Genomic DNA, 231258 nt, shown 5'->3' with positions numbered 1-231258 from the left:
TCTTTGCCTCCCTGGCAACCACCTGGCCAGGAACGAGACTCTCTTTAGAGAGAGAGAGAGAGAGACATATAATGTAAATATTATGAGATTTTTATAAGAATGGTCACACGCAACTGTGGGGATGGGCAAATTCAAATTCAAATTCTGTAGGGCAGACTGCAAGCTGAGAATTCTGCCAAAGGTTTTTAATGAATGCCTCAGGAGGAGCTGGCTGGCTAAAGCAGAGATGGAAACTCCCTCCTCTGACTGCTGTAATCCTCCTCCTCCTTTTAAGGCCTTCAGCTGATTGGATGAGACTTCCCTCATTGCTGAGGACAATCCCCTCAGTTGATTGTAGATGTAACCAGCCATGGATGCAATTAACTCACTGATGATTTAGGTCCATGAAATGTCCTCACAGTAACAATCAGGCCAGTTCTTGCTTGACCAAAACAATTGGGCATCATCCCCTGATCAAGTTGACACATGAACTTAACTGGAAGCAAACAAAAATAGTTATTAGACATAATTAGAAAACTGAATTCACCATATCAACAATTTCTAAAAATTGATGAAATCCTAATGGAAGAAATCTTAAAACATAAATATATAACTATGCTGTGTTAGTTTTTAGAAAGATGAAGTAAAGGTAAATTCAACCAAAATCAGATTCCTTTACAGGCATATTAAACTGGATGAAACAAAAATTTGAAAAGCCTAATCTTGATAAGACTTAGGGGTGAGCAAGAAGGTATATTTTGTATGTTAACAATAGAAACATAAATGTAACATGTTTCTGGAGGATACTTTGTATAAACATGCCCTTTCACCCACTATGCTTATGTAAGCCATCCTGAGGGTGGAGAACCTACTTACAGCAATTTTAATTGTAGAATTACATACAATGTGGTAAATTTGCATTAGTTAGAACATCCAAATATTTACATGTTGAAGTGAACCATCATATATAGCCATGAACCATTTAAATTGCAAATAAGAGGAATACATGGAAATGTTATTTAGAAATATATGAATTTTATTGACCTAAGATCAGAAATGGATTTTAATTGATATAATAGTGTAATCCAAAGTTCATTAGATATTTTAAAATAGAAAATGTGAACAATTTCAATACTAGTGTCTAACATTTATAGAACTCTTACTTTGTGCCAGGCACTGTTCTAAGTTCTTTTACTGTACTAATTTTATTTTTACATGTACTAATTTTTTCTTTTTACCTTGAGGTAGTTACTATTTTTAATTTCCATTTTTGGGGATGGACATTAAGGAGATTGAGGCAAAGATTGTCGCTCAGGCTTACACCACTTAGCTTAACTTTTGTAAGCTGGCAGTTTCTCTCACTTTAAGGGCTAAACTGCTTCTTGCTGATTGCTTTCATTGGCTCCCTCCATATCTTGTCTGTATCCCCACGTTTTTCTCTAGTGTGAATAAAGGAAAGGACAAACTGAAAATCTCGAGAGAATTCCAAGAATTCAAAACAATCAACTACTGAATACAGACTCTGAAAGGGGAAAATAGAACTATACGAATGAAAGTTCATTTAGGGAGATAAAAATAATAACGAGATAGTAAACATAGTCTGAGATTTTCAAAAGGAGAGCAATTTCCACAGCCACCTCTTGTACCCCACATACACTGTCGTCTCCTTCTCCTTGACTCAACAACTCACAAAGACACGCCTACAGCGCCCCAGCTCATTCTAAGGCTTTGAGAAAATCAAGCGGCTGCCTCTTTAAAAGGTCACAATCCCTGGAAAACATGCCTTGTGAAAAAAAAGGACTGGCCGTTTCATTTCTCCGGCAATGGACTAACAAATGCATTGCTGTGAATGGCGAAATTGTCCAGATCAGATTGACTCCAAACCTTCTGAGGCTGCCTGTTCTCCCAAAGGCTACCTGCCAGGATTCTTTGTTGATGCTTCATCTAGTTACCCCCTGTCTTTCATTCAGAGACCAAAGGGAACAAGAAACTTTCAAACTTTTAAAAAACCTTGTTCATTGTTGAAGTGTCTTCTCTTTAGTGTCCTGGGTAGAAAGGTAAACCAAGGAAAGGAAATAAAGTTAATTCAACTGTAGGCTCCTGGAGCGAGTGCAAGTAGTGATGTGTACATAGTATCTGCATGCAGGTGATAAAGCCCTTTGGATCCTGAAAATAACTTTCAAAATGAACCCAACGGCCATAAAGCAAAGACTTAAAAGGTTTCATCATTAGCCTAATTGTAATTCACTTGATCCTTCAACGTAACAAAATCCTTTTACCTACTTTCTCAAGCCATTATTCCTTACATCCAGCGTATTGGTTTGTCTATCATTAAATATTCATCGTCTACAATGCTTTTTGGAAGGCAAACACAGCAGTCATTTATATTGATTCCTGAGGTGTCCTTAGGAAAAGCTTTCAGTTGGTTCAATAGTTTTGAATGATACTTAGGTTTACGTCATGATTAGCAAATTTACTTCTTCCTCTCTGTTTCAAAACGAGAATATTAGCTGGTCTCTATTCTCATTATTAATGAAGACTTCAAATGAAATGAATTCTGAACTTTAACTGAACTATATCTACTTAGAAATATAGTAAAAGAGGAAACAAGACAACTTGGCATGCTTTTACCAGACAGGATTTTAATTCCTTTAAAATGAAGTTTATGCAACAGTGAGGGATGGTGCCTTGGATGAGAGCTGTAGCTAATGGTTTCAGGTTTATTTTGCCTTCTGTGGGGAAAGAAGTACCTATTTTGTTTAATTGAGAAGGCCCTTTATCAAGGTTTCCTTGCTAAACCCTGAACTTGTGATTTATATAGTTCTTCCAAGCAGCCTCAGACTTTTTACAGAACAGAGATCACAGATTTAACCAGGTTCTTAGGATAGCTGTCCTCAGTTGTTACTGTGGATAAAGCAGATTTAAATAAGAGTGTCCCCTGCAGTCCCATGTATATTAATTGTATAGTCAATGTGACAAATATTTAAGAGGTGCCAATTATGTTATGGAAAATGCATTGATGCACATGAAAATTATTTACCTTTTTTAATAAGCTAATCCAAAATTATTTTCTAAACAGATACTATGTTCTTCACTATGTGCTTTACTATGTGCAGATGCTCTAAAATACCTACTGCGTAGAGCATAAAAATATCAAATGTAGTTTCTGCCTAAAGGAACTAACAGCTAATAATGAATTGAAATACATATAAAATATTTTCTCCCATTTCATGTTTTAGTTGGCTAATCTATTATTGAGACTCCACATATCCATTTTCTTGCTCTCACGGTGATCTGAAATGTAATTATCCTGTGAAATATCCTTTCCTTTCCTCTTTATCACCACAATTCCCTTAAGAATGTCAAACAATTATATTAATGTAGAGCTTTGCCCTTGATGTGCATTTTACTGAACTGGTCATTCGGCCACTGTGACAAAAGGAGTAGCCAGCACAGCAGGTAGATTCAGTCCAGGCGAGTCGTCTGTGGGTCTCAAAAGCCCCCTCCTTCCCTGCTTCAGGAGCTCGCTGGGTGCTACGAGGTCAGGTTATCTGTAGCGATGAAACAAGCCTGCTTTTCAGAGCTTTCTTGGCTGCAGTGAAGAGAAAAGCCCCTTTCAATGGTGTTTGCCTGGAGTTTCCCTCTGGTAGGGGCAGAGTAGGTTGGTGCTCAGCAGGTAGCAATTATACACTATAAAAAACACAAAGAACGCCTCTCTGAAGGTTCTGGAGACTGCAGGAAAGGCAGGCAGAACCTGGAAGGGGGTCAGCCTGTGGGAGAAAGGAACGGTTTGTGTGGTCAGTTCAGCCCTACTGCCCAGTCCTGCAGCGCAGAAGCTGCAGCTCAAGCACAGAACAGTCTTCCTGGCTCAGCAGGTAACAGGGGAGGGTTTGGAACGCCAGTGTGGGTGGAAGTGAGGGAGAAATCCCAGGAGTGTTCACAGACAGGGCAGTCTCTAAATCTACGTGTAAACTCCCAACTGGATCCTGCTGCCCTTTGAACTGGGGCGTGGAGGGGAGGCCTCCAAGGAGCCCAGCCGCAGCTGGAAGCCTGGAAACCCAAGGGAAGGTTCCAGCCGCTGCCCCTGCAAAGGGAGGTGGAGTTTAGAGTTGAGTCTATCAAGGTTAACTGCCTGTAAGACAAGAATCAACCCACCACAGAGGAATATAACAATCTATATAGTCTCTACAGTGTATCATCAAATTGCACACCATGTGATTAGAAAATACTACCCATGCAAAGAAACAGCGTGTTTCTTGGCCTGTAGTCAAGGAAAAAAATCATTCAGTAGAAACCAACTCCAAGATGTCCCAGATGTTGGAATGAGAAAAGATCTTTAAAGCCGTATTATAAATATATTTGAGAACATAGATAATATCACTGGTGAAATGGAAACAGTGAAAAATAATCAAATGCGATTCTCAAACTGAAAATTATAATAGTTGAAATTAAAAGGGCTTAGTAACACATTGGAAACAGAAGAAGATTCGGGAATTTGAAGATAGATCAATAGACATTGTCCAATCTATAAAACAGAGGAGAAAGAATTTTTTTAAGGTGAAAAAAAAAGTCTCAAGGAGCTGTGAAAAACTGCCAAGCATCTAATACATATATTTAAAGTCCCAGAAGCAGAGGAGGTAGATAATGGGATAGAAAAAGTATTTGAAATAATAATGGCCAAAAAATTTCCAAAATTTGCTGAAAACAAATATACAGAAAAAATTTTTTCAGCAAGCCTAAAGTAGAGAAAAAAATAAAAACCACAGCTACAATTTTCATAGAATTCCACATCCAGTGAAATTTTCCTTAAAAAATGAAGGACAAATACAGATATTAATGAAAACTGAGAGAATTTAATAGCAGATTTGTGTGACAAGAAAAGCTGAAAAAGATTCTTTGAGGTGAAGGGAAATGATACCGGATGGTAATTTGGATCTACAATAATGAATAAAAGCACCAGAAAAGGTAAACATGGTAAAATACAAAAGACTACATTTGTTTTCTCTTAATTACTTTAAAAGACGTATGAATGCTTAAAGGAAAAATTGTAACATTATACTATGGGGTTTACAGATGTAATATATATGATAAAAAAACATAAAGGATGGGGTTAAATAAAAATGTCATTGCAAAATATATTATAATGAAGCAATATAATATAAGCTCTAAGTAGATAATGCTGAAGTTAAAGATGCATATTGTAGACCTTAAGCCACTACTAAGAAGTGATACAAAGAGGAAAAACTAAAGAGTGAATAAAAGAATTGAAATGGAATATTAAAAACAACTGAGTAACATAAAAGTAGGCACAAAAAGAGGAACAGAAAATTAAATATCAGAATGGACAAATAGGAAACAAATAGAAAAATGGTAGATCTAAATCCAACCATACTTCTAACTACATTAGATTGAATTGAAAGGTAGAGTGGTCAGGATGGATAAAAGAGCAAGACCCAGCAAATGCTACCCATAAGAGAGATACTCTTGGGAAGTGGACGTGTCTCAAGTGATAAGGCCTCCCCTACCATATGGGAGGACCGGGGTTTAATACCTGGGTCCTCCTGGTGAAAAAGAAGAAGAGAAAGCGTGTCTGCACAGCAAAACAGTGCCCACGTGGCAAGCCGAGTGCCTGTGTAGCAAACCAAGAGCCCACGTGGTGAGCCAAGTGCCCATGCGGCAAGCCGAGTGCTCACGTGAAGAGCCAAAGAGCCCATATGGTGAGCCGAGTGCCCACGTGGTGAGCCAAGTGCCCACGTAGTGAGCTGAGTGCCCACGTGGTGAGCCAAGAGCCCACATGGTGAGCCAAATGCGAGCCGAGTGCCCATGGGGTGAGCTGAGTGCCCACATGGTGAGCCGAGTGCCCATGTGGCGAGCTGAGTACCCACACAGTGAGCTGAGTGACCACGTGGCAAGCCAACTGCCCATGTGGCAAGCTGAGTGCCCACATGGTGAGCCGAGTGCCCACGTGGCGAGCTGAGTGCCCACGTGGTGAGCCAAGAGCCCACATGGTGAGCCAAATGCGAGCCGAGTGCCCATGGGGTGAGCTGAGTGCCCACATGGTGAGCTGAGTGCCCACATGGTGAGCCGAGTGCCCATGTGGCGAGCTGGGTGCCCATGTGGCGAGCCGAGTGCCCGTGTGGCAAACCGAGTGCCCACACGGGAGCTGAGTGCCCATGCAAGTGCCCGCACGGAGAACTAACACAGCAAGATGACACAACAAAGAGAGACACAGATTCCCATGCTGCTGATAAGGGTAGAAGCAGTCACAGAAGAACACACAGAGAATGAACACAGAGAGCAGACAACTGGGGGGGGGAGGGGAGAGAAATAAAAATATGTGGGTAGAGAGTATAGATAAAGGCAATGATAGCTATAAATACAGAAACAAACACAGCTGTGTATATGTGTGTGTGTACGTGTGTGTAGCTGTTTACGTATCTGTGTATAATTTCCTAGATCTGCTCTGCCCACTCAGAAGGCCTAGAAGGTCACTAGCAAGTGGCACACCTGCTACCCAGCGCATTTTTTCTAAATACCTGGGTTTCTTAGAAAAATGCCGATTCCAAGGCTGGGGTAGGGAAAATGCAAGATGAACCCAGAACATATTGTATCTGTAAGGATACCCAAAATATGCCCGGCTTATACCAAAAGGACAGGGAGTTAGCTTGCAAGGGATCCCACTGACCAAACCTGTGACAAATTGAACATTAATATAAAAAATGATAGTCATGGGCTATAAGCCATTGAATCGAATTAGAACCCATGAGCCCATACTAATGAGACAGAGAGAGAGAGGAAGTGAAAGGAAGAAAGAAAAAGACAGGAAAATGCTTTCTACTGTGCCAGCTAATGAATACGGAGACGGTGATGGAGTCAGGCGTTCATCAGTGGATGCGGTGAAAAGAATTTGATGAGGAAAGGATATTTACAGAGTTTCCAAGTTTCTCCTCACAAATTTCTTACTTGTTAAAAGGAAAAAGCATGTCAGTGATGAAACCGGGTATAAATACCTTCACCAAGTGATCAAAACTATCACCAATGCTGAGACAAACCAACATCTTGTGACTCCCGATTTGATGCTGTGAGCAGAACACAGCAGCCTTTTTGCTGTGTTTCTGCCAAATGTGCAAACCTGAATTATGAAGGGACATTAGACAAACCCAAACCGGCGGGCATTCCACACAATACTTTTCAAAAGCGTCAAGGTCAGGGAGGGCCGAGAAGGACCCAGGAACCGCTCCCGGCACCGAGGTCTAAGAAGAAATGACATTTAAATACGAGTATCATTGGGCTGGATCCTTGACTAGGAGAAAAAAATAGCTACAGAAAACAGGACTGGGATATTAAGAAATTTGAACACAGGCTGTGGTTTAGATAATGGTATTTTATCAACGTTAAAATTTTTACTTAGTAAGTTTTACTGTGGTTATGGAGGAGAATGTATTCTTAGGAAATATGCACAAGTATTTGAGAGAAAGGGGCATATTACACTCAGTGTGTGCATGTGTGTGTGTGAGGAAGAGAGGCAGAAAGCAAATGAAAATTTTAATTGGTGAATTGAGGTAAAGAGAATACAGAGGTTTCTGGTTCTATTCTTGAAATTCTTCTATAAGTGTGAAATTATAACAGAATATAAAGTTATGCAAAGGGATCATCTAAAATTACGTAACTTTCAGATATATGTAACTTAATCTTAGAGCTAGACGATAGGCAAAACTTCACTGTAGCCACAACTCAGATTTTAAAAAGCAGAAACTTTTAACTTCAAAAGGGAAAATTTTCATAGATTACATTTACAACCATGTGTACTCATTTTAATACCCATAATCTTTTTTTTTGTTCATTTTCTTTTTTTTTTTTAAGATTTATTTATTTTTATTTATTTCTCTGCCCTTCCCACCCACCCACCACCCCCCCGCCCCGGTTGTCTGTGTCTATTTGCTGCGTCTTCTTTGTCTGCTTCTGTTGTTGTTAGCCGCATGGGAATCTGTATTTCTTTTTGTTGCGTCATCTTGCTGTGTCAGCTCTCCGTGTGTGCAGCACCATTCCTGGGCAGGCTGCACTTTCTTTCGCGCTGGGTGGCTCTCCTTACGGGGCGCACTCCTTGCGTGTGGGGCTCCCCTACACGGGGGACACCCCTGCGTGGCACGGCACTCCTTGCGCGCATCAGCACTGCATGTGTGTCAGCTCCACACGAATACTCATAATCTTAATTCCGCATTTTACTTCCATTTTATCTCCTATGTTTCCTGCTGGAAAACATATGGCTTTTTGTGAGTTGAAATGCAAAAATTGTTTTTCTTCCATTTCACCCTTTTTATTGACTCTTCTAGTTTCTTCTTGTCGCTATAACCACATTTAGAGGCTACAATTACCACAACTTAGAGGCTTGCAGCCACCCTCGTGTTGTCTCTTACAGTGCTGGAGGTCAGAAGACGACGGTGAGTGCAAAGGGACCAAAGCACGGGGTCAGCAGAGCCAGGCCCCTCGGGAGGCGCCTGGGAGACCTGCCCCTTGGCACTCGCGCCCGCAAGGCTGCTGGCACGCCTTGGCTCTCAGCCCTGCTTCACGGCATTGCCTTCTCCTCCCCTGGAGCCTTCTACCCATTAGGGCGTTTGTGATGACATCTAGCGTGCACCAGGGTGGTCCAGGAGGGCCCCCCAGCTCCAGAGCCTCACCTGGCCACACCTGCAAGCCTCTTTTGCCACCTGCTCCGACAGTTGCAGGTTCTGGGTGAGGACGTGGACGTTTGGTAGAACCGATATTCAGCCTTCACATTGACCCTGCCCTCTCTTCACTCTCTGTCCACCCAAAGGACTAAATGAAACCTTTGGAATTATAACAATTTAGGCCTAAGCTTTTCCTCAAGACACATTTATATTTTATTTCTCATAAATTATAGTTTTCGAGAAAGCTACTGAAGCTAGATTTAGGATTAGCAGTCCATGATCTTCAATTTTAAGATCATTCCATTAGCAGAGTTCTATCTATTCGTAAGAAAGTCTCTGGATGCATCTGCGTGCTCTCTTGCAGAAGACGGTATTTTCCAAGGCGGCCACGTCTCCTGTCCACCTGCTCGGTGACAAGCTGGCCGTCCTCGCCTGACGATCTGGGTGGGGATAGAGCCCCTGGCCTTGAATCTGGGCAGGGCTGGGACCACAGCAGGTTCCTCCTGTGTGGCTGGGAGGCTGGTTACATAAACCAGTTCAGCTCCTGCCTGGTCCCATGGAGGCTGCACGTGGGGTTCCAGCCAAGAGCCAGCGTCACCTGCCAGCACCTGCATGAGAAGGCCCTAGAGGACAACTCCAGGCTCTGCCACCAGCTAATGGCAACCCCCCCACACTCCCTTGGAGCTGGAATGATAGGAAATAATAATAAAATTACTTGCAGTTGTTCTAAGCATGGAGTTTCAGAGTGATCCATTGCACAGTGATAGATAATCTGAATGTCCACCTACTCATGTAATGAAGATAGATAATACTTATGTTACCAGATCTAACTTAGGTTCTTGGCTATGCTGCAGAAATGAATTTCAAGAGCACGTCGGGTGAGTTAGGCCAGTAATTTATTTAAGTAATGAAGGAAGAGAAATGGAAGACAATACAGATCAGGTGTCCCAGGTAGAGAGGAAGGGGCTGAGAAGTGGTCAAGGGGGCTGATTTACAGGCTTCAGTTCCCCAGGATAGGTTATAAATGCCCTGGTTTTACTTGTGTGGTGTCCAAGCTGGGGAGAGGCAGCTGGAGCCCGGGTCCAGGGGGGAGAGAGCAAGGGAGCAAGAAAGCAAGAGAGCTCGCTCAGGCCTGCACCTGGCTTTTGAATTGTTCATTATCCCACCCCTTTGCTAATGGCAGGGGAAGAGTTCCAGCTATTGACTGTTGTGATTGCTTATTTCCCCCATCAATCTCCTAGGAGGGCCCAATGATAAAGTCCTTGGGGGATGTCTGGGCTTCTCCTGGCTTCCGGAGGAAGTCTTCTTCTGAGTGGCAGAATCTTGGGGCAGGTCTTCCAGCAGCATCTTGGGGTTGCTGATGTCCACGTGGACTTCTTGCCAGGTTCCAGATCCATCTACTGATTCCCTGTCTTACTAGCCTGCTTCACTTATACTTACATTTCACAACACATGGAATTTATTACCTATTTTAATAAACTAGAGGATATTATAAATGTCATTTTTTAACATCAATGAAAAGTAGCCAAGTAAATGCAAAGTGCTTTGTATGTTCTTCTTAGGTGATTATGGATGAAATAAAAGGAAATAATTCAAGTAAGAATGGAAAAAAACATTCCAAAGCTGCATGACCTACTGGTTAAAGTCATGATTTGCTTTGTTGTGTTTTTCCTCTCCTTTTTAGGCCCTTCGACCTTCAAAATTCCTCCACAAAACCTGGTCATCTTCCAGGACTCTCTATTTCAATGTACGTCATCATCCTCTATCCGAGTGCTCAAGCCAGAAACTTGGAATTGTCCTTGGCCTCCCTCTCCTCCTCACCCACATCCAATCAGTGGGTAAGTCCTGACCCTTTTGATTTCCAAGTAGCTTCTGGATCTTGTCCTTCTTATCTCCCCTGCCTCTATCTGAATTCAATGGAAGTCTAGTAACTGTTCTCCCCGAATCTCCCCAAATCTCTACTCCCTTCTAATTCACTTGGCATCAGAATACAAATCCGATTGTCACTTCCCTGCTTCCTTCTCAAATCTTCTCAATAATCCTAACGAAGAACAAATCTGAAACATGGTCCACATGACCCTGCATAAAATTGGACCCCTGCTGCCTCCCCCGCCCCACCCCCTTGATTCCAGCCACAATGGCCTTTGGCTAGTTCCACACTTCTTATCACCTCGGGGTCTGGCTGGCTCCACCTTTATCCCTGGAACATCCTTTTTTTAATTTTTTATTTTTTTAAGGGAAAAAGCATACATGTGTTTCCATCAAGATTCATATTTGCGATGTATTCGCTACAGTACAAGGTACGGGGAAATGTTAGTGCTTTGGGTTGAGAACCCACAGGCCAACTCTAAGCCCCTTGCAGTATCACAGTGGTGAAAGCCGCATGTGTTCTAATCCTAGGGTCTTTATGGCGTCCTTTTATTATTTTTTTTAAAACGAAAATTTTTTTTAAGATTTATTTTTATTTCTCTCCCCTTCCCACCCTCCCCGATGTCTGCGCTTTGTGTCCATTATGTTATGTGTTCTTCTGTGTCCACTCACATTCTTGTCATGCTGGACCAGGAATCTGTGTCTCTTTTTGTTGCGTCATCTTGCTGCGTCAGCTCTCCGTGTGTGCAGTGCCACTCCTGGGCGGGCTGCGTTTTTTTCACGCAGGGCGACTCTCCTTGCGGGGTTCACTCCTTATGCGTGGGGCTCCCCTACACGGGGGACACCCCTGCATGGCACAGCACTCCTTGTGGGCATCAGCACTGTGCCTGGGCCAGCTCACCACATGGGTTAGGAGGCCCGGGATTTGAACCCTGGACCCTCCATATAGCAGGTGGACGCTCTATCAGTTGAGCCACAACCACTTGCCTAAAACGAAATTTTTCATTGTCTTTTTTTTTTAAAGATACTTAGATCACACAAAATGTTACATTAAAAAATATGAGGTTCCCATATATCCCACTCCCCCCAACCCCACATCCTTTTCTTATCGACTTTTCTTAGTTAATAATGATTGAACATTCGGAGCTCAGCCACAAGGATTCCTCTCTCAGGGAAGTCTTAGCTAACCCCTGACCCAGGCCTCTGCACTTTTCCATCCATATGCATGCTGCATAAATAAAATATATGACAGGAAGAAAACTGAAGTTTTCGTGAGTTTTCATGTGATTTTCCATCACCACCACGACGGAAGAAATGTCTTGCCAGAAATCAGCTCGTTTTCACTGAGGATAGAAGAGATATTAATAGAAGAGGGCAATGAAGGAAGGGAGAGGTCAGGTAGTGTGGGAGCTTCTCAGGAAGTACTTTGGGAAAAACGGTTTTTGTCAGCCAGTAGCTGTGGAAAGTAATATGGAGAATGTCAGACACAGGAAAAGATGCTGGCCCGGCTCTGTGGGGCAGGAAGCCTGGACTCCCGCGGGGTATTTTCTGGAGAGGCTGCAAAAAAGATTTGGGTTATTTTTATTGGATATTTTCTGCTGGGCTAACCTGGTTACTATGGGTCACATGTACTGACTATAACTCAGTGACCGTCTCTCCTCAGTGCGCTCGCACGTGGCTTTACGGGGTCAGTGTCCTTCTCTGGTTTGCTCACGGCTGCAGCGCAGAGTTTGCACAATTAGGAGCAGATGCTCCATCGATAGGATGGATTAACGCATGTGCTGGGCCCATTTGCTGACCCTCTTCAGGCTTCCGTTCAGGATCCCCTTTATGTTTCTCGGCCTTATCGATAGAAAGAGCTCCAGCCACGGAGGAGAGAAGCCTTTACCTCCCAGAAGACGGGGTAGCCCGAAGCAGCCCGTGTCAGTTCTGACATCTCTCTGGCATTACTTTGAAGTTTCATGTCTCATCCTACAATCGCGTTTCATGTTGCACCTTAAAACTTGTTTAAGTTTTATATTCCACACCATTGTGTAGCAGTGTTTATTTCAAACTTAAAGACACTGTCTCTCAGCCCTTCCTCAGTCTCGTCGCCCCAGGGCGCCCCACGCCTCAAACCTGTTTGAGAAACCCCAGCAGGCATTGAATGACCTACAAGGCTCGACGTTTTATGGTTCCATGCGTCTACCCAATCAAACAGCTACCTTTACTAAATTCCTTTCAGGTAGGAGATTGAGGAGAACTTGTCTGCACTGAATAAATTGTCTGCCCTGTAGGGGATGGAGTTGTGATGACAAGTCATTCACACATTTAAAAAATCATTTATGAGGGGGTGTGCAGTGGAGACTTCCAGCATTACAGAAGAGCCCAGGGAGGATTGCGCCCTCCAGGCCTCAGTTTCCCCATTTGTAATGTGGGGTAAGAATGTCTCGTGAGGTGGTTATGAAGCTCAGTAAGAGAAACATGTACAAACAAAAGACAGTACTCTTAAATGAGACAGGACTTCCCAGTCTCAAGTTGAAGGCTGACAAGTGGGCGGAAACAAGTCGACCAGCTCCCACGGGAATGGAGTGCGGGAGAGACACGCCACAGCCATCTGGGGGGCTGAAAACAACATATCCCCGTGGGGCAGGCATCTCCTGTCAGGGAGACAGCTCTGAAAAGCAGATGACTGGAACTTGAATTCTAAGAATTGCTCCTTAGCCTCTGTGTTTAAAGGATAAGCCATTGGCATAATTTGGTTCGTATTTTGAAAACAGCTGGGAACATTTCACCACAGATGAAAGGGCTATTTCAAATACCTCGACTCTGTTAAAGAATATTAAAAGGAGATTTAAAGAAACTCGATAACTGCTTCCAGAAATCCAAGAGTCAGGGTTGCAATATTGCTTGAAGAGTAAAGAATGGTAATGTGATGGCACGTTTTTAGTCAAAAACAAAGTGGCATTATGCCAGGTGTGGGAAACCAGAATAGAAGTAAATTCAAAAAGGAGTGTCAATATAATTCTTGATGGGAGGCTAAAAGCAAGTGCCTCCCACACAATTTGAAATAAATTCCAGCATTAATGAATGAATAAGGTACGGTTCAAATTTTAGAGGGAACCTAAATCAGTTACATGGGATGAAACCTTACCATGTTTCCAAGGCTGAATTTTTGAACGTTGTGAGGGAGTAGAGTACCTGGTGATGATGACACTTCTATATATTTGGCCACTTAAATAGGATATCTGAAAATCGACTAACAAGAAATGACATTTTTAATCTACACTATTAGAATTTGTTTAAAGGTAGCATGCAAATGACAAAACAAATCCCTATTTCCAGAGCTTTGTATAAAATATATTCTATTAAGCAGAGCATAGAAAAAGCCATAGAACTTAATGTTAAAACCGTATATACATTACATGCTACTAAAGAGACTGCTTTTGAAAAGTGCATAACATAGGGTGCAAACTGGGTAGAAAAGACAGTGAAAAAGAATATATCTGTTAGTAAATGCATAAAAAACTCTGGAAGGACACAAAACAAGCTGGTATGTTGATGTGCCTCTGTGACATAGGGGTGAGGGGAGAAGGGTCTTTGTAAACCTGTCTGTATATTTTTTGGAATCAGGTAAGTGAGTCATGTGGTACCATGGACTGGTTCCCTGTGCCCTGGTTTCTGGAGCTTTGAGGGTCACGACGGCCACCCACCTCGCAGCACTGGGGGTAAGGTGGCCGTCTCCTCCCTGCCAGGCAGCCCCCAGCGTTAGCAGGCGTCAGGATCGCCTGCAGGGCGTCTTGAAAACAGCTCCCTGGGCCCGCCCGGAGTTTCTGACTCAGCAGCTCTGCAGCTCTGCCGCAGGGCCCGGGGATGCGCAGTTCAGACAAGCCCCCGCCCGCTGCAGCCGGTCCCCGGGGGCATCGCGCCAGCATGGCCGTTACAACGAGCCGCCGGTCCAGTGAAGCAGCTCTGCACACTGCAAAGCAAAACCTGGGGTGGCCAGAAGCCCTCCGATGATAGGAAACGTGAGTGAAACGACGCACCTCTCCAGCGCACCAGGAGCCCCCTGCCCGCAGGCGCGTGACTTGCCCGAGGTCTCCGGGCCATCCACAAACCAGCCTGGAGCTCCATCTGTCATGAACACTGAAACGACGCCCAAGACGCTGCTCCGCTGGCAAGAAGCTTCTCATCGGTTTAAACACGAGTTCCTTTTGACCGATGATCTGATTCATTTTTTGTGCTAATACGGAATGACATAGAAAATGTAATTCAAGAAGTTTTCCAACCAGTTTTAGTAGCCTTTGTATTTAATTCTCAGTAACTTTCACCCAGCTTGAGATCTGTGAGTATTCAAGGCACAGGGAACAAGTTTCACTGTTCACATAGTGAAGAGAGAACCCTTAAGATGCAGGTTTAAAGACCTACTCCACAGCTAAATATTGCACTAAAAGGAGCCTAACTAGTTTCACACTTACTCTTTGCTGAAACTGGGTATAATAATAACTACTCCATGATGGTATTAACAAAATCTAGCACACCAGTGTTCATCGTGGCATAATTCACTATTGTCAAAAGATGGAAGCTGGGAAGCGGACGTGGCTCAACTGATAGAGCGTCCGCCTACCACATGGAGGGTCCAGGGCCTCCTGACCTGTGTGATGAGCTGACCCCCATTCAGTGCTGCTGTGCACAAGGAGTGCCGTGCCATGCAGGGACGCCCCCACAGTGGGGTGCCCCACGTGCAAGGAGAGCACCCTACAAGGAGAGCCGCCCTGCGTGAAAGAAGCGCAGCCCACCAGGAGCGGCACCGCACACACGGAGAGCTGATGCAGCAAGATGATGCGACAAAAAAGAGACACGGTTTCCCCGTGCCGCCTGACAATGCATGTGGACACAGAAGAACACACAGCAAAAGGACACAGAGAGCAGACAATGGTGGGGGGAGGGGGGCAGGGAGAGAAATAAATAAAATAAATCTTAAAAAAAAAAAGATGGAAGCAACCCGAGTGTCCATCAACTGACAAATGAATAGACAAAATGTGGTATATACACACAGTGGAATACTATTCAGCTGAAAAAAGGAATGGAGTTCTGATATTTGTGATAACACAGTTGAACCTGGAACACATCGTTAAGTGAAAAAAGCCAGACACCAAAGAATAAATATTGTATTACCTAGTCAATATGAAATTATTAGAATAAGTAAACGTATAAAGTCAGAATTTAGAGTATCAGTTATCAGGTAACAAAGTGAAGGGAGAGAATAGGGAGTTAGGGCTTAAAATGTAGAGTTTCTGTTTAGAATGATGTAAAAGTTTTGCCAGGGGATGGGGTAGCAAAACATAATTAACAGAAATGAATTATATATTTCAATGTGGTTACGTTTTATATTTGTTACTAAAATAAATTTTTTTTTTAAATCCATGGAACCCTACATTAAACTTTGGTCTATAGCTAACAGTACAATTATAAAAATGAGCTTTTACCAGTTGTAACAAATGTACCACACCAATGCAAAGTGTTAATAATGGTGGTAAATGGGAATTATGTATTTTATGCATGATTATTCTATAAATTCACAACTTCTCTAATAAAAAAACAAAACTACTGTATTTTTTTAAAGATTTATTTATTTATTTCTCTCCCTCCTTCCCTCCCACCCCAGTTGTCTGTTCTCTGTGTCCATCTGCTGCATATTCTTCTTTGTCCGCTTCTGTTCTTATCAGCGGCATGGAAATCTGTTTCTTTTTGTTGCATCATCTTGTTGTGTCAGCTCTCCGTGTGTGCGGCGCCGTTCCTGGGAAGGCTGCACTTTCTTTCGCGCTGGGCAGCTCTCCTTACGGGGCACACTCCTTGCGCATGGGGCTCCCCTACACGGGGGACACCCCTGCGTGGCACGGCACTCCTTGCGCACATCAGCACTGCGCGTGGGCCAGCTCCACATGGGTCAAGGAGGCCTGGGGTTTGAACCTTGGACCTCCCATGTGGTAGGCGGAAGCCCTAACCACTGGGCCAAGTTCACTTCCCAAGTACTATTATTATCTCCATCTTCCAGATAAGAAAGCTGAAGTCCAGAGAGATGAAGAAACTTGTCCAAGGTTACCAGCCAGAAAGTGATAGAGCCTTGGATGTGAACTTCTATGACCTTCTGCAACAGCCAAGCTCTTCTGCCTCTCGTAAATGCTGGAGGTGAAGATAAACCTTTCTTCACCTCCAACCCTAATCTATCCTTAGAAGGAACCACAAAGAGCCTTCTGCATTTTATTTTTAAAATGTATTGCCCTGATATTGTTTTTTTATCAGTTAAGGAAAATATGTGTCTATATATGAGAGTGTCTTCTGGGCTTTAATTATTATTATTTTTCAAAGATTTCTTTTATTTATTTCTGTCCCCTTCCCCCCGCATTGTCCACTCTCTGTGTCCATTTGCTGTGTGTTCTTCTGCGGCCACTTGCATTGTCAAGCAGCGCTGGGAAACTGCACATCCTTTTTGTTGCGTCATCTTGCTGTGTCAGCTCTCCGTGTGGGCGGCTCCATTCCTGGGCAGGCTGCACTTTCTTTCATGCTGGGTGGCTCTCCTTATGGGGTGCACTCCTTGCGCGTGGGGCTCCCCTACGCGGGGGACACTCCTGCATGGCAGGGCACTCCTTGCGCGCATCAGCACTGCGCATGGGCCAGCTCCACACGGGTCAAGGAGGCCCAGGGTTTGAACCGCGGACCTCCCATGTGGTAGGCAGGTGCCCTAACCACTGGGCCAATTCCACTGCTCGGCTTTTATATTTTATACAATGTAGCACTATAGCAGAGGACGACTGTATAGACACCAGTTGCAAAAGAGAGACAGTGAATGCTTATTGAATATTACACTCTGCTAGTTCCTGGTAACTTTTTATATTTTATTACATAAATAATATATAAGAGAGAAGAAACATTTTATCTGAATAACACAGTTAGGTCAGAAATGTTTGCCGGGTATAGACATGGAACCAATTATCAAGGACGTCAGGCAATCCTAAGCACTTGCCGATGAAAACAAAAGCGCACTTGGGTCGCACAGGTCTTGACCTTGGACTTTGAGCAGCACGCGTCTACTGGGTGCTCTGACTTCCACGTGAGAGGACGCCTCCACGTGGGCTGCAGTTAATCAGATACGGGCGCTCGCGTGGGGCTGGGCAAGGCTCTCGAGCACCAACCACAGAAACCAGGTTGCTACACAGGGCCCAGGCAACGACCCTTTTCCGTGGCGTTACGGGCCACGCACCGGGGGACGTCTGGGGGGGCGTATGGACTAACTCGTGCGTGGTGTCGGTGCCGTGGGCTGAGAAGGCTTCCTCCAGGCACCTGGTGGGGAGATGCAGAGTCGTTGCCTCCCAACTGCCCCCACCCCAGCGCCCAGCTGACCACACGCCCTGGGCTGGGCCTCTTTTTAGGTCGTGGTTTTTCACTTTCTAAAATCCAGGTGAGGGATGTAGGATGACCGAATACCTGAAAGTAACTTGTTTCTCTCCCTGTTGCTAGGATACAAAGAAAAGAATTGTATGTAAATCAGAAGGTAATGAAATGCAACCCTCTCTTTGGGCCAAAATCCGCTTTTGGTGGTCAAGAATATCCTGTTGGGGAAACGGACTTTGGCCCAGTGGTTGGGGCGTCCGTCTACCATATGGGAGGTCCGCGGTTCAAACCCCGGGCCTCCTTGACCCGTGTGGAGCTGGCCCATGCGCAGTGCTGATGCGCGCAAGGAGTGCCGTGCCACGCAGGGGTGTCCCCCGCGTGGGGGGGCCCCACGCGCAAGGAGTGCGCCCGTGAGGAAAGCCGCCCAGCGTGAAGGGAGAGGGCAGCCTGCCCAGGAATGGCGCCGCCCACACTTCCTGTGCCGCTGAAGACAACAGAAGCGGACAAGGAAACAAGACGCAGCAAATAGACACCAAGAACAGACAACCAGGGGAGAGGGGGAAATTAAATAAAAAAAAAAAAAAAAGAATATCCTGTTGGAGCAATGAGGTATGAAAACCAGCTTCAACCAGTTGGCCGGACCTGCGCAGAGGCAGCCCCTTGCTGTCCTCACTTCAACTTGCTTAATTAACATAGTAAAATTCCCACCCAGGGTGGAGTTGTCTGCCCCTTCCTTGATCATGCAGTGTATGTGCAAGCGTGACTTTCTGAACATACAATCATACAATTATATAACCAGCTATGAGTATTCATCCATATGCATAAAAACTAATGCATAATCAAAGCAAATGCTAAGTAGTAACTTGGGTATTTAAACAAGAGTGCAACTGCAGCCCGGGGAGTCGGGTCTGAGTCACTGTGGACTGGCCTTGGCTCCTCACCTCTGCAGACGTAATCAATGTGAGTTTGCCTAACTCTCGCGTTGAAGTTTTCTTCATGCCATCTCTGGTTATCCATCAAGGCCCTGCTTTGAGGCCTAACACAGGCTCTGTAAATACATGGCACTTGCCTCAGGCCGGCTGGTGCCCGAGACCCCCCCCCCCCGAGCCCTGCCCGTGGGCCGGCGCTGCAGCCCGCCGCACCTCGGCCACCCGCACGCTGGCACGGGGCTGGCATCGCGGGCAGCAGCTGTCCCCGCGCTGGGCGCTGGCCCGGGCCTCTTGCTGCAGCGGCCCTGGGAGGAAAACTAGGATCAGCCCACAGGACTGCAACGGACAGAACGTGAGACACTGTCCCGGAGGTCACAGCGACCAAGGTGGAAAGTCAGACTTTGGGTGAAGTCTCTGCATGTCAATGGCATGTTGGTGTCTCACGTGCTCTAATCTGGAAAACGAGACTGGAACGAATCAAATGCCAGCGGTAAAGGTGGGGTTCGATCAGCTTCTGCTCCTGAGGTTCGAGGACCTATCCTGCTGGGGAGGCAGGAGGGAGAAGCTGAAAATCCTGCATCGCCGCCCTGCGAGGTTTCCACCAGGTGGGACACGAGAGGTAGAGAACATCCGTGAGCACCGACAACGCCGGGCGGGGGAGGCGCTCCCTAGGAGCCGGGGAGGCCGAGCCTTGCCTTGTCTAGGCTGACAGCACCTGGCGTGGACCGGCGTGTGCACGCGGGAGCACCATCTCGAGGTTGTGAATATCCCAGTGCTCCCCACGTAGAGGACAGCACGTTCTCCAGGTGCTCTGAGTTGTTGCTCCTCTGACGGAGCTGGGGCTTTGGCACCATCCCAGAGCTGGAAAAGATGGGAAGCGGACGTGGCTCAACTGATAGAGCATCTGCCTACCACACAGGAGGTCCAGGGTTCAAACCCCGGGCCTTCCGACCTGTGTGGTGAGCTGGCCCATGCGTAGTACTGATGCGGGCAAGGAGTGCCATGCCACATGGGGGTGTCCCCGCGTAGGGGAACCCCACGTGCAAGGAGTGCACCCCACAAGGTGAGCTGCCTCATGGGAAAATAGTGCAGCCCGCCCAGGAGTGGCGCCACACACATGGAGAGCTGACGCAGCAAGGTGATGCAACAAAGAGAGACACAGATTCCCTATGCCGCTGACAGGAATGCAAGTGGACACAGAAGAACACACAGTGAATGGACACAGAGAGCAGACAACTTGTGGAAGGGGGGAAGGGGAGAGAAATAAATAAAAAGTAAATCAAATAAATCTTTAAAAAAAACCAAAAAGGATAATTGCGGTAAAAAAAAAATTAAACAGAGGTGTCTCCCTCCGTCCCTGCAACTGGTGGTGACAGAGTCTTCGCAGCCTTTATCACTGGGGCCTTAGATCTGACTCAGCAAGTGCAAACGCCAAGGGGCCGAGGACCATTCAGAAGTGAATTGTACGGGCTTTTTTCCTATTAGAGCAACGGAAGCTTTCTAAAAGTGACTGACGAACGTGCAAGCCACCGAGTGCACACTTGGAATGGACTGTACGAGGCACAGGACTGTGAAACAGGGAGGCCAGCGGCGGAGGGTGGGCTGGGGCCAACGGGACAGGTAGGAGCGCGTTCTCTCCTGAACTATAACAAATGCATAAGACTAACACAGGGTGCTAGTAATCGGGGCGTCGGGGGAAAACCCACCAACTGTAAGCTATGGGCTATGGGTAGGTCGTAGTTTGTAACAAATGTTTCACAGCAACGCGGGGTGTTGGTGGTGGGTGATGTAGGGCCCCTGTGTGAGGATGTGTGTGTTTGTTTTGTAAGTTCACACTTTTACTGTATGCTTACTGCTGATGTATGTGCATGTAAGCATGATACACTTCAATAAATTTTTATTTTAAATAGTGAATTGTGGGAAGCAGACTTGGCTCAGTGGTTAGGGCGTCCGTCTACCATATGGGAGGTCTGCGGTTCAAACCCCGGGCCTCCTTGACCCGTGTGGAGCTGGCCCATGCGCAGTGCTGATGCGCGCAAGGAGTGCCCTGCCATGCAGGGGTGTCCCCCGCGTAGGGGAGCCCCACGTGCAAGGAGTGCGCCCCTTAAGGAGAGCCGCCCGGCGCGAAAGAAAGTACAGCGTGCCCAGGAATGGCGCTGCACACACAGAGAGCTGACACAGCAAGATGATGCAACAAAAAGAGACAGATTCCTGTGCCGCTGACAACAACAGAAGCAAACAAAGAACACGCAGCAAATAGACACAGAACAGAGAACAGACAACTGGGACAGGAGGGGGAAAGGGTAGAGAAATAAATAAAATAAATAAATCTTTTTTAAAAAAGTGGATTGTTAAAATGACCATAACAGGTGAATTAGAATTGGTCTCAGTAAACCTCATTTTTTCCTAGTTTACATAAAGCACTCATGTATATTGGCTACCTACCTATCGTTTAATGAGTGGAAATAAGAAAATTGAGATGGCTCTTCGCCCCTCCCTCCTCTGCTCCTGCTGCCCTTCCCCCTGGCTCCAGGACCCTCCTCCTCCTCTCTGTAGAGAGGCACTGCCCACGGGAGTCACGTGCACGGAGTCCAGAGCCAGGGGCCTGGCCGCGCCGCTCACGGCCCCCTCTCTCACGCTCGCTGCTCAGCCTCCCAGGGCCTGGCTTCTTCCTTCCCGGGATGGGGGTGAACTCAGGAAACCCCAGCTCAGCGGGTGTGCAGGACTGACTTGCACCCGGGACGGAGCACCTGGCGGCGGGCTGGCCCGAGGAGGCACGCGTGGCCTCAGCACTGGCCGGCCCTGCGGCTCTCCGGGGCCACGTGCCCCACCGATTTCCTCTTCTTTTATTTTAAACACATTTTTATTTTTAAAAGATACATAGATTACATAAAATGTTACATAAAAAAAATAGGAGGTTCCCATATGCCTCGCTCCCCACATGACGCACTTTTCCCATGTTAACTTCTTTCATTAGTGTGATACGTTCATTGCAATTGATGAACACATTTTGGAGCATGGCCACGAATTGTGGATTATGTTTACATTGTAGTTCACACTCTCTCCCACCCGGTTCTGTAGGTTATGGCAGGATATAGAATGTCCTGCACCTGTCCCTGCAATAACATTCAGGACAACTCCAAGTCCCCAAAATGCCCCCACATCACACCTCTTCTTCCTCCTCCCTGCCCTCAGCAACTCCCACGGCCACTGTCTCCACATCAATGATAGAATTTCTTCCATTGCCCAAATCACAATTAGTCTATAGTAAATTTCCTCTTCTTGATGCTGCTTCTCATTTGGTCTTAATGCTTCCTTCCATCTACATCGATGAGCTTTCTTCCTTCTTTCCTTCCTCCCTCGATCCCTCCTTCTCTTCCTTCCTTGGCATTTCCCAATATTTTTAGTCAAAATATTTTCTACGTGGGATGGAACGAGGATTTCTTACTGAAAGTTCTGGGTCGCCTTTTGTTAAGCCCTGATCCCAGCACCTTATTTAGATCAACAGTCATTACAGATGGAATTCAATTAAGTTAAAATGGGGCCCAGTGGAAAAGGATGGGTCCTTCACTCAAAGTGGCTGCTGTCCTCCTAAGAAAGCGCAGAAAGACACAGAAGGAGGAGGGAGAACATTGTGATGACCAAAGCAATGGGTGGCCTTCTCTGAAGGAGCTCACAGCTTATTGATATATTTTAACGATGGCCCCATATTGTCCCCAGTATTCCATAGATAGTTGAATAACTGCAAAGGAGTTACTACCTAGATCTTCTGTTCTAGATTCTAGATGTTCTACTTTACCCATAGAACTCAGGACCACATTTGATTGTTTTTGGCCACAATATCACCTTTTCTAACAATATTCTATCAGTTCTGTCCAACTGACTTTTTCTCTGCCTCCAGACAGATCTAACTAACACTCTACTCTTTGGAGTTTCCATCGCATGTTGTGTGGACTGCTAATGTAAGACACAAGACAAAGGTCTTCTAATAATTTTATTGTGTCCACCTCTTCCATTTGACTCTGAACTCCGTGCACGGATAGAACTGTGAATTTATCATCATTTTGTTCTGGAGACATTTGATACACAAAGCATGTGTGTCAAACACATGTTGAGTCAGTCCCTTGATATCCTGCTTCCTAGAGATAGTGGGAGTTACCCAAGGTCTCTGCGCCACAATGTCATGTGGAAATGATGGTAGACGAGGCGCGCAGAGGGGATTTAAGTCCACCACCCTTCCCAGAGGCAGGCCTACACCTAACCCATCCAGCTTAAGGGTGGTGTAACTGAGCCTAATGAACCCCAGGAAAAGGTTTTTTAAACCCAAAAGCATGGTCGAGTGTATGCCTTCCGTGTACCTCCCACTGCGCAGCCCTTGGAGACCTTACATGAGAGCAGAGAAGGAGAGGCGCGGCCGTGGCTCCGCGGTTGACCGCCTGCTTCGCGTGTCCGAGGTCCTGGGCTCCATCCGTGGTACCTCCTAAAAATAAAGGAAGAGCACTGAAGGAGAGCCAGGCAGAACCAACAACCTCCACCGCAGAACAATCAGCTTTAGAAGACACCAGGTACAGACGCGGCTTCAGTGAAACCTGACACTGGAAACTCTGTGTGGGTTCCGCAGCCCTGGCCTTTGAATGCCACCCAGCAGGCTGGAAGAGCCTGTATTTAGAGAACGAGCATGCGGGCCCAGGGATGGCAATGGGTTTGACCTGAAGCCAAGCCCGGGGGCCTAGAAGGTCACGGCTCTGGGTGTGCAGTTGGTGCTTTCTGTGTGCTGCTCTTACTCCCCAGTTGGTGTTTGGTAAATGCTCACAGCTGCTGTGCTGAACGCAGAGGAAGAGCTTCCTCGAGACCTTAAATTCTGTGGGGTTTTGTAAACTTGATATCCACTTCAAGCTCAGCTTCGGTAACGATACTTCCAAGTGGCAACTGATAGAAAATGCTGACATGAGGTCCCGATAACAAAGTCCCGTATGCAGTGAGCCCACAGGGGGCCCTGAGAAGGCGGGGGTCCGTGTCTTGGTGTGACTTTAGGGTGTATCCAGTTCAGCTTCTTTTTGTCCAGAAATCCCCATTGGTGAAGTGAGAGCTGAGGCTGTCTCCTGTTACTGAAGGGCATTACCTGAGAGGGAGGGGAAGAGAGTGCAGGCCTCACCTGCTGCACCCTGCAGGCAGTGGTGAGTCAGCTCCAGTGCAGGTGCAGGCAGAGCACCTGAGGGGCCCTGGCATCCCCCCCAGGGGTGCACGTGCAGGCAGAGCACCTGAGGGGCCCTGGCACCCCACCCCCCCAGGGGTGCACATGCAGGCAGAGCACCTGAGGGGCCCTGGCACTCCCTGGGGTGCAGAGGGTCCTCAGAGCCCGCTGAGGGTCCCAGCTAGGGGTGCACGCAGAGGGAGAGCAGTGGGTGCCTGGCCCAGGCCCTCTGGGAGCTGCCCTGAGGCCCCTGCGCAGCCTGATGGAAGGGGGACAGCTGGGGTGCGGCCAGAAGGCCCGGGTCGAGGGGCCATGCCCTGGGAAGGGGTCCGCGGGGAGGAGAGGAGAAAGTCGGGTTCGCCGGGGTCTGGCCCGGGAAGCAGCGTCTGACTGTGGCGTCTTCGCAGCTGCAGCGGTTCAGGGTCGGCAGAGACCTGCGCTCAGGGCTGCGCAGAGCCCGCCGGGGGCAGCGGGGCTGGGGGAGGGAGAAGCCAGGGCGGGGGCAGGAGCCGGGGGGAGGGGGCGGGCAGGAGCCGGGGATGGGCGGTGGAGGGGCAGGCAGGAGCAGGAGCAGGAGCCGGGGACCGGGCAGGGAGGAGGCGTAGGGGGGTGGGAAGGGGGCGGCCAGGCAGGACACGGGGTGGGCGGGGAGGAGCCCGGGGGGTGGGCAGGGAGGATGGGGGGCAGGAGCCGGGGGCGGTGGGGAAGCGGGGCGGGGCGGGGAGCCGGACGGCCAGGGCCCGCAGCAGAGGGCACGGGAGGCGCGGGGGGCGCGGGGCGCGGGGGCGCGGGGGTCGCGGGGCGCGGGGGTCGCGGGGCGCGGGGGGCGCGGGGGGCGCGGGGGGCGCGGGGGCCGCGGGGCGCAGCAGGCCCGTCCCCCCGCCTGGCCCGGCTCCGCGGCCGAGGGCGGGAAGTCGCTGTCCCGGAGCCCGGGCGCCGCGGGGGCTCTGCCGGCTCGGGTCCCTCCTGACCGCCGAGGCCGCCGCTTTTCTTTGTACACTTTAGGCAACCTGGGCAGAGTCGTTTACAAAGAAAATGACAGATGCGTCTTTTCAAATATTTAAATACTGAAGACCGGGTACGCCTTGGTCTTGAAGACTCCGGAAGGTTTTATTTATGGATGTTTGTTTTAAAAAAGAGAGAATAGCTGAAAATGGCCAAATAGACTGCCGCATACTTACAAAAATAGAAAGTTTTTTTTAGTTCCCGGCCTGCGTCCAGCAGGGGAAAGTTTTAGTCTCTGAAGAGCCTTTCAGGAAGCTTTGGGCGGTGGTGGCGGTGGTATGAAGAGCTGCAGTGGCCTCCCTAACTTCAGCTGAATTTAGTTTTCTTTGGGGGGAAAAAAAAGGTGATGAATGCGCCCTAGGAATGGCTCTTTATTAAATTACGAGCCAGAGCCGCAGGTGTCGCTGCCGCCCCGGGCAGGTGAGCAGGGCGGGCTGCCTGGAGGAGGGGGCTCCGCCGCCTGAGCCCCAGGAGCAGACACCCGAGCCAGGGTCGCTGAGGGATTGGGGGTCCCCGAGGGATTGGGGGTCCCCCCTGAGCCCTCCGCACGCTGTAAACAACCCCGCATTGCTCTTTTCTTTCCGTTCAGACACACGCACACGCTGAGCTTTCCACCTCCCCTTCTACCTCTCTTAGGCTGCTCGGGGGAGAAACGCGCCCAAACGCCCGGGGAGTCTGAAGCAGATGCTGTCGAGGAAGGAGACCACAGGTGCTTAGACGTCGGGGTAAGGTTTCTCTAAGGGACCTTGTTTAAAATGCAGGGCTTCCGGCTCCACCCTTATTTTAAAAACACCCTTGGAGTAAACTGTGTCCCTCCCAACTCCGGGTTCCTCTGAATTATTCATCCCAGCAGGTGCTGACTTGGGTACAAACAATACGCAGATGTCCTTTGAACAGATCTTCCTCATACTCACAAAATCTCTAACACATTCTGGGAGGCCGCGGGATATCCCTTATCTGGTCGTACTCGGTCACTGAGCGGAGGTGACGCAGGCAGCCAGGCCCAGGGAGGCTGGCTGTTTCGATATTCCAGAGAAAGCTCACCCAGGCCAGCAGGTGGACATGCCTTTACTACCTGGGACCCGGTGGTGGTGGAGGCTGTGGGGGTCACGGGTTTACGCCGAGCATTGAGCAGAGGGTGCACATGAGCAAGCGGGGAGCAGCACGTCTTTGTGGCATGGGTGATGGGTGCAACAAGAACAGGTACCGTTGAGAATAAACTCGGCTAGCCTAGGGCGTAATACAGGGTAGACAGCTTGTCACCCATCTTGGGGTCGTTCCACCCAAGAGGCCAGGTCAACCCACCCTTCCTAGCAAGCTCCACAGATTACCAGTGGGAGGGGAGGAGGCCTTCATCTCCCCACAAGGTGGAACTCCAGGTAAGATTTCATTTCAACTTGGAATTGCTTTATTTTGCATAATCACCATCTACATAAATCTATCAGCTTTTTACATTTTTTACTTATTTTTTCCTTACTAGAGAAGTTCTGGGTTTACAGAACAATCACACATAAAATACGAGATTCCCGCATACCACCAGCACCACCAGCACCTTGGGTTGATGTGACACATGTGTTACAGTTGATAGTAGCACATTTTTATAAATTTACTGTTAACTGAAGTCAGATTAACTTAGAGTTCACTGTGTAATGGAGTTCCATGGAATTTTAAAAACTGTATTCTGTCACCATATATACAAGCTACCATTTCCCCCTTTTAGTCGTATTCAGGTATGTATTTCAGTGCTGTGAGTTATGCTCACAATGATGCGCTACCATCACCAACCATTACCAAAGGTTCCATCAATCCAAATCAATTCCCTGTCCCCACCCCACCCCCTGGTGACCTACAGTCTAGATTCCGACTGTGAGGTTGCTTATTCTAATTGTTTCAAGTTAGTGAGATCTGTGTCTTTTTTCTCTCAAGGTCTCTTCTGTCCTCAAGGTCCATCCACGTTGTCATATGCATTAGGACTTCATTCCTTTTTATAGCTGAATAATATTCCATTGTATGTATATGTCACATTTTATTTACCCATTCATCAGTTGATGGACACTTCAGTTGCTTCAATCTTTTGGCAATTGTGAATAATGCTGCTATGAACACCGGTGTCCAAATATCTGAGTCCCTGCTTCCAATTCCCTGGGGCATTTCATGTCTTTTGGGCGGTAGGATTGCCAGGTCCTATGGTGTTCTCATCGTAGCTTTCTGAGGAACCACCAAATGGTCTTCCACGGAGGCTGCACCATTTTACATTGCCACCAGCAATGAATGAGTGTTCCTATTTCTCCACATCATCACCAACACTTGCTGTTTTCTGTTTTTATAATAGCAGCCATTCTAATGGGTGTGAAACTGTATCCCATTGTGGTTTTGTTGTGCATTTCCCAGATGGCTAATGATGCTGGGCATCTTTTCATTTGCATTCTGGCCATTTGTATATCTTCTTTGGAAAGATGTGATACAAGTCTTTTGCCCATTTTTAAATTGGGTTGTTCTTTTTTTGTTGTTAAGTTGAAGGAGTCCATATCTTTTGGATATTAAACCTTTATCAGGTATGTGGTTTCCAGTTATTTCTCCCATTGTGTTGGTTGCTGTTTTACTTTCATGATAAAGTCCTTTGAAGCACAAAATTTTTTAAATGTTGATGAGCTCCTATTGTGATTATGTAAATATATTTATAAATATTTAATTATATCCTTATACATAAACATATGTACAGACTTACAGAAAGGTAAGAACATTCATTCATAAGGAGTCACTAAGATAAACAGAATTTTTCATGATTTCCTACAGGAGATACATAACTTATTCATTAGGGGAAGGTCCCTCAAAATCCAACCATAGAAACCAAATTCTATAATTGTGAACTAACAACAGAAAAATATCTTTTTAATCCCCTAGTTGCCAAGGGAGTATCATTAAAGTAGATAGATGGGAACATACAGGTCTTCAAGGAAGAGCAATTTATGTTCCTCAAGTAGAAGAATCAATATAACTCTCCAAAGGACAAAATAGGTCCATTCTGTATTATGGTTTTATGATTTAAAATTTCTCATTTTGCAACAAGAATCACTACTATTCCTTCAGAGGGTTCTATTTGAAGTTCAAAATAAGAATTGAGCATATAATGAATTTGGTAAACAAATAGCATTATACAGATTCAAGATGGTCTCTTTTAAATAGTACTGAAAAATCTTTCACCAACTACAATTTGAAAGTGGTTTTGTTGGCTGAAAAAGCCCACAACATCTGAAACCTTTCCTAACACAAGGTCCTGAAGATGCTTCCCTACTTTATTTTTCAGGAGTTTGAGAGTTCTGGTTCTTATATTTAGTTTAGTTTAGTTTTTTTATCCATTTTGCGTTGATTTTTGTATATGGTGTGAGGTAGAGGTCCTTCTTTTTTTTTTTTTTTTCCCAAATGGAGATCCAGTTTTCCCAGCACCATTTGTTGAAGATACTATTCTCCCCCAATTGATTGGTCTTTGTTACCGTGTCAAAAATCAGTTGGTCATAAGTGTGAGGGTTGATTCTGAGCTCTCAAGTCGACTCTGCTGGTCTATATACCTGTCCTTGTGCTGATACTGTGATTACCATGGCTTTGTAATAAGTTTTAAGATAGGGATCAGGAAATGTGAATCCTCCAACTTCATTCTTCATTTCAAGATGGCTTTAGCTATTTAGGACCCCTTATCCTTCTGTATACATTTGATGATTGGTTTTTCCATTTCTGCAAAGAAAGTTGTTGAAATTTTGATTGGAGTTACACTGAATCTATAAATTACTTTGGGTAGGATTCACGTCATAACAATATTTAGTCTTCCAATCCATGAACATGGACTGTCCTTCCATTTATTTGGGTCTTCTTTGATTTCCTTCAGCAATGTTTTATAGTTTTCTGTATATAAGTACTTTACATCCTTGGCTTGATTTATTCTTGGATATTTTATTCTATTGTGATTTTTTTCTTTGTTTCTTCTGATTGTTCATTGTTTGTGTATAAAAACACTGCTGATTTTTGGGGGGTATTGATCTTGTTCTCTGCCACTTTGCAGAATTCATTTATTAGCTCTAGGAGCTTCCATGTAGATTTTTCAGGATTTTCGGTACATAGGATCATGTCATCTGCAAATAGATGTGGTTGGACAATACACATATAAATAGGGGAAGTTTTACTCCTTCCTTTCCAGTTTGGATGCCTTTTATCTCTCTTTCTTGCCTAACTGCTCTTGTAAGAACTTCCAATACAATGTCGAACAACATTCGTGATAGCGAGCATCGTTGTCTTATTCCTGGTCTTAGAAAGAAAGCTTTCAGTCTTTCACTGTTAAGTAGGATGTTAGCTGTGGGCTTTTCATATAAAGCCCTTGATCACATTGAGGAAGTTTCCTTCTATTCCTACTGTTATGTTTTTATCAACATTTTGGCCAGTTTGTCAAATATCTTTTCTGCTTCAATTGAGATGATCATACTTTTTCCCCTCATTTTATTATTGTGGTATATTACACTAATGATTTTTTAATCCTACTTGATCATGGCATATAATTTTTTTAATATGCTGTTGGATTTGATTTCCTCATATTTTGTTGAGGATTTTTGCATCTATATTCATAAGAGATATTGCTCTGTAGTTTTATTTTCTTGTGGTTTCTTTATATGGATTTAGTATAAGGGTGATGTTGGCCTCATAGAATGAATTAGGGAATGTTACCTCTTTTCAATTTTTTAGAAGAGTTTGAGCAGAATTGGAATTATGTCTTCTTGGAATGTTTGATAGAATTCCCCTGTGAAGCCATCCAGTCCTAGGCTTTTCTTTTGGGGGAGATTTTCTACTACTAATTCAGTCTCTTTTCTAGTATTTGATTTGTTGCCATCTTCTATTTAATCTTGAGTCAATGTAGGTAGTTTGTATGTTTCTAAGAATTAGTCCATTTCATCTAGGTTATCTAATTTATTGGTATACAGTTGTTCATAGAATTCTCTTATACTCCTTTGTGTTTCATCAGGGTCAGTAGTAATGTCCCCCTTTTCATTTATGATTTTTTATTATTTGTATCCTCTCTTTTTTTTCCTATGTCTGTCTAGGTTTGTCAATTTTATTGAACTTTTCAAAGAACTATTATTTATTTGATATCTCTATTGTTTTTTAAATTTCTGCTTCATTTATCTCTGCTCTAATCTTTATTTCCTTCTTTCTGCTCACTTGCAGTTTAGTTTGCTCTTCTTTTTCTATGTCTTCAGTTTTGAGGTTAGATCTCTTATCCGAAGTCTTTCTTCTTTTTTAATGTAAGCATTTAGACCTATAAATTTTCCTCTCAGCACTGCCTTCACAGACTTTGGTATCTTGTATTTTCATATGCATTTGTCTCAAGATATTTCATAATTTTGCTCGTGATTTCCTCTTTACCCATGGATTATTTAAGAGCACATTGCCTAATTTCCACATATATTTGAAGTTTCCATTTCTCCCTCTGTTATTGACTTCTAGCTTCATTCCATTATGGTTGAAGAATATACATTACATGATTTCAATATTTTTTAATTTCTTGAGACTTGCTTTGTGACCCAACATATGGTCTATCCTGGAGAATGATCCATGTGCACTCAAGAAGAATGTGTATTATATTTTTGTTGGGTAAAGTGTCCTTTAAGTGTCTTTTAGGTCTAGTTGGTTTAGGGTATCATTCATGTCTTGTAGTTCCTTATTGAACTTCTGACTAGATATTCAACCCATTATCAAGAGTAGTGTATTAAAATCTCCAGCTATTAATGTAGAACCTTCAATTTCTCCCTTCAAATCAGTCAGTGTTTGCTTAATTTAAAATCCATTCTGCCAATCTCTGCCTTTTGACTGGGGAGTTTAATCCATTTACATTTAAAGTCACTACTGATAATACAGGACTTTCTTCTGCCATTTTGCTATTTAATCTTTGTATGTTTTATACCTTTTTTTCTTCCTAACTTCTGTTAATGCCTAATCATATTATTTACTTTTTTGTGTTTTACCATATTGTGTGACTTCTCATTTCTATCAGAATATATTCTTCATCTATTTCCCTTGTGGTACCATGGGGTTAAAATTTAACATCCTAAACATAAAACAATCATATATGGTTTGGTGCCAACTTAGCTTCAGTAGCATGCACATATATTTTTCCTGTACTCTTCTGTCCCCCACATTTTTTGTATGTTATCACTTATGTCTTTGCACATTGTATGTCCAAAAACCTAGATTTTTCATTACTTCTTATGCATTTGCAATTTAGTTCCTGTAGGAAATAAGAAGGGGAGTTACATACCAAACAATATACTACAATAATTCTGGCATCTGAAATTACCCAAATGATTACCTAATCACAGGTTTTTCTTTCTTTATGCCTCTGTCTAGTGCCCTTTCCTTTCAGTCTGAAGAACTCCCTTTAGCACTGCTTGTAGGGCAGGTCTACAGGTGATGAATCCCTCAGCTGTTGTTTATCTGGAAATGTCTTCAAGTCTCCCTTATTTTTGGAAGAAAACATCAGATATCAAATTCTAGGTGGGCAGTTGTTTTTCAGCACTTTAACTATTTCAACCCACTGCCTTCTTTCCTCCATGGTTTCTCATGTGAATCAACACTCACTCTAATTGGGGATCCCTTGTATGTAACACGTTGCTTTTCTCTTTCAGCTTTCAGAACTCTCTCCTTGTCCTTTGCACTTGATAGTGAGATCACTATATGATGGGGTGTGTTTTTCTTCATATGCATCTGTTTAGTGTTCTCTGAACCTCTTGGATGTGCATATTCATGTATTTTGCTAAGTTTGGGAATTTCTTTGTCATTATTTCTTTGACTATTCCTTCTGCCCTTTCCCTCTTTCTTTTTCTTCTGGGCTAACCATAATGCATATATTAATATGTTTGATGGTGTCCTGAGGGTCTCTTAAGCCATTTCCATTTTTAGAATTTCTTTTTTCTTTCTGCTCCTCAGCCTGACTCATTTCCAGTGTCTTGTCTTCCAGTTCACTGATTCTTTCTTATGCCACCTCCAGTCTTCTCTTGAAATCTTCCTGGACATTTCTCATTTCAGTTATTATGGTCTTCTACTCCATTTATCCTGTTTGATTCCTTTTTAAATGTTCTGTCCCTTTACTAAGACTCTCATATTGCTTATTCATTGTTTCCCTGATATCTTTTAATTCTTTCTCTATATTTTCCTTCAACTCCTTGGGCATTTTTAAGAACATTTTTTAAAGGCTTTTTTTTTTTTTTTCGTCATGTCCATATTCTCATCTTCATCATTGGTACTTTCTGGATTTTTATCCTTTCCCTTTGGGTGGGCTATCACTTCCCATTTCTCTCTCTCTCTCTTTCTCTGTCTCTCTCTGTCTCTGTCTCTCTCTCTCTGTCTCTGTCTCTGTCTCTCTCTCTCTCTCCTTTTACTCTTCTGTTTCACAGCGTGTTTTTATATTTTTAAATGTTAACTCTGGGATTTATCCTGTGAGATGTATGTTTCCTGATTTTGTAACCAGCCAGTGATAAGACAGAGATTTTCTTGAGTTTCAGCCCTCCTATCAGGAAGGACTGCCCAAGGCAAATGCAATGCATAGGGTTTTCCCTGTTTTTCTGGGCCTCTGTCTTGTCCTGGAACGTTGCTTGTTATTTGTTTTGGAGTTTCCTGTGTACAGGAGTTTGTCTGTTCCCTCTGTTTCCCAGGTGGCAGACCTCCCTCTCTGCTGGGTGTTTGAAGTAGACAGGCTTTTGCCAAAGACCATCTGTCTCCGTAGTTTTTTATAATCCTTTTGTTGTCTCGTACTGCTTTTACCTGGGGGACAAATTCTGGGAGAAGGAGCACACCAGAGAGAACCTTCCCAAGTCAGTCTTTCCCAGTGAAAATAGGTCCAAGGACCCAAGACGGGGGCACAGATGGGCTCTGACGTGCCTTGGGGAGGTGATCAGGGAGGGCTCCAAGGATTTCTCCAATGACTCCCAGCAAATGCAGCCCTTCAAGTAACTGTTCCCCATAGCCGAGAGGAAGCACAGCATCTCTACCTCTCCACTGCCACCGCTGCTCCTGTCCAGAGGGGGTTGATATAATGGCTGCCATCACTTGTGTCCAGGCAGAATGAGTCATCGCTGCCCTTGAAGCTGGGTCCCCAGCAATCCAGACTTGCTCATCAAAAGCTGCGCTCATGGGAAGCGGATGTGGCTCAACCACTTGGGCTCCCGTCTACCATAGAGGAGGTCCAGGGTTCGATGCCCAGGGCCTCCCGGTGAGGGCAAGCTGGCCCATGTGGAGAGCTCGCCCATGTGAGGGCAAGCTGGCCCATGTGGAGAGCTCGCCCACGTGGAAATGCCGCCCCGCACAGGAGTGCCTCCCTGCTTGGGAATGCCGTCCCACGTAGGAAAGCCGCCCCTCGCAGGAGTGCCGGCCAACACGGAGAGCTGGCGCAGCAAGATGACGCAACAAGAGACCACAGGAGAGAAAAGAAGATGACGCAGCAGAACAGGAAGCTGAGGTGGCGCAAGAGAGTAATCGCCTCTGTCCCACTCAGGAACGGTTCCCGGAACTGCCTTATGAGAATACAAGCAGACACAGAAGAACACACAGCGAATGGACACAGCAGACAATGGGGGGAGCGGGGAGGGGAGAATAAAAAAATCTTAAAGAAAAAAAAAGCTGTGATCAGTAATCAGTCATGCCCACTCCTGTTCTTGGCAGAGGAGCTTTGTGTCCCTTTCTGTCACCCGTGAGCTAGCCAGGGGCCTGGACTCATGGCAGCCTGACAGGAGAATGGGAGGTGGGCTCCGGCAGCCGTGTGGAGGGAGCAACTTGTGTTCTTTACTGCACTTTCTCAGCCTCCTCCTCCTGCTCTTCCCTCAGTTCTGTACAGTGTTCTTCTGGCCTCTGGAGTTTCAAAATAGCTGTTTCAGGCCGTTCTGCCTGGGGCCTGTTCCATCGTTGTTTTGGTGGTAGGACTGAGTGCTGGGGCTCCAGCTCCACCATCTTCCCGCTGTCACCTCTTGACTTTTTAGAAAAGTGCTGTACTATTTTAAATATATAACATTCTGTCCCTTCAACCTGAGCAATGCATGAGGAGGCAGTGTCCTTTTGAACCACTGCTATTAGAGAAGCATAAAAGTTGCAAGTGGATGTTGATGTTCCACCACTAAGATATCTAGTGTTGTTTCAAATTTTACTTTCTCAAACCGAGGGAAATATGTGCCATTTTTTAATCTTAAAAAAAAAAACCCACTAGTGGAAAAACAAAAAGGGCCATAAGGTTCTTTTTAGAGGAATATGTGATTCCTAAAAATCTCAATGACTTGGGCACAAGAAAGTAACAGTGGAGCTTTTATAACTAGCTGACTTTTACGAAGTTTCATTTAACATTTAAAGAGCTCTGTGTTTTAATATCACTCAACTGAAAAGAGATTCTGTAGGTGTAATAAAGAAGCATAGAAGAGAGAAAACAGCTGGCATATGTTAGCCATCTTTAAGAGCTCCAAAACTACCTGGTATGCCAAAGAATTATGACGTGCATGATAATTCTTGAGGGTATAATCATTCCTTCTGGGAAAGAAGCCACAGCAGAAACCAAACAGTCAGCCGGACCCAACAAAGGGAAATCTGTTTCACCGCCTAAGGAAAAAAAACAAATCACCCCTAACTCTAAACAGTCTGTGTAAAGTTGTCATCTTCTAACGAACTGAAAAATCTACTTCTTCTAAGGAATTCTCCTGGCCCCATTCCAATTGCTTTATGAACTTGAAGAAACTTCTTTTGAAGTGTTTTGTGTCTATAAAACCTAGATAATACTACTTTCTGTCTCAGGTGGTTGGAATTGTATGATTTAATTAGTTCAGGCTGGAAAGGCCTTTGATAATGTCAAATGCTAAATATTCTTCTTGTCACACGAGCTGGTGGAAACTATGTTATGCCATGCAACTATAATTAGAAAGACCCAGAAACTACGAACAGTGCCAACACCCCCGGGTTAAATTAAGGAAACAGGGCCCTGTGTCATTTTCTCTCCGAGATTAAGTCGGCATGTTATGACTGAAAGCTTACTTCCCTCTTTCACACTTTAGAAAGCTGAAGTTTCTCTTGGACTTGGCCACCGCAGGGCACAGTTTTTGCCGGGAGTTTATGCTTTTTAAGGCAGTATTCTAAAAAAAAAGTGCTGACATTCATTAGAGAGCCGGGGTTCACAATGCTTGTTGGGAGAGTGCTATTTCCCCAGAAACATCTGTCAGATGACAAATGCAGAAACTTTCTTCATCCGTATAATGAAGGAGAGGGCTAAATCTTATTTTAGAGATGAAACTCTTCCTTTTCTCAAACAAACAAAATAAAGTATTATTGCGGAACTAAAAGATATAAAATAGATAAAAACTGTGCTGGAGGAAAGGAAAAAGGAGATTGTCTTGTTCCCTGAAGTGGACCTGAGACACTTGTCAAAATCTAAGACTTTCTTGGATCCAAGTTAGAGATCCTTGGACCAGGTATTTTCTAAATCAGGTCTTCAACTTGTAATTTTAAAAACTATTTTAGATACCAGTAATATTAAAAACCTGCCCTGCATTGTTTACAGAGACTCGTAGCTCATCTTATGTGTTATCTCACCCCGATAAACTCTCTCTGAGGTTGTCCTCCTTCTCATGCCACCATGTCTCAGTGAGTTTCCTACAACACCCTCCCCAGCCTTCTTTTATTATCTTCCTCTTTTCTGTTGTGGTCATCATCATAATCAAAGCAAGTATTTATGGAACTTTAGTATGTGCTGAGCGTGGTGTGATGGTTAGGTTAATGGGTCAGCTCAGCCTGGTAATTGGACCCAGCTGTTTGGTCAAGCAGGCACTGGGCTAACTGTACTATAAGGACATTTATGGACTTTAGTCACCAGTGAGTTTATTGCACTGATGGCTGATGACATCTATAATCAACCAAGGAGATGCCCTCAGCAATGAGTGGCATTTTATCCAATCTGTTGCATGCCTTAAAAGGGGAAGTGATTTCAGCCTTCAGAGAATTTCCAGCTCAGCCTCAGGACAGCGAGTGTCTCCTGGGAACTCGTCAAGGACCTTCATCGGAGCCCCTGGTTTGCAGCCTGCCTGGGGAACCTGGACTTGTGCATCCCCACGGTCACATGAAAGAATTTTATGAAATCTGATATTATTTACAGAAATCTCCTGTTGCTTCTGTTCCATGGAGAACCTGACTATTCTACGTGGCCATCCTCACGACACCACCACGAGATGATTAGAATAGTATTCACGTGTTAGAGACGTGAACTCCCAGCAACACGGAGCTGGAAAGTAATTGGCCTCCTAAAAATTGGCAAAGATAAGATTTAAACCCCTAGCAGTCTCGGGGTTTAAATAGACTAACATGTTGAACTCTAGACGTGTTAGTCAGGGCTCTCCAGAGAATTAGAACAGTCTATATATAAAAAGAGATTTACTATAGAAATTGGCTCAAGTGACCACTGGGATTGGCCAGTCCAAATTCTGTACAGCAGACCACAAGTTAGAATCTCCGATGTTGGTCAAGTTGAATTCCCAAGGAGAAGCTGGCTGGCTGAAGAAAAGGCAGAAATTACCCTTTCTGTCTGCTGAAATCCTCAGTTCTGGCTTTTAAGACCCCCAGTGATTAGATGAGGGGACTCTCCTCATTGCTGAGGACAGTCTTCTGTGTTGACTGTAGATGCAGCCAATAGATGCAAGCAATGGACTGTAGATGCAAACCTATTTACAAAATGCCCTCACTGTAATAATCAAGCCATGCTTGCTGGACCAAACAACTGGACACCACAGCCTCGCCAAGTTGACACATAAAATTGACCTTCACACCAGCTTTCCATGGTAATAACTAAGTACAAAACCATCTTGTCTATCACTCAGAATGGAGTTGCTGCTCACATGTTTACTTGCCTTTTTCCCCAACCAGACTGCCCAGTTCTTAGGGCAGGAACTGCACGTTCTTCACTGTGTCACTTTGCTTTTGCACAGCACCTGACACACAGTAAATGCTCAATAATTGGTTATTGAATGATCAGATCAAACTGACAGCATGTTTCCCAAGAGGATAAAACGACTTGCCTGTGGTGATTTAGAAGAGTCAAATATTAGTTCCATTAGGATGATGGTTATAGAAGGTTTTTAAAAGCTTATAAAATAAAGTTTAAATGAAGTTCCAAAATGATGGAAATTTTGAAAATAATTTCCAATAGAAAACACAAACCTTTGAACATTTGGGATGAAGACATCTCTGTGGTTAAACCTACATTCTTATACTGCTGGAGAGAGCCAAACTAACACACACTTTGGGAAAGGAATTCAGTAATTCCACTTTTGCAGTTTATTTTAAAAATAATTCAATCATTCAACAATTCAATAAAGAGAGGAAAGCAGAAAGGAAGGAAAAAAAAAACCTTTGTATGGAAATGCTTTTTATAGCATTATTTATTTTAAGAAATAATTGGAAATAGCCTAAAATTCAAAATGATCAAAAATTGTGAGACTAACCGTATGATGGTGTCTTATAGACCTTTCCAAATTACGTATGAAAATAAATTTTCATAACCTGAGGGTGTAGTTAAATTATAATATTTAAAAATAGCACTATATTAAATTTTACCTCAAGTATGATTTCAACTATTGTGCACAAAACATAGGAAAAACAAAACTAATGAAACAGCCCAAGACATTAACAGGGTTTGTGACTGGTTGGTGATAGTGTTTGGTCTTTTTCTTTTTCTTTATGTATCTTTGGATTTGCAAATTTTCTATGGGGATATTTTATAATCTAGGAATAAATTAATCATGCAGTTTGGCTTCCTTTTATCAAGGAACACCCATAGGTTTGAACCCTGGACCTCCCATATGGTAGGTGGACGCCCCAACCACTGGGCCAAGTCTGTTTCCCCATATATGCATTTTAAAGAGTGATCAAGCCTAATAACTGTCTAATGGTGAGATTTCAGAGGAGTTTGTTTTATAGGATGGAGTCTTCCCGATACTTGTGGCTCCCATGAAGCTCGTCCCGTTTCCCTTTCTCACATCCACACTCCTCAAACGATCAAGCTATTCTGATTGACTCGACTTCGTACTTTCCAGCCTTTCTCACCATCTTTCCATTGACACGAGCTTCAGAGCACAAATGGCGTTATCGCTAAATCCAACGGTATCTCATTAGAATTCTGCCTCTTGCATCTTTTTATGGAATTTAACTTTTTTCTCTCTCCTTCCACATTGGACACTATTAGACTGAGATTTGGGGACGGCCCCACTTGCTTAGCTCTCCTCCGCTTCTCTATGGAATCATGTTTGCCTCCTTCAAAAGCTCTCTCTCTTTTGATCTCATTGTGCAAGTCCCCCAGACGCTACTTGAGCAAGTGACACTTGCACTTAAACTTGGCACTGGTGCCCCGGCACAGCTTGCACAAGTGTGGAACACTGTCTCCTCAGGCCTGGTGACACACCGTCCTCTCCTGCCTGCTCCTCTGCAGAGACGGTCGATGGAGACACTCTCATTCCTCCTCTCACTGCCGGACGGAGTGCGCTTCTGGCCATCGAGGCAGGCGCTGCAGCTGCTGCGCCGCGCCCTCCTCGCGGGCTGCGACGTGGACTTGGCGCAGGCCCTGCCGCAGGCAGCGGGGCTTCGAGGAAGGGGCTGGAGACCTGCACAGGCCGCGGCCCCGAGGCTGGAGAGCAGGGGCTCCCGGCCTTCTTTGTGCCAGGACCCTCTGCCCGTGAGGGCAAAGCCACGGACCCCTTACTAAGTCCACACTGGACTGTGCGCTCTTTAATATATAGGTCGCACCCACACGTGCCCACGAGAAGAACGTTTGTCCCAATTGTGGTTCAAGCCCACGGCCCCTGGCCAAGAGCCCCCGCCGCAGAGCATGAGCCAAGGCTCCTGAGCTCTGTCACACGGGATGGGTCAGTCCCTGTTTGTGGGGACAGCCGGGCGTCTGACTCTGCTCGCCAGCTATAAAAAGGCGTCCTACTCTAGGCAACTCCTGGAACTTGGGGAGACACCAGGTGAGCGCCCCTAGAGCAGCACCACCGCCTCACCTGGAGGCTTGTTAGGGAACCGCCAGAACCAGAATCTGCCTCTCCACCCGATCCCAGGCGGCACGGGTGTTCGCAGACCCCTGTGAGAAGGACTGCTTTGGGAAACAACGGTTTAGAGGGCAAAGGACAAGTGACCCGCACCTCCTGTGGGACAAATCACCTCAAAGCCACCTCTTGTCCTCATCCTTTTACACCTGCTAACTTCGCTAGCCCACACTCAACACTGAACTTTGTGCAAGGCATTATTCTTTTTTTTAAATTATTATTTATTTATTTATTTATTTATTTAATCTCCCCCCCCTCCCCTGGTTGTCTGTTCTTGGTGTCTATTTGTTGCGTCTTGTTTCTTTGTCTGCTTTTGTTTCTTTGTCCGCTTCTGTTGTCGTCAGCGGCACGGGAAGTGTGGGCGGCGCCATTCCTGGGCAGGCTGCTCCCTCCTTCGCGCTGGGCGGCTTTCCTCACGGGCGCACTCCTTGCGCGTGGGGCTCCCCTACGCGGGGGACACCCCTGCGTGGCACGGCACTCCTTGCGCGCATCAGCGCTGCGCATGGCCAGCTCCACACGGGTCAAGGAGGCCCGGGGTTTGAACCGCGGACCTCCCATATGGTAGACGGACGCCCTAACCACTGGGCCAAAGTCCGTTTCCCAAGGCATTATTCTAAGAGCTCGCTTTACTTCGTCCTCAAAACAACCCCAGGAGGCAGGTACTATTATTCTCTTCCTTTTACGGATGAGAAAGCCAGGGCTCAGAGAAGTTAAGTAACCATCCGAGGTCCCACAGCTCTTGAGTGGCCGAATGCTTGGTTCAAATCCCTGCGCTGTCCTGTGCCTCCAGTCTTCTCTCCTTTGCACACAATTTCCTGCTTCTTGTACTTCCTGCACGTGGCTCCCTCTGCCTGGAACAAGCTCTGCACCCAAAACACACCCGACTCAGGGGCCTCAGCTCAAAGGGGATTTCTCCAGGGACGCGTTTGGCCCTCTCTCCCCAAACCAGGCCAGACGCCCCTGCTCTCCATGCCCTAGCCACGTACTTTTCCTTCCTACTTATCAGCATTTTAAATTGTTTACACTTGCGTGATTATGTGGCTGGTACGTGTCTTTATCAAAAGACTAAGCTCCCCGTGGACTCGCACCATACCCCTGTGCCTGACACAGAGTTGGCGCTCGGTGAATATTTTTTGGAATATCTTGCCTTTACTCATGCTTTTATTCTTCCTTGAAAGCTTCTCTCCCACTTCTCTACCTACCCACGTCCTGTCCAGAAGAAGCTAAGGGGGTTGTGGCAAAGCCAAAACAAAGATCTGAGCTTTTTAAATTTGAGCAAGTCGCCAGATCTCAGATCTGCAGTTCCTAGCTCTGTGGAGTGGGGCTGATGCGACTCACGGTACTGGCTGAAGAAGTAATGCAGGACATGTGAAAGGAGTGTTTGGCCTGACTGAACACCAGGAAGAGTTTTGTGATGCTCAGGATCCTCAGTCATGCTTGAGTCCCAGCCGTGTCGCCAGAGACCTGAGTTCAGATTCCACCTCCTAAGTTCAATTGTCCACATAGTTGATTTGGCAGTCCGTTATGTGCTGGTTTGGGCATTGTGTTTTTGTGGAGGGCATTCACAGTTTATTTTGCATTTATGATGATGTTATCTCCCAAGTCATAGACTATTATACGGCATGCTTTTTATTATTGGTACAATGTAAGCTGTCATCATTCAACCAACATTGAATTCAATCAATATTCCTCTCTACGTTTATTTGGTGACTATCTCAGAGTTGCATTACTGAAAAGTAAATGAAGTAGGAAAGGCAGGTGAGAAGAATGAAAAATAATACACATGACAATCGCTATCATCGTCAGTGTGTGCAGATTATCTTACAATAAGATGAATTGCAAAACGAATGCCCGGCAGGGGCAATTAAACGGTATTCGGCATGAAATCGCTTGGCCTGATTTTCATAGCCACAGATTTCAGAGAGTACCACCATCCACGCCAGGTGTACCACACCACCCCGTTGTCGGTGTCCGCCGAGTAGGGGCCTCTGTAGTACCGGCCGTTCAGGTTGGAAGAGTGACACCTGGTGGGCGAAAGGGAAGGGACAGAGAATCAGACCCCGAAGCTTCAGCCCATTACATCGCTAGCAAATCACCGAACCACTATCACTATGAATTCTGCCATTTTTTTCAGACAAGGAGAACATCTATCGGTTTCCAACTGCTCAGACATTTCTACAAACAGATCAGTGCTTTCAGCGGGTGGTTTTCATGCCACAACAAATCTTAGGGTACACCCCAGGCTCCTGGGAGGGTACTGAACAATAAGCATTTCTCTTCTTAGTGACCTTTGCACAAAATAAAAACATGAGCTCGTGACCTTCAGCCTCACACTCTTCTGTCTCAGGAGACTGTTAGCCAAGGACTTGGAGGAGTGGTGCGGACTCACGCAGCAAGGGGGGCCCTGCTGCTGTCTTGTGCCTTCCGCGATGATTTACCCTTGCGTGTCCACCCGCCTGCCGCCAAGACTTGGCCTTCCTAATTCAAACGCCCTTCCTCTCCTTTAAATCACTGACATGTCAACCATTTTAAGATGAAGAGTTAGTAAACCGAACTTGAACCACTAAAGTTTCCCCGGCTATCAACCAATCATCACTTGTCTGAGTTGCTGAGTCCACTTTTTTCTTTTTTTTTTTTTTCCGTCTATTACATCAATTTAGATAAGTTAGCTAGGTTCTCAAAAATGTTTTAATGTCCCCCTTCTTCCACCAGAGTCTGTTCATTTTGCCTTGATAGGTATAAATTACACAAAAGAACATGTGATTTTTTTTCTGTGTAGTGTTACTATAAAATTAATCACGGCTTAATTCTTTATTGACAATGAAAAGGTGTCAAATGGGATATAAGGAGCACGTTTACAAGGGCTAGTAGTAAATTTCTAAAAGTTTTCGTAGTTGTGAATTTAAAAAAGCATCCGATCTGCCCATCAGCCCTGGCTGGTTGGCTTGGGTCACTTACCAGGTTAGGGTACTGGCAGCTCGCCTTATGTCAGGGGCTGTCACGCATGCTGAGCAGAGCCTCTGGAGCATGTGTTTGGGCAGACCTTTGTCTTCCTAGGCACAAACCCTGCGTAGACTTTTACTCTGGCCTGTGAGGTCTCCTTAGGGAGCTGTGGGTCTCCTTAGGGAGCTGGCCTAAGGACACCTCAGCTCTCCTGAAGCCAGCTGGCCAGCACCCTCCGTTGCTCGCACAGCCTGGGCTGGACACTGAACGGGAGGCTGCTGGGACCCCCATGAAGAGGCAGCATCTCGGCCCAGCAGGGAAGCATCAACCCTGCGCGGTTTGCTAAGTAGACAAAGAACGCCTACAGGACGCTAAGGAGCCAGCATTCATGTGAATTATAAGAACTCTGGGGAAGCAGAGAGAGGACGGAGCGTTGACCCGCAGTCAGTAGCAGGCGAGGACAGAGCCGCAGCAAGCTTTGGAAACAATCTGCGTTCTCGCCAGCTTTCCCGGTTTTTCCAACTGCACAAACTACTAGTCCTCGTTGACGCCAAGGCTCACGCAGGCTTCCTGGGCAGCCGCGGCTTCTGAACTGCCTTCCTCTGTCCTCCTTGAGCCCATACCACTTAAGGCAAGAAAATCCTCTCCTTATGTCGGCATAGGGGTGGGCTGCCACCTGCATACACGCCAACCCCCTGGGCGCGCTCATGGTTTCCATCTCAAGGTATCAATATTAAGGATGTGTGTTTACTGGTACTTTTGTATATGGAATTCTATTCAAATAAACCTTAGAGCTGTGTGCTGAAGACTCCATAAATAATAGGTGAGTTTACATAATGCTGATGAGGTTTATGTAATGCTAAGGTAAAAGGACAAAGAAAAGAAAAAGGAGGAGAGGGTGACAATGATGTGGTTTTTTTTTTAAAAAAGAGGACAAGAAAGCCATTTGGGACAAGACTGTCATCGTCTTTGTTTGCTAAGAGGAAATATTGCTGTGTTATGCTGCCCGCCTCACTCCGCTGTATGTGCTCCAGGCCCCTTATAGCTGGCCCAGAATTATATGGACTCAAAACTTTAAAATAGGCAAAATCCAGAGAAACTGCTATTTGGATGACTCCTGAGATGCAAGTTGACACGCATACTGTATCTGCACTGTATCTTCAGCTCTAGAATCAGCCACAATAACTGATGTTCAGAATGGAGGACTCCTGATTCGAAGGAAAATGTTAACATCTGTACACCTCTACTCAGTAAAACAGAGGATTCTGCAATCTTTGAAAAGGTCGATATTAACAAAAGTTAAAATTTGGCTCGTGAAATTTAAATGATTCTTCCTCAATTACTGGAAAACGTGACACTCTAGAAATAGGCACTTGCCCAAGGTTTTAGAACGGGAAGCTTAGATGGCCAGCTAATCTGGGGGTGGTCATGTCTTTAAAGAGAAATGAAGGCCAAAGCTTATGCATTGCCTAACAGTTTGCGCATGTCTGCTTTGCAGCTAGAGAAGGCCCATCCGATTATTTTTAAATAACACCCTGGGTGTGAAGTTTCCATTCCTGCCTTAACTTTGAGATTATAACAAAGGCAGCTTTTTAGAAACCATCTCAGCACCTAGCAGGGACCTTTGGCCTAGAGAGGAGAAAATGCTGAGACACTCCATCAATGTCTTCCCACCCAGCGCCTGCAGAGTTCTGCTGCAAAGAATTACATTTACTCTGTAGCTACAGAGGGAAAATCTTGTGGGCTGTAAGAAGGCAGGTACCAGGTCAATAAAAGGGAGAAGGGTGTGTAGTTAAAAATGGAACGAGCGTAGTGATAAAGTCCACGCAGCGTTCAATCGGAGGGTGAGCTGGCTTTCAGCAATATCTCAGGGGCCGTTTCTGCTTGGGCAGAAGCCTAGATGAAAATATTTAATGGGGAAACGGACTTGGCCCAATGGTTAGGGCGTCCGTCTACCACATGGGAGGTCCAGGGTTCAAACCCCGGGCCTCCTTGACCCGTGTGGAGCTGGTCCATGCGCAGTGCTGATGCGCGCAAGGAGTGCCGTGCCACACGGGTATCCCCCGCATAGGGGAGCCCCACGCGCAAGGAGTGCGCCCCATAAGGAGAGCCGCCCAGCGCGAAAGAAAGTGCAGCCTGCCCAGGAATGGCGCCGCCCACACTTCCTGAGCCGCTGACGACAACAGAAGCGGACAAAGAAACAAGACGCAGCAAAAAGACACAGAGAACAGACAACTGGGGGAGGGGGAGGGAATTAAAATAAATAAAGAAATAAATTTTTAAGATTTAATGGAAGCCACAATGATGGAAAAGTAGTAATGCCCAGAAAAAAAATTATAGCAGTAGCAATGGCTATTTTTGTGTGGTAGGAGAGATGACGTACTAGCTTGCTATTAGAGGGCTAAAAAATATTTTTCTCTATATCAATGCTATTTCCTCACTTGTTTGTGGCCTACTGTTAAAGATATTTCACCCATAATTCAGTTTACAATCTTTGTAAAAGTAGTGATTTGCCTGTCTCTTCACAATCTTTTTATTTCCCTGGCGTATCTTTCAAGCTTTCCTAATGTACACGGTGAAGAAATCCTTAGCAATTCTTCACCCCTGAAATCCTGATGCGGACGATCGGTTAATGAGGCTGGATCACACATCTAACCGCCGCCCTCGTGATAACTGGCGCCCCCCGTGAACAGTGCCGTGGCTTCTGGGGCACCTGTGCTCAGGATCGCAAACCTGTTAAACCACCAGCCGGACTGCTCCTCCTGCGCGCAGTTCCCCGCGTAGCGGTCGTTGTCCCTGTCCCACGTGCTGAATTCCATGCTCTGGTGACTCGCCCACCACTGCACCTCGGGATCAAAGCTTCCCGCAAAGGAATCGCCAGCTGTTCCAGAATATTCCCCGATGTTCACCACGTAGGAATTCTAAAGGCAAAGAAGCAGGTCCACGATCAGCAGTCCTCCTTGGAAAATACGCTCCGTCGATAAGCAAAAGAGCGGGTTCCATCGCCATTTCTATTTCTTTTAACTTCAGGGTTATAGCGGTTATGTTTGTTAAGGAGGGACCCGGGATGGGACCCAGGACCTTGCCTGGGCGCGAAGCAGGCGCTCAACCCTGAGCGACACCTGCTCCACTGTACTGTGTTTTAAAGCCTTCGTTCAAAGCATTACTTAGTCGAAATTTTTAAAGATGATCACGGTACCATCTACACGACACAAAATTTCCCATTTTAACTTCTTGGAACACTTTAATACCTTTTCATCGCCCACACTGAAATGGCTATATTGTGCATAACGGCTATTATTTTCAAAATCGGCAAGGTCTATTTTTAAAGCATAGTCTCCTGAAAGACAAAACAAGAAATTGTAAGTTTTTTTTTTTCCAGTGTGACATGGCCTTGACTGCTGAAGTTTCAAAACAATACACAGCTCGATTTCACCTTCACCATTTCCTCTGCCAACAGTTTTCCCAGAAGAAACAGTGACTTTATTGTTTATACAGCATGAACGCTTTCTTTTGTATTTTCACTTGAAAAAATTAGAAACAAAATTTTAAAGGAGGAAATTTCTACTGTAATCTATTGAAGGTGAAAGCTAGTGGAGTGGATGTGGCTAAGCAGTTGAGCACCTGCTTCCCACATGCCACCCACAGGCTTGCTCATCTTCTCCAGGAGGCACCGGGAACCAAACCTGGGACCTCCTGTGTGGTAGGCGGGAGCCCAATCGCTTGAGCCCCATCCGCTTCCCCATCCTCCTACTTTGATAAGCACAATTTCACAGTGACGTTAAGGCCAGGTTTGAATTTAGATTCTCGCCATCCTCCATTCCAAGCCAGCACAGGCGAGGGTCCCTGGCACCCGCTGGACTGCGCGCTCGTCCTCTTTTCCCAGCCCAGCCCCCTCGGGCAGCCAGGTCCTGGGAGGACTGCGGTGTCCCAGGCTGCCCGCCCCCCAGAAACACCTCCAGAGAGCTGCACCTTGGCCTCCCCCAGCTCCGAGGCGCAGCTGCGGGGCCAGAGCTGGTGGACGCCTGGGGCTGGTGGGAGAGATGTGGGCTCCCCGTTAACTGAGCAGGGGGAGACCAGAGGGCGTTCCTGCCGTGCCTGCCGGGCCCAGACATTTGTCCCCTGGAGTTCCCTGGAGCCGAGTTCCAAGGTCCCCTGCTGGACCCTGGGAATGGAGGCTGCCTCGCTCAGTCTGAACCTGAAGTTTTCATGAAAGCCTTTTCTTTTGCCAAAAAAACCCCACAAAACAAAACAAGAAACTGACTCGTGTTAAATCACACTGGCAGTGCATTGAATTGATCACACCAGCTTCTGTTTCTTTCACATGTTAATATTTATCTGATTGCTTAATAAAATTACGAAAACTCTAAGCGGCCACACTCGGCCACTACTCATCATTCTAAATTCAAACGTTATTTTTCTAATGATCACGTGCCCAGGCGGACTTCAGCGACAAATTTGCTTCCCTTTCATGTTTTGAGTTGGTTTCCAGGCTGCCTATGTTCGTGGTACCAAAATGTATTTCTCAGGGGAGCAGGTGTAGCTCAGTGGTTGAGCACCTGCTTCCCACACCCAAGGTCCTGGGTTCAATCCCCAGTACCTCCTGAAAAATTTTAATTTATTTATCACAACCCACAACCATATATCGTGCTATTTCAAGGAAAAGTCAGTGCATTTGTCCCTGCATTCTTTGTTCATGAAAGCACTGAAGGTTAGGAATTATCTCTGAAAATAGCTTTATCCACATTACATACATGAAATGGCCTGTAATTGCGGTTTTATTTACTTACTGACCATTTAGGCGGTTACCTAAACCTGACACTGACTTCAGATCTCTTCCGTAACACAAACTATTTTTTAGGGCACTTGACGTAGCCTGACCCACTGTCCCCACCCAGGTCACCGTCTCTTTTAGCATCTCTTCACTGCCCAGGGATCCAGGTTCAAGAGACGCCATGCTGAGTGAAGTAAGCCAGATGCAAAATGCCAAACATTGTATGAGCTCCCTGGCATGAAACAATTAGAATAAGCAAACTCATAGAGTCAGACTCCAGAATACAGGTTACCAGGGATGAGGTGGGGGTAGGGAATAGGGAGTTAAGGCTGAACGTGTGCAGGGTTCCTGTTTGGCATGACAGAAATGTCTTGGCAATGGAAGGTGGCGATGGTAGCACAGCATTGTGAGTGTAAGTAACGCCACTGAATTATATATCTGATTGTGGTTCAAAGCAGAAGTGTTAGCTCGTATATATGGTGACAGAATAGAAATCAGACAAACAAAAAAACCCACGGATCTATGCTACACAGTGATCCATAAGTTAAACCATGGACTGTAGTTATTAGTACAGCCATAATTAACGTGCTGTCATCATTTGTAATAAACATGCCGCACCAATGCCAGGTGTTAATAATGGCTGGTATAGGGGTATCCTGTATTTTATACACACCTTCTCTAATAAAGACATAAAGAAAAAATAAAGTAACATGGGGGAATTGCACAGATGTCTGCAATTTACTGTGAAATGTAAAAATATAAGATGGGTTGATGGATGGATATAGCATTGGCTAGATGGATATATTTGTGAAAAAGCTAGCGTAATAAAATACTAAATTTAGAGTCAAGGTGGTACATATATGAACAAAACTTCTTTTAACTTTTCTGTATTTTTGAATAATTTCAAAATAAAAAGATGAGGGATAAAAGGACATCTAGTGTATTATGGTATTTGATTGCAAAAATGTCCCCAATTCTTCACCTCTCCATTTATCCAGGCCTTGGAATGTGACTTTGTAACTATTATCAAGGCTGTTTTCCTCACCCCTGCTATCCGAGCTGGCCCTATAATTCACGTTCACCAATAGAACACAGCAAAAGTGACTGTGTGCCACTTCTGGGACAATGTCTCTGAAGACTGACACGCTCCGCTCTCTCTCGGAACCCTGCTTGGCCAGGGTGGCTGGCTGGAAGGCGAGCCAGAGGACTTGTCCCACCCGAGGCGCGAGGCCACCTCAGCTCTCCAGGAAGCTGGCGGCCAGTGCCTAAGCAGCCTGAGCTCCGTCAGCTGACCTAGCCCTGGTCAGCACGAGCACCCAGCAGCCCAGCAGGCATGGGAGAAGTAGCACATGGGTGTCACTGAAAGCCAGGACAGTGGTAGTTTTTTTTAACTTTTTATTGTGGCAATATATGTACAATTCAACATTACTGCTTTTAACTATTTTTAAGTGCACAATTCAGTGGTATTCATTACAGTCACAGTTTTGTGCTACCATCACCAACACCCGTTACCCACATCACCTCAACAGGAAACTCTGCACCCATTAGGAAGCAACTCCCAATTCCCCTCACCCTGCGCTCCCACTCCTGGCCCCCGGTAGCCTGTGATCTACTGTCTATCTCTATAAAATGTGCTTATTCTAGACTTTTCACATAAGCAAGATCATATATTGTTTCTCTTTTTGTGTCTTGTTAAGCCATCTGGTCTTAAGTACCTTGTTGCACAGTGTTATTGTGGCAATAGATAACTGATACAGTATATATAATCTTGGGGCTCTCAGTGCAAGGAAAAAAATGATTAGGGTATTTACTTTTCCTTTCCAGATACACAAAATATATATGAGCAAGCTAATTCCCCATACTACATACAATCCAGATCTAGTTTCTTTTCCTCTATTCTCAGTTTTAAGAAGTCACATTTAACAAAAGGGATTACAGTCCCCAAGGGATCATTGTGTGTGCAAATTGTAGCAGTTACTGAATCAGTTCTATTGCCTACGATTTAGTGAAACCATATTAATGTTGTTTTTATTGCATTTCAAATGAATTTACCATCATGAAAAGCTTACCTTGTGTGGTTAATAAATGAAGATTTTTATTACCAAGCCAGTATTCACCATTTTTTTTGGCAAAATTTCCAAAGCCATTTTTATAGTCATCCCAGCCTCTAAAAAATTTGAAAAGTTGGTTTTAGCAAAATTGAAAGGATATCTGCAGTCTCCAAGGAGCCCACCCTCTCCACTGTCACACCCATTTTTCTTGATTAGTTAATGCACTTTCAAGATTCCTCTTTGAATAAGTGAAATTCAGGCTAATTAATAGACTTCAGTATGTAACAAAAAAGGTTCAATTTATTTGAAAGTTCACATTTTCTGCTCTGAATAAATTGTGTCATAATGAGCACACCTGTAAAAGTTTTCACTGCCGTCAGCTCGTCTCTGAATTACAGTCCACCCTCCTCCATCGGACATGTCACAATAAACTGAGAATTCTTCTGGGCTCTGGAGAGGTTTGATCTTGTAAAATCCACTCTGCTTATGCCCATCATTGAAAATTTCTGAACAATCTGTTTGCAAAACAAGGTAATGTAACATTTGTTATGTATCTTTTTTTAAAGGGAAGCCTCTGAATGACCTTACTTAGTACTGGTAGAGACAGATAAATTTTCAAATTTACTTAGTACTGGTAGAGACAGATAAATTTTCAAAGTTTCAAATTACCATTGTAATTACCTTTAAAAAAAAGTTTATTGTAAAGTGAAAGAAAGTGAAAGTACACACCCAAGACGGGTACAGACGTGCTCAAGGGAGAGACACGCCTTAAATTGCATCTTGTACTTTAAGAAAGTAGTATTTCCTTTGCTATTAATTAGTTGTCAGTTGACTCCTTGATATGGTAATAAAGGAATGAAATAAGGATTCAATTTCTCATTTCTGATTTTTATAGAAAACAATTTTAAAAACAAATAACGTGTTCAGTTAATTACAGTACATTTTAGTGTATCTTATAGCTTTATCAAACAGAATAATGGAATGTATACCTCCTAAGAAGCTAAAAATGGATGTAGCAATATGGCCAAAAACTAATAATTTAATACAAGTTTTCTTGACTTAGAGCATTATAGATCATACTGAACATCTGGAAATGAACACAAATTACTAATCTCCTTGTTAGATTATTATAACCCCCCAATCTGACCAGAGTTTTCAGTAATCCCCTGGAATTTCTAACAGTCCACACATTCTTTGCTGTTTTGGCAAGCTTCTACTATTCCTTTCAGCCCTGCATTCTTCTTTGCCATGGTATTTCTTGAGCCACCTAAACAAACATAGCTGCCTGTTTGTCACCAAAAAGTAGTCATCACTTAATACTCCTTCAACCACTGGTGGTCTTAGTAAATTATCCACTGGCTCCCATAGACTTGGAGGATATAGAGGTCTGGACTTTATCACGTAAAGGTCCAGGAAGCTATATTTATGAATAGTTGAAGTAGTGGCTACTATAAAGAGAGCAAAAAAACAAACGAACAAATGAACAAACAAAACCCCCTCCTGGGATAGTCTTAGGAGTACTCAGTCACAGACTTTCAAACAAAAATACTACAATTTAACATTACTAACTCTCACATTTTACTCTTACCGTTGTAATTTCCTTTTCAACATTTCTCTTCCTGATTGGACAATTCCATTCCTTTAATATAATTTTAAGTTCATTTTCATTGTTCCAATGCTGAATTGTCTACAACTCTGTTCTTTTGTTTTGTTACAAATAAAATATACTATGCATCAAATAGGCTAAATAGGCAATAGAAATCAGGAGAGAAAAGAAAATAATGAACCTGGAGCACATTACAAAGCCCTTCCAAGGCTGAGGCCAATCACACTCTCTAGCTTGGGTGAGGAGTTTGAGTTTGGAATGATTCAGGCTTGTTCATATGTTTATTTTTGAGGTCCAGAGGCCCAAGTGTTCCTTATAAATGTTGAATTTTAAAAAGGATTCTGTCTTGGCAATCAAACACGAAGGAAAACAATGGGGAAAGTATGATCTAAAATTAACTCAATGATGTTTAAAAAAAAAAACCTTACACTTGTAGTGAAATATATTATACAACCCTCTTCATTAAAATAAGCAGATATTTAACCTTGGTTGGGAAAGGGGCTCTTTGCTTACATTTACTCTCCTACAAAAGAGCCGAATAATAAAGACTCATAAGTTTCAAGTTTTCTATTTTCCAGTCAAATATGGAAATGATTGGCTAGAATATTTGCCTCTGTAAAACTTTATGACTATGGAGATGTCCCCCAGCTCTTTCTGCTGTTTTCATACCAGCTGCATATTAGTTTTCTGTTTTTTCTTCTCCCCAGAAGAAAAGGCCAACACAACTTCAGAGCCAGATAAAAGCTTTCAACTGGAAAGCCACAGTGAATAAATAAATATAAAAAAGCTCCACATCAGTAGCAAACAAGGAGCTTGGCTTGGGGAAGCAATGCAGGCTTTAAAACAATAACCATATGTTTAAAATTCAGGTTTTAGAAATGTTCCGACCCACTCAAGCCCCTGGAGAGCATAGGGGGCTGCAGGGTCACGGGCTCTGTGCTCACGAGGGTTAAATAAGGACTTTTGGATACCTACGCCACGCTGGGTGAGGCCAGGCTTTCCTGCCCTCTGTCTGGACAGATGTTGTGAATGGTTTCTCTGATCACCCAAAGAGCAAACCATGCTGAAGGCTGAATATTTCAGCGTCCTGAAGTGACAAGACAACCAGCCAAATGGGAATTTTCCTGTTGTTCCAGGATGGCCGCCAAGGCTGAAAGCTGACAGCCAAAGGCAGTGGGACCCCACCTGCTAAACTCGAGGTGCCCAGCAGTGGAGGTCAGCCCCTCCCCAGAGCCCCCGCCGCCTGCACCCCCAGGCAGCACCGGCGAGAACGAGGCGGGAAAGGGGGTTCGCTCTTCAGAGGACGCGGTAGTGCTGGCCTCTCTGCTCTGGACACAGGAGAGGAGCTACAGTGACGTCCAGGGCGGGCATTCCCGGAACGCTTCCTTTGAACTGAATGCCGCCGGGATCTCGTTAGGTGCACTCGCTCCTTTAATCCTTCCGGCCAGGCAGCTGGGGTTCTCACCGCCACTGCACAAGCCCGGGACAGGAGGCTTCCAGAGCCTGAGTGACCTGCCGGAGGCCGACGCTGGCAGGAAGGCAGCTAGGCTTTTTTAAAAAATTTATTTCCCTCCCATTCCCTCCACCCCCCAGCTGTCTGCTCTCTGTGTCCAATTGCTGTGTGTTCTTCTGTGACTGCTTCTATCCTGATCAGTGGCACCAGGAATCTGTGTTTCTTTTTTTTGCGTCATCTTGTTGTGTCAGCTCTCCGAGTGTGTGGCACCATTCCGGGGCAGGCTGTACTTTTCTCGTGCTGGGTGGCTCTCTTTATGGGGTGCACTCCTTGCTTGTGGGGCTCCCCTACGTGGGGGACACCCCTGCGTGGCACAGCATTCCTTGAGCACATCAGCACTGCACATAGGCCAGCTCTATACCAGTCAGGAGGCCCCGGGTTTGAACCCTGGACCTCCCATGTGGTAGACGGACGCTCTATCCATTGAGCCACATCTGCCTCTGGCAGCTAACCTTTGAAAGCAGGCTTCTGCACAGCATATGCTGCCTTAAGAGACCCTCCTAAAGACTGGGGGTCCTGAGAAGGGGCATTGCTACACCAGTGCTCTTGCCAAGATGGTTGTGAATTCCACCCATTAACGTGAAATTGGTACTGAAATCTTTTGATTTAGGTGCATATTTCAATAGCACCCAAACGTTTAAAAAAAAGATTTAGCTTAATTATATGCTGTATAAAAATCATGTGATTTGTGCACTGTTGATACAAATTGCTAGGTTGCATGTAATTAGGTATTTTCTACCATGAGATACAATAGAATTGAGAAAATAATTAATTTAGTAATACTATCGTAACTTGTAAATAAGAATAATAGGGAAACGGACTTTGGCCCAGTGGTTAGGGCGTCCGTCTACCATATGGGAGGTCCGCGGTTCAAACCCCGGGCCTCCTTGACCCGTGTGGAGCTGGCCATGCGCAGTGCTGATGCGCGCAAGGAGTGCCGTGCCACGCAAGGGTGTCCCCCGCGTGGGGGAGCCCCACGCGCAAGGAGTGCGCCCATGAGGAAAGCCGCCCAGCGTGAAATGAAAGTGCAGCCTGCCCAGGAATGGCGCCGCCCACACTTCCCGTGCCGCTGACGACAACAGAAGCGGACAAAGAAACAAGACGCAGCAAATAGACACCAAGAACAGACAACCAGGGGAGGGGGGGAAATTAAATAAATAAATAAATCTTTAAAAAAAAAAAAAAAAAAAGAATAATAGTAATACTATAGTAACTTGTAAATAAGAATAAATTTGTATTTCTATGGATCATATATATGAACATTTAATCTTTAACATTTGAGGACACTGAGAACAAACTTTGATGTGAACAAGTTAGTATATATTTTACAGGAATCACTGAGTGTTTGCCTGTGTTAAGCTCACTAGTATTATCTGCTTATATGCAGAAAAATAAAGTACAATTTAACTGTATATTTCACATTTTATTCTCCTTCTCCTCCATGTGGACTATATATAATCTGACTTTTGGAATTTTATATCCAGAAACAATCACCTTTACACTATCTATAATTGATCTCAACACCATGTGATAAGCGCGCGCACACACACACAATTCTAATTGGCCCAACCAAGCGATCCTTCTATCTAACCCAGCTTGTACAGTCAGCCCTGCCCTGACTTCAGTGTATTGATTTTTTAGTCACTAACCTTTGTTATTCCTTGATGACCACTGTTTCCTAAAGCCTGATTCTCAACGCACTCGCAACACAGGGATTGGGTTTTTAGCTCTCATATCTGTCTTCCCATAATTGGTTGCCCAGTTCCAGGAACAAACACCTGATTGCCAAATCCTGCCATTACCTGCACTTGAACCTGTGTTGGTGACCTGCTCAGGTGTATTTGAATAAATACCCTTGATTTTGAGCTTGGTTTGCAATTTGGGATAATGGAACGGACTTCTCTTGCCCCTGAGACTGATCTCCCATTCTGTACCACTTTGGTAATCATGTTTATATGCTCATTCCTTGAATGACCAACCTGCTGCCTTCAAATAACAGTTTTGTCTGACCTCATGGGTCTTTTTTTTTAAGATTTATTTTACTATTTATTTATTTCTACCCATCCCCTCATTGTTTGGATTTGCTATATCTGTTCATTTTCCTTGTTTCTTTAGAAGGACCTCCCAGGACCTCTGATATGGGAGGGAGGCACCCAGTCTCTTGAGCCACCTCCCTTCCCTGCATTGTTGTGTCTCTCATTATGTTTTTCTACTTGTGTCTCTTGTTGCATCAGCTTGCTGCATCTGCCTGTTGTGTCAGTTCACTGTCTTGCATGTCTTCTTTTAGGAGGCACTGGGCGCCTCCACTTCCTGCTTTGTTGTGTCTCTCATTGTGTTTTTCTTCTTGTGTCTCTTGTTGCTTCTTCTTATTGTATCAGCTTGCCATGCCTGCCCAGTTGTGCCAACTTGCTGTCTTCTTTAGGGGTATCAGGAACCAAATTAGGGACCTCCCATGTGGTGGGTGGGAGCCCAGTTGCCTGAGCCACATCCGCTTCCCCCCATGGATCTTTATGAAGTGTTTGTCCTTTCAGTCTTTCATCTGATCTCTTCCATCAATTAAATTTTTAAAAATATTTATTGAGCATATACTACACACCAGTCACCATGTAAGGTACTGAAAATGCAATAATCAACAGTTGAGCAGGGAAGACGGACAGTTATGCATGCAGGACAATACTCCATGATAAGTGCTAAAGATAGAAAAGTGAAGTTTGCTGCTGGAATGCACAGAAGTGGTACCTAATCCAGACTCCGAGGTCAAGAAATGTTTCCTGGTTGAAGTGTAGAGCATCCTGGGATCCAAAGGATGGGTGAAGGCATCTGCCTAGGGCAGGGGGCGGGGGGTGAGATAGGGTGGGGGTGGCCAGGGCAGAGAGGAAAGTTCCAGAGAGAGGAAAGGGCTATTGCAAAGTTCCCAAGATGCAGGAGAGCAGGGTGCTTTTGAGAAATTGAAATATGTTTGGGGTTGCTGGAATTTAGCATGTAAAAAAGAAGAATGACAACAGATGACGTCCAACTCCTGGTTCCACCATATACTTCTGGTCCCATAACTACCTGCCTCCACAAAGCCAGTGCACACACACTAGAGCAATGCTCCCCCATCACCTAACACTTTAAACTCTTTCTTTTTCCACCTTGAGCCACTGCGAACAAGAAGTTGTCATCCCTGGAATCAAACACTCGCCTTCGTGCCTTTCTTGTATTTTCACCTCTTCTTTCTCTGTTTCTATCCTCTTCTCTCCAGCTCTGCTCATGCACTTGGGCTTTTGGTCACTGCTCCTGATTTCCTCCTCCCCGAGGTCCCATTGACATTCCATTGATCAGTCACATCTGAGCCTACTCTCAGGGGGATGTCCGAGTCCTCAGACAGCCCACAGGGGTCAGTGCTGGCCTGAGCTCTGGGGCCCTGACAACGATGCTTCCAGTCTTCTTTCCTTTATAAAGTACCCTCTCTTCCTTGTCCAGAAGATGACACATGTGGCAATGCAGGGTCATCCACCAAATTACAACACATATGCAATGCAGGGACATCCATCAGATGATGACATGTATGGCAATTCAGGGTCATCTGTTGGGTGAAGACATGAATGGCAATGCAGGGTCATCCATTGGATGACGACACATATGGCAATGCAGGGTCATCCATCGGATGACGACACATACGGCAAGGCAGGGTCATCCATTGGATGATGACACATATGGCAAGGCAGGGTCATCCATTGGATGATGACATGTATGGCAAGGCAGGCTCATCCATCAAATCCCAACACATGTGGCAATGCAGGGTCATCTGTCAGACAATGGCACAGATGGCAATGCAGGGACATCCATCGGATGACGACACATACGGCAAGGTAGGGTCATCCATCAGATGATGACACATATGGCAATGCAGGGTCATCCATCGGATGAGGACACATATGGCAATGCAGGGTCATCCATCGGATGAGGACACATATGGCAATGCAGGGCCATCCTTTGGATGACCACACATATGGCAATGCAGGGTCATCTATCAGATGATGACATAGATGGCAATGCAGGGTCATCCGTTGGATGACGACACATATGGCAATGTAGGGTCATCCATTGGATGATGACACATATGGCAATGCAGGGTCAGCCCCCGATGACCCGGTGGCCTCTCTGGCTCCTTCCCTCTCTGTGAACCCACCTTGTTTTCCACAACGATTGACCCAATTAACCCTGGGAGACTCCATCCTCCAACCTGTGCTTTATTGGCCCTTTCCAGTCAGAACAGGTGGATAACTGGCCACGTCAACAACAGGTCCAAAGCCTCATCCCACGAGGCACTCCCGCGCGGCCCGCCCGCGTTTCTCCACCTCCTGCCAGCAGAGCTCTGTTCTCAGCTATTTCTTTCACTCATGTTTGTGTAGTCAACAGTCTTGGGAGGCAGGTGGTGCCTCCCTCAGAGGAGAGGCAGGCTCGTTTGCTGTCCACATCATGAAGACCATGCCTTCCTCCGGGGCAAAGTTGGAGTAGAGGTGCTCGCATGCCATTATAAAAGATCGGGGTGTCTAAACTCGGGGTTCCCCAGCCATGCGCTCTCCCTGTTCCGTCGGCCACCCCCTTCCTCCTCGGGGATGCGGAGGCCCACGAGAAGCCACGTCTCTGCCCGTCACCCGCCAGCGTCTGCCGAGCCTGCAGGCTGAGTGGTGAGTGCCAGTGGGGTGAGCCCTCAGCTTCCCAGCCCCCGCCCAGCATCTGCATTTTTGAGGGAGCTTCTGGTGCACAGCCCCGGCTGCATGGCCCCCAGGACCCGCCGTGGCTTCTGCTCCAGGTGGCCGGCTGTCCTGAGCCCCGGTTTGCTCTCAGGTGGACGCTGGGCTTTCCAAGCCCGCATCTGTTCGGCTGCCTCCGTGCCTCTGGGTCCCACAGCCATCCTCACTCTAAGCCGGCCCCCGCTGCCGGCCAGCCGCTCCGGCCTCCTTCTCGTCCTCTAAGGGGAGGGCAGCTGGACCCCAGGATCAGGGGCAAAAGACCGCGATGTGGGCGAGAGGGCGGGAGCGTGGGCCGAAGGGCCTAAGAGGAGGCCGCGAGGCTCCGGGTGAAGGCAGAGAAGCGGAGCGTCACACCGAAGGCCAGGCTGGAGGGTCTCCCAGCTCTGACACCCCACAGTGGTCAGGAGATTCAGAGGGACGAAATAAAGACGTTTTTCCTCCCGTCCGCTTGGCGACTCTGACTCTTCAGTCTTTCCGTTTCAGTCGATGGCTTCCCCCGTTCACGCTTGCCTGTCCTGCTATTTCTGTCTCGATGTACCACCTTGCCTTCTTCCATGAACACGAGGCCCTGCCATGCTGGGGGCTCTGCGGGCCACGAGGAGGCCACGAGGAGGCCACAAGGGCCCGGGCGATTCACCGAGAGAGAAAGTACGGCGCCTGCGGTAGTGCGAGGGCAGGCACAGGAAAAGGCTATGCCAGCCGGCATTCTCTTTGTTTCTGACCCTATGGTCTGTTTAAATTAAAAGGTGCCTTTTCCTGCTGACAAAGCCAAAATAATCGTTCTCCGTAGTGAATAACAGCCTGTGCAGTGATACGTGAAATGTGCTGACAATTCTAAGATCGTTTTGTTTCCAGGGGGAAATATGGGCCTAATCAAAAGGAAAATTACCAGCCATGAAGTATAATCATAAAAATGACTGTTCATTTGCCTAAATTGTTCTGATTCTTTTTCCTTTCTCCCTCATTTATTCCATTACCTTATTCGCCAACTTAAGGCACATCGTGGTTTCAAAAGGGAAAATTGCATAAATGATACCAGAGAAAATATGCAAATGAAAACAAAGCTCAGGGAAGTGGACTTGGCCCAGTGGCTAGGGCGTCCGCATACCACACGGGAGGTCCAAGGTTCAAACCCCGGCCTCCTTGACCCGTGTGGAGCTGGCCCATGAGCAGTGCTGATGCGCGCAAGGAGTGCCCTGCCACGCAGGGGTGTCCCCGTGTAGGGGAGCCCCACGTGCAAGGAGTGCGCCCTGTAAGGAGAGCCGCCCAGCGTGAAAGAAAGTGCAGCCTGCCCAGGAATGGGGCCGCACACACGGAGAGCTGACACAACAAGATGAGCAACAAAAAGAAACACAGATTCCTGGCGCTGCTGATAAGGATAGAAGTGGTCACAGAAGAACACACAGTGAATGGACGCAGAGAGCAGACAACTGCAGGGGAGGGGAAGGGGAGAGAAATAAATAAAAAATAAATCTTAAAAAAAAAAACAACAAAGCTCAAGTGTCTAAATCCACAATATAATCTGCCATGTGCACACTAATATTTAAAGTCTGTTGTCTTAGTCTCTTATTAAACTACAGAAATTCCCAGATAATTAGCATTCATATGAAATGTCAGCTGTAGAGCTCAAAGGGTAAGAGAGTAGAAGACATTTACAGCTTATGCACTGCTCCACTCTGCTGGTCACTGGCATAGGGAAAGCTCTTTGGCCAAAGCTGGAGTGGACAAATAACTAGTTGCATCCCTGCCCATGAGACACTGGGACACAGAAAATCAGCCCAGACCTGCATACTGCCTCCTGCTTCCGAGGTCGATGACTCTGGCCTCTCCATCCTCGAGGAGCTGGATTTCCTTCTCGTGCAAAAGCTGCGTAATCTTGACCTGCTGCTGCTTGACGCGGGCCTCCAGCAGACGCACCTGGGCTCGGAGCCGCCCCTGCTCCTGGAGACAGGTCTCGAGAGCCTGCAACGCGAGAAGCGTCTCATTTTCATGGAGAAGAAATGCTTCTAATAACCGGGCTATTCAGTTTTCCATTTGGTCCCCAACTCCCATTTCAGAAAATTTTTCCAACTAGAAATGTTGCTAAAAAACCACAGGTTTGCTGCCCGATGCGCACGGATCAGTTTAGCGACACCGGTGCTTCAAAGAGAGAACGGGCTTCAGTGCCAGGTGGCCCGGCTTTGGAGAAGGGTCCTTCTGCTCAAGTCGGTCTCCCCTCATCTAAAGAATTTAGGGTATTTATGGATTCCGACAAGGGGAGGTGGAGCTGTGACCATGACAGTAACCAGTAACCAGGCTAAAATAGTCATTACAGTAACAAGTATAAACAATTACAGTATCAAGTAAAGGAGTGAGAAGTACCCATTATGATAACAAGTGTAAACAACTACAGTATCGTGTCAAGGAGGGGGAAGCATCCATTACAATAACAAGTATAAACTGTGGCGTTGGGAGTTACAGAAAGCGGTTTAAGAAGCTCTGCTACCATTTCTTATTTGAGAATAAGAAATCATGGCTGTGTTGAAGTTCCTGGACTGAAGAAATGAATGACTATTAAATCATCAGAACGACGATGTGAGAGCCTTCTGGATGATCTCTCACCCCTCATCCCAGCCTCCCAATTCCCTGAGAAAGGAACGTGTTCAGCCCCGATGAGAAAACGTTCCTGACTTCCAGCCAGGAGGAGCATGCCAAGTTTCAGGTCAGCTCTCCACTTCTACATGTTACTGCCTGTTTGCTGAACACTGAAGTGCTTTATGGATGTTAATTGTATCTTTAGTGCGTCAATCCCTAAAACCACTGAGACTTTTGAATGACTCTTGCTACAAACATGCTTTAAAAATACAATCTAATGCTGAAATCTGGATGGCATGTGGTCACCTTTGTAAGCAATGCTGGTTTAAACCAAACCTCATTTACTCGTTGCTGGAAGCTCTACTGAAAACACTTGAGCTTTTTGTTTATTTGTGACTTTTCCCTCAGAACCTAAGAAAAGGATGGGAAGGCTCCAGGCATTACAGTAAGACATTTACTTTCTCTGAAAAGCCAAATAACCCAGGGATGCTGCATATAAAAGAGTTGATCAGGAAAGAGGATGTGGCTCAAGCAGTTGGGTGCCCGCCTACCATATGGGAGGTCCTGGGTTCGGTTCCCAGTGCCTCTTAAAGAAGATGAGCAAGATAGTGAGTTGGCATGATGAGCTGACACAACGAGCTGACACAATGAAGAGACACAATGAGAAAACACAATGAAAGACATAACAAGCAGGAAATGGAGGTGGCTCAAGCAATTGGGCACCTCCCTCCCACATGGAAGGTCCCAAGTTTGGTTCCAGGTGCCTCCTAAAAACAAGACAAGCACACAACGAATGGACACAGAGAGCAGACAGCAAGTACAAACAACAAGGGGGTGGGGAGAAATAAATAATCTTTTAAAAGAGTTTATGAGCTCTTTTTGAATGTGGCATCTGACAGAGCAGAGCTCTCTTAAAGATAAAGCAAATCTGGGAGGTGAATTCGGAAGGAGAGTTGCCACAGTGGGGTCTTTTGGGAAGGGCTTCTGGGTCCAAAAACCTGCATAGAAGGGTCTTGATACTCTGTTGGGAGAGTCACTGGGGGTGGTGAAAGGAGGATGGATACTTTTTTTTTTTTGCCATTCTTCCATTTTCACTTTGACAGCTGTATTTGTAGCTCACACCAGGACTGTCATATCATAATTGCCATCGATTATACTCAGATATATTCCCAATTTGTATTTTCATAACTTCCTGTTCCTCTCTTTATGCACTACCTAGTGTTCATTCCATGAATATGAGGACTAGGCAAAACAGGACAAGTAGGCAAAGCAAAGGGGTATACTGCTTCTGATGAGGGACTATGAGTGTAAATAGAGAAATTCAGCCTCAAGACTGAAAGCCACTTATCAAGAGATGGAGAAGCAGCAGTAGACACCTCTCCTGTACCCCCCTCCCAGGTCCACATCCAAGTCACGAATCTCGCTTAGCAATTTTTCTAGAATTATTTCTTGTTATCATTTGATCTTCGTACTCTATCCTCATCACTCTGTGACTCATCTGCTTTGAGAGAGTTACCTGCTTAGAGCCCAGAGTCTCAGTCTAACAAATTAACTGCAAAAACATTTTCTGCTATCAGGTATCCCATGTTGCTCTCCAATAATGGGAAATTGGTTGTAAACTTGTTTAACATAGTGGACTATTCAGGTTTTAAATAACTGAAGGGATTGTAGGCCAAGTATGTTCAAAGAGACTGTATGTAAGCTTATTTTTCTTTCTCCCAGAAATTTACTTATCCAGACCTTTTTTACTCCTTCATGGAGGAAGACACGAGTTCACTCTAATTATGTAAAATAATCTGTTTGGTTTACAGTAAACAGCGCTCAATATTGGAATGTACTGACAGTTTTAAATTTTTAATATTATATAACCAGCTCAATCACTCCAGTGAATTCAAAAGGATTTTACTTATTTGTTGTGAACGCTGATTTTTACTTAAAAAAATGTTTAAAGCACTTAGTCAATGCTTACTATGTGCCAGCTGCTTCCACAAATCTTTTTCATTTTCCCCCCTCTTTAAGCTTTTTTTAGTGACAAGTGCAAAATTAAAGAAAATTCAGGTCAGAGCAGGCATTGTAAATGCAATAATAGTTTTTGCAACAAGCTTACCCAGCTTTCTCTGCCCATTAGCAGAGCAGCGGTGACAAGGATGAAACCAAACAGCTTCCCCATCTTCGCCGTTGAAGGATCTGCGAGAACAAAAAGAACGTCCTTAGTTTAACCACTTCGGTTTTCCCAGGAGATGCAGGTTGGGGCTGGTTCATTATCAGCTGCAGGACGTCCTAACCCTGAGCATCTCCTGGGAAACTCTCCCCGACAGGCACAGAATGCTGTTGACAGTCATCCTTAGATTGGGTTGGACCAATCCACCCTCAGATTGGATCCATCCTTGGACTGGACATGGAGGGAGGGTTGTTACAAAAGCAGGGAGGGACCCGGCTTCTCTGTGGTCCTTCTGTGTGACAGTGTTGTGGGCGGAAAGGGCCCAGGCTTTGTAACTGGACAGATCTGGGTCCCTATTTTGCTGCCTGAGCCATTTACTAGTTCTGTGTCCTTAGGCAAGTTACTATAATGTTGCTGATCTGCAAAATGGACATAAGGAAAATTATAGCTAGTAGGAGATGATGCCCCTTGCTTTCCTCTGTGTCTTAATGAAAGTCAAGCTACCAGGAAGCTGGCCCTGCTTAAGGTGGTGGAGGAAAATTACCATTTTTTTCAGATTATTTTTTAAATTAGTCTTGAAGTTGTGAGTCTCCATGAAAAATTTTGTTCATCCTCTCAACAGCCTTTGTATGCTGCCGCAGTGCTAAGTTTTCATAAGTTCTAAAAGCTGAGGAGCCTAGAAAATAAAATGTCCTCACAGTCTTCAAGCAAATTTTATACCTACGACTTCTGTTCAAAAAGAATTGGAATCAATTGGATTATTTGTTACCTGATTTTTATTCTTACAGAACTCATGCCCACTAGGGCTTTTCATATATCACTTTTTAAGCTTTTTTGTCTTTAAAAGTTTGCTGCCTTTTAGAATCACTTGGGAGCTTTAAAAAAAAATCCATGCACTGTGTCTGAAAATGGGATCCAGACCATGGCATTTTTTCAAAGATTCCAGCTGATTCCAGTATTCACCAAGGTTTGGGAAGATATAAGAACTTAATGACCAAATTTTTTAGTCATTTCTTTACTGCTGTGTAAAGAACTGTAGAACAGTACCGTGCATTTCACAGGCATCATCTTGTGTCATCCTCAAATAACTCTCCAAGGCAGGGACTTTTGTCCACATTATACGAGTGAGTAGATCAGAGAGGTTAAGTCATTTCCCCAAGACTACACACGGGATAAATTGAGACAGCAGCTGAGCTGGGGTCTTCCCGGCTTTAGGGCCGCCCTTACCCCTTACACTGCTCAGCCTTCCTTCCCTACTTCTGCCACCACAGGGACAGCAGGCACCTGCTACCTAGCCTTCCGCAGTGAACACACCCTCACTCCTGAACAAGCCCACAACCACTGTCCTCCTGGGCCATGCTCCTCCTAAGGAAGAGCAGCTAGTGGGGCAGGAAGGGGCGCTGCCCTGAGCTGCAGCAGGCCTGGGGTGGCAGCCCATCTGCAGGCAGCTCAGCACCAGGTGCTGTGGAAGCCAACACAGCAGGAAAGAATGAAAACAAACACTGAAATGGCGATTAGGGATGGTATAAATGAAGAACGCATGAATTACAATATGTAGTAAAGAATAAAGTTACACTTTTCTAGACCAGTCCCCCAGGCAGAATTAAGTACGTCCTCTGTTGTAATCCCTAATACCATATTTATGGATCAATAGAGCCTTGATTCACTCAATCTTCATTACTTGTGTCTCAGTGTGCTGGGTGTGCAGTTGGATGGTTTTTACATGCCTTTCTCCAACTACTCCCTTGCTCCTGTTGGTTGGTTTAAAATAAGGTGAACCGAAGGCCACTCCCAGCACCTAACTCATTGTGCTGTCCCCAATCAAAGTCTAGTTGTTGCCTCTGCAGAAATTGTTCCCCAGGATGGAAACTCCTTCTCAGAGGGGAAACTGTGATTTTCTTGCCATAAAACTATAATCTATTTCTGCTGATGTACTTTCCTCCAGTGATGGTTAATTTCATGTGTCCTTTGCTAGATAAGTTGGTGGAACACTTAATATAGACGTATTTAGTAAGTAGGATTAGCAGCTACAAGCGCTTTGGGCTTTAAGTTAAATAATGTGGATGGCCCCAGCCAATCAGTCTGTGTTTTTTTGTTTTTTTGGTTTTTTTTACTCTGCATATAAATGCAATGCAATTACTTCTCCCCAGCATGGGACATGACTCCCAGGGATAAGCCTCCCTGGCACTGAGGGATTACCACTAAGCACCAATCAACAATACAACTGGAAAAGACCTTGACCAAAAGGGGGGAAGGATCAAGACAAATTAGTTTATATGGCTAAGAGACTTCAAAGTGAGTCAGGAGGGCATCCCAGAGGTAACACTTGTGCACGTCTCAGCAGGATCTCATTGACTGCCAAAGTAAATATTGCTCAAATAGTGGGGCTCTTGAGGGCTCTGGAGACACTATAGTCAGGGCAGATAGCTCAGGACTTTGATGCCCAGCCAGTGGGCACTACTTTGGAGTTTGTAATCCCCAGTGTGACAGAATTGGACTCAGTTGTGGTTTCCCTCCACAAGCCTCTTCTGTCCCTTCTAGTTGAACATATAGTTGGTGCTGGAGTTGATAGGTGTATGTCCAAGAGACTTGAGTCTTTGGTCTGTCCTTGTGCCATCTGGGCCCTGAGCCTCAAGGGAGTTGCAACCCCTTCTCTCCAGTTCATTGGACTCACTTAGGACAACTATCAAGGAGGTGACAATGGACAACCACCATACCAAGGAACCAAGAGAGCCTACAACTGCAAGCAGGAGAGTCCCATCCATTGGCTGTATGGGACTTTCAATTGGAGGTGGAGTAGGCATCATCAACACAGAATTCTCAGGATTGGGGAATGAACTATGGACTAGAGAGGACTTACTGGTATTCTACTATAGACTTATCGTGATTTTAGCAATGGAAGAAATTGTATCATTGTTGTGGAGGCAGTGACCACTGGAAGTTCTGAGATGTGGAAAAGGGAAAACAGATGTCATACAGGGGCATTTTTGGGACTTGAAATTGTCCTGAATGACATTGCAATGACAGGCCATTATAAATTTTGCTGTAACCTACAGAATCGTGTGGGAGAGAGTGTAAACTACAATGTAAACTTTAACCCACATTTAGTGGCAATGATCCAAAATGTGCCCATCAATTGCAATGAATGTACCACACAACTGAAGGATGTTGTTAATATGGGAAAATGTGGGCAGTGCGGGGAGTGGGGCATATGGGAATCCCCTATATTTTCATGTAACACTTATGCAATCTAAATATCTTTTAAAAAATAAAAATAATAAATAATAAAAACTATACATATATATATATATAAAGGGAGATCTCAGGGTTTCCAGAATCAGAAAGAATTCCTCCTCCAGCCTACACCCTTCACTTCTCCCTGGCGCCCCCTACAGACTTGGATGGAAACGTCAACAACCTGAGCTGCCCTCTGGACTTCTGACTTGCCAACACCCACACTTCCTTACAGCAGCTCTCAATACACAAACACGTACATGTATGCGTGCACATGTGTGCATATATAGGTGAGGATGTGTGTGCCTGTGTGAGTAAACTCTTATCACTGTTTTCATTTCTCTGGAAAACCTTAATACTCCTCCATGCGTATCCTGTTCTGCGGAAAACCACTGGGCTCAGTGTTTTTTGAGAAAATAAGTGTTAAGAAGTAATGGGAGCTTTCAGTTGAAGACATGAATTTATTTTTTTCTCACAAAGCTCTTCTGGAAATGCAGTAAAGAAAAATTCTAAAGACACGACTTGTCGAGGTCCAAGAGAGGGGGAGAGGAGAAAAGCCTCGGCCCGCGACGTCCGCGCGTTCCAGGTGACAAAGCATCCGGGCACGTGGCAGAGCTGCCAACGGTGAGTGAGGAGCAGCGACAGCGAACACCCGAGAAGGAACTGGGTTCCAGCTCGCGCGGCCCGTGGAGCACCAGCCACCACCTGGAGGGCAGCCCGGGCGCAGCGGGCTCCTGCCCGGGGCCTCACCGAAGCGTGGGCAGGCCGTGAACACGGCTTCCCCGCCCGGGCAGAACACGGAAGGTTCACTCTCTACTGAAGGTGGACAAGGGAGACGCCAGGGAGCAGGCAGGAGAGCGCGGGCGCAGGCACTGCCAGCCCTCTCGGCGTCCCGGAGCCAAGCCCCGCCAGCCCGGCTTCTCCTCGCCCCTCTTTCACCCCTGCGAGCCTGCGTTCCCTCCCCCCCCCCGGCACTGAAGAGCCTCACGCGCATGCGCACGCACGCGCACGCACGCACGCACGCGCACGCGCAGATCTTGGCAGACTGGCATTTCGGCGCTGTCCTTTCCTGACCTCCTCCAAAGAAGCCCGCGGCTGGCGCGCCTCATCCGCGCCCGCTGGAGAGGTGGAGCCGCGGTGCTCCGCTCTTCCTCTCCAAGGAGGGCTTCCCCCAGACGGAGGCGGGCTTGAAGTTTCATTCCGTGTCCTTAGTTACTGAACAGTGGAGAGAAACACCGAAACGCCAAGCGTTCTCTTTCAGAACACTGGGCAGAAAGCCGTACAAGAGCAATTGATTTGCCAAGAGAATACATCATTTACTTGCTATGCTTTAAGGCTTTTATCCAACACTGTGAAAAAATGACCAATATGTGTAGACAGAGGTGGACTGCTGAGTACATGAACCTGGCAAAGAAATTAGATAAAATACACGAACGCATACAATTACTCTGCGAGCAAAAGCTCTAATTAGCACCAGTAGATCATTTTTTTTTCAGAAAGTTATCCTTTTATGTATTTATACTGTATACTTTGTAGGAAGGGAGTAGGAAAACTCTGGTATTTCTTATTACCAACTTACTAACTATTTTTCTTTAAAATTCAGGTATATATTGGCTATACACTTACGTCAGGTGCTATGTATAGTAGATGTTTTCATGCATATTGGTGTATATTAAAATATGGAAAATAAGTTTACTTATGACTATATATATATATAAAGACCCCCTCTGTGAACTTTTAGCAAGGCTAGAGTCAGGTGAGAAGAGGATTGTAAAGAAATAGAGGTAGGGAGCAAACTGGAAAAACAAAGGTGAATAGATTTGCTATCATTAATATTTTCTAAGTGATAAAGTAATCTTGGAATTAGTTAAGAAAAAAACTTCTCTGGGTACTACCCGAGTTAATAAATAGTAGCTTTTATAATTGTTATCATGAAAGAAAACTTAAAAGCTATCTCCTATTAAACAGGATGGCATATGGGAATCCTGTATTTTATGCATGATTGTTCTGTAAGCCCACAATTTCTCTAATAGAAAAAGAAATCATTCTCCTTTCCTTGAAGATGCAAAACAAACTGCCCTGAAGAGCCCTCATTTACCATGAGCAGTTTCCTAAACCTTGCATTTGCAGATGTTGAGAACATATCTATAGATGTAGCAAAATTTCATTTTCAAATCGATATCCTAAACCAAAGACACCTGATATTATAACCAAATGTATTTCTATCCTGATTCTGGGGTAGTTTCACGTTTCTTTTGTCTGGAGTTCTTGGAAGATGTGTCATTCCTATTGACCCATCTGTCAAGACTCTAATTGTGTTGAAAGAGCTTGCAGGAGAATAAGGTCTTACTCCAATTACAATCCTTTACTTCAGCTACGTGTGGGATGAAGACATCTCCACTTTTTAAAATCGAGCAGAGCAATTGAACTGTGTAATAAAAATATTTATTTTCTTATAGATTTACCTAAACCAATGGTCTAATCTTGTTTATTTAAATGTAATTTTATTGCATGAAAGCCTGGCAAAAAAAAACAACAAATCTCTATACCAGAAGGAAAACTAGGAAAAAGGGAAAGAAGAAAAAGAAAGGACCCAATCATCTTTCAATGACTACACTTCATAAAATCACATTGAAAAAAACCATCATAGGTTGTCAATGTACCCACTGTTATTCGTACTAAGCTTAAGTAATTTTAAATTTTATCCCATTAGAAACTTAGACTGATATTTCCTAAGTAAAGCTGAAATGCTAAGTGGAGCTCTCTAAAGATCATCTAGAAGGAATTGCTCTCTAAAGAAAGTGTGGGCTTGTCTTATTTGTTTATAAAATAGACAGTCATTTCCTACATGAATGATAAATATACTCAGGATCAGTGTTTTCTGTTACATTGTCCAGCTTCTGAATTGCCTGTCCTTTTTCAAAAAAAAAAAAAGTGATAATCCTTGGATTTTAGAACTACTGTTAATTAGCTTAGTCAACATATTGTTCAATATTAGGTAAAATTATGGAAATTTTGTTTTAGTTTTAATGTTAAGAAGAGAAATAAATAAACCTCCATACTACCAAAAAAGAGAATAGGATATATAGCTATGTCTGTACAAGTAATCCCTTACTCACTGTGGCTGGCTTTTTTTTTTTTTTGAACTTGACTAGTGGTAGATCCGTCATGAATCAATCATCAGGGGAATTTATTAAGAGGTAATAACTATCCATTTAAAATGAATGGCAGCAAACAAAATTATGTTTGTGAAGAAGGGTTCAGAGCAAAACAGTGACCAGAACAAATAAACTAGAATGAGAAGAGTTTCAGCATACAGTTTCTAATTATCTTTGGGTGAAGTTTAAACAAAGTTAATGGGTTCTACTCTTCTAATCCCTACCACCAGACCACTATTGATGGATAGTATGCTTTAATATCTTTCTTCCCAGTTATGAGAATAATAATGTAATAATGGGGAAGCAGATTTGGCTCAACTGATAGAGCTTCCACCTACCATATAGGAGGTCCAGGGTTTGAACTCAGGGCCTCCTGGCCATGAGGTGAGCTGGCCCATGCACAGTGCTGCCACACACAAGGAGTGCCATTCCACACAGGGGTATCGCCCACATAGGGGAGCCCCACATGTAAGGAGTGTGCCCCTTAAGGAGAGCCGCCCAACGTGAAAAGCACAGCCCACCCAGGAGTGGTGCCACATACATGGAGAGATGATGCAACAAAAAAAGAGATGCAGATTCCAGTACCACCTGACGAGAATACAAGCAGCCACAGAAGAACACGCAGCAAATGGACACAAGAGAGCAGACAACGGGAAAGGAGGGGAAAGGGGAGAGAAATAAAAAATAAATCTTAAAAAAAAATGTAATAATGGCAGAGAGAAATTGTGAGGTGCTGCTTTGAGGACAAGCTCAATGTCCTGTCAAGGCCACCAAGAGCAGCAGGGCTCTGGGTGTTAAGTAAAAGCAGGTCGGCCGGCCCTGTCCAGCTCACCTCCACAAGGCTACAGAAGCCTTGCACTCAAAGGCGCTTCCAAGACAGACGGACTCACCTCTGTACGTCCAGCGTGGGACTGGAAAAATGAGGAAAACAGTCATCTGTAACATATTGCACTTGCATTGGATGATCACTAGACACGCTACCGAGATACAATTGTCCACTCTGTTATTTCTTAAGCTTCACCATGAAAATAAGAAAATAAATATGGGTATGTCTGGGGACTTGCCAAAGATCATGTGGCCTTGGCTGGGACCCCTTCAATCTCCTGTGATTCTTTTCTTAGTGCCCACTGGTTTCTTTTCTAAGATGAGGCTGAGCTATAAGAAATGGCAGGTGTTTGAACATTTTGACCTACAAAGCAGAAGACTGCATATGCTTCCAAGGAATACATATTGGTTAGATGGAAAGAACCCGCTGGAATCATTGCAGCCTTTGAAGGCCCAAAGACAGAGCTTAAACACAAATAACTCTTTGTGGCTCATTTAATAAGAGAGAAAGTGATTTAGCAACAGCCTGTTATTATAGGATGCTGCCCCTTATGCCAATACATTAAAGTAAATACATAATACCTAAAATATGTAAACAAAAGAAAGTATTGCAAACACATAATCAGCACATGAAATCTCCTGGGTCTGCCATGAACTAATCTTCAGAGTGAAATCAAAACATTTACTTTCACTCAGGAAGTTAGTGTAGAGAAGCAATATAACTTTCCCAAAGAAAGGCTCCATTCAAAATTTACCCAGCCTCCAACGACTCTTCACCCCCTCTGTCCCTACCACCAGTCCAAGCCCCCACTGGAAGATTATTGCGACAGCTTCTATCGGGTCTCCCTGCGTCCACCTTTGTACCCTTCAGTCAATTCTCTACACAAACATCGAGAGAAATCCTTTTGAAATCTAGGTCAGGTCACATTACAGCTCTGCTTCTGGCCTTTCAATGTGTTCCCATTGCTCTTGAGGTCAAAGCCTAAGTGCTCACGATGACCTGTAAACAGGAGACCCCATAACTTACTGTCCAAACCAGAACATTTTCGAAAGTGAGATGGAGTGCTGTTAATGATGACCCTGGAGCAACAGTCCAAACTGGACCTGTTCTGGACAAACCAGAATACACGATCCCCCCAGTAGGGCTTCACGTACCCTGCAAAGCCCCCCACGCGTCTTCTCCACCGCTGTGAGATGCCTTCTCTGACCACCACATATAAAACCACAACCAGCCTCCCCACCCACGCACTGGCTTAAGTGTTCCCTTAGCACTTCTCCCCAAATACAATGAAATACCACGTATTTGCTTATTGTCTGTCTCCTCACCTCTATCTAGAGTGTGAGCATCATGAGATGAGGATCTGATCTGCTTTATTTAGTGCTGTATCCCAGGGCCTGGTGAATAGGCACTCAATAAAATATCTGTTGAGTAGATAAGAAGGAAAGTTGGGGCTCTAGGTTAGATAAGCTGAGAATTAAACCATTAAGCACAAAGTAAGCTGAAATTGATGATTTAGAAAATTCTTAGCTTATTCAGGTAACAAGTTCAAAGACTAGAGCCAAAATCGGGTCTATCAGACAGTTCCCTGCGCTTTGGGGGAGTGAGGCCATATGAGGGTGTAACTGGACTACCCTTCGCGTCAGAGGGTGTGGCTGATCATAGCTCCAGTCGGTCATCTCAGAGGAGGTCAGAACTGCAAGTGCCGTTACTCAGGAAGGATCTCTGGAAAGTCCTATTGTCTGACGGTTTGAACCTCCTTGACCTGCATGCAAAGCTGGCAAGGCTTTTGCAAAATCTATATGCGTAGAACCACTGCCAGCCTGGACTGAAAGGAACAGAAAAGGGAATAATTGAAGGAAGGGTAACTTCAAAGGTAGAATTGCAGAAGCAAAGGTGTGAACCAAAGAGATCTCAGGCCAAGAGGGTGGGGCAACCCGTATTTATAGGATAGGAGGTCTGGGGCTTGGATATTTAGCTGAGATTTCCAAACTAAATGTGGAGAACATGGCCTGGCTTCTCCTTGAAGCTTAGCACGAAACATAAGGGGAAAGGGATAAGCTGAGAACTGAACTCCTGGGCACAAAGAAGCTGGAAACTGGTGGTTTGGGAAATTCTGGGCTTCCAGAAAACAAGTCTCCAGAGAACAGGGCCCCATGAGGACTTAGCTGAACTTGGAACCAGACAGCCGTTTCCTAGCAAGCCAGGATTGGAAATGCACTTATCCAGAAAGGACTTGTGGAAAGTCTTATTGCCTGATGGCTGTGAACTACGTGCAAAAAAAAAAAAGTTTTTTGCAAAATCTATATGAATTAAACCACTGTCAGTCTGGACTAAGAGGGACAGAAAAGTGAGTGATTGAAGGAAAAATGACTTCAAGGGCAAAACCATGGAAGCAGAGGCCTGAACTTAAGACATCTCTGGCCAAGAGAGGAAAGGATGAGTTTGCCCCAGCATTGGAAGAGGGTGGGCCTTCTATCCCATTGTTCAGGAAGAATGTGGCCACCCAGGATTCAGAAGGGGTGGAGCACACTCCCTGGAAATTGGGGGGAGTTTGGTTGCCACCCCACTGTTCTGAGAAGGTTGGACCTGTGCCCTGGAGATTGGGGAGAGTGTGGCTGTCACCCCAGTGTTTTTGAATGGTGAGGCCTAAAGCTTGGCTGCCATGCCTATGTTGGAAGAGGGGGAAGATAAGCCCTTGGAAGAGGGGACCTCCTTGAGGTCCTGAGATGTCATTCCATGGGTGACTCAGATTTTGAAATCTAAAGGAGCATGCCCTGCAGGCTTTCAAAACTGTTTGGGACCCATGACTCCTGTTTTCCTTCCAATTTCTCCCTATGGCAATGGAAGTGTTTATCCTATGCCAGTTGGGAACAGATAACTTGTTTTCTAACTTTCACAGGTCTACAGCCACAGGGAAATGTTGTCCCCAAGACATATTGAATACCTAGACTGATTTTTATGAGACTTTTTACTTAGCAGTGCTACTGAAATGCTATAAGCCTTTTTGAAATACTGTGATGTAATGAATGTATTTCGTATGTGGAAAGAAAAATGTGCTTTGGGGGTCCAGAGGGTGGAATGTCCTGGCCTGAGGTGTTTGCGGCTGGAGAGACTGACCACCGCTCTGACGCTTACAGGGGGGCCTACGCCCCTGTGTTGGGGGAGGGCGTGGCCTCTGCCCAGGGCTTGGAAGGGGTGGGGATGCCGCTCCCTCAGGCCTAGAGGACAAAGCGTTGGTCCACAGACCAACCTGTCCTGTAGGTTTCACAGGTCCATCAGATGAGGAATTTTGCCCTAGGACCAATCACACCCTGATTTTAGTGAGATTTTGACTTTGGCATCATTCTAAAATGGCTTAAGGCTTTTCGGGTGATGGAATGAATGTATTTTGCATGTGGGAAGAGCATGTCTTTTTGGGGTCCGGGCCTCCGGCGATGGTGACTTGGAGTTACGTAGCCCAGGAAAGCATGTTCTTAATCGTAACCCATTCCTGTGAGTGTGAACCTTGTGGTGTGGTTACTTCGGGTAAGGTGTGATCCGACAGAATTCGGATGGGCCCGAATTCTAGTACTGGAGGTTTTTGAGAGAAGGCCACGGGGAGAGAAGGCATGGGGAGCTGACAGCAGGTGGAGGTCAACGGAACCCAGGAGAGCAAGGAGACAAGGTCACTGTGTACACTGCCACGTGAGGGAAGAGCCCAAGAGTGCGGGCCAGCCAGAGGATACCGGCCCTGGGACACAATGAGTCAATAAATTCCTATTATTAAGCCAACCCCTTGTATGGTATTTGTTTTAGCTAAGAAGCTAAAACTTTAAGGACAGCTTATAAGAGAGGTTTGACTTACAAAATCACAAAAGAAAATAAATAACTCAAGACTTAATAACTAAAATATGTAAAAGTTGGTTATCTCATTATGCCAAGGGCCTTGTCTTAGGTATTTCACAATAAATTATCAGGTTGACTCATGCGCTTAGTTGGTAATAAATATATTTCCCCAGCAAATTTATAACAGCTGTTTTTTAAAAATCTCATATATGTCCTTCTGGTCCCTATTACTTAATTTAAAATTCATAATAAACCTCAAGCAGTAAAAAAAAAAAAATACCTCTACATAATGGAGATTTCTTAAACAGGTAATAAGTTACATAGTTTTCAGGGTATAGCAATAAAGTTTTTTACTGTAATAAAAAATAAACAAGAATAATTCCTTAATTATAAGAAAGAAAAAGAAAATAGAAAGAAAAAGTTGAAAACATACAAAGAGAATCTTAGAAGTACAGAGTGTTCATTTTATGAGCCAGAACTGCATGAAAGAAAGTGAGAGCATCTGGTCATACACAAGGCTCAGAGAAAGAGAATAAAATAGCCTTTCACTAAGTATATTCATATTCGTCTGTGTTATCTGTGTAAAAATAAGATATCATGCCATTTGTTTGTGACTCTGACTCATATTATTCTTCTGACTGAAAAGAACCAATATACCAATGGGTTATTGATTGAGCTTTTTCCTTAGTAAAGGAAACTGTTAAGAACCAGTAGTAAAAATAATGTTCCATGTTTCTTATGTGATGGTGGTGACACCTTCATTAGTTTAACTTGCTTCTAGTTATCAGGTGAAATATAGGAGTCAGGGAATTCTTTGTGCCTTCTAGACTTTCTTGTTATCCATTGAAGTTAATATGTTTATATTTGTTTCATCAAATTCCCTTATGTATTTATGCAGTCAAGTCCTTTATTTCAGAAATGAATAAATTCACTTAAACACCCAAACACGTTCTTTAAAAAGGTTCTTCTCTCCATGTCTGAGTCTGGCTCTTGCATAAGTTAAAGTATGTTTTTAAGTGCCTTGGGAAATGCTGGCCTGTGAAATAACATATCTAAACACTGCTTTAGAATAGATTTGGCAGAAAGTAGAGGGATAATAAAACGCTTTGGCAAGTCCCTGCTTCTTAGTGTCATTGCCATTAAAAGAATCAAAGTATGAGTCTTTCCCAGAGAAAGAAGGCAGCCCTCATCTGGTAGATCCTTGACAATAAGGCATTCCCAAATGCCATTATGTCAAAAAACAACAACAACAAAAAAGTCATTATATTAATTTGACCACCTTTAGAATAATTGCTAAAAATTATTCTCTTTTTTAATAATAGCATTTATTTGCTTCATTTTAAAATATGATAGGATAGGTAACTTCATAAAATATAGAGAATAGGGTTAGATTAAAAAATTGCAGGTTCTGGGCTAAGTATTTAAAAACTGAAATCATCCACTTAAAGTAATAGTAATAAACAGCCTCCTGTTTAACAGTGTTCACAATAAATGAAATATAGGAAAGGCAAATGAAATTTGATTTTATACCCCAGGTGCAGATCCAGCTGTCTCAACCTTTTCAGTGTTCAAATGACTTGAAAAACAGGATAATCAATGCCTCATCAAAATGCTTTGTTTGCAAAGAGGAGGAAGGTCAGCCTTGCAGATGCGGCTTCAGGGACACCGTGTCACCTGGCCTCTGAAATTTCCCAATGTCCTCATGTATAATTCTAACCAATGTCTACATTGGTGAAGATATGTTTAGGTCCCAAGATATTTGCTCTGAAAATCTGGTCTGCATCATTTGTTGTAGTAAACCAGCACTTATTTGGCAAATCTGGCTTGAGGTAAAGTTGTTTGTAATTATTTTTCCCAGACTATACATTTAGTTGCATTTCTTTAAAATTGTTCTGCTTAGGATGCTTTAGTAATTTTAAAATTGAAGTTGTTCTCAAATGGATATTTTTTGATATCCTATATTATTTGATATAATTTTTTTCAACATCCTCTGAACTGTAATATAACTTTGTTTTTTTCCACTTGAACCATTTTTAAGAGCAGATGGCATGAACAACCCTCACAATGTTGTGCAACCATCCACAATCTATTTTCAAAACTTGTTCATCACCCCAAACAGAAACTTTGTTTTCCCTTAGGCATCACCTCCCCATCCTCCCTTCTCCCCGGCCTCTGGAATCCTCTAGCCTGCTTTCTGCCTCGATGAATTTCCCTATTCTAGTTATTTCACACACATGCAAGCATGCAATATTTGTCCTTTTGTTTCTGGCTTATTGCACTCAACATGCTTGTCAGGGTTTATTCATGTCCGGAGCATGAATCAGAACTTCATTCCTATTTACAGCTAAATAATATTCCACTGTGTCTGTACCGCATTTTGTCCATCCATCCATCTGTTGATGGGCACTTGGCTGTTGCCACCTTCTGGCAATATGAACAGTGCTGCAGTGGACACTGAGCACAAGTGTCTATTCATGTCCCTGTTTTCAATTCTTTGAGCGGATACTGAGGAGGATGCTGATTATGGTAATTCTATGTAGATATAAATTATTTTTAATCTACAAAGTTCAAATTTTTCCCACTAAAATTTTTTAATTATTTAATTACACTGGATTCAATTTAAAGGCAAAAATATTAAATTCATAAATTAAAAGTTCGGTAACTGACGTGTAACCTTCAAAAACACAATTACAAAACACAAGTTCATTAGAAGCACGTAAAATTTCAAAAATGGTATGTTTTAAACAAGCCCTCATGAATACAAGATAAAAGAGAAAAGTTATTGAAGGAAATATGTTTAATAAGTTAGCATTCACAACTGGACTACAACCTTCCTTTAAGACAGTTGGTTAAAATTTTACCTTTTGGACTATTTTCCCCAAAAATATTTTTTTTCTGAAAATGTAATACAACTGTATCACTAACTGTTGTTTATTATAAGAATCAACACCCAATGAAAGCCTTTAAAAACCTATATAAAGTTGATCCCCCACATAGATTAATTAAAAACATTTTTGAAAGTTTTTACTCCTGAAGTTAAAAATAGGCAAATTATAATAAAGTCCTTTTATGTTCCAATTTGTTTTTTGAAACTATGCAAATTCTGCCTTTTATAGCAAACTTCCAACCAATTCATTAAAAATGTAACGGTAATGAAAAGGAGACAATCAGAAGCAGTTTTCCTTCTAGTCTCACTTTCATCTCTCAAAGGCCTACCGTTGTTTCTTGAGTTATGGTTGTCAGACCTGTGAAGTAAATCAGCATTATTACAATTATTTCAAATGGGGCAAAAACATCAGAACACTTGCCTACAGTCAGAAATGAGCCAGGCACACAGCTCAGCCACTGGGCCACCCGAGTTCCTCTAACTGCGCTTGGGATTTCTATTTATTTCTCTGCTATTTGATTAGAAATAGGGCTTTTATCCAGAAACAAACATATGAGGAAATCAGTTGAACTGGAAGGAAAATTGAAAAAAAAAAAAAGAGAGAGATTCTAATTCAAATCCAAACACTGATAATTTCCTTTCCCCCCTATTTTGTATGTGCTTTTATGCAAGATTCAAGACAAGAGCTATAATCAAGATGAATCTTTGATTTCTTTTTTGCCTCTTGTTATTATGTTCACCCAGAAATTTTTTTTAACAATGATTAACTCTGGTAAAGGCCAGTTAGAGATAAAGTAAAACCAAAGTTCAGCTGAAGCTTTGCTTTATAGCTACAAAGGCTAATAAAAGTTTACCTTTAAAGATTATGAATTAAAATAGAATTTCAACTAAAATATGGGGAGAAACCAATTTTTTCTTAGTTATAAAAAAATATGGCAGATTAATAGTTATCCAAGATAAATTGGGCAGTTTATCTCATATTTAAGAAAAGCAAAAAGATCCCCTGAAGTGTAAAATAGTGAAATTTACCTGTCCGCATCAATTATAGCCTGAACGAGTTTTTCCTTTTAAACTGTAGGGAATTTTCAAATTGGTAGTATGCCAGCTCCATCAGTCAAATTGCATAATAGTTTAAGTTTGTATTCAGGTTCATCTTTTTTTTTTCCTTTCTGTTGTAACTCAAGCAGTTGTTCGTTGTTTGTTCTGTGATACCTATTTACTAACTCAGATTCCAGTAAAGCACCAAGGTTGTGTTTTTTCTCTGTTCTTTGCCATTTTCTGGAATCAAACCAACGGGTGTTTGGTCTTCCCATAATGCATTTTCCTGCCATTTCCTCAGAAGTGTTGAAGCTTGTGAAGGAAAAGGTAAACCTGACAGCTTATTGGAAAGAAAAAAAGTCAGGCTGAAGTGATTTATACACACAAGAGAAGGGGAAATGACGGCCTTCGCCATTCTCGAGAACTCAAGCTGCCAGCACTTAGACTTACAAAGCACAACTGTGGGCTGGTTGTCTGAAGTGATCGTTGTGTCTGTGGCAGAATAGTATTTTGAAATATAAGCATTCTTCTTCGTGTGCCTTTTCTCTTTTCCCCGCTCAGGTCCTGTGTTCCCTTCCTCAGGGGAGGGACAGAGTGACCCCACAGCCGCTAACACGAGTGGCACGCTTATGTACGAGGCACCGGCACGTTTCCTCGTTCCACCGCGGCCGCCCCGTGAGTGGGTAGTGTTACCGTCCCCGTGTGACAAACGAGGAAGCGAAGCACTAGGCTCACGGAGCCAGCCCCAGGCCACCCAGCTGGAGCCAGGGAGCCAGGATTCAAGGGCCTCTTCGCTCAGAAGCTGCGCTTGTCCCCACGAAGCTGGGCTGGCTCTCAAGGATTTGGTGGGACCGTTGCCTCAGGAGAGACCTCACAAAGCCAACCAGGCAGTAAGGACGGAATCGAGGGTCCACGTTCTGCGGAAGGTGCCAGAACTTTCTAGGGGGAACGTTCTTCCTTTCAACCATGTCGGCAGTGCCAGGAGATGGAAAGGTCAAACTTGCCATCTTGCCTGGTCACACCAGAGGGATGAGGTGAGAATGAGGCCTGAGGCTACTGGCTGAGAGAAAAGGCCGAGAGGAAGGATGCTGTGAGGAGCAGGTCCCACATCTGAGGAGATGGACTGGGAAGACCATTGTGCTTCCTGAAGGGGCCTCACTGAGCAGAAGCGTGAACCCAGTGGGGCTTCCAGAACGCCTTGTCCAGAAGTTGGGTTTTATTTGCTTTACCCTATGAGTGATTAGTTTCTGCAGAACTGATGTAATGATTTCTCAAGCGACGTATCAAACAGAAAGCTGGCTTTAATTCAGAGAAAGATAACTGCCTTGTAAGATCATCTGTTTAGGTCGTTGGCACAGAACACTTCCTAGGGCTGGGAAAAATCACTGCGGAGACCACATCAAGAAAAAGGGGATTTGGTGAATGATGGGAATGGAACCCTCTTTGAGACTGTGAAATATGCCTTTCTTCTCCGACCTGAGAATATTTCCACTGAACAACCCCGTTCCACAGGGCCAGGCCACTCTGGCAGGCAGGATTAGATGAGCACTGACTGACTCTTCCCTTCTCCTTTTTGAAGCCCTTGTTCGAGAGCCCTCTCAACTAAGGCATCATTTGTAGCACAACTGTCATCCAAACGCTCTGGATCCTGTGTCGTGTCTGCTGGCTTGGATACCTGCCCGTCCCCCGACACCTGCCCCAGTCCCTCTGGAAGGCTTGCCCCAGCTGTCCCCATCCCCCTTCCACTCAAGCCTGCCGCTCTCAGCCCCATTGTGAGCTGGATTCAGACACCTGATCTTGCGTCCTTTGATGTGTCCTTTGATGCGGCATAAATTTCTGTGGGCTCCTATTTCTCCCCTTGACCCTCAGTTCAGGGAGATGCACACTTTAAGGGACTGATACAGCCATGGGCTCTGAATACAGTGTAACAATTTGAACTTACAGGGTGCCTTCTATCAGAATAATTAGGGCGGAGCTCATTGTAAGCGTCAAGGAAAGAGGGCATTAAGAATAATCTTCATTCCAGGCAACCAACAGGGTCTCCTCAGGTGGAGGTAAAAAAAATTCCTTCTGAAAGAATTCAGAACTTATTTTTATCTAGTGTAGGTGTGAGAAATTACTGTAAAATTAGTAAAACTAAGCTATTTTTATTGTTGAATCACCCTAACTATTCCTGTTGTCTATGGAACTAGTGGGATGTTGGATCGAATAGATGTTAGGTAAATAGTTCCTGAGCTAACCCATGTCAGGTCCACAGGAGTGGGTCAGTCAAGCGGTGGAGGCCTTGTACTGGGGATGGAGGGGTATGCTTTACTTCCCAGGCCTGTCCTTGCAGGCTGAGCGCCGTCGGGGAAGTCATTTCACACCTGAGAACCTCAATTTCCTCATATGTAATGAAGACATCAGATCAAATGTTCCCAAGGATTCACGCCCACTCTTAAATTCCACGCTCTTCTTTTTTACTTGTTATTATTTACAACGACTCTAGAACAGGGATTCTCAACCTTTTCTGTTCCATGAACCCCTTTGCCAGTTAGGTGAAAGCCACGGACCCCCTAGTTTTATGACACAACACCACAGGTCAGAGAAAATAAAATAGTATGTTGATTTTTTTTCAATTCAAGCTCATGGACCCCTGAAATCTTTCCACAGGGACCCCTGGTTAAGAACCCCTGCTCTAGGACATGACATGAAGTGACTTTATATCAAAGTTCTGAGAGTGCCTGGATCACCAGGCAATGTTGACCATTGCAGTGAGGAGTGAGTTGTCTGGGTTGAGCTCTGGGGGTGACCTCTTGGGTGCAGGGTCCCATGGAGTGAGGAGAAGCCTTCACGGTTCCTCTGCAGGCTCGAAACAGACAATGACAAAGCTGCCGTGATGACCAAGGTGGAAAACTTCCATTGTTACTCTGCTGTGTTCCTGGCTCAGTCCCCAAGTTCTGAGACCAGAGTGCTCCCTGGAAATGCTGCTCCTGCCACCAGGCAGACCTTGAGATGTGGAGGGAGGGAAAGGCTACTCCTCCTTCCCAAATCTAACCAGACTTGGACACATGCCTTTCCATATCCTCAAAACAAGCTTTGAACTCAACTGTGGTATCTGCAAATCTGTTCTGAAAGTTTGGGGATGATTAAAAGGAAGTTTAAGGCAGAGAGAGAAAACATCAACTGGGAGATTAGCAACGACCATTCCCATCTCTACAGGGTCACCTATGGACCTTCTATCTTCTTGCCCATGGATCCACTCTAAAGCCACTTGAAGTGGCTACTAACCTCCCATGGGCAGAAGAACTTTTTTTTAAAATATTTATTTTATTTCATTCTCTACCCCCCCCATTGTCTGCTCTCTATATCTATTTGCTATGTGTTCTCCTTTGTCCGCTTCTGTTGTTGTCAGCAGCACGGGAATCTATGTTTCTTCTTGTTGTGCCAGCTCTCCAAGTGTGCAGCACCATTCCTGGGCAGGCTGCACTTTCTTTCACACTGGGCGGCTCTCCTTACGGGGCACACTCCTTGCACGTGGGGCTCCCCCACACCGGGACACCCCTTGTGTGCATCAGCACTGGGTGTGGGCCAGCTCCACACAGGTCAGGGAGGCCCAGGGTTTGAACCGCAGACCTCCCATGTGGTAGACAGATGCCCTAACCACTGGGCAAAGTCCGCTTCCCCAGAAGAACTTTTGACCATATCCAACCCCTAACGCTCTTTCTATCTTCCCAGTAAATACAGTAATAAATATTAGGGATATACTGATGCATACAATAAAGACAATCATTTATAGCATTATCCAGAGAGGTTTTGCTCTTTATTTCCACAGTTTCCATGTCAGAATAAAATCTGGGTTTTACTCTTAGAAAATAAAAGCTCATTTAATTGTTCCCAGCCAAGAAAAACAAAAGTTTTCTCCCAGCTCTCTAGTTAAGCAGAGAATTACTGCCAAAACTTCCCGACTAATTATGGTGAATTGATGACACATTTTTATATGATTCTTCTCTTAGACTCTTTAAAATGACTGCAAAGAAATAAAAAGCCGTGAAGCCAGAATGTCAAAGAAAATAATAATGACACATGAGGAGGTAAGAGATTACCACTTTTTGGACAAGAATTTGGAGGAACCACAAAATTCAAAATCGGGCGCTTGGTGAAATGTGATATAAATTATAGTTAGGCCCCATGTCCCTTTCTCCAGCCTGTGTAATTCCTATCCTCTCTTAACCCACCATATATTCCTTGTGCCTTTTTAAAAAAATTAATTTTTGAAGTATATCACTTATATGTAAACATACATAAACACTAAGTGTATAATAATAGTTGTGAATTTATAAAACAAATGTATATAACATCATACAGGACTCTCATAGCTCACCCTACCACCAATAACTTGCATTGTTGTTAAACCTTTTAAACTAATGATTAAAGAGCATTGTCAAAGTATTACTACTAACCAAAGTATTTTTCCCCCAACCAACCCTATTATTATTATCTTTATAGCATTTATACATGAACCATGAACATACATAAACAATTAAGTGTATAGTAAAAGTTGTGAACTTACAAAGCAAACATGCATAATATCATACAAGGGTTCCACACATCAACCTCCCATCAACACCTTGCATTATTGTGAGACATTTGTTACAAATTATGAAAGAATATTTTCATAATCTTACTACTAATCATAGTCCTTATCTTACATTTGGTGTGTTTTTCCCCCAACCCACCCTTGTGCCTCTTTTACTCCTAAGAGAATTTGATATGGAAAATATTGTCATTTGGGGACATCAGCAACATTGAAGGCAAGAAATGTAATCAGAGGAATTAAATGAAAACATGCATAGTAAAGAGTGGAACCAGACTCCTCTAACCCAACCAGATTGCTGTCAGACAGGCTTAGACAACTTGGCAGGATCGAGGATTCTTCTTGGGAGAAATGGAGTGATCCCAGAGGAAAAATGTTATGATACTAACCTATGGTGGTGTGTCCTGAAATATGCCAGCTCATCACTTAATCACACATGGAAGCCCACCAGGCCACAGAATCCGCCAATGTGCACAAAGCTAGCTTTCAGGTTGCTGTTTTGGTGCCTCACTTAAAAGATAACCAAGGATCACCAGATGTTTGAGGAATGTCTCCAATATGAAAAAGAGATAAAAACAAGGGAAAGTAAAAACAGTCCAGAGGTCTCAGGATACTAAGTGCCTACTATGCGCCAGACATGTCTGAGATGCTGGGGAAATTTCAGTGAATGAAACAGAAAAAAAGTCCCTCCTGGTGACCCAGTTGGTGAGGGAGAAATCCCCTGCTCTAGAATTCTGAGGACACCAACCCTGACAGATGAGCCTGAGAGCAGTTTATTAGCCCCATACACTCAAAGCCCGGGGATGAGGGCACCGTGCCATGCGGGGCCATGTGTGGGTTGCACTTAGGAGCAGAGTGGACGGGCTGTGGTTTCAAGAGGGCGAGGTCACCCTGCTGCCTTCCCTGCACAGAGACGTGCTTGGCTAGTTTGAAAGCTCCAGGGCAGGCAGGGAGCTGAAGCTCATACTCAGGGACAAGCAGGAACGGTACCTGGTCTGTTAAAGGACAGTTGTTTGGCCAGGGGACCTTACCCTTGGGAACTGAATGGGCAGAGGAACTTGTAATAGGCCATAATTTTAGGCCTCATCTCATACCCTCAAGGAGCTTACATTCTAGCGGAGGGGGAGAAGCCCACATTCAACTAAATAAATACATTATGGAGCATGTTGGAAGGTGATGTCTGCGGTACCCTGCAAAATCAGGTAGAGTAGCCAGGGAAGCCCTTATTGAGATGAAAGTTGAGCAGACACTTGAAGGTAATAACAAAGGGAGGGAAACGGACTTTGGCCCAGTGGTTAGGGCGTCCGTCTACCATATGGGAGGTCCGCGGTTCAAACCCCGGGCCTCCTTGACCCGTGTGGAGCTGGCCATGCGCAGTGCTGATGCGCGCAAGGAGTGCCGTGCCACGCAAGGGTGTCCCCCGCGTGGGGGAGCCCCACGCGCAAGGAGTGCGCCCATGAGGAAAGCCGCCCAGCGTGAAAAGAAAGAGCAGCCTGCCCAGGAATGGCGCCGCCCACACTTCCTGTGCCGCTGACGACAACAGAAGCGGACAAAGAAACAAAAGCAGACAAAGAAACAAGACGCAACAAATAGACACCAAGAACAGACAACCAGGGGAGGGGGGGAAATTAAATAAATAAATAAAAATCTTAAAAAAAAAAAAAAAAGAAAGGGAATCATGGAGATATCTGGGGACAGAGGGAGGGGGAAGCAGTCTAGCAGAGAGGTGGGCAAGTGGAAGGCAGCGAGGTGAGTGTGAGCCTGAACGGCTGAGGAGCAGCCAGGAAGCAAGTGGTTTGTGTGATCAGAAAGACCAGGTCACACAAGGCCCTGGAGTCTGTGGTAAAGGAGAGGACTGCTACTGTGAGCCAGAGAGCAAGCTACTGGGGAGCTTTAAAATGAGAAGTGATAGCATGCAGTCCAAGTTTATAAGAGACACTTATGCTTTGGAGCACAAGGGTGGGGCAGAGAGAAGAGTCAGACAAGAAATGATGGTCCTAGAGAACGGGGTGGTAATAAAAGAAGTGAGCAGGAACAGTCAGATTCCAGGGGTACTTTGAAAGTGAGAGAATGGGTTCCTGACAGATCAAAAGTGAGTTGTGAGAGAAAGACGGGGGTCAAGGATGGCTTGAAAGGTTTGAGAATGAGCAAGTAAGAGGATGGCTATGCCATTCAGTGGAGGAGGGGAAGAATGAACGGGCATTTAGCAGCAGGGAGGGGGGATCAAGAGCCCTGTTTTGGAGGCAGTAAGTTTGAGTTGATTGTGAAACGTGAAAGGGGAACTGTCAAGAAAGCAGTTAGATATAGGAGTCTAAGGTTCTGAGGAACTATATAGACACTGCATATAGGTTGGTATTTGAAGGTTTATGACTGGATGAGGCTACCAAGCAAGTATGGATTCAGAAAAGAAGCCATGGGACAAAGCCCTGGAGAAACCCAATGGTAGGAGGTTGGGGAGATGAGGAGTAAAGAGCAAAGGAGAGTGGAAATGAGTGGTCAGTAAGGTAGGAGGAAAAAAACAGGAGAGTGATGTCCTGGAAACCAGGTGAAAAGGTGTTTTAAGGAGGAGGAGGTAATCTATGTGTCTAGGGGATAAGTAAAGTAAAACGAGGGCTGAGAACTGATCCTTGAATTCAGCAACGTGGAGGTCTTTGAAGACTGACAAGGTCAGTTTCAGGGGTGTGGTGGGGGTGAGAGCCTGGTAGGAATGAGTTTAAGGGAGAATAGGGGAAGAGAAATTGGACACAGCTAAACGGAGAGCAGAGCAAGGGGGCAGTGGTGCTATGGGGAGGATGTAGGGTTTAGAGAGGGGGCTTGTTAGGAGACACCAGGGATTGAACCCAGGACCTCCTACATGCCAAGCAGGTGCTCAACCACTGAGCTATACCCGCTCCTTGCTTGTTTTTTTTAAAGTGGGCGTTTCTTGAAGAAGAAACCCCCAAAACTATATTTTGTATTATTGGAGAAATAAGAAAAGAATAGAATACTTATTTAGAGGAACAATTAGAGAAGAAAGAGTTCAAAGAAATTAAAAGACACGTAGTTAAAAAACCCCACAAGACTTCAATGAATAGGTTGGAGTATATATTCAAGGAAACCTCCAGAAAGTAGAATAAAAATACAAGGATATGAAAAAAATAAAGAGAGAGAAAAGATAAGAAAAGTAGAGGTTAATTCAGAAAGTTATGAATGCACCTAAAAGAACGTTCAAAGAGGACACAGGAAACAATCGAGGGTTAATTATCAAAGAAATAAAAGAAAAATAAATCCCAGACGTGAAGGAGACAAAGTTAAAAGGGCCATTTAGTGCCCAGCACAATAACTGATAAAACAAACCACCCACCTGGAGAGCAGCTCTGGATGGAATTTGGAACAAATGGTGACAATGAAAAGTTGCAAAAAGCTTTCCAAGGGAGTGAAATCACACACGATGACCAAGAATCAGAATGACATCAACCTACTACACGGGAAGAATGCCAGGACAACTCTGTGGAAAATCATATTTTCCACATGGGGACTCTATACACAGCCAACCTTTCAATCAAGTGTGAGAAAAGTATAAGGACGTGTAAGATCTCAGAATCACCTCCTGTCACATAGCCATTCCTAGAAAGCTTCCAGCAAGGTGATCTAAAAGAAGGGAGGAGGGAAGCAGATTTGGCTCAACTGATAGAGCTTCCACCTACCACATGGGAGGTCCAGGGTTCAAACCCAGGACCTCCTGACCCGTGTGTGAGCTGGTCCATGCACACAAAGAGTGTCAGCCCATGTAGGGTGCTCCTGTGTAGGGGAACTCCACGCACAAGGAGTGTGCCCCGTAAGGAGAACCACCCAGCGCAAAAAAAGTGCAACCTGCTCAGGAGTGGTGCCACACAAACGGAGAGCTGACGCAGCAAGATGATGCAACAAAAAGAGACACAGGTTCCCAGTGCTGCTGACAAGAATGCAAGTGGACATAGAAGAACACACAGTGAATGGACACAGAGAGCAGGCAACTGGGGGGAGGGGGAGGGAGAGAGATAAAATTAAAAATTTTAAAAATGAAAGAAGGGAGGAGCTCGAGAGAGAGGAAGATAAGATGCCCAGGAAGATAAGAGAAAACAGGAAGCTTTGTAAGGTCTCCACTTGACCAGGCTAAACTGACATTTCCCAGAATTCTCTTTCCTTTGTGCTTCTGACAAGGCTGGCCACAGGAGATTCCAGTGGGAGGCCCGGAGGGCAGCAACGGAGCCAAGCCAAGAGTGACGCGCGCACGGGTTGCTGCTTACCTGCTGTTTCGCCTCGTTGCACGAGTTGGCGGCTTGGCCTACAGCGGCTCCACCTCCCGCTGGCTCTTCAGCTTCTCTGGCTCCTGGGCCAGGGTGAGAGTTCAGCTCCATAACCAAGGCCACCCCATCACGACGCCAGAGGCCACAAGAGCTGCTAGGCTTCCCCACCAGCTAGCTCCTGCTTCCCTGGCTCTCCTCTTCTCCGTTTCCTGCACTGCCAGCTTCAGTTGCTGTGGGGAAAGAGCTTGCATTTGAATGTGGGAACCTGGCTTGAAGTTGAAACGTTTCCACAATGCCGATAAGAAGCGGGGGCTTAGGGACACCGGCCTCGACTAGACGGAGCGCTGTGTGGTCAGCACGAAGAACGTTTGCGTGTGGAGACGTCGGAACTCTGTCATGGCCTGCTCCAGAGATTGTGGGTGCCGCGGCTTTAATAACAAGCAGGTCTGGAAAGTAAACACAGATAACCACTGCTTTGTAATTTCTAATAAATACGAGGGGGAAACGAGGGTCAAGGCTCTCGGTTCCAGAAGTTGTGAGGCCCCTGTTCCCAGCTTTAATTTCTCTCGTGTCTTTTTCTCTGTCCTTTTATTTTTCGGTTCTGCGTTGCCTTCCCTTCGTGCAAACCTACTGCTGAGTTGGTCTCAGCAGGCTGTGAAGGCAGCCACTCTGCGCCGGCCTGGCCAGCTGCACTGCCCCTGACCTGTCCCCGTTGGGAAGGTTTGGTTTCCCACAGCCTTGTCCTGGCCTTCCTCCTCTGTGGGGGGTTGATGCCATTCTCATTCTCAGTCATGTGTGATTTCGCTCCCTGGGAAAACTTTTTGCAACTTTTCACTGTTACCAAATTTCAAACAATGGTTGGGGGGAGGATAAATAAAATAAATCTTAAAAAAAACAGAACTATTGGGAAACAGACTTTGGCCCAGTGGTTAGGGCGTCCGTCTACCACATGGGAGGTCCGTGGTTCAAGCCCCGGGCCTCCTTGACCCGTGTGGAGCTGGCCCATGCGCAGTGCTGATGCGCGCAAGGAGTACCCTGCCACGCAGGGGTGTCCCCTGCATAGAGGAGCCCCACGCGCAAGGAGTGCGCCCTGTAAGGAGAGCCGCCCAGCGCGAAGGAGGGAGCAGCCTGTCAAGGAATGGTGCCGCCCACACTTCCCGTGCCGCTGACGACAACAGAAGCGGACCGCAGCAAAAAGACACAGAAAACAGACAACCGGGGGAGGGGAGGGGAATTAAATAAATAAAAATAAATCTTTAAAAAAAAAGAAAAAACAGAACTATTTGTGTACTGCTATAAGCCAAGTACCAAACATTTAGCATGAATGTTTGTACATATTTGTACTGGGTCTAAAATAAAATGTATTTCTCTGGAAAAAAAAAAACAGAACTATGAATTGACTGTATTGGGAAGATGTAGAGAGGAGAAGTGAGAGAAATGTTGATGAATTAAGAAATGTTGATGAATTAAGTCCACCACAGCAGAAGATTAATGAAGAGTAGACGTATTTAGAAATATGGAAGTATATACCAGAAGAAGTAGCTTGGAGTGTTAAAACTTTGAGGAAAAGGCCTGGAGGTTGGGAAGATGTACAGCCGGGTGGGGTGGGGTGGGGGACAAGGGACTGATGCTTTTTCACAAAAATCTTTTATTCCTCATAAATTGTTTTAGAACTGTGGATTTTTTAAGTATTTGAAATGATAGTATATTAAAAGCTTTCAAACATTTCTGCAAATATAAAGAGGTATCTTCCAGAGTTTCTTTCCACAAACAAAAACAAATACAAAATATCTATTCCAGTTCTCACCTCTGAAGCCAGCTAGTAAGATAGAGGATCAACAGGTGGATCTGGAACCTGGCAGAGAGCCCACGTGGACATCAGGAACCCCAAGATGCTGCTGGAGGACCCCACCCCCAAGATCCCGCCATCAGAACAAAGACTTCCTCTGGAAGCAAGAAAAACCCCGGATGTTCCCTAAGAACTTAATCGTGGGGCCCTCATGGGGAGTCGATGGGGTGGTGATCCATCAAAACAGCAAACAGCTGGAACCGTCCCCTGCCATTTGCAAAGGGGTGGGATCATTGAGAGTTTGAAAGGCAGGCACAGACCCTGAGAGCCCTCCCGTGCCCGCTCTCCTGCCCTCTCGTCTCTGGACCCACCCTGCCCTCTGCGCACCACTCTTGCCATTTTTCCTCTACCACGTGGCCACGCAAGTCAACCTGGGCATTTATCACCTATAATGGGGAATTGTAGTCTGTGAATCAGCCCGCTTTACCTCTTCTCACCCCCTTCCTCTCTACCTGGGACCCCTGCTCTGTTGTTTTCTCCTGTTTCTCTTCCCTCCCTGCCTGGATAAATTACTGGCCTAACTAACTCGGCGGCTCTTGAAATTCATTTCTGCAGCACAGCCAAGAACCTGGACAAAACCCGGTAACAACTCTCTGAAGCAAAGATGGCACACTGCACCCCCGGACGCTCACCTGCCTTCTTCCCCCAACCACCTCTCTGGGTTCTTTCTACATCAGTTCATTGAGCGTGTCCTCATTCCTTTTCACTGGTGGGCAGGCTTGGAAACACTTCTCTCGTTTCTAGATTGCAAAGGTATTGAGATCAAGTTTCCAGAGCTTCTCGTTAAATATTTAATGGTTCCTAGCAACTCCTAAAACTGTGTGAAAAGAATCCCAGGCACTCACTGAGAAAGTCAACGCAGGGAAGTGGACGTGGCTGAACTGATAGAGCGTCTGCCTACCATATGGAGGGTCCAGGGTTCAAACCCAGGGCTTCCTGACTCATGTGGAGCTGGTCCATGCGCAGTGCTGGGCAAGGAGTGCTGTGCCAGGCAGGGGTGTCCCCCGCGTAGGGGAGCCCCATGCGCAAGGAGTGCACCCCGCAAGGAGAGTCACCCAACGCGAAAAGCTTAGCCGGCCCTAGAGTGGTGCCGCACACACAGAGCTGATGCAGCAAGATGACGCCACAAAAAAGAGACGCGGTTTCCAAGCGCTGCCTGACAACACTAGCGGACACAGAAGAACACATAGTGAATGGACACAGAGAGCAGACAATGGGGGAAAGGGGAGAAAAATAAATAAATCTTTAAAAAAAGAAGAAAGCCACCAGAGAGCTCTTCTGCAGTCTCTTCAGTCACTGCTAAGGACTCCACTCTCCTTTTGGACTTAGGGCAATTCAGAGAGCCACCAAGCTGCAAGGATTTAGACCACCTCCTGACCTTCAAAGCATTCATACTTAGTTTCTGATGTTTATAGCACACCGCAGGGGGAAATCTACTGTGAACATAATAAAGTTTATGCTTCAAGGCTGCGTGTTGGCACAGGCCCTCCCAAACCCAGGTGGCCCTTTAACAATGCCAGCTCAGATTCTCATGGTTTTGTAAAGTTTTTAAAAGTAAGATTTCTTTTAATTCCAACAAGTTCAAACCATTATCTCTGTCTACTTCAGCATCGACTCTGCCACAATTCTCCTCATACCTGGTGGCATCAAAAGGTCCGTGAGCATTTTGGGTATTGAATTCGGAATACACTCTTTTAGCTGTAATTTGGAAAGATATTTTGGAATGTTTCAATAAAACAACAAGAAATTAAAGATTCCTTTTTTTTTTTTTTTAAGGAGACTTTTTTTTTTTTTAAAGATTTATTTATTTATTTAAATCCCCCCCCTCCCCTGGTTGTCTGTTCTTGGTGTCTGTTTGCTGCGTCTTGTTTCTTTGTCCGCCTCTGTTGTCGTCAGCGGCACGGGAAGTGTGGGTGGCGCCATTCCTGGGCAGGCTGCACTTTCTTTTCACGCTGGGCGGCTTTCCTCACGGGCGCACTCCTTGCGCGTGGGGCTCCCCCACGCGGGGGACACCCTTGCGTGGCACGGCACTCCTTGTGCGCATCAGCACTGCGCATGGCCAGCTCCACACGGGTCAAGGAGGCCCGGGGTTTGAACCGCGGAATGGACGGACGCCCTAACCACTGGGCCAAAGTCCGTTTCCCTTAAGGAGACATTGTTACCAGATTTTATCTGGGTTCTTGTCTGTGCTACAGAAATGAATTTCAAGAGCACACCGGGTGAGTTGGGCCAATAATTTATTCAGGCAGGGAGGGAAGAGAAATGGGAGAAAATAACAGAGCAGGGGTCCCAGGTAGAGAGGAAGGGGCTGAAAAGGGTAAAGGGGGCTGATTTACAAGCTACAATTCCCCATTATAGGTTATAAATGCCCAGGTTTACCTGCCTGGCCATGTGACAGAGGAAAAATGGCGAGGGAGGCACACAGAGGACAGGGAACAGGTCCAGAGGCGGGAGAGCAGGAGAGCGAGCACGGGAGGGCTCTTAGGCTCTGTGCCTGGCTTTTGAGCTGTTCATTATCCCACCGCTTTGCGAATGGCAGGGGAGGGGCTCCAGCTGTTTGCTGTTTTGATTGACCACCCCATCTGTCAATCCCCCAGTGAGGACCCAATGATAAAGTCCCTAGGAAACATCCGAGGCTTTTCCTTGTACCCAGAAGAATCTTTGTTCTGAATAGCAGAATCTTGGGGGTGGGGGTCCTCCAGCAGCCATCTTGGGGTTACTGAAGTCCACGTGGACTCTCTGCCAGGTTCCAGATCCATCTATTAATTCCCTATCTTACTAGCCTGCTTCAGCACTGGGAACTGAACCTGGAATTTCATATATGGAAATAGGAGCTCAACCACTGAGCTACACTCACTCCCCCCTATTTTTAAAAAATATATATTTATGAAGGGCACCTTAGTTTGTCATCTTAAAATAGAAACAGAAAATTCAATTAAAATTAATGAAAAACAAGGGGAAAGCAATAAACTGTGTAATTAAACCAGAAAAACCCATTCTGGCTTCAGAACTGAAATGCAACAACAAAAAAAAATTTGATTGTCCAAAGAGCATTAACTCATTAAGAAGAAGAGAGATTTTCAGATAAAAATAAGCATAAGGTCTTGAATTTTTTGGGAAACCATTTAATTAAGAGGAGTGAACCCAGTGAAAATAAATTTAAAGATAAATATCCCTTGCTTGACACAAAGAAATGGCATCAATTAAGATAAAGTAGAATTCATAATATACCATGACAGTAGGAATATCAAGAACGCATTTGTAAATGATGGTTGACAATTTAAACTGTATTTAAGTTTAGTCAATTCACAAGAAAACTGAAATGCTCTGAAAACTTAGAATGCAGAAAAGAAACTATGAAAAGAGGTTTTCCACATCAAAAACAAAACTTTTGCATTTTTCAATTTTTTGATACCCCAATTTATTTTTACCATAATTTTTCCAAATTAATATGTATTCTATATCTAACCTTTAAACTCATCACTATATTCCATTTTACTATTAATGGAACCTGGCTACATATTGGGCTTCACTTTTCAGGAAGTTTTGGATCACAGAGAAGTTCAACAATGGCAGCGGAGGAATACTGGTGTGGGATGTTATTGACAGGGAACACATGGTTGGCAGGGAGTTCTCCAGGGCATATATCCAGGGTACATAAAAATGTTTGGATATTTTCATAGTGGATACAATTAAAAACAACAACTGAGGGAGTGCTGAGTTCCTAGCCAGGGGAGCTCTGTCTCTAAAGGAACAGCAACAATCCCCCAAGTGCAACGGCAATGACCAAAAAAGAATGAAGGTCCAACAATGAGCCCTTGACACTAATGACTATGATTGTGAGCCTGTACACCTGAAATAAGAACAAGGCCTAGAGCTGCAGGGTGCCTAAGAGTTACCTCCTGAGAGCCTCCGTGTTGCTCAAATGTGGCCAGTCTTGAAGCCAAACTAAGCATGTAAATGCATTGCCTTCCCCCAGCATGGGACATGACTCCCGGGGATGAGCCTCCCTGGCACTGAGGGATTACTACCAAGTACCAGCTGATGATGTAACTAGAAAATGACCTTGAATAAAAGGGTCAACTCAGACCAGCAGAATATCTCAGTCTACATATAATACCAGGAGTTAAAAAAGCTTTTTGACCCGGATCAAGGGGGAAATGGAAAGGACAAATGAGTTTATATGGCCATGAGTCTCCAAAAAGAGCCGGGAGGTTATCAAAGGGGTTGCCCTTATGCACACCTCAGCAGAGTCCCAGAGACAGATAAAGTAGATACAATCCCAGGTATTGGTTCTTCAGAGGGCTACAGAGACCCACAGGTTCTATGGTCATGGCAGATGGAGTTCAGTGCCATGTCAGTTGGCCCTTCTTTGGAATTTGTGTTTCTGTGTGATGGAGCTGGACTCAAATGTGATCTTTTTTCACAAACCTCTCCTGTTACTTTTACCAGAACTGTAGTTGGTACTGGGGTTTAATATATACCAGGGGACCTGAATTGCTGAACTGAGCATATGATAGCCAGGCCCTGAGCCTCAACAGATTTCAGCTCCTACACTCTGGTTTATTGGACTTACCCCACTCAGCTAACATGGAGTTGAAGAAGGTCAACCACCACACCATGGAGCCAAGAGTGCCTACAACTGAAAGCAGGAGGATTGTACTCCGCATCCATGTGGAATCTAAGCCCCCTCTTAATATAGATGTGGAGTGGACACAACCATTCCAAGGTTCACAGGACAGAGGAATAGAATATGGATTAGAGTGGACTTACTGATATTCTATTCATCAACTATTGTGATTAGTAATCAAAGAAAATGTGGCATTGGTGTGGAGAAAGTGGCCATGGTGGTTGCTGGGTATGGGGAATGGGAGGAAGAGATGAGACGTGGAGGCGTTTTCAGGACTTGGAGTTGTCCTGGGTGGTGCTGCAGGGACAGTTACCAGACATTGTATGTCCTCCCATGGCCCACTGGGTGGAACGTGGGAGAGGGTGGGCTATGATGTGGACCATTGACCATGAGGTGCAGCAGTGCTCAGAGATGTTTTCACCAAATGCAATGTATGTCTCATGATGATGGAGGAGATTGTTGCTATGTGGGGAGGAGTGGGATAAGGGGGGTGGGGGGTATATGGCGACCTCATATTTTTTAATGTGATATTCAAAAAATAAATAAAGACCAAAAAAAAAGAGGTTTTCCTCAAATTTGACCATAATCTTAAAAGTTTGCATGACAATGACTCATAAAAAATATGAAGCAGAAATAAAATTTTTAAACTAACAATAATTTAAAATAAATTTCAATCATGCTAGAAGAAAACCAGGCTTATTTTAGCAATTTCTCTATGCCAGTGATATTGTAATGTCATTATCATGTGACAAGATAATCTGAGAATGCAGCCAAAAAGTAGGCAAACTGTAGTATAAAAGAGTGTTAGGCATTAATTAATATTAATAATATGCTGTTTTCAGGATTTTTGTGATGTTTTGGTACGTCAGCTTTGTAAAAATTGATATTTGTTCAGTGATTTACTTTCTCATTCTAAATAAATATTGTCTTTCATATCTACTTCTGTATTTATAGTTTGATATTCTTTTTCTTAAAGATGATGTCCCCAAATGTAGAGCTTCAGGTCCCTCCCAAAACCTGTCCCCTCCTCTGCTTGCTAGTTAAGACGAGACACTCATTCCCTACTCTTTTTTCAGAGGTTTCACATATACTTGCTAAGAATTTTCTTTCTCTGTTTATCTAACCAAGTTTAAATTGGTTCCCTAATAGGGCAAAGTGAAAAAATGTTTTCTTATTCAAATTTTTTCCCTCTGAAAAGAAAAAGGAGCTCTGAACTAGGGATGAGTTTGGTTTTCTTTTGACAAATGTTCAAGGACTTTGGAATTGCATATATTTCATGCTTCTAAACAATCAAGTTATTTAAAAAAAAAAAATTTCAACCAAACAAATATTAAATTTTATTAGAAAACACATTTTTTTTTTACACTTAACACATGAAAAAGTAATTCAGCTATACTATGTGAAAATATGTGGGGGATGAGGGAAAGGAAACAAGAGCTCATGTCAAGTGAAACCACATTTTAAAATATGTATTTAAAAATAAGGAATAGAGAAGTAACTCAAGATGTCAGCCTTCATTTTCTCCTTAGAGAGCTCCTCGCCTTTCTTGGTTAATTTTGCTTTAACTCTTTTTCATCCAGGTACCTAAATCCAATCTCTACATTGCTTTTCTCCTCCAATTTTGAGATTTTAGAACATTATCTTCTCATGAAACACCATTCTAACTGGAAATCACAAGACTCTTTATACTTTCATCACCACATTTAAAAGGAAAACCCCAGGGCTATGAGGCATTCTGACAAAATTGCTAGATACTAGCAGGGAATTTTTAAAAATACATTTAACACAAAGGTATTTGCACGTTTAACTTAAAATTTGTCCTTATTTCTCATTCAGTTTTTATTGTTTTCTTATGTCATAGAAAAAATAAAACAGCCTACAAATAACTCCCTGAGATACAATTTCTTGTTTTCACATCAAAATTAACTGTAAATAATGTTGAGAAAAACAAAAAGTTCATTGTGCACACTTACATACGCATTCGGATTTATTTGCTAGTTGGACCACACGTGGTTCCACTACAATGAATTTATTTTTCTGTTTGTGCATTTCAGACCAGAACTTATACGTGTCAAAGTTTTTAAAGTTACATTTTAAAACTTTACATTTGTATTTGGACATTACCCAATAAAGTAGAACTACCTCAAAAGCAAATGATGAATATTGGATTCACACGTGCATGGCCAAAACTGAAGTGTTTTCCTGTTTCCTCCTTAGAGACATTAGGGAATAATTTTTAGAAATTTTAGAGTCTATGTTTTTCTCTGCTTCCAGCAATTAAAGATTCTGAAATACCGAGTGCCGTTCTCAGAGTATTCCACTTGAATTGTTTCTTGTTTGTTTTTGGTTTTGTTTTGATTATATTTGTTTGCAAGCTAAAGAAATGAACTTCCTCCAGCCTTCTTGGGTGAAAAAAAAGTAATAATAAAAATAATCTGTTTTATTGGAGGGGTTTTGAGAAAAGTCACCGAATCTAAACTCGAGTGACACAAGCAAGTCAAAGGGATCACAGAACAAAGTCAGCTCCAGAAATTCAGCAATAAGAGTTCTTGGACTTATTCAGCCATGTGGAACCCTTATAATGATTTAGTTGGATTTTTTGGCTCTGTATCTTTCCACACAAAGTCCACTTTCCTAGGTGAAGGAATCAAATTTGCCTAGTCTCCTATAGTTCAATGTGCTTAGACAAACGGCACCCACAGATCGGGGCTACACCCTGCTCTCTTGGCTGTGGGTGATTGGTTTAGGGGCAGAGATCCTTGACCAACATGGCTATTGGGGAACTAGATGTAAGCAGGGAAGGCTCCCTGACATGGATCCCTTCTGCTTCGACAGTTGGGATAATTAAAGAGTAAGGATCAGCGGTCTATCTCGTCTGACAGAAGGTCTGACAGAAGCCGGGACTGCTCTCCTTATTCCGGTGCCTACCACACCAGCATATGAAAACCACCTAACAAGAGCTCAGAAATACTCATTGCTCATGGAACTCCCGTCTTCCTCTTGGTAGCATATCATGGGATTCAAGTGTGAGCGCTTCCACGAAGTGCTTACCACAGGGCCTGAGACACGGAAGACACGAGATACGTTTTAGTTTCCATCTGTCTTGAAACAAGATCAGGACCACTTAACTTGTTCTGGAGAGAGTGAGAGTACCATATTGTGGTGGGTGGGAGTTGTTACATACCCCAGAAAAATATTTTCTTAATCCTGGGGGGTGTGAATCTATATAAACAGGACTCTTGACGAGGCTCCTGCAGTGAAAGTGTGGCCCATCTGAATCGGGACAGGTCTCAACCCTTACAGAGAAGGCCGCAGGGAAGCGGATGTGGCTCAAGCGATTGGGCTCCTGTCTACCATATGGGAATCGAGCCCGGGGCTTCCTGGGAAAGGCAAGCTGGCTCACACCGCAGAGAGCTGGCGCAGTCAGATGACACAACAAAGGGAGATAAGCAGACACAGAATAACATGCAGCGAATGGACACAGAGCAGACAGCAAGCATAAGTGGCAAGAGGAGGAGAAATAAATAAAATAAATCTTAAAAAAAAAAAAAAAGGCCATGGAGAGAAGTAAGAAGCTGGAATTCAATGGCACCCAGAAGAGAAATGAGGAAAAAAAGGAGAAAAAAAAAAAAAAAAGGCCACAGAGCAGCCAGAAACTGAAAGTCAGTGGCACCCAGAAGTGAAAGGAGAAGACATTGCCTTGTTCACTGCCATGTGATGGAAAGCCAAGGAACACCAAAGATTGCCAGCGGGACAGACGACTTTGACCCTGAGAGGGAGCAAGCCTTCTAGCCTCTGAAACCGTGAGCCAACAAATTCTTGTTGTGAAACCAACTCGTTGTATGGTATTTGTTTTAGCAGCTGGGAAACTAAAACATATATGCACACAGACAGTGAATTAAATATCTTTTTAAAAGCTGATGCTAATATTACATGGAGAAGGATTTTTAATAATCTAAAATTATTTGTGAGATGAGAAAGCAGTACATTTTGATAGAGAAAATAATTGTATCCTAAACTAATTTTTCTTATGTTCCCAAATTCATTCATGTGTTTAGCTGAACAAGTTGACATTTCAATCAAGAAAGGAGATAGAAATTTCTGTTTTCATCTGTGGTAGAAGATTTTGTAGCAGAACGAAACTGCTATCAAGAAAAACTTAAGTTAGACAGAAATGTTTTCGAAAAACATCTGTAAGAAAGTATCTGGGAGGTACTAAGGCAGTCAGGATTGCAGGGCCAGATTTTCAAGAGAAGAGAAAAATTTGATAATCAAATAGCAAAAGACAAGTCACTAAGAATGTAATAAAGCAAATGAAAAGTAGAGAAGAGTTTTCAGCAGTTTCCTGGTGAAGAGACAGATGTTGTACTTCAGGAACCAGCAGGGAGGTAGGACCCTGTGAAATACCCAGGCCCTGAGCTGGGACAACTGAAGGAATATGTTTGGGAATTGGATAAACCCAGGTAGGTTAAGTCATAAAAGAAGGCAAACCAGCCTCAAATTACTTCAGTCCCTGATAGGACGGAAAAATGCATCGCCCCCAGGCTGCCTGCTGGAGGACAGGGTTCAAAGAGAAATTACCAGGCATACTAAGAAACAGGACTGAGAAAAAGAAAAGTGCAATCTAGTAACTGGCATTATTAGGCATAGATTTTAAAATAAATATGATTAATAAGTTCAAAGAAATATATGTTGGTAAAAATTTCATCAGAGAACTGTTAATATAGAGAAAAAAGCAAAAGGAAAACATAGAATTGAAAAGTGCCACAACCAAAGGTAAGAAGTCAATAAATAGACTCAACAGCAGATTGGACTGAGCTGATGAGAGGATCTGGAGTATAGGACAATAGAAAACAACCATCCTAAGGAAAGGAAGCAAAATAGATGGACATACTAAAAAAAAAAAAAAAGAATAAGGAACATGTAAGTCATCATAGTGAAAAGGCCAGCCATATATGAATGGAGTCCATAAAAGCAGGAGAAAGAGAATATGGCAGAAGCAATATTAGAAGAGATCATTTTTGAGAATTTTATTAAGCTGATAAAAGGCATCAAGCCAGTTTCAAAAAGTACCACAAATTCAAGGCAAAATACATATAGTAAAACTGTTAAAAAATATAGACACAAAATAAATCTTAAAAGAAGTCAGAGGGAAAAAATGACGTTACTATCAAATGTCCAACAATAAGACTGATGACATTTCAACAAAAATGAAGAAACAATACTCAAATAATTTTATGAGGTTGTCACAATCTTGACACCAAAATCTAACAGGGGCATTATAGGAAATGAAAATTATAGGCAATCTCTCCTATGAACATAGATGTACGAATCTTAAAAAAAACTATTGATAAATCAAATCCACTGAAACACATACAATAATAATATAATGTTACCAAGTTAGTTTTATTCCAGAAATGCAAATTCAGTTTAACATTAAAAAAAAATCAATGTATTTCACCCATTAACAGAATAAAAGAGAAAAATCACCATCTCAAAACATACAGGAATTTAAAAGAATCAACACTCATTTATACTAAACAACCAAACAAATCATCTTAACCAACTAGGAATAGAAGGTATGTTGGTCACCTTTTGCTGCATTGACAATGTATAATAACCCCCTCCCCCAAATCAGTGATCTAAAACAACTAGACTAGGAATAAGAAGTGTATTGGCCACCTATTGTGACCATATTGATGCAGAGCCACTCCAAAACTGAGTGGTTTAAAACAACAATCATTGATTCTTGTTTATGGATCTCTGGGTTATCTGGGATCAACTGCTCTAGACTGGGCCAGTTTAGATTGCTCTGAGCTGAATATTGCCTTGTAAGTGTCCATCCTCCCCGGATGAGGAAGCTCCCCAGGGCATGTTCTTCTCACAGAGTTGGCAAAAGCCCTAATAGGCAAGTTCAGTCACTTAAGAACATTTCAAGGCTCTGCTTGTGTCACTCTGTTAATATCCCATTAGTCAAACCAAAACATATGGTTGAGAGCCCAGTCGAGGGCATGGAAATACACAGTCTCTAGTGAAAGAACCTGGCAAGGGACATAGATGCAGGGAGGATGAAAACTTGGAGCCAATCATTTAATCATCTACAGAGGGAGCTTTCCGAACCTGATAAAGAGTATCTACACAAAATCTACAACAAGCATCATAGTTAAAGGTGAAATTCTCAAAGCTCCTCCTAAAGATCAAGAATGAGAGATGCAGGCCCACTAACACCACTTTTTTTCAACATTTTACTAGAGAATCTAGCCAATGCAATAAGGCAAGACAGAAATGAAAGGGTAAGACTTGGAAAGGAAGAAATAAAACTGTAATTAGTTTTAGAAAACATGATCATGCACATAGAAAACCCAAAAAATTCTACCATGAAACTATTAGAATAAGTAATTTTAACAAGGTCACAATACAAAGTCAATAAATAAAAATTAATTGCGTATCTAATTTGCATTTCAATTAGTAAATGAACATTTTTTAAATCTATTGGATAGTTCAGCTTTCAAGATGGAGTAACAGTGATTGAATCAACTCTCCTTACTAAAACAACCAAAAGAACAAAACAACAAACAAAATACATAAAGCAAAGAGTTTCTAATCACAGAATATCAGACAATGAAGCACAATGATCCCAGAGAAATGGAAGAAAATGCCCGGGTTATTGCATTGAGAGAATAGTCAGTAACAAGGGGACCCAGCTGGAGGTCAGTAGATTTTCTGAGTTGAGGAAAGAGAGCTGAGAGTCCAGGAAGGTCAAGGCAGCTTGAGTTTGTGTGACAGTGACCTTGGGAGTACAGAAAGAACTGCACAGAAGGAGAACTCCTGGGATCTACAGAGGATTCGCAGGATCATGCCCAGCACTCAGAGTTGAAAACGGAGGAGAAGGGAGGAGAGGAGAAGGGAAGGAAGGAGCAGGGGAGGGAGCCAGCTGGCCTGGAAAACCTCATAATTCATGCCACACAGAGACTCAGTCCTGCCAAATAAATCTGAAAAACAAGTCCCCAAAGATGAAACTACTTCCAAGTATTTAATGGCAGCCCAGAACAAAGCACAGGAAAGTTTACGGGAGTACAAAAATATTCAGCACTCAACAATATACAATTCACCATGTTTGGCATCCAGTCAAACAAAGGAGCAGGAAAATACAAACCATAATGAAGAGTAAAATCGATGAATTGAAATTGACCCAGAACTAACACATAAGTCAGAATCAGCAGACAGTGACATTAAACCAGTTATGAAAACTGTATTCCAGATGTTAAAAAAGTTAGAGACATGAAAGATAGTAAAAAGACCCAAATCAAATTTCTGACATGAAAATACAAAGGATGGATTAGTATCAAGTTAGAGATTGCAAGATAAAGTTATTGAACTTGAAGAGGTAGAAATAAAACTACCCAAAACTAAACACAGAGAAAAAAGAATAAAAAATGAAAAGAATACTAATGAGCAAACAGACAACTTCAAAAAGCATACTATAAAGGAAATTGGAGTCCCTGAAGGCTGGGAAAACAGAAAAAATATTTGATGAGGTAATGGCTGAAACACATCCAAATTTGGGGAAAAACTATAAACCCACAGGTCCAAGAAGTTCAACAAATCCCCAAGCACATATAAACCTAAACAACACCATAGTGAAGAATATCATAATCAAATTGCTCCAAACCAATGACAAAGGGAAATTCTTAAAATCAGCAGGAGACAAAAAGGTTTGTTTTCAACAGAGGAGGAAAGACAAGGTGGATAGCAGAATTCTTGTTGGAAACAACGCCAGCAAGAAGACTGGAACAACTAGGATTTTATACGCAGCAGATACTCTTCAAAAACCAAGACGAAATGCATTCTCAGACACAGAAAAGCTGAAAAATATCCATTACCCACACATCCACACTAAAAACAAAAATGTCACTTTGAGAGAAAAATTCACTGAGCTACATGTTAATGGTTTGTGCACATTTTTGGTAATTTTTTTGCTTCAATGACTAGTTTATGGTCAAAAAGAAATGAGTCAGGGGAACAGGACACAAGAAGGGGTGCAAGAGTCAGTTTACCTTTGTCATGCTGTGCATATGGGGAGACTATTGGAGACAATGAACAAGGAGCTAAACCTGCCCAGACAGGCTGGGTTCTCCAGGAAGCTGTCTCTGAAATAAGTTTGGGGGTACAGAATGTTTAATAGGGCATGCCCTCGTGTTCAAAACCTGTGGAAGGGAGAAGAAAGTATATATGGGCAAAGGAGATTTGAGTTAAAGCAGCCCTTCCAAGGGATGCTACTTTTGGCCAAAATGGCTGGGCCTTCCTGCAGATGTGATCAGTCATTAGCTGTGAGCTGTGCCAAGCAGGGGACTGGCCTTGGGGGCAGCTCTCTGCTCCCAGTAGGGGACTGGCCTTGGGGCAGCTCTCTGCTGCCAGTAGGGGACTGGCCTTGGGCCAGCTCTCTGCTCCCTGTAGGGGACTGGCCTTAGGGCAGCTCTCTGCTCCCAGTAGGGGACTGGCCTTGGGGCAGCTCCTGCTGCCAGTAGGGGACTGGCCTTGGGGCAGCTCTCTGCTCCCAGTAGGGGACTGGCCTTGGGGCAGCTCTCTGCTGCCAGTAGGGGACTGGCCTTGAGCCAGCTCTCTGCTCCCTGTAGGGGACTGGCCTTAGGGCAGCTCTCTGCTCCCAGTAGGGGACTGGCCTTGGGGCAGCTCCTGCTGCCAGTAGGGGACTGGCCTTGGGGCAGCTCTCTGCTCCCAGTAGGGGACTGGCCTTGGGGCAGCTCTCTGCAGCCGAGGGGACGCAGTCCCTGAAAGGGCTGACCGCTGGAGGTTGTGTCCCACAGCACACCAAGCAGTGGGACAACAAATTCCTCCTTGAAGGGGGACCTGAGGTGGGCATCACAATTCCTACCACACCTGTGAAGAGACACAGGAATGATTCGTCCACTTAGGGCATTGGAGCTGAGACCACCACCCAAAAGAGTCGCTAGTACTGTAGCATTTTGGTGACTCTCTGAGAAAGACCATCAGCTGCCTTTTAATTGCTTTCAGTGACTACTAAAGCATAAGAGAACAAGAAGCCAAAACGTGAGCCATGAACTTCAACTGAGGAGACAGAGAGTCAGATTTTAAGTGTTGGAGCATGCAAACTAAATGAGGATTCAATGCTGGTTTACAAATGAAGTAAATGTCATAATATAAACTGATTAGCTTTCAAAAGAATACAAGCTCACAGAAACAAAATCTGAGCATTCTCATGTTCTCTCACACCAGCCAAACTGGATGCATGCCATTTCCAAACAAGTTGTGTTTTCCGTCCCTGTGTCTTTCACCAGCTTGTTCATCCAGCCTGCAGAGAGCTTTTCTCTGAGGATCTATGACAGACGATTCTGACCTGCAAGTCTGAACAGAGAAAACTGCTTTGGTTCATTTCTGACTCATGAAAATGCCAACAATTATTTCCTATTCAGAGGTCGTTTCATTTAGTAGCTTTCTATTCTTCTGCTAAAGCCCATTTCAATTTATTCCCATATTTCTGAGTTTTTCCTTTAAATGCTTACATTGTTAGTCAAGTCTTCCTTGGCGTTCTAAATTGTAAGGGCCGCACAGTTACTCAACGACTGACTAACGTCGTCCCTTGTAATCTGCAGACAGCCAGCAGGCAACCCCAGCCAACAGCCCTGCTGGCTCCCTAATGGGATTTGCAGGGGACATTCGTTATTCTTTTTCCTTTCCAGCTTCTCCTTCCTCCCTCTAATGGCATCTCTATATGTGACGGGGGCCTCTCCATAACTTTGGGGGAAAGTAAAACTGGGTCTCCACTGCAGGAGCCCAAGCAGCTCGAAATTTCCTTGCTTTCAGCTTCTTGGTCTTCCAGAGCTTTCTTAGCTCCTGTTCGTTCCCAAATCTGACACCCCAGATACCTCTTTACTCTGTGAGTGCCATATTCATCAGTAAATCCCAACACTCCCTTTTGCCTAAATTAGCCAGTCAGAAACAAACCAAGAACAGATACATTGTTATTTCTATCTTCTGGTTTCTACTCATCTTCCAGTTTTCTGTCCTACCTTAGCCAATATTTATTTTAAAAAGTAAAACTGATTGGATAGACAGATAGCTATTACATTAGTCTGCCAAAGGGACGCTGAAGCCAAGTACCAGAAATCTGTTAGCTTTTATAAAGGAATATTTATTTGGGTAAAAGCTTACAGTCACAAGGCTCTAAAGAGTCCAACTCAAGGTCAATTTCTCACCAAATTCAGTTGCCCCGGGTTGAAGCAAGATGGCGGCTCATCTCTGTGGTCTCTCCTCTCCCGCCAGGCTACCAGACCTTTCCCTCCCTGGTTAGGGCTCCTCTCTCAGGGCCTCCTATAGCCAGCTTCTTCCCAATCTCAGCCCTGCCACGCAGGGGTGTCCCCTACATAGGGGAGCCCTACGTGCAAGAAGTGTACCCCATAAGGAGAGCCGCCCAGCGCAAAAGAAAGCACAGCCTGCCCAGGAATGGCGCCGCACACAAGGAGAGCTGACGCAACAAGATGACGCAACAAAAAGAAACACAGATTCCTGTGTCGCTGACAAGAGAAGTGGACAAAGAACATGCAGCAAATGGGCACAGAGAACAGACAACTGGGTGGGGGGGAGATAAATAAATAAATAAATAAATCTTTAAAAAAAAAAAAAATAAAATAGCACTTACTGTAAGCCCGTGCTGTCCCAACTCCTTTCATGGACTTAGTCATTTAATCCTCCTATCAGCCCTCTGAGATGTGTATTATTATTATCCTCGATTTACCCGGGAGGTCACTGAGGCCCAAAGCAGGCAAGTGACTTCCTCAAGGTCACAGATGCCGGGTTTCACTCTAAGCAGTCTGGCTCCGGAGCATGCTGGAAGCCCCTTGGGGCCTGGCTGCTCTAGCTTTAGACCAAGGCGGGGTTCCTGGACCTTGGAGGAGTGCAGCCTGTGCGGGGATCCGTGTCAATGAGACAGCGGTGGCAGAGGGCGCCCAAATGCAGAGCGCAGCGCTAGAGGCCGCTCCTGTCCCCTGCCCTCCCAGGTCCCTCCAGTGCCCTCTCCAGCACACACACCGGCCATGAAAACAAGGAGACTCTGCGGCTTCGCTGCAGAGGGCAACAACGGCCCCAATGATGTGGGAATGTCTTCAAAACGGCAAGATGAGGGCAGTGTGACAAAGGACAAAGAGGGGACCAGGCGTGGAGGGCTGCACCTAGCCGCTACTCCTCTCTACACCGTGGGTTCCAAACACAGGCTGCCCCTCAAGAACTGTGCCCGCCGCTCCGCGCTCTTCTTCAAAGTCAGTGGAGGGGCTGGCAGGGAAATGGCGCAGAGGCTTCTTCCTACACTATCTAAAAACCAAGATAGCTAAGAGCCTTAGAAAACTAATTTCAGCATTCGAATAAGACTAAATTCTTAGAGCTCCTTGCTGGGGAAATGAGGGAAAGGCATTGTTGACATGACTAGCAGTGCCTGAGCGCCAGGCTGGAGGAGACTGGCAGTGAAACGAAGAGAACAAATTGCTCCACTTAATGAAGAACTTAGAATTCCACAGGTAATCCAAGAGGAAGAGGGTAAAAAAGAGGAGTAGGATGGGAAGAAAGAGTCCATCAATGTGCCAGGGAGCGAGGCAAGAGGCAGCCAGGAGACGCTCTAGGCACGGGTAGAGTTGAGGATCTTTTAGAGAACGGGGAGTTGAGTGTTTAGTCTAAGAAGATTACCACAGTGTAAATCCTTCTTCCCCTTCCCCTACCTTCCACCGTCAAATCTTCAGAGAAAACCTATTACACAGAGATGCCTTGTGTCTACAATATTTCAAGAAAATGTAGGAGAACAGACTGTGTTCCCCTTTGAGAATTACGTGGGATGGAGAAAAAGAGCAACCAAAAGAGGTGAGACTCAAGGAACTCAGGAGAAGCAAGAACTAGAAAACATTAGCTCCCAAGATCCAAGTTATTGGCACGTGAGATTAGGTTTCCTACTGAACATGAGATGGAGACGTGGTTAGCCCAACAATTTGGAGGGCTTGGGACCACTCGGGTCGTTGACATTTGAGCCATGGAAGTAAAGGGGGTACGTTTCTTATGCCACAGATTTAGACATGCAGGGTAAATCTAACTCTGTTTTTCTAATTTGATTTTAAGGCTACATTCCATGGGCTTGGGGACACCTAATCCCTCTCATTGCAGTATCGGAGAAGACAAGTGAGAGTTTCTCCCCATCCAGGGATTGAACATGTCTTCTGGGGCCTGGGGTGGAGAGGGGCTCACATCGTGCCCCTCTAACCCTCTAGCCCACTGCACAGGAGCCCTCCATTTGTCCATTGTCAATCCACACAGCTCATTGCTGCACCTGCTCCGTCTCCTTTTCAGGGATACAAAGGTAAGCATCAAATTCTTTTGATTCCCCATCAATTCTTCCTCTTTCCACCCAATTTAGGCAAGTTGTCAAGGGTGAGAATGGCTTTGACATATTTCAATCTTTTTCCTTATGTCGGAACAATTTATCTTTTGTCTCCAGTACTGCTGGTTTTGACAATCCTTCCCTGAGGCAATGCATGCCCATCTACTCTGAAAAGAGGAACATAAAATATAGAAGAAAATGATCCAAGTTAATATTTACAAATATTGTTCAGCAACACTTGCATTATATCCTCCCTTTCACCTTGGTTCAGAATATTCCTAGTAAAATAACCATCCTGCAAAGAATTGAAACTGCATTTTCTTCCATTGCTAATTTCTCCTTTGATCTACCATTAATTATTTAAGAACTTAAAGTATTCAAGGATCTACATTAGCAGTCTGCAAACTATAGCTCATGGGCCAAATATGGCTAACCACCTGTTTTTATACTTTTAAATGGTTGAAAAAATCAAAAGAAGATTAATATTTCATGATACATTAAAATTATATAATATTTAAAATTCACCATCCCATAAATAAAATTTTATTTTAACACAGCCGAGCTCATTCATTCACATATTGTTTATAGTTGCTTTCACTTTACAACTGCAGAGGTGAAGAGTTGCCACAGATCTGTACAGCCTTCAAAGCTTAAAACATTTACTATCTGGCCCTTTGCAGAAAAAGTTTGCCAGTTACTGTTCTACACCATTCCTTTCACCTATTGTCAGGGTTTTACTTGTTTCCTGACTTAAATCAGGGGAGGAGTCTTGGGTAGTTCACCCTTCCATCCAAACCCCCCACCACCCCCCCAGCCCGAGTTGAACCTTGGAAATTATTTAGTACTCTTCTGGTAAAGATAGAACATTCTAACCTCTCACATCTGGTTAATGAGTCCACATATTTCTGCCAGTTCTTTCCAGAACTTAGAATCTTTCTCATGGAAGAGAAACACGGTGTGAGAAGAATACTGATGGTAAAAGAGCAAAAATTATAGCACGTACAGCTGTAGCTTCCCTCAGTAATGTGGTAAATTCAATGTGGTTGAAGCTGGGGAGGGGCAAAGTAAAGTAAATGTTGGATATTCCTTCACCAGGCCCATGCTTATCTGCATGCATATACCAGGTCTAGTTGTCAACTGTAGATCTCCTTATTTCTATGAGAAAAGACACTTTTCTAGCCCAGAGTTCATCCTTAAAAAATAAACAATGTGAATCCTTATTTCATATAATTTTATTCTCAATAACAGGGTGTAGCTGTTTGATATGGTTATGAATTCCAAAAATAGATATTGGAGTATGTTTGTAATCTGGTCTGTACCTGGGCATGATTGAGTTATGATTAGGGCTTTGATTGGGCCACATTATTAGGGTATTGAGTCCCCGCCCCTTGGTGGGTGCAGATGCACAGATAAAAAGGAATGGCAAAGGACAGAGTTGAGGGTTTTTGATGCTGGAGTTTTGATGTTAGAGTTTGATGCTGAAGCCTTAAGCTGGAGCCCTGGGAACTAAGCTCACAGAGGAAAGAGAAGCCAGCCCCAGAAAGGGAAGAACCCTGAGCCCAGGGAGAAGCAAGCCCTGGGAAGAAGGGAACCTTGAACCCAGAGAGAATAAAGTCCCTGGAAGGGAGGAACCCAGGAAGCCTGAATCCTCGCAGCCGTTGGCCAGCCATCTTGTTCCAACACATGAAAATAGACTTAGGTAAGGGAACTAACTTATGCTTTATGGCCTGGTATCTGTAAACTCTTACCCCAAATAAATACCCTTTATAAAAACCAATCAATTTCTGGTATTTTGCATCAGCACCTGTAGTAGTTTGATATTATTGATGAATTCCAAAAAGAAATACTGGATTATGTTTGTATATTGATCTTTTCCTCTGGGCATATTAGATTATATTGGATTCAGAGGTTTACTTGATTAAGTAATCAGGTCAACCTCTTGTGCCAGTAGGGCGTTGAGCCCTACTGGTGGGGATTCACAGATAAAAGGAGTGGAAAAGGACAGAGTTAGGAATTTTTGATGTTGAAGTTTGATGCTGAAGCCTTAAGCTGGAGTCCCAGGAAGAGAGAGAAACCCTGAACCCAGAGAGAAGCAAGACCCTGGAAGGTAGGAAACCAGGAAGCCTGAACCCTCACAGCTGTTGGCAGCCAACTTGCTCCAACATATGAAAATAGACCTTGGTGAGGGAAGTAACTTATGCGTTATGGCCTCATATCTGTAAGCTCTTACCCCAAATAAATACCCTTTATAAAAACCAATCAATTTCTGGTATTTTGCATCAGCACCCCTTTGACGGACTAATACAGAATTTGGTTCCAGGAGTGGGGTAGTACTTTTGCAATTACTGAAATGCTGGAATGGTTTTATAAATGGGTAAGGGGTATTTTTTGAAGGAATTGTGAAATGCTTGATGGAAAAGTCCTAGATCACTTTCAAGAGATTGTTGATAGCAATATGGATGCTAAAGAGATTTTTTATGATGCCTTAGAAGTAAATGATGAAACTATTATTGGAAACTGGAAGAATGGTGATCTATGTTTTAAAGTTGCAGAGAACTTAGTAAGATTAACTCCTGATGTTTTATGGAAGGCAAAATTTGAAAACAGTCATCCTGGGTATTTAGCTAAAGAAATTTCCAAAGTAAACCCAGAGAATGCAGGTTGGCTTCTGCTTGCAGCTTATAAAAAAATGCTAGATGAGAGATGAGAGAGAGATGCTGAGGACTAAACTGTCGGGCACAAAGAAAACAGAAAATTATTCTGGAAATTCCAAGCCTCTGGAAATCAAGTTCCCAGATGAAAGTGCCCCATTTGAGGACTGAACTAAACTTGGAACTTGTAAATCAGGATTGAAAATGCAGTTATGTTGGAAAGACTTGTGGAAGGTCTTACTGTCTGATGACTTAGACCCCTGCTTCCTGCATACTAAACCAACAAGATTTTTGAGAGAGTTGTATGAACAAAACCACAGTCAGCCTGGAATAAAAAGGACATGGAAAGGAGAGATTGAATGAGAAACAACTTTAGAGGAACACCATGGAAGCTGAGATCTGGAATTCAGACATCACCTTGAGCCAAGGGTAGAATCCCACCATGTGTACAGAGAGGGTGAGTTTGCCCCAGCAGTTGAAGAGGGTGGATGTTCTTGTCCAATGTTCTGGGAGAGTTTTGCTGCCCCAGGGTACAGAGATGGTGGAGCACATTCCCCAAGGATTAGGGCGGTTAAGGTCAGCACCCCAGAAGTCTGAGACGTGTGGACCTGTCCCCCAAAGGTTAGGGAAGGCCAGCTGCCAACTCATTGCTCTGAGAGGGTTGAGCCTGTATGCCAAAGGTTAGGGGGAATGTTGTCCTCATGTCACTGTACAGGAGGGTTAAGGTTCCAACCCAAAAATTGGGTAAGGTGTGGCAATCACCCCACCACTCTTGGAGGGAGAAGTCTGGAGCTTGCTCAACACCCAGATGCTTGATGAGGGTAGAACCAAGAACATGGCTGTTGGGCAAGCCAGTGGAAAGGGTGGGTCCTCATATGGCCCAAGGAGAAGAAACCATCTTCTTAAGAATGACTCCCAGACTTTGAAATCAAACAGAAGATTCCCTGTAGGTCTACTGAACTGTAGAGAAACTGTGACTCACATTTCCCTCCCAGTTTCTCCTTATGGTAATGAAAATGTTTATCCATTTGTGTATTGGAAGCAGATGAATTGTTTTGTAAGTTTCAGAGGTCTATAGCAGATGGGGACTTTGCCTGAGCACAAACTGTATTTCTTTAAATTGATTGTGATATGATTTAGTACTTGCACTGTAATTGATTTAAGGGTTTTAAAAAAAATATTATGATATCTTTTTGGAATTCAGAGGGTGGAGTGTAGCAGTTTGATATTATTGATGAATTCCAAAAAGAAAAATTGGATTATGTTTGTACACTGATCTTTTCCTCTAGGCGTATTAGATTATATTGGATTCAGAGGTTTACTTGATTAAGTAATCAGGTCAACCTCTTGTGCCAGTAGGGCATTGAGCCCAGACCCTGGTGAGTGGGGCCTCAGAGATAAAAGGCATGGCAATGGACAGAGTTAGGGGTTTTTGATGTTGGAGTTTTGATGTTGAAGTTTGATGCTGAAGCCTTAAGCTGGAGTCCCAGGAAGAGAGAGAAACCCTGAACCCAGAGAGAAGCAAGACCCTGGAAGGGAGGAACCCAGGAAACCTGAACCCACGCAGACGTTGGCAGCCATCTTGCTCCAACATGTGAAAATAGACTTTGGTGAGGGAAATAACTTATGCTTTATGGCCCGGTATCTGTAAGCCCCTAAGTCAAATAAATATCCTTTATAAAAACCAACCAATTTCTGGTATTTTGCATCAGCACCCCTTTGGCTGACCAATACAGCACCCCTTTGCCTGAGTAATACACAGGATTTATAAATGTGTAAGCCATTAAAAAGTTTTATATATTTCTAAAATTTTTTCCTATCATTTAGGAAACAAAATCTATACCATACCATATTTCTACATTTTTTGGAACCCTGTCATCTAATTACCCAATTTCTCTACTTAATTAACAACCTGCTCCTAATTATAGTTAATATTTTTCTGCTGTAGAGGTGGTGGAGGGCTAGAAAAAGATAGAGATTATTTTAAATCGTGAATTTTTTTATTGTTATTCACACCCCTTTGCTTAAATTCCTTCAAAGTAATATGTCCCGGAAAGCAAGCATTCCACACAAAAGTACTATACTTAGTGCAGCTCTGATTAGGTGTGTAATAAATAGAGAAGATGGGGTGAAAATATATGGAAGAAATATACAGCAATTACAACTCAATAGAAGTAAAGTCACTTAAAGGCTGATGAGATACAAGTATAGATGGAATTATCAATCACAAGGGTCATGTTTACCGAAATACGGAGCTTTGAAAGAAAAACCATAAATGGGTTTTTAAGGAGTTCAGACTGGTGTACATGTTAATATTGTATGTTGACAACAGCAACTAAATTTCCTTGAATCAGGCAGTAAAAAGTCTGAACCAAGCAGTAATTGAGAGATGACATGGCAATTAGACATGGGGAAAATGGGGAAAGGTAAGATGAGCCTTGAAACATTTACTTATGCGTGTAGGCTTGATAAAATTAGTTAATATAAATTTTTAATAATTGATATAATTATGTATGATAACTGCAATTTTTGAGCAAAAGATATGCATCATAAATCTGAATTCATATGTTTTTCTCAATGCAAAGGCCAGCTCAGTGGTTTTCAATCAGGAGTGAATTTTGCCCTTTGCCCCTCCCCAACTCCAGGGGATATTTGGCAATGTCCAGTCACCGCTGGGGAGGGGAGGTACTACAGCCCTCCGTGGGCAGAGGGCAGGATGAAAGCACAAGACAGATGCCACAACAAAGAATCGTCTGGTCCAAAATGCCATTAGTGCTGAGGTTGAGAAGTCCTGGGCTAGATTAAGGCAAAGAGGCAGTACCTGCTTTAATTTAACCAAAGGTATAAGAACTAGTCCTTGTTTGGCAAGACCAATTTTGTCTTCCAAGTTTCCCACAAAGCTATTTTGAAAAATACAGTTAAAATTAAGTTATATTCATTTACAGGAATATTCCAAAATCTAAAAAGTTCGTGTTTACACCCATTTACATAGATATATCTCAGAAACATAATGTTAAGTGAAAAAAGTACATCAGACAAGAATATATTTATTATAACATTTATATTAAGTTTAGAAAGTATATAAGGATATATACATATTCCATTGTTAGGAATATGAAGGAATGATAATACCAAAATTCAAGATAATATTTATGTCTGCAAAGAAGGGGAGTGAGTTTGGAGAAAGGTGGTCCTTAAACATACTGGTTATATTCCATTTTTGAGATTTGATGGTGGGTTCTTGAGCGTTTATTATAGTACTTTTATAATTTATATATCACATAAATTTACAAAATCACATAAAAACAATAATAAAATTCAGTTATCATAGTAGCGGTCACTGAACATTTTTCTTTTAAGTTCTATCACCACCTGCAGGTTAAAAATAGGTACTGCCTTTTCAGAGAAGAAATTAATGAACATCAAATTAAATGAACTCTGCAAGGCATCAGTGATATAAATAAGTACAAAATGCAGCATTTCTACTCTAGCCATGCTTGCAATCCATTTGTGGAGAAAGGACATTCAGATATTACAGTATAAGATAGTATATTGTTGTGCACTTGACCAGTGTCATACTAAATATCAAATGGAAACAAATAGTATTTTACCCAGCATGACAACTGATTTAGTTTAATCAAAATCCAAGCTCCCTTTTTTAAAAAAAGATTTCTTTCTTTCTTTCTTTGTTTCCCCCCCTTCCCCTCCTCACACCCTGTTTTTGCTGTCTGTGTTGTCTTTTCATTTTCTCTCCTCTAGGATTCACCAGGATTCGATCCTGGAGACCTTTGATGTGGAGAGAGGTTCCCTGTCAATTGTGCCACCTCAGCTCGTGGTTTCTGCTGCACCTCACCTTGACTCTCCCTTTGTCTCTTTTTTGATGCATCATCATCTTGCTACATGACTCACTTGCGCAGGGTACTGGCTCATCATGCAAGCACTCACCTGGGCACTGGTTTGTCGCATGGGCACTCTTTCTCTTCTTCTTTTTCACCAGGAGGCCCCAAGGATCAAACCCAGGTCCCTTCATATGGTAGGTGGAAGCTCTATCAGTTGAGCTACATCCGCTTCCCCAAGTTCCCTTTTTATATTCAGTTCTGTGACTCCCTTGGCCAGGCCTTGATTACCTCATGCCATTGCCACCTGTTTTCCTTGTTGCTCCCTTCTCCTATCCCCAGTCTATGTTAAACATTGCCACCAAATTAAAAACCTTAAAATTTTTTTAATGTAATATCTTTTTAAAAAACGAATAAATTGAGTAGAATTTGAAAAAAAAAAAAACCTTAAAATTTTATCATTGCTTTCTTTCAAAATCTCAAGTACTTCCACATTTCCTGCAGAACAAAGCCCAAACTCTTCAGACCAGTATTTAAGGCTTGCTATAGTTTGGCCCCAGCTGTTAATCAGCCTTGCCATCTTCCACCTCATCAACAACACCATGTGAATCCTGAACTTTGGGGGTCTGGTCTCTGCATTTCCACTGTATATTCAGAATGTATCATCTGTGTTCCTGCTTGACCCTTTTTCTTGAACATCATTTTTTGCATTTAGTCCTTTCCCCCATCTAATACACGTGTGGTTCTCACCTCCTGTTTAAGCTGAAATGCAGTTTCATCAGGGATCTTCTAGTGGCCACTCTATATCTACATCTATTAATACATTCCCCATCTACATTTCCACCAGATTGCTGCCCCTAATTTCATGCTAAACAGAAATCCTGGATCCATCGTTATTTTTGAAGCAATGTATCCCCACTTTTTCTCTGAATTCCTAAAGCATTTACTGTTTGTACCATTTACAGTCATATACTACTGACAGGAAACCAATTCATTTGCATTTGGTTTTTTAAATTAGATGTTAAGTTCTCAGAAGCCAGTGAAAATTTTATAGTTTTTGCATAGTCATATACTACTGATAGGAAACCAATTCATTTGCATTTGGTTTTTTAAATTAGATGTTAAGTTCTCAGAAGCCAGTGAAAATTTTATAGTTTTTGCACATTCTCTTTCCTCATTCTACTATGAAGATTGATGATGCTCGTATTTGAATTTGAGGACCTTTTCAATGTTAAAATTTCTCAAACAATTTTAGGGTCCACACATTCAGCAACATAAATGACCAAGAGCTACCATGATTTCAGTAATGTATTTGAATTGTTTTAATGACAAGTTTTCATATACACTTAAAAATATTACATAAATATATGTAGACAATATTTGATGAACATTGACTTCTATCCCATCATAGGTCATAGGTCAGGAATAACCCTGAGACATATCACTACTAAAAACAATAAATTTCATAAGCACCAGTATTACAAAATGCTTCACTATATATTTTCATAATTAACATTATTGTATAGCGAACGGATTTAGCAATTGCATAAAGCCACAATTTTCACAACCCAAAATGATAATAATGAAATAGCTAATATTTGGGGGTCTCCTCATATGCCAGTAGTTTTCCCGACGCATTTTATTTAACCCAAAAAAATCCTCCAAAGAGTCAGATGTAGGGAATTTGTCACTTGGAGCTGTTAAAACGTTGGTGACTTAACTTCTCTTTTGTAAACTGGGATGGAGGCAGCACCACACAGCGTTTACGTTTCTTGCCATACAGAACTTTGTTTTCGCACTCCGTCTGTCCACCCTTCACTAAAATGCGAGCTCTTGTGGGGTAAGAACGGTGTTTTTTTTTTACCTCAGCACTTAGCAATCGTCGACACAGAGAACGTGCTACAAATGTATGAAAAATGAGTAAAGTCAAGGTTCACAGCGTTGATAAATGACACTCGACCCACAGCGAATGGCAGCGGGCAGGAAGCTTTAGACATCTGAATCGTGGTGAGCTGCAGCTCGGCTAAAGGTTTTATTTGTGAACGGCGCCTACTGGTAATTGAGGAGAACAATGTGTTGTTGGAACCCAGATGTCCTTTCATTTCTCCCTGTCTTTATTTTGCTTTAAAGAAAATATCCTATCTCTTCTGTCCAAGTAAAATTGAAGGGTTGTTGATCCAACTTTTCAGCCAGGCTCACTTTTTAAAAAATCTCATTTTCCAAAAGAGAGAACAAGTCAGTATATTTACTTTAACAGAGCTGGGGTTAAAGAGCCTGAGTTAAAATGGAAATTCGGAGACTCTAGTTTGAGAGACTCTCGCCCAAGATTCCGTTCTAACTAAAATCATCCGGTTCTTCTGAGAAAAAAAAGGAGAACATGAATCCAAGCTGGCATTAATTATTAACAATATTTACGGGCTCTCTCACTGATTACTATTCGGCGTTCTGGGGACACTGTTTCCTCAGGTAGGAAACTAGGAGGCCGGGCTTTGGTTTCCCTGGTGACCGGCTATCCTGGGCAGGGAAGAGCACGACAACCCCCGCCTTCTCCCCTCTTTTCCCACCCCCGCGGAGGCCGACACCAGGGGAAGCTGACTTCGCGCCTGCGCGCGTTGCCCAGCGGATCCATCCGCGGAGGCCGGTAGGCCTCGGCCCGCGGTGGGCGCCGGGAAGCGCACAGCCTGCTGGGACTTGTAGTCCCGCGGCGAACCGGCCCTCTGGGATATGTAGTCTCAGGTTGTTCGTTGGCGTAGTCGACGCCAGGCGCTGGAGCCAGAGGCGGCACCACGACCCTGGCGGGTCACGTGGCCTCAGCCTAGCGCGCCGTGCGCTTGGCGGCTCCCGCCCCCGCGCGGCCGTTGCCGAGGAGACGGCGCCTGTCGCACCGCGCGTCGCCCCTCTGCAGTCCCCCCGCCCCTCTTCTCCCACCACAATGAGCTCCTAAGATGGCGGTGGCTGCGGCGGTTGGCGCTGAGCAGCCGAGGTAGAAGGGCGGCCATTGGGCCCCGGGCGGCCGGGGAGCCGTGGGCCGTGCCGCCGCCGCCTCCAGAGTGGCGGGCCGCGAGGGCTCGCCGCGCTTCCCCTCGGCGTGCAGGTAATGCCTGCGCGTCCCGGGCCCTGGCAACCGCGGGCGGCGCCGCCGGGGGAGCGCCCGGCCCCCGCGCCAGGCCCCGGCCCGCGCCTCCGCCGGGCGCCACCGCCTCCGGCCGAGCGTCCGGGGCCGCGGCGGCCGCTGCAGCCTCTCCCCGCCCCTCTCCTCTTCGGGCCGGGAAGAGGGCTGCCCCTCCGGGCGGGCGAGCGCGAGGGGCCGCGGTGGGATGCCGGGGGCCGCGGGAGCGCTGCCGTCTGGGGTTTCCCGGGCCCCGGAGCCGGGCACGCGGCCCCGGCCGTAGCCCAGGCGGACGTACTCGAAGAGAAAGTTAATTTCATGCGCCCCTCCTCCCGATCCCCGCTGCAGAGCGCGTCGAGCGGGCCCGGGAGCGGGGAAAAGCGAAGGCCAGGTGGGGTTCGGGGACGCCCGCCCGCAGGAACAGGTGTCAGGGGTTCGGTGTCGGGCCCGGCCCGGGAGGCGGGCGCTCTCCGCCGCTCGCCCGTCGGGGGGGGTTGGGGGCCGGGCTGAGGTCTGAGGGTGGCCGTGGCGTTAGGGCTTTGGCGCTGCAAGCGGCGGGCTTTCTGGGCGCCCCTGCCACCCCCACCCAGCAACCGCTTTCCGGACTCCGCCTTCTGCTGGTCTCAGGTTGCTGGCCTGGGTGCACCTGCCCCCTTCTCTCCCTAGCACCTTCCTGCGAGGGCCCCCGGGAGCCATTCTCATACTGAGTTTGGAACCGAAGGTAAAACCTTTCTGTAGCGACAAGGTGGTTTCAAGATGAAGCGGCTAGCTTTTAAACGAACAGACACCTTTCTTCTTCCATCTTCGGATGGACAGTTTTTGAATAGTTTGACAAGAAGTTAATGACTGGATCAGTCAGGAGAGCGACTGTGGCAAGGATCTCTAAGTGATAATTAGGGTTAATCATTTTTATATATTCCAAGGTAGAGATAAAGATACCGATTTGCTGTTTGGTGGGATCCTACAAATTTGGAGGGTTTAAACATTTATGCGTATCATACTGTTTTCCAAAAAAAAAGACTAAGGTAATTTGAGTTTAAAATATTGTTAAACTGGATTTTTTCCCTTTTTAATTCTTCTAAACTTCTTTAGGTCATAAATATAGTATTTGTTGTTCTGTACTTGATAGTTGTAAGTAAAGAATTCCTAAAGTGATTTTTTTTTTTTTTAATCAAAAGCAGGCAACAGCTTTGAAGTGTGGATCAGGAAAGGTGCTGTTTCTGAGCTGCAAAAACTAGTTTCTAAATAGGTAATTTAGCATCATTATATATATTATTGTCCTTTATCTTTATATTATAATTCCGGAAGACTGTGGTGGAGACTGCTATCAAAAATACCTTTGTTTGAGGGCTTTCTTTACTTAGTAAACAGTTGGGGTTTGCTGCCGTTTTCCCTGCTTTTTTAGAATGCCACTTTGGTCCGCCTTCATACCTTCTTTGGCAAAATATGATTTCATTCTTAATTATTAAACATTAGAATGGTTTATGCAATACTTTTTGAAATTTCTTTGTTTTCACAAAGTTTCTTCAGTCCACTTGAGTTTGAATTTATCCTTCAACTCTTTGGGTAGCCTTTCTTTCTAATTCCATTTACTCTCAAGTCATTTAAAATTATCTTTTACATTTCTTTTAATTTGTTGTTTACAGCTTGTTTTTTTCCTGCACAAACACTTATATGTTTTGAGCTTGTTATTCCTACTATTAATGGATACTCTAGTTTTTCTTTTTTGATATCTGAAAATACTTTAAACATTAGTTTTGTGCATAGTCACGTGGAGAAAAAAATGTACTAGGGAATATAAGTTCATTTGGGGAAAGGTAATTGCTAAGGATAATTCATAAATTAAATGATTAACAGATGAGAATCAGAAGAGGTTTTTGTTAAACATGTCTTAGAAATAATTGCTTTTTTAAAAAAACTCAGAAATATTCTGAACCTAAGTCTATAGTTAACATTTTAAGAAAGTCCATTTTCCAAATTTGTTTACTATATCCTTGCTTTCTACAAAAGCGGACAAATTTTCTTTCCCATTTGAGATGAGCCGACTATCATAAGAAAATGCAAATTAGCAGGTGATTTTACATTTTTATTATAATTCCCTCCCATTGGAAGATTAAAACAGAATAGGGCAAAAATAGAACTCAGGGGAAAGGTCAAATGAGTATTGTATTAGAGTTTTTTTAAACACTGGAGTGATTTTTATGTAGTAGACATTTAGTAAATAAGAAGACTGATAGAATTAGTAATAGTCAGGGATCATTTTCCATGTTTTGTTTTGTTTTTTAGGAGGTACCGGGGATTGAGACCAGGACTTAGTACTTGCGAAGCAGGCACTCAACCACTGAGCTACACTGGCTCTGCATATTTTCCTTTTAACCCATTAGAGAAAATGTGTGGGATGGGATACAGATAGAGGGATAGTGAGTTAACTCATATTGAAAGACCTTGATTTTTCTCAGTAGGGGATTTGGCCATTTGTGGAGGAGACAAGTGGATTTGAGACATGGAAAAAAATTGGAAAGGGTTTGGAATAATCTCACTAGAGAATTCAGTAAGAAATCAACAAGGAACATATGGCATTGCATTCATTCTGCACATTCAGCTGCATGCCTAGAGTGTGCTACTTAATGACTATAAAGTACTGGAAACATGACATTGAGCAAAATAGACAAGATGCCATATCTCATAGAGTAAACTTAAATTTTTGCAAGAGAAGGTGTTTTGTGTGTGTATTTGTGTAGTATAGAATAATACTTCAATAGAGGACCCAGTCAGGCCATTTTGTGGCTATATCTCCAATGCTTGGCAGTTGAGTAGAAGGGGAGAGGAGGGGAGGGGAGGAGGGGAGAAAGCAGGTAATCGAGGTCATCCAGAAATGAGCTCACAGGGAATATAAATGGTGGCATCAAGGAAGCAAGGGAATTGAGGAGGGATAAATGGATTCAGGGAGAGAGAAAGGATCGAGGAACTGGAAGTATTTAGCATGGCCATGAGCAGCTCAGTAGGAATGAAAAAGTAAAGAGAAAGAATGCAGGAAATTATGATCAGAAAGAGGAATTTCAGAAGTTCAGAATTTTGAATGAGCTATCAGTTCAGAGTAAAAACAGTGTTGGACTAGAGAAGATGAGACAGACACTGGAATCGAGGCCAGAGTCTAGAAAAGTTTTGCACACGTTCAGGTCATGAAAGCAGGGAATGAAGTGGAAAGAGAAACCTCAAACCATTTGTTGAATTATCTGGAGAAATGCAAGGCTGTGTCCTGGGGAGCACAGTAAGAAATGGTGCCCAAGATAGGAAGAGTGTTATTTTTCACTGTTAATTGCTGCAAAGAAGAAAGATTAAGGAAATTAAATAAGAATCATCTGCAAATAGTATCTTCATGAATCTGGGAGAGTAGGAACAGCATCTTTTTGAGAGGATTTCCAAGGACATTATGCTTTTAGGGTGATTGGAATTTTATTGAAGTCAGGGAAGTAAGAGGAATGTTTGGAATGGATGGGACATGTACAGGGAAATTGTTCCTGATGGTCCAGTAGAAGGGGATGGTAAGAGAAGCTGTTATCAGTGAGCACAGAATGGAGTGGCAGTGAAAATAGGGATTTCAGAATGAGGGAAGTAGCCAGGCCTACTTATTTGCTAAAGGAGGTATATATGAATAATGATAAGGAAATGAGTGATAGATTTGAGGCATAAATTGCAGGGAGGGAGGGGTCATAGCAAGCAAAATTTTGTATATTGGGAGATTAATTAGCCTCAAAGTTCTCCCTTGCTTTTGTAGAAAGCAAGGATATAGTCTACTAATTTTGTTGGTGTGAAAATGTTTTGTTTTTTTAGGAGGCACCAGGGATTGAACTCAGGATCTTGTACGTGGGAAGTAGGTGCTCAGCCACTGAGCTACATTTGCTCCCCAACGAGAGCTGGTTTTTTCTTTTCTTTTTTTTTTTTTTAGGAGGTGACGGGAATTGAACTCAGAACCTCATACATGGGAAGCAGATGCTTGAGATACATCTGCTCCCTGGTATGAAAATGTTTTGTGTAAGATAATTGTCCATGTAATAAATCTAGTGTAATACTTGGTACATAGTGATGTCTCATCACATTTTTGTTGACATAAATTGAGTATTATATTTTGCTGCAATTTGTTTATCTCTCTGCCTTCAGTCTCTTACAAGTTTTAGTTTTTTAATTAAGAGGGGATAATTATAGAGGTATCTTTTAAAGTTCTAGGAAATTATTAAAATGTAAAAATTGAAAGAGCTATGAAAAAGCTCCTGTATGGTTTTTAGGTGCTTGGCTTTCCTAATTACAGAGGAAAAATTGAGAAATTCCTCAAGTGAAACTCTGGCTAAACAACATAGAATTTCAAATACACGTTTTCTTCTCATTTTCCGTTAAAAGTGCTTAGTTGCACTGGCTCTTTGGGTTCTTATATTTACTAAGTGATGATCTCCAAATGATAACCTTTAGAAAACTTGTATTGATGTATAAAATATCAGCTTTGTTTATTTTAACTTGAAGTGACTAGGGGGGGAAGAATGTTACTTTCTACATTATTTGATTTGGTTAATGGTTATCCTACCCCCTCCCCCTGTTTCTGCCACTCCCTCTTCTCTTTCTATACCTTCTCAGTGTCCTTTGTCTCTGCCTTTCTCTTAGAAATACCAGTATCCTTCAAGGTTCCTTCTTCTTTTGCTCTTCATCTTCTCCTTGGACCCAAGGAGATGCTGTAAGTGAAAGACTTTGATATCTCTGCCTAGTCCAGATTTCTCTTGAGAGCTATGTAGGTGTTTGTCGACTAGACACATTCAGTTGGATGTTCCATAGGCACCTCAAACCCAACTCACCATCTTGTAGCAGCAAGAATATTCAGCACTTTGAATATGTCATCATCTACGCAGGAGCTCAAGCTAGAAATTTAGGATTCATCCTTAGACCCCTTCATTGCTTCCTCATCCCCCACATCATAATAATCACCAAGTCCTATTGATCGTACCAGATAAATCTTGCTTCAATTGGTCCTCTTTACATCTTTAGTGTTTCGGTAATTGAAAGTTACTCTTTACTTTAAATAATAGTTTATATTAACGTGTCTACAGAATAAAATTTGGAAGGCAGAAATCCTGTATTTTAATGTTGACTTTGAGGTGGTTAGAGAGTTTGGCACAAGGAAAAGAGAAGTGATTTGCCATTTGTCTCTCTAGGGGAAGTGGAAAATATTTACTCTCTTAGAGAAATCCACTGACAATATATTGGTCTACATGGAGTTATTTTTTAGCTTTGCACTGATTGTTTCACTTTTATAGTTGTGTGCCTTTTAAACACACTTGGTATCATCATTATGTTGTTAATATTAAATATTATTTTACTGTATGGCAATGACAGTATAACAGTAGGCTAAATTATTCATTTTATAAATGTAATAGATAAGACCTTAGTAATGGTCTTCTAAAAAGATTTTAAAAGATGTGAATCTATTCTTCCCAAACTAATTTTAATATACAGTTTAAAGTGTTTTGGAAACTATTTTAATAATTTTTGAAGTTACTGGCCTGTAAATAGATCCCTGAAACAAGCTCTGCATCTTAGGGAGAATCTATCATGATATAAAAATAGAATATAAAACATTATTTCACTAAATATATTCTTTTTTTATTTCTCTTCCCTTCCTGCCCCCACCAGTTGTCTGCTCTCTGTGGCCATTCACTGTGTGTTCTTCTGTGTCTGGTTGTATTCTTGTCAGCAGCACCTGGAATCCCTGTCTCTCTTTGTGGAGTCATCTTGCTGCGTCAGCTCTCCATGTGTGCGGTGCCACTCCTCTGCAGGCTGCACTTTTTTTGCACGGTGTGGGTCTCCTCACGGGGCGCACTCCTTGCACGTGGGGCTCCCCTACGCGGGGGACACCCCTACATGGCACGGCACTCCTTCTGTGAGGCAGCACTGCGTGTGGGTCAGCTCTACACGGGTCAGGGGGCCCTGGGTTTGAACCCTGGATTTCCCTTGTGGTAGGGAGACACTCTATCATTTGAGCCAAATCCGCTTCCCTATGTTCTTAACAGACTTATCTTTGTGTTTGTTACTGTACTGATAGAAAGTATAAAATACCCTATTTTGAGAAATTTATATGTAAGAATTTTTACTTCAATAATTTTTCCCTTCTACTTTGCCTTTAGTACTTTTAAATAGGGTATCTCCTCTACTGCATATGTATTTCTTGAGCATTTAGTCTTTAATATTAGAAATTATATCAGTATATATCTAGAAATTAGTAGTTGAGAAATGATTCATTTAAGTGGGTCATTTCAATTCCCTAAAGCATACCTCTCTGTGGGTACCAGAAAGTTCTTAAGTATATTTCCAGTATAAAAAAAAAATATTGTAAAGGTATTTGCTGAAATAATGACACAGAAAAGAGGAAAGATCATCACATTCCTATCCTGTATCCAGCAGTTGCCCTCATGCTAGCATTTTAGTATATTTCCTTTTTTTTTTAGTTTATTTCTATCCAGTGGGTATAGGACTGTTTGCCTAATGACATTTATCTTGTGGTTTGACCTTTAGTTTTTTTCAATGTACTGCAAGTATAACAACATCTTTCATTTTAGCTTTCCCGTATTTAAGGTTTTCTTAGACTAGATATGAGAGCTAGGATTACAAGGTCTAAAACTTATTTCATCTCTTGATACAGTATTGCTAAAATGCTTTCCAAGAAAGTTACACTAGTTTATATTCTCACCATAGTATATGAGGGTTTCAGTTTCCCTTTACTATCGTCATGACTAGGTAATAATGTAATTTATATGAAATTTAGCAAATTTAATAGTCCCTTTAATTTACAGCTGGACTTTGTTATTAATATTTTTTATGTTCTACTTACTGTTTTTTTCTTTTGTAAATTGTGTGTTCATCTTATTTTGTGTTTTTTTTTTAATTTAAAAAAAATTCTTTATATAGTAAAGGTATAAAGTTACGTATTTCATATTTTAGATTTTTTCCCAGTTTGTTGTTAAGCTATTTATTCTCTGCCTACGGGGATTGTTATATAATAAAATCTGTTGAACTTTTTTCCTTTTTATGTCTTTGGCTTCTAAATTTAGTAAGTTCTTTGTTCTTTAAGTACATTCTATTTTCTTGGTGGTGGTTTGATTTTTTTTTTTTTTCTCATTTACCATTTCTTATCCACTGACTTGTCTTAGTGTTGCATAGGACAGCCTTTCTCAGTTGGGAGACAGTTAAGCTCCAATACTTTATTTAAGGCAACTATTGTATATTGTGAATTAACTTCTTTGTGTCTGGAACGGTAGTGGGTATGTCACATACTTGGTAGAATTGAGAAAATAGTGACTGATCATTTTTCTGTGTTCTGTGGTTGAGATGAAGAATCCCAGTTAAGAGAGATTGTTGAAGTTCTAAATAAATCTTTTTCAAAATTGCTAGCAAATCGTCCCATCAGTTGAATAATCCTACCTTATATAATTGTCATGAAGATTAAATGACAGAATGCACATATAGTATTTACCATAGTACTTGGCATACAGTAAGCAAAATAAATGCTATGATTAATTTTTCTCATTATATTTTTCTAGTTGATATTTTAAGAGTTTTCTTTCTTGGACTGATGCGAATTTAATCATATGGACATTTGTCATGGTTGACTATCTTGGGCTAGTTTTGTACTCTTCTGATTTCTGCTGCTACTCCTGTTTGTTTTTTCTCATTTATTCTTCTAGATGAATTTAGGATCCTTTTGTCATGTCGCAAGAAGAATCCCAGTAGAAATTTTTTGGGAATTATATTAAATACGTACACTTAGAAAAATTGGTTATGTTTGCAATATTTAGTCTATCCATCAGGAAAGATGTTTTGTTTTTCTACTTATTTGGATTCCCTCTTAATGTTGTTTTATAGAATTTAATAGAGCTTCTTGACATGGAGTAAAATCCTTGTTATTTTGTTCCTAGGTATATTATATGTTTGTCAATATTATAAGCGGCATTTTCCCCATCATATTTTCTAAGTGGTTATTGGTGATATTTTGAAATGTTCTAGATTTTAATGCATTTTCTTTAAAAATATCACCTTTTCTCTCTTTTCATTATTAATATTTGTTTCATGGGTTTTTATTTTGTTTGTCATACTTTCAAAATAATGTCAAGTACTGGTTTAAAATATACTTCTTTTCAACTCTTTAGAAAATTGTTGAAAATAAAATATGCTAATTGAAAAAACTGCATAGTTATTTAATATATTTATTACTCCAAGGAAGTGTCAATGTATTTCTACCTTTGAAGTAGTATAATTAACGTGTTGGATTTTAAGATAACACTTTTTATTTGAGATGATACAATTTAACCTGCTATGTAATACGTTGACGTAATAAGTTATTCTAATAGATATCCTAGCATTAAAACAGCCATGGGATAACTCCTACATTGTCGTGATTGATAAGCTTTTTATAATGTGCTGAAGTGAATGGGATGAGTTAGGATCTTAGAATTAAAGCAACTTGGGTTTTTGCATTCTTTTTTGCTGTTTTTAGCTGAATGATCTTAGCAAAACTCTTGAAAATGAATGTTGCTGTTTGTAAAATGAGAAGCCTGTTCTAAGCAATGTCTAATGGCTTTCCCTGCCCCTTATATTTTGATAAAATTTTCTTCACCCCTTCTTCACCCACCTCCCCTCCATCTTACCCTGCACAATTCCACAGCTAATGGAAGTGCAAGATTATACAGAAATCTTACTTCCTTATGATCTTCTCTACTTTTGAACCTCTGCTTCCACCATAGCTGCTTCTGTTTCACTTTTTTTTTTTTTGATCTGGGTGTGAAATTCAGTCTGCCTTCCTTGATTTTACATACACAAGCAAAAACCCACCTTTTTTTTTTATTTTAATTTTTATTTTTTGTAGGGAACATTTGTCAGTTTGGTTGACTTTATTAAAGATACAGGGAAAGCTGTGAGGTAGCAGTAATACAAACAACTTAAAATAGGGCAGTAGGCATGACTATTTTTAAAATGTTTTTTAGCCATATCACTGTTGTATTTTACTGGCCCTTCACCCTCCCTAGTCCTGTTTCTCTCTCCCTTTTCTTCATCTCGCTTACCTCTTTGATGTACCTTACTTCTTATTAATACAAAAACTTTCTCCTTGTTTTATGCAGAGCACTTCTACCTTCTTTGAATCTTTGGCACCAAACTAATGCCCAGGTCCTTGGGGCGTGGCCTTTATTCCAAGTTCATTGTCAACACAAGGTCTTTCCTAAGTGAAGTTCTCATTCTAGCTGTTAACAACTCTTTTTCTTCTCTTTACCTTTTAGACTGTGTGAATAAACTTAATGCAGTAACCTTAAAGCCTGGCAGTCCAGTGCAATAAGAGGGTATTTAGTAATTTCTCCCTCCTTCCACCCCCAGCATGCTAGCCACTTAATTTGCTCTATTTTGAGGTTCTGTCCTTATAAAATGTGACACCATTGGCTTTGATTAAGTCAACAGTCAAGTTTGATTCAGGCCTCAGTGTTGAAGTTTCACTTTAATCATAATATGCCTATAGCACCTCAGTCAATTTGTAATACGTGGTTGACAATGCCTTTTTTATCTCGTAAAATCAGCTTCTAAGAGATGCCTTTATATCGCTAAACTTCATGGAATGATTTAAAACTTGAAACTTGTTTTTATGTGTTGAAAGGCTTAGTTTTTACCTGTTTTGCAGAAAGTTAATTAACATAACCAGTATGGCCACAGGAGGTGGTCCTTTTGAAGAAGGTGTGAATGACCAGGACTTACCCACCTGGAGCAGCGAGAGCACTGACGACAGACTCAACAATGTGGTATGGTGCTTCAGTGCTGACTGTGTGTTGTTGACTGCGAATTTGAAAATGTGGCTTTGTCTGACTTAACCAGATCTAACTCACTGAAACTCAGTGTAGTCACATTTCTCCCTGCCTTCCAAAATATTAAGGGACCCTCAGCTATTAGTTATAGTCGTATGAAGACATTTGGCTACAGATAACAGAAACCAACTTGAGTTAGCATAAGCCGAAAAGGAGACTTTAAAGATGTTTTATGGAAACCAAAGTCAAAGTATACAGATGGGTTTTAGCAAGGTCCTGGAAAATGGAACTGGAAAGTTCTCAAGAATTACTTTTTCACTCTCTAGACTCTGCTTCTGAGCATCTCTGCTTAACTCCACTTTCTCTTCACAGACCATTTTTTTCTCCTTTTCTGGCCACACTATGGCTTTGGCTGCAATTATTTACTAATTAGTTGTACCTTAGCTCCAATTTGAAACTTAAAAATATGATTATCCCAGTTTGGATGCCTCTCGTCCATTCCTCCCTGAGCAGGATGGGGTGGGTTAAGTAGTGCTGGAGGTGGGCACATGGACTGGGTAGATAGAGCTCAGAGAAAGGAGTTAGCTGTAAATGAGGAAAATATTCCAAAAGGTTTTAATTCTAGCATCAATTAAAATGTTCTTCCAAAATGAACACGTGAAAATTTATATGAATAAGTTTGTTATGAGGGTATGACTAAGTAAATATAAATGTTTTCTAGTTATAACATTAAGTATTTTTTGTCATTCCATATCCAGATACTACATGTAGTACATTGTTGCCTATAAAAAGTTTTTAAAAATTGCTATGTTTTTCGTCTACTTAATGCTATATGCTGTGCTAGATGTTTTGTGTATTTATTTTTAATCCTTTATTGAAAGTGTTGCTGTTTTTAGAGATTAGGAAATGAAGACTATAGGAAGTTAAGTAAATTACTGACTCCAGATCAGGTTGTTTTTATCATACATACTACCTTTAATCTGAAGGAGGCCAGTAAAGGAATCTATAATTTATTCTACTCTTCAATTTATAAATAGTAAAACACCATTTTTTAAAATGCTTTGGAAAACACACAGATTAATCATAAAATTGCAGTTTGGGGATTTGTATTTGTTAATGGTCTATGATAGAAAAGTAATGTTTTTTGAAGGACAAGTGATGTATTTAGGATAGATCTAATGAGGAACAAATGGATTATTACAAGTGTAAGTTTTCTTTAGCATTATATATTTATGTGGAAAATATTTAATTTTACTGTTTTAACTTTGTGTCGACTAAATGTTTTTAAGCATAGCAAATTATTTCCCATTTTGATAGAGTCCAGAATAACTTTTGCTTTTACTGTTTTGAAGGATTGGGGTGGCCAACAGAAGAAGGCAAATAGACCATCAGAAAAGAATAAGAAGAAGTTTGGTGTAGAAAGTGACAAAAGAGTAACTAATGATATTTCACCGGAGTCATCACCAGGCGTTGGAAGGCGAAGAATGAAGACGCCACATACATATCCACATAGTAGATATATAACTCAGATGTCTGTCCCAGAACAAGCAGAATTAGAGAAACTTAAACAGCGGATAAACTTCAGTGATTTAGATCAGGTTTGTGAATTATTTTAAAAATCAGACTTGAAATCTATTAAAGGATTTGTCTTAAGAATATAAAATTAAGCTATTTTTAAAAAAGTTTCTGTTCGTATGGAAAGAATTTTTTTTCTTTTTAATGTTACATTAAAAAAATATGAGGTCCCCATATAACCCTCCCACCCCCCTCACCATATGGAAAGAATTTAACAGTTGATTATTGGTGTTGATGTTATGTACTTTGGAGGAAAATGAAGTCTTATTTTTAAACTTGGTGAGGATGAGTGTTTCTGGACTTTATTACTATGCTATGTGACTAAAGGATTTTATTATGAAACTAAACTTTGTATGTTAAAAAAACAGTAATACTGCTTTTAAGCAAATGGAAAGTTGCAGCTTAGTGTATTTATTATTGGTTCAGCGTGAGATTTGGATTACCTCAAATTAAGAATAAAACTAATTTGTGTGTATAGTTACTGAAACATAATTGAGACCTATAAGCAAGTAGAAATGATGACGAATTCTTTCTTGACAAATATTCTACTGTCAGATCTGTATTTGGCAAAGATAAATGGGTTCCAAAATACGCTTGAAGATTAGATTCAAATCTAGTATGATAATGGTGATCACCATGTATCATTTGGTCTTCTCTTTACCAATTATTGAATACTTTCTCTATGCCTGGCACTGAGCTGAATATTTTTGTAGACAATGCATATCATATAGACACATTTTTATGCTGATGGTCATATTGTTAATATTGATTCTTTGGGTCCAAAGCTATTAAAAATTCTGTGAACAAGTAATATCAGTATGGGTCATAAATATGGTCCATAGTCCTAGTCATTTGAACTAACACTGTGCATTTTCAACAATTGAACTGTCTCTGACAAAATAAGGAATAGGAAGTGCTAATTGAAATTAGATAATTTAGTAAAAAAAATTTTGTAGATCTGAAGCTTTTTCAAATCTAATTACAAAGCTGTTCATGCACACTTCCTGAATTAATACCTACTGGTGAAGTTTACTAAGAACATTGCAAAATATCTTTTTAATTTGTTGAAAAATTAATGTTTCTGGGATTTGGTTTCTTTTTGATATATAGAGAAGCATTGGAAGTGATTCTCAAGGTAGAGCAACAGCTGCTAACAACAAGCGTCAACTTAGTGAAAACCGAAAGCCCTTCAACTTTTTGCCTATGCAGATTAATACTAACAAGAGCAAAGATGCTGCTACAAGTCCTCAAAAGAGAGAAACAGTTGGATCAGCACAATGTAAAGAGTTATTTGCTTCTGCTTTAAGTAATGACCTTTTGCAAAACTGTCAAGTCTCTGAGGAAGATGGGCGAGGAGAGCCTGCAATGGAGAGCAGCCAGGTGGTAAAATTTGTATTTCTTTTGGTCTTTGCTTTCACCTTTGAGTGTAATCATTAAGATTAAAAAAATAAAAGTTATATTTGGTTATGCACACAGGAATTTTACTTAGGTGGGATTAAAGTACTTCTTCTGTGACCTTCCTCATGGATCTGCCATATTTATTCAAAATAGATTAAATTTCTTTTTATCCAAAATGACTATAGAAATTATATATTCAGATTAATGGAGGCTTCTATTTATTTGCCACATACTGTATTGCCAATTTTTAAAAAAGGGAGGGAGTGGGGAACAATTAATACATTGTTGTAACTTTTTAAAAATGGTAATATTTTTGTAAAGTACTGTCAAATCTCATATGTTTTTATGTATTTATATTTAGTCTTATATAAATAGTTTGGTTTTGCAGTTCTATTAAAGTTTTTAGGTATTATAAATTTTAAATTATTTTAAAATCGACATTAATTTGAAGTTGTTAGTATTGACAACTATTGATAAACTTCTAAATTTGATTCAGATTTTTTGCAATGTATGTATTCACACAATAAATAGAAGGTATTAGGTTGATGCAAAAGGAATTACGGTTCCACTGTGAATTTTAAATCATTGTAATTAGACTCAAACACGTCTTTATTAGTCAAAATAGGAACTATTATAATCAACACATTTTTGCCATTGAGAAATAAGTTTGTTTATTCCTGTAGCATAAAAATCTGTGCTTTGGGATTTGTTGAACTCTTGGAAAGCATTTTTTGCATCATGCTGGTTGTGGAAGCTTTTTACCTGCAAAAAGTTGTTGAGATCCTTCAAGAAGTGGTAGTTGGTTGGTGAGAGGTCAAGTGAATAGAGCAACTTTTGAAGCGTTGGCTGTACAGTGTGCAGTTGGGTGTTGTCGTGGAGAAGAATTGGGCCCTTTCTGTTCACCAATGCCGGCTGCAGGTTTTAACAGTTTTTGGTGCATCTGATCAATTTGCTGAGCACATTTCTCAGATGTGATGGTCTCCCTGGGATTCAGAAAGCTGTAGTGCATCACACTGGCAGTAGGCCACCAAACAGTGACTGTCATCCTTTTTTGATGCAAGTTTGGCTTTGGGAAGTGCTTCAGAGCTTCCTCTCAGTCCAGCCACTGAGTTGGTCATCGCCAGTTGTATAAAATCCACTTTTTGTCGCATGTCACAATCCAATCAAGAAATGATTGGTTGTTGTTGCGTAGAATAAGAGAAGACACTTCAAAACCATTTTTTTTGATTTTCATGCTGCCCATGAGGCACCCACTTAGTGAGCTTTTTCACCTTTCCAATTTCCTTCAAATGCTGAACAACTGTAGAATAGTCAACGTTGAGTTCTTTGCAACTTCTTATGCAGTTTAAGAGGATCAGCTTCCTTGATTGCTCTCATTTGGTCATTGTCAACTTCCGACGGCCAGCCACTACACTCCTCATCTTCAAGGCTCTCATCTCCTTTGCAAAACTTCTTGGATCACCATTGCACTATATGTTCGTTTGCAGTTCCTGGCCAAATGTGTTCCTGATGTTGCGAGATGTCTTTGCTGCTTTACGACCCATTTTGAACTCAAAATAAGAAAATTGCTTGAATTTGCTTTTTGTCTAACATCATTTCTATAGTCTAAAATAAATATAAAATAAGCAGCAAGTAATAAGTCATTAGCAAAAAAAAAACATAAGAAATGCCCATTAAAATGATATATAACATAACCACATTGATTTAAGAATGTATTCCAGTATCAAAAAGCAAATTTCAGCAATGCAAAACCATAATTACTTTTGCACTAGCCTAATACCTTTGATAATTATCTTTGAAATATAAAACCTATAATATTATTGCCAGTGGATTATGTGTAGTTTTATATGTTGTTTACTTTCTTTTTAAAAAATATTTTCTTTGCAGATTGTAAGCAGGCTTGTTCAAATTCGTGACTATATTACTAAGGCTAGTTCTATGCGGGAAGATCTTGTCGAGAAAAATGAAAGATCTGCTAATGTGGAGCGTCTTACTCATCTTATAGATCACCTTAAAGAACAAGAAAAGTCATATATGAAATTTCTCCAAAAAATCCTTGTAAGTTTTATACCTTTTTAACAATGTGTTGAGTTATTATTGTAGTATACCAGTATGTATGTACTAATGACATTCTGATGCCACCCCAGGGGAGTTTACTTATTTTCAAAAAATTGTGCCATCCATGATAACATTTTCTTGCCCCGTTTTAATAGTTGTATGATTTATACCACTAAAATATTTCAGGCTAGAGAAAATGAGGAGGAGGATGTTCGGACTGTAGATTCAGCTGTGGAATCTGGTTCTGTAGCTGAGAGCACATTGCTAAACATAGATGTGCAGTCTGAGGCTTCAGGTACCACGGTAAGCAGCTTTTTGGTAATTAAAGGGCTGGAAATGAAGATTAAAAATTTTTCCACATTTTTCAAAATGACATTTTATGGGTATTCCTTAATGAAAAGTGTATTGCTGAGAAGAAACACTCACATTGTTAATGCTGTATATATTCTTTTTAAATATAAAAGTTTGTTAATGTTAAAAATAGTTTTAATGATTGATTTGAAAATTATTTTATAATCTTCAGCTTATAGAAACATTATTTTTCTAGTTTTATTATTATATACAACTTTACTAATTTTAGAGGCATTGAGAAAGTTAAAATTTGTTACAGATATAAGGGTATAAATTGATTCTATCATTCGCATTTATTTAGCACATTGTCTATTGAAAAGTCCATGTTCACTTGCCATTGAAAACTTACTTTAAAGCTATTAGGACTTTTTTATTTCTCAGCCTCTTAGCTTAGGACTCAGGCAAAATCAGATTATTGAAAAACTCAGATGCAAGAATAGAAAATGGGTCAGCATACCATTTGTATTGTGACTTATTCACAGTGAGAAGAATATTAACTTTTCTGATTCTGCAAAATAAAGTTTATCAGAATGCTGGTTTTATTTGTAAAATTAACTTAGCTCAAAGAAGGTAGGGGGGGAAATCATGTTAAAAAAAAAATTATCTACTGTGGAAAACCGTTTGGCAGTTCCTCGGAAAGTAAAACAAAGAACTACCATATGACCCAGCAATCCCACTTCGAGGTATGTACCTAAAAGAAGAGAAAACAGATGGAACAAGATACCTATAGACTAGTGTTCATAGTAGTATTACGTGACCGTAGCCAAAAGGTAGAGACAGCCCAAGTGTCCATCGGCAGATGAATGTACAGACAGAAATGTGGCACATCCATACACAAGGCAGCCGTAAGAAGACTGGTTATTACATGATTCCACGAGCTTTCTAGAATTAGCCAATTCATAGAGAAGGGAAGTAGAAGACTGGGGAAGCGGGGAGGGTTGCAGGGAGGAATGGGAGTTACTGCTTCGTGGGTATAGAGTTGCTCTTTGGGGTGATGGAAACGTTCTGGAAGTAGGTAGTGGTGATGGTTGTATAACATTGTAAGTGTAATTAATGCTGCTGAATTATATTCTTAAAAATGGTTAAAGTGGCAATTTTATGTTACATGTATTTTACCATCCACAATATAAATAAACTTGTGTGTCTCTAAGCATTTTTGTTTTACAGATGAGCCTATGACTCTGTATTAGTAAACTTGAAAACCTGTCACCAGTAAAGCTTTTCTTGTGTAATGATAACGGCATATCTTTTGTTTTTGCAATATATCCCAAATACCATTCAGCATTAAGAATTTGAGGGTTTGTTTCCTTTACGTTCTTACCTGCCTTATTTCTCTTCTCTGCCCTTCCTAATTTGAAGAGGAAATTTGAATTTTTCTTTTCTTTGTTATTTTCATCCAGAAAAATCAGAGGAAAGGGCTTGATCCAGACAGTTATTGAAGATTGGATTCTGTATTGTTATAGGAAAATTAATTTAACTATTTACACTGATGCTGGGATTAATTTCTTCCTCACTTTTCATTCCAGCAGAAATGGAAAGAAATTCTGTTGGAGAGGGATGGAAATGGTATGGTTGATTATTATACTTGACAATAGCATTCATCAAGTATTCATCATGATAATTTTTTCATAATAACAATATTGACATTATGAAAGTTGACAAGTAACATGTAGCAGAATAAGTGATAAAATATACTTCAGCATTTAGTTGTATAGTTTGGAAATACTAGGTAATAATACTTGTTTAATTTAAGCCACAGTCTAGCCTACAGAAGCTTAACTGTCTAGTTAACTTGACTGCCACTGGGTGGGTGAATTAATTTTTTTTTTTAAGATAGACTGGTAAGTTTTATGCATTTATTTGCAAGGCTGGCTTGTATGTCAAATAGGAGTTTTGTTAAGAAATTAATATGCTACATTATTTAATAAAGGAGGCATCCTTTAGTCTAAAAATTGAGCCATACTTTAAAGACAAACTGGGGAATTCAGCTTCACAGGAGCAGGTTTGAACATGGATGTCACTCCAGTCCTGAAGGGACAGGCGCCGGGCCTCTGAATGACAGGGGACTGAGGCCTGGCAGGGGTGCAGCCGGCACAGGGATCCCCCAGGCATCCTTCACACCATGGGCTTGGGAAGGCCACAGGGGCAGCTGCTTTGCTCATGTTTCCTGGGTTGCTTTTGTTGTTATTTCTCTATTATTATTAACATGGCTAATTATGTTGTCATTGACTTTAGAACAGTGTTATCCCTTAACATTTTAATTTCTTAATTTACATTAACAAAGGATTTGAAACTTAATCCATTTTCCTTTTTTTTGGCATTTGAGGACTTAATATATTCTTAAATCTTTACGGTCTATCAGTTGCCTTTTGTCTCTAATGTTTGTGTTCCTGAACACAAATGTTAATTTTAAATTTCATTCTTATTTCCTATGGATGGTGGTCATTAAAGAAAAAAAAATAGAGGAAGCTAATAACTCTCCTCTCTTTGTAAGAATGAAAAACTTAGTGTTTTTTGGTTTATAGTTTGTTCCTTCCATTCTTTTTTTTTTTAAGATAATTATCCAGTGATTTGTTGCTAATATTTTTTCTGTTTTTTTCTACAGTGTTTGTTTTAATTGCTCTTGCTTTTAATTTTCCATGACTTGAATTAAAGACACTCAGGAAAAGTTTTAAGAACCATTGTGTAGTTCCATTTAAAACAATTTTAATAAAAATAGCATTTGTAAAAGAGCTTATATCCATTTGGCGTAAGTAAATTACTATTTTAATAATTGAGTATAGAAAAGAATTTTACATGTTTAATTACCGTTTATTACCTAGGTAGGATCAGTGCTTTTGTTTTTCTATTATGTACAAAAATAATATATTTTCTTTTTGTGGCTGTTTAAAAATGACAAAACTTAACCCTTAGGTATTGGGGCAATTTTTGTGTGGTTTTTTTTTCCTTTGAGGACAAAGTTTGAAATTACTTAGGGGGGAGGGTCTTACTATATAGAATGTTAAGCATAAGTTGCCTGAATTTAACAGAGGAAAGTTGCTATTTATTTAAAGACCTGGGAAGAGACTCGGACGTGAACATGAGGCACAATAGGTGGCCTTTGGGATATTTGTCCTTCTCTCTTTAGGTCTTCTGAATAGTGACAAATGAAATTTAGCGGTTGATGGTTATTACAATGTGGTATCTGCCAGTTTTCATTTACTTTAAAAAGCCACTTTACTGTTTTTTAAGTTTCTTTGGAAAATGTCCATAAAAGTAAGTACTTTTCTCTGTTGAACTTGCTTCTTGGAGTTTATTCCAGTTTGATTCTTTTTTATCTTTTAATGATTTTTAAGGCTATCCAACTGTAGTCTTATGAGTCTATTTTCATAATATGATTTAAATTTCTTAGAAAAATCCCACCAGCAGACTGATGTCTCTCTCCTCTGCAGGATCTTTCATTCTTCTCACCCCACCCTCATTGCCTCCTTAGAATCCTTTTAAAATGTAGTTCGTATTCTTTTAGAAGACTTGGAAGAAAGAGTTGAGGTCTTACCTTAGATTCAGAGCTGAAAGCAGCTTTGTGGTTACAGCTTGATATGAGATGACTAATGTTCTAGAACTGCCTCTTAAGGTTACAGTCCATTTTATGAACTGTATTATAGACATGATGATACTTTGCATAACTCACCAAAAGAAAGGACTTCTGTGGAGATGGAATAGAAAGACACGGGACTCTCTTCTCCCAGAAAAATAATGAGAGGAAAGTCAGAAATGGTCTGAAAAATATCTTCTGGGGTTTGCGACACCCGGGAAGGTGGGACACCCCCAGAAGAGAGAGGAGCGAAGGAACAGAATCCTGACAGCACGACTGCGAGGTAAAGGCAGCTGCTGCAAACGCGGGCACCCTCCCCACACCATAGCACCTGAATTCTCAGGCCTCGGCAGCTACTGAAAAAGGGCACCCAGGAACCCACCTTCTGAGGAGAGCGGAGAGAGGTGGACATGGCCTACGATGGACTTGGCTGTGTCCCACGAGCCCTTCCTGGCTTGGAGGGCCGCACCATTGTTTGCTCTGGGTCCAGCAGAGACTAAAGAGATCCAACCCTCTCATTCACCATCCCTACTGACTGGGACTGGTTGGGGAGGACGCAGATGGGAAAAGGAGGGGGCTGCCAGCGAAGGTTGGAGAACTGTCTCTGAGAGTTTGAATTATGAGGCTTTTAGCCTCCAGGCAGGAAGCGCTATCAGATACGGTCCTTGTTGCAGCAAACATGCACTGATCTGAGAGCTTCCAAAGAGCGCCATCTGCTGGCAGACCAAGGAAGTGCACATGAGAAAATTAAATGAGAGGCTTTTTTTGGCCTTTACAACCTCCCTCCCCAGGGCCCTGGAAGTGGTTCCATTACTGGGTCCAAGGCCCAGATTTGAGAAACAGGGACAATCCTAAAGACCCAGCACAGGTTGAATCAAGAAACAAAGAACAGCAGTAACACACAGCCACCTGCCACTAATACTACAAAAGAGAGAAATCGACCATCTGAGTAAACTCACCACCCTAATAAGATGCCTAGGCAGCAGCAGAAAATTACAAGCCATACTAAGAAACAGAAGAAATAGCCCAAGAAAAGGAATATATCAAAGCCCCAGAAGAGATGCAGGATTTGAGACAACTAATCAGTGAGATGCACACAGATTTCCAAAATCAAATTAATGAGTTAAGACAATATGGCTAAAGAGATAACACCAAGAAGACACTGAGCAAGCCCAAAAAAGAATTTGAAACCTGAATAGAAAAGTAACAGAGCTCATCGGAAGGAAAGTCACAATAGGTGAGATCAGAAACACATTAGAGGGAAGCGGACTTAGCCCAATAGATAGAGTGTCCGCCTACCACATGGGAGGTCCGCGGTTCAAACCCCGGGCCTCCTTGACCCATGTGGAGCTGGCCCATGCGCAGTGCTGATGTGCGCAAGGAATGCCATGCCATGCAGGGGTGTGCCCCAAAAGGATAGCCGCCCAGCACAAAAGAAAGTGCAGCCTGCCCAAGAATGGCACTGCACACACAGAGAGCTGACACAGCAAGATGACACAACAAAAAGAAACACAGATTCCCAGTGCCACTGATAAGGATAGAAGCGGTCACAGATGGACACAGAGAGAAAGCGAAGACAACGGGTGTGGGGGGGGGGATAAAAAAAACACCACCACATTAGAGGCATGCACCGGAAGACTCAAAATGATAGAAAGAATAAGGGATACCGAAGGCAGAACAACTGGAATTGGAGAAAAGAACAGAAAGAAAAGAATGGAAAAAATAGATGAGGGCTCAGGTAGGTGAATGGTAACACAAAACGCAAAATACTAGTCATGGGAGTTCCAGGAGAAGAGGGAGAAAAGGGGCGGAAAGAGTATTTGAGGGAAATAATGGCTGAAATTTTTCCAGCTCACAAAAGATATGAACTTACACACCCAAGAAGCACAGTGTACCCCAATCAGAGTAAATGCAAATAGACCTACTCCAAGACACATAAATGTTAAAGATAGAGAAAATTCTGAGAGCAGCAAGCCATCACATAAAAGAGATGCACAGTAAGAATGCGCATCTCTCATCAGCAACCATGGAGGCGATAAGACAGTGCTGTGATAAAATAAGGATACTGAATGAAAAATCACCAGTTGAGAATTCTTTATCCAGCAAACTTGCCCTTCAAATATGAAAATGAATTAAAATATTCACAAACAGGATACAAGATCAACACGCAAAAATCAGCAATGTTTCCATACACTAGTATGGAACAAGCTGAGGGAAATCGGGTAAAATTCCATTTAAAATAGCAACAAAAAGACTCAATACCTAGGAATCAAGCTAACCGAAGAAATGCAGGATCTAAATGCAGAAAAGTAGAAAACAGTGCTAAAAGAAATCAATAAAGACCTAAACAGATGGAAAGATATTATGTGTTCATGGATTAGAAAACTAAATATTGTGAAGATGTCAGTCAAACCCAAACTGATTTATAAATTCAATGCAATACCAAAAACCTGCTTTACAGAAATAGAACAGGCAATTAACCAAATTTATCTGTAAGGGAAAGTACACCCAAATAGCCAAAATGCATTCTAAAAAAGAAGCGTGACAGGAAGAATTTCACTGCCTGACCCTGAAACATATTACAAAGCTACAGTGGTCAAAACAGCATGGTATTGGCAATGAAGATAGACACATCAATTAGTGGAATAGACTTGAGAGTCCAAAAATAAACCCTCACCTCTATGACCGACTGGTTTTTGACAAACCTACCAAGTCCATGTTGATGGAACAAACAGTCAGTTCAACAAATGGTGCTGGGAGAACCGGATAGCCATAATCAAAAGAATGAAAGAGGACCCTAGTCTCATTCCTATATAAGAATCAACTCAAAATGGATCAAAGACTTAAATATAAAAGCCAGGACCATAAAGCTACTAGCAGAAAATGTAGGGAAACATCTTCAAGACCCTGTGGTAGATGGTGGTTTCTTAAACGTTACATCCAATGCGCAAAAAAAGAAAAAACAGGTAAATGGAGCCTCCTCAAAATTAAACACTTTTGCACCTCAGAGGACTTTGTCAAATGGGTAAAAAAGGCAGCTGACCCAATGGGAGAAAATATTTGGAAACCACGTATACATTAAGGGTTTAATATTCATGATATATAAAGAGATGCCACAACTCCACAATAAAAAGACAAATGACCCATCTAAAAAATGGGCAAAAGACTTGAAAAAGCAATTGTCCAAAGAAAAAATACAAATGACAAAAAGACACATGAAAAATTACCACTAGTGATTAGGGAAATGAAAATCAAAAACTACAGTGAGATATCATTTCACATCTATCAGAATGGCCATTATTTAAAAGGCAGATAATTACAAGCATTGGAGAGGATGTGGAGAGACAGGAACACTTATTCACTGTTGGAGGGAATGTAGAATGGTACAGCCATTGTGGAGGACTGTTCGGCAGTTCCTAAAGATGTTGATTATAGACTTGCCACATGACCCTGCAGTACCATTGCTAGGTATATACCCAGAAGAACTGAGAGCAGAGATGCAAACATTAACTTCTGATTGCCCAAAGATGGAAACAGCCCAGGTGTCCATCAGCTGTTGAGTGGATAAACCAACTGTGGTGTATACACATGATGGAATATTATACAGTGATAAGAAAAAAATGTCCGGAAGCATATAACAACACGGCGGAACCTGAAGGATATGTTGAGCGAAGCAAGCTGGACAAGAAAAGGACAAATGCGGTTTGATTGCACTACTGTGAATAAAATAGATTGTGTAATCTCATGAGTTAGTAACTTGAATTTGGGTTAACATGGAACTGTATAGCATAGTAAAACCGTGTGAAATATGAATATGGGTGAAATTGTATATTAAGGACTTTTTCTTTGAAGCTGAACATATATATGTTAATGTTACAAGATTTTAATATCAAGACAAAAATCTAAGTGATTAGAAAAAATACTACATATTGTATGATTTCATTTATATAAAGTGTAATTATAAAATCAGTTTATAAAGATGAAATTACATTAGTGGTTATGCAGGGCTGGGGAAGGACTGCTAAGGGGTATGGAGTTTTTCTTTTTGGAGTAATGAAAATGTTCTTAAATATTTGTGGTGATGAATGCACAACGTGATTATACTAAAAGCCATTGATTATACACTTTGGTTAGATCATATGGTATGGGAATATATCTCACTAAAACTTCCTAATAAATAAATGTGCAAGAATAGCCAGAAATAGCAGCCATGTACAGGAGGGGAAGCATAGAGAGATTGAGAGGTGAGGAGTTTTCTCGTTTGTTTGTTTTTTGTTATTACTGAAATGATGAAAATGTTGTAATAGGTTGAAGTGATGAATGCACAACTATGTGATTATACCAAATACCATTGATTGTACACTTCAGTGAGTACCTATGCCCTCATTGTTTTTCTACACCCACCTTCCCCCACCTATCTCAGTTCTCAGAGAATTTATGAACTTTTTTTTAATAGCATGTAGGTTTTTAAATTGTTTGCTTTTTAAAGGGAAAAAATCTCCATAATATTAAATTGTTTAATAAGTTAGGTAAGGTAATTTTAGTCTAAACTATTTTGGAAGTTGGAGAGATTATCAGTTAGATGAAGATTTGCATTCTTGAAGTTTTTTTCCCAATAAGACCATTTTCATTATTTGCATTGTTTTCTCCTCTTAATTAAATACTACTGATAACTTTGCTGGAGGAGTGTTTGATTGATTATATCTGTAGAGATTTTTTCTGAGTCATTCTATTGAGACCTCTGTCTCACTGGTCTTTACCATTGGCCTTAATTATTATGAATGTATTTTGGCTCAAATCTGTGAGGGCTAGGTATGGAGAGTAACCCATCCCCCCCACTTTTTTTTTTCAAGATGTAAATGACAGTGAAATATGATAGGAGATAATGTGAATATTAACAAGGTAACTCCACTTTTGTTTATGGTAGAGAAATGAGTAAACACTAGTTAATTTGTGAAGGGGTTATTAGAAACTCTAGGCAGTAGAAAAACATCCAGTACATAGTGGCTTAAGCATGTAGGTTATTTTTGTCCCATGTTCACAAAAACCTAGAAATAGTTCAGGGTAGATAGGCGCTGATTTGTCTCCTCTGATGTATACATGTCCTAACCATAGTATTCTACTTACTATCTGTCCTTACTTTGGGTACTTAAGTCTGTGCCATGTTTTTATCCATTCATTGAATTTATTGTTACGTTGTAAAATATTATTACCATTATTCATTCTGATTCACTGTAGTTACAAGTTTTAGTTGGGGAGGTAAAGAGAAGAAAAATGATTTTTGCTCAACATTGGTAAAAGATGTCACCCAAAAGCGAATTTCTCTTGAGCCATCATGTTCTCCATAATTTCTTCAGGTATCAAATGTGCATAGGGAAAGTAGGTCCGTGCATTCCTACTGTCAAAAGAAAATAATTGAACTTTATTATCTGTAGTAACTTAGGGAAATAGATGTTGATTTAAAATCTATTATAACCCTAAAATTTTATGGCAGTGCAAAGTTTAAATTGACAAAGTGTAACAAATGTATAGGGTTGAGTTAAAATATTTTATAAAAATGTTAGATAAAGTCATTGAGCTGCTGTATGTAAGATTTTTTAAAAAGTAAATTAGTGGTAAAAATACTATTGTGGTATACCTTTAATGCGTAATTTGGCTTTTATATTTTGACGCTGTATTTATCTTTTTGCTTAATTGTTTCTTTTTTCTTGTGTTACTATTTTGAATAGTTTTAAGATTAGCATTTAGAATTCTTGTAAGTGGCACTTACATAACCTGTTCCTATACTTTTGGACAAGGCGATAACCTAGCTTTTGAGAGGGGATTTGAAAGTATTTACTTCTTGTTCAAGTTGTCAGACTCAGCAGCTTGGGCATATTTGAAGAGAAAAAGTTGTAATGACATCCTTGGTACAAAATATAAACTTTCCTACTTTATCATATGTTTATATATTAAGATGCAACTGTGGCAGGGGAGGAACACTGGTGTGGGATGTCATTGATGTAGGATGCATGGGGAAAAAAGATGCAATTAAATTAAAACCTACTTACATATGATCATCAAATAAAAAGTATTGTAAAAATTTCTGTCCTGGTTGAAAATAAGAATACACCTGAAGCGGGTTTGTTTTTTTCCTGCAACCCCCACCCCTACCCCATCAGTTCTAGGAGTGAGGCAGAAAGGTTCTTAGTCTGGTCTTAGATACTTTCAAGTCGCTACCCTGATGTAACTTGCTCCCCTTTTCTGTAATTTGCTCCCACTTTTCTGTAGGGCCTGGATTCCTCATTGCTTTTGTGTGCCTGGGTGGATGTGAGGCCCCTTTTGCTCACTTGGCCTTCTTATCTTTCTTTTGATCTGCCTTTTCCTTACTCCTTTTGTTAATTCTTCATGCTGAGCCATTGCTTAGGATCTTACACAAAGGAATTATCTGACATGGCAGTCTACCGCTGTGCTGTTTAGTCTTACTCTTCTTTCAGGTCTGCTCAGACTGTATCTGGGGTTGTATCTAATTATCTGTTTATGTATTTTGCCATTGGTATTTCAGACAGGAACATGGGTTTTAATAGTCAACTCTAAGTATTGTTGGTTTTATTTTCTAGGCCAGGGATCCTCAGCAGGAGCCTATGGAAGAGATAGAAAATTTGAAGAAACAACATGATTTATTAAAAAGAATGTTGCAACAGCAGGAGCAATTGAGAGCTTTGCAGGGACGACAAGCTGCTCTTCTTGCTCTGCAGCATAAAGCAGAAGAAGCGATTGCTGTGATGGATGATTCTGGTATGCCCTGGTCTTAGACACTTGTTTTTATAAGCAAGGCTCAATGAAGAATGGTACTGCAAGATGGAGGCTGGCTCTTAGACAGCCAGATGTTGACTCTTGTCTAGTAAGGCTCACCCTGTCCGGTGCTTTTCTTTGGTTATACAGGAAAGACACCACGCAGACAGCTCACTCTCTTTTCTATCAGAGTATCCTTAAGAGGTCAGTGGGACAAGTTATAGTTCTGTTTTTGGACCTCAGAGTGAAAAGATTCTTGATCCTTTTAGTCCAGGCTTTTGTGCTTTGTTCAAATAGGGTTACTGTACTTTCTTCCCAAAGAAGTGTTAAACCTAAAGCGCGGTGGTGTGTAAACTTACAGAGCACCTTTAGCTTCTGAAGTTCTGATTGGCTAATTTAATTTAGGTCTCGAAGTGCATATCTTAGCTCCTTTGAGCTATGCGTATCCTCTACAGCCCTACTGAGATGCAGAAACATTCTTTTCCCTCTTCTCCCTTCCCTCAGAGCATGTATCATTTAGGTGAAAACTTTATGGAATTCTTTTAAGTATTGAGTCTAGTTATATAGAGTCTGTCTTACCACCTCAAATGTAGGTGTTTGATTTCTTACTAAGTTGAAAATAGGATTGGCACTTATTAAAACTCAGTTAAATGAAGGTTTTAAATAGTAGTTTATTCCCACCACACCAGTCTAATGATAACTTACCTCCTTTCAGGCACTCCATTTTTGCCAGTCACTGAGGCTGCCGAGGTGTTACTCAGTTTTTCTTGCTGTCCACACCTGGCCCAGCCTGCTCATTAGTTACTGTTACACTTAGTATAATTCTGCATTTTCATAAGAGACTTTATGACTTTCAAATAACTTACTCTTTTGAAAGAATTATATAGTTGAATATAGTATATAGTAATAATTACAGAGTTTTTCTTATTTTTCTCTTGTAAAATCCAAAGTATTATTAACTTGGGGAGTGAGTTATATGGGAACCTCTTATGTTTTTTGTTTTTTTATGTTTTTTTAATGTAACATTCCTTGTGATCTATTAATATAAAATTTTTAAAATAAATAACAATATTTCAAAACAGCAAAAAGGTAGAAACAACTGAAGTGTCTATCAATAAATGAAAGAATAAATAAAATGTGGTATATGTGCTCAATGGAATATTGTTCGGCCATGAGAAAGACTGAAGTTACGAGACATGGTGCAACATGGAAGAATCTTGAAAACTCAATAAGATAAGCAAAGCACATAAGCACAGATACTGTATAATACCACTTTTAAGAGATCACTGGAAATAGCAAATTCAGTGATAGAGAGCAGTTTAGAGGTTTTACTGAGCAATGAATGGGGGGTATAAAAACATAAAAAATAAAAGGATGAAGACCCTAAAATATCTCTGTATAAGGAAAAAAGGAAAAAAGAAAAAGGGTTGGCCCCTAAATTCCTTATACTGTAATAAGCCAACTTTGATAGCATTAATTTAGCATAAAACCCAAGCTAGATCTTTTATTTTTAAATTACATAATGACTAGTATTAATTTGGTTGATGACTACCTTTTGGATATTTTTCAAGTTTGGAGTATCACATTTGAAAACTGATAATTATGTTACTCTCATGCTTATATTTACATCATCTTATTTGATCTTCACACAATTGTAAATTAGTAGCCAGAGCTTTTATTCTTATTCCTATATTTTATAGAGAAGGAACTCTAACAGAATTTGTGACTACTTAGCTTTATGTAGAATTTTAATGTAGTAGAATTAAATCTCTTGTTCTAGACAAGGGGTCTTTTTTCTATTTCTATGAACTTTTTTTAAGTAAGCATTGGTTTTAATTTTTTTAAATGTAATATGAGGCAAGAGAACCAGGAGTAGAATGAATTTGAATTTCTTTTAAATAGTATTTCAAAAAGAATTTTAGCTTAGTAGTTTTAAAACAAATTTCCTCCTATGTTTATATGATTTTGCGAGGCAATTGCTGATGAAAAACCAGAATTACAATATTTAATCAATATAATTGTCATGGGAAAGAGTATTCTTTTCACCACTAAACTAGCAAATTGCATGTTAGTTATCTGGACTGTAATTTCGTTCTTTTCAAAATAGAGTTTAAACTAGAAAAATGGGGTTGCCATCCAGCCTTGAAATTCTCAGTCTAATTTCTTGGTGGAAAAGACTCAGGTTTTTCCTTTCTAACAGAAGTAATTTATAGCTAGTGCTGCTTTCAGAACTGGAGAGTTATAAATGAGGATAAGGGTGGAGTGGTTGACTAGTAGAGGAGCAACTAGCATTAAAATTGTCATTAGAAAACTACCTTAGGAATATGAGGGCCTTTTTAAAAAGATGATTTCAGAGGTTATATGTCTGCAAAGCCTAAGAAATCCACTGCTTTCCGTTCATGAAAACGTGTGCCAGCCCCTGTACTAGAACACTGATTCTGGGGAGCAGAGGTGGAAACCTGTCAGAGTCAGCTGTGCTTCTCACGCCGCCTGCCCTCCCCTTCCCCAGCCCAGCTCTGCTCCATTGGGTGACTATGATCAGTTGGGAAAGAAGATGAACCACTATACTAGAGATTACTGAGTGTCCCTTTGTTTTTAGGTTAGTAGAAAATAATAAAAAGATTGGTTTCCAAATGGTGCTTGGTGGATTTTTTTCTCTTTTATTTTCAAAATCTATTTTTAGCTTTTCAAGTTGAAAAGATATTCAGTTTATTTATTTTAATGGATAGTTGTTTATTTTCTTTCTAGTTGTAGCAGAAACTACGGGTAGCCTGTCTGGAATCAGTATAACATCTGAACTAAATGAAGAGTTGAATGATTTAATACAGCGTTTTCATAACCAGCTTCGTGATTCTCAGGTAACTTAATAGTGTAATTGAGTTTAAATTAACATTGATTATAACAGTGGTTCGCAAACTTTAGTGACCATAAATATCACCTGGCAAGATTATTTTAAAAATACAGATTCCTTTATCAACAGGTCCCCCACCTCCAAAATTATGGTACACAAATTGGGGTGGGCTTCTCCCCATGTGATTCCAGTGCTGGTGGTCTAACAACTAGACTTTGGGGAAGCCGGAATTAGAGGAAAATCTTTGACTGAATCGATTAGTGTACCATTTGGATGCCTTTAGATGACATTCTTTTTTCCTCAGAAGATTGTTACCAGTCACAATCCTTTACTAACAATTTTAAAAAGCTTCTTAAGTTTAATTTGAGGATTAATAAATGTTGAAATATGATGACCTTTGTAAATAATGGTGTAAATGTCAAATTTCTATCCGTGGGCCTTGGGGAAGAAAGGGTGAATTAATACTTGTGTGCCAAAAAGGAGTATGAGGGAAGGCGCAGCGCCTTGTGCCCTCATGCTGCCCAAATGAAATAAAGAAAGGCACAGCAGCTCGGGAGGGAAACTTAGCATTTTTTAGTAAAGGTTAGATGTTTTTTCTTTGTGACCCAGCAAATCCCATCTTGGAGAAACTCTTGCATGCTCCCAGAAGACAGATAAAAGAATGTGTGTGGCAGCATTGTGTTAATAGCACAAAACCCAGAAATGACCTAAATGCTTATGAATGGGAGAATAGATTAATATATTATAATAGATTGAAATACCCTACATTGGTCACAGTAAACAGATTAGAGTTAATGAATGGAAAATGCATGTTAAAGGACAACACCTTTTATGTTTAAAAATATGTAAAGCATGTATGTTTTTTAGGGATACAGTCATATGTATTGTAATAGAAAAGCATGTAATGAAAATTATAAAAATCTAATTCTCATATTGACATTACTGCTGGAGCAGGTAATGTCACTGGAGAGGAATACACAGAGCTTCAGCTATATCTGTAATGGTTTGTTTCTCAAAAAAAAAGAATTGATATAAATATGGCAAAATGTTAAAATTTAATTAAGCTTGATGGTACATCTTATGATTCCCTAAACCCTAGTGGATTGGGGAAATGCTGCATAATTATACATACACACATACACATTGCAATTGAGGAGCATAGTTTAAAAAAAATGGTAGGAAAAATTAATAAATTAAGTTAAAATTTATAATGATAGTTCTAAAAGGATGGCAAGAGAGAGAATGAGGTTTTTGAAGGTTTATTCTAGATAACATGTGGCGTTGTTAGCACTTAATTTAGATCCAGATAGTAAGGCTATCTAGTGAATATGGCCATTGTTTGGGTATATGTGTGTATAAAACTATATGTTGGGAAGCGGACGTGGCTCAACTGATAGAACGTCTGCCTACCATGTGGAGGGTCCAGGGTTCACACCCAGGGCCTCCTGACCTGTGTGGTGAGCTGGCCCACGCACAGTGCTGCCGTGTGCAGGGAGTGCCGTGCCAAGCAGGGGTGTCCCCCACGTAAGGGTGCCCCACGTGTGGAGAGTGCACCCCACAAGGAGAGCCACCACATGCAAAAAAAAAAAAAAAAAAGCGCAGCCTGTCCAGGAGTGGCTCCGCACACACAGAGAGCTGAAACAGCAAGATGACGCAACACAAAAAAGACACAGATTCCCAGTGCCGCTGACAAGAATGCAAGGAGACACAGAAGAACACATGGCAAATGGACACAGAGAGCAGACACCTGGGGGAAGGGGAGCGAAATAAATAAAATAAATCTTTAAAAAAACCCAAAACTGTGTGTTTGTTATAGTGGCATATTAGGAAACAGTGTTTCACTTGGGAATAGGAAAGACATATGGTTAGTTATCCATCAGCCAAACCTAGCTAGGCACATACTTGTTATTTATGAAGTCTAAGCATTTTTAAAGTGAAAGTGCAACATTTAATTACCTTAAATTTTCTTCTTATTTCCTTAAGCCTCCAACTGTTCCTGACAACAGAAGACAGGCAGAAAGTCTTTCATTAACTAGGGAGGTTTCCCAGAGCAGAAATCCATCAGTTTCAGAGCATTTACCTGATGAGAAAGTCCAACTTTTTAGCAAAATGAAAGTGTTACAGGAAAAGAAACAAAAAATGGACAAATTGCTTGGAGAACTTCACACACTTCGTGATCAGCATCTAAATAATTCTTCATGTAAGTATGTCTGGCTCAGTAGTGCAGGTATTTTAGTGGTATTTTCCTGGTTCCTCAAGAAAATCAATTTTTTTGTGGGAGATAAGACTTGCATATGAAAAGTTTAAATAATAAGGCCACGTATGATAAAAGCTACATAGATGGTAGATGTGGTCTGTAATTCAGAAACAGGAAAGAGTATTGTGTGCTGAGTAAAGTTGGGCCTTGAAAAATAGGTAACTTTCTTTAAAATTAATTTATTGAAATATATCACCCACACACAAACATACATAAACAATCAGTGTATAGTAATAGTTGTGAACTTAAAAACAAACATATAACATCATACAGGACTCTCATAACTCACCCTACCCCCAACACCTTACATTGTTGTCAAACCTTTTTAACTAATGAGTAAAGAGCATTGTCAAAGCATTACTAACCAAAGTATTTTCCCCCAACCCTCCCTACTATTATCTTTATGTCATTTATATATGAACATACATAAACAAGTGTATAGTAAAAGTTGTGACCATACAAAGTAAACATGCATAAGATCATACAGGGGACCCATACATCAGCCCTCTACCAACACCTTGCATTGTTGTGAGACGTTTGTTACAAATTATGAAAGAATATTATCAAAATGTTACTAATTATAGTCCCTATCTTACATTTGGTATGTTTTTGTCCCAACCCACCCTATTATTTTTTAAATATATTTTTTTATGAACAGAAGTTGTAAACTTATAAAACAATCATGCACATGTGCAGAATTCCCAAGCAACATCCCTCTATCAACATGCCACACTATGGTGGAACATTTGTTACAGATAAAATAATATCATCTGATGGTTACCATGGCCGTAGTATACATTTCACCCACATTTTCCATACTGCCCCATTATCAACACAGTACATCTTTGGCATAGATGCAAGAATATTATTACTGCTAACCACAGTCCATAGGTCATTCTAGTTGTATTTTGCCATGCTTTCCTGATACCCTGCAGTGATGCACATTTGCTCTAGCTCATAAAGGACATTCTTGCATCTGTACCATCAACCACAATTCTCATCCACCTCTTTGTTTACTGTGCTATTCCATTCTTAGATTATTCCCAAGTATTCTGTCAGTTGGCATTTACATCCCTAGACTACCATTTTCAGCCACATCCCCATTTATAAACTAGCTGTTACTATTTGTTAACCATCCATTCTATACATTTTCACACTTTTACAGTAAAACTAATTAAAACTTCTGCATACGTTAAGCATCAATAGTCCATCTCAGTCCTTATCTCCATTAAGAATCCACCATCTCCCACAAGGTCTTGAAGATATTTTCCTTCAGTTTCTTCTAGAAGTTTCATGGTCCTTTTATTTTTAGTTTTTGATGCATTTACATTTTTAGATAAGGTGTGAGATAGAGCTCCTCCTTCTTTCCTTTGGCTATAGATATCCAGTTCTTTCAGCACCGTTGTGCTGAATAGACTGTTCTGCCCGAGCTGTGTGGGTTTGACAGGCTAGTCAAAAATCACTCGACCGTACATGTGGGGTCTGTTTCTGAGCCATCAGTCTGGTTCCATTGGTCTGCGTGTCTTGTCTTTATGCCAGTACCATGCTGTTTTTACCACTATAGCTTGGTAGTATGATTTAAAGTCTGGAGATGAGGGTTCACTTTTCCTTTTGTGATGTTTATGGCAATTCAGAACTCCTTACCCTTTTGAATAAATTTGATAATTGTGTTTTCAATTTTTTTTTTAATGCTGGTGAAATTTTTATCAGGGCTGCATTGAATCTGTGTATCAATTTGAGTAGAATTGACATCGTAATGATATTAAGTCTTCCACTCCATGAGCATGGAATGTTCTTCCACTTATCTAGGCCTTTTTTATTTGTTTTAACATTGAGCTGCAGTTTTCTGAATACAAGTGCTTTACATCGTTGGTTAAGTTTATTCCTAACTATTTGAGTTTTATCTGTAATTTTATTTTCACCACTCTTTGGACACTTTTATTTACTTTTATTGATATAATCTTCATTTCTAGATTTTCTTCCAGGCCTTTCTCACCTGTCTTCTTTTTAGGCTCTAGCACACCCTTTAGTATTTCCTAAAAATCTGGTCCCTTGCTTAGAAATTCTCTCAGTTCTATTTATCTGTTAATATTCTGATCTTGCCCTCATTTTTGAAAGACAGTCTTGCTGGATATAAGATTCTTGGCTGAAAGTTTTTCTCTTGTTATATCTTAAATATATCATACCTCTGTCTTCTAGCCTCTGTGGTTTCTGGTGAGAAATCAGCACTTAATCTTGTTGGGAATCCCTTTATATGTTATACATTGCTTTTCTCTTACTGTTCTCAGAATTCTCTCTTTGTCTTTGGCATTTTTCATTCTGATTAGTATGTGTCTCAGAGTTGGTCTGTTTAGATTTTTTCAGATAGGAGTACGTTGTGCTTCTTGGACATGGATATCTATGTCCCTCAATAGGGTTGGGAAATTTTTTAATATTCTTTCTTTAAATATTCCTTCTGCCCCTTTTCCCTTCTCTTCTCCTTCTGGGACACCCATGACACGTATGTTTGCATGCCTTTTGCTGTCATTTAGTTCCCTGAGACCTTGTTAATTTTTTTCCATTCTTCATCTGTTCTTTTGTACATTGACTTTCAGAGGATATTTCTTCAAGCTCAGCAATCCTTTCTTCTGCCTCCTCAAGTCTGCTATTATATGATTACAATGTTTTTTAAAATTTCATTTATTGCACCTTTCATTCCCGTAAGGTCTGCTATTTTTCTATGCAAGTTTTCAAATTCTTCTTTGTGCTCATCCAGTGTCTTCTTAATATCCTTTATCTCTTTAGCCATCTCATTGAATTTATTAAGGAGGTTTGTTTGAACATCTATGATTAGTTGTCTCAACTCCTTTATGTCATCTGGAGGCTTATCTTATTCCTTTAACTGGGCCGTATCTTCCTGTTTCTTGGTGTGGATTGTAATTTTTGGTTGGTGTCTTGGCATCTGGATTACTAGAGTATTTATTCTGGGTGCAGCTATTCTTTTTAGTTTAGTGCTTCTTGTCCTTTCTTCCTTGCTTGTTGTGCAGTGGGAGCCAAGAATGTAATTGGTGCTGTAAACTGTGGAGGCTCAAGCTGCCCTCATTGCCCTAGGGACCGATGAAGCTTCTCCCAACTTTCTTCTTTCCCAGATGTAGGGACAGAGTCACAACTGTGTGGAATAATCCAAGTCATACAGGCATAGATTGTAGTTGCCCAGAAAGACTGATGAAGCTTCACGCCCTTTTCTCCCCTTCCTGGGGCATGGATGGAACTGCAGGTGTGGGCAGCAGTCTATGCAGTGCAGGTCCAAGATGACTGCAGTTGCCCCAGTAGACTTTTAATTATTCAGTTTGTGGCAGCCAAAGGTACCCTCAGTTACCTGGATAGACTGGTGCTGAGCTACCCAGCCTCCTCTCTGCCAGAGGTGGGACTGAAGCCTAGGCCAGGGCTGCAGGTGATCTGGGTAAAAGAAACTGGTTTGGTCAGCCCAGCTTCCCCTCAGGCTGGGGGCGGAGTCAAAATGGCGGCCACTGGCCCTTTTCCAACTTGGACAAATTCACACCCCAGCTGTTCCTAGGGTTATTCCTTAGCCATCCGTGTCTCTCAATCAGTAGCTGAAATCGGCAGCCAACCATCTCCTCCTCCCATTTCTGGCAAATGGAGCTTCCAATTCCTGTCACAGAACAGCTCCTGGGGCAGCTCACGCCGCCAGAGCAGAACAATCACCAGCCTCTGCGGCTTGGCCGGCAGTTTCCCGGAGAGGCTGGCGCAGGTCCCCGCAGCTTCCTCCCCACTGAGGTGGGGCTGGGGCTTAGGCTAGACCTGCAGTCTGACCTGCATGGAAGAAGCTGGTCCCCACCAGCCCTGGGATCCTCAGTCCCCCCGTGTCCCCTCGGGCAAGGCGCAAAGTTCAGATGGCGGCTCTTGGCCTCTGACCTGGACAGGCTCAAGCTTTAGCTGTTCTTAGGATTATGCTTTAGCCCCCAGAATTTACTCAGTAGCTGAAATTGGTACCCAAGTGTCTCTTCCTCCCTGATTTTGGGGAAGTGAAGCTTTCGATTCCAGCTGCTGAACAGCCCCAGAGGCTGCTTGTGCCTCCAGTGGAGGATGGCACTGGCCTCCAGGGCAGGGAGCCTCTACTTCCGAGTATTCTCTACAGACGGGAGCCTCCTCCTCCCACTCCCTCAAGGATGTTGCAGGGTGCTCTTCTGGCCTCCTGGAGCCCCCACACAGGTCCTTCAGCAGCTCCAGAGAGCCTGGATATTTGCTAACTGCCCTGGAGCAGGAGCTGACTCTAGGAGCACTTTACTCTACCGCCATCTTACTGTAATAGGTAGGATTTTAATAAGGGAAAAAAGAAGAGCAAGTACCTACTAGATACTTGGACATAATAATATTGCATTGTTTAGCATATTTTATATTTTCCTTCAGGAAAAACTAAAGTTAATACTTTCAGGTAAAATCCCTGAAACTATGAAACATAGATTTAGAGTGTTTATACAAGAAAAAAAGTTAAATAAAAAACATTCATATATTGCATATAGTTTAGTGCAGAAAGTTGATGACTTACAACCATTGGACCTATATACATGTTTTTAAAATGTATAAATACTCTTCTCAGGCAGCTATAACTATAGGAACTGTGCTTTTTCTGATCCATATTTAGTTTTAGTTACTTTAATTTAGCCCTAGTTACTGTCTTTACTTGGTATCCTTATAGCTTCTCAGTCCTGATCACTGCCTCTTACCCACACGGTTGGAAATAGAGATTCTAGCACTGAAAATTGGGATCGGCAGGGAGCACTCCCACCAGTCACCTCGTTCAGATTTCCACTCCCTCCGTCAGTGGAGAAAGGCCAGGGTCGAGACATCAGGTCGGGAGGGCCTGGGCTGCCTCTTCACTACCAGTGGGATTACTCTTCTTGCCTGGAGGTCGTCCGTCCTTTCTCCTGCCGCTGCAGGTTCTTCCTCCACAGTATCGTCTACTCCCAGTTCCCTGTTCCTCTCACAAGCAGATGAATACAGCTAAGCAAACGTAAAACTTGAAAGTTGTGCTCAAGCCTAATAGTGATCAGTTTTATACAGAGAAACATTCTGCCTCCTGTTGACACTACAGGTGTTCATTTTTTACCCCAGGGAGACTAAGAGTAGCTTCCAAAGGTAGGATAGTCAAGGAAGAGTTGATACTTCTGGAGACCAGCTGTAACAATTGTGGCATTAGATGTGAGCAACAAATAACGATGGTCACTGTGTGAGAGAAAAGACAATAGCTTTGAAGCAGTAGGAGGTAGAGAAGTGCAAAGATTCTTAGTCCCCATTAATTGCCCTTGAAGGCATAAGATATCTTTTGTCTGATGTCTGTGGAGAGAAAAGTCATTAAAATTTAGTTCAAGGGTTTTGCACTAAAATTACCTAACCCTAATTAGGGATTGTATTGTAAGTTTAGTCATCATCTAATTAGGAAATTTTATTGCTGGGTAGTATACCTGGTATGGATGTACCACCGTCACTTAAATTTTTACTTTTTCTGCTGGAACACGGAAAGTCCCATCTTGAGAGACCAGAGGTGGTTTCATTGACCATGTAGATATGGAGCTCTTTAAGGACCTAATTAGCTTAGGGAACCCTGTAAAGAGTTTCTGATGGAATACTGTATGTCATACACAGTGACCCTGTTTAACTCAGCCTGGAACCAAGTTTATCAATACACCTCTAATTACTTCTCCAAGATAAAATGTATCATATTTCTTGTCAAGATGGAAATTGTCTTTCCTTTTTCTTTACTTGCTGTTTTAATCCAGGAACTGAAATGTAAAAGTGATGGAATCTCTGGAAGAAAGAAGTAAAAATATCTGTGTGTTGGGTTATGGAACATGTTAATAAAGTGTGCCTGGGGCTATTATATCCTTAAATTTTTAAAATTTAAATCCACAAATTTTAAGATGTTAATGATTTTTATTTGTTTTTCTCCATTCAACTAAGAGTTGCTTAATGCCATGTTTGTTTGAAAGAATTATTTTTGTTTTTTTTTTTCTTTTTTATAGTTGTGCCTTCACCCTCTCCACAAAGGGGTGTGGATCAAAGAAGTACAGCTTCAGCTCCCTCTGCTTCTGTAGGCTTAGCAACAGTGGTCAATGGAGAACCCAACAGCCTGACAGCATCTATGCCTTACCCTCCTGCTTCTCTGGTTTCTCAGAATGAGAATGAAAATGAAGGCCATCTAAATCCAACTGAAAAACTCCAGTAAGACATTTTACAGACATTATTTATGTAGATTAGAATTGAATAATGGGGATACATTCTCATTTCTTTCTTTGGAAAAAGAATATTAAGTGATAGGGTAAAAAAGGTATATGTGTGCTGTATGTGTATTCTTTGAATAGTTCAAGAGAAATGTGATTTTGTAATATAAGTAATTTCTGTGAGCTAATGTTATTGTATTCTAGTTTTCAAATAAATGATCAGAAATGACTGAGACTAATTTGAAATGGTTCAGTATTTAAAGCTTTAGAGCTCAGGCTTTAGCATCAGGGAGCTCTGAAATTGTATGACGGAAGGCTGTGTGATCTTGGAAATGACTTATCCTCACTAAAGCTGTTTGCTCAACTGCAAAATAGAGATAATAATATAGCAATTCATTAGGGATGTTTTAAGGATTCACACTTGGTATAGTTCCAGGCATTGAGTAAAACACTCAACAAAACAAATTATGTTTGATAGAGATATTATGAGCTTTACAGACCTCTATATATTGAAGATAAATCAGGAACTTTCTGTAAAGGTTCAGTAATGTCCTGCATATCTGATTGGCCTAAGAGGTAGTATTTAAATTGGATATTTAGTACTTTGTACTTTTTGATACTTAAGAAATTTAGGAATATTTTTGACATTGAGTTTTATGCTTAAAGTAAATAATTAAAATTGAAATTTGCTTTCTTATGGTTTTGTCCTTAACATAATATATGAAAATAAGCAATTAGGTTTTAAGTAAGCCACCCTTGAAATTAAAGTCATTACCCTAGGTATCTGACCAGGTCCAAATTTTGTTTGTGTTGGCTGCTATTATATGAAAATAATTCATACTTTATTTTACTAAAATGGGTATAAATACTATATGCATTTTTTTTTAAATCAGGAAGTTAAATGAGGTTCGAAAGAGATTGAATGAACTAAGAGAATTAGTTCATTATTATGAACAAACATCAGATATGATGACCGATGCTGTAAATGAAAACACGAAAGATGAAGAAACTGAAGAGTCAGAATATGATTCTGAGCATGAAAATTCTGAACCTGTTACTAATATTCGGTAAGAACTTTCTTTAAATTTTTCTAACATATTTATCCTAACCTAATATATATTTTTTAAACAAACCAATTTTATTGATACATATTTGTAAGCATATAATTCATCCAAAGTGTACAATCAGAGATATTTGGCAGGGAGCAGATGTAGCTCAAGTAGTTGATTGCCTGCTTCCCATGTGTGAGGGCCCAGGGTTGATCTCCCATACCTCCTAAAAACAAACGGAAAAAAACAACTCTTATCGGGGAGTGGTTGTAGCTCGGTGGTTGAGCACTTGCTTCCCACGTATGAGGTCCTAGGTTCATTCCCCTGTGCCTCATTAAAAAAAATGGTATTTGGTATAATCACATCGTTGTACATTCATCACTTCAGTCATTAGAACATTTTCATTATTTCAGTAGTAATAATAAAAAAACAAAGAAACATACAAACAAGAAAATTCTTTACCTTGCAACCTCTCTATGCTTCCACTGCTGTACAAAGCTGCTATTCTGGTTATTCTTGTACATTTATTTATTTATCCAGGTTTTTTTTGAGAGATATACACCTATACAATCTATCCAAAGTGTGTAATCAATGGCTTTTAGTATAATCACAATGTTGTGCATTCATCACCACAAAAAATTTTAGAAAAACTTCATAACTCCACACCCCTTAGCAGTCCTTCCCCAGCCCTACATAATCACTAATCTAATTTCTTCTTTATAAATTGATTTATATTTACATTTTATATAAATGGAATCATAGACTAGTACTTTGTGTTTTATTTCTTTCCTTTAGCATAATGGTTTTTTTTTTTTTGGTCTCATGTTAACATCTTTTTTTTTTTTTAACATTTATTTATTTCTCTCCCCCCACCCCACCCCGGTTGTCTGTTCTCTGTGTCTATCCACTGTGTCTTGTCCGCTTCTGTCATTGTCAGTAGCGTGGGAATCTGTGTATCTTTTTGCTGCGTCATCTTGCTGTGTCAGCTCTCAGTGTGGGGGCGCCATTCCTGGGCAGGCTGCACTTTTCTTTCGCGCTGGGCGGCTCTCCTTATGGGGTGCACTCCTTGCGCGTGGGGTTCCACTATGCAGGGACACCCTGTGTGGCAGGGTACTCCTTGTGAGCATCAGCACTGCGCATGGGCCAGCTCTACATGGGTCAAGGAGGCCCGGGGTTTGAACCTCCTGTGTGGTAGATGGACACCCTAACCACTGGGCCAAGTCCGCCGCCTCATGTTAACATCTTGTAGTGTTAACATATATTTGTTTAGCTTCAAAGACAAAGGGTCTTATCCATGCATTTTTACCTTGTATATATTTTGTATTTCATATGCATTTTTACTATGCTATACAGTTCCATGTTACATTTTTTAGCTTTCCTTTTAGTAATATACATGACCTTATACTTTCCCTTTAAACCTCTTTCATGCTCACATAATAGTACTGCTAGTTGCAATTATGTTGGGCTTTCACCTTTTCTATTCATTTCCAAAGATTAACACATATCTTTTTTACCAATTCTGTGCAAGTTAACCCTCAGCTTTCCAGTCTCTAAACTCATTCTGTTTTCTGGTGACCCATTATTAAGTTATCAAGTCATGAAATTACACAATATATTTTGCTCATAGTAGTGTAATCATAATGTATTTGTCCTTTTGTGTTTGGCTTGCTTCATTCAACATACTCTCCTCCAGGTTCATTCATGTTGTCATATGCTTCCCGGCTTCATTTCTTCTTTAAGTGCGTAATATTTCATTCTGTGAATACACCACAGTTTGTTCATCCATTCATCTGTTGATGGACACCTGGGTTGTTTCCAGCTTTTGGCAATCAGGAATAACACTGCTGTGAACATCAGTGTGCAGATGTCTGTTCGTGTCACTGCTTTCAGTTTTTCTGGGTATATACCCGGCAGTGGTATTGCAGGCTCACGTGGCAACTCTATATTCAACATCTTTAGGAACTGCCAAACAGTCCTCTCAGTGCTGTACCATTCCACATTCCCACCAACAGTGAAGGGGTGTTCCTATCTCTCCACATCTTTTCCACCATTTGTGTTGTCTGTCTTTTTAATAGTGGCCATTCTGATAGGTATGAAATGATATCTCATTGCAGTTTTGATTCGCATTTCCCTAGTCATTAGTGATGTTGAACATTTCTCCATGTGTTTTTTTGCCATTTTTATTTCTTTGGACAAATATCCATTCGAGTCTTTTGCCCATTTTTTAATCGGGTTGTCTTTTTATTGTTGAATTACAACATATCTCTATATGTCATGGATATTAAACCCTTTATTGTATATGTGGTTTTCAAATACTTGAGTCAGCTGCCTTTTTACCCATTTGACAAAGTCCTTTGAGGTACAAAAGTGTTTCATTTTGAGGAGGTTTCATTTATCTTTTTCTTTTGTTGCGTATTGGGTGTAAGGTCCAAGAAACCACCGCCTACCACAGGGTCTTGAAGATGTTTCCCTACATTTTCTTCTTATAGTTTTATAATTTTGGCTTTTATATTTAGGTCTGTGATCCTAACCTAATACATTCAATGTGGGGGAAAAAATCACCTCAGTGAAGTGCTCACTGTGTGCCTTTGTTTGAGCTTCTCCCTTTGTAAGTCTGCTCCGAATCAGGTGTTCATACTTGTGAAGAATTCTGTGATCTATATTGTGGTGTACGTTCTCTGAACAGTGTGGAAGTACTAAGGATAGCAGTTCAGTGGATTTATTTGTTTGATCAAATGCAAGTAAATCATGAGTAAAGTATCTAACTTAGCATTTTCCTACCTCTTTTAGATGTAAATTTATGATTCAGTTATTTTTCTTCTTAAATGTTCAAATAGCACATATGGAGAAATTAATAAAAAGCAGAAACTCATTATTGAAGGCTTAAATGGGGAAAAGGCCAGTGATATTCTTATTTGTAATTATTTTATCAGCAGTTGTAAACTTTTTTTTATCTTTAAGAAAACTGAGTCTCTCTTCTTTCTTTTAGAAATCCACAGGTACCTGCCACCTGGAATGCAGTGAATAGCAACACTAATGCACAGTGTGTTTCTAATAGAGATGGGAGGCCAGTTAATTCTAATTGTGAAATTAACAACAGATCAGCTGCCAACATAAGGGCTCTAAATATGCCTTCTCTAGGTATGATTGACTATATTTATGGATAATTTTACCACATTATTCTCATGAGGTGGATTTTCTTTCCTTAGTGCTCTTCTAATAAGTTTATTAAAAATTATTTCAGTGATACAGTCTGTTCTGTATCTGTTTTCAACAGATTGTCGTTATAATAGAGAAGATCAGAGGGTTCATGTTGCCCAAGCTGAAGATGATGAGGAAGAGGAAGAAGAAGCAGAAGAGGAGGGGGTTAGTGGCGCTTCACTATCTAGTCACAGGAGCAGTCTGGTTGATGAAGCTCCAGGAGATGCTGAATTTGAACAGAAGATCAATAGGCTTATGGCTGCAAAACAGAAACTTAGACAGTTACAGGACCTTGTTGCTATGGTACAGGTAAATACTGCTTGATTTTTAAACAAAGTGTTTGTCAAATAGTAAAGTTACTTGTGAAGTCAAATTTATGTATGTATTTGAATAATATTCTTGGTATAGTTAGAATAGTACACATTTGTTGAGTTCTTTCCATATGCCACTTTTAAATGCTTTCTTTGTACCTTATAGGCTTTCTTTTTTAAAGGTGTGTTTTATTTCTCTTCTTCCTCCCCCCTCCTCCATTGTCTGCTCTCTCTGTCCACTCGCTGTGTGTTCTTCGTCCACTTGAATTCTTGTCAGCAGCACCGGGAATCTGTGTCTCTTTTTGTCGCATCATCTTGCTGCATCAGCTCTCCATGTGTGCAGTGCCACTCCTGGGCAGGCTGCACTCCCCCCCCCCCACTTGGGCGACTCTCCTTACGGGGTGCACTCCTTGTGGGTGGGACTCCCCTACATGGGGGACACCCCTGTGTGGTATAGCACTCCTTGCGCGCATCAGCCCTGCGCATGGGCCAGCTCACCACACGGGTCAGGACGCCCTGAATTTGAACCTAGGACCTCCTATGTGGTAGGCAGATGCCCTGTCAGTTGAGCCAAATCCGCTTCCCCCTTATAGGCTTTGTATTGGGTTGGTAATCGTTTTCTAATAAAGGCCAGTTGGTAAATACTTTAGGCTTTGAACTCTGTATTGTTTGCCACAGTTATTCAAGTCAAAAGCACCCATATGCAATGCATAAACAAATGTGGCTGTGTTCCAAGAAGCTTTACTTATAAAACTATGTGCTGGCCAGATTTGATCCATAGGACTTAATTTGCTGATGACCCCTTCCTTTTATCATGTAGAATCATAGCATCTCAATGTGGTGTAGGTATTAAAACAGATCGAAGAGGTGTTAACTCAAGTATCAGAGCCAGAATTTAAACTGTCTGATACCAGAGCCTGAGCTTTTAAACTAGCTTGATGTAAAAGAAAAGACATATGTTGTATAATAAGTGAAGTTGGAATTATTAACCATAAATTTTAGAAAGCACTCTGTACATATGAGCATAAAATTACATAATTAACATTTCTTCATTGATCCTCCAAAAGCTTAGCTTTTTGTGTGTTACTAGAGGAGATGTACTTCATCAAAAGCAGCAAAAGTGATTTAACTTTAAAAGGTACAATCCTTTTTATCCTCATCATTTGTGATATATCCCTATACAAATATCTTATTGAAAATCTTTACTAAAAATGAACCATATTTATAAAAGTGTAGAAAAATGATTTTCATTGTGGATGAAAAAAACTTGTTTTATTCACATAAATTTTGAAATTCTACTTATTTTGAAGTAAAAGATGCATGTATTCTTGTTTACCAAAAAAATGAGATGTGCATCTTACTAGTAAACTCCCTCTTGGTCTCCATTCATAATCCCATTTTTCCATAGAGATTACAAATTCTATTTTGCCAGAGCTTTTTCTTTGCATTTACATATATCGGTATGCACTTATAAAACATAGTTTTATTTTTCTTTTGCTCTCATAAATTGTTAAATATACATTTTAGAGTGCTTTTTTCCCCACTCCACAATGTCTTAGAGAATTTTTCATGTAAGTGTATATAGTGCTATACAATATATGGATAACTATAAAATATATGCTAATGTGTATGTATATAGATTAGTGATAAAATTAATACATGAAAAAACTAAACAGTATGTATATATAGTACATGTAATTTTCTTAAACTGCAACATGGTATTCTGTAATATCAATGGACCTTACTTGAATTAACCTAACGTCCTGTTGATGTACCCTTTCACCCTTTCACTGTTTCTAATTTTTCACTATTTACAAACAGTGCTCCAATCAACCTTTTTCTACAAGCCTCCTTGTGCATTTGTGTGTTTTTAAGAGTAGATACGGAGAAATGGAAATGCTTTGTCAAGAGTTCCTGCACATTTTAGTTTTAATGGATGCTGCTTAAATTGTTTTTCAGAGTGATTGTGTTAATTGGTACTCTAAGCAGTGGTGTATGAGGGAGTCCATTTCCTCAAACCCTTGATTACTTATTATGTTGATATACTGTAGCTTGTTTAATGATTATTAGGATTAGGCTCTTACCTTTTACACTTTTTCCCTATATTATAAGGGCTACTGAGGGGAGAAGTGGCAAGGAATATTCATATGTGTACACATGTAAATACAGACACACATGCTTGCATTTATTTTTGCTTATTTATTCAAAGTATATCTGTAAAATGACACATAAACTGGTAACATTGGTTGCCTATTGTGGGCCAGGGATAGAAAAGAGACTTTTCTAAATGTCTTTATTACTTTTTAGCTTTCATCATATTACTGTATTGCCTTGGGAAAATTAAAGCAAATTATAAAGGGTTGTGCTATCTTTTTTTTTTGAAGATTTCTCTCCCCTTCTTCCTCCCCCCACCCCCGTTGTCTGCTCTCTGTGTCCATTCACTGTGTTTTCTTCTTTGTCTGCTCACATTCTTGTCAGCAGCACTGGGAATCTGTGTTTCTTTATGTTGTGTCATCTCTCCATGTGTGCGGTGCCACTCCTGGGCAGGCTGCACTTTTTTCGCGCTGGGCGGCTCTCCTTACGGGGTGCACTCCTTGCGCCTGGGGCTTCCCTATGTGGGGGACACCTCCATGTGGCACAGCACTCCTTGCGCACGTCAGCACTGCTTGTGGGCCAGCTCACCACATGGGTCAGGAGGTCCTGGGTTTGAACACTGGACCTCCTGTATGGTAGGCGGATGCTCTTATCAGTTGAGCCAAATCCAATTCCCAAGGGTTGTGCTATCTTGGACATCATTTTACTTACTAATTTCTTTCTCATTTCCCCTTTAAAGATTCTTTTCTCCAGGTGTATTGCCCAAAGTAGGATTTATAGATCAGAAATTATGAAAAACTTATTGGCTTATAGAGGAATCAGTTTAATATTAAGCTTTTATAATTAGTAGAGTTCTTTTGCTTTAGAGGGAGTATTTTAAGACATGGCATAAATATGAGAAATAAGAAAACCACAGCTCATAGAAATTAAGACCTTCTTCCTTGTAGAGAGCTATTATAAGAATGATCTAAAACTCCCAAGTTTTTTAATTAGTTTAAGATTGATAATTGTTACTTGTTTTATTAAGGGTAGTATGTTTTTGTTGTTTTTTTCCGCTCTCTTTTTGTACCCTAACTTATATTCTGGTTCCCTAGAGAGACCAGGAGAAAGTCTAAACAGTTCCACAATTACCATGCTCATGGGAGACTCTTGTCACACTCTCTTGATTATGTTAGCCTAGGTAACTTAGTGTAAAGGACCTTAAAATGAACTCTTACATATCTTTAAGTCTCCAGACATGGTTATATTTAGTTCCTCCATCTGTGATGCAGGGTATGATAAATGATAACACTGTGCCAGTTACTTTCTCAGCTTCTAGTAGCATTGGTGTTTTCAGGCACTCTTATATGTATTATATGAAACTTCAGGTGGTTTTGCTTTTTATTTTTCCCTCCTTAATTTTTCCCCTTTTCTGCTTCTCTTTTCACAAATCCCAATTGAGTTTCTTCCTAATCTTCCTGCCCATATCAGCAGTGGATTGGATTAGATTTTAGATTGATGCAAAGACCAAAGTAATACTGTTTTTACAAACTTAAAATTCATTAGGCAGTTTTATAATTAAGGGTCAGCTCTAACTCTCTAAGGTTTTATTAGATTGATAGTTCCAGAGGTTTCAGTTGAGCTCTTCAGAGGTAGCATGAATGCACATAGCGTATGAAGAGTTAAATGCTTTCCCCTTCCCGTTTCTAAAGTACATTGATTCCAACAGAAAATGTGTATCCACTCTTAGTAAGATAGGAACTTTACTTGTTTCTCCAGTATCATGACAGATTTGAAATGATACAGTCTTGTTATCTTTTGTATTGTGAGCATTGGTGCTTATTTCCCAAAAATGGTTGGATTGGCTTATCCATGTGGTGCAGCAGTGCTCCAAAATGTATTCACCAAATGCAGTGACTGTGCCACGATAATGAAAGAGGTTGTTGATGTGGGAGGAGTGGGGTGAGGGGGTCGGGGGTATATGGGGACCTCATTTTTTTTAGTGTAACATTTTGAAAAAAAGAAGGAAAAAAAATGGTTAGGTGGGGGTGAATTTAAGCAGAGTAAGTGACAGGAGACAGTGATTATTTGAAGTTGTTAACATCAAAGTTTTATCTTAAGTTATACAATGAGCTTGTTATGATATGGCCTTATAGTTTTGGTGTAACATTTATGTAATCTAAGTATCTTTTTAAAAAAAAAAATATGAAATGGCAGTTCTTTGAGATTCTGCAGAATCTTTGTATTCTCCAGAAAACTATTTTTGATTATGTTTAAAGATCCTGTAACTCAATATCTGATAAAGATGGGAAAGGGCTACTTAATTTCTATCACTACTGGGTAACTAGAAACTGATTTTATTTTATTTTTTTCAGATTTATTTCATTTATTTTCTCCTTCTCACCTCCTTGTTGTTTTGCACTTTCTGTGTCTATTCGTCTTCCTTGTTTTTTTAGGCGGCAGTGGGAGCCGAACTTGGGACCTCTCATGTGGGAGGGAGGTACCTAATGGCTTGAGCCACCTCTGCTCCCTGCTTTGTTGTGTCCCTCATTGTGTTTTTTTCTCTTTATCCCTGTTATGTCAGCTTGCTATGCCTGCCCATCACACCAGTTCACCGTCTTCTTTAGGAGGCACCCAGATCCGAACCAGTGGCCTCCCGTGTGGTAGGCGGGAGCCCAGTTGCCTGAGCCACGTCCACTTCCCAGCAGTTCGTTTTAAATGAGCTGATAGCAGTTTTAGTACTTCATTTCCTGCCACTGATAGAGGATGAACTTCAGTGTTTAAAAATTTGCTTTTTCTACTGCTGTGGTTTTTTTAACATAACATGCATTTTACAGATGATTAATATATATTTAAGGTATGAATTGGATAATATCTTTAGATATCAAGATCATTTTAATATGATGATGCTCTTTTAGGATGATGATGCAGATCAAGGGGTTATCTCTGCCAATACTTCAAATTTGGATGATTTCTGCCAAGCAGAAGAAGACACCAAACAAAATCCAAATAACACTAGAGGAAATGCCAATAAAATACACAGAGATGCTGGAGGAAATGAAAAGGCAAGGTATGTTAAGTTTTTGGTTTTCATTTAATAAAAATTTAGTGTCTGTTATAGCTCAGCTAGGTACCATATTATGTATACTTAATACTGCCATTAAAATTTATTGACATCCACAAATATAACATCAATTTAATTACAGAGAGAAATTTTATGAGGCTAAACTACAACAGCAACAGAGAGAACTCAAACAATTGCAGGAAGAAAGAAAGAAACTAATTGAGATTCAAGAGAAAATCCAAGCATTGCAAAAGGCATGTCCTGACCTACAGGTAATTTTAAAATTAATTTCCTTCCATTTGAAAAAAAATGTTAAAATCTAATGTAAACTGAAAAATACTCTTTTTCCAATATTGATGTGACTGATATGTATCTACTGATATTTATGATTGTTGAAAGGGATTAGTGATGTAGCTTTATATTGTGAAAGAGACTCCACATAGAAATTATTTCTAATTATTTTCATTTATTTACTTGTTGGGCTAGCTACCCATAGATGCAGAACATAAATATTCATAAATATTATGTTAAAATATTCTGGTTTGATTTTTGCAATTATGTACCAGTATTTCCATATTTCTTTTACTGGCCTAAAATTACATAAGGCCCTTAAGTCATCATGACTTACTTGTGTAATTTGAATATAAAATGTATGTACTTTTGCTTGTTAATTGATAGGCTATGCAAGGGTCTTTGAGACTGATCAGAAAACAAGAAACCTCTGATCATGTCACATAACCCAGAATAGGGTTAATGTGGGAGAAAGTAATTTTCTTCTTTTGAAATTTGCCTAAAATTCAAAGAAAGAGAAACACATCAGATCACATGTAGCTAATATAACACTTATTTTCTAGACTGTTCCCCTTTCTCCTTCTTCTCCTGTTTTTCTTTATCCCCATCCGAAATAATGTCCAGAGGATATATATATGCCAGAGTTGGGTACGTGAGAGATTCCATAATAACATTTTCCCCTATTGTCTTGAGGCTTACTACACATCAACTTCAGCCTAGGTTCCTCTTTCTTAATGTCATTTTCTTTGGATTATGACAGGGATGGGAAAGTGGTAAATAACTGCTTTTATGAAATTAACATAACTTTTAAATTCCTCATAATTTTTATTTCCAATCCTTTTTTAGCTGTCAACTACTAGTGTGGCTAATTGTCCCAACAAAAAATATGTGCCAGCCATTACTTCAACCCCAACTGTTAATGAAAATGAAACCAGTGCAAGCAAATCTGGGTTTGAACCTGAAGATTCTTCAGTGGTGGATAATGAGGTATTGTATATTGTACTCTGTTGTTTCTGAGTTAGTCCTAAGTCATATTTTAAGAAAGGAAACTGTATCTCTGAAACATGTTTTTAATTCACAGTCTAATTTTTTGTCTTAATTGGGGGGAAGAACATTTTTTCCCCAAGAAATAATAAAGTTGTGATCTTTTCACAGTAATCTTTTTATCAGCAAATATTGTCAGAAGTATGTCTAGGGAGCATTTGGAACAAATGGTAAACATGTCAGAAAGACTTATCCTTTCAACATGTTATTTCTATGTGATATGTAGAAAACATAACTTTTTCTAAGTAGTGCATGAAGTATATTTGGGTACTTTTATTTTCATTTAGAACCAACAGTTGCCTAAGATTTTCTTACTTATTGCTAAAATTATTTTGACCTTTATTGCTCCACTAGTGCAAAGCAAGATAGAGTAAGAATAGGAAGCGTGTTTGTACTGACAGTAGAATTATCTTTTTTTTTTTTTTTTAAGGCTAAAGCTAATTCTAATATTTACATTTCCTTCCCTCTGATTTTTTTTTTTTTTTAAGCTATGGTCAGAAATGCGTAGACATGAAATGTTAAGGGAAGAGCTGCGACAGAGAAGAAAGCAACTTGAAGCTTTAATGGCTGAACATCAGAGAAGGCAAGGTCTAGCAGAAACTGCATCTCCAGTTGCTGTGTCGGTCAGAAGCGATGGATCTGAGAACCTATGTACTCCTCAACAAAGTAGAACAGAAAAGTAGGAGTTGCTTAAACCCTTTTTAAACATCACCCAGCTAAGGCCTGTAATCTGTTTCAGTGAGACTGATTTTTTAAGTATCAACTTTGTGACTCAATTTATCTGACTCTGATTCTGTTCTGACTTCCCATAGCATCAGTTTTTTCTCTTTTATTTTTTATTTACTTTGGCCCTTGAGAAAATGGTAATAATAGATTTTCTTATGTGTATGAACCTTATTTTCTTAGTTTTATGCTTATAATAAAAATGTTTAAAATTATGTAATGCTTTACTGTAAGTCCAAAAATAAGCCCTAGTGTTCTTTACTTAAATTGAGCATCTTAATGTTCTTAAAACATTTTATTATATAGAACATTTAGTTTTTAGGATTTCTTATGTTTGAGATTTCCACGTTTTGAACATTTTTTCTAAAAGAATTGCTCATCTGTAAGACCAGTTATTTACTTATATATTAATATTTAGATTTAAAATTTTGAAATCCAGATTCCTTATGACCTTATCTTTTGATTTTCTGGTGGCATTTCTGCAACAAGACTTATGCTCACTCTTTCCTACTCTTAGAGCTATTCCTATTCTTAGTGTCCCGTCATGCATTTTATTAATCAGACTATATCTACAGTATGTTATTCAGTTCTAGGTACCACACATCCATACTTGTAAAAAAAAAACCTAGGTTTGAGAATCATTGGTCCAGAACTGTACTATCGAATATGTCAGCCACTAGATATATGTAGCTATTTAAACTGAGCAAAATGAAAAATTCATTTTCTGATTCTCACTAGCCACATCAAACATGCTCAGTAACTCTGTGTGGCTAGCGGCTACTATGTTGGACAGTACGGATACAAATCATTACCACTGATGAGAATGTGCTCTTCGATAGTGCTTATCCAGAAAACTGCCACCCAAGGAAAAGTGGAAGGAAGTTGAAAGGGATTTAGTTTTGGAAAAACGTTAAGAGGATGACTGTTTTAATTTATTTGAGAACTTGTTTTCTGGAAGGTTAGGCCTAACATTTTCTGTGATAACAGCATTGGAGAGAGTACCTACCACCTAGCTCATACAGTTTATGATTAAGAAAGGTTGTTTACACACACGTGTGCATTTGTATATTGCCCAGTATGTGGTGGGTGGTGAGATATTCATCTCCTCTCCAGAATAATCTCTGCTATTTCTCTTAACCATTAGAACCATGGCGACATGGGGAGGGTCTACACAGTGCGCGCTAGATGAAGAAGGAGACGAAGATGGTTACCTTTCTGAAGGAATCGTTCGCACAGATGAGGAGGAGGAAGAAGAGCAAGATGCCAGTTCCAATGACAGCTTTTCCATGTATCCTCCTAACAGCGCAAACCATAATTCCTGTACTGTAAAGGAAACTAAGACCAGGTTAGTGCAGTGTTTAAATTGGCTTCATTTGAAGTGTCACTGTGATGGGCCCCAAGCTAGGCCAGGTCAGGGTTCACAGCTCTGCGCTTCACTCCTTTTCTGGGGACTTTAACAAAAAGGGGAAACTCCTAAATAGTGAAAAGGGTCTGTCAACAAAGGTTTTATTTCCATTGTTATTTACAAAATGAAAAATTATTCATTAACGAAAGATAATTACCTATGTTATAGTAATTCCATGTAATAATGGAATGTTATGTGGCTGAATTTAAAGCACGAAGAGTGGGAGATTGCTTGTAATGTTATGAATAATTTTATTCTGCAGAATATAGAATTGTATGGATACTTCTCTGTAAAAATATAAGTCAAAAACTGGAAAGGACTGCAAAAATGATTATTACATAAGGCTAGAAGTCTGGATTCTGGCCCCCCCCCTTCCCATACTGTATAAGTCCTTTGAACTTAAAAGAGAAACTGGTCTATGGGCCACAGTTTCAGGATTTTATTTCTAAAGTTTAAAAGTCAAATTATGATGACCTAGTACTTTATATCTTATGTTAGATGGAAGAACAATCGCCCTTTTTCAGCAGATGGGAATTACCGTCCTTTAGCCAAGACAAGGCAACAGAATATCAGCATGCAACGTCAAGAAAACCTTCGTTGGGTGTCAGAACTCTCTTACGTAGAAGAGAAAGAACAATGGCAAGAGCAAATCAATCAGCTGAAGAAACAGCTTGATTTCAGTGTCAGTATTTGTCAGACTTTGATGCAAGATCAGCAGGTAAAAGTATATTGTTCAAGGAGATTTTACTCTTAGCTTCTTTGTGGTTTTTGAAGTAATACACATTTTTTCATGTCATTGGTAAATATATATTTATCACCCAAATTTTTCTGTCTGTAGACTCTCTCTTGTCTACTGCAGACTCTTCTCACAGGTCCGTACAGTGTTATGCCCAGCAATGTTGCCTCTCCTCAAGTCCACCTTATCATGCACCAGCTGAACCAGTGCTATACTCAGCTAACGTGGCAGCAGAATAATGTTCAAAGGTAATCTCTTTCCTAGGATAACGAGGCTATGTAGGAAGTACAACACCTGAGTGAGACTTTTACAGTGATCCCTTAGGAGAAAAGAGTATGAGCCAAATGGCATATTCAGGTATTCTTCATACTTGTCACCTGAGAGTTTTATAAGCAGTGATACCAGTGTTCCCTTTTAATACTGTGCACTTGACTTTTGTTCTTAAAAATTTGTAGCATCTAGCTGTCCTTACATTGGGTGAATTATTACATGGTATGTAAATTATAGCAAAATAATGGTGTAAACAACAAAAAAGAAGGGTTTGCTCTAGTTATTGCTATGAGATCATTGAAATGCTAAGTTCAGTTCTTGTTCCAAAGGGTAGTTTATAGAGGTAACCTACAGGACAAGTGAATATTTGCTATATAAGTATTAGAACAGTTAGTCTAAGTTCTGCATGCTATTGAATCATTTTTTACATACATTCTTTTTTGATTGTACTGTAAATAGATGATAATAGTGATTTTTAAGTTTCTGGCTTAAATTTTTATAGATTGAAACAAATGTTAAATGAACTTATGCACCAACAAAATCAGCATCCAGAAAAACCTGGAAGCAAGGAAAGAGGCAGCAGTGCATCACACTCTCCTTCTCCCAGTTTATTTTGTCCTTTCAGCTTTCCGACACAGCCTGTTAACCTCTTTAACCTACCTGGATTTACAAATTTTTCATCATTTGCACCAGGTAAGTGACTGAAAATCTAAAGGGAAAAGAAAGAAATGTAAAGTGTTTGAGAATATCATTTGTCTGTTCATGGATTTTTTTTTTTTAACAGCCTCTTTGGGAATGGTATGAAATGTTTACAAAGAAAATTTTAAACTCTTTTCTAGTTCATTCTTTATAATGCTTAATTTCATTGCTAATGAAATTAAGTTACTTTGAATGATTGCTTCGTCTTATACCTTTAAATTATTCAACAACTATTTAGTATTCCAATACTCGGAAGGAGCTTCATGTCTTGTTAGAACGTTAAACAGTGGTCTAAAATGCAAGCTTACTAGGCTTTTATAGATTATATGTCAGACATTATATCAGTTATTGTGAATTCAAGGATAAGACTAATCCTTTGAAGAATTCAGAGTCTAGTGAGGATGCTCATGTCAGCCAGGCTGACTTTGCAGTGCCACAGATGCTATGGTGCCAGTGAGCTGCAGCCTTCTCTTCCTTGGACATCAGAAGTAAAAAGTGAATGGAATTTCTTTCCTGAGAGATTAGAAGGGAAAGGGCTTTCTAATCAATGTACAGGTAGAAAGTTTGAACTAGTAGAGCATGTGAATAATTTAGAGGTAATTAAATGTGCCTGGTGTTCAGGGGCAGGCAGGGGAAGAGTAAGGGGTGTGGTGGGAAAGTAGCAGGGACCTTGCGTGCAGAGCAGCGGAGCTCCATCGCAGACAAGGATCCTTTCGGTATTTTGAGCAAGGGGATAGCATGAGGTTTATATTTTAGAAAGATTACACTTGGCACTGTTAAAGAGAGATTAGTGGGGAGGAGCCTTAAGGGTATAGAGGAGGAATTAGCAATCTATCGCAGTACTATTGGGAAGGAAGTATAGCGTGACCCTAAGGCATTGGCAGTAGGGATAGAGGAAAAGGAGTGATTGAAAAGAGATTACTGAGGTGGACTGACTGGGTTAACTGGGTTAAGTTAGATGAGGCAGGTGATGTAGAAGGAGGAGTTAAAGGCGTTTGGCAGGGAATGTAGGAGAAATACGATGGGGAGCTTTGGGAATGTAAGTGTCTTTATACCAAAGTGTGATCTCTTAACAGGATTTGTAAAAACTGTGGCATTAAAAAGAGTAACAAGGTTTTTAGTTCCTGATTGTCCATAAGTAGTGGCATCAAACTTGTTTTGAGTAAGAATTTAGATAATCAGTTAGAAATTGCACATGCTGTTCCTTTTACCTGGAACACACGTCTTAGCCACATGAGCCATAAAGAAGCCATCCGCTCTTCCCAAATCTCCTGGGTTCCTTCCTCCAAGCCGGTGGGAGTCCTTTAAATACCTCTGATACAGCACTCTATGATAAGTAGTTAATTATATTCTACTTTCCCAGCTCTCGTTATGCAGGCCCACTTAATAGATGTTATTTTCTCATCATAAGTAAAATAGTAAATAGTAATTGAATAAATTTTAATCAGTTTTATTGATACATATTCATAAAGCATGCAATGTTAGGTTATTTTAATGAACAGTTCATTGTTTTTGTAGATTTGAACAGTACGTTTAAAACTATCCTTTAATTTCATATTAAAGGCTAAAGGTGCCTCTTCATTGTTCTCTTACCTGTGGCTTTTCTTTGTTAGGTATGAACTTCAGTCCTTTATTTCCTTCTAATTTTGGAGATTTTTCTCAGAATATCTCTACACCCACTGAACAGCAGCAGCCATTAGCCCAGAATCCCTCTGGGAAAACAGAATATATGGCTTTTCCAAAACCTTTTGAAAGCAGTTCCTCTCTTGGAGCAGAGAAACAAAGGTACTTGACTGTGAACATAATCCATTTTTTGCTTAAAATTCACTCTTGTGATTACATATAATTATATGTAATTTGAAAAGGCAGGGGTGATGTTTCTGTTTGACTTGACAGTGTTTGGAATGTGAAATTGTTACATCTCAGTAGAAGCCTCTCGTGTATACACCCATGGGTAACCCTGCTGCAAGACAAGTCCAGAGTTTGTGGTCCAGCATGGACTGTGATTTGTTCTGGAGGGCCGTGCCCTGACCCACAGGCTGTCTTTCGGCTCTGATTTGGTATCTCGGGACTAGGAACTTCGCATTAACTGCTAGAGGGGAGTTGTTACTGAGTGTTGGCCCTTTATTTGATTCAACGCCCTTGATTAGATTCAGCTTCTATAGCTCATCCAAAGAGTGTTTTGAGGGACTGCTGGATTTTAAAAACAATTTTAGCCTGAGAAGTTTTATTGATATTATAATTACAAATTTTTTTCCTTGCTGTTTTTTAATGTGTTAATCTTTCCAAATACACTTTTTAGCCCAAATAGTGGTCAAGCATTTTCTAGGCACTTTTAATTTTGGATAAAATAGTGTTTTTAATGATTTTACATGTATAAATTCAGAAAATGATTTTGATAAGTAGTTGGTAAAAATATAGGTCCTTTTTATTATTTCAGAAAAAATATTTTTGAAAGGATGAAAAATTAGAGATCACCTGAGCCGAATGTTTGTCTAAAAAATTTCTGTGACTCTTTTTCCTTATCCTTTAAAAATACGTAACTGGCATTATAACTGTTTCCTTTTAACTCCAGCTCTTGGATTACCATTTTGACAATGCTTAATTGTTAAATCATAAGCCTTTTGGTTTTATCGGACTCCATTAACCAATAACTCTTAGAATTCAACTTTGTATTCACCTCTAGGAAACCTCCTCTGATTGGCCTCTCTTTGTTGACTCCTTTTCTTAGCTGTCCTAAGGATCATTTTTCATTAATAAATTTCATGTGGTTCAAATGAGTATTCTTTCATCAGAACCTAATGCAGTGTTTAGTGCACAGTTACCATTCATAAATGTGGTTGAATGAATCTTTATTACAAGTAATTAAAAGTTAATTGAATAGGGAAGTAGATGTGGCTCAAGCGATTGGGTCCCATCTGCCATATGGGAGGTCCAGGGTTCGATTCCCGGGGCCTCTTGGTGAAGGGCGGGCTGGCCCACGTGGAATGCTGACCCGTGCAAAAGGGCTGACCCGCACAGGAAAGCTGGCCCATGCAGGATGGTGCTGCAAGGGGAGACACAGCAGACCAGGGAGCTGAGGTGGCTCAAGAGATTGAGAATCTCTATCCTGCTCCGGGGGTCCCAGGTTTGGTTCCTGGTCCACTTGGAAAGAGGACAGGCAGACACAGAGGAACACACAGAGAGCAGACAGTGTAAAACAAGGGAGGGGCAGGGAACGGGATAAATGGATAAAATGAATCTTAAAAAAAAAAAAATTTTTTTTTAAGTTCATTGAATAGACTTTTCTATAAGAAGGTACCTACTTCAATATTTTCCATATTTTATATGTAGTTGACAATAAAATTATCCTGGTTCTACGTTAGGTATTTGTATCGTTTTTAGAATGGATGTGGATATCTAATGTTTTAGACCTCATATCCACCCCAAATCTTAGCCATTATAGCTTCCCTGAATTAAATGACTGGAGATAAAAGGAAGTAAGCTGAAAGAAACATCATAGTCTTGAGCAGCAAGCATTAGTAAAGTTTTCCTGTAAAAAACCAGATAGCAAATATTTTAGGCTTTGTGGACCATACACTCACTGCTGTAACCATGTTACTCTGCTATTTTAGTGGAGAAAGAACCATAGACAATATTTAAATGCACTCACACTCATTTGTTACACTTTAATAACACTTTATTTATAGGCACTGAAATTGGAATTTCATAAAATTTTCATGTGTCACAAACTATTATTTATTTTCTTTAACCATTTAAAAATTTAAGTCATTCTTAGCTCTCAGGCCATACAAAAAAACAGGCTGCAAGCTGAATTTGCTTACCCTTGTCTTGGATTTAAACCATATAGAGCAGTGTCTGCCAAATTATGTTCTTTGGAACATTTCTCCCCGTATCAAGTTACATGATAAAAAGTTTTGGCATCTTGTGCATTATATTCCCCGTATTTATAAAAGACATTTCTAAAGTGTTTCAGTATATTAAAAGCTCTGAGAAGTTCTGCAGATTTGCTTAACCTTGTTTTACTTTTTTTTTTCCCATTTGGAACATTTTGAGAATGGTTTAATAGAAAATAAAAGTGATTTAGTACATTAGCTTAAGTGGTATTATGTGCTTTATGCATATTTTTGTGAAAATATTTTATAGCTTGTTGGTGATTTATTAACTTGAATCTACTCATTAGTAAACTATAAATAATACTATGGACTTTTCAGTAAAGAGAATAATCTATAATTGTATTTCTTAAAAACTTGTTTTCAATGTAAGGAATCAAAAACAGCCTGAAGAGGTGGAAAACAGTAGGTCACCATGGTTATATGACCAAGAAGGTGAAGTAGAAAAACCATTTATCAAGACTGGATTTTCAGTGCCTATAGAGAAAACTACAAATGGTAATCGCAAAAATCAATTAGATACCAGCAGGAGAAGACACCAGTTTGATGAAGAATCATTAGAAAGTTTTAGCAGTATGCCTGATCCAGTAGATCCAACAACAGTAACTAAAACATTCAAGACAAGAAAAGCATCTGCCCAGGCCAGCTTGGCATCTAAAGATAAAACGCCTAAATCAAAGAGTAAGAAGAGGAATTCTACTCAGCTGAAAAGCAGAGTTAAAAGTATTGGTAAGTATCGAAATTGTTTGCATGTTGATTAACAAATGTTAGTTAAAACTCTAGCATGTTGATGGATTTAATGTCATTATGACTAGATGAACAGATTCTGTTCTAGACCTACTTGAACAAAGTCAAGTTCCCACTATAATTTTAATTTTTTTTAACAAAATTTATTAAATAGGCTTTTGATTTTATAAATATTTCAAAACTTAGCATTCTCTTTTGGTTTCCAAGTGCATGTAAAAGTTATATTTACACAATACTTTAGTCTTTTAAGTGTCTATATGCATTATGTCTAAAAAATAGCATTATGTCTAAAAAAAAGTATATCCCTTAATTTAAAAATATTTTATTGCTAAAAAAAAATGCTAACCATAATCTCAGACTTCAGCAAGTCATAATTGATAGAGAATCTTGCCTTGATATTGATAGTGGTTGCTAAGGGTTGTGGTGGCTGTGACGATTGCTTAAAATAAGACAACAGTGAAGTTTGCTGCATCAATTGACTCGTCCTCCATGAAAGACTTCTCTGTAGCATGCAATACTGCATGATAGCATTTTACCCACAGTAGAACTTCTTTCAAAATTGAAGTCAATCCTCTCTAAACCTGCATCTGTTTTGTCAACTAAGTTGATGTAATATTCTAAAGATTTTATTGTCGTTTCAACAATATTCACAGCATCTTCACCAGGAGTAGATTCCATCTCAAGAAACTGCTTTCTTTGCTCATTTATAAGAAGCAACTCCTCATCCATTCAAGTTCTATCATGATATTGTTGCATTCAGTCACATCTTCTCGTTCTCTGGCTGTTTCTACCACATCTGCAGTTACTTTTTCCACTGAAGTCTTGAACCCCTCAAAGCCACCCATGAGGGTTGGAATCAATTTCCTCCAAACTTCGGTTCAGGTTGCTCTTTTGGCCACGTCCCATGAATCGTGAATGCTCTTAATGGCATCTCGAGTGGTGAATCCTTTCCAGAACACTTTCAGCTCACTTTACGCAGCTCCACCAGAGGAGTCACTATCGATGGTAGATACTGCCTTATGAAATCGTCCTTTCATTTGACTGCTGGAGACCACTGTAGGGTTATTTATTGGTCTCATTTCAATATTGTCGTGTTTCAGGGAATAGAGAGGCCCAAGAAGAGGGAGAGAGATGGAGAACGCCAGACAGTGGAACAGTCAGAAGACACATTTATCCATTTAAGTTCGTGGTCTTAAATGGGTTCAGCTCATGGTGCCCCAAATCAATGAAAATAGTAACATCAAAGATCACCTTAACATATTTAGTAATAATGAACAAGTTTGAAATATTACAAGAATTCCCAAATTGTGATGCAAAGACATGAAGGGAGCACTGGATGTTGGAAAAATGGTGCCGATAGACTTGCTTGACCCAGGGTTTCCATAAACCTTCAATTTGTCTGTGATCTACAGTGTGTGGTTATCATATAGATGAAGCCCCTTTTAAAACAGGCTTGCTTTCAGTACTTCTGTAACTAAACTCTTGTTAATAGGGTAAAAAATTAACCCATATTTTATTGAATCTTGCCACTGAGGTTTTGTTTTGTTTTTATCTTTTTTAAATTTATTTTTTAATTGCCATCGAGTTTTAAAACAAAGTTCTCTTTATAGTGTTAACTGCATACCACCTTTTTAATGGGTTTTCTGTGATTTTTGAAGATTTCCTGAATTATAGCACTAGGTTAAAAATAGTCTTATTAGTTAAAATCTGGAATATTATAGCTAAAGGATGCGTCTTTAAGTTTGCAAAGGATACTTTTTGTCTGTGGCCTTGAGAGAGGTTCTTGGTTCCAGGAGATAGTATTTGATGCTTGAGAACAAAGTATTCTAGGTTTGTAATCAGAAAAGTTTGAAAAATCATTTCACACTGCCAGATCATTCTCTTGGAAGCTTACTATATATAAGAATACATTAAAGATCCTGGGAAATCTCATAGTTTAAAAACTAAACTTCTGAACTTTGACAATATTTTTTTTTTAAGATTTATTTTATTTATCTCTCTCCCCTTCCCCCCTTCCCCCAGTTGTCTGTTCTCTGTGTCTTTTTGCTGCATCTTCTTTGTCTGCTTCTGTTGTTGTCAGCGGCACGGGAATCTTGTGTTTCTTTTTGCTGCGTCATCTTGTTGTGTCAGCTCTCCGTGTGTGCAATACCATTCCTGGGCAGGCTGTACTTTCTTTCCTGCTGGGCGGCTCTCCTTATGGGGTGCATTCCTTGCACATGGGGCTTCCCTATGCAGGGGACACCCCTGCATGGGACGGCACTCCTTACATGCATCAGCACTGCGCATGGGCCAGCTCCACACGGGTCAAGGAGGCCCGGGGTTTGAACTATGTGGTAGGCAGACACCCTAACCACTGGGCCAAGTCTGCCGCCCTGAATTTTGACAGTATTGATTCTAGCCCTTTTTTTTTTTGATTAATGGAACACTTCAAAAATCTGATGAAAGCAATAGATGTAAAAGAAAATTGGATGCATTTTTTTTTTCAATAATCCACGTACCTTTGAAGTCCTTGGCTCTCATGCCTTATAAGGCTCATATGAAGAATCTCATTTGAGCATTAAACAATTAACATATTTGAGCAGGCATGACATTTTTCTTATTACACACATTATTATCCTTGAAATAATTTTCTGGTAATAAAGGTTTGGGTGGAGCTGCTTTATTTACTATATTAATCAGTGGTCTGAAGCCGTTAAGATGAAGGAAAATACACCTACTTTGCTTTTTCAAAGATCACCCAGGGTTCCACCACAGAACACTTAAGTAATTAATGACCTGGTTGTTTTGTTTTGTTTTGTTACTGCTGCCTGTACTCTGTAGCTCATGATTTGGTGTACTTTTCCACAAACCATCCTGTTATTAACTCTGCATATTAGTACGGTGTATTATAGTTCATGAGAGAGTGTTCTCATATTTGTAGTGTTAACCACAGTCCATCCTCCACCATAGGGTTCAGTGTTTATATGGTCCCCTGCCTTGTACAGTCCATCCAAAGTGCACACTCAGTGGTCTCAGTTCCATCACAGAGTTGTGCTGTCATAAGCTCAGTCCATTTCAGAAAGTTTTCATTACTCCAAAAGGAAAAATCCCGTAACCCCTTATACCCACCCCATTAGTGACCATGAGCACTGATAGAGTACCTTTTTTGCCACTGCTGTAAAAATACTACAGTATCGCTGTTATCTATAGTCTATATATTACATTAGTTGTATTTTTGCCATGTATTTCCATATTCTTAATACCTTCTAATAGAGGAACATTCTTAAACTGTCTTATTAGCTACAATCCTCATCCACTGTAGAAATCACTGTTATATAGTCCCTAGATTACCCTTTAGCTTACTTTTGATTGACATTAACCTCCCTAGTTGACCCTTTTCAGCCACAATCACATTCATAAATAGGCAATGTTAATTATACTCACCATAATGTGTTACCATCACCTCTAACACATTGACAGTTTCCCTTATTAAACATTCTACATACATTCAGCATTGGCTTCCCCTTCACAACCCATGTTCTGTCTTCTGGTAATCTATACTCTAGAGTTTGTTTACTCATTATATATATTTTATATGATGAGACCATACATTATTTGTCCTGTATGTCTGGCTTATTTGACTCAATATAATGTCCTCAAAGTTCATCCATGTTTTCATGTGCCTCCCAAGTTCATTTCTTCTTATAGCTGAATTGTATTCCACTGTATGTCTATACCACATTTTGTTATTTCATTCATCAGCTGATGGACACTGAGGTTGTCTTCCAGCAATTGTGAATAATGCCGCTATGAACATCAGTGTGCAAATGTCTCTGTGTCCTCACTTTCATTCCGCTCAATATATTGCTAGTAACAGAATTGCCAGATCATAATGGCAGTTCTATAGTTAGCTTCCTGAGGAACCACCAAGCTGTGTTTCACAATAGGTTGCACAATTCTTCACGCCCACCAGCAGTGAAGAAGTTTTCCTGTTTCTCCACATCCTCTCCAGCCTTTTGGCCATTTTTATTTCTTTTTTGGAAAAATTTCTGTTCAAGTCTTTTGCCCATTTTTAATTGGCCTGCTTGTTGTTTTATCATTGAGATGTATGGCCTCTTTATGTAACATGGAGATTAAACCCTTATTGGATATGTGGTCTGAAACCGTTCAGGTGAATGAAAATAATATTGTTTTGCTTTTTCCGAGGTCACATGCTAGGTACCTCCTGAGAACACTTAAGTTGATACTGACCATTTTGAGGGCAGCCCTTTAGGAAGCTCATAGTGCCTTATCCTTGCAGAAATGCTTTTGGTTGTGTGAATAAATAAGTAAAGCTACCATTTTTTATCCCAGCATTCTTTCATTCAACTAGTTAGTTTAAGCATGCTGGAGCACTACTTCTTAAGCTTTTAATGTTCATGAAAATCTCCTTGGGAAACTTTATGAACTGCAGGATCTGACTCAGTAGGTCTGAGGAGGGATCTGAGAGTCTGCATTTCTAACATGTTTTGCCAGTCATGCTCTGTGGACTCCCATGTACTCTGAGTAGCCAGGTCTTAGAGGACCCTTAGCAATTTATGAGGCATGACTACCTAAGCCTAGAAATACGTGTTTTGTATTTGTTGAAACTCCTTTATTCTGGATAATTACTATTTCATATATGCTTCAAGGCCAAGACTGACATTCTGATCTTCTGTCATGTTTAAGAGTAAAAGTAATAAATAAAAATAAAATTGAGTATAAAAATAGCTGCCAAAAACATATTAACATTTGTTCAACAGGAATTCAAGACCATCCATTGTGTCTGTCAGTTAGTGAGAGCCTCACTTAGGGCACACACACACATAGAAGACGTGGTAGCAGAGTCCAACTAACACGTAGCAAGATCAGATGAGTCAGCTCGATCCTTGCTCTTCAGCCGTCACACGGAGCATTGGCGTTACCTGGGTGCTTACTAGACATGCAGGCTCTTGAGCCCTACCCTGTACCAGTGGAAGCAGTGTGCATTTAAACAGGATTCCAGATGTTTTGAGAGGAAGGTATGCATACTAAAGTCTGAGAAGCGCTGAATTAGCCTACTAGTTTATTTTACTTTTGTGGAATAGGAATTGCCAAATTTCTTTTAAAGGGGGACTTTTACTCTGACTTAAAGGAAATGGTAAATGGAAGTGGGTGGAGAGATGGTTGCAAAGCATTCGAATTTGTAGAAACAGTAAGAAGTGTATAGTTGAGAAGCAAGAAGAAAGGATAAGAATAGTGGAAGCAAGCAGGATATAGTGAATGGCATAACAGGACTTACATTGCTATCTTGAGAGCCGTAGTATAGCCAGTTAAACTGTCCCAAACTTAATAGACTGAATTGTTTATATTTAACTTTTAAGTTTCCATCATGGTAATGTATTTTACTCTTTAGAGGGTCTTCATATGTATACACCTATTGCTGCATGTGAGGTAAGGTTTTACAGCTTATGTATTAACCATCTTTTAAAACTTAGTTCAGATTTAGACCTTACGAGTTGTGTGATTCTTGCCTTGCTGAGTTTTTCAGTTTTCAGAGCTATAATTTGATATGTTAACACTGTACCAGGCCCATTCTCACTTTTGCTATTAGACGGGAGGAGTAGGAGCATGTTATCTAGATCCTCCTCATTCTTTTATTGAGAAATTAAATGGAGGAGTGAATGCATTGACTCTGGGCCCTAACCTTCCGTAATCATCCTCCCACCCTCTGCCCTGCCGGTGTCGTTCACTCGCAAAGATTGATACGAAATGGATGTCGAGCAGAAAGCAGAGCAAGACCTGACACAGCTTAGGCAGTGAAGAAACAGTGAGCCCATTTTAGATTCCGACAGTTTATTACTTAGAAGGAAGAGTAGCCAAGGTGCCAGCCCACACACTGATAGGACAGCACTGAAGCAAAAGGGACCCAATGGCAGTTGCAACCCTGATGGTGATATGCCTGTTGCTGAGGAGCCAATGCTGCGCTGCAGCTAAGGAGTTGTGCCCTGAGGGGTTGAAGCAGAAGGGCGTTGTGCTTCGCCAACCTGGGAGGAGAGGAGAAACAATCTCTCAGTAGCCTCCCAGAGGACATAGGGAGACAAATGGGGAATGGCCACCTTGCACCTCATCCCAAGCCTCCCATGCACTCTTTCTGGGAGGATCGTAAGGCCTTCTGCCAAGACTTAGATCAGCTGTGGCTCGAGCCTCGCTTTAGATAAGGGTGCCGAGCTGTTCCCCTGCAAGGTGGGCACAGCTAGAAGTACTGTTTCTTCCAACTGTGCCAGCCGCTTAGGTTGAAGAAACAGAATGGGGGTCAGGGAGAGAGTAGTGCCATGGAGCAGGAGCTAACACCCCTGGTCAGAGCAACCGTCATGTGCTGCTGTGGCTGTCATTAACCCGCTGGGCTAGCCTTCCTCGATTCTGCTTCCCACCCTGGAAGAATACTTCTAGAGCTCCCGAAAGATGCAGTGCAGCCAGACATCAGTACCTGAGCTTTGGAGATCCAGCCCTTGCTTTTAATTTGGGACACAAATTTAAAATCATAGTTTTTCTCTTTTCACAGCATCTTTATACTTACATCATGCTTCTCCTCATACTTAAGCTCTTTCGGAAGGTGACTCTATAAGTATTTTTTTTGTGTAAAAAAAGGGATTGAACCCAAGATCTCATACATGGGAAGCAGGTGCTCAGCCAATGAGCTACAACTACTCCTGTTATGCCTTTTTGAAGTGCCTATTTGGGTACTGCAAAGAGCATTTTGTGCATGACACATACCTATATTTTTATTTTAGTTCATTCAGTCAGTTGATATGGGAACAAGAGTCAAAAACTATTCACAGCTTTGTGTGTTATTAATTAAATGGGCATTTTACATATTTAGCAGTTGTATCTTTGATTAGACAATTAGTAATCAGGGAGGATCCTTTTCTAGTATATTTCGCGCATAATGGATGAAAGTGGCAAGACTTGAGACTGAGAGATACATGAAGAAACAAGGAGCCTAAATTTAAGATGATGAAGTTCTAACTTTCTTGATGGCCTTAGAAATAGAAAGAAAGGGTTGGTTCTAGATAGGATATCTCAGAGAATAAATTGACAGTATCTGGAGAACTTATTTGTTGTGAAGTAATTAGAGATCTAAAATAATTGTAAAGTGGTGAAGTGTTAGACCAAGTAGGATTAAGGAAAGATGTCTGTCTATACAGGGATTCATGCAGCTCTCATTTATCAACGCCAACTACTTGTTCTGAGCAAAGCAGCCATCATGATCTGGGTGTTGTCGGCAGCAAGGCTTTAGGATCTGCTGACTTTCAGCACCTGCCTTTTCCAGACTTTTGCCTGCCCCTTCAACGTTCTGGTGGGCAGGGGGGCTGCTGAGCATGTAGGTGACATCTCCCTCACTCGGCAACTAGGAGAACATGAAGTGACCTTTGCAGCTGAAGAGGCTGAGACGTAGAGAGGCTTCCTCTTACTGTCTCGATGGGAGACTGACCCATTGCCGGGCAGAACATCGCTTGTAGGTAGTGAAGCTTGTCAGCGCTCTCAGCGAGCCGGCTGGGCCAGGGATATAAAAGGACACAGAAGCAGACCCCTCAGGCAGGCCAGTCCTGGTAGAACGAAATGCATAGCTGGGGCCAAGTAATGAGGAGCACTTAGCAGATCGAATTACAACATACTCTTTAGAACAAAAAAAAATGACTTTCACAGCCAATGTCTAAGATGATTTGACAAAAGAGGACAGAAAATAGTCCCAAATTAGTGCTCTAGAAAATCAAAGGGAAGAAATTTCTCCTTTTACAGAGCAAAAAATTGGAAGAGACAAAATCTAGAGGAAAAAATTAGAAGTTTAAGGACAAATCCTGTAGATCTGATATACAGGGAATTCCAGAAGAGGAAAAAAACAGGTGGAGGAGAGGCAGTAGTGAAATAAATATTGAAGGAGAGTCTATGGCTGAAAAAAGGCTTGAAACAGCCAGGAGTTGCGTAGGTGTTGTCCAGCTAGAAGTGAAGGGGAGAAGAAACCCACAGACCTGTGTATGTTGTTAAGCCGCTGGATTCCAGGAGAAAAGTAAAAATCTCATAGGCTTCCAGACCAAAAGTGCAATTTACGTACAAAGAAAATGAGCTAAGCTGACATCAGATAATGTTTACAGTGTAGAGGAAAATGCAATAACATCCATAAATGTGAGAAAAGGACTGTAATTCCTGACCCTTTGCTCAGTCTAGATGCCCTTAATTATCAGATGGAAAGTGGATACTGATGTGTCCTTTCTGTGTGTCACTTTCTCAGGAAGGTGACAGAAGCAAGATAAGATGCGTAATAGAGATCTTTACGTAGGGGAGATGGAGAGAAGGGGTAACAGTGCAATAAGGAAAATAATGGTATAAATTCCAAAGTAAAAATAAAATACTAGCAAACTGGATGTACCAGTGTATCAAGCGGATCATAGACTACTGTCGGTAGAATTTATTACAGAAAGGTAGTCATGGTCCAGTATCAGGAATCTGTTAACATAATTTATTTTATCAACAAATTAAAATACACAAGCCATATAACTATAGAAGTATTAGATAACAGTTGAAGTCATTCCTAATGCAAATCCTAGGTAAAATGGGTATATGACAATTATTTAAATATAATGAGGGCAGCCGGTGCTCAATCACAAATGCCATTGCAAATAATGATACTTTAAAGACATTTCTGTTAAAATTAGAAGCAAAACAGGGACCACATCATCATTGCTTAGCATTGTTTGGGAAGCATTATGATAGGAAATTAATAAATAATGGAAAAGGAGAAAAAATTTATTTTTTTCTAATGATAACTTGTATACTAAGAGAATCCAAGACATACTGGAAAATAGCTAATAGAATTAACAGGGTAAGTTGGTAAAGTAGCTGGTCATAAAACGTACAAATATTTTTCTCTATTATAGTAATAACCAGTAGAAATATAAGTGGAAATTTTCTCAGGGGGGTGAATAGGGGGAACTTCTGGAGTAAATTTAACAAGGAAAGTACAGGATCTATAGAAAGAAATCTATAGACTATTTTTTAATTAACAAGATTGAACAAATGTAGGAACATTAGCCGTGTTCTTGGATGGAAATGCATAAGATGATTGTCCTTGTCTAAATGAATGTATACCTTTAATATGATTCCTTTTAGAATCCCCATAGGTAACTTGTTTTTGAAATTGGCAAAAAAAAGCCACAAAGCTTATAGAGTGATAGTGTCCGGGAATAGCCTAGAAAGGAAGAGTTGCTGGGTAGGAGTTACCCCAGCACGTGGTTAAAAATACTGTTAAAGGTATTTTTAAAAGAAGACGTGAAAATGGCATTGAAATAGATAAGTTGAACAGACAATATGCTGAGAAATAAATTCCGGTACGTGGGAATTTAATATATTGACCAAGGTTGCATTTTGATTCAGTGGGGAAAGAGTAGTTTACTTAGGTACAACCAACTCTCCATGTGGAACAAAATTAAGTTGAATTCCTGTCTTGTACTATATACCAAAATAAATGTTTTTAAAAATGTCAGAACTTGGAAGGAAAATTTAGTAGACTGTATGCATAACCCATGGGTGGGTAAGATCTTTTAAACCAAGACATGTCACACGAAAGGTATAAAGAGAAAAGGAGACATGTTTATTTAATTCCCATTACTCTTTTTTCTATTATGGATATTCTATATAGATTATGATTCTTTCTTATGTTCTAATACTGAAAAATTGTTAACTTGGAGTCTAGTAAGGAATTTGAATTATATAAGGTCTGCCATATAGTTTGAGTTGGGACATATACATTAAGAGGGACATCAAAGGACAAAGAGTTATCAAAATTTATTGCTGTTTTCTGTGCTTCTAAAGGTTAGTGCAAAGAGAGTCAAGATTTATTACTTTCCGTTTTATATTATACTTACAGTAGGCCTTCCATAGCATTATAAATCAAATCACCTGTACTGTTTCACTATGGAAAACAGTTGCACTTTCAGCTTGAGGTAGTTGCAACTGATAACAGTTGTCACTTTTTTTACTCAAGGGTATGAAAGTGCCAGTATGTCTAGCACATGTGAACCTTGCAAAAATAGGAACAGACATTCAGCCCTGACTGAAGAGCCTGTTCAAGCAAAAGTATTCAGCAGAAAGAACCATGAGCAGCTGGAAAAAGTCATAAAATGTAGTAGGTCTACAGAAATATCTTCAGGTATGTTCTTTTTAAATTTGCTTTAATGTAAGGAGGCATCTGAGACTTGAAAAGCTACATTAAAACAAGTTTTTAAATTGGTCTATTTTTGTGTTACATGCAGGGTTTTACAGTAGTTACTACAGTATTTCTTGATATCAAGAAATGTAAACTAGAAGTGTCTTGTGTATTTGGGGGGATTTGATACTAGTTTTTGGCACATTTTAAGGAAATTCTTTCTAAACAAAGAATAGTTGACATTAATTTGGAACTACTGAAAATTCTGTATATCTTACTGAATAAGAATCAGGTATAAAATTGTATCACTGCCCTTTGCTTTCACCTTTGCTTTCATGGGACCTTCAGGCTAAAGTTCGAGTACCTTATATATGGCCCTTGAGAATTTGCCTCTCTAGACTTGTGTCTCACCACCTCCCACAGTGAACCTCTACTCTTTCAGTGGCACTGACTGTTCCCACAGCCATCATGCCGTTTCTCATTCTCACAGTTGCCTCTTCTGCCTCCAGTCCTGTATACCCTTTGCAAGCTCTTTTCTGTGATGGACCCTTACACAAGGTCTTAAATCTGGCATGCTAAAATTGCTCCTAATCCCTTTCCCCTCTTCGTTGGCGTAAAACCTCTTTTGTTGCCCATATCACATTGTGTAGTTATATCACTTACCTGATTAGTGCAGTCACCCTTTCGAGTCCCTGGACAGCAGGTACTGCCTTTTCATACTTTTGTCTTCAGTGCCCACATAATTCCTGATGTGGTTAGGCTCTCAGTTGGCTAATTGTTGAACAAATGGAATCGTATGTATTTGCCAGTGTCTTACTTTAAGTATGTGTAATTTCCTGGTTTACAGAGAATAAGTACATCTCAAAATTTGGAGAGAGGGACAGTAAATAAATTCTCAGATGATTTCAGTTGTCAGTTAGATCCTTGGTGAAAATGAGAATAGTACTACCATTTTGTATCATGCTTTATAAATTACCCACACTTCTTGTCTGAGCCTCACAACACTGTGAGTTGGTTCATTTACATTTTGCAGATGAGAAAACAATCAGAGAGGATTTCTGATTTTGACACTATGATTCCAACTGTTTAAACACCAATTGGAATGGAAAAAGACAGGAAGAAAGGCATCACAGTGTTATAGCGTTTTTTGTTTTTTTTTTTCTGTTATCATCCTTAAACTTTTCTATGTTTTTAAAAACCTTTGTAATGAATATATATTACTTTTGAAGTCATAAAAGAAATAGATTTGTCTGTACCTTGAAATTATTTCCTCAAGGTCATATTGTTAGGAAATAATGGTAGAGATGAACTTTGACTCCTGGTCTCCTCCTAAGTCCTGGGTCATTTGGCAAAAATACCAATTCTGTTGTCCCAACCCTAGAATTTTACCAAAGTTTTATAATTTTCATTTCTTTTCTCTGTCTTTACCAAATAATCATATCTTCAAAGACCAAATAGTTGTGTGGGGATTGGAAAAGGGCATTATATTGAAAGGTTTAATAAATTGGATATCAATTTATCAATTACCAAGTAGCTGATAGTTGGCCACAGTACTTCAGATTTTATTACTGTCACTTGGAAAAATGTAGTAGTTGAATTTTGGTGAATTATGAAGTGTTTCAATTGTGTAAATTTACTCTGCTGTGTATTTACATCTTTACGTTCTAAAAAGATTTATTTTTAAACTATTGCCCTAAACTTGTTTATAGCATGTAAAAGCAGTTTTTATTACTCTACCTGTCATATTTGACTCTTAGAGTGTGGTATCTCTGACTGATAGTCTTGGATTATACAGTCCTCTTCTCCCTTGGGAGTGGTGAGAGGCTCACCTTGATGTGTGTGCTCGCAAGCGTGGATGGTAGTAGACACTAGTTATGATGGTCATCACTGGCCATGTTGAGATGTTTCCAGCAAACCTGGAAATTTCCTTGGTGAGATTATTTTTAAATAGCACAACCCATACTTCATAATAGAAGTTCAGACAAACATACATATTTTTTAATTTGCTTATTTTTTTCACCCACTGATTCATATTATAGATCCTTTCTTTTCTCATACACATTTTATGTTCATCCTTGTCTGCCCTTTCCTGCAGAACATGCTAGGAGAATACTACAGCAGTCTAACAGAAATGCATGCATTGAAGCGCCAGGTAACAATCTGCTTAGTTTTGGTGTCCATTTTTTGTTAATTTTTTCCCCGATTTTTTTTTTCTCTGATTCTTTTTTTTAGATTTAGCTTAATGTTTGTATGTTATTATTTGACTATTATAAAAATGAAAGAGAATTCGTACTCATAAAAATCTGAGACCTTACATTTATAATTCTTTCCTTGGTAAAATTGTTTTCATTTTTTATTAGTGCATGTAACATAGCCAACACTTTTGGATGTTAAAAGGAACCTTTTTATGATTTAATGTTTGATTTGAAGTTATTTTGAATTTCTTAAATGCTTATAATTCAAAGCATTAACGTTTTAAAAAATAAAATGTAGCTGTTTTTACTCCTGGCTGTGATCTATGGTGCTAATTACTGTACATGATTTGTGTTATAGTTGCTTATTTTTCATTACTGACCAGCATCAATAAATACATCATCAAACAAAAACACCTATGACATGCAAAGATGAAGATCATGGAAAATTACAAAGATTCCGGAGCACTCCTTTTGTTTTTAACCTATTGTCATTAATTATGGTTCTTTTTGATTTAAAATTGTAAAGTTCTTTAACACTTCCTGAAGTTATACATGAGTGAGAAATAAAAGGCTGTTATGAAACTTGAGGGGAATCTAAAGAGGTAAAATTAGGGTCCAGATCTAACAAAGCTGACTGTATCCAGTGGCACTTCCAAAAGAAAGAACTCTGAAACTAGAGAGGGTAAAAGCAAGATTGGATCAGAGAGACCTGGCTGACGTCAGGGATTTTCTGACCTCAGTGTATGTATTTTAATCCGTGAGAAGAAAGTAGTATAAACTTTTTACTTCTTGACCTTTGGAGGGAAGAAGTAAGCACATGTTTTGCATAGTTTATTATTTGGGAATAATTTAATCCTTTAATAATATATAATTTCGAGTGATAATTTTATCACATATAAAGGTAATTTAAATGTCATTAAAATATGCTCTGGGGAGCCAGTGTAGCTCAGTGGTTGATCTCCTGCTTCCCATATACAAGGTCCTGGGTTCAATCCCCAGTACTTCCTAAGGAAAAAAAAATTACACACACACACACATACACATGCACGCCCTGGCCTTATAGTTTTGAAATAATAAACATCTTCACAATCAAACAGCTGTGAACAAACTACAACATAGTAGGATAAATTTAAAGTTTATACGTCACATCATATCTCCTTGTCTAGATTTTTTCCTTTAACTAGAGATTTCCTACAGAGATAGTTTTGGTTCCTGTTTATAGTAAATATTTTTATAATAATATGTCACACTGGACACTAAGAAAACTTTAGTATATTACTTTATTTTATACTCATAACTCACTGAGGCAAAATACAGAAGTTGTATATTTATTGTCATTATTTTATACTTTTGGAAAATGAGACCTTATTAAATTGCTTTCCCGATTTGTATAAAGTTTTTCCATTAGAGCACATACCTTTCTCATTTTATCATCCTCACAAAAAGTGAATTAAATTTTGATTTTCACATACTTGTTTGAAAGCATATTGTATTAAAATACACATTTTTAATTCCCTTTCTTAGAATCTTGTCACTGATTTTTTCTTTTTAGTAAAGTTGTAAACACAAAACAATCATGCACAATGTACAGAATTACCAAATAACACCCCTCCACCAACACATTACATTTTTGTGGAACATTTGTAACAGATTATTGTCACTGATTTTTGTGGAACATGATATTTAACTGGCTACTTATAGTTTTAATATTACTCTAGAAAATTTAAAGCATTCAATAGCTAGAAGAGCCACTTGGAGATTTTTTTATTTTTTGTCATAGAGAACTCAAAATGGGAACAGTTCTAATTTATACTCTTTAAAAAGAAAAAAAAAATCAAAGGTATGACTATATACCTTTAAGGGTGCTTACTCTGTGTTACTATCAGATACATATAGCAGAATTATATTAATACCCAAATAATAGAGTTAGACCTAAAGTCTGTGAAGCTCAAAACTTCAGTTGTATCTTGCCTGCTCCAGATTATACTGCATATGTAAATAAGATACTGTAGGGAAATTGACCTGTTGTTTTATAGTTACAAATTCAGTTTTTCATCAGCATAGCACTTAATTTTCTGTATGACAGATGGGATTCGAGAATTAATAAATCTAACTGGAGAGATCTTAAATAGTAGCTTTCATAGGCAGCTTTCAGTTCTCAACATTAACAAAGTAGACAATTTCTGTTCTGTAATGAGGTTCATATTAGAAAAAAATTACTTTCGCTTATTTCATTCAGATGCTGAAATAATACCATTGATTTTTCCTTTGAAATATATAAAATGTTACAAATATTTTTGATAAGGCATAAGTATTTTCTAAGTAATGCTAGATAATTCATAAATTTAAATCTTAATTTTCAGATTCTTTTTTCTAGTTTAAAAGTCCTGAAATAGAGGTAGATGCATTCTGATTTTTAAATAATTGAAACTGTGATTCATGATGCAGTTAATAGGTAGTATCATTAAGGTATTTCATCACTATTGATTTTCTGATCTTTTATATCTTCCAGAAACTGGGAGTGATTTTTCCATGTTTGAAGCTTTGCGGGATACTATTTATTCTGAAGTAGCAACTTTAATTTCACAAAATGAATCTCGTCCACATTTTCTGATTGAGCTCTTCCATGAGCTTCAGCTACTGAACACAGACTACTTGAGGCAGAGGGCTCTGTATGCGCTGCAGGTATCTGGACCTTACCTGTATTTCCTCCCTGTTACTGCCTTTGTGCATGAATATATCTCTGTACTTCTTAGGTTGTAGCATGTCCCTCCTTCAGATATGCTTTGGTATTTCTGTGTGCTCTTTTGCCATTTTATTTAAAGTTCCTCGTAAAGCTTTAGTAACTTTTAGGTAGAGTTTTTTTTTCTAAACAGTTCTTCACAGTTTTGTTTTTAATGTTACTTTTCCTCACAATTACCCTGTGAGGCAAGGAGTATGATATTGGTGCTTCTATCTGCTTCTACTTTGAAATGTATAACGTAAATTTGTGATTATGCAATTATGTTTTAAATAAATGACTATCTTATTTCCTTATTTAGGACATAGTATCCAGGCATATTTCTGAGAGCCATGAAAAAGAAGGGGAAAACGTGAAGTCAGTGAATTCTGGTACTTGGATAGCATCAAACTCAGAACTTACTCCCAGTGAAAGCCTGGCTACTACTGATGATGTAAGCTGGTAAATTAGAGAAATGTAGGCATAATTTTGGTATGCAGTAAACAAAAGTTAAATAGGCTGATGTGAAATTGTGAGGACATCTGGTCTGTTTGGTTTTTGGCTTTTTTATAAAAAACTCCAGAAGGATGTATAGTGCATTATTTTGAAGTGAGGTATAAAACTCAATCAAAATATGGCAACAAACATCAAAAATTATGTATAAATGATAGATAATGTGGTCTAAAATTAATCACATTTATATCCCCATTGCCCAAGATAGGAACTGGCTCATAACACACATTTAATAAGTATTTGTTGTGTTCTTTAGGGGTATTTAGTAAACCAGATAGTAATCAAATCATGCTAAGGCTCCTTGAATAAATAAATACAAGATAAATTGAGTCTTTGGATACAAGAGAAACCTAGATAAAGTCATCCAGGGGGGAGGAGGAAGTTATTTAATCTACTTCAGTTGATGATGATAATTTCGAATACAATATAAAGGATATCTAGAGATGGAAAAAAGTAGTGAGGAAAATGGTATGATTCATTAAGCTGTGTCTTCCTTCAGTTCAGTCAGGGATTACATTTTTTTACCTTTAAGGTCCTAGCTCCCCTTAGCGCTCAGTATTCAGTTGGATGAATGAATACATGACAAAACTACCAGGAAATTTAAGGTATAACGTTCTAGATGTTTAGAACTCACTATTTAAAAGACCCGGGGGCAAGGTGTGTGAGGCTGTGGTTTTAGTGTGAAAGTTTATATGTGGTCCTGGGAGAGAAAATATGTTCATCTTTTGACTCCACCTCTATCACCTAGAGAACGCAGATAATCCATGGGAAAGAATGCCGTAATTGATTAACAGGTATCTGCTACAGGTGAAAAGTTGGAAGCATTTGTGACAGTGTGTCTGCCCACTGTTGAAATGCTCATAATATAAGTGTTTTTTTAATAGATAGTTGCTTTAATATGTTTTTTTACTTTACTGGTGGTTTGAGGTTTTTTTAAAACCACACTTTTATCATTTTGTCTCTTCAACCATAGAAATTTCCTTTCAACTAAAGAGTTCTTCCCCTATCTTTAATGTCTATCTTTTTTTTTTTTTGATAACTTTAATGTCTACCCATGTCCAAAACATTTCTTCCCCAAGTAATCTTTCTTGCTTAGAAGCTTTCTCTAACAAGTTTCCAACTCATATACTCTGAACATAAATCTGTCTAAAAATTAAATGATTTTGATTGAATTTACAATATTGAATATAAATTAATGTAATTAGTAATTAGCTGTTTTTGAAAGTTACTAAAACTAATTGAAAATTGTATCCTCACTTTTATGGGAAATGGAAAGTGGTCCAGCCATATGCATAAAACATAGGATCTTGAGGTTTATAATGCAATCAAGTATCCCACTGAGAGAGTCTTGGCTCTTAGAAATGTTCTTCAGTAATTTCATATTTTTAACCCTACTGTCTCCCCTTTAATCCATATTTTAGATAAGCAGCATTATTTCTACTTATTTTAAAAGATTTGAGCACATTGGTTTGTACCATTAATGGCAGATTTGGAAAATTTAAGATGACATTAACCTGAGAAGCTTTTAAAATTGAATAAAATTTAAAGATGCTAAATGACCTGATAAGTAGGATCTTGGCATAAATAACTAAATTGGTTCTTTTTTTTTTTTTTTTTTTTTAAGGAGGTACCAGGGATTGAACCCAGGACCTCATTTGTAAGACAACTCAGTAAGAAATGGGCGAAAGAGATTTAAACAGGCACCTCATGAAAGAAATGTACAAATGAAAAAGTACTCAGGGAAATAAAAATTAAAACAGCATGCGGGGGATCGGCTGCCATGCAGGAGCCGTACCAGCAGGGCCCACAGCTCTGGACTTGGGCACCCTGGCCATCCTGGCCACCATGAGGGGAGGCACCACCACCTCAGACCCACGGGATCCCCGGGATGGCTAGGGGCGCCACCTGCAGCCCTGATGCCACCTGCTAGGGGCTGATCCCGCCTCAGGGAGTGAGCTGTCTGGGCCATGCACAGCAATGTCATGTGCACTGTGCGTGCCTGTGGCAAGATCTTGCCCAACAGCCCTGCGCTCAACATGCACCTGGTCAAGAGCCACCGACTGCCTTCAACACGAAAAGATTTGAAAACTGCACTGCATTCTACTGTTGTCCAATTGAAGGGTGTCCTAGAGGCCCTGATGTGCCATTTTCTCAATTCTCTCGTAAAAGAGCACTTTACGAAAATGCTCGTGAATAAAAGCATAAATGTAGTAAGTACAGCAGTTCACATGGTACCAATTGAGACTTGAAAAGACATGGGAGCACTGTGGCAAGACCTTTCAGTGTGTCTGAAGCTGTCCTCACACGGGCAGAAATGCTGTGCAGTCTCACATCTGCTGAACTGGCCATGAGATCCCTGCTGAATACAGTGATCCACCAAGTAAGAAAAGGAAAATGGAGAACCCTGTGAACAACCAGAAGTTGTTAAAAAATGCCATGATATTGCCCATCAAAAACCAACCCCTAGACACTCAAGAAGGAGAAACATCAGAAATAGCTTCCTTTGAAGATTCTCACAGCTATACTGCCAGAAAACGAACTCTTAAAACAGCTCCAGGGTATCCAGGGAAGTTGCTTTGACCAAAGCCCAGGGTAGCTTTGGTTACGCTGCCTTTCATGCAGCTCTCTCCTATGCCTGTCTTTGTGCCTGTGGCAGACTCCTGGGTCCAGCCTTTGGTTGTCAGAGTCGAGCATTAGGGCTCAGCCATGGGCGCCATCCACCTGCTTCCCTTGTCCATGGGAGCCCTGATCCTCGGCCTAATGCAGAGGCTTGCACTCTTCAGGAGAGCCTACCTCTCTCAAAGACTGTGAATCCCTTTGCTGATGAGCCAGTTAGTGCAGGTATTCATTCAGGTGAGCTTGGGTAAAAGTCCACCTACTGCTTGACAGCATCTAGGGAACATGTGTCAGAAGAGCCGCATGTCTTGGCGTGCAGACAGGGCTTCTTACACCCCACAGAGCTTTATGCCTTCCCACAGTGGAGATGCCTCTCTCCCCTTGTGCTCAAACTGACGTGATGTTTGGTTCTCAAGTTTCGCTTCCTGTTAGTGTTCACACTCAGACATTGTTGCCTGATTCTAAAGTAACTTCACCTGGAACTGCTCAGACTGATGCTTTTTCAGATGCTTGTTTCCAGTCAGGTGGGATCTCCAGAGAAACTCAAACCTGTGGAGTGCAAAGTTCCACAGATGGACTAAGTGGTGATGTATGGAGTCATTTTTGGGAATGTCTGTTCATCTTAGAGGGTTTCTACAGACAATAAAAGAAGCAATTTGGTAACAAAGACTGTAACTCATGGTTTGTTACCTCAGAACTACCCTAAGACTTAACCAAGATGTTGAGAAATCTGCACCAATTATGAACTTCAGTGAACAGAATAGTATACTTCCATCTCAAAACATGAATAATCAGAACCAAACCATAAATTTATTAAACAATTTCGAAAACATCTTGTCAAGTAACCTACTAGGCCACACATTGGATAATTGCAGTCTTTTGTCTGACACAAACATTGGACCGGACCAAACACACAGCTCCCACCTGGCCCAACCCCAGAATCCCAGAATAGATTTTGATGGGTTTTTTTTTGTTTTTTTTTTTAAGGCAGTGCTGGGAATAGAATGAAGGGCCCTGTACATGCGAAGCAGGTACTCAACCACTTAGCTATACCCGCTCCCTAGCTTTTGATAGTGATTTATTTTCTGCCTCCAATATCCAAACTCAAAACGGAAGAGAATGAACTTAGCACCATGAACACCGAGCCAGTCTTGGAGTCCCTGGACATGGAAAACCAAGCTGACTTTTTACTTGCAGACACCTCTTCTCAGGCATACAATTGTCAGGGAAATGCTCACTTCTTAGGCCTTGAAGTGTTGACACAGACACAGACAGACTTAGACTTCTTCTTAGACAGTAGCCCTCATCTGCCTCTGGGCAGTACCCAGCTTTTCCATGAGCTTTGATTCATCTGACACAGTAATGAAAACAGAATGAATCTCCACTGCTAATAACCTACCTGCTCTTAGAAAGCAGGGTTCAGTTAAACAGGACAGAAACACAGACCATGAGTTCTGGTTTTGAAACCCTAGAAAGTGGTTTTCCCTAGCAGTGAACCTCAAGTGGCAATGGATGATGTCCTTTTAGCTGATTAGGCCTGGAACACGATGTAGTCTGAGTTCAGTTCTGTGGAAACCCAGATGTGTGCAAAACTACACACTATCTCCAACTTCTAAGAGTGAAGTCCACATGCAGGATGGTATTTACAGTGTTCTTCTGGATTTTAAAAAAATGGGGAACTGGGATAATACTATTAACTCTTGAATATAGTTGATTATGGAAATGCTTAGGTTCTTTGAAGTTCTTTGCCTTTTATACTTGTAAACGTGAAATTTATGTATAAATGTGAGTGTATTATTATAAAGTATATGATGTTGATCTAAAAAAGCAAAACCCATGAGGGCGGATTTCCAGGAAGATAGTGTCAGAATTAGCAGGCAAGGCTCAACAGTCTCACAAAAAACAATGGAGAAAGGGCCAAAAGCTGTCCAAGGAACCTGCTTTTAAGTCTTAGGGTAGTTCTGACGTAACAAAAGCTGTCCAAGGAACCTGCTTTTGCACACCCAGGACAGTGCTGCACAACCCCCAGGAGGGCAGGAGACAGAGAAATGAAGATGCCAAAACAAGAAACGAGTTACCAGTCCCCTGCTTCGGCCGTGAAGGGCTCCCATTCCCACTCTCAAGGCATGCAGCCTAGATAAAGCCACAAGCTCACTGCAGCTGCAGCTCACTACAGGGAAAACTTAAACACGCAGTGTGGCAGTTTGGTATTGTTTATGAATTCCAAAAATAGATACTGGATTATATTTGTGAACTGGTCTGTTCCTCTGGGCATATTAGATTGTATTAGATTCAGAGGTTTCACTTTTACTTGATTAGATTATGATTAAGGCTCTGATTTGACCATGTCAGTAGGACATTGAGTCCCTGTCCCCTTTGTGGGCAGGGATTCAGAGAAAACAACATGGCGGACAGAGTTGGCGCTTTGATCCTGGAGCCCTGGGAAGTGAATACACAGAAGCAGCTATGTAAGGAAAGAGACAAGGCTCCTTTAGACATGGCAGAGGCCCCAGAAAGAGAATGAGCCTGATAGTCCACAGCTGACCTTGTGAAGAGAGCAGAGCAGATGAACCAGGAAAGAAGCCCTGGGGGAGAGAGACAAGCCTTTTATCATCCTACAGCTGAGAACAGAAGGAGTAGGACACAGAACCTTAAGAGGAAGGAGAAAGACTGAACCCTCATGGAGACCAGGAGCCATCTTGCTCCAACACGTGGCAACAGACTTTGGTGAGGGAAGTAACATGCTTTTTACGGCCTCGTAAATGTAAGCTTCTACCCCAAATAAATACCCTTTATAAAAGCCAACAGATTTCTGGTACTTTGCATCAGCACCCCTTTGGCTAACTAATACACAGGCAAGTGGAGGATGAAAGAAACACCAGTGTGGAAAGATTTACTGACAAGCCATCTGCTGGCCAGCCAGGAAACTGCAAGGAAAAAAATTGCTTTTAGGTCTCTCTCGGCCCAACTCCTGGGAAAAAAATGCATGCCCCGTTAGTGAGTCCCTGGCCCAATTTTGATCACTTAATCTGGGAAATTTTAAAGACTCAGAATAAGTTGAAACAGAAATCAAATATGAGCAATGAGGGAAAAAAACACTAGGGAAGAGAGAGAAATTGAACATCAGAGCAGATTCAACAACATGTGCCTAGACATCAGCAAAAAATTGCATGCCAAAGTAGGAAACATGGCCCAGCAAAAGAAACAAACCAAATATCCTGACAAGAGTGAGAATTTAAAGATAATTAATCAGTGATAACCACACAAATCTCCTAAATCAATTCAAAGAATTAAGGAAAGTAAGACTAAAGAAATAAAGGATATTAGGACACTGGGTGATCATAGAGAAAAATTTGAAAGCCTGCAAAGAAAATTAGAGAGCTTATGGGAATGAAACAAAATGGATGAGATTAGAAATACATTAGAGGCACATAACAGCAGGTTTGAATTGCTTGAAGACAGAATTAGTGATATCGAGGACAGAATATCTGAACTGGAAAAAACAGAAAAAAGAATGGAAGAAATGAAACAGTCCAACATGCACAAACTTATGCATAATTAGTGACCCAGAAGAAGAGAATGGAAAAGGAGCTGGAAGAATATTTGAGGAAGTAACGACCAAAAACTTCCCACCCTTTATGACAGACACGAGTATAAATGCCCAAGAAGGCCAACACACCCCAAACAGAGTAACTCCAAATAGACCTATCCTGAAACACCTACTATGCAGAGTGACAAATACCAGAGATAAAGAGAGGATTCTGAAAGGAGCAAGAGAAAAGCATAGCATAAAAGGGAAACACAGGAAGTTTAAGCACCTACTCATCAGAAACCATAGAGGCAAGAAGAAAGTGGTACCATGTGTTTAAGGTACTAAAAGAGAAAAACTGCCAGCCAAGAATTCTGTATCTGGCAAAGCTGTCCTTGAAAAGTGAAGGTGAGTTTAAAGTCTTCACAGACAAACAAAAACAGGGAGTATACTACCAACAGACCAGAATTAAAGGGAATGCTGCATACTGAAAGGAAAAAACAAGGGTGAGACATGGAGAAAAGTATAGAAGTGAAGATTATTAGAAAGGTAAATTAAAAGGTAAAAAGTCAGACAGTAGCAAAATGTGATAATTCAAAGGCAAAAGATAAAATGGGTGACGCAAGTAATACCTTAACAGTAATAACGTTGAATGTTAAAGGCTTGAGCTGCCCGAAAGAAGCCATAGACTGGGGAGCAGATGTAGCTCAGTGGTTGAATGCCTCCTTCCCATGTATGATGTCCTGGGATCAATCCCTGGTACCTCCTTAAAAAAAAAAGAAAAGACATAAATTGATAGAATGAGTTAAAAAATAATGGGCTATCTATATGTTGTCTCCAAGAGACTCACCTAAGACATAAGGACAACCAGATTGCAAGTGAAATGTTGGAAAAAAATATTCCACACAAATAGTAACCAGAAAAGATTTGGAGTAGTGATACTAATACCATACAATAGATTTTAAATGTAAAACTGTTACAAGAGATGAAGAAGGCCATTATATATTAATAAAGGAGGCAATTTGTAAAGAAGAAATAAGTATAATATTTAGGTAGTTAACCTGGTTGTCTCAAAGTACATGAGACACACACTGGCAAAACTGAAGGAAGAAATAGACTTTTCTACAAAAATGGAGATTTCAGTACCCTACTCTCAGCATTGGATAGAATATCTGGACAGAGGATAAAGAAAGAAACAGCTTGAATAATATAAGTGAACTAGACCTAACACATTTATAGAGCATATTACAGCCCACCCAAAACCACAGGATACACATTCTTTGCGAGTGCTCATGGCTCCTCCAGGATAGACTATATGTTGGTCACAAGACAGGTCTCAATAAATTAAAAAGATGGAATTATATAAAACACTCTCTCTAATCATAACAGAATGAAGCTGGAAAAGGGAAAAATGCATATGTATATGGAGATTGAACAAACTCTTAATAGGTTAAGGAAGAAATTACAAGCAAATTCAGTAATTGTCTTGAGGCAAATGAAAATGAGAGCATAGCATATCTTGCTCAAGCTCCTCTTTGATGCCAAAATCACCCTAATTCCAAAACCAGATAAAGATACTATGAGAAAAGAAAATTACAGACCAATATCTCTAATGAATATAGATGCAAAAATCCTCAACCGATGCAAATCGAATCCAAAAACACATTGCAAGAATTATACACTACAATCAACTGAATTTTGTCCCAGGTATGCAAGGGTGATTCAACATAAGAAAATCAATTAGCGTACTAAACTACATTAATAAATTGAAGAAGAAAAATCACATGAACTTTTTGATTGATGTGGAAAACATGTTTAACGAAATAAAACATCCTTTCTTGATAAAAGCACTCCAAAAATAGGAATAGAAAGACGCTTTCTCAATGTGGTGAAGTGCATATATGTAAAACCTACAACTACCATTTTGCTCAATGGTAAAAGACTGAAAGCTTTCCTACTGTGATCAGGAACAAGACAAGGACGCCCACTGTCACCACTGTTATTCAATATTGGGCTAGAAGTTGTACTAGAGCGATTAGGCTAGATCAAGAAATAAAAGGCACCAATACAGGAAAGGAAGAAGTAAACCATTTTCTGTTCACTGATATGATCCTGTATCTAGAAAATCCTGAACAATTCACAACAGAGCTACTAGAATTAATAACAGGTTCGGGGAAGCAGATGTGGCTCAGGTGATAAGGCCTCTGCCTATCATATGGGGAGGACCCAGGTTCAATCCGTGGGACCTCCTGATGAAAAATAAGAAGTAAAAGCATGCCCACACGGTGAGTCGAGTGCCCGCCTGAGCGCCCACATGGCGAGCCAGTGCCCACGCAAGTGAGTCGCGCAGCAAGATGATGACGCAACAAAAGAGAGACGAGGGGAGAGTCAAGGTGAAGCACAGCAGAGACCAGGACTGAGGTGGAACAATTGATAGGGAACTTCTCTCCACATCAGAGGTGCCCAGGATCTGTGAAAAGAAAAGCCAAAAAAGAGGAATAGATATAGAAGGTCACACAGCAAATGGACACAGCAAAAACAGCAGGGTGGGGGCGGGGGAGGGGGAAAGGAAAAATAAATTTTAAAAAATTTTCAGCAAAGTGGCAGGATACAAGATTAATATGCAAAAATCAGTAGTTTTTATACACTACTGATGAGCAATCTGAGGAGAAAATCTGGAAAAGAATTCCATTTATAACAGTGACTAAAACAATCAAATATTTAGGAATAAACTTAAATCCAGGACATAAAGGACTGTCATTCCAACATCTACATAACTTTTCTAAAAGAAACTGAAGAAAACTTAAATAAATGGAAGAACATTCCCTTGTCATGGACTGAAAGACTGAATATCGTTAATATGTCAATTATACCTTAACCGATTTAGATTCCACACAATCCAGTAAATATCCTTACAGCCTTTTTTTTTGCAGAAATAGAAAAGCCATTTATCAACTTTATTTGGAAGGGTAAGGGGCCCTTACCCTTACCTTAGCCAAAAATGTCTTTTAAAAAGAAGAATGAAATTGGAAGACTCTTACTTCCTGACTGTAAAGCATATTACTTGGCTACAGTGGTTAAAAAAAACCCCAGAATGGTAATTGGCATAAAAATAGACATATTGACTAATGGAGCCGAACTGAGCACTTAGATCCTTATAACTATGGTCAAGTGATTTTGCAAGGCCGTCAAGCCTCCCCAGCTGGACAAGAACAGTCTATTCAACAAATGGTGCTGGGAGAACTGGAGAGCCATGTCCAAAAGAAAGGAAGAGGATGCCTATCTTACACCTCACCTTGTATAAAAATTTACTCAAAACGGATCAAAGACCTAAATATAAAACCTACAACCATAAAACTCCTGGAAGAAAATGGAAAAAAACATCCTCAAGATCTTTTAGGTGATAGTTTCTTAAACCTTACCTCCAAAAAGCATGAGCAATGAAAGAAAAAATGGGTAAATGGGACCTCTTCAAAATTAAACACTTGTGTTCTTCAAAAGACTTTGTCAAGAAAATAAAAGGGCAGCCAATTCAATGGGAGAAAATATTTGGAAACCACCTATCTAAAATGGTTTGATATCCATGCTGTGTAAGGAGATCATACAACTTAATGATAAACATACAAACAACCCAATTTAAAAATGGGCAAAAGGCTTGAAAAGACGTTTTCCAAAGAGGAGATATAATATAGATGGCCAAAAAGCACATGAAAAAAATGTTCAACATCAGTAGCTGTTAGGGAAATTCAAGTCAAAGCTGCAATAAGATACCATTTCACACTGTTATAATGGGCATTATTTCAAAAAACAAAACTACAAGTACTGGAAAGGATATGGGGAAACAGGAACATTCCTTTGTGGTTGTTGAAAATGTGGAGTGGAACAGCCTCTTTGGAAGACAGTTTGGCAGTACCTCAAGGAGCTGAATATACTACTGCCGTGGGATCCAGCAGTCCTGTTGCTGGGAATATATCCAAAAGAACTGAAAGCAAGGATGTGAACTGACATTTGCACACTGATGTTCATAGCAGCATTGTTCACAGTTGCTTTATGGAGACAGCCCATGTGCCCATCAACCAATGGCTGGATAAACAAAATGTAATATGCACACACAGTGGAATACTATTTAGCTGTAAGAAAAAATGAAATCAGGATGCATATGACATTAGTGGACCTAGAGAATATTATGTTGAGTGAAATAATCCAGATAGAGAAGGACGAATATTGTATGGTTGGTCTCACTAATATGAACTAAATGTGAGTAAACTCATGAAGGTAAACTCTAGGTTACTAGGAAATAGAAGGTGGGTTGAAAATGGAAGACGATGCTTAATGTATGTAGCATTAATAAGGTTATTTGTAAAAGTGTGGAAATAAATAGAGTTAAAAATAACATGTAATGAGTATAACTAACTGCTGATTTATAAATGATTGTTACTGAAAGGGGTGGTCCGTGAAAGTAAATGTCAACTGAAAGGAAACTAGAGAATAATCTAGGGAATGTTTAAGAGTGATTTCAGTGGCAGATGAAGATTGTGGTTCCTAGTATAAATAGAAGAACGCTCTTCTCTTACTAAGTGCCAAGAATATGGTGGTAGACGGGAAAATTACAACTAATGTAACTTATGGGCACTATTTAACAATAATGTAATACTTTGCGGCAATGGCAAGATATTTTTTCAATACTAGAGACAACAGTAGAAGGTTATAAGGAGGAATGGGATTTTTTTCTTTTGGAGTAAGGAAAATGTTCTAAAATTCACTGACGCTATGACAGCACAACTCTGATGAAAATGAGAACCGCTGTGTGTACCCCTTGAATGGACTGTACAAAGCATGGGGCTGTGTAACACAGGGAATCCAGAGGTGGATGATGGACTGTGGTTAAAAAGACAAATAGGAGAACGTTTTCTCCTGAACAGTAACAAATATATAATACTTAATACAGGATGTTAATAATTTGGTGGTTTGGGGGGGAACCAAATGTAAGATATGGGCTATAGTTAGTAATATTGTTTTGATGATGCTCTGTCGTAGTTTTTAACAGATGTTTCACAACAGTGCAAGGAACTGGTAGTGGGGAGATGTATGAGAGTCCTGTATGATGATCTGCATGTTTGTTTTGTAAATTTCACAAATTTTACTATCCATGTATTGTTTATGTATATTCATGTATGAATGCTATGCTTCAATAAAAAACATGTGATGGAAAAGATTGACAGTAAGAAGTGTTAGTGAAAATGTAAAGCAATTGCAGCTCGCACACTACTGGTAGGAATGTGAAATTGTACACCCACTTTGGAAAGTAGTTTGGCAGTTTCTTATAAAGTTAAACATAAACTTGGCATATGACCTAGTAATTTCTAGGTTTTCATCTAAGATAAATGAAAACATGTGCCCATAAAAATATTTGTATACTAAAATCCATGGCAGCTTTATTCACGATAATCTTAAACTGGAACATCAGTTGATAAATGAGTGAATAAACTGATATAGCCACACCATTCAGCCATTAAAAACATGGACTTGTAAAACACACAAGAGTGTGGATCAATTTCAGAAACAGACTGGTTCTGAAGGAAGCCAGGCACTGAAGATTATTCTGTGTGTTTCCATTTATATGAAGTTCTGGAATCAGCTAAACTCTGTTGCAATTAGAATCATGGGTGTGGTGTTAGGGTGACATTCACTGTAGAGGGACTTGAGGGAACTCTGGGCTGCTGGGAATTGTCCATGTTTTTAGGGAAGGTGTTCAGTGAGGATGTATGTTTGTCAAAACTCATCAAACGCCATGCTAAAATGGATGCATTGTATATATATGTAAGCTATTTTTCAATAAAATTCATTTTTTAAAAAATATGAATGCAATCACTTTTTTTTCCTCCTGATATGAGGCAACCAGGTATTGTAGTAAGGTACTAGGCATTGTTAGAGTCTGGTGATAGGTGAATTTCCCTCAAGGTACAGAAAAAATGTTCAGAGGTAACTTGGTCAAATTTAGAATTTAATCCGTAACAGGCTTTGTGTATTTTCATCAACATGAAGACAAACAGAAGTTCTGCAAGGTTACTTAATATTTTAATGTTTTCTTTGGCTCTGTTCAATCTTAGATAACGTTGGTTGTACCACAGTCTTGTTTCAGTGGAAAATTCATAACCTGTGGATATTTCTTTTGAGTGTATGGCTTAATGCAAATATTTGGTTTCCATGTTAGATTTTAAATATTAATCATAGTTTGTTAAAAGAAATATTAGTAATTTTTGTTTGCTTTTCTTTACTAAGGAAACTTTTGAGAAGAACTTTGAGCGAGAAACACACAAAATAAGAGAGCAAAATGATGCTGATAATGCTAGTGTCATGTCTGTATCTTCAAATTTTGAGCCTTTTGCAACAGATGATCTAGGTAAGCAGACTTTTGCCACATTCTCAGAACATGAATTTAAATTCATCTGGTTCAGTCTTTGTACTGCATTGGTATGGAAACAAAAGCCTAAAAAGGCAAGGTGTGGTAGAAAGCACGTGGACTTTAAAGTACCCGTCTGTCTAAATTCAAGAATTTCCTTGCTATTAACTCTTTGATCTTAGGCAAACCATCTGACCTTTCTAACTCTTTCTGTATGTACTAAAGAAATGGGAATCTTATTTCCCCTGCTATGTTCTTGTGAAAAATATTTAGAATTTTCTAATATGCATAATAGGAGCTCAGAGAATGTTGACTTCCTTTACTTATCCTTCCGGTCTAACAGGAAAGTTATAATTCAGAGGTATCAATGACTCATCCAATCACAATTTAATAAACATCTTGACTCCATAATTTGAAGTAGAGAACTTAAACTTCTCAGAATAAATAATCTGTAGTGACCCCAGATAGAGCTCTAAGATTTGGCACATTGCTTTTCAAAAAAAGTTTATCATCAGTATTAAAATAAATGAGGGTTGTATAACTCTTAAGGGGGGATATCTGAGTCCTAGACTTCAGATTAGGGAAAAGAAAAATGTGTAGATACCCCATTCATTTCCTAGGCTGTGTGGCCTATTAAAAGACTCCTGAGAATTCAGTCACTCAGATCTCCAGGGCACTTTACTGGTACAATAATCTAAGGCCCCATTATTATAGTGCTCACATAATGAGAACAAGATTTGGATGTTTTCAAAGGCATGTTTCCATTACAAAGAAAGGGGCCAGGCCTTGCCTTTCAGTGAGGTGCCTTTTGCCCTATCCTGCCGAGGGAGGACTGTTGAGTCCTAGCTCCCTGCTCAGTAAATGTCTGTCCCGTCTGTCCTGAGCTTAACCCATAGTGGAGAAAAATCTCCCTATGGCCAGTCCTCTGGCCTCAGGTTGTCTCCCCTTTCTGAATTGCCTAGTGACTTGAAGTCCTATCTGTTTTCTTTTATTTGCTGGTTTGTTCCCTTCTAAATACTCCTTACTCCTAGCTTTGTGTGAAGTGGACAGAGGGGAATTGGGAAATCTCATTCTTAGGCCTTTTCCTTATCTGATTTACTTGTGTTAGGTTGGGTTGTTTTCATCAGAATCTGAAACACATTTTGGATTTTTTTCTTTTTACTGTTCAAGTGAAGCAACGTGATGTGAAATAAATATGGGCTTCAGAGTTTGACAGACCTGAGTTCAAATCCATGCTCCTACATTTAACTGGCTGTGAAACCTTGGGCAAGTTACTTAAGTTCTCTGAAAATGAGGGTGCTACTTTATAGTATTGTTTTAAGGGTTAAATAAATAAATGTGATAACGTATGTGAAGTACCCAGCTAGTACTATATCTAGAACTTATTAAAGCTAGTTTTTCTTCCCTATGTTAAACTTTATTTTTTAATTCATATACTTTGTGGAATACATTAAAGAATTTACATCTTCTAGAAATATTTCTGTTCCAAATGCAGGCAACACTGTGATTCACTTAGATCAAGCATTAGCCAGAATGAGGGAATATGAGCGTATGAAAACTGAGGCTGAAAATAATGCAAATATAAGATGCACCTGCAGGATTATTGAGGATGAAGATGGTGCTGCTGCTACTTCTGTGGTTAATAATTTAGAAGGTGTGTACTTGGATTGATTAAAAGTGAAAATAGTAGTTCCATATAAAAAATAAGAGCCCCACGTGATGGCTTATGAGTGTTTTTTTTGTTTGTTTGTTTTTTAATTTATTTCTCTTCCCTCCCCCCCCCCACCCCAGTTGTCTGTTCTCTGTGTCTGTTTGCTGCATCTTCTGTGTCCGCTTCTCTTGTTGTCAGTGGCATGGGAATCTCTGTCTCTTTTTGTTGTGTCATCTTGCTGTGCAGCTCTCTGTGTGCAGCACCACTCCTGCGCTGGGCAGCTTTCCATACGGGGTGCACTCCTTGCGCATGGGGCTCCCTTACGCAGGGGACACCCCTGCGTGGCAGGGCACTGCTTGCACACATCAGCACTGCGCATGGGCCAGCTCCACACGGGTCAAAGAGACCCGGGGTTTGAACCACGGGCCTCCATGTGGTAGACGGATACCCTAACCACTGGGCCAAGTCCGCTGCCGTTATGAGTGATTTTATCACAACTTCCTTTTCATTATCAGTGGTGCAGAAACAAACTAAATGCACCTTTGTATTATTTTAGTATAAAATCATCAGAATTTAATCTTAAAATTTTTGCAAAAATTCATATGTATGTCAGAGGCTTTATTTTGCTAATGATCATTTCCCTTTTAAAACTAGAAACTCCCATTATTGAAAATCATAGTTCGCAGCAACCTAAAAGTGAAGTTTCTACAGTCCCTTGTCCTAGAATTGATACTCAACAGCTGGACCGGCAAATTAAAGCAATTATGAAAGAAGTCATTCCTTTTTTGAAGGTAAGCAATAATTTAGAAAAACAACTTTGTGTTATGTTTTATGAGTCATACAAAAGAATTCATTATAATAAATTCAGGAAATACAGATAAACAAAAGAAAATTAAAATCACCCATAATTTTGTCGCTTAGGTATAGCCCCTACCAACATTTTGGGGACCTTTCTGTGCTTTTTTGTACATGTATAAGTGCCTTCTTTTTATTTTTTTCATGTACTATACCAGAAACATCTTTCTAGATTGTTACTTTTCTACTGTATATTTTTTAATGGTTACACAACATTCATTCATTCAAAAATATATTTAGAATGCCTAATGTATGCCAGATTTTATGGATATGGCAGTGAACCAAGTCAGTGCCTTTGCCTTCATGGAGCTTGTATGCTAGAATGGGAATACAGACCCAAAACTCGTGCCATGCAGAGAATTAGAATACAGTGAGGTGATGGTATCTGCCTTAGAGGGAAGGGCAGGGAAGGCTTCTGAAGAGGCGACATTACAGCGGTGCGAGTGGTGAGGAGCCAGCTTTTACCCAGTATCACTCCAGACGGAGGGTGGAAATGGAGGCCTTCAGCTCGGCTTGGCGAAGGAACTGGAGAAAGGCCTTGTGGTTGGAGAGGGAGTCTGGACCTGTTAGGTAGAACTTTGTAGGCCACAAGTAAGAGTTTTTACTTAATTCCAAGTGCAGTGGAGATTCTAAGCAGAAGAGAGACAAAATCTAGTTGCTTTGCAGAATTGATTATAGGCGGCCAGGAGTGCAGTGAGGCCAGATGAGAAATGCATAGTGGCTTCAGGGCAGCAGTAATGGAGATGGGGAACAGTAGACACGTGGGATACACTTGAGGAGGAAATCAGCAGATCTTACTCATGGTTGGGAGGTTGGAGGATGAGAAAAGGGAACTGGCTGGCCGGAAATGTGGTTGACTGAGACCAAGAAGGCTTGGAAGAGGTGGAGGGTCAAGGGTTCTCTATTTTGGACGTTAAATTTTTGAACTGCCTGTTACAGAATTACGGGGAGAGAAGGCAAGTGGTCATTTGAATATTCAGCGAGCCCCAGACAGACAGGGTAGCTTATAGCATATTGATGTCACCTGAAGTCTTGGCACTAGGTAAGAGGACTGGGGCCAAGGACCAGGTGAGCCAGCGTCTGCGAGCTGAGCAAAGGCACACACAGCCAGAGTGACCACGGAGTGCCGGTAGTCAGCAGCGGAATGATCGGCAGTTTTTGCTGAATGGTACTTCTGTTTGTTTGTTTCCTGTTATAAACATTTTCTGTGATTTACCTAAATTTAAAAATACATCAGTAGAATTTCTAGCTCAGAGGGTATGAACATTTTGAAGACTTTTGAGACATTATGCAGAATTGTCCCTCAGAACGATTACCCAACTTATATTCCTGCCAAGAGTGAGAGTATGAGACTAAGCAGTGCTCATCATCTTGTTTAATAACATTAGCGAAGAAGAGTGTGTGTGTGTGCAAGAAATGGAGTAGGAAAACATGATTAGGACTTTTTTTTTGAGATGGTACTCTGTTACGTGTGTGTTCTGGCAAGTACTAGGAATTGAACCAAGGACCTCGTACATGGGAAGCAGGTGCTCAACCACTGAGCTCCACCTACTCCTCTTATGTGTTGTTTTAAAATGGAAATTTAAAAATTTGAAACTTTTCAGTATTTTTTTTTCATCCAGATATGGAAAACTACAAGATATGTTGTCCTAGGCCTCATGTCTTATGTTACAGTTTAAGTTCTTTGTAAGACATTGACAATAGAAAGTTGTCTTAATGTGCTTTTGTTTCTTCCCTCAGTGGAAGTAATTGCTTTCCACAGCATGTTTTGAGGGAAGAGAGATCTTTGAGAAGTAGCATGCAGCACTTGTAGAGGTTGCTTTCTCTGAAGAGATCACAGGGTATCTGACTAGCTGAAGGAAAAGAGAGGATCAGGTGACTGCTCAAACTCAGCACTTGCTCCATGTAAAAACCTCAAAACACCCCTTCTTGTGGGCGGTCGTTAACAGCAGTGCAGTGGCCTTGCTGTCTGGTTGCCTCCTGTGCTAGTCTTTGAGCTCTGCTCCTAGGTGCGCCACGCTTTTGGGGTGGGACACCTGCTGCAGCTGTAGCCTAGGACGCTCTTCCCTCAGATTCTTGCAGGACTCTCCCCAGAACCCTCAGGTGCTTGGTCAGATGCTGTGGAGCAGACCCACCGGCTTTTCTTTTCCTCGGAAGCACTCTTCCTCGGCAGCCGGTTAAATAGGCTTACTTACTTGGTCTCTGCTCACTGAAATACAGGCTCTGAGTATTCAGATGCTAATCTTTTGTTGACTGCTGCATCGCCACTGCTGAGAGTAGTTTCTGGCTTACAGTAAATACTCAGTAGATACTTACTGAACAGATTGATAAATGGATGTTTGAAAACAACTGGCCCATGGGAGGAAGACCAGCTTAAACGTCTCTCAAGACCTTTTCCAGCTTGGCCTGTCTCTTAGCTCTTTTCCCACCTACCTGGTGTCCTTCCTCCAGGCTCCTTTGACAGGGCACTCTTGCCCACTTCCTCTATCAATAAATCTTATCGCAGGACCAGCCGTGCCCTGTTGCATGTCCTCACCAGCAGGCTTGCTCGTCCCCTTCCCAGCTGTTGGGAAACGTGAATGCCATGCCTTTATTCGAGCACTAAGACCAGGTGCCATTGAGCTAGGTCGTGTTGAGGGATGCTCTGAACAGCCTGCAGGGCCCAGTGCTGCCGAGATGGGGAAACCTTGAGTTAGGACATAGTGGAAAGGAAATGGGTAGACAGTAGGGTTGTAAGAGAAGTTGAAATTAACTAAACTGGGAACAGGAAAAGACAGGCAAAGCGGAAACAGTAACATTGGATAATTCTCCTTAAGGTACAGAGAGGAAATAATGAGGAAGTTTGGATCAGCCAGTTTCTTTTACTGGCTGTCATCTGCTATGGTGGGTCAGAATTGCCAAACATATAAGAATACGTAGGGAGGAAGTTTTAAACAGTACCTAAATTTATATCTTAACCAACTTGGATTTTTCTTAGGAGCACATGGATGAAGTATGTTCTTCTCAACTTCTAACTTCAGTAAGACGCATGGTTTTGACCCTTACCCAGCAAAATGATGAAAGCAAAGAGTTCGTCAAGTTCTTTCATAAACAACTTGGAAGTATATTGCAGGTAAGAGTTCATACTTGTATGTTGACAATTTCAAGTTACCAATATGCATCATCTGGTTGGAACTTCTTCTTTTTTTTTTTTTTTTTGCCATTTTCTGGCATTACACAATTTATTTAATCAGGTAGATAGCCGTTCTGGTATCCGTTTGGATGGCAGTTTAATGCTTTTTAGGTTATTCTTTTCCTTGATTAAAAAAATTTATTAGGACCTATGTCTTCATTTAACTTGATCATCTATAAGGCCTATCCCAACTCTAATAAGATTTCATGGTTTTGATTTTTCTACAATTGCTAAAGTTATTTTTTATAAAATCTGGGCAAATTTAAAAGCCAGATACCAGCTATTGACTATTGAGAAATTTTAGGCTATAAGAATAACCTTACATTATGCTACGGCGGTGGTTCTTAACTGGGGAGGTGTGGTCCCTTGCCCCCATCCCTGCCCGGGAGACATTCAGCAATGTCTGGAGGCATTTTGGTTGTCACAGTGAGGGGGGAGAGGGGAAAGCAAAATCTTGCTGGCATCAGTGAGCTGCGGCCAGGGGTGCTTCTGAACCTCCTCCAGTGCACAAGACCCCCCCGCCCCCCGCAGAGGCCAGCCCCAGTGGTGGGGGCGCCCGGGAAGCCTGTGTGCTTTCTCCATGTCCCAGATGCCGCGACAGGTAAATGCACCCAGCTTCCCAGCAGGACATCAGGGATGTTGATGTTTACTCCAAACTAGAAAATACATTTTTCTTTTCATATTTATTACAAAAATTTCCTGTAAAGTTTCTCCCTGATTCCTATTCCTTGTAAATTGGTTTTAGATACAATGTTATGACTGTCTTTCAACTGTTTTTAAATCCCTGGGATTGATGGAGATTTCTACCACTATAATTTTCCATTTTGTTATTATTAAGACTAAACTATAAAGTTGATTGTAGTTTCCAAATTATTTTATCTTTGTTTAGTCTAATAGTACTAACACATAATTTATAAGGAGTAGAAGACATCTGTGGAAATATGTATTGTTTAAAAATGCTTGTATCTTAACCAACTTGAATTTTTAGATATATGTATTTGTCTAAATTTAGCTAGCTTATTCCTTCAGAAAAAAAGTAACCCCATTTTAGAATCAAGCTGAAAAAGAAATTGTTTATAATTTAAATAGCTTTTATTAAGTTTCATGGAGCACTTCCACAGTTGTGTCTACTACTATCATAATTGTCTGCAGATTCCAAAGCATTTGTAAAGATTTTCTTTTCCTAAGTCCAAGAAAATCTGACTTGCTTTTCTTTTACCTTTCATGATTTTTTTAACAAGGGGGACCTACGTGCTAATAGAAGTTAATTTGCACTAAATGAATACCCCAAATATTGAAAACTTTGCATGAGCTAGAGGTTAAATCTACATTTTTTTCCTTCTGAAACTTGTTCAATGAATTTTTTTAACAAAGCACCTAGCATATGTACTTCTTTCTATGATTGTGCTAAGTAAGAAAGTTTTAAGTTTTGGGGGAGGAGGGGAGCACTGACAATTATAATTCTTTGCCAGTTTTCTAAATAGCACCGTCCATATTTTTAGGAAGAGAGATAAAGAGAATCAGTTTCATAAAAATGGTATAGAATATAGAAGACATCCGTTTGATGAGTACTGTATTTCAACTTGGACAGAAGTAAACTAATACTGAAAAGAAAAGAAATAGAATGATTGGTTCGCTTTCATAAAGGGGGAAATCTAAAAAATACCATTTTCCATTTAGATGTGAAGGACTTTGTATTTTTCTCTCTTTTCATCACTTAGGACTTAATACTTTCTTGTCTGAGAACTCTTTGGGAATTAGGAATCCCCTGTCTTAACTTGTTTGTGTCTAGCATTTATATTAAGTAGGAACTAAACTTATGTATGATAATTGTGTTCTTTAGCTCTCCTTTTGTATCCTTGTTAAACCTTAAACCAGTACGCTTCCTACTTAGTAATATTCTTTAGTAATATTATCCTGTCTTTTCTTAGTAATACTAGGCCATCAGTTTAAAATTTTTCAATACATAAAAGTACTAAAATTGTTTTTTTCTAGGTGAGTATTACAGTTTAAACTTTTTAATCACTTGTATGGCTCTACCCATAGTTGAAGTTTACTACAATCTTAAAATGAAATTACTTGGTTTATCTTCAATAGGATTCACTGGCAAAATTTGCTGGCAGAAAACTAAAGGATTGTGGAGAGGATCTGCTTGTTGAAATATCTGAAGTATTGTTTAATGAATTGGCTTTCTTTAAGCTCATGCAAGATTTGGATAATAATAGTGTAACTGTTAAACAGAGATGCAAAAGGAAAATAGAAGCAGCTGGAGTAATGCAGTCTTATGCAAAAGAGGTAAGTGGCACTTTGATAAGCTAGTGATAAAGAGAATATACAATTTTTCTTGATCATTATTACTAACTTTAATCATACTCGGCCTCAGCAAAAGTAGGTATTGTTAGTCGTACCAATCAGATTATAAACCAGTGCATATGTTGGTTACACACTGTAGATCAGAAGGGCTGACAAGAATTGAGGCTGGATTTATGTTTCCATGTGTAATTCACATTACTGGCTCTGTTATTGTCCCCATTATTATCCTTGACCAGCTGCCTGTCATGGACGTCGCCCGTGCCAGTTAAGTGCTCGAGGAGTCCGTATTAGCCAGAGTGACTTGGCACATGTGTGGGCTTATTTCCCAGCTCTCATTTTGGTTTCAGATCCCTGTAGCTTCTCATGTCCTGTGAAGCTAGTCTTGATCACATGTGAAGTGAGACAGGGATTTCCCCTCAACTTGAGGCACACCAGGAGGCTTTCCCTCGAGATCCCTGCCCTTTTCTTGACTGAACACAAGAGGGAAAGCAGGCCAGCTCCCTAAACAGGAAGAGAGAACCCTTTTGCCTTAAAATGTAAAGTAGATAGCATTAAATGACCTCTTGCACACTTTTCTAGATACTCATATTCTAGACAATGAATACATAAATGTCAGATAATCTCAACCATTGCTAAGAGCTTCAAGAAAAGTAAAAAAGTATAATTGAATAGCAAATCATTAGAAAGATTACTTGAGGTAGTCTCACAAGGCTCTGTGAGAGGGTAGAATGCGAACTAAAATAGGGAAAACAGGAAGGAGCTAAACATGAAGGTGAAGGACAAAGAGCTGCCAATGTGAAGAACCTGAGACAAGATGGGGCAGTGTGGCGAGCCGAGGGAAGGCCAGGTAGCGGGAGCACACGAAGTGAGCTTGACCAGTGTGGACACGGGGTCGGAGAGCAGGTAACGTGAGATCATGGGCCTCAGGAACCGTGATAAGCACCTTTTGTTCTTTTATTCTAAACATGCTGGAAACCCTGGGCCAGTTTGAAATAGGGAGTGGCATAATCTGATTGTAAATATAGAAGATTCCTTTGGGTACCATATTTCACCAGGATTGTAAGGAGAAATGGAACAGGGAAACCAGTTGTAAAGCTGTGCAATAGTCCAGGTATGAAATGTGTCTTAGATTTGGGTGTGTAGCAAAAATGGATACATTTTGATGATTGAGCCAATATGGCATTCTAATGGGTTTAGATGTAAATGTTAAGAGTGAGCAAAGAGGGAAACGGACTTGGCCCAGTGGATAGGGCGTCTGTCTACCACATTGGGAGGTCTGCGGTTCAAACCCGGGGCCTCCTTGATCCGTGTGGAGCTGGCCCATGTGCAGTGCTGATACGCACAAGGAGTGCCGTGCCACATAGGGGTGTCCCCCGCGTAGGGGAGCCCCATGTGCAAGGAGTGTACCCGGAAGGAGAGCCGCCCAGCGCGAAAAAAGTGCAGCCTGTCCAGGAATGGTGCCACCCACACTTCCCATGCCGCTGGCGACAACAGAAGTGGACAAAGAAACAAGACGCAGCAAATAGACACAGAGAACAGACAACTGGGGGGGGGGGATTAAATAAATAAATCTTTAAAAAAAAAAAAGAGTGAGCAAAGAATCAAGGCTAATTCCCAGTTTTCTGTGTGAAACATAGTGCCATTTACTGAGATTTGGAAGTCCAAGAGAGAAAGGGATTTTGAGAGAAGGGAATCAAGGATTTTGTTTTGACTTGGTAAGTTTGAGATACCTCTTATAATGGCCGAGGAGATGTCAGGAAGGCAGCCATGGATCTTGTTTTATGAATTTAAAAGATTTCAATAAAATAGTTTAATGTACACATCCAAGGAAACATTCACATCTTTGAGTGATGGTCAAAAAGAAAAGCATTTGTTAGAGTCTACTGAATACCTAATGTCTATCGCTGAAGGTTTCCCCTAAATTCTGTTTAATTGGTTTGCTTATAGGCCAAAAGGATTCTTGAAGGAGATGACGGCTCACTTGCTGGAGAGATGAATGATGAAGACAAAGTATGTACTGGTTGAGGACGCCCAGTAGCACTGCTTCTGAGACCAGAGCGGACAGCTGGCAGCCTTTGCCTTCCTGTCAGGAGCGAAGTCTATAATCAAATGTCCTTTTTTCTCACCAACCTTTTTCTTCTTTGAAGAAACTAAACCATCAAAAATGATTTTTTGTATTGTTTTATGAGATAATGACCATTATAATTTTTATGATGGACTTAATATTTACCCTTCTAAATGTTCTTTAGGAATTAATCTCTCAAATTTATTTGTGGCTAGGACAAGCGTGAGACTGAAAACGCTCAGCAGACTCAGACCTCTGAAGTGTGTGATGGTGAAGGTCCCAAAGATGTGAGATCTGATGTTTCTGATCAAGAGGAAGATGAGGAAAGTGAAGGACGTCCCGTGTCTATTAGTAAGTTTAAAGCCTCTGCACTGTGTTCGCACATTACTTCGTGTCACTTATTGACATAAGTTGGTAGAGTGTGGTAATGAGTACAGAATTCAGTATTAAACTAGAAATTGAATTCCAGATCCATCACCTATCTATGTGACCTGGCTAAGTTACATGTCCTTTGTATACCACAGTTTTCTGCAATTCTGTTTTGAAGGTTTCAGAAATTGTGTGTAAAGCACCTGTGTAACATAGATGTGCAGTAATGGGTAGCTCTTTCTAAGTGCTGAAAATTACTAAAAATTGTGTGTCAGTTACCTTAGATTTGTCTAAAGCTGAAACTCAGGCTTTGACTAATTATGGAAGTGGAGAAGATGAGAATGAGGATGAAGAAATGGAAGAATTTGAAGAAGGACCTGTAGATGTCCAGACTTCACTTCAGGCTAACACTGAAACAACAGAAGAAAATGAACATGATCAGGTATTTTGACGTAGACTTTGATAAACCTTTTTCATTCTTAAAATTTGTAACTATTGAAAGCAGGTCCTTCTTAAAGATGTCAATATTTACAGTTTCTCGTTTCTCATTCTCATGAATAGAAACCTCTTTAATATTCTTCTTGAAATCTGGAACATTCTTTATATTCAGCAACACTTAAATGTACAGCACTCCAATCTTTTAATTTTTTTGTAAGAAGTCCTAAAAACAATGAGATTGTTTTGGAAATTCTTGGGTTTTAATTTATATTTTTATCCTAGTCATACCTGGAAGAAGTTTTACAATTCAGGTAGAGCTAAGTGAGAGGCTCATAACAATAATTTAAAAATCATCCTCTTCTCTACCTCCACTTTACCCTGCCCCAGAGGCAGTGCTTTGAACAATTTCTTCTGCTATTTCTTTTTCTGAAAAATATGCATATATTATGATACATATATATAAGACATTATCTATTGACTTCATACTGTAATATGTAGGTTTTTAGGTCAGATACACACCTGTTCCCCTTATTCCATCCTCATTTAATTATATTTCTTTTGGTTAAATCTATAGTTAACCAAATATTTAGATTTTACCAAACTATGTGAATATCACTACTGAGTCAGTATAATTAGTGTGTATTGCTTATCCTTGTTCATTTTTCTCCTAAGCTTAATAACTCTCAATTTTTCATTTGTTTAATTTTCTTTGAACATATGCCTAATTTGTCATGTCCTCTAGTAGCTGTATAAACCATCAAGTAGAATTTTCTACGTGGACCCAATTTGCCCCTTTTTTGCTTTCCTAGAGTACTTCTTCCTGCTTCATTCTAGACTTAACTGTTCTCTAGACCTGCTGAATCGCTGTCAGCTTGGAAATTCTCTTTGTTCTTATTCTTTTTCAGGTTCTTGTTTCCAGAATCCAGATTTTGTCTTTTTTCTCTCTTGATTTATTGTCTCATTTTTGTGGAGCACATCATCCAGTAATTCTCTGAGAAAAGAATGCATAAAAGATAAATATTTTGACATTTTCTATGTCTGGGAAAATAATTTTCCTCAGCTCTTTGAAGGCTTTGCTGCTTTGTCTTTTTGTTTCCAGTATTTCTGTTGAAACAGTGACTTTTCTTAGTTCATTGCATTTATCTTTTTTCCCCTCCCTGCTCTAGAAGCTTTTTTCCATGGAGCTGAAGATTTACAGTGAAATACATCATTAGGTCCAGAGTGCTGGGTACTTAGTGGGTATGTCAGTCTGTATCATATCTTGAAGGCCCTTTATATCTCTCCTGCCATTTTCTCTTTTCACCCTTTCTAGAATTGCTATTATAATGTAATTATAATCATCATGGATTCATCTGATTTTCTCCTCTTCCTCTTATTGTTGCATCTTTATCTTTGGTTTTACTTTCTGGGAGATTTCCTTGACTATAACATTTGTTTGAAGTTTTTTTATTTCAACTATAATAGTTTTAATTTCTTAGCACTTTGTTTTTTTCTGATTGTTACCTTTCCATAGCACCGTTATTTCATGAAAGCAGTACTTTCCCTTACATACCAGGAGGCTTTCTTCAGGTCTGCTGAAGCTTTGGTGTTTTGGTAATGAATGAGATGCCACGACGCAGACGGGGGTCTCTTGGCTTCACTGCCGGGCAGTTGAGTCGATGGCTAGCTTTTCAGTAAAGATGCCCAGTGCCCGCATCTGCTGGCTTCTCTTCAGGGCAGTTTGGTCTCTCTGAAGATGGACCTCCAGTCTCTCCCTGGGGGGTACATGGCTTGGCTGCTGGGGCTCTGGGGCCAAGGGCCCCACCATTCCACAGACTTGCCCCGGATGCCTCTGCCCTCCCCTGTACTTTCTGTCCCCTACCCTACCCTGTCCACCACTAATTAAATTTCTCCAAAACAGAATGGTCCATGTAGGGTGGAGGTGGGGAGAGGAAGCCGGTGTCATTTTCCCTTGCACAGCTTCGTTCCACCTTCCTTCTGAGTCTGGTGGCCTTGGCGCCACCCTCTCCCTCCTGAAGGCCCTTGAGAGGGAAAGCAGGCTCCTCTTCCTGCACCACAGTTCCAATGTCCTTTAGATTTCTTTAAGACAGAGTCTAAAAATAATAATAAAAGTGGAATCTTTAAGACTAGTTCAGTGTGTTATTTTGAGGTGGGTAGGAAAAAAAGGAAGCTTATATGCTTCGCTCTCTTGAATTTGCATCATAGCACCCTTCCCTAAAATGTTTTACACGATGGTTTTAAACTTCTTTGTATGAAGACCTCAGGATGGACAAAAACCACACACTACTAACTGTCTCCCGTAGAGGCACCTTATGTTTAGGCCCTGCTAATGGAGTATTTCTTTTCCCTTCTAGGTTCTACAACATGACTTTGGAAAAACAGCAGAAAGCAAAAATGTCCCATCAGAGCAAGAATCCACTCCTGGTAAAGGAAAGGAGTCTAGATAAGTGTTCAATTTGAAGATTACCTATGGTGCCATTTATGTGCTTAAAAACTAAGAAATCTAAATTCTTAGCTAACGTACATGTGAAAATATTTTGAATCAGATGTATGCCTTTTTTCTACCCCTCAGTCCTTTGTGGAAAACATAAAAGGGTTTTTTTTCCCCCTGTGAATACCTGTTTTTAAAAAGTCAACAAATATTTAACCATGCAGGAAAATTCTTCAAGGAAGGCAGCCTTAGATACAAACGGGGATTTTTTGTTTGTTTGTTTTTTAAAAAATTACCCATTCCTTAGCCCTACAACTGAAAATTCTGATTCATTAAAAACAAGGTAGATTTCAGGAATCTCATTTCTAAAACATCCCCAGATGAATCTGATCAACCAGATGTAGGAATCATTACTGTGGAAAACTCATCATTACTTTTTCTTTTTGGACCTTAAATGTCTCATTCATGCACATTATCTTCATTTGGTATATTATAGAAAAAAAATTTAACAACTACAGCATTATACTGATACTAAGACTTCCTTTTCATCACAGATGACCACGACAGCTTGCCTGTGAAACCCTGTTACCTAAATATCTTGGAAAATGAGCCACCTGTAAATAGCCCTGCCCCCAAGGACTCAGTCACAACCGTGGACTCATCGAGACAGCCTAACCCTGCGCCGTTCCCCATCACGGAAATTGAATCCTTAGTGCCTAGAATCAAAGAAGTGAAGTCTGCTCGGGAGACCCCTGAGAGCTCCCTGGCCGCGAGTCCTGACACGGAGTCTCCCGTGTTAGTGAATGACTATGTATGTATTCCTTACATTTCCAAATATTTTTGCTTTTTATTTCTGTGCATATTTCTTCACTTTCAGTTGTACATTGTTAGCATATAAACGAAACTGCACTTTAGGTTTAGAAACTATTGGAAGTAATTTTTTTTACTTCTTATGAAGCTTATTTTAAATTTGAGCAGAAGGGTACAGTGAGACAAAATGGTCATCTCTAAACCTAAAAGCTGTTTTACTTTTTGTAAGTTTTGAGAAACAAAGAAATCTGAGTTTTAGGCAGCCTTAAGAGTTCATTTCAAGCGCAGGTCCATCTGAAGTGATGCGCAGGTGTGGCACCTGAGTCGTCACTAATCTCACCCTGCCCCCCCGTGACTTCTCCGCTGTTTAGAGCGGTTTGTAAATCTTTGACAAACTTAAAAGAATTCATTATGGATTTGAAATAAAACAATTTGATAGGAAGAATCCTTATCTCTGTACATTGAGTGACAGGAACATACCCTAGAAAATCTGCAGTTATGATAGTAGGTAGTTTAGTTTTACTTTAGATCTTTGTTTCAGTTTCACTTTATAGCAAGAAGGTTATTTTTTGGAATCTTCGGTTGCGTCTTGCAACAAAAACAAAGACATTTATAACGTAATATCTGAACCAAAAAATTACTTTTAGATCCAAGAACTGTACTTATGTATTTCTTAAAACATTCATTCCCTTCTTAAAGATAGATTTCCAGCTATAATAATTTCTCAGGAAGGGGGCTTATATTGATTCAAAAACATTATTAGAAAGAACAGTTCTTTTAACTGTTTTGAATGCCCCTCTTCCAGTAAAATTATGCATTTAAAACTCCGGAGGAAACCCGCTAAATTTATTTTTATCATTTGAGTAATTTGTAGAGTTGCTGTAGGAGATCTTCAATTGAAATTAACTTTAAGTTACATTAAGAAGGCCTTGGATTTGAATTTTAAGCAGGGGACCCTAGCGAAGGTTTTTGTGCAGGAAAATGAAATGGTCCAAGCCCTGGTTTATGGGGCTTAATCTGACGACTTTGTAAGATATATAGTCGAGGAAGCTGTGTTGGGAGGCTCCACTGAGGTACATGTGTGGAATCTCAGCTGAAGGAGAGTGCAAGGAAAGGAAACCCCTCAGGTTTGCCACTTGGGTAATTGGTAGAATGATGATAGTATTAAAAATCAGAAGGGAGAACTAGAAGAAGAAAATAATTCAAGTTTTAATAAAACAGTTTGGGGTGATTACAAAAATGAGTTAATAAATTCATAGCATCTTATTTGAACCTCTACAGAATTGATATTAAAAAGTTTATAAATGTTGATTTATATTCTGCTGGATATGGCTCTCTGATGCATTCCGTAAACATACTAAAAAATGAAAGTTGTTTTCAAAGTTGTTTTGACACTAATATAACTACCACTATTTCTTCCTTTAAACTGCATAGGTTAAACGATCTTTTTTTTTTTTTAAGAAGCTTTAGATTACATAAATGTTACATAAAGAATATCAGGGATTCCCATATGCCCCTCCCCCACCCCTCCCACTTTTTCCCACATTAACAACATCCTTCTTTAGTGTGGTACATTTGTTAGAGTTGATGAACCCATATTGAAGCACTGCTACTAGCCATGGACATAGTTTTACACTTTGTCCCATACGCTTTTGTAAGTTATGACAAAATATACAGCGGCCTGTATCCATCACAGCAGTGTCATGCAGGACAAATGCAGTGTCCCAAAAATGCCCCCATATTACACCAATTCTTCCCTCTCCCATCCCTCAGAACTTCTGGTGGCCACCGCCTTTATATCAATGATAAGAGTTCTTTCATTGCTGAAATAATAAATCTGTAATAGAATAATAATGAGTCTACTTTAGTCCGTTGTTCATTCCCCTATCTTGAGGATTTGGGGGCGGTTATGCCCACTCTGCTTCTCATTGAGAGGAGGCTTAGATTAGAAGATGGATGAAGCTATCTTGGTTGCAGTTGCAGACTCTCGGTTCCTTATGACGGCATTGTCCATCATCACCTCCTCATTAATTATCCTGGGTAATGAACTGGAGAGTAGGTGTTGCAACTCTACTGAGATTCAGGACCCGACTGGTACATGAATGGACCAAAGATTTAAGTCTCTGGGACATATATTTACAAGATTAGTGCTTATTGTAGGTTCAAGTAAAAGGGGCAGAAGAGCCATGTGTAGAGAACCTATAAATGAGTTGGTCACACTGAGGAGACTAAATTCTTTTACAACATGAAAGCTAAGCCAAGGTCAGTAGTGGGCCCACAAACAGGTGTGTGACTCTTCTGGTGAACTCTAGAATTCCCTTTTATCAGTAGATTTGAATATAGAAAAAAAAAACGTAGCAGAGTAAGAACCCACTTCGTATCTTGGCATGAATGGCTTTGTTTTATATCCAGACATTTGTTTCTCTTACAGGAAGCAGAATCTGGTAACATAAGTCAAAAATCTGATGAAGAAGACTTTGTGAAAGTTGAAGATTTACCACTTAAACTGACAATATACTCAGAGGTATTTGGCTTTCTTTTCCTTAATTATAAATGTCTTTATGTAACAAATACTGTTAAGATAAAAAATAATTTGTGTTTTTTATTTTCATTCTAAAGGCAGATCTAAGAAAGAAAATGGTAGAAGAAGAACAGAATAATCATTTGCCCAGTGAAATATTATGTGAAACAATGCAGAATGAAGAATTAGCTGGGAATTCTCAGACACTCAAAGAGCCTGGTAAGAGTTAACAAATTTAATCTTACTATATTGAAAAATTGTTGAATCTTGATTCCATCAATTTGTTTTGTTTTTTAAGTGCACCGCTGTTAATTAGTACGTTAGAGACTTATCCAAATTTTGGAAAGGAAAATTTTGAAAAAGAAGCAGACTTCTATAAAATGTTAGTTCTATTGCCCAAATTTATAAAATGATAATATCAGCTAATTTTTTCTATGTTTAAAATCTTAATTTTGGCAGAATACTATGTGCACATTGTTTAAGAAAAAAGATGCAGAAGAGTTAGAGAAACAAGATCCTACTTCTTTTAATAATTATTTTTTAGTCCTTCAGAAGGTCTCTGTAAATCTATTGTTGTAACTTTTCCTAGTTTATAAAATTCAGATAATATCTCTTCTCTTCCCTGTGAAAAGTGTCCATATTACTTTTGGATTTTGTTTGTTTTCTATGTTACTTTAAATACCGACCCTTCTCTAGTTCCATCATTTTTGGTTCTTAGTTTTTCTCACTCCTTCTTCCCTTTCTGCTGCTTTGTTCAATTTTTTTTTTTTAAACATTGTGGTTATTAAAGTAAACACACTTGAGACTCTGTTTTTGTAGCTATAGTGATAATTACATCTATAGTTTTTCTGAGGAGGATTCATTCAGTGACTGAAATATCATTCACTGCAGAGCCAAAAAATAGTCCCAGATTTCCTTCTTTATGGGTCTAATAGCACAACCCCTGGGCCAAAGGTTCTGCTATCAAGGTCAAAGGGTGGTTTTTTTTTTTGTTTTTTTTTTTTTGTTATACTCCTTGAATTGCTTAAAACCATAGATGATTTTTTATTTTTATTTTTCCTGGAAACAAGGTGAAGAGAAAGGCAGACCGTTCAGATATTAGTTCATCAGTTTCCCCGTTTTCAGCCCAGTTTCTTCTACCTGCCCTCTGTGGTTCCTGGCCACCTTCAGCCTAGCCCCTCTCCTGCCTTCCCTTTGGATATGGTACCCGCCTCAACTGCTGCCTCTCCTCGTTTGTCCAGGTTGCAGCTTCCTCCATGCTGTTCCAGTCCATCTCCACCTGCTTCAAGTCTCTTGGGCATTTGATACCTCCTGTTCCCTTATCTCTCATAACCTGTCTTCTCTCTTTTTGTCTGTTTTATTTTTATTCCTATTCTTTTTTCTGGTGGGTTTTTATTGTTGTTGGTTGTTGTTTGAAGAAAGGATGTGTATTCTCAGTATGCCATTTTGAAACTGAATCCCTCATTACTTTTTTAAGAACTCTTACTGTGTGTTATCAGGAAATTATTTTAGTAAACTAAGTAGGATTTCCTTTTCATTAACATTATATTTAAAAGTAAAAACTTTAACTGAAGGGAACCATTTTAAAGTAAATTGTAGTATATAGTATCTTAATTCAGTAAGTATAAGGCATTAATTATTATTCTGTGTTTCAGAAACAGTGGCAGCCCAAAGTACATGAGGCATCTTCAGAAACTCATCTGACTCTTCACATAGCCAATGCATATATGAAAATGGCACTAAATAAACATCTGTTTTGATCTGTATAAAAATGTAAATTAGTTTGACACTGCATTTTTAATAGGTGTACTAATTTCTGCCCGTGGCAGTTTAAAACATCAGAAACTGAATTCTGCACAGGTTCAAGCCTTGAAACACAGTGTTGTGTGGTTTTTTTCCCCTTTTACCCCCCCATTGTGATGTTTAGTAACCTGATAATTTAAAATATAGTCTTAAATAAACTTTGGACTTGTCTGTAAAGTATCTTTTTTGAAAATTATGTTGAATTCTATGCAGCAAGTCACTGTTCTATATAATTAGGCTATTCAGAGAAGAGCAATGGTTACGAGTTAGAGAAATATGCTATTTATTATAAAGCCCAGTCACTGGTATTTTTCTTTAGGCCAGGCTTTCGAATAATGCCATTGTTGCTGCTATTGGGTTATAATGTTCTTTTAGATACCTGCAAGCCCTATTCCTGCACAAGAATAGGGTCGGCTTAAAAAGATAGCCATGAATATTTATGAACCTATTGTAGAATATATATTAATATTCCATTCAAATTGGGTTATAAGTTTAAAACATGTCCTTAATACCTAGAACTTACATAATTGCCTATGAGATAAATATTTTCCAGAATTTCAGTTCCTGTTTATGTTGCTTCAGTCTTAAAAAGAAAAAAAAAACACTTCATATAATTAGTATTTATGCACAAAGTAACACTGTGATTAATTTTAAATGAACAACCAAACTCTTTAAGTAGGTATTAGTAGAACTAAATTTATGTACCAGAAAGGTTCTGTATGCCTTCTGACAAACTTGCCGTTTAAGGTGATAATTTAATACATAGCCGTTTTCTGTATGTAGTGAGAGATTCATTCGCAGATGAAATATTGAATAAAGAAAATCTTTGTAACAGCTTCATCACTGAGTAAATCAGCTTTTAAAAGGTGATGACCTTCATACCCAAACTTGCCATATACCCAGTAAGGCTCCACTTATTTAACAATAAATAAACCTTACAGGCTCTTCCTTGAGTAAAATATGAAGAATTAGTTTCAAGTGGTCTTTTAAATTTAGCAATTGACTGAAATACCCCATAGGAAAAGGTCTTGGTATTAAAGTCCTTTTAAAATATTCCTTTAAAAACTCTTCCTTGCTTGATACCTCAGTATAAAACTAGAATATCCAATCAGAGAATATTAAATGAGGATTTTCCTATGAGGACATTTACTATATCACTACTTAATTTAAATTATGTAAGATATATATCTAACTTTAATAAAAAGTATTCTTCAGAAAACCACCATTCCAGAATCAAGAATTCTCATCCAGTTGGCCCTACATCAGGCGAATTGAAACAATACATTACATTATATGTATACTCAAATTTTATATTTGCTTTCTAGACTCTAAGCAGGAAGAGGGGTAAACTGCATTTTAATACTCGAGCCTAACACAGTACACATTGCAGTATTACATACTGCGGCTGTCTCTCTCTCTCTGCGTGCATCTTAAGGTAGGTACAGTGGACAACTTGGGCTTATTCTTAGCTTTTACTGAAGTACTAAGAACCTTATCAAACTTGCTTGTTTGTCTTGAGTTAACAGATGCTGTTACCTAGTCTGTTTTTTATTTTACTTGAGAATTAAATTTTTAAAGTTCTAAAATACCTAGGGCTTGTAAACAGATAATTTGTTTAAAGTGTTTTCCATTACTATTGCTTAAAGGGTTAGGTATTAAATATTCTTGTTTGTCTTCATTTTTAAATTGAAAATTTGATTAGAGGTAGAGAGAGAAAAGGTCACGATGCTAAGCGCGAACCCTATGCAGGCTGAGATGATGCCTAAAATAGTGAGCTAGCCAAACTGGAGGCACTCTTCGTATTTTGTAACATTCACCTTGGGTAAACTGTTTTTTCACTATTAATAAATGTATATCTTACATACCAACCCTGAATTGCATTTTCATTTAAATTGACATATGCAATTAATTATGCTTTAGAATTCATTCCAAAATGATGGCTTATTTGACGGATCTAAATGTTGGAAAAAATAAAATCAAGACATGAAAAATGAGATATTTTTTCCTGTAGTGCAGATAAATTCTGGTATTATTTCCTAATTAATATGTATTTTATACAACTCTACATAGTAATGTAGAGAACATTCTCCTATTTAAACAAAAATAGATGGACTTGCTTCTTGCCCAGCTTTAAAATAAATAGCTCATTCTTCATGGGGAAAGGGATGTCAGTTCTGGCTTTCACTTCCTTTCCTCTATGGCTATGCTTGCTCAGTCACTGCGACCAGAAGAGCCAGGCTTTCCTCCTGCTCTCGATGCACAACTAGTTGTTACTTGAACGCTTTCGGTGGTCACCTGTCTGGTTTCCTCTTCAGATTCACTGGTGACACAGGCTGGCTCATTTTTCATTAAAGAACGGAGGGCCCTGTGCCTACAAATGGCCTTGATTCATATGTAAAAAGAGTTCTATTTAGCTGTCTCTTCATTTCCTCTTCACAGGCTTAGAAATATCTATAACAAAGGAAACTTTAGGCCAGTGATTTACAGAAAGCTATTGATTTGGTTATTTGAAAAGCTAATCACAGTATAAAGTTTCAGTATAACAGAGTTCTGTTATTTCTCTCTTACATGCTTAATGTATTATTCCATTAAGACTTTTCCTAAAGGTAGTTATCTCCTGTATATGGGTATAGGCAATCACACGTGATTAACTTTAATATATAGCTGTAAATATTAAGTTACTCAATAGTAGTTATTTTGTTCACAATCCTTACCTTTAATGAACTATGTATCTCCCAAAGTATAACTGCATGTTTAAAGCAATTCTGTTAATTAAATGATACCACGAAAAGACTTTGAAAAATATAAAACTACATATACCAGTTTCACAGTAGTAGTAGTCAGCATTTTAATTAAACCTCACTTTTAGTGAGACTGTGAACATATGCATTTAGGGTTTTTTTTCCCATCCCTTTGCTATTTTTAAAAAATAAACTCACCAACTTGACTTTCACTTGTTGCTTCACAGTTTTAGTCATTATTTTCAGACTGGGTGTAGACATGGATTGTTCCATCAAATGAAATGCTTTGAATATAAGTACTATACAAATGCAAGGTATCATGTATATATCCATTTTGGAGAAGGCACAAGAAAGAAGGACTGAAATTTTCCTCAAACTTAAATAGCTGGGTAGTTGTGAGATATTGCTTACTTTTCAATGTTTTCCTAAGCAATCTACATTTTTTTTTTATTGACTTTGTAATAATATTACATTAAAGATATATATGTGAGGTCCCATTCAGCCCCACCCCCCACCCCCCCTCCACCCCCCAACAACACTCGTTCCCATCATCATGACACATCCATTGGATTTGGTAAGTACATCTTTGGGTACCTCTGCACCTCATAGTCAGTGGTCCACATCATGGCCCATACTCTCCTCCATTCCATCCAGTGGGCCCTGTGAGGATTTACAATGTCCGGTGATTACCTCTGAAGCACCATCCAGGGCAGCTCCATGTCCCAAAGACGCCTCCACCTCTCATCTCTTCCTGCCTTTCCCCATACCCATCGTCCACCATGTCCACTTTTCCCAATCCAATGCCACCTCTTCTATGTGGACATTGGATTGGTTGTGTCCATTGCACCTCTATGTCAAGAGGAGGCTCAGATTCCACATGGATGCTGGATGCAATCCTCCCATTTTCAGTTGTAATCACTCTAGGCTCCATGGTGTGGTGGTTGTCCTTCTTCAACTCCATCTTAGCTGAGTGTGGTAAGTCCAATAGATCAGATTGTAGGTGCTGGAGTCTGTTGAGGCTCAGGACCTGGCTATCACATTGTCAGTCCAGAGATTCAAATCCCCTAAATATATCTTAAACCCCAACATTAACTGCACCTCCAGCACATTAGCATGAAAGTCTTATGAAGGGAGATCCCATCTGAGTCCAGATTCATCACACATAAACACCATTTCCAAAGAGGGGCCATCTGCCCTGGTAGTTAACCCCATCGGCCATGACCATAACTCCCATGGGTCTCTTTAGCCCTCACAGGAACCAATATCTGGGGGTTGTATCTGCTTTATCTGTCTCTCTGACTCTGCTCAGTTGTGCATGAGGGCAATCCTTCTGCCAGCCTCCAGACTCTTTTTTAGAAACTCGTAGCCATATAAACTCATTTCTCCTTTCCATTTCCCCCTTACTTTAGGTCAAACAGCATTTTAAAGTCATGATATTTTATGTAGACAGGGATATTCTGCTGATCCGCATTGAACCTTCCGTATAAGGTCATTTTCCAGTTGCATCATCAGTTGGTAGTTGATAGTGGTCCCTCGGTGCCAGGGAGGCTCATCCCCGGGTGTCATGTCCCACGCTGGGGGGAAGGCATTGCATTTACATGCTGAATTTGGCTTCGAGACTGGCCACATTTGAGTAACATGAAGGCTGACAGAAGGAAATTCCCAGGTACAAAGTTGTTCTAGGCCTTGTTCTTATTTTAGGTTTATCAGCTCACAAGCATAGTCATTAGGATCAGGGGCTCACTGTTGAACCCTCACTCCCTCCCGGTCCCCGCCACTGTACCTGGGAGACTGTCGCTGCTCCCCTAGGGACCACGACAGAGCACCACTGGCCAGGAACCCAGTACCCCCCCCTACTGTGGTTTTTAATTGTTGCCACTATGAGTATATCCATACATTGCCATGCACCCTGGACATATGTTCTGTACAGCTCCCTGTCAGCCATATATCACCTGTCATTGGTATCCCATACCAGTATCCCTCCATTGCCATTGTTGAAACACTCTGTGATCCAGAACTCCCCGAAATTTGAAGCCCAATATAATGTCATGGTCCCTTACTAGGGAATGGCATATAGCGATGGGTTTAAAGGATAGATAAAGAACTTGGATAAAGTTAGATAAAGAACTTAGATAAAGAATGTTGACTTGAAAAAATTCCACATCCTATCTTCCCCCCCCCCCCCCAATTATTCAGCTTTTCTTCACAGGAGTCCTAGACCACAGCAATGTATATATATAATATACAGCACTCCCACACATCCACCAGAAAACCTTTTCCCTTCCACAGTGATACTCTTTCGCCCTATTCATATCATATTTACTTAAAGTGATGTACAGAGTCTGAGACATTAGCTTTCTAACAAGGTGACATCTGTGCTTACATTAGGGTGCATACTTTAGGATACACAGTTCTTTACATTTTTAGTTATCCTATGTTTTACATTATGGTTTACATTATCAGTCTGTCATCTCCTATATGTTATGGTGTAATATTACATGTTTTATATTCATCCTTGTGTACTCTCAAGAAACTCCTCTCTTACCCCCTATTTACTTTGGTTCCACACATTTAACGTCCATTTTCCCTTCCACCTTGGTGCCCACAGTGACAACCAACCTCCGTTTCCTGAGGAGCCACTTCCAGAGATAGATGGAATAGTGTTCAGGGCCTAACTTGCTCAACTGCCCCAATGCCCTGGGAGCCACCCTTTCTCTCGAGGGATACAGTTCCTCTATTTGATGGCATTAGTCCTCCCCAGGATGTGGGTCCACCCCCACTCTCACTACTTGGGTTTCTACCCCATGGTGTCACCCACTCTGGCAGAATGAGCATTTAGACATTCCCGAGGAGCCCGTCCTGTATCAGACCCTCCCCTCCGAGCATTCTAAACAGGTAACCCTCTTTATTATATTTTGATATGATTTTCTCGGCATTTTACTCTCCACCAACACCTGACCCTCTCCTGTCTACATTTTAATCTATTCCAGAGGCAGAGTTTTAAATACCGATTGTAGGTGAACTGTACGAACACTTTCTTCCAATTTTTTTTTCTTAACAAACATTCTTTGTTAACGTTTCCTGGCTATATACTGTTTATAAGTTTCCTCCTCTTTAAGTAGATAGGCGAATTCCAGGGAGTCCACACTGTAATGAATGTTAGATATGCAGTTTTCCTACAGTGTTGGTTTCACCATTCCAGATCTCTTCCTTCTATTTTGTTTTACTCTCCTTTCCATTCCCTCATTCTTAGGATAAACCCGCACACGCAGTTTTAAGACAGAAGTAGAGTACGTTTTTAAGCTAAGCTAAGAAATTAGTGTTTCAAAATAGCTATTTGTATTACAATTTTGAAATGTCTCTTGGATTATGTCACGTGACTGTGCCTTCTATTTCTTTTTCTCCTCTCTATAATTCTTTTTATATTCTAGCACCAATAATTGTCAAATGTAGATTTTACAGGTGTATAACAGGTTAATTTCTAAACTTTTTCTGGGCCGTCACTGAGTTCTTTTGTATTCGAGTATAATTTCTAGAAATAGATAGAAAAATAAGGCATATTTCATGATGTAATTGTTTTCTAACCTAAGAAATTTATGTTAGTTTTCCAGTTATTTCTTCTGATTCTGAAATATATTCTCTGGTCGTCTCAGTAGTCAGTCCATGTTAGATATTCATGTAGAAAATTTCTGTACCCTCCAAGAGACTGTCAGGACTCATACCTCAGCTTATATGTGATATTGTGGTATAGTTCACCTCTTTTTCTTCCATAAATATTAGCAGTCTCTGGTTATTTAGCCTAAAATACCTTCACAGACAGTATTTGGACAGCATCATAATAAAGCAACAGAGAGCTAGGATTACTATGAATGACATTTGGAAACACTACACAAAACATACTGGTAGTTATTTAACCAACTGTGATGTATTTACATTATATCAAATGTTAACTGCTAACATTTTTGAAGGATTTATGAAGAGAATTAAAAATGGAAATAAACAATTATACAAATAATTATCAATGTTTAAATCCCAATGAATAAGAAAGTGTTGAAAAACGAGTCTCAATTTCATGATAGGATTGAGATTAAATTGCAAGGGTCCGTGCAACCCAGCTGTGTCAGGAAGAGCGCTTCCGTGATTTGGGGAGCTTCTGGCCCTATCCCTTGTCACGATGACACTGCTTGAAAAAATACGGTCTTATTGCTAGTCCTTAGACGTCTTCCTGGAACACGTTCCCCAAACCATACTCTGCCCCACAAGAGAAGGGATTGATCTGTAGATTAACAAGCTCTTTCCACTCCCACTAGGTTCTGTGAAACCAAAGGCACATGTCATTGTTCCTTCCCCAACCTTACGTATAAGCAATTAAATGATATTTTAAATTGTCTTCCAGCATAGTAGTCTTATATTTCTATAGGTTAGACTGAAGGAATTCATATGGAAGAATATTAAGATTCAGTTAGTAGCATGCCCCAGGACTTATTAAATCTCTCCATTACACTTTTGTGCTTACCTTGGTGGCCTCATCTAGCCTTGGCCTTATGGTTTGAAATATCTGTATTCTGTCTACTTTGAAATATGTGTATCTCCAGCCAAACTCCCTCACCCTGAAAACCCAAATTCCAGGTTCTCCTGTTGGATGTCTATGAGGTTTCTCAAATTTAATGTGTCTAAAACTGAGCTAATTTCACCACATTTTATTATTCTGTAGTTTTCCTCTTAATAAATGGCAGTTCCATCTTTCTTAGACCAAAAACTTTGGAATAATCTGTGGCTCACCTCTTTCTCCCAAACCCCACATCCAGTCCTTCAGTAGACCTGGTCAGCAATACCTTTAAAAAATAACTAGGGTCCAACCACTTGGCCCCACCTCTTCCGTTTCTACCTTCGAGTCGAGCCGTTCTCGTCTCTCGCCTCCTACAGGGCCAACCTAAAACCGCAGCTCCCTGCTGATGAATGACGTCCCCTTGGCCACTGCTTTATTTTTCTCCTTGTTAGTATCACCAATTAACTTTACATTTTTTACTTATTTGTCTTATTGTCTGTCTCCTCTCTACTGCCTCGATTAGAGGGCAAGAGCTTTCTTAGTTCACTGCAGTACCCCCAGCCTTTAAAGCAGTTACTGGTCTATAAAAGGAGTTTGATATCTATTGAATAAATGTGTAAACTCTCTGAATATTCCAAGGAGAGGTTTGAGTTCTTCATTATGTTTTGCTAAGGTGGATTGAGCTTCTCATTGAGTTATGGTAGATGGATTTTTCTCCACCTGCGCAGTTTTAAGCAGGATCTGTGAAATACATTCCTGTAATACTGTACTTCATATAGAAAAGTTTCAGCTGAGGAAGAATGCAAATATCCCTTTTCAAGTCTGCTAATAGATAAACTATGTGGATTGATGTGATCAAAATTAACATGAAATTAAAATTTCTTCCATATAGAAATTCTGCCAGCACTGTTGGCTGAAAAGATTATCCTTTCCCTATTAAATTATTTCTTGTCTTTGTGTAAATAAATTAATTGTAGATCCACACATAAGACGATCTATGTATGGAATATCTGTTTTGTGCTATTGATATATTTGAATCAATGTCATAAATTACTTTTGCTTTACAGAATTAAGTCTTAAAATAGGCAGTGTAAGTCCTCTAGCTCTTAAATATTTGGGCTATTCTAGGTGCTCTGCATTTCCATATTTTGCATTTCCAATTTTAGAATCAGCTCTTTCCACGAACACTGCTTCCCCTCCCCCCCCAAAAGTGCTTGGATTTTAATTGAAATTGCATTGAATTGATAGATCAATTCAGGAGAAATGGACATGTGAACAATTTTGAATTTTCCAATTCATGAACATTGTATAGCTTTCTATTCATTTAAGTCTTCATTAATTTTCTTCATCACTGAAAAAAGTTTTTAATTTCAATTTTGAAGGCTATTTTGACTTGATATAGAAATTAAGGTTGACTTTCTTCCCTGCACTTTAAAAAGGTTGTTTTTTGGTGAAAGTCTGCTATCATTGTTCTTTGTGTAAGGGATATTTTTTTCTGTGTGCTGTTGAAATTTGGTATTTATCTCTCATTTTCAGTAATTTATCTATGATAAGCGCCCGGGGGGGTGGGGCGTGTTACTGCTTAGGATTCATTGAGCTTTCTGTGAATTTCTAGTTTCCAACAAATTTGGAAAAGTTTTGGCCATTAGTTCCTCAAATTTTGTTTTCTCTCTCCAGCCCTTCTAGGCCTCCACTTAAACATATGTTAGACTGCAAGGAGAAAATCATGTTACCTTCAGGGTGGAAGACTTTAATACCTAGTGATTGACTGCTTAAGCATCCAAAAACCAAATACAAAGAATATTTGAACAGGGTAATTTAAACCAACTATATCTAATGGTCAAAGGTATATAGATTTATTAAATTCATTTCTTGTATGCAGGAGACATTTTCACTTGTCCACTACCAGGCCATAAAAATCTCAACAAATTTCAAAGGACTGTTATATTGATGATCTTCTCTGACCCCCAGCAAGTAAAATTTACTAACATCACTGCTAGTAAAGCTCCTTATGTTTTGAAATTAAGGAACACTTCCATGTAATTGTTGGACCAAAGAACAAATCAGAATGAAAATTAGGAATTACTTGGAACTGAACAATATTGAGAAAGCCACATATCAAAACTTTTGGTGTTTTGTGTTTTTTTTTTCAATTTTTTTTGTCTTTATTTTTTTAATATTACATTAAAAAATATGAGGTCCCCATATACCCCCCACCCTCCTCACCCCACTCCTCCCCCCATAGCAACAATCTCCTCCCATCATCATGAGACATTCATTGCATTTGGTGAATACATCTCTGAGCACCGCTGCACCTCATGGTCAATGGTCCACATCATAGCCCACCCTCTCCCCCTGTCCACCCAGTGGGCCATGGGAGGACATACAATGTCTGGTAACTGTCCCTGCAGCACCACCCAGGACAACTCCAAGTCCCAAAAATGCCCCCACATCTCATCTCTTCCTCCCACTCCCCACCTCCAGCAGCCACCATGGCCACTTTCTCCACACCGGTGCCACATTTTCTTCAATTACTAATCACAATAGTTCATGAATAGAATATCAGTAAGTCCACTCTCATCCATACTCTATTCCTCATATCAAAACTTTTGGAATGCAACTAAAGCTATACTTAAGGGGAAATTTACAGTTTTAAATTATTATATATGCTGACTACTTCAACTTAAAAGTTAGGAAATGGTCATGAGAGTAAATCCAAAGAAAAATAATTACAATAAAGCAGAGCTTGAACAGATAGAAAGCATATCATGAAAAACGTTGTTTCTCATTTTGACTTAGTTAAAATGGACAAATTCTTTGAAAAATATAACAAGTTAAAATGGAATAAAGAACTAAAAAACTTAAGTTGTCTAATAACAAGGAAATTAAATCAGTTGAAAAATCACAGATAACTAATTCTAGAGTGTGTATTTAGAACTCCGTACTTTCTGCATGATTTTTCTGCAAACCTACAAAACCTACAACTGCTCTAATATTTTAAAAATTCTGGCCTTTTACAAGTTATTTCAGATTGCAAAACCAACACTCCCACATGTATTCCCAAATGAGGTTGATGTAGTCTTGAAATCAAAACTTGACACTACAGGGAAGCAAAATTCTAGATCAGTCTCATTCATAAATACAGAAGTAAGAATCTAAACAAATTGGATCTGGCAATATATGAAAGACCCAAGTAGGGTTTACCCAAGAAATGTAAAGCTAGCTTAACATTAAAAAAAAAATCAATTAATGTGATTAACCACATGAGCAGATTAAAACAAAAGTCACATCATCTCAATGACTACAGAAAGTTTGATAGTCATTATCCTTTTTTTTTTTTTTTTAAGATTTGTTTCCCCCCCTTCTCCTGCCCTGCTGTTTTTGCTGTCTGTGTTGTTTTCTCATTTTCTCTCCTCTAGGATTCACCAGGATTCGATCCTAGAGACCTCTGATGGGGAGAGGTTCTCTGTCAGTTGTGCCACCTCAGTTCCTGGTCTTTGCAGCACTTCACCTTGACTCTCTCCTTGTCTCTCTCTCTTGAAGTGTCATCATCTCTTTGCGTGACTCCTTGCATGGGCACTGGCTCTCGACGCGGGCACTTGCTCACGACGTGGGCACTCGCGCAGGCGCTGGCTTGCTGCACAGGCACGGTGTCTCTTCTTTCTTCACCAGGAGGCCCCGGAGATTGAATGCAGGTCCTCCTGCATGGTAGGCGGAAGCTCTATCAGTTGAGCCACATCCGCTTCCCTACCATGTATTTTTAAAAAGAAGATTAAAACCACGAATAGAAGGCAAAAATTTTGGGTCCATAGAAGAAAACTTAGAGCATAGAACATTCTTAAAACATCAGGATAGGAAGGATTTATTAAACAACATAAGAAACACATAAATTATTAACTGTGAAAACTTGATCAAAAAGTTGCTTTGGGAACATGGATTCACAACAAGGAGAGTAAATCTGAATGATTCACAACAGGTCTTCAGTTCCCACGATGGGATTCTGAACGTCAGGGCTCCCTCTCTTTTGAAACTATTGTGTAAATAAATGGGAGAGACTATTACATGTACGTACACATACACATATTACAACTTGTTTTCTAAGGAAAGGTATTTGTTCAATGAAAGGCACTTTTTGCCTAATGCATATCTTTTTTTTTCTCATCTTCCTCAGCTTTAATCAAGCAGTTTGCAGTGAGCCGTTTCCTCTTTTTTCTCCCATGTGATCTTTTTTTTTTAATTGATTGTTTTTAATATTACATTAAAAAAATATGAGGTCCCCATGTACTCCCCACCCCCTCCCCCAGTGCATATCTTGATAGGTTGGATAAACAAAAGGAAGGTGAAGGTGAAGTCTGGCAATAGCTGCTGGGGAGCGTTGAATTGTTCTGCCTAAGTGAGGAGAATTTGGAGTTCTGAGCAATGCAGGAGGAAAAGGAAGGAAGACTGTGAAGGCGGAAGGAACTCTCGGAGCAAGCGAGGTGGGGCAGCTGGACAAGGTGGGCTGAGAGGCTGGTTGGCAGTTCCTAGTGGCGGGGTGCCCGGACAGACAGACACATGGCCGATCACATTCAGGGTACCGTGGCGCCCTCCTGGGAGAGGCAGGTATGCAGGAAGGAGCTCACCTGCTCTGTTCAGTGCTACGCTAACAGATGGGAGGATCCAGGAACCCGGAGGCAAGGGGACAAGGCTGTCGTCTGGTAAAATCCGCAGCCTTGGTGGCTCTGGACCACCATGGGGGATAGAAGGGAGGAGGAAAGGGCCAGGCCCCTCCAGAACTCACGGGCTGGGACAGCCCAGCGAACCCTGCTTTCCTTACTACGCGCAGTTTTTACTTAGAAGTTTGACTTATTAGAAAGCTGTATTCATTAAGATAGGGTGTGGTACAGGCCCAGGGATGGGCACACTGGAATGAAGGAAATCCAGGCACATCTGAAGCCTTGTGTTTGCAGAGCAGTGGGAAAAGGAAAACGAGGCAGCGCTGCACAGACAGTGGCTCTCCGTGAGGAAAAGCACGACGTTACAGCGCTGTATCACCATATGCAAAATCCAAGTCCACATGGATTAAAGACTGAAATGCGAAGGAATGACACTTTACTAAGAATATATAGCAGAATAATTTTTACCCTGGGGTAAGGAAAGATTTCTTAACTAAAATAATCCATAAAAGAAAAAACTGATACATTTGCTACAGGTAACAAAATTGACAAGTCACAGAAGACTAACCCCATTTTTAAAAGGCTCAAAAGCAAGCAAACCTAATGCATGGCTGAGGGGTACATATGTACTAATACTTGAAGGAAGAATGAGAAAAAGTTAAAATTTACGATTGTGATCTCTGAGAAGGATGCAATGGAAAGGCATATTAAAAAGATAACAGTAATCAAAACAGCATGGCACAGAACCAAATTGAGATATTGGAAATAAACCCTCCCATCTTTGGCCAATTAATTTTGACAAGGCTGCCACGTCCACTCAATGAAGAAAGAACAGGTCTCATCAGCAAATGGCTCTGGGAATACTGAATATCACACGCAGAAAATGAAGGTGGGCCCCCCCCCCCACACCACGTAAAAACCAACCTCAAATGGATTAGAGACCTAAATATAAGAAAACTATAAAACTCCCAGAAGAAAACAGAGGGAAGCATCTTCAGGAGCTTGTGTTAGGCAATGCTTTCTTGGACTTTAAACCCAAAGCACAAACAATAAAAGAAAGAAAAATGGGACGTCTTCCAAATTAAAAACTTGATCAAAGGACCTCATACTGACAGTAAAAACAACCTACAGAATGGGAGAAAATATTTGGAAAACATATCAAATAAGAGTTTAATATCTAGACTATTAAAGAATTCTTACAACTACAAAAGCCATACCAATTAAAAAATGGGCAGAAGGTTTGAATACACATTTCTCCAAACCAATGACTGATAAGCACATGAGAAGATGTTCACCATTATTAGTCATTAGGGAAATACAAATAAAAATCATGACTTACCAACACATATATAATAGAATATTGAAAAAAAAAAAAAAAGGACAACAAGTGTTGGAGAGAATGTGGAGAAACAGGAACGGTTTTTCTTTGTTGATGTGATTATAAAATGGAGCAGCCACAGTGTGAAATAGTTTGGCTAATCCTCAAAGTTAGGCACAGAATTACCATATGACCTGGCAATCCACTTCTAGATACATAACCAAAAGAACTGACAGTTGGGTCTCACGTAGACATTTTCACACTGATGCTCACAGCAGCATTAAGTAATGCCAGGAGAAGGAAGTAAACCAGGTGCCCACCAGCAGGTAAATGGATAGGCATAAGTGATATAAACATACAATGGAATATTACTTAGCCATAAAAAGGATTAAATACAAAAATTAACTCAAAATGGATTGAAGACTTAACGAAAACTATAAAACTAGAAGAAAATGGGAACATCCTCAGGACCTTTTATTACCAAGATTTCCTAGGCTTTACATCAAAAGCATTGGAAACAAAAATGATTAGGACTTCATCAAAATTAAAAGCATTTGTGCATCAAAGGACATTATCAAGGGGCGTAGTTGTGGCTCAAGTGGTTGGTTGCCTGCTTCCCAAGACATGGAAGTCTTGGGTTTGGTTCCTGTTATCTCTTAAAACAAAAAAACAACAAGCAAAGGAAAAAAAAAAACATCTCAGGGGAACCAATGTGGCTCAGTGGTTGAGTGCTGCTTCTCATATAGGAGGTCCCCAGCCCTGGTACCTCAAAAAAAAAAAAGACTATCAAGAAAGTAGAGAGACAACCTACAGACTAGGAGAAAATATTTGGAACCATGTACCTGATGAGGGTTTTTATCCAAAATATATAAAGAACTCTTACAACTCAACAATAAAAGACAAAAAGGACAGAAAAATGGGCAGAGGACTTCAGACATTTCTCCAAGTAAGTACGAATGGCCCATAAGCACATGAAAAGATGCTCAACATCACTAGCCATGGGGGAAATGAAAATTTTTTAAAAACCACGGCGAGACACCACCCCCGCTAGAATGGAGTGAGGCAGGCTGCTCAGTGTTTTACAAGGTGATGTTCAGTAGCGAGAGGCCTGCGCCTCCTACTTGGCGGGAATCTGGGGGCACCCTGCAGGGCGCTCCCCCAGTGATTTCCAGGGAGGTGTGGCTGGGGCCGCTGGTATTTCTGATGTCGTGCTGGGCCACAGCCGCAATAAAACAGGTTCTTTAAATC

General features: G+C 40.8%; 2 protein-coding genes and 2 pseudogenes across 17 annotated transcripts; 3 read left to right on the top strand and 1 right to left on the bottom strand.

Annotated features, from left to right (window-relative positions):
• Window positions 1-40732: 40732 nt before the first annotated feature.
• Window positions 40733-75941, bottom strand: FGL1 (fibrinogen like 1). 2 transcript variants are annotated; one of them, XM_071212613.1, is made up of 9 exons: window positions 75837-75911; window positions 70029-70124; window positions 61432-61511; window positions 58535-58712; window positions 49245-49404; window positions 48908-49005; window positions 45316-45404; window positions 44798-44985; window positions 40733-41145 (listed from the first exon to the last, which is right to left on the bottom strand). In XM_071212613.1, exons 3-9 carry the CDS (start codon window positions 61492-61494, stop codon window positions 40986-40988), a joined length of 936 nt encoding a protein of 311 aa, XP_071068714.1. In that variant the 5' UTR covers window positions 61495-61511; window positions 70029-70124; window positions 75837-75911; the 3' UTR covers window positions 40733-40985. The 2 variants fall into 2 exon arrangements, with proteins under 2 accessions (XP_071068714.1, XP_004452128.1); XM_004452071.5 differs by lacking the exon at window positions 70029-70124 and having other exon boundaries at window positions 75837-75941.
• A 37443-nt stretch (window positions 75942-113384) lies between these two features.
• PCM1 (pericentriolar material 1) lies at window positions 113385-216924 on the top strand. Of its 15 annotated transcripts, XM_058289939.2 has the most exons (41): window positions 113583-113754; window positions 114948-115018; window positions 123476-123593; window positions 124949-125194; window positions 126282-126551; window positions 128457-128627; window positions 128814-128930; window positions 139152-139329; window positions 142075-142184; window positions 144161-144377; window positions 150458-150656; window positions 151549-151722; window positions 154694-154845; window positions 154982-155214; window positions 160208-160359; window positions 160496-160625; window positions 161491-161631; window positions 162177-162367; window positions 163556-163756; window positions 164315-164534; window positions 164655-164800; window positions 165325-165515; window positions 167135-167306; window positions 169788-170143; window positions 180183-180347; window positions 182440-182496; window positions 185052-185224; window positions 185581-185712; window positions 198199-198319; window positions 199815-199973; window positions 200625-200761; window positions 203803-203937; window positions 206095-206292; window positions 208258-208320; window positions 208591-208726; window positions 209020-209186; window positions 211537-211606; window positions 212168-212424; window positions 214855-214947; window positions 215043-215163; window positions 216600-216924. In XM_058289939.2, the coding sequence occupies exons 3-41, from the start codon at window positions 123498-123500 to the stop codon at window positions 216623-216625; spliced, it is 6273 nt and encodes a 2090-aa protein (XP_058145922.1). In that variant the 5' UTR covers window positions 113583-113754; window positions 114948-115018; window positions 123476-123497; the 3' UTR covers window positions 216626-216924. The 15 variants fall into 15 exon arrangements, with proteins under 15 accessions (XP_058145929.1, XP_058145931.1, XP_023442755.1 ...); XM_058289946.2 differs by lacking the exon at window positions 128814-128930 and having other exon boundaries at window positions 113385-113754; XM_058289941.1 differs by lacking the exon at window positions 114948-115018 and having other exon boundaries at window positions 113404-113754.
• Window positions 187692-189474, top strand: LOC139437836 (ATM interactor pseudogene; annotated as a pseudogene).
• Window positions 189408-190102, top strand: LOC139437816 (ATM interactor-like; annotated as a pseudogene).
• Window positions 216925-231258: the final 14334 nt, after the last annotated feature.

The sequence above is a fragment of the Dasypus novemcinctus genome, chromosome 29 (assembly GCF_030445035.2).
Source record: "Dasypus novemcinctus isolate mDasNov1 chromosome 29, mDasNov1.1.hap2, whole genome shotgun sequence".
Taxonomy (NCBI): domain Eukaryota; kingdom Metazoa; phylum Chordata; class Mammalia; order Cingulata; family Dasypodidae; genus Dasypus; species Dasypus novemcinctus.
The sequence above is the reverse complement of the archived record's forward strand: the minus strand, read 5'-3'. Positions and strand labels throughout refer to the sequence as shown.

Bases quoted from the DNA above. Each gene is read 5' to 3' on its own strand.
- FGL1 (XM_004452071.5), bottom strand. From the start codon at position 61,494: ATGGGGAAGCTGTTTGGTTTCATCCTTGTCACCGCTGCTCTGCTAATG. The intron at 58,713-61,431 runs GTAAGCTTGTTG...CTCGCGTTGCAG, and splicing joins TAATGGGCAGAGAAAGCTGG to GCTCTCGAGACCTGTCTCCA. The intron at 49,405-58,534 runs GTCTGGGCTGAT...TTTTGCAAACAG, and splicing joins AAGCAGGAGGCAGTATGCAG to ATTGTTCAGAAATTTTCAAT.
- PCM1 (XM_058289941.1), top strand. From the start codon at position 123,498: ATGGCCACAGGAGGTGGTCCTTTTGAAGAAGGTGTGAATGACCAGGAC. The intron at 180,348-182,439 runs GTATGTTCTTTT...CCTTTCCTGCAG, and splicing joins GTCTACAGAAATATCTTCAG to AACATGCTAGGAGAATACTA. The intron at 209,187-211,536 runs GTATTTTGACGT...TTTCCCTTCTAG, and splicing joins AAGAAAATGAACATGATCAG to GTTCTACAACATGACTTTGG.